The sequence below is a fragment of the Cavia porcellus genome, unplaced genomic scaffold (assembly GCF_034190915.1).
Source record: "Cavia porcellus strain 051 isolate PalLab524CR breed Dunkin Hartley unplaced genomic scaffold, mCavPor4.1 scaffold_2, whole genome shotgun sequence".
Classification (NCBI taxonomy): domain Eukaryota; kingdom Metazoa; phylum Chordata; class Mammalia; order Rodentia; family Caviidae; genus Cavia; species Cavia porcellus.
The window spans coordinates 72530425-72803091 of NW_026947485.1; the positions used below are offsets into that span (position 1 = coordinate 72530425).

At 41.6% G+C, this 272667-nt stretch overlaps 1 long non-coding RNA gene and 1 pseudogene across 1 annotated transcript; one reads left to right on the plus strand and one right to left on the minus strand.

Annotated features, from left to right (window-relative positions):
- Positions 1-34447: 34447 nt before the first annotated feature.
- On the plus strand, positions 34448-36139 carry LOC100727420 (glucose-6-phosphate isomerase-like; annotated as a pseudogene).
- Positions 36140-101004: 64865 nt separating this feature from the next.
- On the minus strand, positions 101005-240404 carry LOC134474851 (uncharacterized). The gene is made up of 5 exons (XR_010045734.1): positions 238185-240404; positions 118604-118736; positions 104973-105228; positions 101372-101526; positions 101005-101215 (listed from the first exon to the last, which is right to left on the minus strand). It is a non-coding gene; the product is annotated as an uncharacterized LOC134474851 (long non-coding RNA).
- Between the last annotated feature and the right edge of the window lie 32263 nt (positions 240405-272667).

The following is a 272667-nucleotide window of genomic DNA, read 5'->3' on the forward strand; positions in this document are numbered from 1 at the left end:
AGGTAGTTGACCCCAGAGTGCCTCTCAGCCTCACCTTCCTTGCGTTTCACCTGACACAAAGCAGGAAATCACATTCCCTGGGTTGACTGCTGGACTGAGCTGCAGGTGAAAGTAGGTGTAATGAGGTGTGCTGGTGACACAATTTGTACTTACACTCTTGCTACTATAAACAGCTTTTCCCACAATATGAATTTCAAGTAGAAAGTTGACTCTAAAAATTAGCTGAGGGCTAAGTTGTCCTTGAAAACCCATTTGACAGATTTGAATACATCAGGACCCAGAAAAAACCAATAATTGGCTTTAGTTTTCTTTGCATTTTGAGTGTGATTTATTTTTCTCTGGTCGAAGACCAAGATCATGTTAGATTGGTGGACATTTTTTCAAAACAAACAATGCACATAATCCTTCCCTTTTAGTTAACTAGAAAGGTTGCCTCTACATTAGTTAAGTGTATGCAGGATGTAACTTTATTGCATTCAGCCTTTACCAATTATTTCTTTCACTACGTTTATAAACCATGTACTTCTATCAGCTGGAGCTAACCAGCAGCATACAGTCATGAGTCTGCTATCTGGGTGGGCAAATCATCAGCCCTCATGATGGAAAGCAGCCTGAGCAACCCCAAGGTATCGCACGGTGTCTTCAGGTACTGCCTCTCCCATGACATGTTCTGGACCTAAGGATATACCACAGACATCAACTAGACCTTGAAATTATTTCCCATGTCTGCCTCTGGTAATGACAATAATACTGGTTGTATAATAAACCAGTTTTACAGGCATTTTGCATATCTGACTTGCAAAATAAACATTTTCTTGGTGTATTGGTACATTCAGAAATCAATCTCTCCTCAAATCACTCCATTTATGCCAAAAATAAAGGCAGAAGAAACTTAGTTTGGGGTTTAAATATTACCAGAGCTTTTTGCCTTTAGGCAGCCTATCAGGCTGCCAACAGTTCACTTAGGCAGTGTTTTTTACTTACTTATTTATTCATTTTTCTTGCAGTGCTGGGAGTTGAACCCAGGACCTTATGATGCTAGGCAAGCACTCTACCCCTGCGCTACATCCCTAGCCCTGATCATCTTCTATAACAGCATCATTTTTTGTTTCTAATTTTGGGAAGAACTCAAAAACCCAATCTACAAAATCCAGTTACCTTTATCACTGAAGCTCATAATTCTTCAAAAACTCATTATAAATCCAAGGCAAAGGACAATATCTAGATTTTTCTTTTTCATCAAGGATTTCTTGTCTTGCCAACAAATAAGCAAAAGTAACAATTTCCTTGACAGAACCAGCAAGATAACTTTCTTCAAATAAGCAAATGCCTATCCAAGAAGTACAGAGAAGAGGTTCTCTGGGAAGCAGTGCATCCCAGGCTTGCTCTCCCTCTTCACAACGTTATAAATTAAGGAGGAAATCAATTCTGTCATTTCAATTTGTGTCAGCCTGAAGGTCAAGCAGAAGCATATAAGAAATTCATTCTCTGACTCAGACGATTGCAAATGCAGCTGACTCCTTCCCTTCTGAAAACCTAGTTTCAGTCCATACCGTCCAAGAATAACTTCCCTGGCCATCAGTAGATCATGGTCCACTCCTCATTATGATCCCAGCAGGAAACAAACACGGGTAACTGTTTTTCATCCAGAATCCTGGATCTGTTCATACTTCCAGCTCCTGGGTCCTTAAGGGATTGCTCAGATTCTCCAAGTGATGTCTTGTGTGAGCAGCAACCACCCCAGAAACAGTTTGGAGCCCCTGAAGATAAGTTGAAGACATTTTTCTTTAACTACCACACAGTACAGCAACAGAAATGTCTTGTGGCCCAGGCATGTGTAAATCTGCCCAAGGAGTGACACATCTATTCAAATGTTTTGCTGGCTTGTACGTTTGACTTAATCAAAATCATATTGGGAGAAAGGAACTCATGGAAAGAACCATAGTAATATTTAATTATTGTCAGCTGTTCCCTCATTACATCAGGTGTCTCCAGTGTGCTGAAACCACACCATCAAAAAAAATCGAAGCATCTATTAAACACTGGAACCATTTTGTCATTTCCCACCTCGTGTCCCTTTGCTTCCCAAGGCACATGTCTTCCAACCCCTGCAAGCTTCCTGAGGCCCCCTACTTGGAAATTGTTGACACACACCAGCCCATCCCATTTCCTGCACCTCAGTCACTGAGTACAATGTTGATCCCATGCCTGGAAACACTCCCTGGCACACTTCATTGTATCTTTTCTATCCCTATGTTCACATATCCTGCCTCCCTAATGTAGTAGGCTTTGCAGGAGGGATTCCAGATGTGAATGCATACACATCTGTGTCTCACTTCCTCCCTCTGATAAGAAAAATTGCCCACAATTTTACTTCATATGTGAGGATGGTGTGTGACCTGGCTGCAATGGGAGAGATGTCCCTTACAAGGAGACACTCTCCATAGCCCACTCACACGACCTCAGCCCTTCTGAAAGCCACCTGCACACATTTCCCTTCTGTCCTTGGCGTCCATTTGAGGGCAGCCTCTATATGTCACAGGCAGGGCTGGTCAGGAGGGCCAGGGAGTTAGTGCAGCCCTAACAGGTAAGGGGTGATAGAGTATACACACAGTCCCTGACTTGCTGTGTCTCTGAATGGCAGTTTGGAGGTAGATCTGTATGGTCTCTCAGAGGCTCCTCAAAAGCTGCCTTCAGGGTTACCTGCACACTCACACATCGGTCACCTCTTCGCTAAGCACTTCCCAAACCTGCTTCCTAGAACTCTTCTCACACATTTCCTAGAACCCTTCTCCCCAACATTTTTATTTCCTGATCCAGAGAAAACTCAAGCTGAGAAAGATTCACACAGAGGCAGTGGTGGAATGTCCTTGGAGAAGGGGTAGGCCAAAAAGGACTTTTCCACTATGTTACTTTTCCTTATCTCTTTGCTATGTAGAGTCAAGCAAAACCTACTAAACTGAGTTTGAATTTTCAGGTTAAGAACCAAAGCAAATAGATACAGACAAATATGCAATGATCAGCCCAGCTGAGAAAACATTAACATTTTCAATGAATCTACAGTTTGACTTTTAAACATTAAAAAATAGTACTCTTCCCATGACATATTTCCAAAACATTTGTCTGAAATTCCAAACCACAGGGGAAATGAGATATAAGCACTTCAAGGAAGAGAGAGGAAGGGGAGAAGGTACTGGGGGACACCATCTCCTGCCAAGTCGATTAAGAACACTCCACACAGTAAAATGCTTTTGCACAGTATCCACTGAGCCTGCAGCATCAGGGCCAAACAAAGGTGAAGTGTGAAGAAGCACACATCAGAGACCACAAGTCCATGTTCAGACATCTAGATGGTTCTTTCCATTTCCCAGGCTTCAGCCAGTTGCTAAAATGACTCAATTCTGTAGAACAAGACAGGAGCATTAGCTGGATGCATCACCTTCTTAAATTATGGTCCAGAGCATACAATAGATACTCAGCTTTCTTTGAATTGTACCAGGAAGCCACTTTATCATGGAGAGTGTGCCATTTTCAGCCCCAAATCTTTATCCCCCAAAGAAACATACCTCCTAACTCCAGCATTCATGCATGTGAGGTTCCACTACTGAAGAGCCCTGCAATTCTAGACATGGGATTCAGGCAGAAGGGGGATTAGTGTACAGAGCAGCACTGGGCTGAAGGGGTGTCAGGCAAGCTCTGTGTTGAACTTGGGGATGACAGCTTGGGAATGCTTATCCTATTTGTTCCCCTGAGTTACATCCTCGGTTACCAACAAGTGCTGGACTTCACCACCTTACACTGCCTTCTCTCTTCTGTATCTACTATTCTTATCAACGTTGTCACCTGGGTCCACTGGAATCTACAGCATCCTCTGGAGGATTGTGTGTGGAGTTAACACCTAGATGAAAAGAAGCCTAGACCAACAGTCTACTGCAATCACCCTGTCCACACAGCTGGAGTCACCATGTCATGTCATGCTACATCTGGAATGAAACAAGCCTGATAACAAAGTCTTCTGCCTGCATTATCAGGGGATTTGATCCTCTACAACCTTGCCCTCTCAGTCTCTGTCACCGTCCAATACTGACAGTGTTCAAAGGGCCAGTTCTGACTGCTTTTGCCTCACAACCAGAGCAGGAAATTAGATGTGCTCTAGAAAAGGAACTCCACGGTGGTGTTGGGAGTAAAGGTGCCCCAACTCTTTGGCTACAGAACTGTTTGAGCACAGATACACCCACTCTGCTGAGTTACAAAGGACTCCAAATACTGAGGCTCTGACCATCTTTCCACCAAGCCCTAGGAGTATCAGTTATCAATTACTATGTAATGAATTGCAACTCAGTGGCTTAAAGCCACCACTACTTGGCTTTGCCTTTAAGTATATGCGTTAGCGGTGTGGTCTGCCTCCTTGAGCTGGGCTCTGCCATCTTCCCAGACTCATTCATGGGCCTGGATTTCCCTGGCTGCTCAAGGGTGATGACAGTGGCAACTGAATCACACATCTCATAGCATCCAACAGGCTAGATGAGCTGGTTTGTGTGGTTGGTAGGTATCTTTCGGGTGGTTTGTTATAAAGCAAACCAAACACACACTGAAACATGTGCTGATATCTCCATTTGTAAGAAAGAAAATGTGTGAGGTTTTTTTTTCTTATTTAACATTACATTTCTTCTCTCCTGCTATCTTTCAATTTTAGCAGATTTAGTGGTGAGTCAGTGTTCTTTGGATACCTACCCTTCTCCATCTCCACAAAGCCAGAGAATGCTGCTTCCTCTTGAGGTCCTGGAGGACTGGTATTGAGGAGATTTAGCCTTTCTGCTGCATTTGAGTGGGAGATGGGCTGTACCCTAGTGCGTACCTGGGGTGGGCAGGGCTAGGATCTCCTTGTAAAGGACATACATGCAAGACAGGTGGAAAATCTGACCATTTTACAGCTACTCAGAATGCAGGATCCTTCAAGCACACAAGAACTCTTATCTCCAAGACCTGAACCCATCTCTTACCCCAGGAATAAAACTTCTTTTAGAAAATCCCCACTTTCTAACACCCAAGGGTGAAATCAGATACCAGCAACCATCAGAAAGTTAATGGTGAGCAAGAATTTGTGCCTGCTACTTCTTTTATTGCTGTGCAGGATAGTACAGGGTGGGGCACGGATCACCACATGAGCGGTGAGGAAGGAAGAGCCACTGCTCTCCAAAGGACCAAGTCTCTGAAATGTCCTCACCTAAGCTGGGTCACTGTGCTTCCCCAGGCTCTTCTGGGGGCCTGGGATCACTGCGAACTTCGGGGAATGGGTGATGGCCACTGCCTGCCACCTTTCTTCTTCTAGCTCAGGTAATTTCAGAGGAAAGAGAGGGTTGCCATGAAAATGGAATGACAATGTGCTGTGAGGAGAGGGTGAGAAGGGCTGGAGAAACTCTTCCTGTATACTCTGTCTCTAACCTCAGTCAATGTATGTCTGGCAGTGTAACTCCAGCTACCACCATCCTCTCTGTTATCCACTCCCAGGTACTGGAGCTTCTGTCTGTGCAGCCACACTCCCCACTGTGAGCTTTTGAGCCAGGCACATGAGGTGAGGTGGGCTATTGCACACCCTTCAGCCTGGTCAGCCAGACACAATCTTATTTTCTAGCCCTGGAGATGCTGTGTCCTCTGCATCCTCACTTCACACTCCATCTCCATCACAACCAAAACATTTTTTCTGGATTCCTATACACTGTTCTAAGTATGATCACTTTTAGAATTGTCTTTGTATTTTCAGTCAAAAGATCGACACCTTTTATTCATTGATTTCATAAATATCTCTTCAATTCCATGAGAGATTGGCTCCAGGGTACCCTATGAATATCAAAATCTGTGGATGCTCAGTTCTATTGTATAAAACAGTATGACACTGCAGAGAGCCTACCCACAGTCCTACATATGTTAAATCATCTCTAGTATACTTACTATATGCAACACAATGTCAATATTGTGCAGCTGATTGTTATACTGTATTCCATAGAGAACAATCGCAGGCGAAATGACCACTAATGTTTACCCAAAATACTTTTGACCTGAGTTTGGCTGAATCTGACGATGCACACCCCAAGATACAGAGGCCGATTATATTGGCTCTGTTCAAGGAGCTGGAGATAGGATGATAAGAGCCGATGTCTCTGACTCTTAGAACTTTTGTTTCAGTGAGGAAGAGGAATCGAAAGAAAATATGCACATGGTGTATCAGGTAACTTACTCTAAGGAAAATAAAGTAGATAAGAGGAGAGAATGTGGGGAAGAAGAAAGCTTTAGGTTGGGTGGCCAGCAAAGGCTTCTCTGAGGCAGTGATAGCCCAGTGAAGATGTGGAAGTGAGACAGCATGGTGATAACTGGTGTGGGAGAACTCGGGGAGAAGAAATGCATCACCACTCTGCAGGACCCTCGGACTCATCCAGGAAGGAAAGCACACACTTCTTGTAGCCCATATTTCTTCTCCCCTCCAAATATACTATGATGGTTTAAATTATGCTTAAAGATCTTGAGGTTTATGTTTTTGCTAATAAATGTTGACAAAAATATGGCAAGGCTAGGAATGTGTGAAGTATTAGAGGAGGGCTTGCCACCCAGAACACTGTTTGTAAACTTTTGCTCACCAGTGTAGGCACAGATCTGGTTACAGTCTCGTAGACATAAATGTCCACAAATAGTGCAGTCTCTCCATATCCAGGGTCCGTGGGGCTCTAGGATAATGGGAAGGTAAACCCAGAGACCGTGTTCAACAGTCAGGGCCTCCCAAACACCTGCCCCAAGAAAGGCTAAAAGCAGGTGACACAGCCTGTCCTCCTGAGACGCCCACCTCTGTGACCTGCAGATCATAGAGGTGCCATGAGGGAAATGAGAGGGCTGGTGGAATGGGTCTTAGAGAAGCAGAAGCTCAGCAGGTGGCCAATGTAGTGAAGGTGGAATATGAATTTTCTTTTCTTTTCTTTTCTTTTTTTTTTTTTTTGTACTGAGAATCCAACTCATGACCTTGTGCTTGCCAGGCAAGCACTGTGCTGATGAGCTATACCCCTAGCCCAGGATAAGAATTTCCAAACTGACGCTGCCCTCCCTGAAGCTCTCAGCCTTTGGGAGAGATGAGTTTGACAACAAGAAACCAAAGGCTGCAACAGGCACCGTAATGCTGCAGCCGCGGTTGCACAGCAATGCCATGCAGCCCGCTGCTCATCTGCCCTCCAGGCTGCCTGCTCCTTCTCGTCCCCTTCTTTTCCCCTGGCCCTGTCCACTAACAATTCATCTTCCCACTGATCCCCATCAGCTTCCCCTTTGTCCATATTTTTCAAAAGAAAATATGGTAAAAGAGACAAAATTGATAGTTGCACAGAAATGCCAATGCAGGAGGTGATATTTTACTCGCTCAGCTGCTCCAGACTGGAACTGACAGTGCCACCTTCATGTCCTGCTGGCTGGCTCCAGTCAGTATGGACCTTTGGGGAGCAACCCCAGGTCATCTAGAAAGCATCAGAGTGTGCTGCTTTTCTCTGAACCAGCAGTCACACTCCTGGACACATCTGCTCAGCAAGTAATTCAACAAAAGCCCAAAGAGCCATATTTATGCAAATGTCCCTCATGGCATCATCTATAATGACAAAAAGTAGGGAGCAATGTAAGTACTCAGTAATAACCTAAAGGGTTAGCGAACCCTAACGTCACTCAACAGGATATTATGTGTGTGTGAAAATCATAATTATAAACACTTATCTGAAAAAGTGAAAAACTCTACATTTTATATGAAAAAAGGAGAACATAAAATTCTATTATCCACTCATTGCAATTATGTGAAGCTGGATCAAAAAAATCTCTTAACATTGTTATACTGCTTTTAATAATAAACATGTAAATTGTATCAATAAAGTAGGCAATGGAAACTTTCTTAGAAAGACAAAAGTAATCAATCATAATTCCTCACTCCACCTCTGAGAGGCATGTCAATCTGTGTATTTGCCTCTGTGATATGTGTCTCCATCCTTCCCAAACCACCTCCTCCAAGATCACCTTCAGGGCATGAAGCATTCCTGTCTGTTCTGTTTTACACTGGCAGACCTGTTCCATAGCTGCCACATCTTGGTCCCATAAAGTCCTAATAAACTTATCCCCCAGCACATCCTAAGTGGCCTCTGACACAGCAGGACCACCTCCTTGTTATTCTAACAGCCACCTAGCTCACACCAACTCCCTGTTTCCATCTCCCCCAAGCACCTGAAATACTTTCACTCTTCTCCTTCATCTCTAAATCTTACCCGCTCTTTGAGGTCACAACACCTTTCCTGACTTCCTGAGTCCACTGTGACTACTTCAAACACCACGCTCCCAATACTGATCATCTCTGCTACATGATCTGTGCTAAGTCTTTGTTTCACAACTTTTCTCTATCCAACTCTACAGAATACACTGAAGATAAGATCTTGTCTATGCTTTCTTTTTCTTCAAGCAAAGTTCTTCATATGATTAGCCCAGAGCTATTGAGTGATCAGTTTATTAAGTAACCAATAATGAAACAGGGAAATCTACATAGCACATGTCACATAGATTTGCATACCTTTTCTGTATCTCAGCTGCCTGTCAGACACACATTCAAGCACCTAAAACTAGTACTAATTAACTGCTACAAATTGCATGTGAACATCCATAAGCATGAAGCCATCTGTTGCTAATTTTTCAAGCCCATTAGGCAGCACAAATGATTATGTATTTCTGATGGTCATTGTAATGGTAATGGTCATTGTAATGTTGAAAGTAGATTAAAAGCTATAGGCAGTATTATTAATAATCTAATTTATCAGTAGAGTAAATTTGTAAGTTTAATGTTGTGGTTATAAAGAACAGCATGAAAAATTTTTGGAAATAAATGTTTTGAGTAATTTTATCTGACATATTAAACTATGAAAAGATCTGTATTAGAATTGCATAATAGGAGCTTAGGCAATAGTCAATGAATCATATTTGTGACTTTTCAAAAAGCAGAGTGTTACATATTTCTAAGTTGGAAATTTATGCTATAAAACCATTATATGCTGCAGATGCATAAACCACCAAATATGTTAGACAGGGTAATTTTGTTAAGAGAGATGTAGCAATGGAGTTAGGAAGTTTGGGGTTGAAAATTTAGTCTTTTGTTTTTGGCCATTAGGAAGTTACCTACCGTATCAGTGCTTGAAATTTCTTATTTGAAAGTGGCCTCAGGGACTTCCGGGAGAACATGGCGGACAGATAACAGCAACTACCGGAGGCTCTCTGAAAACTAGGCTCAGAAGCCAGGTATGGTGCGGACTAAAGAGACATAAGCAGGTGGAGTTATGCTCTGCTGACTCAGGAACGAACTCGGCTGAGAGAAACCAACTCGGAATGCAGTCCTGGTGCTAAAACAGGAACAGAAAAGCCTCGCTGCTGAGGCTGGACCCCACGCCATTTGGGTTTCCCGCCGCGCGGTGGCTGGCTGCCTCTACAACGGCTCGGCAAGGAGAGAGACGCACGGAAACTCTGAGAACGGGAGTCTGTGAACGGAGTCGAAAACAGGACAGCAGGGAGGCATGTTCTGACTTGTGGCGAGGTGAGTGAGAGAAACTGACACTCCACCACAGTTTGACTCCAGCGGACTTTCTGGGCCCAGGCAGTCCTGCGGGAGCAGGGCGCGCTGGCGACTCCAGCCACACATTCCCCTGTCGGGCGGGATTGGTGAAAAGTGCCTGGCCTGCGTGACGCTGCCGGCGGACCCCGTAGGCTGGCCCAACCCAGATCCCAGAGCCTGACGGAGGCCGGGAGGGGCGGGCCCCCGCGTAGGCTGCCTGGTGTGCAGCGGTGAGCGGGAACACCTAACCGGCGCAATTCGATCAGGCTGTGGCTGACAGGGAGAGAAGCTGGGCCTCTCATATAAGCTTGCATACATAAGGAACAGAGAATATGGGAAGAGGCAGCAACAAGAAAGGCTCCTCGGCCCCCAATTCTGAGAAACAGGCAATAACAGACACCGCACCATTACACATAAGGCGCCATATAGAGAGCCTCATAGACCAATTCAGGAATGAAGTTATCAACGACCTGAAGCTAGAAGTATGCAAAATAGTTAGAGAAATACTAAGCACCACCCAAGAAAAAACAGATGGTGGAATGGAAGAACAGAAAAAGAGGGGAGAAGTGTTTGATGGAGAAAACAGGGAAAGCATAGAATACGTGAAGCAGGTTCAAAGGGACTACCAAGAAACTAAGAAGTCTATCGAAGACTGGCATAACAGCTTGAAAGAAACTAAGGACAGACTATCTGAACTGGAGGGCAGAATTGTAATATGGGAGAATGAAATGAAAAACTTCTTAAAAATAACAAAGAAACAAACAGCAATAATACAAAGACAAGAAGATGATAAGAGGAGCCATAACTTAAGGATTAAGAACATAAAAGAAGAAGTAGGGACACAAACAAATGAACTACAAAAGCTACTCACAGAAATAATCCAGGAGAATTTTCCTAATTTAGCAAAAGGTAAAGATACTCAGATGTATGAGGCATACAGGACCCCAGCTACCTACAACCCAAACAGAGCAACACCCAGGCATATAATAATTAAAATTCCAGAAATTCAATACAAGAACAGAATATTAAAAGCTGTCAGAGACAAGAAGCAGACCACTTACAAGGGAGCACCCATCAGAATTACAGCAGATTTCTCTGCACAAACCATCAAATCACGAAGAGCTTGGGGGGAAATAATTCAAGCTTTGAAAGATAATAATCTCCAGCCAAGATTGAGATATCCTGCACAACTGTCCCTCGAAATTGATGGAAAAACAAGGTGCTTCCAGGATAAAGAGGAACTGGGGGAATTTGCAACCACCAATTCAACTCTACAGAGAGTATTGCAGGATATTCTAAAAAAAGAAAAATACAAAGAATCCAGAAATAATGGAGGCCACAACGAATGGAGCAGAGAACAAAGTGAAGAAGACAAACTGACAGCTACTGACAGAATAAGAGCTCAACAGAAATGAGGCAGAGAAGATTGGATGATAGGAACAGCTATTTTGGAGAAAATGACATCTTAATAGGTAATACTGATTTAGTATCATCTTGTTTTGAAGTCTCATCTAGCTTTTGTCCTTCTGTCTCCAATGGTCTAAATAGGTTGTATCTTACTGGATTTTATTATGTATGATAGTATAAGCAAAAACCTTTTAAAGACAAGGAGATTATACAGAAACCATTGTTCATTTTCTGTTAGTCGATTCTAAATACTCTGTAATGCTGTCATTCTCTTGAATGGTTTTACATTGTTTTGATATACTTAATGCTACAGTATACAAAGTTGTACTCAAGGATTTCAAGGAAAGAGATAATATGGTAACTACTTTTAGGTCAGGATTATCTGGTGGTGAAACACTATTCTGCTTAAATGGTTATGTTTTGATCTGTGCTGTTTCGTTGTTATGCCCTCTTTTATCTCAATCTCCACTCCATTATTTACTTTTTTATTTTTATCCTTTTAATTAAAGGAAAAAAATAGCAGGATATATTATAGTAACCCACTTTGACTTTCCATTACCTCGATTTAAAGCCCTGTATTACTCTCACCATCTGGTTTTTAACTGATGTTCCCCCATTCTGTTTAGCTGGATAGTATCAGGTTCGAAAATTTAGGCATCAGCTGTGAAGATAATGAGATTCATTATGACGCCCATTCTCATTGACTTTTATCTATTTTTGAAGACCTACAATGTCTCCAATGTTTTGGTTTTGTCGGTTTTATTCTTTACAGTTTTGTTCAATTGTATTGTAACTAACAATATAGGCAATTCTATTAGAGATAGCGGGAGGCATTATGGTAACCATTGTTGATCACCTTGTATTATGTTTTCACATTATCTATTATGTCCACCCTTTTGACTTGACCGATTCTGTTCTGTTATGTCACATTTGGTTTTACTCTCTTCCAAAAAAGTAATAAGAACCATGGGAGCAATGAAACCCAAAATGTGTAATAGTCATTGTACAAAAGAGAGGAAAAGAAAGTGCTCTGTACTATATAACTGCATGTATATTTAAGTGTATAAGATAGAAAATGATATCACAGAGTTTTATTGGATCATTGAACAGAACTGTTTGCAGTATCATTGATGGAATGTCCACTTTACAAGCTTTAATTTTGTGACTTGAACAATTATTTCTAAGATGACAATATGTAATCCATTAACTAGTAATTTCCTACTGTTCATTTTTTTTTCTGCAAATCTGTATAACTTGTACCCTTTCTCTGCTTTTTTTCTTTTCTCCTTAAATAAAATTTAAAAAAAAAAAAAAAAAGAAAGTGGCCTCAGACTGTTGCTTTCACCACATTACCCTAAAGATTAAATATTTTCATGTACACAAAGCACTTAGCAAAGGTTCTCGCACACAGAAAGTAGTCTGCAGAAGGTGTGTATTATGATTGTTTTCACTGATGTTATCATTTTAGCATAAAAGAATGCTATCACAAGGTATTACCCTTAGCATGTCATCCCATGTACTAAAGTTAATATGAACCATATGAGAGTTTTCTCTCAAAAAGTAGCAAAGACAATCTTTTTTAATTTTTATTTTAAAGACAATAAAACGAAGCAAAACAAAACAGAACAAAGGCAATCAGAACAAATAGTCTAAGTGATACAGGATTTCAAAACAAGATAATAGGAAATTAACAATGGTTACCTTCAGACATAGTATAAAAAAAAAAGAACAGGATAGAACCAATAAAAGCAAAACAATGAACACAATAAAGCATTTTAAAACAAGATAATAGTAAGTCCAAAATGACCATATTAATACATCTTGTTATCCTTGAAGTAACTGCCCATGTCATTGGTCATAATAAAATCAAACAAAACACAACAGAATAAAACCAAACCCAACAAAACAATGAAAATGATATATGACTTCAAAACAAGATAATAGAGAATTAACAATGGCCACCACCTTCAGAAGGTGATCCCCCATAGATGCTACATTGCATATTGCTATCCTCTGAATAGATGATCAGATTACTGGCTTTAGACCTGCAAAATCAGTAAAACACTAAACACTACGATCATGAAGTTATGTTTTACCTTATTAGCTATCATTACAGCCTGTGTTTCTTTGGATCAGCTGGTCACTTACTGTGGAGGGGGCAGGGGTTGGCTCTTCTTGTCTCCCAGCACATAGGTTGGAAGGGGCTGGCATCTGGCTCTCCCCCCCCCCACCCCTGCAATCCGCCCATGGCACCGACTCATAGGCAGGGCTTGTCTCTTGTTGACTTGTTGTTCTCTTCTCCTGCAGTCTCTGAATGGCGCTAACTCACGGAAAAGGATGGCATCTAGATCTTCCCCTGGCAGCTTGTGTATGGTGCCAGCTCACAAGGAGGGCTTACTATGAAGACACCCTTCACAGCCCTTTTTATATAATGAACTCTGGCTAATGTGCCCATTGAAATCAGCACAGCTCAATTAATAGAAAAGAGCCTGTCCTCAATGGAGTAATGCTGCAGTGAGAAAATATCTTTTCAAGAAATCATAAATATTATTGATCTATTTTTCTTTCTCTTGTTTAAGAAAGCTAGTGAAGAATTTTTGATCCTAATGGATGAGTTGTAAAGGAGTCTGCCTGAGAAGGCAATACCTGAACTTAACATCCGAAATGGGAACTTTATGTCTCTACTGGGGACCTTCCTACATGGCTGTGCTCCGGGCCCTGGAAGTGGGCTGCTATGTTGGCTTTAAATATACCACCTGGAAAAATATTCCCCTCCAATTAAGCTGGATTGTGTCCAAGCACAGCACCATCAAAGCAACAGGGATGGGGTTTGTCCACAAAACAAGAGAGAAAGACATTTGACGGGAAAGGGAGCAGTTCAAGAATGCAGCCTCCCATGGGTAGATGTTTTGGGAGGCAACTAATGAAAAAGAGACACTGAAAAGAAAGCAGAGGAATGTTTGTCCAAGGTCTCCCTGACACAGAGCATTCTATAAACTATAATAATGATGACAAATGCAGAGCAACTTTTAATGTTTCAATTTTCAAAATACTTTTTTTGTCCTGCTCTCATTAAAAATAGAAAAGAAATATCTGGAAATCTCCAACACCCAAACCTAATGGCTACAGCTCCAGGTCCCATGGGCTCTCGGTGCTGCTGAGCCCTCTGGTGCATGTCTTCCCCTGCTCCAGTAACTCCCAGTCATCCGTCCCTCCCCCGCCTGCTCTGCTTGCCTCCCTCCTACCTGTGCGCATCCTCTCCAAGTGCAGGCGCCTCCCCCAGCCTCTTCCTTCATGCTCCCTGTGTCAGGGGCCAACGCTGTGGAAAACACCCTGCACTACAGCCCAGGCTCGCCGGGTGCCTGTGTGGCAGGAAAGGGAAGGGCTCTGTGCTGGGCTGGGCTTCGTGGAGCAGGTAGGTGTGAAGTGGGTTTGGAAACAGGCTGGATTCAAAAAATGAAAGAAGTAAAGGCAGGAAAGGAACCCTGAAGATGGGAGGGCTAGCTGGGCAGAGGGAAGACAGAGCAAGGAGAATGTTCTGTCTCTTAGAGATTCTCACTCCTTTTTAAAAGTGCCAAGAGGACTTTACATGTTCTAGAGCCTTCTGTTTTTCTAAACACTTGCGTATACTTTCCAATTTTTGCTATCCAAAGGTTAGAAATGAGCCAAGGACACTAACACCCTGCCCTTATTCTTCTCTCAGTACCATCAGAGTGAGAGCTGCCTTTCCCCAACCGCCACGCCCCCTGCGTGGCCTCCTTAGAAGGGCCTGCATGGCTTGTACACACGGCCCAGGGACATTTGTGCTCTCCTTCCAAAAGCAGTGGTTTCATTTGCCCTGCTCCACTGCTGGTCTCCAGGTTTCAGTCTTAACTGGAAGATCGCTTTTCTACTCTCAGGATTTTGGTGCTCGTTGATGGGAGTTTCCAGCGTGCCATCCAAGGTTTCCATTGTTATCTCCCAGTAGGTGTCCTGTTGCTTGTTTCATAACCTCTGATGCTGAGTCTGCAGAAAAGATAACTCTTTTTAATATTTGTTTTAAGAAAACAAAAATGAAAGTGGTCCTTGTTCCCTGCATGAAGCACATCTAGTAATATCCAGAAACAACAGGATGGACTCTGTCAGTGGGCCACCCTGAGTCCAAACCTAAAAATCATTTGGCCCTCTTAACCCATATGAGTATTCAAAGTAACCTATTTCCAAAGAGATACATCATTTAATGCAGATTATGCAGCACAATATGAATACATATGACCCAGGCAATGTGCAAATTAGAGAAACTGTCACTTTTGGCAACTTGTCACTGTGGAATACAGCTCAAAGTTTATGATCAGAGGTTTTGCTCTGAACTTGATCTCCCTGTGTGTCCATTTCTGAAGATACTGAGTATATTCTAAACAATTCAATTCTTTCAAATGACTTGGTCCACTCTTACTTATTTCATTCTAAATTATGTATTTTAATGTTGGTCATAGATTCCATGGTCAAGAGTAAGAACAAGAGGGTTGTTTGCCTTCCTAACACTCCATGTTCTCAATTTACTTTGGAAGTAGATATAGATAGGGCATTATAAATCCATTTCAAAAGTATCTTTGCATCTTTCTTTACTAAAGATATTTTATTGCCCACAGCTAAAGTATAATCCATATGTTAGTTACCAGGCTTTTAAATAATAAATCCACTGACAAATGCTTTAGATGATGATGGCATAGTTCCAAAACTAACTTGGAAATCAGATAAAATACTAAAACATTTACTTGATGGTTTTGGAGAGCTCCCAAGATAACCAGAATTTGAGGGTGAAGAGCATAGAGAAAAGGGAATTACAGAGAGCTGACTGGCCTGTTTTTGTTGCCTTGATGATTAGGGTATTTTCTGGACCTTGGATTTAAAGTGAGCTATAATCTCAAAGGAAGAAAATGTAGCTAAAAAATAAATAAACTTTGGGGGATCTCATAGGAATAAAAAGAAGGGAGAAAATGAACATATATATATTTCTTTTTGGTACTTTTGTTTGTCCATTTGTCCTTCCATAACAAGAGTGTCTGTGAGTGGATACTTTATAAACAACAGAAATTTATTTCTCAAAGCCCCAGATGCTAGGGAGTATAAAATCAAGAAACCAGCAGATTCAGGGCCTGGCAAGGACACACTCTTCATAGATGATGCTGTTTAGGTCACGTGACAGAGGAACAGAAATGGCAAAGGACAACAAACACTGTTCTTACTTAACATGGCAGAAGAGGGAAAGAGGGTGAGCCCAGTGCCCCAGCCTGCTACAAGGGGTCAACCCACCCAGAAGCTCATGTCTCAGCACCTCTGAGGCACCTCCTCCTGATGTGAATGCCTAGGGGTTTTGACATGAATTCAGTAGAGGCACAAGCTCAAGTCAAAGCTGCATGGCCTGGCAAGGAGCCCTGGAATGACCAGGAACCTGGACCAAAAGAAGCACAGGAACCAACGGTCAAACTACTCGAGCCAGAGGCTGACATGTCCAGCAGCAAAACCCCGCTGAGATCTTACCAGACTTTCAGAAATCTGATGTGTTAGTTTAAAATAACCAAGGTAAAAGGGTGAAGCAGGCACCCAGGCTAGTCTAGAGGGTCAGTGGTCTCCCCACGTAGCCTGCTGGGCACAGGTTGTAGGGAGCACTTTCCAGACAAAGCCAGCATTTTTATTGTGTAGCCACTGTTTTCACATGCAGTGCATCAAAAACCATCATTCATACCACATATTCAAACACTATCTGCATAGCAAAAATGATGCACAAGAGAAAAAAAGATGAGAGTCACAATTAATTCAGTGTTTTGAGTTATCCATCACAAATTTTTAATAACTATGATTAACACTTATTTAAAAAAACATATACGGGTTGGGGATTTAGCTCAGTGGCATAAGCACCTGCCTTACAAGCAGGCAGTCATGAGTTCGATCCCCGGTACCGATGAAAAGGAAAAAGATAAAAAAAAAAAAAAAAAAAAATATATATATATATATATATATATATGACAATGTGAGCATTTCACTTGAGACCTGTGATATACTTTTTAAAAGCTTCAAATAGAAATTCTAGAACTCCAAACTATAATAATTGAGATTGAGAACTCAGTGGATGTGCTTTCTAATAGATTGGATGCAGATCCAGTAATCTGGAAGACAGGTAAACAGAAAACCTCCAGACTGAACCACAGAAGGTGAAATGGCAGAGATTAGAGGAAGCATTGGTGAAACGTGTTACCGTGTGAAGAAATGAGATGCATCAAGTGGTTAAGCTGGAGGGGAGGAGAGTCACACTGGGGAGAACAAAGGATTGACTAGTAAATAACAGCTGAGGACCGTGCAAAACATCTGAAAAACAACGCAGCAAATATAGTTTCAAGCAGTGCAAGATAAACATGATAAAGTCAAAACTGGGCACATGATAGTGAAACTAATGACAAGAAAAATTATCTTAGAAGGAGCCAGAGTGAAAAGGCATGGATGAGTTCTAGGTTTCCACAGCGCAATGGGGCAGCTACAGTTTGCCACAGTTTTTGTGTTCTTTATAAAGAATTAAAACCAGAGAGTTTGAAGCGCTCCAACACAACTGAGTGCTAAACATTCAAAGTGATTGAAGTGATATTTGCACTGATTTGGTCTCTAAGCACGGTGTACATGCACCACATCATCAAACGCGGTGTACATGCACCATGTCATTAACACTGTGTATCACATCACTAAACATGTTAAACATGCACCTCATCATTAAACACAATGTACCACATCATTAAATATGATGTACATGCACCACATCATAAAACACAGTGTACCTGTGCCACATCATTAAACATGGTATATATGTACCACATCATTAAACACTGTGTACCACATCACTGAACATGGTATACATGCACCACATCATTAAACATGGTGTACATGAACCACGTCATTAACCATGGTATACCACATCATTAAATATGGTATACATGCACCACATCATTAAACACGGTGTACATGCACTACATCATTAAACACGGTGTACATGCACCACATCATTAAACACAATGTACCACATCATTAAATAGGGTATACATGCACCACATCATTAAACACTGTGTACCACATCACTAAACATGATATATATGCACCACATTATTAAACATAGTGTGCATGTACCATATTATTAAACACTGTGAACATGCACCACATCATTAACCACAGTGTACCATATCATTAAACATAATGTACATGCACAGTGCACTCACACATATGTAAAAATGTGCCAAGTAAAATTTTAATTATAAAGAAAAAAATAAAGACCTTTAATCTCCAAAGAGGCAACAATAAACCTGATAGTAGAATAAGCAGTAGAAAACTGGAAATCAGAAAATAGTGGGATATCACCTTCAAGGCATGAAAAGAAAGTGACTGTCAATATCTACTTCCATACACTAGGGGAACTGCTTTTTAAAAATGAAGATGAAAGAAGAGACTTTTCAGACAAATGAAAACTGAAAATACTAATGTAGCAGGTTTCCATTAAAAGATATACTAAATGTGGGGCTGGAGATTTAGCTCAGCGGCATAAGCGCCTGCCTTGCAAGCAGGCAGTCGTGAGTTCGATCCCCGGTACCGATAAAAACGAAAAAGACAAAAAAAAAAAAAAAAAAAAAAAAAAAAAAAGATATACTAAATGAAATTCTTCAACAGAAAGAAAAGTGTTTCCGGGTAAAAACAAGGAAATAGGACAGGAAAGCATAAATAAAATCATAAGAGAGATGATATGAGGAAATAAAAGTCAATATTTAAAGTAAAATCAATACCAATAATGTCTTATGGAGTTGGGATGTACATATAAAACTACTAGTATGGTGATAATAGAGCACAGGGTGGAAGAGGAGAGTTAAAATATTTTAAAGTTCAGCATTACTGAAGACAGACCACCATGACAAGCCAAGGCGTAGGTCCTAACGTCTAAGATAACCACTATATATATATATATATATATATATTTGAAATTAACACCTTAAGAAAGTGAAGCAATAAAAAATTGAAATAGATTAACATAAAGTTGATACAAAAAATGAATACTATAAAAGAAATTATGATAAAACTTTTCTCTACACACAAATCAAAAAACCATTAGTGAAATAATAGTATATGCAGCTATGCATAGAAAAAGGTACTGTGTCTTGCCAAAAGAGGTTTTGTCCCAAGAATATAAGGGTAGTTTGCATTCAAAATTCACTGAGTGCAATTTCTGATTCCACAAAAAGGAATAAGAAGGAAAAGAATTTGCATACATAGAAAGCATTTTTTGGTGCCATTTAGTACTAATTTGTGATTTAAAACAAACTACTGGAGGCTAAGGATAAAGTGCAAGCCCCTTAATCTAAACAGAAGTATCAACAAGAAGTTTACAACACAGCCTACAACACACGGAGTGCTTCTTAGTGAAAGAATGAAAGCTTCCTTTCTGCCACTGGGAGTGGAACAAAGGATAGCGGCTCTCAGCACTTCCATCTAAGATGGCACTGCGGTCCTAGAAAGAAAAATAAAAGGCATATGTTATCAAAAAGAAGAAAAGACCTATCATTATATTTCAGATGAGAGAATTTGTGTATGCAAAAAAACTCAAACAGATCATTATCATTAATAAGTGAATTCACTTATAAGTGGGTCCACTAGACCTCTGAATATACTGTACAATGTGCTATACTGTACAAAAACATTGTAAAAAATACAATCATTCTGCAAAAATTATTTGTAGAATTCAGATTAAAATGAAATACAACTCAATATTCATATGAATTTCTAAAATGGTAAAAGTGATTTTGGGTCAGGAATTCTTATATATTGCTGTGGGAATCTATGTTTGTACAGTTGCTTTGAAAAACCATTTACTGGTACATGGTGAAGCTGAACATATTTATACTCAATGAACCCAGTCTCCTAAATGTATTTCCAATAGGAATACACACTTATGTGTGTCATCCCAAAAGTAACTTTCATAAAAGTCTTCGTAACAGCATCACTTGCAATAGCTGAAACCTGGAAACAACTCCTTAGTATGTCAACAATATACAGGTCAAAAAATGATAGTGCAGTGAATTAATGGAAAAAAACAAGCCATAGAACATATAATATCATCAATAAATGAAGCATTCAATTTAATATAAATACATGGTAAATGATGTATTTTACATGACAGAGAAATCACATGCACAAATCACATCTCCTATGATTCCATTTGTATAAGTTTTAGGGGGAAAAAAGGCAAAAGAAATTCATGGTAATGAAAGTGGGGATGATGACTCCTTGGAAAGGAGTGGTTCTGAGGAGAGTCACAAAAGCAGCTTCTGAGCTGCTAGAAACATTGCATGTCTTGATTTGGGGATGGTTAAATGGGCTACAGTGTGTATGGTTTTATAGGGATACATTCTACTCTTCAATTAAAACATGCAGAGTCTATTATGAGTGTGGTCATTCTTTATGTAGAAAGGACTCTGCTAAACTTACTGGAAAACACTTAAGGTGGGAACAGAAGGGCTGATAAACTGGCTGAGAGTGCACAGACATATGAAAATAGGAGCTAGAAAGGCACTGATGCATTAGCTCCGTTCCACTGGGACAACACACTGACACCCCAGCTTACAGGTGGAAAGGCTGAGTTGCCTCAGTCTTAGGGACTCCTGTACACGGTCAGCGAAAGGGCTCAGACCTCACAGTGGAGCAAAGCTGCCAGTTACCAGGCCAGCAAGCAGGACGGGGAGGACCAGGTTAGGGATCAGAGGCGGTCCCCAGGGTGCACCTCCACCCTGACCCAGATGCCCAGAGGGCCTATTTTCCTTTCTTCCAATGAAGGCGACAGGTTAGGATTAAGGTCACAACAGGCATGGGAGGAATCAGCCACCTGCAATTAGCATCCATCCACCGAGCTGGAGACCCCAGGGCTGCTGTATATGCTGATTCTTTGAGCTTCCTATAAGATGGTTAGGAACTACGGAGGAAGAATCATTGCAGTTTAGTCTTAAATTCCTGTAGGAGAATTAACCTCTTTTCCTCAGTCAAGCAAAGCATATTTAAGCATCCCCTCTGGAAAACCAGGGTGACAAACAGCTGGATTAGAAGGTACATCAATAGCATTCAACTTCTCATGAGGTAGAAGGACTTTGAGTAAGTTAGTTCTCAGTCCCAGAAGATCAGGCAGCCACAGTCATTAACTTTGAGCCCACCTGTGAGCCTCAAATGATCCGTGGGTAAGCTCCCTCCCAAAGAAGCATGGCCCATAGAAGTTTTTAAGAACTAAAAACTTCTTAGCTCCTGTGCTATACTTTGGAAAGTGGCGTATGAGCCTCCCTGAGAAGTGCCCCCCAGGAACGAAGGACAAGTAAATAACTAGCTGTATTCAGCTGGGCACAAACTGGGCTCTGGGAAGAGTGGGCACCAATTCTCCCAGCCATGGCAGTCAGAGGAAGTGACATTTGTATTTCCAGGTTGCAGAAGAATTTGCCATGCCAAGAAAGAGCTACAGCACAGGACAAGCTATTAGCTGGGGAAGAGAAAAGTCAAAATGAAAGCACCTGTTCGTAGCAAGACCAACATGAGCCCAAACAAAATAAATAAATAAATAAAAGAGTCAAATTGGAGCAACTAATGTGGTTCACTGTGAAGGAGAAGCTAATCTAACACCAGAGTATATAAAAAGCAACTAGCACGCTAACATAAAATTATATGGTCAATTCAAAACCATTAATAAATATTTAAGTATCTTCAGATTGACCCATTCTAGTCTTGCCCTCATTATTCATCCATCACCTGCCAAAAAGGACAATGGGTGATTTGTCTGCCCGTGCCAAAGAGCAACCTCAGTTAACCGTCCCTGACCTCACACTGACAACGGCTGCTGCAAGACAGAAAAGTCCCCGGCAGTCACTGCAAGGCCCAGTCCTTGTCTCCAATTATTTTGCAGGGCAGGTCTAGATTTAGAATTAATTTTGATTTCCATGAAATGTGGCCACCTCTCTGCTGTGACAGCTGGGGAGATGCTCCAGGCCAAAGAAGGAAGTACCAGGTTCTGTTCGTCCTGAAAAGCCAGCCCCTCTGTGGAGCCTTCCGCAGAAGCACTGTTTTGCCTGGCATTTCCGAGTCCCCACTAACTGCCTGGCCCACACATGCTAATATCAAGAGGAATGATTTCGGATCCTGCCCCACTCTGGACATTGCCAGGAGTGATGAAGAGCACCATGACACACAGTGACATGATCCGGTTAGCAGCGACGCAGCGCTCCTAATAGGAAACCCAACCCTGTACGCTGTATGAGAGGATCACAGCACCACAGAATTCTGCTGGCGAGCACCGGGTGGAATGGAGTGACAAGTGGGAAAGACAGCAGAAACTTGAGAATCTGGGCTCCTCTGTGCATCATTCAGAGACAGTTTACTTGACCCTTAGAGCTTGTCCAGGTCCCTCTAAAACCCTGGGAATAAATTAGTGAACATAATTTGATTCAGGCTCTTTAGGGTTCAGGTTCTAGACAGAGTTAGGAAGCAGCATGAGCAACTGTGAGGCAGAGAGGCACACTGCAGCAGGGCTGGGGACAGTGCAAGGAGAGGGAAGGTGGACACTCAGCTGCGGGCTGGCAAAGAAGCAGCACTGGAGGACTTGGTGAAGGAAGCATGAATAAGAGTTTAACCATCAGAGAGCACAACACTCGGACAAAGCAACACACACAAAGATCCAGAAGTGTAAAGTACACGCCTCATAGCCTTGTCTTGGTCCTGCTGATATAAGGATGATAGAGGACCTTGAAATAACATAAGGAAAATATAATAACTCACAACCTGCTAGATGTCCAATACACCAAGTTTGTGTTCTTCAAAATCGAAGAATGAATTCTAAAGAACAATGCAGGTCAAGAGTAGGAAACATTTATTGAAGGAAAGATAGCTTCTGTCTAAAAGCAAAAGGAAGAGACCTAGAAAGTGGTTCGCCCTCAGCCCACTTCTCAAGAAAAGCTTTATACAGAAAAACTGCATGGTGGATCTGAGAACAAAATGATGATCAACCAATCAGATTACAGGGCTAGCCACTTAGGTGATATCAAGGAGAAGCAAGTCAGTAGCAAGTACACAAGAACAGAACAAGGATCTTTCCTGCATGGGAGGGTAAGGACCTCTTCTTGGCACTCCACCCAGGTGACTGTTGTCTACTTAGAACAGCAATCACTGCTGTTCACTCCTCGGGGAAGTATGTAGGTGTCCTCATTCCATCTTTTGCTTTGAGATCAGGCCTTTAACCATGAGCCTCCACCCACAGCTATAACAGATGTGCATAGACTCCTTGTAGGACCTCCCTGTCTGACTCCCTATGATATTTACCTAATTTAGCTGTTCCTTTTTGGCAGAGCTTTGATTACCTAGTTTGTCTAAGTTTCTCAATAGGGCTTCAGTGGCTTCCAGACAAGAGAGTAAGTCCACAGTGGCCAGTAGTAAATCATCAACATATTGAAACACTGTGACAGAGGGATGTTCTGCCTAAAAATCTTGGAGGTCCCTGCTCAGGGTCTCATCAAAGAGAGTTCACTCTTCTGGGTCAAGTACAGGGCACAAGATGGTGTCAGTTATGCCAAGCTAAAACATTCCCCACTGGTTTTAGTACAGGAATCAAATCCTTGATTTCTGGTCATCTTTCTTATCTAAAAGTCTTCTTTCTCATCTAAGTTTCATAAATCCTCATATTGAAAACGTATAACCATTAATTCAATGGATTGGACTTGGCTTTGGATATAACGCATTAAACACTTTATGCAGGGGCCAACAGTGATGGCCAGTAGGAGGAAACCCAGGGTCCTGCCCACCCAAAGTCAGTTATCTAGGGTATATATTAGAGGAAGGAAAATGTTCCTCAGAAGTGAAAAGAATCTGAAGAAGCTGCTGGCAGTCATCCCAGGTGGCTGATGTGTAAAGCAAACAGACTCAAGGAGGGAGATGAGTCCCTGGGGGTTTTGAGAGGGGGGGGTTGTTGTTTCCAATTGTAGAGATCACTAGTGGAGAAGGTGATGCAGACTAGGAAGGGTCTCGGGGACTCCTTCCAAGAGACAGCCTCACAGGGTATTGGGGGGGGGGGTAGAAGTGGAGTCAGGAGAGGAGGGTCCTGGGGTAGAAGCCTCAGAAAAGAGGTGTCCACTATGGGTGTGTGAGGGGCTGAGTAGGGAAGGGGAGTCAGGCTTTTCAGGGGAGAATGGTAAGGAGGGGGGCAGCGCACAGAAAGATCAAGGGTGAGGAGTCAGAAGGAGGGTATGAACAGGAAAGTTGGTAGAGGCAGGTTTTGTGACTACAATCATAGTGTAGCATTGGGGCAGCAGGAGGGGATCCTCTTAGGGGGGTCAATACAGGTTTATATATGAACAACTTGATGAGAGTGTCCCAGGGTCCCAAAGATGACCTAACAGTCCTGTTGACACAAAGAGAGGTTAAAAGTCCCTTCCAGAAGCCAAGAGACTCCGTTTAAATTCACAAAGTTTACCATAGGAAGAGGCTCTCTGACAAAATTTCTGAAAATGGTTAAGAACACATTGCAGGGGCAACAGAGAAGCAGAAGCAGACTGACCCTATCATATGAATTACAAGCACTAAAATGGTGACAAACAAGATTAATGAGACAAAGACAGAGACTAAGTTGTCCATAAACTGACTGATCCTATGGCCAACAAGTGACAGGCCAATGTCTTGATCTGGGAATGAGTCTTAGAGGATTTAATGTTGCTTCCAACACCTCCAAGGACCCTGAGGGGCCTCCCAACAAACTAAAATAATCTTACTGGTAAGGATCCTGACAGCTCATTCCAAATTTAGTGTCCAGGGGTTTTCGTTTCTCTTTGAAACAAAGAGATTCCTCAGGGGCAAAGAATGTCTCTTGGCAGTCCCCCTAAGGAATAATTGCTTCAAAGAGAGGCTTGGATCCTATAAATCCCTAAATAAGGATTCCAAGTGAGCCCCCAAATGAAGTGGGTTCATGTGCAATATAGGAATCCAAGCAGCTAAATTGATCATGGAATTTTATTAGCTGAGCTCAGCGACCACTTGTATAGACCCCTGTTTCAGAGACCCACCAAGTGGTGGGAAACTGGAAAGTTACAAGGCTTTTTAAAACAGAAAACTGCAAAACAAGACATCCTGTTAGAAACAACTTAGCTAGAATTTTACATTAATTTTGGTTGACACCTGTACCTTGCTTCTTTGTTGAGCAGGTTAATGAGCAGGGTGCAGCTCATTCTACTTTTCTCATGGGATTTGTACCCTAAGTAATTTTTCACTCTTCTGGGCCAAATACAGGGCACTAGTTAAATACAATGCACAAGATGGCATCAGTTATGCCAAGCTACAGCATGTAACACTGTTATAATCCCCGAACTCAAGAGACTGTGAATTTAAGACCAAGATGGGCCACAGTGAGGTCATGGTCAACCTGAATTACTTCATGAGACCTTGTGTTGATAGATAAATAAATGAATAGGTAAATAACTAGATGATCATCACAGAAACATTATTCGTGCCTTTAAGTACAGAAGGTCCCCATATCCTGTTAGAAAGGCCATGACCAATGATTGACTTGGAATAGCAATTTCACAGGGCACTGTGGGCAGAGAAGCTCTTTGCTCTTCTTCTGGACTCCAGTATCTTCTGGCCTCCTTCTCATGAGTCTGATCCTTCTTCTTGGATACACACCCGTGGAAAATCCCAATCATTCGGCAAGACTTGGTCTGTTTCTATAATTGTGGATTTGAGGATCATAGGTCATTTCCACTCATCGAATGTGCACTGAAGTTAGATTTCTAAATATCAACTACTTGGAAACTCAATGTAAACCTCTGGTTTATAAATTTCATTGTATCACTTAAGAATCAAATTGCTTATTTACTTTGAAGTACATAATCCTCATTTTTCTCAATGAAGACACAGAAGCAAAAATTAAGAAATGATTATCATCCATCTTATTGCTAAGATGATCCAGTGTCTTCAGGAGGATTTTCAGGGTGCTGGAGTTAGTGGGCACTTAGCTTTCCCAGAGTTAGAAGTGCTTTCTAAACATAGGAAGTCACCAGCTTGATCTTTTTTTATCCCTGCCATGGAATTTTAAGTTACATAAGTTTTACAATAATCAAATTATTTCACTTTTGTAAAAGAATGCCATGTAGATGTCCATTCATAAAATGACTTTTGTCAATATCTACTAGCATTAAAACGTAGACATCAATTCAAAATTGTTCTGAGCTAGGAGATACTAATATATCACAGAACTTGAAATAATTTGACTTTCAAGAGAATAAAGCGAGACTCTCTCAAAAATACCTTCCCAGGCATTTACCACACAGTGAGATCTATTGCATCCTGTCATCAGTACAGCCAGTGACCTTGTGAAAACAGAAAAAGGCATCAGATAAACCACAACAGGAAGATCCTCCTGCAGAATCATCTACAAATACACACTGTGGACTCCAGCAAGACTCAAGATCTTGATTACACTGCACCAAGCAAATTCTGGAGGGTGTGAGAAGGACAAATATCTAACTTTTATTCAAAAGCAAAAAGGCCTAAGAGCCATTAGCTTCTTTTACCCTATTATTTCAGGAATTTCTGCTGTGAAAATGTGACCATGGCCCTCTTGATTTTCTCTGAATTGAAGACGACAAAAATAGCCATTAATTAAATGGCTACAAAGTAGGGCTTTTCTTAACCTCCAGGCACCTGCTCCATGCCAGGCTGACATGTGACCTTCAAAGTCATCCCACAGTCCTTCAGAATACTAACTTGTTTATTTCCACTGAAATTCTTTTCAGGTTCCAGTAACAAAGATGAAGTCCTGGGTGTGAGAAGTGAGGCACCTGGCTCCTGAGAGGCAGCAGAATCATCCGAAGGTCCTGACCCTCAAGAAGCTCGGCCTGGCCTGTAAACATGTCAGAATGACATTAGCCCTGCATTTACAAAGCCTGCCCTGAGTGGATCCATTATGCCTGCTCTAATGGAACTGCATTCCTCTAAGTGCTTTTTAAGCTGTGTAGACAGCACGGCCAATATCCCTTCTGGGTATTCCAATGCTTGCAGGCCATAAATAGCAAGCTGGGCCCCTCAGGGCAACCCAGGCTTCCTGGAGATCCACCAGAGGGGAGGCTGCAGTCAGGATGTCTTCCACCCTGCTTGTCTTCTCTCACACTAGTGTCCATTTACCTGCTTCAGATCCAGCTTATTCATCCAGCTTTCCTAAACTGGAGAACAAATTAATGTCACCATCCTCCCAGGTGACTTCTGTCCGTTGTCTCTCTGCCATGCACAATGACAGTGCTAAGTACCTCACCTGTGTGATCTCACATACTGCTCCTCCAAGCACTACCCCAGGAGGTGAATGCTGTTACTATCACCATGGTACAGTCAAACAGTTGAGAATTCAAGAGATAAAGGGACATTCCCAGTTACAGAGCTTTCTAGGTGTCCCACTGTTGACCTCACTGTGCAGATGAGGGAACTCCGAGTCGGAAAGTAGTTTGCCCACAGTTACAGAGCTAGTAAGTGGTGGGTCTTGAACCGTTCTGTGTAATACTCAAGTGAGACTCTTTTTTTCTTCAAAGCTCAGTGGTATTTCAGTTTATATTTCATACATAGCTAAAACTCAGAAGGATCAATAAGACCACTTATAATAAAGGTTTTAACTTGGTAAGATTAAATGGCTTGTGGTCCACAGGCATGACACGCTGGAGGATACCTGTCATAGGACCATCTACTCCCCTGAGCCAACTCCCACTTGATGCTGCATCAGCAGAATGACCTAAAGACTTAAAAAGTTCCACCGGGGAATGGTATATGTGCAAATCACCAGGCAAACATGATCATAAAGGAGTTAGTGTACATCCAGAATATACAATAGATAGTATGAAAGTGAAAGGGGAGGAAATGTCTGAAAAGGGAAGGTGGTAGCCAGTGTTAATTCTCCGTTATTGTGCTTTAAAGTCCTGTATCATTTTATTGTTTTGTTTTGATTGGTTCTCTTCTATTTTATTTGGTTTGATTTTAATATGTCTCATGGTATGGGTAGCTAATTTGAAGATAACAAGAGGCATTATGGCAGCCATTGTCGATTTTCTATTATCTTGTTTTGAAGTCTTGTATCGCTTTCACTGTTTTGTTTTGATTGGCTTTATTCTGTTTTACTTTGTTTGCTTTTATGATCTTAAAAAATGTGACTATAGAATAATCCTAATGTTTTTTCTTAGCTGTTAAAATTTCACAAAATCATTCATTTTGAATATTTTACCTTTCTTATGACAGGTTAACTATCTAACTGGAACTCTCTACCTCATTAAAATTAGCAGGTTTCCAGAAATGAGCTTGATTTTTTTTCTAAGTATATTTATGTATATGTATCTGTATGTTCCAATTGGTCAATATTTTTAAACATAAACACCTTTACATTTAGGCAAAAAAAGCCTTAACTAATAATGAACCTATATTTATACAGACAATTTTAAACTGAAAGCACTCTCAATAAATATCTGTTCAATGAACGAATCTTCTGTTGAGCATTTCCCCATTTGAACTCAAAAAAACTTCCATTTGTATTTAGTCTCTGGATTTAGTTGTGACTAGTAATTCAGTTGTCACATACAAAATATACTAGAGCATTAGTATGTGTTTAAAAAAATATGTTTTAAAGCATTAGGAAGAGAGAAAGCTTTATAGAAAAAAGTAAAAGATGTTCACATTTTTCTCTTGAGGATTAAAACAATAGTCACAGCACATTTGGGAAAAGAAAACAGGAAATAATTCATGTTACCAATACAGAGAGAAACAAGCCAATGAATTGATTGCTCTATACAGTGAAACAAGAGAGCAGGACATAGTCATCATCTGCCACCTCGCTGAGCACCTAGCAGCAAGAGAATATGTAGAAGTATCTACTCTACAGAGTTAGATTAATCAATCCTTCTTACTCATAGGGTTACATATATCCTGTGTTTTCCAATTATCTTTCTTTTAAACTTGATGCAGAAATGCAATATCAGTGTATTGAAAAGTCCTGTGAGAACCCAAATTCCAAAGACTCCAGATTACCTAATGTGGAGCACTGGATGCTAGATCAATACTGACATAAGCGGTTGCCCAACTCCTACAGACAAGATAAAGATGGTTTATAGTCAAGCCTGACACCACAACAAACCACATACAATTTCCTAGCAGCATTTCATAACCCAAGAACAACCATGATGCAACCAGAGAAGCCCTGTTTATTAATGAATGCTTTTATTACTGTTTTCTCATGTGGTGGGTCAATAAAAAAAGCAGCATAAAAATAAATTAGCTGAGGATATGAGGGCTTCCTTTTAGAAATGATATCCCACAAAAGCTTTAGTGTCTGCCACTCCAGTCAGCGGTGAATCGCTGGGGCCTCTCCCACATCGAGGAAGCTGTTTCTAACCTGCAGAGCTGCCTTGTCATGGCAGAATATTTCTAAGGCCCAAAGGTCCATGGTGCGCTCAGAGAAGGTACAGCTTATCTCTGTCCTTTGCAGTACTTGGACTACATCAAACTCTTTTCCCAAACCCTCAAATCATTTCAGACCTAAGTCATTTGTGTGATATTCATTGTTTACAACTTCACCCTATTCATTGTCCTTGTGCATGTGGTCTTATGGTCAGCCAAGTCCATTCTCAGAACTTCAGATAACATGGACAGCTCATGCTAACCAGGTTTCACTGGAGGCCTTCATCTTGAGAGATGAAAAAGAGGTACTGACTGACTCTTCCAGGCTTGAGCCCTAGAGGATTGATCCACAAAGACCTTGAGAAGGAAACCAATGCAGGAAGGACAGCAGTGCTCCAGAGAAAAACAAAGAAATGCTTAGCTCAAGTGGCTTAGTTCAAATCAAAATCTAGTAATGCCCCAAATTAGTCAGCTACTCAAACTTCCCAGTTACATGACAGAGTAAGAGCCTATTTTTTGCCCCAGCCAATTTGAGTTGAGTTTTCTTTAACTGGAGCTAGTAGGACACCACTGTGCCATGTTTTCTCAACACAGCTAAATGTCCCCAAAGAAACAATTATGCTAAGTGCCCCGCCTTAGCATAGTACAAAATCCATGGTAGTCACTGAAAACTTTGTTGCGCCACCGGCATTTAGGACAGTTTGATTAGATTTGACACTGAAACTAGAAAGGAGGAACAATTTACGAAAGCATAGAAAACCCATTTTGTGGCTCCACCACAACTGGCGGTCTCCAAGCCAGGCACTGGTCCCCAGCTCTCAACATCCTACTAAAGTCACATTACCCCTGCCACATTACTTCACAATCAGAGTTAAGCAAAAAGTCATTTTTCAATTTCAAAGCCTCTCAATATTTTATACGGATGATGGTCAAAGTTCTTGAACCCAATAAAGACATATGTGGTTTTCTGCAAAATGCTGGCCATATGATCACTTCTTTCAAAGGACAGTAGTAATCTGTATGAGCGTCAGTAGTAATCTCTATAGTGGGACAGTAGTAATCTCTATGAATGTCCCAAGCAAGTTGTTTCATGGTACCCAGTCTAAGTTCTAGGACAATTCAACATACACATGAACACAACTTCTACAAGGACTATATAAATCAAGAAGTTAATAAATATATATGATGTATGTGTATAGATATCATATTACTATGGAGATGACCACATAGTCATCTTGGTCAAAAAAAAACCAACCCATTCAGTTTGCCCACATTCAAAGCTCACTAAAGCACATTGTATTATGAATTACTCTGACACTTTTTGCGAAATCCTGACACCTTTGGACCTCATCATTCACTCATCTGACACCCACAGTGTTTCCAGGAGCAAAAACAGTATCTGTGACCAAGGTCCCAGGCTGCCAGAGTTTGTATTCTAACAAAAAAGATGCACAGTAAATAAGCAACTAAAGAGGATTGTTTCAGATTGCAGTAAATGTTATGAAGAAGATAAAACAGGATGGCATCAAGGAAGTGAGTCTAAGCAGTAGAAGACATTTTTCTGGGTGCACAGTTTTGAGCTCAAATATGCTACTGACTCCTCCTCCAAGTCGCTGTGTGTTTTGGCCCTTAGCTCTCTTTTTTCTTGAGCTCATAGCAGAAGACTGCTCAACTCCCAGTGAGGGGCACAAAGAAATGTTCATGTCCCTGGAGACGGTCTGCTCTGTCCTTTCCTTCCTCCTTCTACACTGTCTTCCCACTAACAGGTCCCATTTCCTTCCTTTGAAAATCCTGCCAAGGCACCCCACTGCCCCTTTCCAGTACAATATCCAGTTACAGACTTGTCCTGATTTTACAAATACCCATTGCACCTGGTGGTCCACTTTCCACATTTGGACAGTGGGTTTAACATTGGCAGCCAGCATCTGGAGGCCATAGAAAGCCTGAGCTCAAGCTCCCTGTGTGTGACTTTGAGGACACACAGCCAAGGATGCCTCAGTACAAATGGCAAACCGATCCGGAAATCACAGGCTGAAGGATTCTCAGACAAGACTTTGCACAGGCAACCTGGAGCACCAGTGCCCCCTCATGGATGAGCCCTGAAGCATCTTCAAAAGAACATGCACAACCAGCTCTCCAAGACAGAACCCAGCACCACTGCCATCCTCAATGATGAGAATCACAATGTATGCTGTCAGGAGAAGCTGCATCTCCCCACCCTCTCAATTCCTCCCCCCAAAACATCTGCCCTGCCAGATGTTTCATTCTTGAAATCGCCATCTTTAAGGATCTTTGCTTATGCTTCCATCTCAATGAAACACAAATCTTAGGACAAGTCATTTCCAGAAGGAATGAGTCATTTATCAGTTAGTAAGGATGAATTCACATAGCTCTTTATTAATAGCAGACTTTGACCTAGGGCAAAAAGAAAAGCTTTAAGGGCACTGATCTACTCAGAGCATTGGGAATCGTTCAGAAAGAGTCAGCCTTAAAAAGACAAACTTGAATCACTAGATTCATGTATAATATCTCAGTCAATGCTACCCATGACTAAAAAAGTGCAAACTATTATTACTCTGTTACAATCTACAGGTGAGGAAATCAAGACAATACCACAGAACCTGGCATATGGCCAAAGTTAAAAATCTAGTCTCTTTTTTACTCTTTTACTCCTTTACTTCTTTACTTTGCTCATAGCAGAATAGTTGTTATAAAAGGAAATTTGTTTTTAAAAAAATGAAGGAAAAGGGAGGACTAACTATCTTCTAATGCTTATATAGAAATCCCAATGGAAAAAACAGTGTGGAGAGGAAAATATAACCAGAAAGTACCATTTCTGAGCTTTGAGATCAGTCTGATTTTGTCTACATCTGATTTTTAATCTCAAAATTTAAGACAAGTCTTAGGTTTCTAACTAGCAAGAAAATCATATTTTTCTATAAGTGAAAGCTTATAGAGGCTTTTCCTAATAAGTGTATTTATTTACTAGTGAATTATAGTTAGGTTAGCTTCCAACCCCGTTGTGAAATAGACAGCCAACCCTTCAACCCAGCAGCTAGCGCCTTTCATCCAGACTTCAAAGAGCAATGACAGGAACCCATCCTTTCCCTATAAAAGGAAGGATCTGAGGCTGCTGGGGACCCAGAGGCCACTTCACACAAAGCAGGGTCATTAATAGTACAGTCATCATTATCTTCATTATTATTGGAGTCTGTGGCCTCAGGAGGCTTTTAATGGATTTCTGTAGGGCCAGAAATGTTTAACTTCAGGATAAGATAAGCTTGACCCTGGTAGAGTTTCTCCACACAGAGTTTAAAAGGTATGCTTTTTCTCCTTAAATAATGAAGTATGAGAACTTAACCAACTACTTATACCCATAGACTGCTGGCTATTTGACAGGGACAGCTTGCTTGGAAGTGTCCAGTAGCAAGAGGAGAGGCCAATTAAGGACTGGGAAGTATGGTAGGAAATCTTCCTCACAGATCATTTATGGTCTAAAACAGAGGAACGTGTCTGTTCCTTGATGATCTTGCTTGGAACAGCAACGCATCCCTTTAGAAAATTACCAGAACACTCTAGATAATATTCTTGTCGAAATGAATGACCAGGAATTAGAGACATTGAATTACTCAGTTACCCAGCCCATAAACAGCAGATTTAGCACTTGAATGCTAGGGCTCTGGCCACTCCTCTTGCTGTCTACCTAAATAGACCAGCTAGGCTCTGGCTATGGCTCCCGGCGGTAGCCAATTACCCTTTGCCGAGTGCAGTTGTATCTGGGGCTTTGCATCAATCGTTCAGTGAAGCCCTGATTAATAGTATTCCAAAATTCTCCAAGTTCGGGGCCAGTGTGGAAGTGTGGCCAATACCAGCCCCCTGGTCTTGCAGCCCAGCCAAAAGTCAAGTCAGCCTTACCTGGCGCAAAGGTAACCTTCAAATCAGTCCTAGTGGACACCAGCATCTCACAAATGTGTTATGCACTAATCGGATTCTCCCACAAAAAGGAACTGTGGGGAGTAGGGTGCTGCCTTTCACCTCCAGTAGATCAGCTTCCTTAAAAGGCTACCGTTGAGTTCGCTCCAGTGCAATAGGCTCTCCACTGTGGAGGTTCGTTACAGACCCTCTGTGAGAGGACAGAGAAGCAGCACCAGGAACCTTCAGGGAAGCTCCGGAGGTAGTTTGACTCTGTCCTTCCCCGGCTGCAAGAGCACACAGCAGGACAAAGCAGAGAACATCTTTTCTGGGAGTTTCCCTGTGGACACTCACTCAGCTTCCAAGACTGAAGTCTGAAAAAGGACACAGCTGTCTAGTACTAAAGTTTTTGCTTTTGTTTTTTAAAAAAGTCCAAACCCAGATCTATGCTACAAAGGGAAATTCAATTTCTGATCTGACTTAGAAAAAGTATGTGGTTTGCAGACTTATTTTAAGGTACTGAAGTTTGAACCCTGAGTTATGTCCCCATTCCATTTATTTATTTGTTTGTTTGTTTGTTTGTTTTATTTTTGAGACAAGATCTCTCTAATTTTCCCAAGCTGGTGTCAAACTTGCAATTCTCCTGTTCCAGCTTCCTGGAGTACTAAGCCTACAGCCATGCACCACCACACCCTGCAGGTTTATAGACTTTGTTAAGAAATGAGCTAGTCAGTGATAATAAGGCAGAGCTACATAACACTGAAAGCTCTTTAATACAAATTTGACCTCTGTTGACTTGTTGTGCACATCTCCTTTTTCTTCTTGCTTTTTCTACCTGTGTTCCTCTTTCCCGTCTCTCTTCAGGGTATATATGTAAAAGAAAGAACATACCAATAGCAACAAGGATCTGAATTTTAATTCTGAAGACAGCAGTGGGAAAGGAGGACCTCAGTGATCCATGTTCTTTCCATCCAGGGAGCCATGCTTAACTGAGGCTTGAGATGGTCATTTCCTCCTCCAGCTCACTGCGCTGCCCACCCCTCTTTGCTGGCTCCTCCTCACATGCCTCCTCTCTTCTGTGCATCCTTCTGTCCAGCCAGGCCACCGCAGTTCCAGAATCCAAGGCAGGGCATTGGCACTGTGAGCACAGCTCTGACCTCAACCTGCACAGCCTATTCAAAGCTGGCAAAGAATGCTTCGGTCACATAAGATTAACTCCTCACATCAATCATGGGCACGTTCTGTTGGATTACTACAAGAACCTTATGACAGAGGAGGTCATGAAGATGCTAGTGGATCTGGCCAAATCCAAGGGTCTACAGGCTGCCTGACAGCACATGCACAGTGCTGAGAAGGTCAAGTTCACTGAGCATAGAACAGTATTCCTTGTGGCCCCATGAATCCAGTCAAATACACCTTGCTGGTGGATGGCAAGAATGTGATGCCAGAGATCAACAGGGTTCTAGACAAGATGATGTCTTCCTACAATGTGTCCAGAGTGGTGTCTGGAAGAGATACACAGGCAAAGCCATTATGGACATCATCAACATTGGCACTGGAGGCTATGACCTGGAATCCTTCATGGTGATGGAAGCCCTTGTGCCATGTTCTTCAGGGTCCCTAGGTGTGGTTTGTTTCCAATACTGATGGCACTCACATTGCTGAAACTCTGGCTAACCTGAACCCCAAGACTTCCCTGTTTATCATCGCCTCCAAAACCTTTACCAGCCAGGAGACCATCACCAATGCAGAGTGGTGAAAGAGTGGTTTCTCATGTCTGCCAAGGATGCTTTCACAGTGGCAAACCTCTTGGTTATTCTCTCTACCTACACCACAGCCAAAGTGAAGCAGTTTAGAATTGACCCTCAAAACATGTTCGAGTTTGATTGGGTAGGAGCACGTGACTCACTGTGGTCAGCCATCAGACTCTCCATACACCACATGTGGGTTTTGACAACTTTGAGCGGCTATTCTCAGGAGCTCACTGGATGAACCAGCAGCACTACCAAACAGCGCCCATGGAAAAGAAGGCCTCTGTCCTCCTGGTGCCGCTGAGAGTCTGGTACAATCAACTGCTTTGGGTGTGAGATAGAAATCTTGCTACCCTATGACCAGTACCTGCAATGTTTTCCTGCCTTTTTATAGCATGGAGTCCAGCAGGAAGTATATCACCAAGCTAGGCATCTATGCGAACTACTAGATGGGCCCTATCATGTGGGGGAGCCAGGGCCCAATGGCCAGCTCGTATTCTACCAGCTTATTCACCATGGCACCAAGATGATACCTTGTGACTTCCTTATCCCAGTTCGGATCCAGCACCCAGTTCAGAAGGGTCTGCATCACAAGATCCTCCTGGTCAACTTCTCTGCCCAGACAGAGGCCTTGATTAAGGTGACATTGACCAAGCAGGCCCAGAAGTAGCTCCAGGCTGCTGGAAAGAGTTCAGGAAATCTTGAGAAGCTGTTGCCATGCAAAGTCTTTGAAGGAAATCAACTAACCAACTCTGTTGTGTTCACCAAGTGGACGCCATTGATCATTGGAGCATTGATTGCTCTGTGCAAGTATAAGATCTTCATTCAGGGTATCATCTGAGACATCAACAGCTTCAGCTGGTGGGGAGCAGAACTGGGAAAGAGGCTGGCTAAGAAAAGCAAGCCTAAGTTTGATGGCAGTGCTGCAGTGACCACTCATGATTCTTCCACCAAGGGGTTCATCAACTTCCAGCAGCAGGAGGCCAGCACTGAAAAAGTATAGCTGCAGCCCCAGCTATGACTTGTCCTCCTTGCTGTAGTCTGAACTGCATGGCCCTGCCCAGAACACCCGCTGGTTGCAGGCTTGGATCACCAGTCCTTTGGGGGAATTTGGTCTGGAATTCATCAACGCACCTCTTCAGCCCATTCCTCTTGCTTTCCAACCAGCTGAAATGCTTCCATTTAGCTATATTTTCTGACCTGTGTTCACATGGTTCACATCCCAAGTAGAAAAGTAAAGATGCCACAAAGGAAAAACTAAAAAATAAATCAGGAAATATGCATTCAAACATGAATTTCCTATCTCAACAAAATGTTCTTTATCTCTCCCACAGCTGCCTGCCAAGCGCCAAAAGGTTTAAGGGTCAATGATTATCATCTCTCCATTCAGACATTGACATCTGAGAATATGCTGACCTTAAAGACTGGACTAAGTCATTCCTAACAGATGTTAATTTGTTGGCTCCATTTTGGCCTCTCCTGAGGTCTGTATTTTGTCTGCATCACTATATTAAGATGGTGATAACCTCCTTGAAGTTATAAAAATGTTCTGATAAGACTTATCAATCCTGGATTTGAAATTGAACAGATACCCAGAGTGTATTATGGTAAACTTTTAACCTACTCCCAAGATGTGTGTCCACAAAGACAGAAACACAGGTACATGCTTTGGGTCTCATAAAAGAATTCTCCATGTACGTGGATATAAATCATTCCTACTCTAAATGTAACATAATTTATTCCATCCACTTTGCAATTACTTCTGTCAGCTCCTGGCAAGAATCAAGACCATTATAATAAGAAAATTAGTGAAACTCCCTCCCTTAAAAATTTTGGAGGGTTTAAAGTTTGGAAGACATCACTGACACATTAAAACAGTGATAAAAATAACCCAACTTTCATAATGGAAACATGATCAGAACAGATAGCTCTCAAAAGAAGAGTCGGAAATGACCAGTGTGTACGTGGAAAACAGTCAGTTGTATATCACTAATCATCAGAGAAATGCAAATCAAAACCATGGGATTTTATCTCCCCCTGGTTAAAAAGGATATAATAAAAAAGGCAAAAAAGACAGATGTTGATGAGAACATGAGAAAGGGATCAATACTGCTGGTGAGAGGGGAATCCGTGTAGTTATTCTAGAGAACACTGTAGAGGTTCCCATAGAAAGTTTGAAAAGAAATACCTTGTGTGCTGTATGTTCTAAGGGAATGAAATCAGTGTATCAGAGATAGCTGCACTCTATTCACTGTAGCACTATTATTATAGTCAAGATATATAATCAACTGATGTGTCTACTGACAGATAAACCCATAAAGAAAATTAAATATGCATTATATATGCAATGCAGCATTATCCAGCCATTAAAAAAGACAAAGTCCTTTCACGTGCAGCAATGTGAATAGACTGGGACATCGTATTGACCAGACGCAGACAGACAGATACCACATGATTTCTCTCCTATGTAGGGAATCTCAGAAAACTGAACTCATTGGACCAACAAGCAGAATAATGGTGACCAGAGAGCAAGGAAAAGTGATAGGACTGCTTCATAGTGCAGTTACAGCCAGACAGGAAGAATTAAATATTGGTATTCTAGTGCACAGAGGGTGAGAACAATTCACAAGGCTGTACCAGAGAATCCAAAACAGCTGAAAGAGAGGAGCATTTTGAATGTTCTCATCACAAAGAAATGATAAATATGTGAATTGGAGGATAATCTATTTTGAGTTGATCAACACTCCATGTATAACTGCACCAAAGTTCACATTATACTGTACAAAGAGGTACCACAATTTTGTCAACTTGAAAACAATTTACATAATGATGCTTACTGGCTGCCTTTCCACAAGTCCCACAGTATTAGAACGATACTTCTGTTTCTGTGTAGCTACAGTCACTGAAGCCCTGGGGAAGGAAACATCTCCTTGCTGTTGTGTTGCACAGGAAAGAACAAGATGTGGTTGTTAGGCTGAACTGGGCTCAAAACTTAGGGCCACAACTTACCAACTAGTTGGTAAATTAAATGAAAGAGTCAAGGGTGCTTCTTCACTGAGTTATCAGAACTCAAAACTGTCCCTTCAACACATAGATTCAAAGGGGCACCATAACTGAAGCCCATCCCCACCGTCCCTGTTGACCTTGCCCTCAAACTCTGATTATTGGATGAGACGTTGCATTGTTACAAAAAGCTTGCTAACTTGAAGTGATGATAGAACTTGCCAAATGCTTCCATTTGGCATGTAAGAGCCAGAAGCATGAGGTAAAGATACAAATTGTTCATAATTAAATAGTCAAAATTCCTCAGAATAGGTCATCTATGTGCCTTCATCACTTGGAATAGATGAGTTACAACAAAAATATGGTTGAGATAGTGAAGGAGGTCTCACTATGATTGAGCAGGGAAGATGGGAGAAAAGTCTAGAACATTTACTGTGGTAATGCAAACAGCCCTGGGCTAGGCCATAGCATCTATCCTCACTGTGGAGTGTGGGCTCCTTGGGGGGCAGAGAACACAACCAAAAAAGAAGAAAAGACAGGATTACATTCAGAAGTGACCACGCAGACCTTCACTCTCCCTTCCCTTTTGCCAATGCCTGAAACTTTTGAGTGGATTGATTTCATTCCAAAATTAAAGCTAAAGGGCTTAAACTTCACAAGTCTATTTCAAACAAGGTGTGAGAAATGTGACTCCCAGTGAAAACATAGTCAATCAATCAACAGATGTCAAGAACTGGTTATCAGGTTTCTTTGCTCCTTCTCCTCCTCCTCCTCCTCCTCCTCCTCCTCCTCCTCCTCCACCTTCTCTCTCGCTCTCTTTCTCCTCCTCTTCTTCCTCTCTCTCTCTGTCTCTCTATCTCTCTCTGTCTCTCTCTTTTTGAGAGAGGAAAAGACAGCAAGGTCCTAGTCCCTGAGAAAGGGTCACCACCAAGGAAAACTTCTGGAGAAGAACTTTGCTTTCACAGTATCACCTTGAGTGGGTTCTACTTGCATCTGGGAGTAAGCAACAGAAGCCAACTGCTTGGCTTTGGGAAGCTTTTGAAGTTTTCAAAATGTTTTAGGTTTTTGTTCATTTGATAGGCTGTTAATTTTTGTTTGATCAGGCATATGCAAATATTAGCAATGATTTATATTAGCATGGGTTTATGAACTGCTTACTTTGGTGGTATTTACTTATTTTTCACAGGAATGGTTGGCTTCTTGCTGAAAAAAAGGCCCCTGACAAGTTGAAATACCGGGTACTACAACTCTCTAGAGATGCTTCAGTATCCTCTGCAGTGTAATCATTGTAATCAGTCCTCTCAGCCAGCCTATCAGTCAGTCAGTCAGACAGACAAACAAACAGTATGCCAGTTACATAGATCATCAGACAGTCAGATAGATAGACAGTTAGACTATCAGACAGACAGGATGCCAGACACAGCTACTCAGACAGTCAGACAGCCATCCAGCTATTCAGTCAGTCCGTCAGGCAATCTGTCGGTCAGACCCTCAGCCAGACCATCCATTGGATAGTCAGTGAGTCAATCAGTTGAACATTTAAGATTACATTTACACTGAAAATCAAGATGTCACTGTTTTCCTCTTTAGAATTTTAGTATAAATTTGGTTAAATTTTAAGCAAAATTTAGATCTAAGCCCAAATCAAAGGGTTAGTTTTTGGAAATCTAAAGCTTATCTCCCACAAGAGCCCACCTTGTCAGGCCAGTTTCCAAGGTCCTTTGAAACCTTTCCAGTTGTCTGAGAGCTGAGACAACCCTGTATGACATTAGTTAGTCTGAAGACCTGGTACTCAGCAAATGTGGGTCACATGATAGGAGTGGGTGCCAAGGTGATGCTCGCTGTTACAACGGGAGAATCTTGGGTCCCCAGTAGGTTGCCAGAATACAGCTCTAGCCCTTCCTGGCAGGGTGAAAGAAGTCTGGCCTTCTAGCAACTACAGTGTTTGCCCTGAGCATCAACAAGCACCACGAATCTGATGGGACACTTTCACAACCAGACCTAAGTGTCCCACATGTATCCACCCACGTTCCTTTCAGAAGAACCTGGTGCATGTCCATAGACAATTGCAAGAAAGCCTGGGAAACTGGTCCACAGATGGCCTCGAGGCATGGGAAACCATGATGCTTCTGCCATCATGCTTACATTGATCACATGAATAATGCTAAGCCTCCATGCAACCATTTACTGAGACTATGGCCATGGGTAAGTCTCTAATCCTAAAAGGGGATGTTAAATTTTATCTGGAAAAAGTCATGAACCCTTAGAGGGCTTACTGCAGTCTGAATGTTCATAAAGCAATCCCCACAAAATTCACACCTTTGAAATCATTCTCTGCAGCACATGTAAGGCACTAGGGTATAGGGCTTTTGGAGAAGAATGGCTGAGGAGACAAAGCCTCACAAATGAGATTAGCGCCCCCAGAAAACAGGACTACAAAGGACTCTTCTCTCTTTCTACCAAGTGAGCTTCAGGCAAAAGAGGGCCCTGTAGGCAGCAGGAAACAGAACCTCATGAGGCAATGGTTCAGCTGGTTGACATGGCCTTGGATTTCCAGCCTATAAAGCTGAGAAGTAAACTCTTGTTGTCTGTAAGCCACCCAGTTTATGGTATGGTGTCACAGCAGCCAGAGCAAATGAGGTTATGAATTAGCTTCCCAGCAAGATGTGCTTTGCTGGCTTTTCTAGTAAAAGTGCCTTCCTGGCTGCACATTTTGCCGAGTGAATTGGCCTGTTTCATGGCAGGTGCCGAATGGTCCTGTAACGTAAGGTGCATGAGGTATGTATGATCTCCCTAACCAGCCACTTATTTTGAAGTCGACTAATTTCTTCTTTCATCATAACAAATGCTGTAAGGATATTTGAAGTGCTAAATCATCAACCTAAAAGTGTCCATTGTTGGTCAGGCTACTTGAAATGCTGATTAATCAGTCCCAGAGATCAAATCAGAGTTTATCTACACATATATCACAGAATTTCCTCCACATCAAAATAAAGTTACTATGGAGACAATGCAATCCCCTATCAACAAGGAACTAATTAAATATATTATGATATGCATATAAAAGGAAATACTGTACCAATACAGGAAAGAGCATGGACATACAAATGAGCAGCTGTAGATATGTGGGAGTAGCCCATGTCACATCATCACATGAAGACAAGCAAGTCCAGGCTGGTGTCTATGGAGAGCCTTTGGGTCTATGCATAAATATTTCTAGAAAAAACACATTCACGAGGTTACACTGCTTATGTGGGGAGGTAAGCTAACATGAGATTACCAAGGTGGGAGAGAAACATTTCATCACTTTGCCTTTGTGTCATTTCCAAAATAACCTCAACATAAATGATTAAAATATTTACCATGTTTAAAATTACTGTACAGAACACTTTCAGGACAACCTCATAAGTAAATTAACATCTTTATTCCGTGAAGGAGACTTGAGGTGACAGACACCATGTGTGCCTGACCTGCGTACAGGGACATTACCATTTTTGGCAAAGCTGCCCCCAGTTGAATGATATCTTCTCCACTCATGGATGCACAGGCCTCCACTCTGCAATGAGCACCTGCTCCTGAGTCATTCTGTACCTCTCACTCATAGACACAGATGTCCCTTGTCCTTAGCATTGGGCCAGTGGCTCTGAATTCAAACCTGAAAAGAGTTTGCAACCAACACTGAATCATACGCACTTCTTTCCTCCACAGTAAATGGTTAAGTTCATCCCCAAAGCCAAATATCCTCAACAACAGCCATGAACTGTTTTAAAAGTAAAACATTTAACTGTTTTAAAAGTAAAAAGGATTTTTAGGAGGAGGAAGAGCATGTGGGTTGGGAAGATGGGAGAGGAAACAAAGGGACTGAGAATAATCAAAGCAGATGTGTATGTGTACCTATGCCACCAAGGGAATGGGATGGTTATGGCTCACAAACACATACTAATTAAAAAATAGAAAGAAAAAAGTGGGAGACTTATTCTCCCAAAACACTTAAAAATTCACTGAGAGATTTATGGTTACAGTTTTTTTATTGTTCTTAAATTGATTTCAAGGGAAAACTGGTGAACTTTTGTCCTCCACGAATTTTCCTTCTTTTATCCTTTCTCCATCCAACTTCTATCGTTTCCTCTCAATCAAAATACCAGGAACAACACCCCCTGGGTTGCTGTTTTGCAGACAACCTTAAGCAGGTCAAGTTGCGGCCACCAGTGAAACAAGAGGCAGTTTGTTTGGCTCAGATGTGGGATTACACAAACGCTCGCTCTGGTGCAGGCACTAATCCACTACACAGGACGCACTGCTGAGGGCTGGAGGCCAGGGCAGTCCCCCTGGACAGCACGGTTCCTGGGAAGGTGCTGGGTAGGGCCAAGCACGCAGCTTTCCCTCGCCTCCGCAGACAGCAGATGCAGACACTGGCAGCTCCTGGCCCTGCCAACACCTGCACGGCTATAGGGTGATGAAAGCTGTCTCTTTCAACACCTTCTCATTAGTAACCAATCTGTTTTAAAAATGATTTCACAAAATTCTGGATCTACTGTCTCTCAGTTGGACATCTGGCCAACCAAGACCGGAATACTTTGGAGGCAGCGCTTTTATGACCGAGTCACGGCTACCCTAGGTCCATGTCAGCAGAGTCTCAGTGGCTGGCTGTTCCGGTGATACATATTAATTACCATGTGACAGATGACTGCCAAAGTCAGCCAGTTCATTTTGCCTGTGCTCGTCAGGCTGTACTGCAGCCATCAAAAGTGCTGATCTAGCTAGAGAACCATGAGGGTCACTGCCAGAGCTGCAATTGGGGCACTGGGTTTGCTGGGGACGCTGCCAGGGCACCTGTCAGGGCCTTTGTGGCAGGCAGTCCAAGGAGGGTCTTCTCCTCAGAGACTCTTCTTTCACAGAGGTTGGGAGTATCCTGAAAACGCAGGCAGCTAACCTGGTGTCAGAGTTTCATCATCATCCCCCAGCATCTGTGCAGGACCAGGCAGCTCCAGGACCTGCTTAGCAGCCTCCTATACTGACAGATCCCACATCTGCAGACTGAACAAACTGTAGGTCAAAACTATTTTTAAAAATTGCATGCATACTGAACATATAGAACATGCTTCATTATTATTCCTGAAATGATACAGCATAACAATTTATAAATCATTTACATTTTATTAGATATTATAAATAATCTTCAGATGACTTATAGTATGCACGAGAACGAGACACAATACGGTGCCATTTTATATAAGGAACTTGAGCATATTGGGATTTGGTCTTTATAGGAGGCCCTAGAACCAGTGCATTGTAAGTAACAGGGACAACAGTACTCTGTTGACTGAAGGATTCATGAGCCACCAAGATTCATGTGGAAAGGACACAGACACCACTTCCCCATATGTTCAAGGGCTGTGCATCACTTCACACATTTCATTCCTACAACTTCATACAAACATTTCTATTAGTGTATGTCTGTGCTGCATAGTGAAGACACTCACCACGAGGGTGTGGGCCCCCGGGCCCATGTGAACATTTTCAAAAAAAGATTTCTCCTTCCTCTGGCTTTTCTGATCTCTGCCCACTCTACAGAAAGCGGGGCAGGAGTGTGTACAGAGAACCTCCCACAGGCCATTCCTTCACCTTCCAACTGTTGCTGGAGTACCAGCTATGAGCCAGGTGCTTTCTACATGTTTTGACTTAACACTCTCAATAGTGCTGCGATTATCCCCATTTTGCAGGTGAGGACAGTGAAGTTCAAAAGTGAACTACTTTGGGTGAAGTCATACAGCTTTGAAAGGGCGGGTCCAGGATTCGAATCCAGTTCTTGCCATATGTCACATGACAAGGGAGATTTCATTTTTGCTGGCTTCTCCTTTCTTCACATTTACTGGGAGGCTTCAGAAAAATAAGAAACCCAACCAAGGGGAGAGATGTACAAAGAAGTGATAAGTAAAGGAACACTAAAAAAAGATCATGGACTCAGAGAAATAAAATCCTAGGCAAATGTGGGAGAATGTGTTCAAATTCTAAGTGGGGCCTCAGAATATCACAGTCCACCATTCCTGTGTCTATACAGATCTATTCTGTGTCTTCACAGATCTATTCTCTGGATTGTGATTTTTCAAAGTCCTCTGGGTCTCCTCTCTTTGCATCCAACTTTCTTTTTTTCTACTCATACTGTTTCCTGGCACAAATAAAAGAGTAGTACAGGAAGTGGGCTAGTAGAGATTAGTATTCATTCAGACCCTGCCATATACTAGGCATTGCCTGGATGCACTCAACCCTTACTCTCCTCTAAGCTGGATGTCATGGTCCTAGCCTCATAGACTCAGGGAGTGAAATTGGCCAAGATCACGTGGCCAGCAGGATTCCAACCCATTCCAGAAGGATCTCCATGTGCACACTGTGGTTGATGTTATTTAAATACAACCTGGAAGATTTATAAGCTTTAAAAAAAAAGCTAGAATAAGACTCTGGAACTTTCTGGCCATTTTGTGGCCTAAGAAAGAAAAAAGAGACTAAAAGGCAGACAAATATGGAAAAGGGAATAAATGAAAGCAAAACTGTACTATTTTTACAACTAAACATGGATGTAACAGAGACCTTCAAGATAGGCAGAGTTGAAATGTATTGAGAAGGACAAAAACACATTTTCTTTACTATGGTTAGAAATGTGGGTACATGCCTCAGTGATCCAGTCCAGCATGGCCCCAAAAGTTAGGACTGGAAATAATGATTTATTTCTCATGCTGTTAGGATTGACTGGCTTCAGCAGGGAACCTGCCTTTAGCTAAGATTATTAGCTATATTCAACCCAAAACGCAGCTGAATTGAAAAGACCTGAGAACTTTTCATTCAGGTGCTGAGGTTTCAATGACCTTTTATGGTAGACTGGAGGAAAAGTCTCTCTTGTTCCAAAATTCATTCATTTCTAAATCCCCAGCATCTGTGGCTATTACTATACATGGCTACAGATGTGATTAGGATTTTCCAGAATTGCCCTGGCAAACTCTTGATACATCACTACTGTCCACATTAAGACTAGAGCCAGAAGAGTTTTCATGCAGAGATGAGCACAAAGAAGGAGGTATGCAGACGCAAGCAGAATTTGGCGAGATGTGACCAAGCCAAGTCATGGCAGCACAAGCTGCAGGAAGACAGAAGCACTTTTCCCACAGGCGTCCAGAGGGAGAGTGGCCAATATCCTGATTCAGACATCTGGACTCCAGGCTAGAAGAAAATAGATTTCTGCCACACAGACTCTGGAAATTTGTTACAGAAATCACAGAAACTAACCCATCTTCCAACTGTCCTCTTCATGTGGCCAACCTGGGTTCTCCCACAGCATGTGGTCTCACATCAGGTACGCTTCTCACGTCTGCTTCCCAAGACATAAATGCAGAACTGGCACAGAGTTGTGTTCACTGGCAGCCACAGGCTAGGGGAGGAGGCTGCTGCTCTTGATGAGTGTGGGCATGCACGCAGGAAGAGGAGAAATCAAGGCAGCCATCTTGCGCATGACCCACCACAACAGACACATGCATTGAAAGTCCTCAAGTGCATATGAAGCTCTCTGAGGACTTAGAAATATGCAGTTTACTTTTTAAAACTTTTTTTGTTTAAAAAAAGTAATGCATACACTCAGAAAACTACAAACTTTAACCGCATGGAAGTTTATAAATAAAAAGTTAAATTTCTCCCCACCTCCCATTTCTGGAATCTTCTTAAACTTCTCTTTGTATATCTTCTTTTTATGTCATATAAACACATGTACTTTATGATCTTCCAAATACGAGATATATGGATAATTTTTAAAATATTATGTCCCCCAAACTTTTCCCAGTTATCCCCATCAATCATTGTGCTATGTAAAGATGGTTCACTTTTAAAATTTTGAGTTGCCTCTTAAAAACTATTATTAAGCTTGAGTCTCTCAGAATACTTGTCATATATTTTGCTGATACTATTAAACTAATGTTGGCTAAATACAACTGAATTCATGTAAACTTCGACACATGTACAATTATCTTGCTTTTGAAATTCCTTCATTTTCTGGAAATTTAGACATAACTTAGTCCCGCATCCTAAGTCAGTTTGGCCTTCCACAATAGTTATATCTGAAGATAGATAGAAAAATAGCATCAAACATGAAAAGAGATTAAGGAATGATGACATGAAATATTGGTCAATCTAAAGCACAGCGTATCACTATGAAGAAAAGAACTTCAGGATTTTTATGCCAACTACAGAAAGTAATAAGCTTGAAAACGTCAAGATCTATGTTCCATTGCTTTCACGAAAAGATTAAGGTCATTTTTAATTAGCATGTCAGTCATTGGTATTCAGATGGGTTCATGAAATTCCAGCAAATTCAACTCAACAGCCATTTATTGAGCACTGTCTCTGTGTCCGCTATTGTCTAAGTATGGATCCCAAGGTGGCAAAGATACAGGCAAGTCCTCAGAAGAGCCCATTTCTCAAAGGAGGACACAGAAGCAGGTAGGGAAGGAAGAATGATGAGGCTGGTGGAGAAGATCAAGTTAAAGGAGTGGGCACTCCCCCCTCCACGGAGGAAGATGATTACAATTGTGTCACTTTCAAACTCCACTTAGAGTTGGAGTTAATGGTAGTTATGTACACTGAAATACGGTTACATAATTTTTTCCAGGACATTCAAGGAAGGAAAATTAACCCCAGTGTAGCTCTAAAAATTCACACACAAAAAATTTATTGAGATCTAAAAGGATACTATTTTAATTATATTAAAAATGTTATCTATTAGAGCCACTCTCTGGGGTATCCAAAACCATTGAATGTGAATCCCTCACCTACTGTTTGCTTTCTGGCTACAATTGTGTAATCATGACATAATATACAAGATGCTCTGAAAGAGATTTTGGGACACTAAGTAAAACTTTAATAATACATCTCTTGTTAAGGTTTTATATAGGACAATTCAGGTCAGAGGTATGCTATCTGAAGCCCAAGGTAGAGAGTTTTCTGGATTTATGATGTTGAGGGCTGACAGGGAATGGGCAGAATGTTAAGAAAGAAATTGATTAGAAGTGGGGTTTTGTTCTCAAGGTACTATAGCAAGCATAGACTTCCTCAGTCTTTGTCCTTTTCAATATGATATCCCATCCATTCAATGCTCACTAGGCAGACATTCTTCTTTATTTTAATCTGCTTAAGAACTACGATATTGTTCTTGCAAAATCTCACTACATGAAAAGGATATGGGAGGAGGGAAGACTGGAACTGAGACACAATGAAGTAGGAAAAACTCATGTTTTATGTTCTTATTCCTTTTTCAAACATCATCCATCCCTACCTGTGTCAAGAAAGCTGACCAGGTGCAGACTCTGGAATATGAAAGCAAATAGTTTTTAATAAATAAGTTGTCCCAGAAAGCTCTGTTAAGGGAATTGGGTGACGAAAAACAGGAGGGAATTAAACCAATGAAGCTGAAGTTTAAGTAAAATACTACTAGATCAACTGAGGCTGAACCAAAATGAGGACTCTGATAGCGGTGTGGAGCCTTTTCAGTTAGCTCTAGCAAGGACAAAGAAACCTGCGGTAGTCACCAGTGCTCTCACCCACTGTGGCTATAGGCTATTGCCAGAAACTTTAATTCCTCAACCCGCCCAATCGTCCCCAGAGAAGCCAGAGAAAGCCTCCCAGTAGAGCCGGAGGCACTCATGCGGAGGTAAGCATGGGCCCTAGCGCGGCACTGACTGCGGTCATACAGTAGACGCCAACAGCTCTTGCTACAGCATCCTGTCTTTCAACGCAGCCGTTTCAAAGTCTGTTCTAGGTGTGAGGTTCTCTCTTCTCTTGACACCCTACAGTGAAATATCTTCTACAGAGCAGAGACTCCAGGGGGAAAGTTGAGTAAAAGAGGAACCCTTGCACGTGTGCTGACATTAAAAAACTGAGTGAGAGTTATTTTGATGAGGTTTGAGCCCCACGGGAGACCTCCTACAAAACTGATGTGAGTTAAGGGGGACACTCTTGTCTTGTATTTGGACTAAATAGCTCTGCTTTGATTAGCAGTAATGACTGATGGGGATAATTCAGCTAGACTTGCTTCTCTCATCTCTCTATGTCATAGACCAGTATCTGCCTAATGTGCCAGGCAAGAGAAGTTAGTAAATACATACACTGTTCTGGGCAAGCCTTCTACTTACAAAGAAAATTTTTATAAACAATCTAAATATAATTGGAATACCATGTGTCAAGCCTTGAAATGGTGTCATATTAAAAGAAACATGGTTGGTTCAGATGAGCTACAAAACACTTTACTCATTCTCTATGTGCAGAAGATGAGTTCTGCAATTTTCTCTATTTATCTTCTCCTTCTTGGTATCACTCACAGGAATGATTGTTGTTCCCACAAACTTTCTTTCTCACCCTAACAAACCACTTTCTCTCAATTCTAATGTACAGTCTCTCTCCCTCCACCCCTCCCTCCCTCCTTCTTTAAAAAGAAAATAGATCAATTAAAATACTTTACCTGCTTTATTGCGAATCCATTCTTACGTTGCATATGATTTCCACGGTGTTCTAGTGTTCTAGACAGCACAGTGGTGAGACGTGTGCTGCGGACAGAGGAGGATGGAACATGGGAAGTGAGGAAGTTTGCACAAACTGACTGCTACGCTTGTAGTTCTTTTGTGTGTTTTGCTTTTTTTTATTTCAAAATTTTTCATTGGTTCCCATTATCAGTACAGAATGGTAAGACTTATGATGGTATATGGTACATGCCTATAACATATTTTGATTAGTTTATTAGTCAGGTCTTTGTCTCTCTCTCTCTGCTGGAAAATTACAAAAACAAACATAACACACACATCCCTTGGTTTATTTTTTTCTTCCCTTTTTTAATTTTATTGTAGAAAAAAGATTTTTAAAAATTCCAAAACAAGATAACAGAATGGTAGCAATAGTTAATATATTATATATTGTTATCTTTAAATTAGTTACTCAGAGTTCGGATACCAACATTTAATTTTCTAAACAATATTAGCACAAACAATCCTTTCCAATAAAATTAACAGTATAACTATCTTAACTATCTGGTGCATACATGTATTTCAAATTATGTATACAGTTAAAAATTTATATACATATATAATTTTAAAAATAATTTAAAAACAATAAAAATGACACAGAATTTCAAAACAAACAAGATGATAGGAAATTAACAATGGTTATTATACTGTATGTTATCTTCAAAATAGTTGCTCAGATTATCAAATAAAAGCATACAAACCTGATTAAACAACATAAGCACTAACTGCTCCTTTCAATGAAATAATACAGTGAGTAGTACAATTACCTAAGCTATCTTGTGTATATATAAATTATATTTTCCCCTTCCTTCTTTTCTCTGTTCCCACATTCTAGTTGTTCTTCCCCTTTCACAGTAACTATTATACCTTTTGGATCTTATTTACCATTTCAGTTTCTTACACTAGGGAGACAATACAATGTTTACACATTCAACTTTGATTTATTTTACTTATGAGTATGATCTCAAGTTGCATCCATTTACCCATAAAAGACTTGAGTTTATGCTTCCTTATACCTGAGTAGTACTCCACTGTATAAAAATACAACTTTTTTATCCATTCCTTGGTAGATGGGGATTTGGGTTGTTTCCAAGATTTAGATATTACAAATTGTGCTGCTATAAACATAGGTGCACATGTATCACTGTGGTATGATGTTTTCAATTCTTTTGGAAAAACACCCAGAAGGGAAACAGTTGGGTCAAATGGGACCTCTAATTCTAATTTTTTCAGGAATCTGATTTACACAGTGGTTGCACCAGTCTACACTTCCACCAGCAGTGCAGAAGTGTTCCTTTTTACCCACATTCCCACCAGGATTTGTTAATGGACAATTTTTCTGATGATAGTCATTCTTTCCAGGGTGAGATGCAATCTTGGTATTATTTTAATTTGCATTTCTCAAATGACCAATGATGCTGAACATTTTTTCATGCATTTATTTGCCATTTTTATTTCTTAATCTGAAAAGTGCAAATATTCATCTCAGATGCCCATTTTTAGATTGAGTCTTTGAAATGGGGAAGGTCAAATTTTTTATATGTTTTAGATAGAATTCCTTTGTCTGAGGGAAAGTTGGCTAAAGTTTTTTCCCAATCCATAGATTTTCTTTTTACTCTGTTGGTTATTTCTTTTGAGGTTCAAAAACTTTTCTAATAAGATGAGATCTCAGTTGTTGATTCTTTGAAGTATTTCCTATGCAATTTAGGTTTTTTCGTGAACTCTCTACCTACCTCTACATCTTTAAGATTTCTGTCTACTTTTGAGCCAGGAGTTTAACTCAGTGGCATAAGTGCCTGCCTGGCAAGAACAAGGTCTTTGAGTTCAATCCCCAGTAACAAAAAAAAGTAAAACTTAGGCTAGGGATTTAGCTCAGTGGCATAAACACGTGCTTGACAAACACAAGGTCTGAAGGTTGATTCTTGGTACAAAAAATATCTACTTTCTTTTCCCATAGATTTAGTGTCTCTGTTTTAATATTTAGATCTTTGATCCATTTTTACTTTAGTTTAGTGCATGGTGATAGGCATGGATATAGTTTCAATCTTCAGCATGTGGAAAGCCAGTTTTCCAGCACCATTTATTAAAGAGGCTATCCTTCTTCCAGTGAACATATTTGGCCCCTTCTTAAAAAAACAAGGTAGCTGAGTGTGTTTGTAGTTGTGTCTGCATCTTCTATTCTGTTTCACTGATCCTCAGTGTTGGGGACCACTACTCAGCAGCTCTGGGCAGGATTTAAATTTTACTAATTGGCTTTCTATGTTTATCTGTGAGTCTGTCCTAGGTCTCAGCCCCTTGCCTGTTGATGGGAGCTGATTCATGGTAAGTGAACCTCTATGAATCGCTCATCCTGGATGAGGCCTGTAGTGGCCTGTGAGGCCAGAGATTCCTCAAAGGGCAAGATAAGGCCACAGCTGAAGGCACCTTGGCTCCAACATTAATTAAGTACATAGATACTGCAGCTGCAAACATCTCACTCCTAAAGTCTCAACCCTACCACAAATGTTATCTTGGAGATAACATGGTTCTCCTAAATTGGCTTAACCTGCTACTTGGAGAAGTCTTTGAAGTGATCCTAGAGGTTCTGCTCATTTCCTGCACCTTCCTCAGTTTCTCTGCCTTTTGTCTTAGTCCTAATAAAAGTGGGTGAATCCAGAGAACACTTTGTCATAGCCCTCGGAGTTCCGAACTCAACTAAAGGGTTTTGACCCTCCTGGAGCCCTAAAAATCATACAATTTGTCTCTTTTTATTTAAGTTCTGCCATATACTTGTTTGGAAGATCGGGGATCTAGGTCAGGACCTGATACCTCAGATCTGTTTTTTTGTCAGTACCATGCTGATTTTCTCATAGTAGATTTATAGTACACTTTCAATTCAGGGATTATGATGCCTGCTGCCTTGCCTTTATGACCCAGGATTGCTTTTGCTATTTTAGGTCTCTTCTAGTTTCAGATGAACTGAATTTTAGGAATATTTTCTCTAGATCTGTGAGTTGTGCTATAAATTTCCCTCTGAGAACTGTTTTCATTGTGTCTTATTAGGTCTAGTAAGTTGTATTGCATTTTCATTTGATTGTAGATATTGTTTAATTTCTTCTTTGATTTTATCTGTTGCCCTTTAGCTGTTCAGGAGAGTCCTATGCAATTTCCATGTGTTTATGGAGTTTTTGTGATTTTTTATTTTTATTTATTTCTAATTTATTTATTTCTAATTTTATTTATTTCTAATTTTATTTCTATTTATTTTCTAATTTTATTTATTTCTAATTTTATTGCACTATGATCAGATAATATTCATAGGATAACTTCAATACCTTTGCATTTACTTAGGCACGTTCTATGGTCCAGTTTAGTAAATGCCCAGTATGCAGCTGAGAAGAATGCATATTCTGATGTTTTAGAGAGGAACATTCCATAAACATCTCCCAAGTTCATTTGTTCACAGCTTTGCTTGAGTTCTGCTATTTCTTTGCTAATTTTTTTGGCTAGTTAATCTATTTCTTTGTGAGAATGGGCTTTAAGGTCCTCCATTACAGCTGTGTTATTGTTTATTTGATTTTTCATGTCTATTAATATTTGTCTTATATAGGTTTGTGCTCCCATATTTATGATTGCTATCTCTTCCTCTTGAATTTTTTCCCTAACAAGTATGTAGTGAATTTCTTTATCTCTTTTGATCATTTTTGGTTTGAAGTTCACATTGTCTGCAAACAGAATAGCTACCCCTATTTTTTTCTGGGTTCCTGTTGCATGCAATATTGTTTTCCAACTTTCGACTTTTAGTTTATGAGTTTCTTTTTTTCATTAAATATGTGTTTTGTATACAACATATTGCTGGATCTTGTTTCGATCCATTCTGCCAATCTGTTTCTTTTTATTGGTGAATTGAGGCCATTTACATTGGTGGTTGTAACTGATATTATTAACTTATCTTTGTCATTTTATTTCCCTGCTGTTGATCCCCTACATTCCCCTCTGTGTAGCTGCTTGCCCTACTTGGTGGTTTCTATTATTATTCTTAGAAATGTGTTCATTTTTATCTCTGTCTACAATACCTTTCAATACCCTTTGTAGCATTTTGGAGGTAATAAAGTTCTTCAGTTGTTCTTTGTCATGTAAGTATCTTATTTTCCATTAATTTTGAAGATAGTTTTTCAGGGCACATCAATCTGAGTTTGAAGTTGTTTTGTTTTGTTTTGTTTTGAAGATGTGAAATGCTTCACTCCAAGCTCTTCTTGACTTGAAGGTTTGTATTGAGGAGTCTGCCATGATTCTGATGAGCTTTCCTTTATAGGTTATCTATTTCTTTTTTCTAACAGCTGTTAATATGCTATTCTTGTGCTGAATTTCTAGACTCTTGATTATTATATATCTAGGTGTAGGTTTATTTTGGTTATGGCTAGTTGGAATCTTATATGTCTCACTTATATGTCAGATTGTTTTCCCATGCTTGGGAAAATTTCTGCTATTACATCTGCAAATGGTTTTTATGTCATTTGTGTTGATTCCTGCTTTTTCACTGACATCAATTATTCTTATACTATTTTTCTTTGTGTCCTCTTGTAGCTGTTGAATTGTTATTTTCTGATTTTTTGTTACTTCCACTAGATCTTTCCTTTTATTATGACTAGCAGCAATCCTATCTTCAAGTTACGAAAGTCTGTCTTCAGTTTTGTTCAAGCAGCTTTTCCAGGTTTAAATAGAATTTTTAATTGCCTGGATATCTGTTTGAATCCATTTCATGCATTCTATGTCTTTCCTCTATTGAGCATTCAAGGTTTCCATCCTTGTCTTATCAAGATCTATTTTTTAAAATCTATGTGTACTCTAGATTTGGTGAGCAACTTAGAAATGCTGACATTTATTTTTTTACCTGAGATATTTCTGATCTCATTTCCTCTATAGTCTCATGGATATGTTTTTGTACTTTGGTTGCTATCTTTTCAGAAATTTCAGATGTCTGTCTTCCAATTTCTTCTATACTGATGTTTCCTGGACTTGTTCTTGGTGGACTGAAGGTCTGAGATAGCATTTTCATTTTTCATCTTGTAATTTTCTACTTCAAAAAATTTTTATTTTGTTTTCTGTGATGATCTTTTTGAGTTTTTGTAGTAGATAGCTGTATTACTAGTATCAGAGATTCTTCAGGAAAAGTGTACTCTTCAGGGATGTGTGTAGGAAATTCTCAGTTTCTATCTGTCCCAAAATCATACCTTCCAAATTAATTAAGAGTGGTATGTTGGTAACTGTTTGGCTCAGTTTTCAGTCCTTTGGTGTAGAGCTGTGGTGAGGTTATTTCCCCAAGACATCCCAGTATTGTTAAAGAAGAGAGAACAACTGATTACAACAGATATGCCATCCTAGCTAACGTAGTAAAATTGGCAATAACAATAGTATTAAGCACAATTTAGAAACTAATTGTGGTAACTATCAATTTTTTACTTTAGACCATAGGAGCTGACTCTATAGTTATAAAACAGAATTGATCGTAAACTAAGAGTTTTTATGCAAAGTGTTTCCCCTTGGTAGAGCAGTTTTACCCTGTAGTGAAGGAGTATTTGAGGGCTATCTGAACTTGATCTCTGAGTATGTAGGATGAGACTAGTTTTTTGCGGCTGGACTTCTCCCCAGTGAGTCTTCCCTTGCTGATTGCTGATCCCTGCAATCATTCTGTCTTTTTTTTTTTTTTTTTTCCTGTACCAGGGATCAAACTCACAACCTCGCGCTTGCCTGGCGGGTACAGGCACTGCACTGCTAAGCTCTATCCCCAGCCTATTCTGTCTATTCTTCTCTCCTAACTTTACTCCCTTTTGTCCCTGTGGCCAACTACTTGTGCTACCTGAGAATGCTAATTAGTTAATAAAGACTTGCATAAACAGGTCTTGAAACATACTGTTCTGGTGATTATCAAATGAGGAACACACAATGGGAATGATCCCCAATATAGAGTTTCATTTGAGAGGGAAAACTGCTGCCTCCTGCACCTGTGAGGATAGGTGCAGATCCTTTCTCAGCCTGGAAAACCCTAAGCCCAGCTCAGCAGGGAAGGGCCAGGGCTTCACAGTTCCCTGAGTAAGGATCCATCTGGACAAAGCTTGCATTGACCTCTATTTGAGTCCCTGAAATAACCTTCTTTTCATTCTGTCTGTATACACACACAGTATTACAAAGAAAACAAAATCAACTCTAATGTAATCAGTCAGTCATCATTACTGATAATAATGTATATCTTTAATAAACACACACATATGAGTTTTAGACTTTTTGTATCAAAACAAGAAAGGAATAGTAAGCAAACAGGTGCTCATAAGTCAGTCTTACTTAAGATGCAAAATTCTGAACAAAAATATTAGTGAAGTAAATCCTGCAATTTATAAAATAATGTATTATGACAGTCAAATTATTTTATTGATTTAGGCTTGACATCACACAAGTCAGTATGTAACACATTGTACCAAAATAACAGTTTAAGTATGATCTCAATAGAGTCAGAAAGGCATTCAAAAATCAGTGTACACTTACAAGAAAAACACTGAAGAAGACAGAGAAGCATCTTTAATCTAATAAATCTGATCTTTATCTACCATAAATATACACAATGATGAAATAATAAAATCATAATTTTCTATCAGAAACAAGGCAAGAATACCTTTTCTTTCCTTCAGTACTGTCTTTGAGGCCCTCACCAGCTCAGCAGAATGAGAGAGAACTATTAACATACACTAAGCAAAAAGTAACAACAAAACTGTCAGTATTTACATGTAACTGTCTACACAGAGAATGCAGAAAAGCCTACAGAGAAACATGTGAGAACCATGAAACTGAGCAAAATTCCTGCATATACATTGACTATCCAAGAGAGAACTGCATTTCCATACATTAACCACAAATAGTTAAAATATCTTCAAATTTAAAAAGCGAAAAGAGCATTGTGGGAAGCCACCTATGATGGCGCCCATTTCCTGCTTCCGGGTTCTTCCCGGCCTGAACAAGCCCGCCAAATTGTCATATCTGCCCAGTTACCCGTGACGCTAGCCTATCAGCTTGTTAGGCGCGCTTCTCTGTGATTGGATACTGCTTCCCCTTATAAGAGGTTGTTCCTGCCCCCAACGGGCGGAAGAGGAACCAACGTTGAGGGTGGCGGACCTTGTTAGGTCCGGTTCGCTGTACGCAATAAAGTTTGAGAGCTGATCCTGCTCGAGTTTGGCCTCCTGTCTTCCACGGCTCCGGTCATCTGGTGGCCCGTACGGGGAAAAAGGTAAAAGACTCAGCAACGTGCCTCTTCGGCCGGGAGGTGCGATTGCTGTCGCCTGCGGTACGACGGAGGACCTGGCCCAATAACAACGGAAGGCCGCGAGCACCTCTTCTCTTCACCCTGATCAGCTACGTGAGATACAGCGGTTCCCGGGACAGGTGAGTACTGGGTCACCTGGGTTGGGTGGACGCACCTAACAGATTTTGAGTGCCACACGAGTGGACGCCGGTTTTTTTTTCTTTTCTTTTCCCTTTGCATCTGTTTTGCTTTCGCTTCGCCATTGTGGGCAACGCTGCTCGCAAACCCCTCGCTGACTCCCTAAGAGTCCTGCTGCGGACCCGAGGCATCTACATAAACCGGGTCACCCTTTCGAGATTTCTGGATAGTGTTAATGAAATTGCCCCCTGGTTTTGGCCCACGGGCTCTCTAACCCTCCCGTCATGGGAGAAGTTAGGAGGGGATCTTAGATGCGCCCGAGAAGAGGGACGCTTGGATCCCATGGTTTTACCCCTGTGGGAACTGATTAGGGCTTGTCTGACGGACGAACAAACCCCCGGGCTTTGTTCAGCCCGACAGGCTCTTGACAAAGCTCGATCCGAGTGCTCGGAGGAGCCCGAAGTCACACCTGACTTTGGGCCTCCAGAGAAACACAAGGGCTCTAATTCTGATTCGGATTCAGAAGGCTCAGAAGAGGAGGTCGTCTTTGCTAAGCATGACCCTCCTACACCGTTAAAAGAGGAACTTAGGGCTCGGGAAGATAAAAAGGGGAACCAAACACCACCCTGCCCGAGCTACTCCGCCTTACAGGAGGAGCTTAAGCCCTTCCGCCCTTTGGCAAGTTCGCGACCCATGGTCGCCCCCTTCAGGGCGCCAGGCCCCACTGCACCGCCGTGGCCGGAAGAGGAGTTGCTCCCTGGGCTGCCACCACAACCTATGGCACCGCCCTGGTTAGAGGGAGAGCTACTTCCTGGGTTGCCTTCTGCGCCCCCATCTGGGGAGGGAGGAGGACGTTCCTTCCACCAGAGGGTATGGTCGCGGCTTCCCTTTGAGTGTTCCGGTCTCCATGCATTCCCGGTACAAGTAGGAGGCAGGGGAGGAGGAGGATATTATGAGCCCTTAGAAATTAAACAACTTAAAGCTATCAAGGACGCAGTTTCAGCTTATGGGCCCAATGCGCCATTTACCATGGCGCTTTTAGAGGCATTGGCAGGTCTGTGTGATCTCTTCACCTCAGCAACCTATTGGTGTTAACCCGAGAGGACTGCGCCCCAATCATATTTGGCAAACACACATCCCAGAATTCGGAAAAATATGTACATGTTTCGGTTGACACCGCTTCTCAGGTTATGTTTGCTTCGGCAGAACCTGGAGAAAGGGCCACCTATGCTATTAATCATTGTCTTGCAGCCTGGGCTGCTTGGGGAAAGCCCAATATATTAAAAACAGACAATGGTCCTGCTTACACCAGCAAAACTTTTGTAACATTCTGTCAACAAATGGATGTTGTCCTTAAGCATGGCATTCCATATAACCCTCAAGGACAAGGCATCATTGAACGGGCACATCGGACACTCAAGGGTGTCTTACAAAAGCAAAAAGAGGGGATAGGCCACGGCCTAACGCCCAAAGGAAGAATATCATTGGCACTCTTTACCATAAATTTTTTAAACCTTAATCACAATAATCATTCCCCTGCCATGGAGCACAATAACCCGTCCCCGGCCGACAAAGGGCTGGTGAGATGGAAAGATGTCCTTACAGGACAATGGATGGGCCCGGATCCAGTGGTTAGCTGGACCCGAGGTGCGGTTTGTGTCTTCCCACAGGAACCAGGCTGCGAACCGCTGTGGGTCCCGGAAAGATTGACGCGAGCAGTAAACTCCCCACCAGTTCCTGATAAAGCACAGGAGGATAAGCCCGCGGACACAAGTCAACTCGACCCTTCTGGGACCGACACTCAGCGCCCGAGACCATCTACAAACTAAAATGTCTGGTTTGGAGCCTTTTCTATTCTATAGGTTCCTATTAATCACCCCTGTCCGCACAAATTTGACCAACACTGTTAAAAATATGACAGCTTGGCTGCAAGACACCTACCTACCTAAGTTTCACAATTTGTCCCTCATAAGATCACAGCCATGGCAGCCATGCAAATGGCAGCAGGTGGCCCATCAGGCCAGCAGGCCGCCGCATATCTCCTTCACATTGTGGAACATCAGCTATAAGAGCTGAGTGGGCAAGCCAATGACGGGTAAGACGGGAAAAGCCCTCCCGGTCAACCTAAGACAGGCTCCACTCAGATATACATGGCCTATAAGGCCAGGGGTCCCTCCCGGAGTCAAATTATTGGCATTGAGATGCGAGACCAAGGGTACTGCAGTGCCATCCGCCCCAAAGGTTGGGGGGAAGGCAGGAATGAATGTCTATATGCATCCAGGTTCGGTTCACAAAAGCCTGGCCCTGCGAAAAAATGAACCACTCACCTTGAGCATGGTCCTGGCGCAAGGATATGCACAAAACAGGGTGATGCACAGCAGGGTGTAGACCTCTACATTCTCTCATGCCTCGGCCTACAAGGTAGGCCCACTCCTAGGTGTCTAACAGCAACAAGGTCATAGACACCTTGGAGGGACCCACAGACCATCCTATTTTAATAAATAAAAAAGGGGGAGATGTGGGAAGCCGCCTATGATGGCGCCCATTTCCTGCTTCCGGGTTCTTCCCGGCCTGAACAAGCCCGCCAAATTGTCATATCTGCCCAGTTACCCGTGACGCTAGCCTATCAGCTTGTTAGGCGCGCTTCTCTGTGATTGGATACTGCTTCCCCTTATAAGAGGTTGTTCCTGCCCCCAACGGGCGGAAGAGGAACCAACGTTGAGGGTGGCGGACCTTGTTAGGTCCGGTTCGCTGTATGCAATAAAGTTTGAGAGCTGATCCTGCTCGAGTTTGGCCTCCTGTCTTCCGCGGCTCCGGTCAGAGCATGGCTCCCTTGAAGGCTTGCTGTGGAGGATTTCCTTTAGAATGGTAAGATTTTGGAACAAAGAATAGGTAGTGCAATAGGAAATGAAAGTGTTCCTCTTCTGCTTGGCATAACATAACCTTCGTGTACCACGATATGTACTAATTTAAAAAGTGCTTCCCTTTTTCCTGCTGACACCACAGAACTGAGCTTCTATTTTGTAAATTATTTTTAGAAGAGAAGCTGTTTGTGTTTTTTATTTTACTTTATTTTATTTTATTTTATTTTATTTCAAACCTTAGGGATAAACTATTATTTGAAAGCTATAGTCTCTTTGGACTTTTGTTTGTTTGTTTGTTTTTGTTTTTGTTCTTGTTTTGTATGAGGGATTGAACCCAGGGCTTCACACTGTGCTGCAATATATAGCTCTTTAGCTATTTTTTTATTTTAAGATTAGGTCTTATTAAGTTGCTAAACTGCCCAGGCTGGGCTGAAAGTTTCCATCTTCCTGCCTCAGCCTCCCCTTGCTGAGACTACAGACATGCACCACTATGTCCAGCTGCTGCAGTCTTTTTAATTGCAAGACGAAGAGAATTGAATGTACTTCCACTGCAGGCCACTCTTTCTGCTAGAAATCAACACACATGGGCCATGCATATACCCATGAAAGTGTTAAGCAGAGGCCCCTGAAATCACTCCCAGGGCTGGATGTCCCATGTGAATGTGAGTTTCCTAAGAAGAATTAGGTCTCTCTGTGCTCTTTTTTAAAAGCTTTATTTAAGAGAAAATAAAACCAAGCAAAACAAAACAATAAATCCAATCAAAAAAAGAAAGTGTGACACAGGATTTCAAGACAAGATAATAGGAAATAAACAATGGTTACCATAATGCCTCTTGTTGTCTTCAAAATAGCTGCTGATACCTTTAGACATATAGTATCAAACAAAACAGAAACAGAAAGGAACCAATAAAAACAAAACAATGAATGCAATATGGGACTTCAACACAAGATAGTAGTAAATCCAAAATGGCTACCATAATATATCTTGTTACCTTTGAAACAGCTGCCATGAAATACAATAAAATTAAACAAGATAAAACCCAACCAAAAACGACAATGAGAATGATGCAGGATTTCAAAGCAAAATAATAGGGAATTAACAATGGTCACCATTTTCAGAAAGAGATCCTCCATAAATGCTACATTGCGTATTGTTATCCTCCAACTAAATGATCAGACTACTGGCTTTAGACCTGCACAGTCAGTGAAACACTAAACACTAGAAGCATTAAGTTGTATTTTACCTCAATAGCTATCATCACAGCCTGTGTTTCTCCAGATCAACTAGTTGCTTACTGGGGCAGAGGGGGTGGATTGTCTCTTGTCTATCAGCCCATGCGCCAAAAGGGGCTGGCATCTGGCTCTCCCCCAGTCAGTCCGCACATGGCACTGACTCACAGGAGGACTTAGCTTCTTGTTCTTTCCATGCTTTTGATGTCTCTTAGAAGGCATCATGCTGATATAGGGGAATGAAACTTCTGACCTTCTATGTCTGGTACAAGTTCATGTTTTCTAAACTTGAAGAATGAATTTTAGGAACAATGGAGGTTAAGAATAAATATATTTATTGAGAGAAAGAAAGCTTCTGTCTGAGAGAGACAGAAGGGGTCCCGAGCGTGTTGCCAAGGACTGCCTTTTCCAGGAACTTTTATAGAGCAAAATCATGGGGCGAGAGGGGTTTACGGTAAGGGAAAGCTAGGAACTCACAAGGCAGATGGGCAAAAGGTGGGACATAACTATGGTTAGTCAGTAAGATTAATAGTTTAGGTAAAATTTATTAAATTGGGGGCAAATGGGGAAGTGAGTCACGCAGAAAGCAAGCATTCTTAGAGAGCAGTGACTATTCCCTAAGGAGTTGGAATGATGACTCCAGACTTCCTTAGGGTCTTAGGGAGCTATTTAGAATATCAGTCCTTAGGATATGGATGCATTTGTTTGATCTTTTATCTTGAGGCTTGGCCCACAGCAGGTGTCTGTCTTCCCCTCAGTTGCAAAGCATCTGGGCTTCTGCACTGGCTCTTTGGAGGACCCTGCCCTGTCTCACTGCCTATAATATGTCTAACTAACTCTGCTGCCTGCAACAATGCCTGTGCCCAGCCTGCACCCTGGAAGTTAGCTGTGCTTGAATTTGACCTAAAGCTCACAGGATACCAGAGGCAGAAGCCCACAGGAAGGTGGGGGACATGTCCAAAAACTGGGTGGGCTTGTTGGAGCTTGATCTTGAACTCAAGAGCAAATGACTCACAGTGATCAAAGTTTCAGCAATCCGGGCCCAGGGAAGTATTTCCAGGGAAGGCACCCACACAGGATCCTTCAAGTCCCAAAGGAGGAACTGAGAACTTAGAAATCTGACCTCATAAAGGAAAAGAGAAAATTCTCCTTGTATCTTACATTCTTTGTCATAGAATCTATGGACTTGTCTTAGGACTCTTTTAGTCAGTAAGAGAAAGGCAGAATGTTCCCGATGGGGGCATCCTGCAGGTACAGCAGAAAGGCCACCCCTCAAACTGCTCAGGTGGCTCAGTCTGACCTGTGGATCATACAACAGGCATCCCTCTGGCTGGAGGATGCAGATCTTTCGCTCAGTGCCGGAATGCACATCAGGCTCTAACACTCACTATGATTACAGTGAAGGCTTTAGGAGATAGAGAGGAAACTTTTGTTGGCTTGCCCAGGATCAGTGGTCCCAAAGCACACCTCCCAAATAGGTCACACAGGCTTTCTCTGTGGACTTCTTAGGAATACAGATTTTGTGTGTGTGTGTGTTCCACACCACAGTTACTGAACCCAGGACACCATGGATGGGAGCATAGGACCTATGGATTAACAAGCCAAGCCCTGTAGATGTTTCAAGTGTGTAGTCAAATGTGAGGACCAATGGGCTCTCAGTAAAATCTCACATGGGCCAATGGTGTCCAGCTGAATTTAAATTTTACCCTGACCACATTTGGATATGCTGCCTGGCGAGGTCTGAGTCATTGTCTGGAGTGTCATTCCTCTGCTCCACTCTCTGCCCTTTGGGGTAGGTGGGGCTCCATTATTTGTGATTGAATTGTGACCACAAGCCTAGTTCTTGTCAGGGAATAGAGCAATGAGGCCCTTGTCATGTTGGTCCCACACTGCTCTCTTTATCCCTGTGACGTAATGTTCAAGATGGTGGCTGTTGCACTGCAGTGGGTCTTGGAAGTTCTCGTGGTTGTAAACCATTAGGGTTTGGGGTTATTTGTTGCTGCAGCACAGATCAGCCTAACCAATATAACCTGGAATTATGTCCCACTTTTATCCCAGCCTTGTTTCAATGACACATTATCTGTAAGTGCTCTTCTGTGACTCTGCATGGTCTAACGCAAAGCTGGAAACATTATAAGAGGTTAATAAATATTGTTATTGATCTACCACAACCTATATTTGCTTTAAAGACCACTCTCCATTTATAGCCTGTCTATAAAAATCTATCTACCACAGAGCACTCCTCATATTTCCCCCTCAAATGGTTTTTTTCTCTCTTGATAGTACTTAAATTCAGCATTTGAGTCTCCTTGCTTTGTTTTAATTATTAACTGTGATTAGACACTCCAAGGGTTCTGGAGCAATCGGGCAATTGAACACATGTAATTTTCCTGATTATTTCCCTGACTCAACCCAGAACAAATAAAAACAAACCACAGAAATCAAAGGAGTGTGTTTTCTCAGCTAGATCAGTGTGAATTTACATCTCTTTTGCATTTTCACTAATGAGAATTACATGAGTAATTCTCCCACGGTGAGTACCACCCTGAAGTCCTTTCCAAGCCTTTTTAAAGTGGTAACTATTTTAAGACAAGTAACTAAAAAACAGCAGCTACCATCCAATGATTCCAAACCTAAGTATCTTTCCAGAATCAGGCCGTGAGCCCCTGGATATGGGACATGTGTTTGTGTCCTCAAGACCTGGCATGGAAGCTGGCCATTTCAAGAAGCAATTGGTATGTGTGTGTGTGTTTAGTTGAATGAGTGCATGAATAAATAAGTGAATGAATTCTAATTTTTCCTTCCATAATTTCATATAAGAAGCTAAAGATCACATTTGCTTAATGGCCCCTATGACTGAAGCATAATTTCTAAACTTCCCCTGTTCAAGATTCTTTGTGTAAGGCTTCCACATTGACTACAGTCATTAATCTCTGAAAATGTATTTTCCTCACCCCAAGAATCCCTTCTTGCCTTTTGTCCATCTTAACAGCCTTCTAACGCAAAGCAAAAGCCTACTTAAACAGACAATGGAGCTGCAACCTGAAATGAACCAGGATCATGACAATGATCCTCACACCATCAGTAAATGCTGACAATACTAACTAAGCAGATAAAACCAATGGAGAGTGAATACCTTAACAAGGGAAAGAACAGTGATTCTTCCATTTCCTTAAACCCACAATCTGCTCTTGGCAATTCAGGAGTCAAGAGAATGTCCACACAAAGGAAAAGTTTCCAGGCTCCCTTTGTGGCCAGGGAGGCTGCAGGAACCTGCTCTAGGCTACTTAAATATTTAACAATCTGACTGTATCTCCAAGTCCAAAGTAGACCAGAAGACTGCATTCCCTGGAGGAAGCTCTGGTGAAGGGAGCTCTAGTAAGAATATGACGTTCCCTCCTTAGGGCACTGTGCTTTTTCTAAGACGGTTGCCCCTCAGTGTCTACACACAAGGTTCTAGGACCACCTACAGACACCAAAATCGAAGGATATTCAAGTTTCTTATACGTACTGGTGTAGCATTCACTATAGTACACCTCTACCCTAATCATCTAGGTTACTTACAGTACCTAGTGTGATGGAGATGCTGTATAAATCAGTATACTGTATTTAGGGAATAATGACAAGATGAAAAATGTGTGTGTGCTAAGAACAGATACAATTTTTTTTTGTCTAAATATTTTCAATTCACAATGGTCGACTTCATCTGTAGATTTGGGACCCAAGAATATAGAGGTTTTCTGGGTAGCAAGGATATTTAAAGTGAAATGAAATAACTTGCCCAATTAACTTACTCTAAATTTTTTTTTCATTTTGCCTTCACTAAAGAGTTGGTTGAAATATAAGTTTTTATTTTCAGATGTAAATTAAGTCCCAGAGTCATTTACATGTGCATATGAATTAGCTTCCATATTATGTGTGTTTTTCCTGAATCCTTTCCCCACTTAGAATAACACACAGTAAGAAATTCAGTTACGTTCATTCCCTTCAGCCTATCTCCCATACATTGCATGAGCCCACATTACCAGGGAGAGTAACAGACAACCAAAGAACGATCTACCAAGGTAAGTTTTACCTGTTTGTGTTCTAGGATTATATCATTATTTGCAAAGTTCCTTGGCATCATTTTTTCACCAGGATAGTAGTTACAGGAAATGGAAACCAACTCTGGTTAACTTGAAGCCAAAAACCAAATTTATTACAAAAATTCTGGATATTTTTCATAGTCACCAAAAATGGTGTCAAGACTCAAAAACTATGCAGAGCATTTAAATGTCATTTCAAGTCAAAGCAACTGTGAGGTCTCCACCGCCACTGCTCTAAGTGCCAGACACAGTGGCTTACACTGCCAGCCTGCTGTGAGGGTTCCACAGCCCAGCACGGCACTCACTGCCGCCACCTCCCTGGAAGGGTCCTTTTGCTGCCTACCTTTATTCCTTCTCCACTTCTCTCCATGCTTCCTGAAATCTTCCAATTTGGAAGAAGAAGTGCAGAAGCAATAGACAAGAGTTCTAGACAAATATCAGAGCATCATTGCTGGCCTGAGGACAGCTTGTGGAGACGCCCTGTGGAATCCTGTCAACCGTGACAGAAGCTCAGAATTTAAGTAGATATTCAGAGTCATCCAGACCAGGTGCATACAAAATATCCTCTATGGCATCCCAGAACGGAACTCATCCCAGCTTCTATTTGAAATGTCTCCATGATTACCAGCCTCCCAAGCCATCCAGCAGTTGTTGAAAAATGGTCATTGTTTGGAAGTTCTGCCTGCTTACAAGACACAAATCTCTACCTGCTATAGTTTGGATCTGAAATGTACCACGTGTCAAAGGACTGGTCGCTAGCCAGTGATGCTGTCAGGAGGTTGGTGGCACCTGGAGGAGGCAGGGCCTGGGTGGAGGAAGCTGGGTCATCAGAATGCTCTGGAAGAGGAGACTGAACCCTTCCTTTCTCTTTGATTCTTGGCTGCCATGAGGTGAGCAGATTCACACACTATGTTTTCACACCATAACTAGCACTACACTGACACAGGCCCTGAAATCTCGAAGCCAGCTGACAATGGACCAAAGCCTTTGAAGCCATAAACCAAAGTAAACTTTTCCTTTTAAAAAAAATTAATTTATCTCAAGCATCTGTTACGGTAATGGAAATCTACCTATTACATCATCCAATAGCCTCACTTCTTCCATCAGCCTGTAAGATGTTTCATCTGTCCTTCAAGTATCTGAAGACATCCACCTATCAGCAAACCTTAAACTATCTTTAATTCACCCGGTGACTACTAGCTCCTCTCTGTTTTCACTTCCATTACGTCACATTCTTGAATTATTGTTACTGTCCTGCGAGACCTTCTGGTCTCCAATCTTGCCGCCTGCAATCCGTTTGTAATACATTAGCCTGAATAATATTTCCAGCATAAGCATCTTCTTTTTAAAAAAAAAAAAGCCCTCAGATAGCATCTTACTGCCTTTAAAAAAGACCTTGACTACTAAATGCTGTTGGCCCTTCTCTGATTTTCTCTATGATCATCACTTACTGTTCCCTACTTTCACACAAAATCTATCACAATCTGAATTACTTCAAGTTCCCAAGCTCATTCCATGCTCCCTTCCCCCATCAAATGGATCACTTGTCCTCACATTTGACTCCCTCCACCACCCCTCACAAGGCTGAATCAAGCACCCCTCCCATGATACTTGTTCTTAATCTATATAATAAATATTAATGTGCTACATTAAAGCCATCTACTTGCTACTTGTCCATCTCTACTATCAAAATAGAACTCTGAAAGGAGGCGATTCCATAGCCTTCTTTATGGCTGCAATGCCTCCCTGGCCTGTTGGAGGAGCACCCTCACTCTCTGTTGAAAGATCAATACAGCATCCTCGACCTTTCCTCATTTGACTTGCCTCTGTCTTATCCATTACCTTGGTTGCTTCCCACCATCCTCTCATATCTTCACAAGTTTACCAGTGTTTCAGCTAACAGTGATGCTCAAATCCAAACTTCATCCTGAAGCCAATATAAGGAGGAAAAAGCCATGGAAAAGAATCTAAAATGTTGTAAGACTTGTGCTTCAGGTCCATGTATCTTTCTTTCTACTCTTCTTACTCTGAAGCTGCTACTACCTGGGTTAGAATCCCAGAATGTGATCTCCCAGGAGGTGAGCGGCTCTGCCAAATACCTATCAGAACTTTCAATTCTTTATGGGAGAATTAACAATAACTTAGCCTTATGCTGTATAAGATACACATTAAGAAGAACTTAATGGCTATTAATAAAATATTGATGCATTTGTTTATCAGGCCAAATATCTGAAAGTAGTCTGGGTCCTTTCCAGCTGACGACTTAATCTTGGCATCCTGAGAGCCATTGCCAATGTGTGCTCTTCAGTATATACTTTGTAGGTCATGTGCTCACATGTATGAACAATATCTTCATTACTCAGTGGCTGTCCCAGACAATGCCCCAGAGAAACCTGTTCCATCTTGACATCACTGAGGAGTTTGTTCAACATTTTCATTTGTTATCTTTGTTAAATGTTTGTGCCTACTAGGCTAGGACACAATACACCTGCCCAATCTGCTAGGTCACAGCGCACTCCCAACAGATAATTGGTCTTTGCTATAGGCACACATTCAGCCACTCTCATTGCCCCAATTTCATGCCGCGCTTTGCTTCATCTTGACTAACCCTCCTACCCTGGCCATGAAAGATCAGCTCAATAAACTGGACTCAGACTCTTCTCCTTAGGAGTTGCTCCAGGAGGTCCTGTGTGGAGCCCTAAATTCAGGTTGATTATGTTCTTTACTTGGTCATCATTGTTTATATCTGGCACATAAGATTGTTTTAGGGTTTTTTTCACCCAATTCAATTTAATTTTTTAATTTTATAAAATTTATACTTTTGTGTGAACACTTGACTTTGATCCCCAGCACTGCAAAACTTAACTACAACAGTAAAGTTTTCAGATACTGAATGAAGCTAAAAAGGTTACAGAGAACCATGTGGGTCCCGGGAGGAAAAGCAAGAAGCAATTTTCCCCAGTGGCAGTCATGCAGAGCCAGGAAGAGAAACAAGAAGCCAATTAACCCTTCTCATGTACCACTTGGTTTGCGGCTGAGACATTAAGAGCCTTCCCCTCCCCATGCAAGCAACAGCTGATAGCAACTGAGGTTAAAAAAAAAAAAACCTTAATGCTTATATTGTTTGATGGACTTTGCAGGAATAAAGCCAGCAGTCTGAGCATCTATTTAGAGGGTAATCATATGCAATATAGCAACTACAGAGGACTTTCTTTTGTCTTGTTTCTGAAACCCAATATTTTTCTCAGTTTTTTTTATTCCATGTTATTGTTTTGTTTTGTTTTCTGCAATGTTCTCTATTGATTGGTTTTATTCTGTTCTTTTTTGTTTGATTTTATGATGTCTGATGGTATGGGCAGCAATTTTTAAGATGATAGCATTATGGTAAACATTGTTGACTTCCTATTACCCTATTTTAAAGTTTTGCGTCACTTACAGTTTTGTTTTGATTGGCTTTATTCTATTTTACTTTTTAAATTTTATTTTCTTTAAAATAAAATTTAAAAAGTAGGAAAAACTTACAGAGAACACATATTTTGTATATTTAGGTTATTCCCTCATCTTCCATTCTCAACCTCTCATTTTTACCCATTCCCATATAAATTCTCATTTGTGTACTGTTCAATTATCCATTGCATTTTACTCTTCTCAATGTTTCCTACTGTGCTTATTATTCAATTTTCTCTACTTATCTTCATCATCAAAAATAAATATTTTTTCAGTGTAGTAGCTAGTTACTCTTTCCTTATTAACATGTATGGCTTTTTAACGTTTTATATATGGTTCAATCATTTTGACATACACAAAAACTTTTAATCCTTCAAAAAGATAAATAAAAGCCAAAAATGCAAAGCATTACATGATTAAATAGCAACATGCACAAAATATATACCATTCTTGCATACAGCCACTTGATTCTTTATCATCCATGACACATAAATAAATATCATCAGTGAAATTTCCAAGTAGGTTAGTAATATGACTAGTATGATCACACAAATTTGGACCCAAATACCCTTCAAAAAAACTGATCTAAGAAATTCAGATTCAGAAATTAGATATAGAGAAATACAGATATAGACAGAAAGAGACAAACAGAAAGGCAGAGAGTGACTTTTCCTTTACATACTTTATGATTTAAAATGAACTTTAAGATGAAGTCCTATTTCCCTTCTAACTGAGCATAGAGGGATAAAGATAGATTTGGAAGAGTCTCTCTACCATGTAGAATCAACAAGGAAAGTAAACCAACTATATAATCTTAGGCAAATTGCCTCACCTCTTTGGGCCCAGTGTCCATATCTGCAAAAACATTATGGGGTTCTTTGTACTTCCAACAACATATGAGCCTATGACATTAAAAATTATTCTACAGACATTAAATTACATGTGTGGTATGTAGTTTTATTACAAATGAAAGAAAAAGATGTGTAGAAGGGAAAGAGTCATGTGAAAATGATGAGTGAGCTGCAGACAGAATATAGGCTACTACAATTAACTGCCAAATTGCTTTACCTGGCAGGGTGAGGGCTGTGAAACAGGAGTCCAGAAATGGGATGAGTTCAGCAGAATAAAAGAGTTGCAAAGATAGGAAGAGGTACCTGGATAGGCAGATTGAATGAAAATAATTGGGGCCTGAGCAATACTTTCCAAGACTTACAACCATACTTACTCACTGTACGTGCTCAATAAATATCAGCTACAGTCATGCATTTTTGTAATTGATAGATGTCTAGAAATACAATGAAGTAAATATTACCCACAAATTATTTGATCTACAGCTAAGATATAGAAAATTTGAGATGTCCACTGATCGCTGGGAACTTATAAATTCAGCTTTACCAGAATAGATGTGACCCCAATAGGTGTGACCACTGTAAGGATGGTTCTGAGAACATTTTCAGACTCATCTCTAAAGCTCAGGGTTGCATTTGTGCAGCACGCATGTAAGAGTAAGCAGGCATGAATGCTAAGAGGATGTGGGAAGTGAGAACATTCTGTGATGTTCTGGGAAACTGGGCTTCCAGTAACAATCCAGAGAGGGAACCTAGAACCCAAAGCCCATTTGTTAATCAGTTGTCATTGGTAAAAAAAAAAACACCTTGAATCAACTTACTTAGGCAATCAACTTCAAAAGATGGAAGGGTTATTTTAGCTTACGGCTTTAGAGGTTTCACAACATGGTTGACTGACTTAGTTGTTTTGGGATCTGTGATGAGTGAATGATAGAGAATACTGTGCCTCATGGTCAACAGGAAGTAAAAGAAAGAACAGAAAGTGGCTGATGTCCCACAATTCCTGTCGAAGCCACATCCCCAGTGCCTAACTTCCTTCCACTTGACCCTACCTTTTAAAGGTTCCACCACCTTCCCAAAGTGTCAACCCTTTAACACTTGAATGTCTTTGAAAGACATTCAAGACCCAAACTACGGCAGCCCCATACGACATACAGGGAGTTCTGTATTCTAAGGGGCTGGAAATTCTCACTGTTCCTGCCAGCTTGCATTTACTTGTGCCAAATGTATCTGACAGTACCTGCTCACTGGACAAGTGCTTGGAAAGAAAGTCAAGTGTGTTAGAAGATCTGCCATAGGCCTGGAGAGACTATGCCCAGAAGCATCATGGCTCAAGCGAAGTGGACAACTCATGGGCATCATGAGTGTACCCCAGCATGAAATAAATGCACATCTCAATAAATTAAACTCTCTATTTCCAAGTGTCCTAGGAAAGTCTGACTTTTTTAAATAAAGATGATCCGGTGAAGTTAATAACTTCTATGTATCAGAATCACAGTCTGTCTTATCTGTTGATATGTCACTATGAGGCACCAACAGATGCCTGAAACTACAGGTAGCAGCAAACACTAGGCATATGTTGTTTTCTCCTGTACACATACACATCTGTGTTACAATGCAATTTGTAAATTAGATGCAATGAAAGGTTAGCCATAATAACTAGTAAGATAGAAAATCTACAAGAGCACATTATAATAAAATCCATACAAAGACAAGTGTGTTCAAAGTAAGGACAAATACCTTTAGGGGGATTAATTCCAATGTGTCTTCTACTGTAATAAATTTAAACACTCGCCATAAAAAAAAAATCCATATGTGGTCTCTCTCTTGAACAAGTCAAGACAAACGTTAACAGTTTTAGACAGCATTTGGCCCCCAGTTACTACAGCCAGAAAGCAAACCTGCAGATGTGGTGCAACAGATAGGAGTGGATGACTGTGTTTGTACTTTGTATAAGTTTGCAATGTCTACTGGAAAAAAGACACACAAAAAGATAGCTTTGCTTGTTTATAATTGCTGCTTTACTTTCTCTGCAGCAGCAGCACTGTTGCTTCATAAGCTCGTGCGCACACGCTGGTGTGTATGTGTGTGTGGATGCGTGTGTGTGTGTGTGTGTGTGTGTGTGTGTGTGTGTGTGTGTGTTTATTTTCTGTTTCCTCTTGTGAAATGTAGGTACCCTGGACCATGGACAAACCTAATCTAATACATTAACGTCTGTATCTCCCACACCTAGAGTGCAGTACATAACAGATGCTCGATGAAATGTTATTGGATGTTATTTGAAAAGAATAATCCTTTTCTCTGACTCTGATGTAGCCCTTCAGGGAATGATGGAATTGTGACTATGAAACTTCACAAGATATTCTGGCTTCAAGGCAAGAGGCAAAGGGAATCAAACAAGAAATCAGAAGAAAGAAAGAAAGAAAGAAAGAAAGAAAGAAAGAAAGAAAGAAAGAAAGAAAGAAAGAAATTAAAAAACTGCTAATGGAATAACCAGGAATGTAACATGCCAGGTTTCACTTACTGATAATTGTTACAGCATATTCTGTCTTTGACTGAATGTTCCACCAACAAGTAATTAAGGTGATCTTCATCACAGGAGGTAGCTGGAAGAAGCCAAAGTTACAACATGTTTCAAACAGCTGGGGAATAGCACAAATACAAAAACCACATGCAACATCCTGTGAGCTGGCGTTTTCATAGAATTTAAAAATAAATGTCAAGAGACGGAACACAATCATTTACAAGGTACCAAATTAGATTCTTGGGTTGCTGCATTTGTTCAGGGGACAGAACAGAGATCTCTAAATGCTACCTTGGCAATGAAAGGAAGCAACTGCCTGTGGGCGTTTGCTAGCATACGATACTCAGATTTGCAGGTCATCCACCATAGTGTCCTATTCTTACATTTTTTAAATTAAAAAAAGATACAGAATTTTAAAAATAGGAAATTTACTCTGGTTACGATATTACATATTGTTATCTTTAGGCATGAAAAAAATGATCAAACAACCAAATAATGAAAATGCAAACTGTTCTTTTTGATAAACTAACAGTTTGGTAGTATGGTATCTATGTATTTATACATATATATATATATATATATATATACACATACATACACATATACATATACACATACGTATATATATATATACATGCATACATACATATAATCTTTTCCCTTCTTTCTTTTCTCCTTTACTCTATCCCAGTTGTTCTTGTGCAACCACTGTGGAAATTAATGTGGAGATTCCTCAAAAACTAGGATTGGAGGCTCCTTTCAAACCAGCTATTTATTCCCTTTCTGGGTATTTTCCCAGAAGAATTGAAAACATCATACCACAGCAACGTACGTATGTACACCCATGTATATAGAAGCACAATTTGTAATAGCTAAATCTTGGAAACAACACAAATGCCCATTAATTTCAGAACAGATAAAAAATATGTGGTATTTTTATACAATGGAGTATCACTCAGTATAAAGAAGGATAAACTTGAGACTTTTATAGGTAAGTGGATGCAACTAGAGACCATGCACAAGTGAAATAAATCAGACCAATATGTGTAAATATCATGCTGTCTTCCTATTCTTAAGTTTAAAAGTAGTCTCACTAAGTCCTTCCCAATGAGACATAAAAGTGAAACAGTTCTCTGAACTCCTGAGCCCAGGGTTCATGCACACACAGCCACGCCTGCATGGGCATTTATAGCTAGACTTTCCTCTCGGTCTGAAGCTCACGCCTCACCCTAGTCTCGCCTTAGCCTCTCACCACTTTCTTAGGTTTATGTGATGTATCAGAGGGCAGGCTTGATAGCTTCACAGAGTCCTTCTAATGCTGCTCAGTGGTCACCACAATTCCGGACACACTGATGTCTGAAATAGCATCTGCTTACTCTCTTCCCCTCCAGGAAGACAGATCCTCTTCAAACTAACAGGATCCCCTGCATTCCAGTAGCCTCTGTGCCCATCTCAACAAGCGTCATCAGCCCAAGCATCAGGGCTGCTGCCAGAGCCAGGTCCATGGTCCTTGGCCATTCCCTCTGGCCATGACCAGCCAGTGCTCTTCTCAGTTCCACCTGGCATTTACGGATAGAAGTGCCAGAGAGCAAAGCAGTCCCCAAAGGAGAAAGCCCACGTACTGGACCATCCACTGAGATAACTCTTACCGGTGCCTTCCTGAAGCCACAAATTCCTAGGGGACTCAACTCAGCTGTTCACCAGGGACCTTCCCTCAGTGTCTGTCTTTCAGAGAACCTCTACTAAGGTGACACATGAGAACATAAATGAAGTATCAAAAAAAGAATTTTCCAATAAATAAAAATATACCTCCATTAAAATGTCAGTTTTCAGTGACATTTGGATTTTCTTTTCATTGTGTTGGTGTAGGAATGGTCTTTGAAAAAGAGTAGCACTCTTCTGAAATTTATTATAAACATTTTATTGAGGAAGTCTCCCTTTATCATGGATTTCATATGGCGCTGAATGTTGCATTTTGTCTGCAAAGAAAATATTGACATTATTCAAAGAAAATAGGAGCAGGAGCTCAAGCAGAATGAGACTGAGAGGAAGGATCAGAATTTAAATGCGGGCCTCCTATCACCATCTTCAGGGCATTCCCAGAATTTTGCAGCACGGATAAGTAATATTTGTAATCCTTGATATCACAGATTTTCGTAATCTAAGAAGTAGAAATGCAATACTCATTCCACAATACTTAAAATAGCCCCTACTCCTCAAAGCAAGACTGTCTTTTCAGACACTTTCATATTATTTCACAGTACTGGTAGGAAGAGCTTATAAAACTATGCTCTGGCTTATAATCATTATATTCTTAGTTTAAAAGTATGTTCCAATGGTGACAATGACAAGAAAAGTCACTTGTTGCAGTATTTCAAAATTTAGGCAACCAGAAGACTGGTGTTTCAATATGTTACCAAATACAAGATCTGTCAGTGCCATTTACTTATCTCCACCCACAGCCTGTCCTTACAACTCAAGCAGAAAACAGTGGCACAGCCACACCAGCAGCTGGCCTCCAGCAGTGACCTCTCGCCATTTTTATAGCAAAGGTTTACGACATCTGAGGAAGAAAGGAAACTGGGTGGGAGAGAAGCATATGGAAAAAGGAAAGCACTCTCTTGGCTTTCATGATCATCCTATTTTGTTCACTGTCAACTGGCACTAATAATACACCAAAAAATAATTTAAAATCTTCCCATGGTCTCTTCTAAACTCACACCATTGACTGCAGCTGAGTTAAAGCTTGGACCTGCTCTATAGCATTTTAGATCACTCTTAGAAAGTAATCAGATAGTTCCTTCACTAGAGCATTCAAATGTCCACAGCAGTTTAACCTCACAACTCCCAGTTGCAATAGCAAAACTCTGAACTCTTCCAAATGAGGCTTCTGCTCACCCCATCCAGCTCAGAGATAGCCAGGATGAGAAGTCCAGAGTCAGGGCACAGAGACCCCAGCTTGCTCCTCACTTCCCAGATCCCTCCAGTTCCCAATCCCTTCAGGGATGAAGCGATGGGCTGAGAAGAGGGAAGCCGGCCCCTCTTAGAGGGTTGGCTTAGTTGGTACAGGTCACCGTCCGGTACTGAGCATACCACAAACCCATGGCTATCTCTCCTTAGTGGGCTGCTTCTGTGGGCTCTTGCATTTCTGCCTGCATGTCCCTCCGCTGGTAGATGGCTTTTCGACAGCTAAGGACTTCAGAGTCATTCCCCATCTACCTCCAGACTTTGCTTGGATAAAATGGTTTTAAGGACAGCCTGGATAAAATGGTTTTAAGGACAGCCCATTTCCTTTCACAGGGTCCACACCCTAGAAGATATGGACCTCTACTCTTGCTGCTTGGCCAAGCAACTGGCTACAGATCCAGATCTGATGGTCTCTCATTCACTGGTACATGATCTTCTGCCAGTAGATGTTTCCGGACAAGACTCCAACAATAATAGTCCTTAGGTTCCCAAACTCTATGGGGCACAGGACAACTCTCTAAGTTACCACTTTGAAGTTCCTCTCATTTGGTTTAGCAGGAGAGAGATAAATCTAGCAATCTCCCCAGGGGTTGGAGGAGGGTGCTGGAGCAGCACATCACCCCTGCAGCATAGTCCTCCATACTCAGCTGAGGGCATCAGGCTGGCGTTACCAGGCATCTGTAATCTCAGAGTGATCAGCATCCTGCCCTATTCTCTCTCCTTAGGATGTTTGGTCATTTGGTGCCTACATTGTTGATTTTGTAGACTTAGCCAAAACCAAGGCCAAAAAGGTTCTTTTTAAATGTTGTACAATAGCATGAAATTTAATAATGGTCTAATGAGAGGGAGGTGGCTGCATGCAACAGAAATTATTGAAACAGGAATGCTGCATTTGTTTGGAATAACTTCCATGACAGAGAACCCCAAGGACCTGGTTGTGGTTAAAATAGCTGTGCATGACAGAAGAGTAATTTTTTACATTGTGTTAGAGATGGAGGAAGATGAAGTAAAGCCAACAAGATAGAGCGATACCCTCCTCCTGTTAACCCAAGGACCCACTAACATCGCCATGTAAAAGTATGCACGGGGATTTTTACTGTGACTAGACTGCTGTGCAAACCAGAAGGAGTCAGATTCTTTCTGTACCAGGCCCAGGTAGAGGGCAGCAGGAAAATGCTAGGGGAAAGTGGGTAAGTCAGTCATTGAAAGGCAGATCCCTCAGCAAGTTACCAGTACTGGAATGAGTCGAGGAATAACACTACCAACTCGACCAGAAGGCTGTGAAGTGATTGGCACAACCTGCCTGTCTTGAGGAGTCAGGAAACTAAGATGCCGTATTTTTTCCTGAAAACCAGCCAGTTATAAATGCACAATGAAAGCTCCTTGAGTATGGTGGAAGGACCAATCACAGTCAAATGCTTCTCAAACTCTGGTTCTTGTTGTACTCTAGGAAAAAATAGCTTCGTTATATTTGTATTATAGCAAAACACCTGTAACGTGGCCTTACTGTATATGTGTTTTCCTTGTCCCTCTGGGTGACCTAATTGATATGTTAATCAATGCTCTCTTCTGTAAAGAATTGTAAAATCTTACCTAATTGATATGTTAACCATTGTTGCCCTCTACAAATAACAGATGTGGTGCTCAAATAAGCTAACAGGGGTTGTTAATTACTGCTAGACTTCTTTTGTGTGTGCCAGGGATCAAACTCACAACCTTGTGCTTGCCAGGCAGGCACTTCAGCCGCTGAGCTGTATCCCCAGCCCCCTCCTTGCACTGTGAGACCAGCAGCTGTTTATGGTTTTACAAGATAAAAGCCCTAAAGCCCTGCCCTTTAGCTGTCAGGCACGCAGTCTCCATATTGGCTCCTGGAGGCTGTGTCACCAGGCCTGGCCTAAAATAAAGCCTTTGCTCCCTAAATTTTAATTTCTTGCTTCCTTGGATTTTATTCTGGGGTCCAAGTTATCACAGTTCCGCCATTTTCGGTTGATCGTGGCAAATACCTTCGCATCTCAGAAATTCGTTTACCAACCATATAACAAGGCTAAAAAGTACCTTGCAAAATGATGCTGAGAAATCAGTGAACCCTTGGGACAGTGCCCCGAGTATGGCAGGCACTTAATAAATGCCAGTTACTTTTCTTCCTTCTCTGCTGTCCTGCCTTACTCCTTTCCTTTTTTCCCTCCCAGTAAAAGGCATTAAGTGATCAAATTGAAAATAAGTTCTGTCTGACTCTATGACACAGTTGCCCAAGCCAGGCATAGTGGTGCACCCCTAGAATATCAGCACTCACTGGTAGTGTGAGACCAGCCTGGGATACACAGAGAGTTTAAGGCTAGGGTAAACTACATATCAAGACCCTGTCTTAAAAAATAAGCAAAAATACATGATATGTGATAATGCGAACTTACATTGCCTTATGGAGGAGAACGTCTGGGACCATGGGCTTGATGACCCTATTGGCTCATTTAAAACTCTTCAGCTCTGAGTTTAACACTTCACAGAGGAACAGATAATTTGAAGCAAATATAGAAGAGGACAGATGAGGATGTCTAAGGGCTTCGGGAGCATTTTGTCCCAGGCATTATTTTTCAAAGTAGGAGGTTTTTTTCATGAAGAAGAGAAAATTCAAGGAGTGACAAGACTAACAAGTCTCTGAGGAACAAATACAAGACAGAGGAATTAGACTTTTCCAGCAATGCCTTAGCTAATGTAAGGGTGATGTTGTCCACAAAGAGGGGGAGATGCCGGTCTGGAGAATTCCAGGAAACTCTGCCCTACCCAGTTGTGGGCTCCTCCACAAATCATTTTACTTTTCTAAACCAAATTTATCACATCTGCAAAATGACAAAAACAGCATCAGCACTTTCTACATTTCAGAATTATCTGTAGCAAGAAATAAAATGTGCAGTACAATTTAGACTCAAACAGAATCTTAAACACATATTTGACAAAACATTACAAAACAAAATGTTTCCTTGGAAAGGTTATGCATCTGAAACTCTATTTCATCTTCATAAATTGCTGGTTGTGCTCTAAATTGATTTTATAACCTACTGAAGGTTTGTGCAGTTTGGAAAACACTGGAAAATGACATCTAGAAAAACTCTGTGCAATTCTAATAGTCGATAATTCTTTGAACAACAACTGACGATCAGAAATTTCTAGGAAACCTATTACAGCTCATTGTAGTGGAAATAACCAGGGACATCTGAAGAGCAATGGATTTTATAGCGGGCATTGTGCCCCCACTTCTGCAGGTTTACAAGTAGAAATTCAGTGGTCAGTTAACTGAATATGGTCGGAGGTATTTTAAAAAGAAGTAGGTGGTCTATACAATCTTTGATAACTTTTCCAGTCCTAGGTATAAGCAACACAACAATTATCATCAAACTGAGTGCAGTGGTGCCCTCCAATAATCCCAGCACTCAGGAAGCCTGAGGCAGAAGAACCACTGCAAGTTCCAGGCCAGCTTGAACCACATAATGAGACCCTGCCTCAAACAAACAAGTGAACAAGATCATGAGAACTCACTGCAAATAAAACTAAAAGCTAATGTAGGCAAGTATTTGAAAATATGATAGCATTTCTACCTTTAGCCTTTTTTTTTTTTTAGTTTTTTTTTGGGGGGAGGCAACAACTACAAAGGATTAGTAAAGGGTAATTGGGGAATCTGAGAAATAGAAGTTGCTCATTGTTCATCTGAAAAAGAGATAGTCCAGCTTCAGTCCATAAATTCTTTTCGAAAAACATTTGGTTAATTCTGATTTTGTTTTCTATGGCTTTAAGAAAACCTCATTTGCAATTACAAAAGGTACTTAATTGTTCAGAAATTAGAATACCTCCAGATGAAATCTCTCTAATAAAAAAATCATGAGTCTTATGAAAGTATTAACTTCTTACATAAACACATATGTTTCCATTTCCTTTGAGAAGCCTACCAACTGAGAGGAAATAGCTAGAAAAGACACTTTTCTGTTGTAGAATTAGGGGGTGGGATGTAACATGAAATGCACAGACAGGTATATAGTTTCTCCTCACCTCATGGTGACAATGAAATTGAATGCCAGATAATCAAGTCAGGTGCAGATTTAATTTCTTCCTACAAGTACTGGGTCAGTCTATTTCCTTAAAGGGGCTAGACACAGGAGGGAAGATGAAACATTTCTAGTTGGGTATATGCTATTTTCACAAACGTGATCATTTTTGCCTTCGATGAATGTCTAATTTGGAGTTCATTTACACCTTGCCATCCCATCCCATGGTCATGGAGGAAGCTAGCGGCTACCACTAGTGTAGTAAGTACACTCAGATATAATCAGACCTTCAACAAGATAAAGGTGACCTGTAACTTACTGGTTACAGTTCTGCAACTAATCCTAAACACAGCTATTAATTAATCTGTTTCTAACAGAGCCAGAAGATTAAATTTTCATCAACTCCATTAAAACTATTTGGCTCCACATTGCTCTTAATTTCCAAATTTTCCTACTTAAAGCATTGGAGAGTGATGAAAAGCAAATTTATAGCAAGCTGGTATTTTTTAACATTTCCAATACTATTAGATGCTAGAGTAGTTTATATAACTGTTACAGCTGATGCATTGTATCAATTTGAGAAGTTTAGAAGTTTAACTAAGAAGCTCAGCAGGGAGCCAGGACGCTTACTTTGTAAACATCCTCATCCTGTGCAAGAGGAGAGCACAGAGATTTTGTGAGTGTTACACTTGCCCTGCAACCAGGTGTTGGGGGAGGGGTGGCCTGTGAATAATAGAAGGGAGGAAAAGAGGCTTGCTCTGCCCTGGCCTTGAAGTGTTGCCCCTGTGCCATGCCACCCTGCCTTAGAGCCAGCTGATTATGGACTGAACCCTCTACAAACTGTGAGCTAACTCAACTTTTCCTCCCTTAACTTTCAGTGTCAGGTATTTTGTCTCAGCAACAAGAAACGAAATTAAGAAAAGCTATTCTTTCACAATTACAGAGGCAGGAAGTCTGAGGTCAGTACTACATGGTGAAATACAAGTACTAGCATGGTTCTGTGCTCCTCCAGGAAGAATGTGCCATTACGTATCCCATCTCTAGGATCTGCCCGCAGTCCCTGGCTTGTGAACACATATCTAGCCTCCACCTCCACAGACACACAGGCTTCCCTGATTTCTTCTTAGAAAAGGAAGTGAGACTGCAGGAAGGGCCACTTCACTATCCAGGCTATCTCTCACCTCCTGTTTGCAACATCCTTGAGTTACTTACACTGGGACGTGACACTGACAAGTTTGGAGTTAGAGTCAGAGCATCTCCAGAAAAGCCCTCTGTGAGTGCTGAGGTCAGCACATAGGCTACAGAGCTTCTGGCTGTGTGTGACCGGTTCTTTTACTAAAAAAGAAAAACAAAAGGCAAAAAAAAAAAAAAAACATAAAGAAGAGATTAAGCATTCTTTTTGAAAAATAATAGCAGCCATTGAGCCCCTGACTCTTCATGACCTGATAGCCAGAGGTCACTTTCTTTGCAGAATAATGACCCTGAGGATTGAAAGATTTTTTTGGCACAATAAGAGAGAACATAAAGTTAAAAAGAGCCTTTATTCCAAGGGCATGAAGAGGGGTCCCTGACGATAGATGGCCTGGGTCCCTCTCACTGGAATGTGGATTATGGCATATACATATAACCTCTGACCAGGGTGGCGCTTAGGGCGGGCATCGGTGACACACAAGGAGCTGATTGGAGTTTTCTTCATGCACAAACAGGAAGGGGAGTTGTAATTAAGGCTGAGGAAGAAGCAGGAAGTGGTAGGCATTCCCGCTTTGGCCTTCTGCCGCGTTAGACCACTGCCATAACCATAAAGTAATTTATTCTAGGGCAAGAACCTTTCATTCCCATCTTTTTATTGTTAGGAAAAGGGTGAAGTCTCTCTCTTACTACTTCCTGCTCAAAGCGGGCACTGCATTGGGGTTTAGGAAGCTTGACAGGATGATGGTTGATGCCCATGCAGAAGCTGGTTGGTACCAGGTGTTTTAGCCAGGACAACTTCATCATTGGTGAATGCCCACATCTTAGACTGGAAAAACAAAGAGAAAAGGGGCTATGAGGAGGCAGGGCACCATCTTATTTAATGACCCAGGTGAGGTAGAAGGAAAGGTGCCTTTGATTTAAATATGCCATTCCATCAGGACCACAGTGAGGTAGAGTTCTGAAAAATAAGTGTAGGGTTAAAAGGAGTGAAGTTATGACAGGTAATTATTTTCCCCATCTTAAAGGGTAAAAATTAAAAGTGTAGATAGGGCTTGTCTCTGGTCCAGGAGTTGAGCTTGACCACCCTTGAAGTTCTGAGGAAAACCGAGTAGGGATCACTCCATTTTAGTTGTAGCCCCTTGGGATGATTTTCTGTAATAGGACTTTAGTAACTATATCAGTAGTCACCCTGGTTGTAGGAAAGGCTTTTATCTATCCTGAAAAGGTACAAACAAAGGTGAGAAGATATTTGAGAGTTTCGTGGCAAGGCATGTGTGTAAAATCTACCTGCCAGTCCTGACCAGGGTTGTGTCCACGAAATTGATGAATAGAAAAGGAAGGGGGATGGTATGTTTCCCTGAGGAGAGGTTTTACTATAGAGATGACAGGTATAAGTTGTTGAGACCTCAGAGTGTCTCAGTCAGTCTGCATAAACAAAATGGAATGAAAAAGAGCATTTTTAAGATTTATGACCATAAAGTGAGTGGTGGAGGGATAGGTATGACAGAGCATGGTATAAGGGTTTGGCACCACTGGGCAGTTTGGGGTAATGGCATTATTGATTACCTTAAGGTCCTACACTAGATGAAAAGACCCATCAGGCTTGAATACTAGTAGAATGGGAGTATTATAGGGTGAATGGCTAGGTTTAAGAAAACCATTGTCTAAAAGGCACTTACTTATAGGTTTAAGTCCCCATAAATGTTTGAGAGCTGTAGGTTATTGGGGAATGCAAGGAAAAATTGAAGGACCCCTGAGATGAATTAAAATAAGCATGGCATGGGTAAAGCAGGTGGGATTGGAGGTATCTCAAACTATGAGAATGACCAGAGAAGAAGGGAGGTGAGGGGATGGTTTTGTGGCACACTGAGAGGGTGGCTGGAGAACAGAAAGCTGTGGGGAGGGAGAAGGTAAAGGAGACGTTAAGCTTTTGAAGAAGACCTCTACCTAAAAAGGGTGTGGGACATGTTGGAATTGCTAGGAAGCTACAGGTAAAGAAGAGAGTCTGGAACCTGCATGGAGTAGGCTCTGTCTGTAAAGGCTGCATAGGTTGAGCATCAACACCCACTATAGATATTGAGAATTTAATATAATGGTCTGAAAACTCAGGAAGAACACTATAGATGGCCTGTATGTCCACAAGTACAGAGAACGTCTTACCTGAGACCTCCAGTGGGACTTGGGGCTCTGAGAAGGATATCTTAATGGGAGCTGTGGACCTCGAGCCTTATCAGTCTTCAGCAGCAAGTCCAAGCAGATCATTCAGCAGTCAATCTGGTGGTGATGAGATATCTTGTGAGGGCAAGGAGTTAGAGGATGGCTTACCCACTCTCTGGTGGCTAGGACAGTAGCTCTTCCAATGGCCTTTGAGATTGCAATAGGGACAAGGCCCCAGAAGAATGCCAGGGTTGGGACACTGTCTCGCCCAATGTCCTTCTTCGTTGTCCTTTAAGCATGGTTGGGAGATGCTTGGGCAGCTCCACCTCATTTTGGTTTACCTATCTCAGAGCTCCAAGTGTCACTGCTAAAAGATCAGATTGTTATTTTTCCTTTTGATTTTTATCTCTGTTGTTGAAAACATGAAAAATCATATTAAGAAGGTCTCCCAGTGGGGTTTGAGGGCCAAGTTTAGCCTTTTGTCTTGGGATCTGGCCCACAGTGGAAAGTATCTGTCTCCTCCACAGTCACAAGACATCTTGAGTAGGTGTACAGCTTTAAGTCTAAAGGAGACAAAGGTAAAGATTCAATTAAGTATGCAGGAGTCAAATAATGTAATCAATAGAATATTTATGATTTTAACTTTAACAATGGCTTCCCATAAGGAGGATAAGGATAAGGTTCAGGGACATATCATTTATTTGTCATACACACATTTAGGTTTTACAATTATATAAGTACCTCCTGTGCTGTTAGAACATCTAATGCCATCTGACATTTGGAGGATGGCCCACTTTATTAATTTTACATTTTTATTCAGGAGAGAGATCAGCATCAGTGTCATTTAATGCCAATTAAGTATATTTAGTTATGGCTCCAATATGCATCATATAACCTTTTTTGGAAAAGATCTGGTAGGATCTTTTTTGGAAAAGATCCAGCAAAAGGAATCCAAAAGGAATTTATAATTATCTCTTAAGTTTAGTTGTTGAACATCCAGAAGATTGATAACAGTACAGTGCAATAGAGGCAGTAATCTTAACATAGAACATTAAATGAAATTATTATTTTCTTTTAACCATGGGTGTTTTAACATTTGAGCACTGAAAATATTTGTGACATTGTTTGGACTGTTCACTATTTAAACATCTCTAAGTATAACATATACACTATGTAAATTTTTGTTTAAAAATTATCATTTGACTGGTGACCTCATGTTGGTCTGACTTCAATCTCCTGGCTGGAGCACAAGAAAAAGGCAGATGTCTGAATCTGAAAGAAAATATTTATCATCAAAAACAATCCCAATTTTAGATTTGAAGGCATGCATACACCATCAGATCAGCAACAATGAATTATCTTAGCCACATGAATATTAGTTGAGATGTCTCCCATAAGGCTATGGAGATCATTGGGACCTCCAATTAATGAACAAGAGTTGGTTAAAATTACCAGATGGCCACTTTCTTATTCATTAATTGAAGTCCTATCCAATGTCTCCTTACCCCAAGGGATTTTGTTTACCCAACCTAGATGCTAGCATCATTTTGGCCAGCTGGCAACCTAGGTGGAAGCGTGTTTTTAAATCTATAACCCTTGATGAAATGATCTGAAGATGTAAAAGAAGAGGAAAAAATTGTTGAGTTCAAATATAAGGAAGAGCTGTTTACAGAGCAAGAAAATGGACAGACAACAGATATATAGACTGACAATCATCTTATAAAGTTATAATGCACTCAAATATATTTGGCCAATTGGAACTATAACGAATAGATTAGTGTGAACCTTTAGTAGGTCAATTAATAGAGATCTCTTGAAATAAGAATACCAAAAAGGTACCTAATGTCAGGGGAATTTAGTAGTGTCACCTACCTCCATTCAAAAGATCTTTTCTTTTTTTAATTTTATTTTAAAAGTGGTAAAATATAACAGAACAAGACAGAATAAAGCCAACTAGATTGTACAGTGAAATTGGTACAGAACTTCACAGCAGGTTACTGGGATAACAGTAATAGGCATCACAGTATATTTCGTTATCTTTATAATAGTTATTCTTTCAATCACATATATCAAAATGAGATGAAACAGAACATTATAGAACTTATCAAAACAATATTCAATAGAGCAGTACCATTAATCACAATAGAGCAAAAAATAATAAAAATATTTGCCTTCAAAGAGATGGTAGAAGGAAGCCCCCCTTATTTGCTATGGTCAACCTCCCAGGAGATGCTCAGATTTCTGGTTCCCATTTGCTAACGGGGGGACAGGAGAAAGGGGACAGGGGAAGAGGGATGTTTGACTCTAGGACATGCACCAGTAGGTTCACTATTGCTTAGCAGGCAGGCAGGCTGGTTGTTTGGTTTCACAGCGTCCTAAGTTCCAACATGGCATGGATCTCAGGAGCTGCTGGTGGTTCTCCCCCTGGAAGGGCCACAGTCTGCCACACCACCACTACTTACCAGGGAAGGGAGGTACTTGCTTGGCTTCCCAGTGTCCTAAGTTCCAACATGGGGTGGATCTCAGAACCTGATGCTGGTTCTCCCCCTGGAAGGGCCGCAGTCTGCCACACTGCCACTGCTTACTAGGGAGGGGAGGTGTTTGCTTGGCTTCCCACTGTCCTAAGTTCCAACATGGTGCGGATCTCAGGAGCTGCTGCTGGTTCTCCCCCTGGAAGGGCCTTTCAAAAGATCTTAAGCAAAATTTTTTGCCATAATCAGACTTGAGTGTGTGGAGGTAAATTCCTCAGCAAGTCTCTAGCATTTGTTATGGCACCAAACATCCCATTCTTCTGTGACAGAGGAATTCATATTGATGTTTATCCATTTGTATTTCATTTTCTCATCTATTCTTCCCAGGATAAACATGGTTAGGCTTTATAGGTGAGGGCAGGGAAGCACTAGTCATATCACTTGTCCAGGGTCTCAGAATTGGTAAATCATATCACAGGTGAATCCTAAATTCTGACTGTGCCCTTAGCTGGGACAGGAATGTCAACCCCTTTGTTAATTTGACAAATTTCTGCCCATCTCTGTGACGTAGCCAAAAAGTTGTTATTAAAAAAAAAAACTAAACATACAAATAAAGCTTATAACTGTATTTAAACCATTACAGAAGACAAGGATATAAGAAGTCATTGGTGGGGAGACAGGAAGTCTCTCACTAAAGTTGTGTAACAGGTGGGCAGGACTTGCCAAAAAACACACATGTAGAAGAGTATTGAGGGAGTCTACCTTAAAATCCAGAACAAGAAGCTTGAGCAGATTTTAGTGGGGCATTTTCAGAAGAAGGGCACATGCTTGCTGGGTCCCATGACAGGAAGAGCCAAGGATAAGCTCGTGCCTGAAGCAACCTGCAGGGTTGAGGCTGGTGAGAGGGCACGGGAAGGCGAGGATGGGCTGACTAGAGCTGGTGTTTTAGATCTCTCATTTTCAAGGCTATTTATCTCCAGCTAGATCCTATTTTTGGAAAAACACAAGTATATAGATAGAATTATTCCTAAATTTTGCAAGAACTCATTGGTAAAGCTTTGAAGAGGAACCAACCTGATCTACCATTCATTTTGCCAACAGGAAGTGCAGAAATTAGAGACTGGAAAAGTTAATACCATACAGAATAAAGCATAAGAGATGTTGCTGTGAGACTATCAAGTACCTTGGTAACTATCAAAAATGATTTATAATGCCCTACAAGATCTCATGCTTAATGTCAGAGTTAACCACTTGCACATTCATCCTAAAAGAAGCACATCTAGGCATCCCTCAGCATCCACAGGCAATTGAATCCCGGTCCTCCCCTCCAGATACCCAAATCACAGATGCTCAGTGGTTCAAGTAGAATTTACACATGCTCAGTGGTTTGTATAGAACTCATAAACATGCCCCCATGTATTTCAAGCCACCTCTAGACAACGTGTACTATCTAATACGATGTAAATAGTTGATTATTTATTATACTGTGCTGTTTAGGAAACAATGACTGAAAATAAAAACCCAGTCTGTACATGTTTGATATAAACAAAACCATCGCTTTAAGTATGTAACACATGAATAAGATGTGAGCAAACAACATTCAAACTAGTGCAAGAAAGACACAGAAAATAAATCTGTGAGATAATGGCAGGCTACTGAAAGACATGGCTACCAATCACCACTTTTCCCGTGAACTAAGTATCACGCTTGGCATGAGGCAAACTCAAATTTTATTCTCTGGATATCTCAGGAATTTTTAACTTTTGGTTGGCCTCAGTTGGGTCTGTGGACATGGAGCTCACAGATGTAGAAGGACTACTGACAATAAGGACAGATGCTGCATCTCACATGGCTGGGTTAGAAAGAGGCCCTGGATAGCACAGAAGGTGGGAGAAATTTTGTTTGTTTGATTGCTTGTTTTGTTTTATTATGTACAAGATAAGCAAGCAAGGTGTCATGAGGTTTGAGAATAATGTTCCTAATTGTGACTGTTGTCTCAGCAAAGATAAATCAGAAACTCAAAGTTGGAAATGGATATCACAGGCTTCTGGGTAGATCAAAATCCCAGGAGTTATAAGTGCCAATGACAGAGGTGTCACTGACAGACGGCCCTAATGAAAGACACCATCTGCCTAAGTTACGCAGTGACATTTGAACAGTAACGACAGAGACCTGCGTGCTGAACCTGATTCTTAAATTGTATGGCGATAGACAGGCCCGGGCCACAGACACACAGGATTTCCAAGGCATCCATAGTAATAACCCATCCTCCCACTACCTTTAGAAGTGCATCATTCCTAGAGGTGGCAACTTCAGGAGACTATGTGGTGTAACACTCAGACATTCCACGTCCTTTCATAAGGACACGTTCTGAGAGGAGGAAAGACAGACCCCAAGAAAGGAAGCTAGCAGGAGGGGGAAAAGAACCTCACACACAGGCACAAGAGGAAATAATGTGGCCTCTGGCCAGCATGGGTCCGGTGCACAGCAATGCCCCTCAGATTTCTGTCCAACAAAATTGTTTGTTTGGATGAGAAAAGGTCATGCTTCAGGCTTCATCGGGGAGAGCGAGGCCTGATTTCCAGACTGGCTTCCTTGGTAGGGAGAATGTGTGGGCTGTACACCTCACATTTGTGTGACACTCAGAGGATCCATTTGGTACACAGAATGAAAGTGAGTGTGTGTCACAATATTTGGGTAGAAATCCAACGAGTAGCATGGTATGTGCTCTTTCATGTTTAGACAACTGGACATCTGGAAGGAGTTCACCTCACAACTGCCTGAGAGGCATTTTCATCAGTGTCTATTGCCTGAGCTGAGAGTTTCCCATATGCTTTTTTCTAAAACCATTTTCCTTCCTTAAGAGGATATACAACAGGAAAACAAATGTTATAGAGTGAACTGAGAATGTTTGTATTCAGTATCACTTGGAGAATTTTTTTCATTGTCAATCACTAAACACGGAATGCCTCTGGAAATAATAAGCATGTTTCGTTTCCATTCTTGTCACGTTTTCACCTCCTGGAAGGTTCTGTGTCATCTGGTCACCAGCCACCCAAAAAAGTCTTTTATCTGCAGAGAGGCAAGCCAGTGTCTGAAAGCTGGACGGCTCCCTGGAGCATCTGTAGTGTGGAACTGGAGGCCGCAGTCCTGTGGTCACAGCCACTCTTGATAACCTGTCCTCCTGCGGCAGCTCCATCCTCATGCTCATGTTCTGGAAAAGCCCTTCACTGAGCAATGGCCCAAAGAGCATTAATTGCAGTGAGGGTCAGATGCAGAGTAGGTTGGAGGTGCACAGCTCTCTGAGTGCATTGGGATCTATCTGCATGTCACTCTAAGCCACCTGCACTACCACAGCACCAAAGCCTGGCTGAGTTGGTGTGCAGAACACCCTGGTGGCCTAATTTTGTACAGGTTTTAGGGTGTTGCAGTGTTGACTGCAGACTTAGCAGGCTGACCAGAGTTTAGGGCTGTTCCTGCCTGAGTTTTTCTCAGGAAGGAAGCAATGTCATGTTGTTTTTCAGGGTATTTCATGTTAATCTTCATCACTAGGCATTAGAAAGGCCACCACTGTGTTTCTGTTTTTCTCTGTCTTATTTTAAAAGCAACATGTTTGTTTTAAATGTAATGAGTAAACAATGTAGGATGAGGCAGGAGCACCACAGAAGGTGTGCCACATCCAAAAGGGAAACGGAAGACAGCCAGACAGTGGGACTAGAGGGGAGACTGGGCTCAGGGACCCTCAGAAGGGGGAAGCGGAGAGGAGGCAGCTCCACCCCTGTACCTGCTGCCACCCAGGTTCTCAAAGTGTGACGCCCAGGCCAGCAGCCGCAGCAGCACCCTGGGGACACAGGCAGCACAGATTCACCCACAAATGAGGTCTTTGCCCTGCACGTGATTTAACATTTATAATGTTAAAAACTTCTTTAAAATTTTTAGTTATCAAGACTAGTTAAATTGCATTTATTAGAGTATTGGTGACCCATTTAAGAGTGTAGTGTTTCAAATAAAAATTTGAGTAAAACTCGTTTTCCATTTGACAAGAATCATTCTCACTCCCCCTCCACCCCACCTGCACTCCCAGTGAGGAAAAACATACGTGTTCTCAGTGTAGAAAGGTTATAAAATTACTTACACTTCAGATTTATGTTTGTTTTGCAGATTGCTTAAGGGATTGTCAAGCGACAGGACCACGGTCAGCACAGCAAAAGTAACATGTGGATGAATAGAAAACAAATGTTGAGCCAGAGCATGCACCAAGGTCTGTATTTGGTTTGTCCCAAAAGGGCTCATGCACTGGCAGCTTGGCTCCCGGTGTGGCTGAGGGGCAGGGGATTTCAGAGGAGGGCTTTAGGTCATAGGCGCTGCACCTCTCTCCTGGGACCACCATCACTGCAGCTTTGTGTCTCCCTGTGCAGTCGCGCTGGCTCACACCCCGTCCGCTGCTGCTGTGGATGCCATCTACACGAGGCCCTTATGTGAGCCAGTGCCATGCACTTGAATCTCTAAAGCAATGCATTAAGGAAATATTCTACTTTATAAGTCATCCAGCCTCGAGCATCATCATAGTAACAGACATAAAATTATACGGACTGATTGCCAACCAACATACACAAAAGTGAAAAAAAATAAAAAATGAAATAGGGTTTTGCTCCTTTTTTATTGGAAAAAGAATAATTTTACCAGATCAAGTGAACTTATTAGTTGCAGATGCCAAATACTGGGTTTTTAAAATTTTGCTTTCAGGGTCACTGATGTAATCTGATTAAATATATTTAGCCTTTTCTCTAACTATTTGCTGCTTTCAGGGACAAATTTTCCGAATTTTAATATAATTTGAATTTATCTTTTTTTGTGTGTTGATCAGAAACAAGTCAGGAAAACAGGCTGACCCCCCCCCCCAAATAAAACAACTCAAAAAAATCACCTCCACATGGCTCAATAGAGAGAATTTAATTTGAAAGCCTAGTCACAAAAGGGCTGAAATTGCTAAAATAGGGATACAGGGTTGATCAGAGACTGAGGCGAGCAGCAAGTAGCTGCCACTCCCAGTGGAGGAAGCCATGTGTCCAGAGTTTAGGAACTGGCACAGCCAGCGGGAGCTGGACCATCGGATGGGATTCTGCTGGGCTCAAGACCTTTGGAATGAAAGGCCATCTAGGAAGGGAGGAATCCCTGGAGAGGAGCCATCACAGTCACAGCAGGAGGAAGAGCTTCTACCCTTACCCTGCAGGGAGTCCCTCCACCAGCCGCCATGCAGAGGACTTGGGCACTGCCTCTCCCAGAATCCAGCAGGGAAGCCGGCGAGGAAACAACCTGAGAAGGAGCTATCCGGCAGCACACGCTTGACGACTCGCGCTTACCCGGCCCGCTTTAAAACCCTCCTCTTCTCAGTGCGTGACTGGACGTCTATTCCACCGCCCGCAGCTGCAGAGTCTTCGTGTTAGCAGTCCACCTGCAGTTGGTATTTGTATGCAACAGGGTGAGGGTAACACTGCAATTTTGTTTTTATGGTACTTTCATAACCTCGGGGCCATTTGTTGAAAATAACCACTGTTCTCTTCTGTTCTGTTCTATAATGCTCAACTTTTTATACTTTTAGGTTAAAGAGACAAAAATAGAAGTAATAATAAAGAGTTTCAAAACAGGCTGGTGGAACAGTAACAATAATGAATTCTTCGCATATTGTTATCTCCATAGTAGTTACTCAGAGTATAAGATATGGGCGTGGAATATTGTCCAAACAATATTAGCACCAACTTTCCTTTTCAGTGAACTAAGAGAAACTAGCTGTATCACTATCTTAGCTATCTTGTGTGTGTGTGTGTGTGTGTGTGTGTGTGTGTGTGTGTGTATGTATGCATACAAGATAGTATTCCTTTTCCCTTCCTTCCTGGCCCTTTCCCTGTCAGTTTCTCTTTTCTTTTGAAAAGAGAATATTCACAATATCTATTATACATTTTGGATTTTATTTACAAGTTCATTTTCTCACACTGAGGAGACAATATGATGTTTACACATGTGAGTCTGAATTATTTCACTTACGAGTATGGTCTGGAGTTGTTGGGGGTTGCTCGAGCCGCTCCCCTAAGATGGCGCCCGTTTCCTGCTTCCGGGTCCCTGTTGCCGCGCAAACAACCCTGCCAAAATGAGTGTCTACCTAGCTACTGGTGACTGTGGCCTATCAGCATGCAACTTCTGCTTCGTATTGATTGGTTACTCAGATCCTATAAAAGTGTGTGTTTCTGCCCCCAACGGCAGAAGAGGAAGAAACTTGAGGGTGGCGGATCTTGTCAGATCCAGCTTCGCTGTACACAATAAATATTGAGAGCTGATCCAAACACAGTTACGTCTTTCGTTGCCCGCGGCGCCGTATATGGAGTTGCATTCATTTACTTATAAAAGAAGATGTGGATTTATTTTCTATAATGGAGTACTACTCAGCCATAAAGAAGTAAACATGAGACTTTTATAGGTAAATGTAATGTTCCTTTCTCACAGTCAATGGACTACATCGGGGTGATCTTTTCTAGAATTCTCTATTCTTTATCAATAATTTTTTTCTATTTCTATGATATTACTAATTTTTTATCTTATCACTTTTAATAAATAGGCTGTGTGGTTTTTTTTCTGGTGCAGAAAGTTTTCATGCTTTTTTGAAAAAGTGTTTTTTTGATTACAGCCTTTTTGTGAATCTATATAAATTTTAGAATTGGTATGTCAGTTATCTCAAAAATATCTTCAACTGGGATTTGTTTGGGATGACCTTCAACCTACAGATAAATCTAGAAGAAATTATTTTAAAAATGTGTTTTCAAATTGATGAATGCAGTGTATCTTTAATATTTCTTAATTACATTTCCTGATTTCCTGGTATCATTCATGTTGTGTTACTAGGTACTTCTGCATTCCTGGTACACAGAAATACAGTTTACGTTTTTGGTGCAATGAGTTTCTGAATTTTATTGAAAATTCTACTAGTTTTTCTTGGTGTTCCAAGCACAGCATCTTCAGATAATACTGATTTATTTCTTCAGTCTCATTACTAAAAATTGACGATTTTGTGTGGATAGGAGTTTCAGTACAATATAGAATACAAGTGGTGATCTCTTGCTTTTGTCCCCAGGTTTAAAGGAAACTTTGAAGGTGATCCAATGTAGTATCATGTTTGCTCTATGCATTGGTAGATTATCTTTGGTAAGTTTTTAAAAGTTCTCTTCCTTTCCTCTTTCTAAGAGTTTATAATAATACATTTAAAATGGATGTTATAGTAATATAAACAACAGTTACAAATGGATGTCATTTGTCAGATGCTGACTTGCACATCCTAAGGGCACTGTAGGTTCCATCCCTTGAATCTGTCAATATGGTGAATTTTATTGATGGTTTTCTTGACAGCTTAACCATCTTGTCAAGTGCGACATGGAAAAAATATATTTTGCTTTTCATGTACAGTTTGATTTAGCCTGCTCCTACTTTATGTAGGTTACCATTTATGTCTCTAAATGAAATTGGCTGACAGTTTTCTTCTCTTTGTTGTCCTAGCCATACCCATGTACAAGTTTTCTACTGCTGCCACATACACCACCCCAACCTTAGTGGCTCTGGCAATAGAAGTTTATGATCTTACAATGTCAGAGGTCACAAATTCAAGGCAGGTCTTCCGGGGTCAGATCACACTTGCGTGCAGGTTGGGCATATCTGGGAGTGTGTGTGTGTGTGTGTGTGTGTGTGTGTGTCCAAAGTCAAAACAATCATAGTGTAAAATAGCTAGAAAACAAACTGACAACAGTGCAGTCACAATTTATAGTTAATGTAGCCAAGTTTGTGGGTCAGTGGCTATGATTCTATGTGGATTTAGATGATGGTTCTTCATTTCTCCTAACCGCCAGTTTCCAGACTTTTTCCTTGAAATCTTCCTAATCTCAAGTATATTTAGAATTTCAATGTTCAAAAAACAAAGATGACTTTCCTTCAAAATAGGTCAAAAAGCAAGTTAAACAATGTTAAACACTTGCCTCATCACTTTATGTCTTCATTATGCTCAAATGCTGATGGCAGCCACTATGAAGTGACTCTGAGAAGGATTAAAATTAACTAATTGGCTTTCTGTGTTTATCTGTGAGTCTGTCCCAGGCATAGGCCCCTTGCCTGGTCACAGGAGCTGATTCACGTTCATTCAAGTGAACGTCTATGAATCACTGATCCTAGCTGAAACCTGTAGTGGCCTGTGATGCCAGCAGCACCTCAAAGACAAGATAAGGCCACAGCTGAGGATGCCTGGCTCCTACCCCAATTAATAGAGACTGAAATGGAAGGTATCTCGCTTTTGCCATCTCAGTCTCATCAAAAATATCATCATGGAGACATTTTCCTAAATTGGCATAGTTTATTACTTGGAGAAGTCTTTTAACTGACTCCCAAGGTCCTGCTCAGTTCCTGCACTTCCCTTAGTATCCCCTCTTTTTGTTTAAAAATCTAATAAATTTGGGCCTCCCAGAGAAGCTTTTTGTCTCAGTTCCCAGAGTGTCAAACTCCGCTAGAGAGTTTTGATCTTCTTGGAGCCCCAAATCATACTACTTGTCGCACTTGTTTAAGCCTTTGCTGTACACTCATTTGGGATATTGAGCATCTTGCCCAGGTCCCTGTAAAATTACTGTGCATTTCCAAATAAAAATGTAAAATTCAGCCTTCTTAAACTTATATGTTCTTTTGACTGCAAAATGCTACTGTAGACCAATGATTCTTGAACAGTTTTGACTGTAACACATATCAGTAGAGCCAAAACAATATGGAAGAAATACTTCAATGGCTCACTTTGTCTTCCACTCCCAAGTTCCATTGCAAAGGAAATGCAGCAACAGAATTACATGCTTTCCCTTATAAGACCTACACGGTGACAAACTTTAATCATTTTATGGTCTATCAGCAGATCTTTATGAGGAACGCTGTCCTAGATTGTAGACAGTTCTTGTAATTGTTTAAATGGATAAACTTCATGGAATCCATAATGAAGATATAAACTTTGTCTGGATGTTTGAGTATGCCAACCAAAAAACAACAAATAGGACCTTTTCTCCTTTCAATAACTATAATTTACTATCAACTATATTAACTCTTGGTTTTTAGACTAGTATTTCTGTAATCATCTATTGGTAGGTCAAAACTTATAATTAATTTGCATGCATATGTGCTGCAAAAAATCCACACCATTAAAGAATTAAACATTTCAACAAGCTACTTATTGAAGTATGATGAATTTTCTACCCCAGTAGTTGGAATTATTTGTCTTCACAATAGCTGAACTCAACAGCCTTACAGAATGTGAAGGGGAAAATGTTTCACACTTTAAATAGCTTGTTTCTAAGAAGCATGAGACAAATGATGGGACGGGATCTCACACATGTTATTCACCGCTGACAATGCCCAGAAAGTCCCGCCAGTGCTGCCGGACAGGTGAGGAGGGCACTGCGATGAGCATGCATGAGTTGTAGCCCCCCCGGAATTTTCTTGTGACCACATGCAAACTGCACTCTTTGTCTCTTAGATGCTTATAGGCTGCTCTCAAGGGGACTGAGGCAGCTTTCACTGGGACTAAATGGAGCCACAGCTTGCTTCATAATAACTGAGGCCAGATGTGACTCTAATGTGTGGGCAATATTTTATCCACAATTAGTTTGTGCATTTCCTCTTGTTTCCTTACTGCCTCACTCTGGACACACAAGTGGGATATTCATCCCACAAGTCACCTGTTGGCAGCCTTTTGTCTCTAGTCAGAAACAAGCTGCTGTTACTGGTGTGTTTAAACCAGAAATAAATTGCTAAGCAATTACTTAGGCTAAGAGCCAAAGGACCTGCAATAATTAACTAGATATAGTTATTTTGATTGTTTTAAAGTTGACTCTTAGAAGGGTAGGGACTCCCTTTAACTATTAATTTCTGGAGATAATGCTATCAGAATATGCATCACTGCCACTTATTATAAAAACCTTGTGAGATATATCATCTTCACTGCATACATGCATACAAGCAAAAAGCAGAGATGTGGTATTTCAGGCAATAGTATAAAATTGAAGTAAGCATATTTCTTGATATGCAAATTTGTTTATCCTTATAAGAAAGACATAAGAAGTGAAAAAGCAACCATATTTTTCATAATGAACATTTTTTGCTTTTGGACATTCAATCCTCAAATACATATCAAAAAAATATATATATATATATATGCATGCCTGCATACAAATGTATATATGTTGGTACAGTGTTGGGTAAGGAGATCAGGAAATTCCCAGGCAAAACTCCCAGCTCTTCTTTCCAGGTAATATTGCCTTCAATTAGCTCAGAGTTCCCGAGAAAGCCATGCATCTGAAAGTCACTGGGGCAGAGCCCAACACTGCTAACACTAACGAGCACTAACTTCTCTGTGTTTTTCACAACTCCTTCACAGAACTGCCCATCACTGCCGTCCACATTGTGTAGGTGAAGTGCAGAGACACCGCAGTAATTCTCCAGGATATTCTGAGCCAACGGTGTGGTCAGAGACTACCCTGGATCCTGTCTGGCAGGTGAGTTAATGAAAGAAGCAACATTAGGAAGGAGGAGCTAGATCACACTCTTGGAGAAAGGTCACATAAAGGTGACACGAGTATGGGAGGAGTCAATAGTACCAATGAAGGTGGAGATTCATGATGCCATGTACAATGGTCAGCAGCCTTGTGTGCACATCAAGTATGAGAAATGTGACCTCAATGGAAATTTGTTGTATCTTAATTCATATGAGAATAATGTAAAGTATGTATCTGACTAAGTTTTATTCATTACATGTTAATGTAGTATTTTGGAAGTATTGGCTTAAATACAGTATTAAAATCACTTTATTTCTTCTTGCTGTTTTAAAGTGGTTAATAAAAAATTTAAAATTCTCTCTGTGATATGTCATGCTATTTCATGGACTTGTGCTGCCATAGGTACACCAAGCAGGACTGCTCACCTAGATTCCTGGGTGAGAAGCACTGGATAAGCTGTGTCTAACTGATGAGCACTTTTGGTTCTGACCAACTGAATTTCTGGATCATGAGAAAGACACAGTGAGATGCGACTAGAATAGTGCAGTGGACATGGAGAATGGACCAAAAAGTGGACACCACTAGGGATTGTGCTTGCTAGAATGGGAGACCACTTGGCAGGACATTGCCACTCTTTGACCTTCATTTTAAAATACCCCATAACAATGTAGCACACTGAAGAAGGACACCCATCAGTCGAGGGACTAACTCAAAGGTCTGCCACGGTGGCCAGGGCCCCCTTTTACAGACACTGCTGGGAAAAAGAGATGGATAATGGTCATGGGATGAGGGAGAATTCCCGAGACTTATGACCGCTTGGCAGTGGGAGGTGATAAAAGAAACAAGCTAGTAATAACACAGGTAGGATATGCAAGCTCTTGACTGAGACATAAAAATAAGTATGGGTCAAATAATAAGCATACCTGTACCTGTGCTGAGACTGTGGTTCTGTGTTAATCACTTAGAGATGGTCCTTGCTATGTTTTAAATCTCAGATGTCCCCCAAAAGTCTCACATGCTCAGATGTGGGGCTTTGGGGAGGTGACCGACTCATGGGTGCATCTGCTCATCAGTGAGTTAGCGATGAGTTCAAGACTGTTAGGAGGGGGGTCCTGGTTGGAAGACTAAAGAGAAGGAGAGAGCAGAGGGAAGGGTGTCACCATTTTCCCGCCTCTGGTTCCTCCCTCTCCCTCTACTTCCTGGGTACCATGGGGTGCACAGTTGTCTTCTGCCATGTGTTCTCACCCTGTTGTTTCTGCTTTGGTGCCAGCCTATCATGGACTGGACCAAGAGAAACTGTGGCCAAATAAGCCACTCGTCCTTTAAACTGCAGTATCTGTAGCTAGAAAGTGATGAACATAATCATTAAGCAACAACAACAGCAAACACTTCTGGACCTCAGAAGCAAGACTCCGATCACAGAAGTTTGGGAGTCACATTGTATGGTGAGCCCTTTCCGGATCTCATCTCAGTCTGGAAGGTTTATATTTGTAATCACATGGAGAAGATATTGGAATTCTAGTGAGTTAATTCCAGTCTACCACATCTAATACAACTTAAGGAGAGAATAAAGATACTAAAACATATAAAGTTTTAGGGAACCAAGGGGTGCTAAGTCCAGCCAAGATGGTGGTTCACCAGAACAAAGGCCATGACCCAGGGCCTAACGTGGGTTTTATTTATTCTCCATGTGTGGAGTGGCTTGCGGATGAGTGATAGAGAGGTGGGAAATACATGAGAGCTACGAGTTGGGCTAGATAGAAGGCCTGAGATCACCTCTGGGATATGCAGAGGGCAAGAAATGCAAAGAGTAATCTGCATAATACAACTGAGATCATATCCAATATTTTGGGGTCAGTGCTTCAGCTCTAATGTGCAGTCTTCTTTGCACTGGGAAGTCGCTTCCTCCTCAAATCTCAGCCCCAGGCGATGGCGTGGAGCATAGTTCTTCATCCTGCCTGGCTCAACCATCTTTTTCTGGGAGTTGCTGGGTAGGGAAACAGTGACTGTTGTCTTGCTTCAAAGATTGCACATGGGCTCCTCAGCCAGCCCAGTTTACATTGCCTAAGGCCAGTTAAAGAGACAAAGAAATGGCCTAGCCAGCTCTGTACACATCTCAACAAGGAGATAGGGCCAAATGGAGACAACTGCTCTTCTTCCAAGAAGAATCATCCAGGTGGTTCCATCACATCATTGTTAGATTCTTTTCCTGAAAGTAACAGTTTACAGAAAGATGAATTAGAGACAGTATAAAATACGAAGAAAAAAATTAGAACCCAGGACAGAATCTTGCCAGAGGAAGGGGCGGGGCATGAAGAACAGCAGCTTTTGAGAGACATCTGGAATAAAGAGGACAGGGTGTAGTGCTGCCCACGTAAGACTTCGGTGCAGCCTTTGGAGATGTTGCTCTCAGAGGATCTGGAAAGCAATAGGTCTAAAAAGAGAGAACAGTGAAGAGTACCAAATGTGCAATACGTGAATTAGTTAAACTGAGAACTGGCAGTGCTCAGTAAGCAGTAAGAGGCTGCATTAATAGAGAAGAGAAACCAGACATTTGAGATGAAGAGCTGTCCACAGCCATTGCCCACTTGTGTACAGCTTCCCTGTGGCCAGGACTATTGAAGTCTGGCTATCAACCACTCCGGACCCATCCACATCCTCCCCACACCTGACTACTAAAGGAAGCAAGCCACAGAGAGGTCCCACAGCTAAGACAGTGGCAGAGCCTGGCAGAGCCAATCATCTTAACTGCCAAGTCCATATTATCAGTTAAGCCCATCTTCACTATTTTACCTCTCAGATCAGGGATGTTAAGAAATGGATCCAACAAGGCCAAACAGTTGTTAATGCAGTTATGCAGGGAAAAGTGTGTGGAACCCTGAAATGCTGAACTCTACAGTGTAACCTACTATCTCCTGAGGACATGGCTGAAAGAGGGAAGCTATCTCACTTCATAACTGGCTCCATTTACTTGAAGCAGCTTCCTCAAGCCCACATGTTCTAGTGACATTCCCCTTCCTAATGAATGGCGGTCATATTTGTTGATGGTGCAGGCTCTCTCCCTCTGCTTCTTTATGATCTAGGAGCTCTAATAACTGGAACACAATACCACCTACTTACAGTAAACACATGGCCCCTCTTCGTTATTGACAGTCCCTGTTACAGGCTTTCTCTTTGAGTGGCTACCTTAATAAACAAGCAATTACTGGGAAATGAATGGATAAACAATGTACTTCTTGGGAGGGGCTAATAAATCACTGGCTCTACATTCTCAAATTTTTCTTCTACTTTATTACTCCCATTGGCATGTGTCCAGATCTATCTATGCAGGGAAATAATGAATCCATGGATCAATTAGAGAATCAGTAGGCCTGTTTTGACATTCTGCATTAAGCAGGAACTAATTGCCTGATTCCTGATGCCTTTTAAAACACATCTCAGTGATCAATAAGCCTGTGATGATGTTTGAAATAGAAGAACAACTTTGGCTGGGCCATAGGAAGCCATCTGTGTCCCTATCATGTCATGGAGGTTCTGAATTCTTCTAGCCTTATCCTGGGGAGATTTTTCTCTCTTTCCTGAAGCTCTGTGAGGCTTCTTTGGTGACCACAGCCCAATCAATGCCTCTTAGCACACCCTAATACCTAGGGTGGGGCCATTGTCCAGGGAGCCACCAGGGTGGCAGAGTTTGTAAGAAGGAGATAGAAGAGTAGAGACATTCTAGGCCCTCTGCACTGTGCAAAGGCTGTGACAGTGCTGTTCCTAGAGAACTGGGGGCTTTCTCGCACCCAAAAGAAAGCTGCAACTAATAACTGGTGACACTTTTATGGAACATGAGAAAGCATTTTCCAGAACACTCTGAAAAGGCTTTTGGAGCACCACAGAAGGGTGCACAGACTCTGATACCTGTTGGGTCTCCCATCTACTCACCCTGGCCTCACTCTGCTTTAAACTTTCCTCAATCTCAAGCATCCTCAGGGCTTTTGTCCCACCTGAAACATCACAGGGGACAGGCAGTCTGTTCTCCCATCCCATGTCCTGTTTAAGTCCATAAAAGCTACTTGGCCCTAGGGCATTTGTCCCAGACAGATTGCATCTGCCTCCATCACACACTGTGCTCAAAGGTGCCCACATTACTGATATCGGTAATAATGTCATTGTCACTGAAATGCAAGGGAAAGGACAGCACCATCTTGCCCTGCTAAACTATCTTGGAAGGAAGAAGAGATGGAATTTCCCTCCAAGGAGCCATAGACATGGTTCCGCAGAGTCTGAGTGGCACTTGCCAGATGCTCCCAGGACTAAATGCCCCATATTTTAAAACTCAGATGCTTTTTTCATTCACATGCCTGGATAATAAAGTCTAGATGAGAAATTGAAATAAAAGCATAATCCATAAGCAGATTTGCCACTGTAAATAGAGCCATTTTCAACTCTGTCCACCAGTGAGCCATCCCCTGTGGAAAAGCAGAGAGACAATAGTAGCTAAATGTTCCTTTGTCTGACGCCTCTTTGTATAATGACATTTTGGAAAGGAACACAAATTTTTCCTACAAAAGGAGACGATCTCTTTGCTTCTAGGAGAAACAATTTGTGTTTTGTTTTGTTTTGGTTTGGGTTGGGTTGGGTTGGTTTGGTTTGGTTTGGTTTGGTTTGGTTTGGTTTTTGTTCTCAGCACACTGCACGCAATTGCCAGCCCTGCTGTGAGTCCAGCCTAGTGGCATTTACAGTTTCTCTCAGAGTCTTTGCTGTCTGACAACACAAGAGAACTTGGCCATGCCATGGGAGTCACTTTGTAAGCACACCTAAGAGTTCCGAAAGCTACCATGTGTCACCAAGAACCACCAGGGTAGTCCTATGAACACTACATAATTAATCATCCCGGCAACCCTCTGAGATAGGCATTATGGGCTACAACTGAAGAGTGAGGAAACTGGGCTATGAAAGATTAAACAAGCACCCTAAGTCACACAAGCAGAACATAAGAAAGCAAAACTCCTGACCCAAGTTGGTATGACCGCAAATGCCATGACCAAGTCCACCTTGCTGTATGCCGCCGCCATCTCTCGGGGTCTCAGGAGGAGGGCCCCCACATGGAGATGCCAAATGAAGATCCAGATTTCAGTATGTACCTTGGCCACCTTGCACCCAACACCTTCCTAGGACAGAGCCTGCAGCAGACAGGAAGGGGAGGTTCTATTGCTGGGAACTGGTTGTCTCAGAATGTGCTACATCCACCTCACATGCCTTCCTTGGCACTGCCACAGCCCAGGACAGGGCTGGCTGCAAGGTTCACACATTCTTCCTAACACTTCCCCCAGAGCAGACACCCAGTGCTCATTGCCATGCAATTTCTCTGGGTCCTGCCTTCAGGGACCCTAAGACCTGCTACTAATGAAGAAAATAGCTCACGTCTCCCCAGCTGTCTTCAAAACAAGGGTACATGCTCATTTAATAAACACACTCCTAATAAAAATTCTGTTTGTTTAATGAAGCATATCAATGATTTCAGTGGAAAATGTTCTCTTAATATGTGTTTAAGAACTATGAGACACAGCACACATTCATCCAGCCTCATGGAAATAAAGGATGGTCAGAACTACTCAGGCCTCATTTCATTCAAGAATGTCTTGTGGTTTCAAGACCATAGCTTTTTAAACCAGAGGGCAGAACAAGCCAGCAAGTGTTTATTGAAGTCTAGCTGTTCTAGCCATCCTGGGATTTAAAACAAGGCCAAAAATGTCAAAGTAAAAACACAGAATTGTATTTAACTAAGTGCAGAATTATGTGATGCCAGCTGTCAATACACAGAATAAGGCCATAGGGAAGTGTGATTTATCTCATTTGTTGGCAAAAGAACATCAAGAAGTGAGCCTTTTTCACAAGCATCACAGACCTGTACCTATCCCATCCTCCCACCCCACACCGTCTCAGTACTAAGGATGGAACACAGGATTTTCACATTGAGTAACATCCTCATGATTTTTTTTATTGTGTATTCTAAGTCATGGTCTTGCTAAGTTGCTAAGTTACCCGGGCTGGGTTTGAACTGCCTCAACCTCCAAGTGCTGGGCTTACAGAAATGTCTAACTCCCTTTCTTAATGTAATATACCAAGATACCAATAGTACAAATGCTGTGAAACAAGTGTTATTCATACAGAGGCAGTCTCTCTTAAAACTGTCCTGACTTAATTTCCTTTCCAACGAAAAATAGAGAGTAGTAGGAATTTAAACTGATCTATTGCAAGATGAACAGTGATGAAACTCATGACTGTGATATGTTTATACAGAACTACCGGGAGGCTTTGGACAATTAGACTGAAAATTCCCTATCATAAATGCTTACTTTTGTTTCCAACCCTAGAATCAACACTCTTTACAAGGAACCTGAGCTAAGCGTTATGGCCAACCTTGACTTATTAGCTAAACAGAAAAAATCGGAGAGACAAAATTGAATATTTCATTTTAAAATTCATACAAAAAGAAAGCAGAACACTTCAAAAGTCTGGGTTTACATTTTAATTAAGCTTCATAATAAAATATGGAGACCTAGAGCAACTTCTAAAGGGGAATGTGATCTCTCAGTTGAAAAGACCTATTATAGCAATCGGCCCAACAGAGGGAAAAGTAGAAACAAATCCAAAGTTACTTCTGCATCACCCGCTGACTGATCAGTTCTAGAGGCTGAATTCATTTTCCCATTCAAATGAAGACTGGAATTTCTATAGGTTGAAAACACAGAAACAAAAAACTTTTTGTGCTATCTTAATTTCAACTTAAACATACAGCATTTGTTAACACTTCTGGCCCCACGCCTAAGCCTTAAATTTAACCTTAAACCCTTATTCATATTTTCTATCCTCTTTCCCAGCTTTCACCTAATGATTTGAGAGGCGGCAGGTGCCTGGCAGCCAGGCTCGCAGCAGCGGGAGCCAGCTGAGCAGCAGCCGGAGTCTCCTGCACTTGCGGGCTGAATGTGCTTTCAGCAGCGCCTGCTGCCTTCCGTGGGGCTCTGGCCTGGGCCTCTCAGGACCTGGAACAGAGAAGCAGAAAAAGCGTAAACTGCAAGCTTATGTTTGCAGGAAAAGTCATGTCCTTACAGCAAAAGGGAGGTCCTATCTATCTGTCTCAGAACCCGTATTCTAAAGGGCAGGGGGCAACCCACTAAGTGATAGTAGGATTCCACTCACTGGTGTGTCCCTCCTGGGAGGGAAGGGGGCAACTCAGAGGGTCACGTGGGTTACTATTTCTGTGAGGCAAACCCACCTCCCCCAGTTTTTATCAGTGTGCTTTGTGATGCACAGTAAAGGCATCACCGCTGGGCCTTGGCCCGTGCACTTACTGCACCTTGGTCTTCCTTACCCCCCGCCCCCTTCCCTCCTGCCTCCCCTGGTCTCCAGGTCCTTCCCATCTCCACAAAGTCCACTGTTTACCTCCATCTTTCCTTCAGTTTTCTCATTAAATTATTTATTCTTTGGGTTTCTCATCTCTGCTTTACTTCACTTAGCATTATGGTCTCAGAGTGCATCCATTTTCTTACGAAGGACTGGAATTTATTTTTCTGTGTGGGACTGACTAGTACTACACTGTCATTATCCACTCATTTGCCGGTGTTCACACCCAGGCCACACCCAGGACTTAGCTGTTATGAGTTGTGCTGCTGTAAACATAGATGTGCTTGTGTCACTATAATATAAAGTCTTTAGCCTTTGGAGAAGATATCTAGAAGGAAAATAGCTGGGTCAAATGAAATTTCTATTTTATTTTTAGTTTTCTAAGGAATCCCCAAATTGATTTCCACCATAGTTATGCTACCTCACATTCCTACCAAAGATGTAGAAAAGTCCCATTTTCCCTACAAACTATCCAGCAACTGTTTTTCTGGGACTTTTGTTTGTTTGTTTGCTTGTGTGAGTTCTTGATGATAATTATTTATTCTAGTAAGACTGTTAGTGTCATTTTGATTTATATTTCTCTAATAACCCAAAGTTGCTGGAACATTTTTTACATGTACCTATTGGATATTTGTACTTTTTCTTTTGTGAAATATCTATTCATTTTAATTTCCCAGTTTGTATTTTGAGGATGTCTAATTTTTTTTTTTACCTTTTTATATATTCTGGATATTATTCCTCTGCCTGAGGAGTAGCTGGCAAAAATTTTCCCATTCTGAGGTTCTGTTCAGCAAGTCTTTACCTATGTCTATGTTTTCAAGGGTTTCTCCTACTTAGTCTCCCAGCAAATTCAGTGTTTCCATTTTTATACCTTAGTCTTTTGTTCATTTTGATCTGACTTCAGTACAGAGTGAGAGACATGGATCTATATTCATCCTTTTGTATGTGGACAGCCAGCTTTCCCAGCAACATTTGTTTAAAGAGATTATTTTTTTCCACTGTATGTTTTCACTGTATGTCTGTCAAAGCTCAGATGGCTGAAGGTGCCTGGGGCTGCTTGGGCACCCTCACATCTGTTTCTGTGCGTCATGCTGTTTGTATCGCCGTATCAGCTTTGTAATATAATTTGAAGTCTGATATTGCGATGCCTCCTCTGTGTGTTCTTGCTCAGGATTGCTTGGGATATTCTGGGCCTTTTCTGGTTCCATATAAATTTTAGGGTTTTTTCCTAGTTCTGTGAAGAATACTGTTGGTATTTCGACTGATATCACATTAAATCTATTTATCACGTTTGGTAAAATAACCATTTTAACAGCATTGGTTCTGCCTACCCAGGAACAGCGGATGTCTTTTTAATCTTGTTGTCCTCATTAACCTATTATAGAATGCTGTAGTCTTTCTTATAGAAGCCTTTCATTTCCCTGGCTAGATTAATTCCTAGGCATTTGATGTTTTTTATGAAGCTGTTGTGAAGGGGATTGGTTTCCTGATTTCCTTCTAGCTGTGTTCATTGTTGGAGTACAGGAATGTTGTTGTGTATTGCTTTTACATGCTGCTAATTGTTTATTTATTCTGTATGCCTTTTAGTAGAGATTTTTGGGGGTCTTCTATGTAAATGATTATGTTATCTGTAAATAGGGATAGTTTGACTCCTTCCTTCTTTATATATCACCATTATTTCTTTCTCTTACTTGATTTTTCTGGCTAAAGATTTGAGCACTATATTGAACAGGACCCCACCCCAAGTTTACTGAATTAAAACGGTCATTCTGTTTTGCTTCTGACTATTGGGAGTTGCTGAGGTAGCCATTCTTCCTTTGGCTTCTCATGTGGCTGCAATAAGGTGAAGGCTGGGGCTCTGAGCATCCAAACATTCCACTGTGTGAACATCCCAGATGCCTCAGCACATGGCTAGCATGTGAGCCTAGCTGCTGGCCTGGCGCCCAGCTGGGCTGGCAATCTGGAACAATTACATGTATCTCTCTCCTGCCGTGGTCTCGGGGCACATAGATCTCCTCCAGCTAGTTTTCTATGCCTGAGTGTCCCAGGAGAACCAAGCAGAAGCTGCATCACCTTTTGCGACTTCACTCTGGGTCTTAGGTTGCATCATGGCTACCAAAGACTGTTGGTTTCCAGAGAGCCACAGGGTCAGCCTGGGTTCAAGGGAGGGGAAACAGATGCCATCTTTCAGTGGCATAGGCAAGGTCACACTGTAAAACAGTATGCAAGATGGGGAGCCTTCCATCTTTGGAAGACACAATCATGCTGCTTGCTTCCTAGGGTTCAAGCCCTCTCTGAGGATGCAAGTGGACATGTACTTCTAAAAGAATCAGAGGTGGGAGATTAGTGCCCAGCAAGAGTCCCAGTGTGGAGAATTTGGAAACTTTAGGGACACCTCCTTTCTGAGTTTCTCTCTTCTCTATGAAGGCACTGTCAAGGGAAAGAATTGCCCAAGAACTCGAGGATCTTTTTGCTCTTTTTACCTGAAGAATATTTCTCCCTTCTCTCAAAAAAACACATCATATTTTGTTTCATAATCAAACTTTTGAGAACAAAAACCAAGAAAGGAATCATTCTAATGAAATGTATCTTCCCATCCAACATCTTCCTGAGAGCTAGGAATACCACAGGCTTGTTGCTTGAGATCCATAAAGAGCATTACTTAGTACAGATCTAAGAGGGAAACTGGAGAGAAAAACAAGATTGCCTCTGTCCCTGCACAGTCCTGCCTTAACAGATCAAAGAGGGAAAATGGAATCACAGATTCTGGGAAATGCTCCTTGAATACTTCAGAAAAATAAAAAAGAAACTTTATTCCTGAGGCAAAGTATAAAAGACAAAGAGAGACAAATAGCCTCTTAATTTCTATCTGTGTTGTGTTGCAATAGCAAAATACCTGAAACTGGGTACTATATTAAGAAAGGAGGTTTATTTAACTCATGGTTCTGGAAAGTAACAAAGACCAATGAGGGATTAGACTTATTCTTTTTATATCAACCCCTCCTCTTGTAGTAAGAAGCACACTTCTAATAGATCCCATTCAAGCTTTTCACTCAGAATCTAATCACCACACTCCAGACTCCACCTTTTAAAATCTCTTCATCTTTCAGCATCATTTCTTAGGGCACCAAATTCATGATGTGTGAATAGGTAGGGAAGAGATCATCTCCAGACCACAACAGGAGGGCTTCCCCACTTGGCATCTCAGAGGCCTCAGGGTTAAGTGAACAGCTCAGCAGCTCCCGGGATGAGTGCTCAGCTCAGTGGAAGGTGCCACTGGCAGCAGCATGTGGAGGCTGGGAGCGCTGCTTGGCTTAGCATCCGAGGGGCTCTGGTCAGCTCTGCAGCAACAAAGACATTTTGGAACAAAATGTAAATGGTGACAAATCTTGGAATTTGCCATGCAAAACCTCAGAAATTTCTGGGAACTTCTCCAAAGTGTCAGGGGTAAATATCTCTTCTAAATCAGCCTTTCCGTGGTCTCCAAGAACAGACATGGGAGACCCCCTATGACCTGTGCCTTCAGTTTCTCTGGGACTCTACCATATACAACGAATCTTCAGTGTTCAAGAATCCTTTCCTAATTCAAGCCAAGCCAAACCACCACCTCTCCATTCTGCCCCTTCACTATCTACCATGGCTGCAGTTTCCTAATTTCCCTCCTTCCTAAAACCCCAATGCCAGGTGATAACTATTGCTTGTCTGAGTTGCTTGCAAGATTGTGTATTCATGAAGCAAAACCTCTCAGATGTCCCTAGCGAGGCACTGAAATGCCTCAGTTATAGCTAATCATCTAATCTCCCTTCTCTCCATCGTTCTTCCTGTCTAGACACAGCTCCTCTTCCTGACTGCCACCTCCCTTCACGTGTCTTGGGCTGTCTCTCCCTCCAGCTCGGCCTGTTTCTATGTGACACCCTGGACTCCGGCAGATTGGTCCAAGTGTAGAAATAAGATAATGCCCCAAAGCCTATGTGAGAATGGGTGAGAAGAGCTCGATGCCAACGAGGGCTCCCTTGGCCTGGGAGGGAGTGAGAAATAAACAACTGACTTGAAAAGTTTCATTAGCTATTTCATACTATTTCAATTTGTTTTAGTGAATTATCTTTCTTAGAACACCAAATGGTCCTCTAATGGCCTGAAAGATTTGAAACACTTCCAAAGCATTAACAATCTTCTGTACTAAGTCTCTGGGAGGTCTGGATTTCAGACCTTATGTTGGCCAATAGCCAGAGGATACCAACTTAGACTGCACAAACTCTGCAGTGATTTTAACAGGTTTTTAGTCTCAGAGGCCAAGATGTGGTTTCTGTCCACACTGTAAATTCCCGTCCTTCTTGCACACATAGCAAATCTACTGTGCATATACAGGAAATTCTCCCAGATGTGCCTTTTCATTGTGTGCTTTTTCACTTCCTTTGGTTCACTATGTGCTCTTTCAGCTCTATTAAATGATGTCATCACCTTCTCTTAGATTGCCTTCAAGACTTGTGTATGGCACCCACTTGGAAAGAAGTGATGGAAAAAGAAACAGTCTTTGCATTCTGCATGACAGGATGATGAGGTAACATTTTTAAATATTAGTTCGTATTTCTTCCTCATTCCGCCCCATCAAATCCTTCCAGCTGTACCCTGAGGAATTCTTGCCTTCTTGTAACTAAACAGTGAGGAAGCACTGCTGGGAAAGCACAAATGATGATCAAGCAAGGGCAGGTAGAGTCCAGAACTAGTTGTTCCCTCACATAGGATATAAAAGCATCAAAGATGAATGAAAAGAGAGGAAAGGTAGTCAAAACTAGACATGAGAATCAGAGAGACGTGGGTCGTGAAAGAAAATAATTTTCTGGAGCTTTCCATTCTGGTCATCCTGCTGTCCACATTGGGTGACTCTTGGAGGTGAAGCATGGCATGGATCTAAGAATCCCCGCCTAGGTATTTCCCTCCTCCACTCGGTGAGTACGACTCTGGGGATGAAGATAGGGACCTGCTGGACAGAGCTACTGCCTCACTCAGTCTTGCAAGGAACCAATCTGAAGACCCCCAGCAGAGCTGAGACCAAGAGAAAGCACTTCCTTTCAACATTAACAAATCCACAAGTGGAGACGCCTGCCTACTTCCAGATCTTTGTGGGAATTTACAGCTGATTATTAATTTTTCCCTTCTGTCATCTCCTTCTTTCTTCTTCTTTGCTATCTCCTTCTTTCTTCCTCTACTTGCTCCCCCAACACACACACACACACAAATTCAAACTCACACAAAATTCTGAGAACAAATAATCCTCAGTTTTCTTGATCTAGTTTCCTTCAGTCATATTAAGTTCTCAGTCATATCTGTGGATGAAATACAATATGCATTCCTACTACAAATGACACTCCACTTGTCATAAAGATACAGCCTGCCAAGCCCATCATAAGTTGAAAATGTGGTCAGTTGGAAATGCAATTCCCCCAGCCTACCATCCATCCCTGCTCAGTAAAATAGAATGCCGTAGAGCTCTTTCTTTCTCCTTGTGAAGGTGTGGCTGGCTGGAACTACAAAGCAATGTTGCTGCACAGCCTCATAAGAAGGTGGCATAGGGCCTATCAGCAGCCCCAGAAAAGGTCTAAATTCAAAGTACAGTTTCCATTAAATATGCATTGATTTTGTACCTTTGTGAAGTTAAAAAAAAAATCTAAGTATAACATTGTAAGCCAGGAACTATCTGGATATACTGTGTTGGTCACATTTCTGTTTTTATAGCATAATAGAAGAACCTTATAAAGTGAGAAGATTCATTTTGGCTCATGGCTTCAGGGGTTTCCACCTATGGGCTGTTGGTCCTGCTGCTCTTGGGACTGTGGAGGGGAGCCCACCACAGCAGGGAGCACACGGGAGAGCAAGAGCCTGCAGCACGTGGCAAGGAAGTGAGCGAGGAAGAAGAGACAGCGCTCACAGTCCTCTGTGTGTTCACACCCCAAAGACCCAAAACTTCCTGCGAGGCTCCACCCTGCCAGTAGTGCCACGGGTTGGAGAACAAGTTTCCAAGGGCATTCAAGATGCAAAAATGATAAATATCTGTTAACTTTCATTAAAAGATTATGATTTCCTTCATAAAATATTCCTCACTCTAAAATGGTTGTTCATTGAAGGGAAGTCCTTTATGTTTGGTGTGATATGGTACTAGGGATTTGATTCACAACCTTCACATTGAGCTACATCCTCAGCCTCTTTGTTTGTTTGTTTGTTTGTTTTGAGATGGGGTCTCACTAATTCACTAAGTTGCCCAGTCTGGGCTTGAACTTGCAGTCCTCCTGTCTCCCAGAGTGTTGAGATTATGGGTACGTGTACCACATGCACCGATAAGGATTCTAAAGGTATTTTTTAATTTTTTTTGAATGGATAAAGTGGTCAGGGAAATAATGAGCTGCATTTGAATTTTCTGTTGCCATCAGCTGGTGCCATATAACACAACCACAGAGAATCTACCCTCCGGTCTGAGTCTCACACTTAACACCTCACAGACATAACAAAAGACTCAAACACAGTTAAGGTACACAAGTGGAACAGACTTGACACTGATGTGATTATCGAGAGTCGTGGCCTGGAAGTCCTAGCCCAGCCACCATTAATGTTGTGATAGTCTAGTTATTTACCAAACTTCCCTACTTCTCACTTTCCCCCTCTTTAAAATGAAGACAAAGCAGTGGGTCTTTCTGGCGTGCTTTCATTACCTGTGAGGCTGAAATTCTCTTTTGTTTCATCCTTTAGTAATCCTAGGTAGAGTTTTGGGCAGCCGTTTGTTTTGATGTGAATTTCATTTACCCAAACTCTGAGAAAACCTTTGGTTCTGGTGCTGGTCTGAGGTGGCAGGGCTCCTCGTCTGCCCTTCACCTGTCCAGCTCTGTCTGAGATGCCCCATTGTCCCTTCCCCAGTCCTGTTGGCTCCTCTTTTCCTTCTCTCTCCCTTCTCCCATCAGCTGAGCTCCCTCCAGGAGCTCCTCCTGCCTGTGGCCCAGCCCCCAGTGAAAGCTTCCAAGCTTCCGCAGCTGCTCTGAGTCCTTTGCCCTGCCTCCCAGGGAACACCTGCTAGCCAAGCGGGTAGTCTCCTGCTCTTACACCTGTCACGCCATATACACACCCGCTCACACACACATGCAACAATCCCACTCACTTCTGTGACTTTCTACCCCTTGGAAGCCAGTAGTTCATAATTCTTGTGGTTCTGTGTTTGACGCCATCTGGTTGTATTTTGAGATTCCCGGAAACAGTTTGTTTCCAGTTGTGTTAATGTGATCAGAAATGGGAGGCAGTGATTTTGCTGTTGAGTTCTTCTATCTCAGATTGTTGGAAAATTTGAGAAGTTCCAAAAACTATGCTGCTGCTGGCCTCTCAGTTTTACAGTGACATCAAGAGTGTTTTGGAGCACAGGTGATATTGTCATATGTTTTCATGTTTTTATATCTGCATGTTTCTGTGTTACTGTTCCTTCCATATTCTAAAAGCAGAGGTCAATAAAGTGGGGAAAAGATATAGTTAGTGCCTTTTCCAAAATAAATGAACTCTGATTTTCATAGACCAGACAGACGAGGTTGCACAATGAAGTTGCTTATCAAATAGGGTAGTATATCAAATAGGGTAGTATAACCATCTTCCTTTGTAACAGCACAGGAAATGAGGGAGACTTCTGCACTTCTCCAAGCAGCTCACTTAGCAGATGGGCTTCACAGCCAGCAGTATTTAGCACGGACAAATCCTACCTACCTCTCTGTAGCGGGCTCTGCATTCCTCACCACATTGCATACAAAGCTGCCTCAAGAATGGAGCAGAGGGAAGAAAGGTCTTTATCTTTGCAGATCCTAAGGAATAGTTCAAAAGAAACATCAACTAAGAATTTAAACCTTTAAAGAGAGTCTCCAGGGGGTCCGGATTTCATCACTGCTGTTCTGAGCCTTCTCCCCTGCCCCTGTGGATATCTAACCTTCCAGAAAGCCTCACACCCTCCTCATAAAGACTAGCCTCTTGCCCATAAAGAGCCGCCTCGCTCTCCTCGATGGGGTCATAGTCACACTACACTGACTCCTGAGGGAGCCACAGGACAAGGGCTACCTTCTGTCTCTGCAGGTGCGTGCTCCCTGTTATACTTTTTACAAGGTCTCCCCACCAACATGAGCCCCACGGTGAGTGCTCTGTTCTATTGTCTCAGAGGTAACTGCTGAGTCTGTCAGACCAGGACTCACATGTAGAAACATACTGCCTCTACCAGCAGTTATGAATTCTTATTCAAATGACTCACACCAGAAAAAAGAACACAAGCACTGTCCTGCCACACCCGACTCACCAGACTGCCTGGCTGCACCAGTGACACCACCTTGCATCACCACACTGAGGACGCACGGCTGCTCTGGCTGCCTTACCACTGTCACCCTCTACACACTTCCAGACCCACTGGCCCTCAAAACTGCCATCATGAAGAGTGATGTCTCATGAGGTCATTTGCTTAGCTAACCAAGATTCGTTGTTGAAACTGCTCTTTTAAGATTATAATTACAGGCCTGGGAATTTAGCTCAGCAGTGCAGCGCCTGCCACAAACACAAGTTCCTGGGACAAACATAATCCCTGGGACAAAAAAAAAAGAATATAATCACATTCTCAGGCATCCAGTTATATTCAGTGATACATTATTAGATCATACCACCTTCTCAATGAGCTGGGACAACTTGCCTTCCAAAAATACTCAAGGTACAGGGCAAAGTGAGAAAATATTTTCGTTCTTATACTGGAGAAACACCCCAAAGTCACCAGGTTTCCCCACCAACTGGATGCCTGAGTTCAGTGGATCTTTTTAAGGACACCATCTGAGCAAGGACAAATGGATAGCCACTAAAGTTCTAGCTACTAATATGCTAAATGTTAGTCTAACTTGGGATCTTAAGTCCTCAGTCCCACCACCTAATGCCAGGTGTCCCCTTTGTTCCCCCATGCCTCTTCATGCAGTGAGTCATTAAGATAACACCTATAGTTCTATTCTAGACCCACAAACTCCCTCGGCAGAGGTTTTCTTGCCAGAAGATAGCTACAGAAAAAATATGTAGACAACCCAAAGGTGACTGTCTTAGTCCATAGTGTGCTGCTATAACAAAATATGCGAGACTGGATTAGTAATAAAGAAAAGATGCTTGTTTTGGCTCATACTTCTAGAGGCTAGGAAAGCAGCAGTATCTGCTCAGTTTTAGTGAAAGCCATGCATGCACTGTTTCATGGATGTCAGAAAACTCAAAGGGGAAGCAAGAGAATGTGGAAGAAAGGGGACAAGAGGGCTGACCTACTTTATAAACATGAGCTGTCATGGTAACACACCCACTCTCAGGGGAGCCACATTAACTCTTTCGTAGGGGTGGATATCTCTTGATCTAATTACCTCTTAAATGTCTCACCCCTCTTACACTATTATACTTATGCCCAGGTCTCCCACACATGAATTTTGGAGGATAAGTCACATTCGAGCTATAACAAGAACAAAGATAATTTTGTTTGCATGAAACTTTCATACAGATAGCATGAAAAACTGAGAAAAGGTTTGTGTTTGGAATCAAAGAGATCAGAGTTTAAATTCTGGCTTTGCCAGTTAAGGGTTGTATAATCTCAGACTTAAGTTCACTGATCCTTTAGAGAACACCATAAAATAAAGGTGACACTGATGATAACACATATATCAAAAAATGTGAGCTTTAAATGATGTTGCATCTGTAACAAACTTGTATTTGTGCACAGGTAGTGGAACAGATATGAATTTGCCTCCTAACACTGCACTGTATGACGTATTAGTAAGGGTTCTCCAGAGGAAGAGTCAACAAAATAAAAAAAATAAGAGGGCATTTGTTAATTGTCCCACATGATCTGATGCTGAATAGTTCCACAACTGCCATCATCAGACTGAAGAGTTAGGGAAACCAGAAGCCAAAGCCTTAGAACAAGACAGAAAGAGACCGGTGATATATATGCAGACCAAGGGGAGAACCTGGAAGCCCCCGGGAGCTGCTAATCTAAGTCCACACCAAAAGCTAACGAATCTGGGTGTGATGGCCATGGACAATAACAACAACAAAAACCCAGCCACTCAAAGTGCTCAGGAGTCCGCTGTCAGAGCTGCCCTCCTTGTGTTCCAGCCAATCCCCAGCCTGTTGAACAAAGCTGCCCTCATCTGGTGCAGATCTTCCCCACTCAGCTTGCTGACCCACGTGCCAGTCTTAGCTTACAGTGTGCTCACCTGACCAATTACCTGGACCTCTTTCAATCTAGTCAAGTCTACAACCAAGTTAACGTCACGTAAGAAATTTCCTGTGAGCTTCAATTTCAGAATCTATTTGTCTGGCTCCCTAAGTCCTTACCTGCCACAGGTAGAGTAATTTACTCAAGTTCTATTTGAAGCAACTGTAGACTGAACCAACCTAATGGAAAGATAATAACTATGGTCCCAGATTAATGAGAATTAGCCTGGATTACTATTCTATGAACTAGAGTGTTTATGGAAATGTGGGTAAAAAAATGGCAGAAGAAAGAGGAAAAAAGTGGTTCCCATAGGAAGAACAATGGCATAGTGGTAATCAAGTAAGACAGAAAAAGTTTTTAAATTGTTATGGCTTTTAAACTATGTGTATATATTCACAAAATTAACTAGGAAGAAAAAGTCTTGTGTTAGTTTCCATATGCACAAAGATTTCTTTATATCTGTATAATTTAGATTCAGAGAAGAAAATTTGAAACTTGTTTGAAACCTCTCTACGTTTCTTTACACAAAACATTTTGGATTTAAGCAGACATACGAAACCATTTAAGGCCATGATATATAAAGATGACTCATGACTTTCTGACACTACTACATTTTCTTAAGTGATACCCAACATTTCTCACATCCCTGTCCAGATTCTGGGTCTCCTGGGCCACTCCTGAGCCATTAGGGTATTTGGCTTGGTCTCCTTATCTATGATGTCAGACAAGGTTTCTTCCATTATCTGGCATTTTCATCCCTGCAGTTGGCTGTCAAAAAGGAGATCAGATGGATTTTCTGAAACCACTTTCAGGTTAAAGGGGCTGTGAGCTAAGCAGAAGACGAAATTTGGAATCAAGTTCATGCTTGTGTTACTTTGTCACAGTTATTCTGTGCACAGTTAGTGTGCTTATGCAAGCCCACATCCTTCCCCTCCCATCTCCTAGACCAACAGTACCTATTTCAGGACCTAGTGTAAGCCACTCCTGAGCTCCAGAAAACACTCAAAAAGTGGAGACAACACAACTTTGGGATCTGCAGATGGCTCATAAACCATAAACTGAGTCCTCAACACAGAACAAAGAATGCACAGAAGTAAACAGCTCGAGGTTAGATGTTTCCGGACTTTATAAGAACAAACAACTGCCACAATGAGGGCTACATTTGATACTAACATTTCTTTATTGATATCATATTGAGGATTTTGAAAACTTTCAGTATTTACAACATCAGAATTACTGAAATTCGTCCTTCTAAATAATTCAAAAGAAAAAGTTTAGTTTTCTTTTTTACATTGAGTTACACAATTTCAAATGTTAGCTCTTTATTCAAAAATTACTCTGAAAATGAGATTTATGAAGCATATGGTTTATTTTAGAGTAGGCTCAAATGTTTTAAAACAGTCACGCGAATATTGCATTTTTTAATAAAGTATGTTTCTCTTTAAAAACTTGTAAACCATGTTTTTCAATCAGGTTTCCTTAGAAGAAAAATATTTTGTTGCTACAGTAAATCTCATCCTGAAGCAATTCTTTCCTTTCAGGTTTGCACTGAGCACCCAGATCTACGTAATAAAACCTTCCACACCAGACGGAAAAGAGCCCCTGGCCCTCTGAGGTCTCCCTTTTCTCATGGAGTCTCGCTCCAGACTTCCCCAGGGCATCTCTCTTGTGATTTGTCCAACCTCACACTAATTCAAGAAGTGACAGATCCCTGGCTTCCTTTAGAGAAGACCCTATAACTTTTCATCATCGCAATTAAGCTTAACTTTCCCCTAAAATTCCCCCTTTCCTCATCAGGCTTACCTCCATTGAGGGGAGGTGTCATACACAGTATATCTTTGCCTGGCAGAGACATCTTCAGCTCTTTTAAATGGCTTCTCTTAGTTCATTTGTGAGGCCTTTAGCTCCAGTGTACCCATACGAGACAGGGTCCCCTCTAAATTTGCCTGCATCAAATTATTGTATTGGTTTTGGGAAGAAATTAAAATTACTTTTCACTGCCTCAGTGCACTCGAATGCAGACACAAGCCTCTTTCCCTTGGGGCATCACCACGCGTTCTTCTCAGGATCCCCAGGATTCTTAATATTTCTAATCTTTTTTAACAGTGGAAAAGGAAGTCATGCACTAAACAAATATTCTTTGAGTGGTGAATATATTCCAAACAATGATCTCACGGCCAGAGATACAGCTTAATGGGAAAGAAATGCCTGCCCTCAGAAGCTGACTGTCTAGCATGAGAAGCAGCGATACAGGATGCAGGGAGAGGGCTATGAGCAAAGGCAGCCTGGGGAAGGGCCCACGGCAGGGGGCCACTTTAGAAAGGGCTGGTGGGGAGTGCTCTGCAGGGCTATCTCAACAAAGACCTGGTGAAACAGAAAAGGAAAGCCAAGAAACGTGAGGAGGTAAGATGTGGAGACTGGCAGATCTGGGTCACTTAAAACCCAAGCTAAAATTTTCCTTTTGAGCAAAGGAAAACATCTAATTTTCTACAAAATTTGTTTTCTTCTTCCACAGTAGTGTCTGCTTGTAAGTCTTAGGCACCGTACAACCCTATCCATCAGACTGTCATAGAAATGTCAATCTGGGAAAGAATCTTAGAAGTTATTTCTGGGAGCAGCACCTGCATGATATATCACCACTGAAGACTTTGTGGAATATAAAATTTAATAATACAGCAACTTCACACCCTTTCAAATCTGCTGAGCCCTTCTGTCACACTGACTTGGGCTTTGGTGTGGCTGTCATCCTATGACAGACAGCCTTGGTGTCGTCCGACGCTGAAGCATTCAAGATGCCATCTTCACTCCAGTGTCCAGAACCCCAGTCCCCTTCCTCAGGGCTTCCCTTTCCCTGTTGCCCCTCATCGTTCAGGACCCTTTCGTATGGTTTGCTCTCCACTCTCCGGCAGCATAGTCCATGCCTCCCCTGCTTACTGGCTTCCCAAGACGTTTGGTTCAGGCCTTCTTAGGCAGCATCATTTATCTCACATTCCTTTGTTCAAATGGAGGTGCAGCTCACATAACAATGAGGGTTAGGCTGTCTTGGGAGACAAGCTACCACCTACAGAGGTCTTGTGTGACTTGTGCAAGTCATCCATTTAGTTAATGGCTAAAATAGAACTCAGTGAATCAGCTTTCTTTGCTCTGTTTTCTTTTTACACCTGCACTCAGCCTAAAGCCTGATTTAAATCCAAAGTATCACATGAAGATCAATGACGTATAAAGCTGTTACTCTCTGCACTTCCCAGCTGGGCTCTCCCTATCTCCAGCCAAAGGTCCTCAACAGTGTGCTGTATGTTTCCCTTAATTATGATACATATGTATCTAATCATGCCCCCCAAAGCGCTGATGTCACAGAGTTTATAGCTCTTAGACAAGCTCTGGACACTGTCACCAGTTTTTCAAAAAGCAAATGTACATTTTGCTAAAATTAAGATAAAGGAAGAAGTCAGGTCCTCTGTGTCATTTTTCCATTAATGTGACAAAATATCTAAAATAAATAACAAGGCAGAAAAGTTTATTTTGGATCACAATTTCAAAAGTGTCAGTTCATCATCCCTTGGCCCTGTGGTATGAGGTGGCAGTGGCAGAGTAAATCATGGTGGGAGCAAAAAACGTAACAGGCTACTCACCTCACAGCAGGCAGGAAGCAAAGGAGAAAGACAGGAAGGGCCAGAGTCCAATGTCCCATCGAGAGCATTTCTCTAGTCATCCATTGGTTCCCCCTCCTAAAGGTGCCACCATGCCCCAGTAGCACCTTAGGCCAAAGGCCAAGGTGTGAACACTGCCCCTTGGGAGGACATCGACATCTAAACTGTAACAGCCTGCCCAGAGACCGGCAAGGTATCTAGGAGGAGGCACTTGTGTTGCCTATCTGGTATATAATTAGACCTTGTATGATTTTCTAGAATATAGATTTCTGACCAGGAAAAACACAAACAATTTCTGGTACATGAAAGAACTCCAAAGGCTTTGGTTATATTTGCTCTACTATAAGCATTAATGAGTTCTGCGCATAACCTAGTAATTTATTCTAATACATATTTTTGAATGCTTATAAATAAAGAGTTCCTCAAAACCTCCTTGAGTAAGCTCTTCCATCACACAGGCTTGCCCATTACTGAGTTGAATAAATCTCTGACACAGTGCATCTTCTAAGTTTTCACCTCTCAGCGTTATACTTTGGTAGAGGACAAGGGTGTTCATGGAACTTCCTCTGGGCTCAAGGCTAGGGGATGGTTGCCGCCAATACTTCGCCCTGGGCCATCATGCTGATTTATTCAGAGCAAATGAACTCAGCCCTCAGGACTGAATGCCTTGTTTTCCAGGGAACTGTCACCAGAATTATTCTTGGGAGCTTTCTGTCATGGTGCTCATGGCTTTTTCTCTGAGCTATGAGCCTTAGATTCAGAAAGCATTTTACCACTTTGCAGCAAGATGGACAAAAGGGAAGTCAGATGTACAACATTCTGGAAACAGACCTCCGTGGCTGCCAATTCAAGTTGGTTTTGGCTTCTGATGCAAGACAGGACCCACCCTGTGCACTGTGTCCTAACCCACATAAGGAAGGCTCACCAGGCCCTAGAGTGCTTTTCCACAGCACCCGCTCCCCATTCTCAGGAAGCCCATGGAGTCCAACACTCTGTCCCTCCACATTATTGAGTTTTCTTCTCCTGTACCTCATACAGAAATAAGTAGGTAAAATTTCATGCCACAAGTGTGGGAGTATATGCTGTATTTTTGTTCTCTGGGCTTAATTTCTAACATAAATTTCTACTATGATTTAGATCAGGTTTGTTATCCCTCCTTCCCCCACCAAAAGTGCATTGCTGGAAGCTTGTCTCCAAAGTAACAGTGCTGAGATGGTGGAACTTTAAAAGCTGGGCAGGAGCAAGGTAAGTAGACCATAGAACTCCACTCTCAGGAATGGACGCAGGTGTTCCCAGAGAGCATGGGTCAGGGCTCAGGGTAATGAGTTAGGTCTTTGGAGCCTGGATGAGTACCCATGAGAATGAACTGAGAGGGTGGGTTAACCTCTCTGTCTCCCCCAGGCACACATGTACCAACTTACCTTCTGCTTTGTGCCATGAGTGAATGTTGAAAGCAGACACCAAACAGATGCTAGTGATATACTCTTGGCCCTCCAGAACTGCAGACTAAATTAACCCCCTCTCTTTATAAACCACCTGCTTTAGGAATTTGGTTGTAGCAACAGAATATGCTTTAAGACAGTCCCCATCATGCTGGCTGGTGGAAGCATAATGGGATTCAGTCTGGAGCCACTCCATGCTTATCTCCATGGAGGCAGGTGCATCCAAGAGATTCACAGATGCCAGGGCAACATGTGTGACTGGTATGTAATGTCCTTGTCTTCTCTGACATCTGTTGTAATGAGTGTGATTGCTGACACTGAATCTCCAACTTTTGATTCCTCCTGGATCCTTGTCACCCAACTAAACCCTGAGTTCCATAATCTCTCAGCAAATATTTTTCTTTTGCCTTTTCCAGGGCTCTCTGAAGTTAAATACCTTTGGCTGTCTCCACCTAGATGTCCAATGCAACTAGTCATACTCTGTATTTTTCTCTTAGTTTAAGAAAAATTATGTACATATTACAAAGAAGACAAGGTATGACTACACATTTTGTTTTTGGTTTTTTTTAATTCGTTGTGGAGCAATACTTAAGAAGACCTCTCAGGTGTACCTGATACTATATGGCAATGTTTCTCAAGTGTATTTTCACTGGTGCCCTCCAATTTACATTCCAATTTAATTTTAATGCATTAATTTAAGCTGATTTAACTAATAATCAGTTGACATTGCACCCTTATTCCCAAGAGCCTCATGCACATTAACCTCAACAGGAAAGTGACCCAAGTGTTCACTGACAGATGATAGACAAACAAAATGCTGTGTGTCTCCACCATGAAATATTGTGCTGCCTTCCAAAGGAAAGAAATTCCGACACAAGCTGCAACATAGATGAACCTTGAGGATATTGCACTAAGATCAATGATGCCATGACAAAAAGACAAGTTCTGCATGACTTTACTTAATCAGCTACTGATAGTGGCCAGGAATCAAGGAGTAGGCTGAATAATGGTTGTCTGGGGGAGGGGAGAACTGAAAGCTATTCAAGGGATCCAGTGTTACCGTGTTTCAAGATGAACGGTTATGGAGATAGGCAATGGTGATGGCTGCACCACTTAAATTTTATGTTACATACATTTGCCACAATGCAAAATTGGTGGAAAACTTTTTAAGGTATGTTTTGGTTACTTTTCTCTCATTGTTGAGATAAAATACTTGATGCCCAAAGTGAAGCAAGGGAAGGCTTATTTCTTACAGTTCTTGGGGGTTTCAGTCCGTACTCAGTTGACTCAATGTAGGCAGCATGGCAGGTTGGCTGTTCACAGCCACTGCAAACAGTAAGCATGAACAGAGCAAAAGAGAGAAAGCACCCTTTCTCACCCTTAACCTGTATGCTGGCTCCACTCCTGGGCGGGTACAGCACTCACACCAACAGTCCCAGTGCTAGACAACATACCAGTCATGAACACTAGATTCAGCCATGTCCTTGACTGCATGAGGCTTGAGGGGCCACCTAGACACAAACCATAACAAGATGAAAGAATTAATTGGTTGATTAATTCATTTAATGTACCTCTAATAAAATACAGTGAACAGGAATGTTTTTCAGATAGCATTGTACTTTGAAGAGTCACAAAACATTGTAATGCTTTTTCTCACTCACCAAAAGCCAATTTTCATCCTCCAGGAAAAATAGTATTCTTTAATTAAAATTCATACTCTAGAGGGGAAGGCAACTTTGCTTGACTCACTACTTACTATTAAGGCCCAGACTCTTCTTGGAGAAAGGGCAATAAGCTGCTAATTATTTTTGATCAGTAAAATTGCAGTGTTTTTTTTTCCAGCAGAACAGATAATCCCATATGTGGATTAATTGCCTGTAACATATCACTTTCTTATGTTTCCACTTCAGTTAGGTCACCATCCATCTAACTCCCTCATTAATGATTTAAATCACTTTCTGTCATACGCTCACTATATTTTTATGCAAGGTATGTTTTTAACTGGCTAAAAATTATAATTTGACACTGACCATTTCAAGGAGCTAGAAACTATGGGTAGATTTATAATTAAAAATTTAAAAACCTTAAGAAGATAAGTCTTAATCTCAACACGATAAAATCCAGTTAGGACCAAGCCACTGCTAACATCACATTAAATGGAGCCAAACAAGGATAAGAAATACTATAACTACTTGTACACAAAGAACCAAATAGAAGAGAGATAAATAGGAAGTAGAGACAAGTTCACACATACTTTCCCAAATTACATATTCTATTGTTTTAAAAATATTTCAGTATATGCTAATTTGTTTCATTAAGACTAATAGTATCTTGGTTTGCTGAAAAGAAAACTTCTGTAATGAATCCTTTTGGTTTATGCCGTGCTGAGTAAACTACTTTGAAGATAACAATATAGAGTATAATAACTACTGTTATTCTCTTATTATTTGGTTATGAAATTTTGTTTTATTTTTTCATAAAATACAAAGAAAAAAGTTTTTAAAAGGAAAGTATAGACAGAGAAGACAGCTCATATCCTCTTCAAGCTCCGATTTCCCCTCCCCCATAAAAATTCAGCTCCTCTGGTGGCCCCTGGAGCACTGACCTTGCGACTGTCTGCTGCACTCCTCCATCATGACTCCCTGGGAATTTTTGTCTCATGGAGTGAGAGATAACAAGAATAATTGGCTTTTATTGAAAAATATTCTCCCAGCTGACCTCCAGTGCTCAAAATTTATTGCTCAAAAGTCTCTGTACTCAGAAATTAAAACAAGTTGTTGAACCTCAAAAGCCAAGGAACTGAATTTTGCCCTTTCCTGCTTATAATAACTTGTGTTCAACTAAGACTGTCTGAGATCTGATTGGAAGACAAAACATCTAGAAGACAAAGAAGAAATTATCAATAGGTGGGGAAAACCTCAATAAATATATAAAAATAAGATTATATGACATACAAACCAACTCTGCAGGTCGTGACTGCATGTTGTGGCCATTCATTCTGATGTTTCAGGGGGAACTAGCAGGAGACTTGACACAGGTAGGAGTCTTGGGAGACCCAGACTGTCACATCCCACTCAGTAAATCAGAGTCATTTCCTCTCCCGAACTTCCTTCTTCCAATCTATGTTAGCCAAATGTGAGCCCTGGGAGGTAAACCAGATGCCTTCTTTCAAATTCGGCTCAGTTGTTTCTTTGGGTTTATTCACAGGCCATGACTGAGTAACATGGAGGACTTTTGCCAGTACCCCTCCTTCAGGCTTCTGGATGCATATTCTGGGAAGCCAGCCCATAATATCCTCAGAAATGTATCTTTGCTCACCACAGCATTCCTGCATTGAGCCTTGCCTTTTCTGTTCCTCAACTTGCCAGTTTCTTTATATACCCAAGCTCATCTCCACCCTTTACGTGACATCCACCATCATAAAATTATCTGGGTGTTTTGTCACTGCTGCTGTTGTCGTTGTCATTGTTGTTGTTGTTGTTGTTGTTGTTTTGAGATAAGGTCTTGCTATGTCCTCCAGGCTGGCCTTGAACCCATTCGTAGCCCAGACTGACTTGGAACTCACAGTGATCCTTCTGCCTCAGTCTCCTGAGTGCTTGCAACCACAGGCAGGCACCACCATTCCTTTCTTTACCTGAGGTTTTCATACTTCCATAAGAATCCAATTCACAGTGAGATTCAGTGTTACCTTTCTCCAGCTGTCCTGTTGTATTTTGTTGTGTTTCTGTCTCTTTATTCTGCTCTTGATTGTGAAGCTTTAGAAGCCAGTGCAGAGTACCTCAAACTTTCTTAAACAGGTGAGAATGTTAGTGTGGCATGTGGCACTGTTGCCTACCCAATGATAAGGTCAAGAAGAAGCAGGGGTGTAAAGAAGGATGACACATGATTTCAAATTCCCCAAAGGACATGCCAGTGTGTGCCAGTGTTAGTCTGGGCAGGTATTTTCAACTCTCATCTGGAGTTTCAGCAGAAATCTAAGGTCGGCCAATTCTTGTAGCTCTCTGAAGGAAAATCATTCCCAACATAGAAGACATACTGAGCTATTTTGCGGCTGTGTGGGTTATGAGCCCTGCTCTTACATAACCATCTTTCTTCTGAGAAAGAACACCACAAAGACCCTCATAAGAGTGATATGCTTAGAATATTTTCTCAGAAAAAGACAAGAAGCACTTGCTATCCAAAAAGAGAAGATATTCATATTATTAAAATAATATAAATAACAACTTTTGTCTCTCTCACACAGGACATACAACTGTCTCACAATCTATTATGGGTTGTGTCTACATATACCCCTAAAGTCTCATGCAGTCATAGGATTTTTTCGGAGCTGTCTGAATCTAGAGTGCATGATTGATTCATAGTGCAAAGATGGAATTAAGGGTACTCAGATTAAGAGTGAGTGATTGCTAGATCAGTCCACAGATTGGATTGGCATCACCCTCAACCCAGTAGACTGAGTTCATTATAAGGGACAGAAAGAAGTTTATCTCCTCCTTTTTGCTTGCTTGTTGCTTGAACTAACTATTGTCACCATGAACTAACTATTGTCCTCTGACATGTGCCACCCTGTTTTGGAGCCAGCCACTTATGAAGTGAACCCTCTACAATTGTGAGCTAAATAAATCTTTCATCCCTTAACTTGTGGGTTTGGGTATTTGTTTCTCAGCAATGAGGAAAGTAATCAAGATACCATCTCAGTAGAGAGTTGAACAGATAATGAAAACTAATACAATCTGTTGACTCCATGTCCTTGTCTAGGTTCTGTGTGAATCCAATCACTGGACTGACAGCAGAGTCAAAGAGGACCAGGAGAGTGAGACAGAGCATCATCTTTTTCAGGCTCAGCAGATATGCTTAAGTAAATAAGACAATATAATATGATTCAGTGTATTAGTCAACTTTCCATTGCTACAACAAAATAAGAGAATGAACTTATAAAGAGGAAACATATGTTGTGGTTCATGGTTTCAGAAGTTCCAGTTCATGATCATTTGGCCCTGTTTTTGGTGTTTGGGATACCATAGTACATCATGGCAGAAATGTGTGGCAGCTGGGAAGGAGGAAGAGACTGGACTGCCAATATACTCCTTGAGTCCATGCCCCATGACCACACTTCCTTCCACTGGGCCCCATCTTCCAAAGGTTCTATCTTTTCCTAATAGCACCACAGGTTGGCCACCAAGCTCTTAGCATATGGGCCTTTGTTACATACAAACCACAACAAACCCTGACACAACTATTACCACTTACTAGGCTGGTGGTGAAAACCATCAGAATCCTAGCTTCCAAAACCACTAGAGAGAATGAGTACTCAACCCTGTTATTCAAACTGTAGTCCTGCATGAACAATATCAGCATTGCCACGGAGTTTGTTACAAACACTGAATTTCTGAACTCAAACCAGATTTTCTAAATCACAACTTACGTTCAGGGAAAAAAAAGCCCAAATGATTCATAAACACATTAATGTTCCAGAAGTTCCAGAACATACGGATTCAATTTGTCAAGCGAAAAAAATTTTTAGAAATGCCTTACCTTCCTACAGCTTTTTTTTAAAAGATTAAACAAAACAGAAAATAGGTAGAAATAGTACGTACATTCAGAGAAAAAAAAGAGTAAGAAATCACTAGTTGATGTTGTCGTTTTACAAATAGTTGTTCAAGGTACAAAAATGGAACATGTAAAGTGGGAATTCAAACAGAGAGATTGCAAAAAGTTCTAATCAACTGTCCAACAAAAACTTAGTAACATGGTTGTCAATCCTACACATTTAAACATACATGCAGTTATCCATATCTTCATTTTTGACTAAAGCAGGTTAAAATCATTTTGAACAAAGAATAATAGTATTGCTGGATTTCACTTCATGACACTCCATGATCAGCACTGGGTACTGTAGTGTCTTTTTTAAAAATTTTATTTAAAGAAAGACTAAACAAAGCAGATAACGGGTAGAAATAATACATACTTTCAAAGAAAAAAATAAACAGTAATAAATCACTAGTTGATGATTACAGATTGTCTTCTTACAAATAGTTATTCAAGATACTAAATTGGAGCATATAAAGTGGGGATTCAAACAGTGAGACTGCAACCAGTTCTGTTCAACTATCCAACAAAAACTTAGAAATATGGTTATCAATCCTCTATGCTTAAACATACATGCAGTTGCCCATATCTTCAATTATGTTGACTTTCAATAAGCAGGCTAATATCACTCTGAATAAAGAATAACACTGTTGCTGGGTTTCGCATTATGACACTCCAGGATTAGCACTGCGTATTTTAGTGTCTCCTTTTCTTCAAAGTATTTGTTCATTTCATCAATTGTCATAAGATCAGTTCTCATAAACTGTTTATAGATTCTACAGATGCTTGGGTCTTAACATGTATTTTTTTTTTAATTTTGAAAGTAGCAATTGTGCAACAGCGTAAGAGAGAACAAAGCCAATCGAGACAATGCTGTGAAATTGGTACAGGATTTCATAGTAGGATACTGGGATAGTAGTACTAAGTACTATGGTATATCACTTTAATTTAACAATAGCTATCCAGTCAATTATGTATTGTTAAATCAAACCAAAAATAGAACACTGTAAAATGAATTGAGAATACTGAATAGAACAAAAGAAATATAACAAAAAGTGAAAACAACCTATGCCTTCAAACAGAAGATAGAAGGAAATCCCCCATATTTGCTATACTGCATATGGTCATCCTCCCAAGAGATGTTGAAATATCTATCCCCAGTAGGTAAGGGGGGAAGAGGCAAGTGGAAAGAAGGGTGCTTGATTTTCAGCTCCTGTGGAAGTTGGCGCACAGGTAATGGTTCTCCTCCAGGCCCAAACTGCAGGTGCTTATCAAGAGGGCAGATGAATAAGCTGCCCGAATCCCTCCATGGCCGGAACTCTGGAGCTCTGTTCTCTTCCTGGCCCACGTTGCAGACGCTTACCAAGAAGGCGGGTGAATAGGCTGCCGAATCCCTCCATGGCCAGAACTCTGGAGCTCTCCTTCCTACAGCTTTTGAGAAACAAATATTTAAAATTCTTCCTAGAATTTCCCTTATGATGGGCTGCATAGATCACATATATACTACTTCTTTTTTGTGTGTATGTGTTTTTTAGACAGTCTCTCTCTATGCAGATCAGGCTGGCCTTGAGCTCACTTTGTAGCCTAGGCTGGTCTGGAATTCGCAACGATCCTCCTGCCTCAACCTCCCGAGTTCTGGGATTACAGGTGTGAGCCACCATGCCTGGCAATGCTACTTCTGATCACTGTTTTCTTTTCTTAAATTTGTTTTTTCTCATTTTAATTACCTTAAGAAATAGCAGAGGAAATCCTATAGCTAAGCAAACTGACAGTATAGCACTTGAAGATCAATCTCTAGTTTGTTGGGCTATTTTTATAATTTTCGGAATAGGAATGCAAACATTCTACAGTTTTGCATATTTTTCTGCCGGTGCTTCTCTCTCCCTCTCCCTCTCCCTCTCCCTTTCTCCTTCTTTCCTCCTAGTCTTCTTTTCTCTCCTAGTTCTCTCCATGTCCATAAAATCTCTTATCATAGTGAAGCTCACTGTCTCAGAATGTGTTCATTTGATTTCTCCTATTGTGATGTCTTATCCTTTTCCTCCTCCTATAACACAGACTCTTCTTGGACTGATATTTCCTTCTCACAGGCCCCACAGTGCTCTACACTGTTCTGTTTAGAGGCCCAGTGCCATTAAAAGTCATGCCCATTGACTCAAAAGAGAGAACTTGAGAGAGAACTGAAGATTCCCGGTTCCCAAGAACTTCGTTTCCAACATCTTCACACAAAGAAGTTTTGATTGTACAGTTGGTAAATGTCTTTTTATTCTTCTGCCTACATCTTTGCATATGTGCTGCTAAGGAAAATATCTAGCTCTCAGTAGAGACATAGAGGGCTGTACATCATTGCCACACATCCATGGTGATTTATTAGAGGCAGCGAATTTAGAAAGTAAGATGAAGTTAGAGAGAGATGGAACCTCGAGGAAGTCAGCACAGAAGCTGAGGCACATTAAGATTGTGGCTGGCAATGGATCTGAAGAGAGCCAGGTCCAAAGATGAAGCTGAACAGCCAGGCCTGTGCACCTTCTTGGAGACAACAGCAACTTGGGCCTCTACTGTAACTGGCACCACCTGGTCCACTGAACCCAGAAAGGAACCAGTTGCCTTTTCCATCCCTTCCCTGTAACGCCTCTGTTGTTGCTCTGCACCCTAGCTACATAACTCATTTCCCTGTTGAGCAATATTGCTGATGACTGTACTTGTAATCCTATAGGTCAGTTGTAGTTTCACCCACGGCGTACCTGTGTTGCGACCTGACAAAAGAGCCTTGGTGGAAACCCACTCAGGACCACTTTGGGAATCTAAGCACCAATCTCCTCCTACTTACAGTCTCCTTATTCCCCTCTTTGGTTCTCAATTTCATTCCTCCTTGTTAGACCATAAACTCAGCACATCTGACCTCTCTAACAAGTCTGGAGTTATCTTCCCCATCCCAAATTCACTCAGAAGTGAATTGCTGATTCTTTGCTCCTGTTTGAACCCACTTGGGTTAAGTCATTGTCAACCTAGTATATGACTGTATAACAACACATCACAGCACTTCAGTTCCTCAGATTCCAAAATAGCACAAGTCTTGTACCTTAAGGAAGATTTACCATGCTCACCAAACAAGTAGGATCAAAAGCCCAAGACTATCTGCCCCACAAGTTAGGCATGAAGAGAGCCATAATTATTCCTGCTCAGGTGTTCAACTATCAGCAAATGCCCAAACTAATTCACAAGAGAAATTCATTTTATCACAAAAACACAAGTACAGTTACAGTAGTAACATTAAATAAACACTATCAAAGATGAACTCACAAATTGAAATATACTCTTCAAACTAAAAGGGAACTGACTTCAGTTCCAGCCATGAAAGTGTTACAGGTATTAGATTTACCCTACGGAGCAGCTGCTCTTAGATGTGGAAAACAGTTTAGAAGAGGTGGCACACATGTGTTGAATCCACATCCTCCTTAGCTGTCAACTTGCAGGCACTTTGCAAGCCATAACACAGAGGAGAGTTAAGGACCAAGGAAAAAAGGGAAATCCCCTGCACCTGTGGGGAGTCTGGCACTTTGTTCCCAAGGATGAGGAACTGCTGAACCCTGAACTGAAAAATGAAGTAAAGGGCAGGGCTCAGCTGAGGTGACAGGTAAGGGGTGAAGGCTGGCTTGATCCATGAGCCAATGGGTTGCAAGTGGAGACATCTGAATGAATTTGTGCTTGTTTAATAGAGATACAGGTGTTATAGGTGTGCATGTGTGTGTGTGTGTGTGTGTGTGTGTGTGTGTGTGTGTGTGTGTGTCCACCAACTGGGCTGTCCTAGAGACAACTGCCCACTTGGTAACACAGAGTACCCTCACCTGACCTTGCCTCTGCAACTGTCTATGGGATCTTCCAAGCTTGCCACAGGCTATCTGCCTACCTATTTGGTCGCTAAGTACCCAGCACACCTCAGACTATCCCCTGCACACCCCAAGATAATGTGAAAAGATTTTTTTTCCCTCTATTTGGCCTAACATCGCCACTGGGTGAGAGCTGTCTCACTCACTTCACACCTCTCTGCACACAAATTCTGGCATTCACCTTCATGGCCCATGGCAGGCAGAGCTATAGTCAAAGACTCCCTCCAAACTCCCCTCATCTTCAAGTCATTTGACGTCCTCCTCCTCCCTCTTTCTCTTCCTCTTCTTCATTGTGCAATTGTTGGAAACCCAGAGTCAGCCCCTTGGAGTGCTGAGGTGCAGAGAGGCATTCAAAGCCTGCTCTGTCCTGGAAAATGCTCCTCTGAAATCATTTTCATGGTTTCAGAAGAATCTGAAGGCTGCCACTCCAAAGACACCGGACTACTCATCCTCACGGACCCACAACAAACACGACAGAAAGCTAACTTCCATTATCCTGACATGCAGCAAGGAGGGGCCCAAAGAAGAATACAGTGGTACCTTGATGGGCAAACTTAAATTTGTTTTACAGTTGTTGTTGGGGACAACAACCACAGTTGTGTTTGTCACCCACTGTGGCATTTGTGAGCAGTAGCAAAATTTCATCAAATATTTTTGATAGCTGATCTGTTTGCAGACAGAGGCATTTGTAAACCGAGGTGTCACTGTCCTCTGCTCTTCTATTTTCAGAACTCCTCTACCTCTCTGGGCCGAGTATAACAGCAAAGTTCCTGTGTACAGAACTAACACGCTAGCTGCTGAAATGACAGGTACAAATGTGGGTATAAGTGTGCCAGACACCTGAAGACACCCTCAGAGATAAGCATGGAACACGGGTGAGACCCATGATAACTGCCTGCTCAGCGTATGAGTAGATGTCTGTGAATCTCAGTCACTAAGAGGTTAACAAGGAGTGACCAGGCAGGCAGGAGTGAAGGACGCAGGTTCAGGGCAGAGTACGTTAATGCCGGAAGGGAAAAACTGTACAGATTGATGTAAGAGTGGCTGAAAGTTAACTAGACAAACAGATGCGGGACTTCTAGCAGGAAAACTGTACACAGCCATTATGAAGCTAGAGGCTTTCATGAGGCTGCTCCAGCTTTTCTGAGGTTTGTAAGGCCTGCAGAGTGTGGAGATGGCCCAGATCCACAGAATCCTTCAGCCAGGGGGACGTGCATGAACAGTCCCCCAGAGCTGCAGACAGGTACTTCCGTGGACTCCAGCGTGCCGAGGCACGGCAGATCCTAGAAGAGGAAGTCTCTCTGCAGGCCTTGCTCCCATCCACACCGCTGCTGAGATGAGCAAGCAGATGGAATTCAGAAGCTGAGCCACAGCAGCTGTGCACCCTGGTAAGTGGCCTCTACAATTCTTTTTCATGTAAACTTGCTTTCCAGCCAACTCCCATTCTGGTGGTTTCCAGAGGCATCTGGGAGGGTGAGCGATAAGCACCACACGGGTTCAAAGCAGCCAGAACTGCTCCACCCTGTAAAAGACAGGAGATGCACTTGCTGACCAGTGCTGACTCCACCTAGGCTGAGTGGGAACCTCAGCACCATAGCCTGTGGGGATACACAGCTCCTTTCCCTGGCCTCCAGTTGCATCCACACCATCAGTGATGCTGAGTGTGCATTCTGTTCAGATCCGCTTACCTGAGTTGCCAGGCTTTGAGGAGTCACAGCCTTGGACTGAGTTCTCCCTGCTCAGCTGTTGCTGCCCATGAACTTCACCTCGTGCGACACCTATGACACCGATCTTTCTTTCAGTGTTTGTCCCAATTCAGTTCCTGCAGAGAAGCAGAACTGCGGGCTCTAGGAACAGTCCTGGTCCTTCAGATCCCAGCACAGGAGGAAGCCAGGACCCTGCCTGGGGGAGTGAGAGATGATAAATGTCTTTTCCCTAAGGAGAGAAAAAATATTTCCCTCTCCACTATTTCAAGAGTGTGCTGAGAGCTTAAAGAAAAGGCAGGATAACAGACTATGAGAGAATTACATCCCTTCTGGAACATAAAGCCACTCCCTCTATAAACAAGATTTGTGTCTTGTTTATTCTCAATTTTAAAGTCAAACATTTAGGGCAATGAAAAAAATAAAGCAATGATCTGGAAAAGAAGGAAGAGGAGGAGGAGGAAGAGAAAGAGGAAGAAGAGAAGAAGGATCTAAAAGTAACTAGCAGGGCCTACTGACCATACCACATCTAAGGAAACTGAGGCTGCACATGTGTGAAGAAGGCCACTTATGTAGATAAGTGGCCTTATAGTATATAAGTAAGTGGCCTTGTAGTATATAAGTATATATATTTATATACTAAAATGACTCTAGAAGAAAAAACAGCAAATTGTCACATTTTCCCTCTCAATGGAATTGACAGACACTCCTGATATTCTTGGTTCAGTCAATACCTGGCCCCACGTGGAATGTAGCTCATTCAAATGCAAACACAAGGCACGTGCATGGAGGTGAGTTCTCCATGCACTGCTCCCTCATAGGCTGGCAGCCCTTGGGGACAGCAGAACAGGCTTAGAGGACAGTGGCCTCCAGAACTCACCACCCCACTGTCCAGGAGAGGCCAGAGAGTTCAGCAGCGATGGAGTGGGGTAGCTATTAGGAGACACATATGAAAAAATAAAACTTTGGAGTATTTTTAGAATCTGATACATTGAGAGTCAAGAGCTTTCTAAGAGGGTAAGGACTTTTGTCAGTGGGTCAAATCTTATCACGCCTGGCTGTGCACTAAAAGCAACTAAGTCTTTTTACAAAGTACCTACACAAGCCCCACTATAATATTCACATTTAATTGTCCAGGATTGCGCCCACAACAGAACTTAGCACTGGATCCCCTGGTGCTTAGCAAGCAGGATACACATGCTCTCAAACACAGTGCCCAGCACCACGGCCAGGTCATCTCCTAGCCACATTTCATTTTAAATCTGGGAACAGAGTATCTTTTGCTTAACAGTTTATGGCTGGATGTAAACATTGTAACTTGTACTTTTACCCAAAATCCTACAAATATCATGGAAAGCCCAAAACTAACACATCTTCTACAGAAAATTACATACCTCTATGCACCTCTGGGGAGCACTAGAAACAAAGCCATCTTTGGAGGCAGGGAGGGGAAGGGTCTGGGGTTGGAGCCAGAGATCGAATGACCTCCAGTCTGAGCCAAAGTCAGACCTTCCCCATCCTTCCCCAAGGCCTAAGACTATTTCCTCCAGGCTCTTGGAATGACAAGCCCTGGAAAGTCCCTAAAATATTGAGCAGTGGAGAAGAAAACTGAGGCCCGTGGAAGGCCAGGTCTTGACCAATATGGGAGCAACAGAAAGCCCAGGTGTACTCCTGCACTCAGGTCATCTGTCCCTAACTCCCTATGGTCTCTTCCACACCTCCCTTGGTCAAGTTAGTTATATGCATTCCTCTGAGCCTTCATTTTCTCTCTACAGATAAGGGCAATCCTGCCACCTTCGATGGTGTTTAAGTTGGAGAAGTGTTTCTGGGCCCATGTTTGGAGCTGTAATCAAGAACCTTTCCATGCAGTGAAGTGATATCCCAAGAGTCCCTGCTCTTTGTCCAGAGAAATCACAGCCACAACTTCCCATGGTCCCTGGGAGCCTTGCTCTCTGGAATGTGCAGTAGGGTCCCTCTGGTCTTAACTAGAGCACCAAAGCTGCACATCTGACATGCAAGTCTTCCCAAGAGAGGCTGCAGCAAGGAGCAGAAACTGCCCTGCCTGCCACCAGCTCATCCGACTGCTCTCTCCTCTCACACAGCATCATCCAGCCACTCATTCAGAAGTGCAGGCTGACATTTGGTGCTGCTCACCCGCCTCTGCACCACAGAGGGTTGCTCTCCTGAGCCCACGAGTGCTCAGGTGGAGTGAGGAGGAAAATGCAGGTGAGCCTGACAGTGTGAGGTGTACCCTCACTCTATAATTTCCCAAGGCCCTTCTCCACAGAGTTCATCTGCCTAATTCTATATTAGATTGTCACCCAAAAAGTATGTGTTTTAAGAACCAGCCTATGTAAACATGCTTATTTCATTTGAAGGTTTTTAAAACAAGTTTCCTTTTTCTGACAACATTCATGGATTGAATTTGAAAAATATTCAACCGTCAAATCATCAAATTTTTTTTCAAGTTAAAGTTTCACAGAGTGAAAAAAAGAACCATCAATAACAGCTCAATCCATTAGGACAGAGGGAGGACAAGATGTAGCTCATTCAAATGCACACACAAGGCAATTTGAAACATACTTCACAGCTAACGGACACCAGAAGTCCTTGTCTGATCCATTAACAAATATCTTTTCAGATAGCAAACAGCTGGTTTTCATACATAAATCCTCCAAAGACTGTTTTATTCTTACTGTTCACACATTGACCAAGGTTGACTGCCTGATAATGTCCTAGAATTTCCCCTGACTCTTCCACACTTAAATTTCTAGCCCTGACATTGAGAGGACCCAGAGGAAAGCTCTTTCTGAGATGCATTTTCCTGCTTTGCATGTGCTCTTTGCCCTGTTCTTTCAGTGGAGGGAAGTTTTCCACAGCACATCTTACTTTGGGGTCTGTAGCCTCGGTGCAGTTCACATCATTGACTAGTGTGCCCTCACAAGCAATTCCTATCTGAGATCCAACTCACATTCACAACCTGCAGAACCCCAGCACAGCCATTTTAGTGAGCAAAATGGATCTCAGCAGTCTGTTCATCCGTGCTGACTTTAGTCACCATGATGATGACTGAAATGCTCAGATTCCCTAGGACAGTTTGTGTGTAACCCTAGTTATCACCTTCTTTAGCTGTCACTCCTCTTTTTCTCTCTGCCTTGAACTCTTCTCTAGCTGTTAAAATTTATTTGGGGCCTCTTGCCACAAATTGGCTTAACAGAAAAATTTACTTAGTTGACACAATAGTTTGTATGAAGACTCCAACATTCAACAAATTTAATTAGGATGCTGCAACCAAGTCTGAAACTAAGACAGTTAAGCTACAGCCATTGAGTAATAGCCTCAGGAATCTGTCTTGGGTATTTAAGCACTTTGGTTTCACGAGGAGGGATTATACACAAAGTGGGCTGTATATTTCCATTTAGTCACTCTGCGGTGAGCTTGATCATTTTAATGGGGCAAGTGATAGGGTCACTCAGAGTGAGTAATGAGATGTATTCAAGCAACAGCAGCTAAATGTATATCCAACCACAAGTTTCCCTAGACCTCCAGGGTCAGGTTCCTCTCACTGTGGGCACACACATGAGTTACAGTTATAAATTGTCTATTTTAAACAGTCACAAAGGGATAATGCTAAACAGCTTCAGGGCACCACCTAGGAAAATGACTGAAAGGGCACTATCTCTCTGTCTTCCCACCCATGCTGATCTGGAATCCAGTATTTCTGTTTAAGCGGGGACATTAACAGCTCTGCAATAATGAACAGAGTTAACTGTGCAGTCGCTCAGAACTCCTGCTGTGACTCTATGAGGAGAAATCAGATTTCAATAGAAAACAATTGTTAGGAAGTCAGAGAAAGCTTAGGTATCCCCTTGTGGAGCAAAGATCTCATATCTGAAATTTAGATATGCATAACTTTCTTAATCCATTTTCCTTCACGATAACTAAAAACCCCAAATTAGCTAATTCAGAAAGGAAAGAAGTTTATTTGGCTCATGATCCTGGAGGCTGCAGAGCCCTAGGCCTGGTAAGGACCGTCATCCTGGGCCGTACTAGTAAGGGAGAGCACAAGGAGTAGGTGTGCATTTTATCCCTTTGGGATAAGGAACCCATGCCTGGGACAATGGTCTCAGTACATGAAAGGAAGCAGTGCTCTCAGGACCCCTTGCTTTCTTCTGGGCCACCTCCCAGTACCACTGCACTAGGCATTAAGTTTCCAACTGTGAATTTGTAATGCATTCAAACCACAGAAATAGCAACAACAAAACCCAACTCCATCCCCAGTAAAACCTAATGTCAAGGTATATTAACAAGATCGCCTATCTGATCTGTTGGGCCCTCAACAGATTCTCTTAAGAAATACCAGAGATGAGATTTATTAACCAAAATAACTATCACATGTTTCGACATAACTGAAAAGCACAAGAAAAGAAGTGTGGAGATAGGAGAGAGCTAAGTGGGGCCAAACTTTATTATTTTACTTTTAGAGCAACAGATTGATGGAACTTTGTTTCTAGCAAGTCACCTTACGGTAGATTAATTTTTCATTTGGGAAAGTCACCGAAATGGCACCTTTTTACTAGATGCACGTAGGAAAGTTCCAGCCTGCCCATGAGCCATGGGGAATGGGAAAAGAATGAAGAAGCCAGACCATGCCTTCATGTGAGCAGCCGATGCACAGGCTGAGAGACAAGAGCAACACACCCCTGCGCTTTAAGCAACTGGCTGATTCACAGAAACTCAGGCTGAAATGATAGCAACTGAAGTAAAAAAAAAATAATAATAATAATAATAACTTAATGCTTGTATTGTTTGACTGACTTTGCAGGCCTACAGCTGGTAGTCTGAGCATCTATTTGGAGGATAATAATATGCATTATAGGAACTGTGGGAGGTTTCCTTCTGTCTTGTTTTTGACATTCACTGTTACGTTCTGTTTTGCTATTTTGTTTTATTCCTGTGTCTGGTAACCTAAGAAACTATTTTGAAGATAAAAATATGCAACATAATAACCATTATTAAATTTGTATTATCTTGTTTTTAAAATCTATATAGCTATTGTTGCTCTTTGCTGTTGTTGTTGTCATTTTGGTTTTGTTATTGTTTATTTGATTTGTTTGCTTCTTGATTTTTCTGTTTCCCTTTTTCTCTTTAAAATAAAAAAAAGAAAATTCCACTAAAAATTCTGAAAGGAGAGTTTTTAGCTTGAGACCAAAGTTAATAGGGAGTTGAGATGTTGCAATGTCTCTTCCTGTACTCTTGGAAAATCATGACAAAGAGTTGGAAATATTTGTAAACACCCATGGAATCATGGGCCAAATCATCTTGGAATAAAAGTGCCTAGCCTCAGCTGTATCTATTGGCAGAACAGTTTTTGCTGCACCCTCACGACAAAGGTGCGCCTCTGTCCTAGTCAGGCTAGAGCAGACTGCTTTTGGTGTTTACTTGTTATGGAGATGGAGCAGAGGTTTCCAAGCTGTGCCCAGGGCCACTTGTGGTTTTAAATAAACTTCATAGAAACAGCTATCACTCACTTATATATTATCCATGGCTACTTTTGTACTACAGTATCAGAGCTGAGCAACACAATACTGATCATAAAGACTCCATAAGCCTAAAATATTTACAATCTAGTCCTTTAAGAATCAGCTTGCTGATTCCTGAGAGAAAGAAGATTTCACTGACTCACTGATTGTATACCCATAACCAGAGGACATATTGATATCTTTACGCAAAGAGCATGCATCAGGAACAGTGGCTGTGTGTAGATGTGCTGTGGATCAAGCAAACTACCTTCAGCAGAAGCTGAAAGGATAAATCAGTGGGTGAACCATAGTGTGAGAAGCTCTGCACATTTCAGGTTTTTGAGGGTGATTTTTAGCACTGGGATTCCCCCCTGTACTAAGGTACTAACTTGTCATTTTGCCAGGGAGAAGGAGTCCTAAGGATTTCCAATGGCTCTTCCTGCCATACATAGCCTATACTCTAGGACAGAGGCATCTGCCTGCTGATAGGCACATCTATCATAGGCACACTGTTACATTCTAGGGGAATGTGTATCAACTTCATTTAGCATGGTCAACATTTAACCCAGACTTCTAACTCTGAAACAAGCAACCAATTGGGATTACCTCCTATCATCTAGACTAGCTCACTAAATCTAGAACATTTACTAAGAATAGCCATATTCATAAAGTTAACTTTATTTAATATACTCTGTTCTTTGAGCTAGCCACCTCAGGATCTATTCTTACTTACATCAATTTCAGACTTTAGAGTCTATAATTTGGCAGTGGTTAAGTGCTTTTGTGGGTATTACTTGATATACAATGGTTTTGCAACTCTATATTAGTTTCAAGAGTCCAGACCTTTATATTCAATTGGATTTTCACAATCTTTAAGTCTCTATGAGAGCATATCAAACAATTCCAGATCCCCCTGTGTCTTTGGAAGTCAGTTGCTTACTGCAATTCCTGACGCTAGTTTAAGTATCATGAAAGGCTGACATGAAAGCAACAGTTTTAATTCTGACTGATATAGATAAAGAAGAAAATTGTTCTGATATTCCATTGCTCCCAGAATTTCAGGAGGGCTAGAGAACAAGGTTATGGATATACACACCTGCTGGTGAGGAAACCCTGTCCACTATCATCAGGTTAGAAGCTACAGTGCCCTCCTGGGCCCACCAGCTAGTTCCTGGACACCTACTGGAGCACTCAGCTGCTACTGTTCCACAAACTCTCCCCAAGTCGTCACCCCTCAAGGAGAAGCCTCACAAACCCACCAAGTCTGAAATGCACATTTCTCATTTCTAGACTGCCAGTTATATTCCCACAGGCATTCTATAGGTAAATCTCAAAGTTCACATGGAGGTTCTATAAAGGTCAGTAGGATCTGCCTGTCCCCAAGGCTTGTAATGTGGAGAAATTCTCAAAAACATAGGAAGTAAGTTCAAGTGCAAGGTACTCAAAAAGCACAACCCCTGTACATAGTAGGGTGTTTTCTACATGGCCTAGCATAGCATGTGATGGGAAGTCCATAAATATTCATGGAGAGTCAGCGCATTTGCACTGAAAACTACAGGACAGTTTATTTTATTCATTCTGTTCTACTTTTAGACAAGTACAAATACTTTTACCTCTGGGAAATATAGGCTGAAATTTGTTTGTTCTTCATGTAGTTTCTTGATTTTTTTTCATGTATTTTTTTACTATCCTTTTTTTTTTTACATGAGTACATGTTTGCAGTACAAAATGACTACATTCTTCCTGGGGAGTTCATGTATGAAGCATATCTCAATTTTTCTTATATCTCTTTCCCCCATGTTTTTTAAGGTCATGGGATCTTAAACTGAAAGGACCTGGAGAGATGAGCAAGTCCCTCTGACTACTCACAGTGACCATTTGAAAAATCCTAATGTCTACCTGTGAAATTTGTCTATCTGTCTGTCTATGAAATGACATCAGAAGATCTCATTTGCATATTTGGGAATCATGCTCCAGAGCAAACCAGTCTACTTCCTGGACATTTCTAGTTGTTACTTGATGTTGCTCATACATACTGAGTTTAAATTCAATGTGCTACCAATGAGCCAGAAGCAGCCATGGGCCAGGAGGGAGAAGAAACAGGAAACCAACTCCCCCTTCCCATGAACCAGCAGTAACTGTGGGTCAGGAAGAGAAACAAAAGCCAGCAGGAGCTATCAGCCAGAAGGGAGAAAAAACAGGAAGCAAATTTTCCCTTTCTGTGAACTATCAAGCACATAGCTGGGAGAAAAGAAGAGCTTAGGCCCCACCTTCGACCCCCATAAGCAATCAGCTGATTGAAAGGAACACAGACTGAGTTGACAGCAACTGAGGTACAAAAACAACTTAATGCTTGTATTGTGTGATTGAATTTGTAGGCCTAAAGCCAGTATTTTAAGCATCTATTTAAGGACAAGAACATAAAATACAGCAATAATGGGGGATTGTCTTCTATCTTGTTCTTGAAATCCAATATTATTCTCACTGTTTTGTTTTGCTCTGTTTTATTGTATTCAATGTTTAATTTTGATTGGTTTCATTCTGCTCTTTTTGTTTGATTTTATTATGTCTAATAGTATGGGCAGCAATTTTGAAAATAACAAGAGGCATTATGGTAGCAATTGTTGATTTTGTATTATCCTGTTGTGAAGTCCTGTTTCATTGTTTTGTTTTGATTGACTTTATTCTGTTTTATTTTGTTTGGTTTTATTCTCTTTAAAATAAAAAAAAATAAAATTCAGTTTGCTATAACTTCTACCTATATGTTAACAGTGCTCTTTAAAGTTATGCAGAACAAAATTCCTCTTTCATGACTGGTGACTTCCAATACAAGTAAGAAGCTTTGATTTCCTCATCCTCTTCCCCAGGCTGCACAGCCTTGTCCCTCTACCTTCTTCAAGTGATGGGTTTGAGAACCTCAGTATTTGTCCGGCACATTCTAAGAAGCCACTAGACCCTCAAGACTGTACTTCATGAACTGGTTTGAACCAGTATTTGACAGAAATATTTAAAACATTTAAAAATATATTCATCTCCCATTTTTATAGGACTGTGGTCATTTTGAATTCCTATAGCATGAAAAGTACTGCCCTTTGTGTTTTGCTTCAGGAAGAAGTGCAGAACTCTTGACAGGGCTGGATGTTTCTTCCCAAGTACATTTCACTTGGCTGTTCTGACCTGCCATCACTCCAGGTACAATGGCTTCTCAAAGAGATCAAATCTAATATTTCTCTTCCTAAGTTAACTTCATAGCTTGAGAACTACATTGGAAACCTCCTGGGGAACATTTGGAGAGACTGCTTGGTTAACATCTGCAACAAGCAAGGCCTTTAACATACTAAAGCAAGTGAAAAGAGGACAGAAAAATGGAGTTTTGTGAATGGAAAGTACCAAGAGAAAATACACAATATAAAACAACTCTGTCCATCTTTTTTTCTCCTGAAGTGTTGGTTTCCAATGATTCTTGGTTTGCAAAGCTAGAGAAACAATGAAATTTTAACATCTTATCAAATGAAGAAAGAGACAATGAGAAGCAGTTGGAAGAGAAGATAAATTTGTTTATTATTATGCAGTTTTATAATTTTATAGTTGACTTCAGTGAATACATGCTCAAAAAGACCCAACTCCTCTTGAAGATAAATACATCTAAAATAAATTAATCTCTTCAAAAACTTAAAATGAATTGGTGACCTAAACAGGACATTGGAAGTCTTTTGCCAAAGATTATCTGGCTTCTGGCCAATGAGTTATTTGTACTTAATTTATAATAATTGGTGCTGTGCAAAAAAAAAATTCATGGAGATTCAAACCAGCCTTTAAAATTTCTGGAGTAAATATGCAAACATTGCTGCCACTTCTAAAATGTATTCCCAGTGTCAGATAGTATTTCAAAAGATATAGACAGATACAGATGATGACATAGGTATTGGTATAGATCCATATTCACTCATTTAAACTCAAACACAGAAAAAAAAAAGTAACTTGCCAAAGTCATTGAGGAAATAAGTGGAAAAGCTAAGACTTGAACTCTAATTGGCCTATTCCAGAATTTATGCTGTTAACTATCACTGGTCTTAGTGTTCATTCTCTGTTAGCTGATTCTAAATACCCTGTAATGCTGTCATTCTCTTAAATGGTTTTACATTGTTTTGATATATTTGATGCTACAGTATACGAAGTTGTACTCAAGGATTTCAAGGAAAGAGACAATATGGTAACTACTTTTATGTCAGGATTATCTTGTGGTGAAACACTATTCTGCTTAAATGGTTATGTTTTGATCTGCGCTGTTTTGCTGTTATGCCCTCTTTTATCTCAATCTCCACTCCATTATTTACTTTTTTATTTTCATCCTTTTAATTAAGGGAAAAATAAATAAAAATAGCAGGATATATTATAGTAACCCACTTTGACTTTCCATTATCTTGATTTAAAGCCCTGTATTACTCTCACCATCTTGTTTTTGACTGATGTCCCCTATTCTGTTTTGCTTGATAGTACCAGGTTCGAAAGTTTAGGCAACAGCTGTGAAGATAGTGAGATTCATTATGACGCCCATTCTCGATGACTTTTATCTACTTTTGAAGACCTATAATGTCTCCAATGCTTTGGTTTTGTCGGTTTTGTTCTTTACTGTTTTGTTCAATTTTATTATAACTGATGATATAGGCAATTATTAGAGATAGCGGGAGGCATTATGGTAACCATTATTGATCACCTTGTATTATGCTTTTACATTATCTATTATGTCCACCCTTTTGATTTGATTGACACTGTTCTGTTATGTCACATTTGGTTCTATCCCTTCCAAAAAAGTAATAAGAACTGTGGGAGCAACAAAACCCAAAATGTGTAATTGTCATTGTACAAAAGAGAGGAAAAGAAAGTGCTCTAAACGATATAACTGCATGTATATTTAAGTGTATAAGATAGAAAATGATATCACTGAGTTTTATTGGATCATTGAACAGAACTGTTTGCAGTCTCACTGTTGGAATGTCCACTTTACATGCTATAATTTTGTGACTTGAACAATTATTTTTAAGATGACAATATGTAATCCATTAACTAGTGATTTCCTACTGTTTATTTTTTTCTGTAAATCTGCATAACTTGTACCCTTTCTCTGTTTTTTTTTTCTCCTTAAATAAAAATTTTTTTTTTAAAAACTATCACTGGTCTTCTTTATCTGTGAGTTGTACATCTGTGAATTCAACCAACTGAAGACAGAAAATAAATTGCATCTGTGTGCAATACAAATGGCTTTTTCTATTGTAATTATTCCCTAAACAATTCTGTATAACAATTATTTACATAGCATTTACATTGTACTATGTAGTATGAGTATTCTAGAGATGACTCACCTCAAGCATAGAGGAGTGTGTGCATAGATTACATGCAAACCCTCCACAGTTTTCTATCTAAGACTCGAACACCCAAGGATTTGGGGCTCTGCAGTATCTTGCAGGTACCCAGGCATATTGATCATGCCCTCTGTCATCACATGATCCAGCAAACTTAGGTAGATTTTAGTCCATGGCAAAGGAGAAGCGGCAGGTTGACCAACTGTTTCAGGTCCTAAGAAAAATGACTGAAGTTAAAAAATAAAAATCATCAATAGTGAGGTGGGAGTTTTGATAGTGCTGTAGGAACTCTGTGTATCATTTTACCTGGCCACACTGCATAGCCAGAAGAGGTAACCAGGCTCTCCCAGGCCCAGGCCCGAGTACTCATCTGTACTGCTTTCCAGTTAATGACTTCCAATTTTTCAAATTCAAGACATATGTCACTACAAAACTTCTCATAGAGCCACAAAAATTGACAGTGGTTGGTTTATGATATATGTTAAGCAACAAATCATCAATCTGTCAGTAATTTAGGGTGCATTTTAGAGATGAAGCCACAGAATCTGGGGAGCGTCGCTACCAGAGGACAGATTATGCTGCCAGAAGAGGTTTCAGGCCTGCCTGGGCCATGCCCAGTGACCTTCTTTCAATCCAGGGAGCTTTGCTGCCTGAGGAGTTGGGTTCCTGCACACCAGCCGAGCCCCAGGAGAGTTTGAGATCCTTGCTCCCAGTGGTCAGGGATCCTCTGCCTGGCTTGCAGCCATGCTGGACTGGGCTCTGCACATTTCAGGCCTGCCAGTTAGAATCCCTGGATGAACAATATAAGAAACAAACAGAATACATGAAGCAGATTCAAAAAGATATACAGGAAATCAAAAATTCCATTGAAAGTTGTCAAAACTGTCTCAACAAAAGTGAAGAAAGAATTTCAGACCTCAAAAACAAGATTGTAGCTAGTGAACAGAAAGGAAAGGTCTCTTAAAAATAACAAAGAATCAGGAAATAACAACAGCTGCAAGATGATGCAAAGAAAAACAACATAAGATTGATAGGGATAAATGAAAAAGAAGGGGACAACACAAATAATATCAAAAGACTATTTACAGAAGTAATAGCTGAAAATGTCCCAAACATGAGAATGGAAACTGACATTAGGATTAGTGAAGCATATAGAACTTCAAGTAGCCTTAACCAAAATAAAACTACACGCCTACATATAATAATCACCATCCCAGAAATCTAACATAAAAATAGAATATTAAAAGTTGTTAGAAGAGACAGATCACCTATATAAAGGAAAACCTATCAGAGTCACAGCAGACTTCTCACACAAACAGTGAAGTCAAGAAGAGCAGGGAGTGAAGTATTTCAGGTCCTAAAGGAAAATGATTTCCAACCCAGGCTAATGTAACCTGAAAAACTGTCCTTCAGAATTGATGGAGAAATAAGATACTTCCACGACGAAGAACAACTGAAGAACTTCATGATCACCAAGCCAACCCTCCCAAGAATACTGAAAGACAGTTTAGATACACTTAGGAAAAAACCACTAAGCACAACAGACAATTAAACAGAACAGAAAGATAAAGATTCAACAGCAGAAAGATAACATGTCAATGATAAACCAACATATAATAGTTATAACCATTAATGCAAATGGTCTCAATGCACCAATGAAAAGAAACAGACTGGCAGAATGGATCAAGAAACAACATCCAACCATATGCTGTCTACAAGACAGCCATCTAACCCAAAAGGATACTCACAGACTGAAAGTCAAAATATGGAAAACAATACTTGATGCCACGGGAAACCAAAAAAGCAGGGGTAGTTATTCTGTTTGCAGACAATGTGAACTTCAAGCCAATAATGATCAAAAGAGATAATGAAAGTCATTGCATACTGGTAAGGGGAAAACTTCAAGAGGAAGAGAAAACTATCTTAAATATATATGCACCAATTTCCAGACCACCCAGTTATATAAAACAAGTATTAACAGAAATGAAAAACCAAATTAGCAATAACACAATTCTAACAGGAGAACTTAAAACACCATTGACATCAACCAGACAGAAAATCAGCAAACAAACAACAGAACTGAATCACACATGTGAACAAATGGACTTGATAGATATACACAGAGTGTTCCACCCCACAACCTCAGAATACACATTCTTCTCAGCAGTACATGGGACATTCTCTAAAATTGATCATATATTAGCCCATAGAACACATTTAAATAAATGCAAAAGAGGTGAAATTATCCCTTGCATGATTTCACATCATAGCGCCATGAAACTAGAAATTAATGATAAGATACAGCAAAAATCCCACAAACACATGGAAACTGAATAACACATTCTTGAGTAATCAGTGGGTCACAGGGGAAATTAAACAAGAAAGTATGCAATACATACAAGCAAGCGAAAATACAAATACAACTTGCTGGAATCTTTGGGATGAAATGAAAGCTGTCCTCAGAGGGAAATTTATTGCACTGAGTTCCCACATCAGGAAAACAGAATGAATACAAATAAACAACCTGATGCTACACCTCCAACATCTAGAAAAACAAGAGGAAATCAAGCCCAAAGCCAAAAACAGTGAGGAAATTATAAAAATCAGAGCAGAAATTAATGCAATGGGGACTAAGAAAACAATCCAAAGATTCAATGAATCAAAGAAGTGGTTCTTTGAAAGAATAAATAAAATTGATAAACCCTCAGCCAACCTTATTTAAAATGGGAAGAAAAAGCTCAAATTCATGCAATAAGAAATAAAACAGGTGAAATCACTACAAACTCTGTAGAAATACAGAAGATCATCAGCACCTATTTTCAAAACCTCTACGCTCATAAGTCTGATAACACAGAAGCAATAGATGGATTCCTAGAAACATATGAATACCAATGCTAGGTCAAGAAGATGCAAAACTGCTGAATAACCCAAATCTATTAATGAAATCGATAATGTGATTAAGTCCTTACCACAAAGAGGAGCTCAGGCCCAGCCAGATTCACTGAGGAATTCTACAAGAAAGAGAAAGAAGACTTACTGCCGACACACCTCAAACTCTTCAATGAAATTGAAAGGAAAGCAATCCTTCCTAAGTCATTCCTGGAAGCAAATATTATTCTAGTGCCAAAACCTGAGAAAGACCTAACTAAAAAAGAGAACTACAGGCCAATCTCCCTAATGAACACAGATGCAAAAATCCTCAATAAAATATTGGCAAACAGGGTGTAGCAAATCATCAAGAAGATTATACACCACAACCAAATGGGATTCATCCCAGGCATGCAGGGATGATTCAACATGCGTAAGTCAACAAATGTAATCCACCATATTAATAAAGCCAAAAGTAAGAATCACATGATCATTTCTATAGATGCAGAAAAAGCTTTTGATAAGGTTCAACACTCATTCATGATAAGAACCTTACAGAAAATTGGAATAGATGGTCTTTGCCTCAATATGATAAAGGCCATCTATGACAAACCAACAGCCAGCATCATACTAAATGGCCAAAAACTGAAGGCCTTTACCTTAAAATCAGGCACAAGACAAGGATGTCCCTTATCACCACTTCAATATATTACTGGAAATACTAGCCAGAGCAATTAGATAAGAGAGAAATAAAAGGTGAAAATATAGGAAAAGAGGAAGTTAAATTATCATTATTTGCAGATGACATGATACTCTACACAGAAGACCCCCACAGTTCCATTGAAAAACTCCTAGATAGCAAGCAAGCAGTCGTGAGTTCGATCCCTGGTACCGATAAAAACGAAAAAGACAAAAAAAAAAAAAAAAAGAAAAAAGAAAAACTCCTAGATATAATAAATAAACTCAGCAATGTAGCTGGATACAAAATCAATACTCAAAAATCAATAGCAATTCTATACACTAACAACAAAATCATAGAGAGAGAAATAAGAGAAGTCACACCCTGCACACTAGCATCTCAGAAAATGAAATACTTAGAAATTAATCTCATGAAAGAATTAAAAGTTCTATACAGGGAAAATTATAATATCCTGAAAAAAGAAATTGAAGATGACCTCAGCAAATGGAAAGACATCCCTTGCTCATGGATAGGAAGAATAAATATTGTGAAAATGGCCATTCTCCCAAAACTATTATACAGATTCAATGCAATCCCAATGAAAATACCGTCAACATACCTCATAGATCTAGAGAAATCACTCCTAAAATTCATCTGGAACCAGAAGAGACCTAGAATAGCAAAGGCAATTCTAAGCAGCAAAGGCAAGGCAGGAGGCATCACAATCCCTGACTTGAAGTTATACTACAAAACTACTGTAATAAAATCAACATGGTACTGGAATAAAAACAGATCTGAAGATCAATGGAATAGATTAGAAGATACAACCACAACTACAAACTCACTCAAACCACCTTATCCTTGACAAAGGTGCCAAACATGTTCACTGGAAGAACGACAGTCTCTTTAATAAATGGTGTTGGAAAAACTGGCTCTCCATATGCCAAAAACTAAAACTAGACCTATGCCTATCACTATGTACGAAACTAAAATCTAAATGGATCAAAGATCTGAATATTAAAACAGAGACACTAAATCTGCTGGAAGACAAAGTAGGTAAAAATCTTGAAGACTTAGGGGTAGGCAGAGAATTCATGAACAGGAATCAAACTGCACAGGAACTGTTTCCCAGAATCAATAGCTGGGATCATATCTTGTTAAAAATTTTCTGCATGTCAAAAGAAATCTCCAGCATAGTGAAAAGAAAACCCACAAACTAAGAAAAAAATCTTAGTGAACTGTCCCTCAGACAAAGGATTTCTGTCTAAAATATATAAAGAATTTAAAAAAATCAGACACCCAAAATTCAAAGACCCAATCTAAAAATGGGCATCTGAGATGAATACACAGCTCTCAGATTAAGAAATACAAATGGCAAATAAATACATGAAAAAATGTTCATCATCATTACTCATTAGAGAAATGCAAATTAAAACCACACTGAGATTCCATCTCACTCCTGAAATAATGGCCAGGATCAAGAAAACTACCAACAACAAATGCTGGAGAAGCTGTGGGGAAAAGGAACTCTCCTGCACTGTTGGTGGGAGTGTAGACTGCTGCAACCACTGTGGGGGTCAATCTGGAGATTCCTCAAAAAGCTGGGATTGGAAGTCTCATTCGACCCAGCTATTCCTCTAGGCATATTCCCAGAAGAACTGAAAACATAATACCACAGTGATATATGTGCACCTATGTTTATAGCAGCACAATTTGTAATAGCCAGATGTTGTAAACAACCTAAGTGTCCATCAACTGAGGAATGGATAAAAAAGTTGTGATATTTTTATACAGTGGAGTACTAATCAGCTATAAATAATGGTCACATTGAGATATTTATAAATAAATGGGCACAACTTGAGACCATACTCATAATCGAAATAAATCAAACTGACGTGTATAAATACCGTATAGTCTCCCTCGTGTAAGAAATGGTAAGAGTACATAAGACTTTATGATAATCATGATTCACCATTACATTGCTTTGAAGCCTTATAATGATTGCGTTCATTAGTTGAAATGGGTTTATCCTGGTTTGTTGGATTTTATTATCTGTGATGGTATGAACAGCTATTTTGAAGAAAACAAGTCATTATAATAGCCAGTGCAGATTAAATATTATCTTACTCTGAAGTTCTACAATGTTTCTTCTATTTCCATTCGTTCTATCATGTTGTATCTTACTGGATTGATTTATGTTTGAAAGTATAAACAAATTTTCTATGGAAAATGAGATAACAGAGTAGCCATTGTTCATTTTCTGTTATTTGGTTCTGAATGCCCTGTAATACTTTCATTCTCTTGAATGGTTTTATATCATTTTGTTATGTTTGATACTATTGTATATGAAGTTACGCTCAACTATTTCAAAGAAAGAGACGTTATGGTAGTTACTGTTAATTATGGGTTGTCTTCTGGTGAAATACTGGTTGCTTACATTGTTCTGTTCTGATCTGCTCTGTTATGTCCTGTTTTGTCTTAATCTTTAAAATAAAACATTAAAAAAAGAGATAAAGCCACAAATGTGTGCCCAGATTAGGCTCAATAGCCAAATCAAAAGCCACCATATTGCTACAATAAGACTTTATAATTTGCCTAGACTGCAGTATGCACCCCAGTTCCAGAAGGCAGGATGCATCACTGGCCAGCATAAACACCACACAAACTCAAGGACCACGAAGGGTGAGAGATCGCTCAATCTACAAAGGGAAGAGCTGAAATCAGTGAGAGTTTTAAAGCATTGGTTATAGGCTTTTCTTTGTCTATGGGAATTATTTTCACCCACAAAGAGGACAGTAAGATTAGAGTTTCAAGCTTAAACCAACAAAATGGGTTGGAGAGACCTCCCCAAGGCCTTGCAGCATGCACTGCGAGCATTCTGTGTGTCTGACTGCTTGTTCCAGGGTCAGCTGACCAAGTCAGGGCCATCCCTGCATCTCATCTCCACTTCTGGCCTCTCCCCTCAGTGCTCTGCTAAGCTCATACTGCACATCTCTGCTGCATCCCCATTTAGAATGCAAGAAACTAAAACATCTCCTTAGGACTGGCTCAGAATTTTGCAAGATCTTAGAATTACCTAAACTCACTTGAATCTTGAACTCAGTGGGGTTTTTTTCTCCACTCTCTGATTATTGATTCAGATTATTGGCAAAGACTATTTTTAAGTGATTTTGAGAGCACTTTTCTAAAGTCCCTGCTGCAATCCCAGATGTGTATCTCCCATGTATTAGTCTTGTAGGGCTCTATAACAAAATGCCTTAAACTGGGTAGCTTATAAACAACAGAGATTTAGTTTTTAAGCTTTATTTTGTTTTTAATAGACAAGTAATAATTATGCAGATTTAAGGGGCTGGTATGTGATGTTTTGATCCAGACTAGAACTTTTTACTCCCTAAACTGTAATTCTGTGCATGGGGATCAATATTTCCTCCTCTCCCTTCCTTTCTTTCCTTCTTGGCTTCTGTCACCACTATTTTGTTATAAACTTCTATGAAAGCAGCCTTTTGAGATTCCGTAAATGAGGAAAGTTATGCCATATGTGTCTTTCTGTGCCTGGCTTATTTCATTTAACCGAATGTCTTCTGCTTTGTCCATGGTACTGCAAATGATGGGACCTTATCCCTTCCTACAGCTGGGTAATAGTCTCTTAGTATTTAACTGTTTTCCTTAACTACTCATCTGTTGATGCTGCCTTTGGTGGATCTGATATCTTGGCTATTGTCAATGGTGCTGCAATAAACATGAGACTATAGCTGCCTCCTCAACATACTGATTTCATCTGGATAAATAGCTAGTAGTGGGATTGCCAGATCATAAGGTGGTTCTATTTTTAATTTTTTTAGAAATTTCCATACTGATCTCCATATTGGCTGTACTGATTTACACTCTCACCAACAGCGTATTAGAATTTCTATCTTCCCTCATCTGTGCCAGCAACTGTGAGTTCAGTGCCCAGGGTCGTGGAAGCCCAATCTCAAGGCCCCGACAGCCTGTAGCCTGCTGAGCCTCGGCAATGGCTTGTCCCTGTGTCCTGGAAGGAGGAGAGGAAAAAGGAGGGAAACCGCTTCCGCGGGCCGCCTTTGTAAGGACATTAACCCACATGAGCTGTGAGCTAGGCAGCAACCGAGTTATCTTTGAAAGACCCAGCCTGCTCAGACTGTCACCTTGGAGACAAGGGTTCAACCTTGGAATTTTGGAGAGACACAGACAGATAGAAGCAGTCTACTAAGTGATTCTGGCAAATTGCTGTTTCACATTGCCAGTTGGTGCTATGGACTTCACATTTACTCCAACAGCAAGCGCACACTTTAGAAAACACCAGACTCGTCGACAATCAGGTATTAATCTATAATGTTTTCCCATTAAAGCATTACGTATAATCTAATGACCTGCAATGATAATCTAATTAAAAACATGAAGTGTTCATATAAATGCAAGTAGACCAAAAATAAAACTGTAAGTCACTGTCTAATATCTTCAGATATGGCCTTTGGTACTGGAGGCGAATCTTAATTAACTTCTGCCTCAGAGAAGTTTAAGTTTTGTGAGTTCTTGGTGAGTTGAGAATTCTCAGGGGAGTTGGGATAAGAGAGCCATGGATCCCTTCTGGGTAAAGGAAGGCAGAGCTCTTCCTGGAGAACGCTGTGCAGAACCAGCTGACCCACAGGCCAAGGGCTGAGTTTTCAGGAGGAAAGGCCGATGTCACCTGGGGCCCTGGGCTAGGACGCTGAACTCCCAGCTGTGTCTGGAAGAAGGCTGAAGACAGCGCTTTGGCCAGCTCCCCAGAGTCACCCGGCGAGGTGCGGGTTCCCAGCTAACAAAGGAGGTCCAAGAGTGACAGAGCCTAGGTGACCTTGGGCGGGCCAGGCTCCTGTGCCCCCTGCCGGTGACGACACCTCCTCCCCATGAGCTGCAGGCCCTAAGAGGGGTGGCTGCGGAGGGGCAGGCTGTCCTATCTTGAACTGCCTGCGCCTCAGCCTGATCCTTCTGTGCACTGGCACATTTGACACAGCTCCGCAAAGTACTTCTTTCTCAGACATGCCCGAAGTGTTCTGGGAGCAGAAGGGCCTGCACTGCTTCCAGCGGGGAGGTGTGCATAGAGCATTGCTTTGCAAGTGAAGGCGGGGTAAAGGTGGTTCCTAGGCAAACCAGTTGTCTATCAATGCCCTGCCAAGTCCCTACTAAGGTTGAAGCTCAGTGCTCCTGCTGGAGAAGGTGGAGAAGGCAGTCACCTTCTCCCTTGAGAACCCGTGGAGACCCAGAGCCTTGCAGGTCTGCGCTGGGAGCTGCCTCACCAAGGACAGGAGCACATGCCGCTCTACGCAGCACGAGGACAACCAGGTGTCCCCGATCTGCGTGCTAGGGACAGCGCAAAAAGAACTGTGCTTCTGCGTAAACAAAGTGAGTACCTGTACAGTACTCACAGGTATGAGGAGTATAGTACAGGCTCTGTGCTAGGTGCTGGGGGTACAACAACATAAGACATTGTACATTGGTCCTAGCGCTCAGCCATAGTAGGAAGGCGAGTCAGAAATGTGTAGTTACAAGAATTATTTATTTGCGCTTTTGATAAAGGACATGCATACACACACAATCCCTCAAAGTCAGGGAGAATTTCATTAGCCGGAGGAAGACAGAGGTCGTTCTTAGCTTAGAGGCTTGGTTAAGTAGTTTTTTCATGTTTGGACTGTCATAACCACATGGACTTTCTGAAACTATCCTCAGGATGACATTCCCGGGAGACACAGCTGCCCAGGCTCTGCAGCTGCATGCCTCTTGCTGAGTGCCAGGCACAAACTCAGCGGGAAGCTTCTTCCCCAGGAGGAGAGCTGAAACCATAGCTGTCCATCTTCCCATTACACTGCGTGTGATAATCACTAACCTCACACTTCATCAGCAGCCTCATGCTCCTAATTCTCATTTCTCCTAAAAGTTTCCTGGAGGGCAAAGGGGATAAAAGGATTAGTTAGTGGAAATTCGCAGTTTTCTTGCAATGTCTGTTCATTTATCCCCATTTCTACCTCCACTTCCATGCTGGTAGCTTGGCTTCGTGTTCCCTGTCTCTGAGGAATCTGGCCTTGCTGGGTAGAAAAATGTGAACCTTCTGAAACAAAATCTCTCTCTCTCTCTCTCTCTCTCTCTCTCTGTCTCTCTGTCTCTCTCTCTGTCTCTCTGTCTCTCTCTCTGTCTCTCTGTCTCTCTCTTTGTCTCTCTGTCTCTCTCTCTGTCTCTCTCTGTCTCTCTCTGTCTCTCTCTGTCTCTGTCTCTCTGTCTCTCTCTCTGTCTCTCTCTGTCTCTCTCTCTCTCTCTCTGTCTCTCTCTGTCTCTCTCTCTCTCGCTGTCTCTCTCTCTCTCTCTCTCTCTCTCTCTCTCTCCTAAGTTTTGTGGAGGTAGAAGGAGGCAGTTGAGAGAGGGCTGAGGCAGGAATGGGAGAGAAGGTGATGCTTTTACAAGAAAAGACCAGTGAAAGGAAGTGAGATGCCTTGGGCTTGTGGAAGCGGGGGGGGGGGGGGGATACTGGGGTTCCACCTACTGCTGGATGCCCCTGTGCCTTGAAAGGCAGAAAAGGAACAAATGGCAACAAAGAAATCGAGCCTCAGGCAAAATATTTTCCTGTCCCCAAACCTACCTCAGAATTAGATCCCTGGAATGCAGGCCTGCTGTGTAGCCTGAAGCCCAGTGTCCTAAAAGATCTACCTTGTCTCAGTCCCCAGCTTCGTGTGGCTCTGGAAGAGGGTAAGAAATAAATGCTAACTGTGCTTGGAATTCCATTTTGCTCCAGCAGTGTCAAATGGGGATTGGAATCAGCTGTGATTTGATCCTAGAAAATCAAAGTTTCATGACTGGCATTTCATGTTTACCTGCCTTAGCAGCCTAGTAGTTTTACCCACTGCATTAATCTTTCTTTTCCACTTTGTACTTTATAGGCCTAGGTAATTAATTGCCTCATGGCCTGTCACTATCTTTCTTTAAATGTTAATCATGTGTTAATAATTCAGAAATTGACTGGTGACCCTCACCATGCGTCTGTGATTTTTGCAAGCCTCAGAGCTCTTTGAAGAGGGCCTGTCACTCTGAGTCTCACATCTGTTCAGCGTTTTGTCCCATCCTGTCTGCAGAAGGCACAATACTTACAGTGAGGTCTGGGGTTAAATAGGAGACAGAGTTCAAGGACTCTGAGGCTCTGATTAAATTATAGTAAATGGGTAGAGGAGAATCAGATATTCATCGTTGAGTGCATCCTCCCAGACCTTGGGGACATCTTTCTTCTGTTTTTTTAACTTGAGATCTTTGTCACTGGAAAAATCCCACCCCTGGGGCTTGGTATTACACTAAACTCTTTTACCCAATTTGACTCCCAGTTCAAGCAGAAGAGGTGATGATTAACGGGTAACACAGTCAGATACAGGTTTCCAGTGGGTTCTTTTCTTCAGCCATCTGTGCCATGCTGTGTGAGAGTTCTTGGCAGTTGCAAGTCCAGCTGACTTCTTTCTGCTCTGGGATCCTGAGAGAGTCCCCATGCTGGGGGTCTGGGATCCCCCTCCACCCACCTCAGCACTGATACCTCTTATTCTGGAAGGAGTGGGGTGCTGGGGAGCAAACTCAGAGCCTCATGAATGCTGGGCAGCACAGCACCCTGAGCTACCGCCCCAGCCCGTGATTCTGCATAGAGAAGCCATTCTGCCTACCAGGCCTTTGTCAGATACATGGATGAAATGGTCTTAAAGATGCAAAGCACCTTCAAAGGCAACAAGGAAAAATTAGTAAAACTCCTCTTTACAAATAAAGTATGAAGAAGAATGTTGTCCCAACCTATTAGGGTGGCTGAAGAGAAACGTGGGGCTGGAACACACTGCATCGTCAGTTCTTCACAAATGATTGCACTCTATTTCCACCCCAGGCCTTGAATCTCAGAGCTTGGTTTTTTTTTTCTTGCATCTAATTTTCTCTGTGGCATTTTGGGAACCCTCCAGTAACTGTGCATCAGCAGGAAGATTATTTTAAGCTGAAAAATCTCAGTATTCTGCAAACTCTGCATATCATTAATTTCCATATGTTCTGAAGGTTTTTAAACGCTCCTCCTGTGTCTTTCTCCCTGCTACCCCTCCCTCTTGAGTTTTCTATTAACTGGAACGGCATTCCTACCCAGGTAAGCTGTTCTTTCACTTCAGGGCTCTGCTGGTCTTAAATGATATTTGACGTTTGGCATCTGGGCTCTGTGTCCACTGCATGAATGGCCCCAAGCCAGGCTCAATTTGCTGCTTTCATCAACTTACTTGTCAGCCTTTGAAAATGAGATACACAGTATTACTCATCTGTGATGTCATTGAACTCGGCAGAACTTGAGAAATAAAGTACTGCAAATGTTAATGCTGGGGAGCATTTTTGTCAAACACTGAAGATTGATCACCAAAATTAGTTGTGGCACTGGCCACTGAAATGAAAGGCAGGTAAGGGACAAGTGCAGATAAGGGGCTGATTCCCAGGGTGTCTCCAAAAGCTTGGTTCTCATCTCCCAAGAGCAGCGGAGTACAGCATCACCACACAGCATAGAAGAGGCCCACATTCTTAGCAGCCAGGGAAGGGGTTGAGCAAGCTCCTGGGACTTTCCAAAATACAGGCCAAAATTTTCCAAGACAGACCTAAGCTCTCAAGGGTCCACATATCCACATACCAAATCCCTCCACAAGTGAAAAAGGAGAGGAATTTCAAGAATTCCTAATGAAGACAGCACCAAGGAACCACAAGAACCACAGCAATATATGCTATAGGAAGGCACAGTGCCAGGCCTCTTAGAGCCTGGGACACAAACCAGCTCAGCCAAAGACGAGGTGGGCCTGTGCTCAGACTTCCCGCCAGAAAACTCATGTCCATGCTTCTGGCATGGGTAAAATGCAGCTCAGATGGAGAAAAACTCAAAAGCTAAAGATTATTTTAAGTCCCCTGCATGAACCAGCCAGCTCCTTTTCACACTATAAGAAATAGATACATGAAGAACATTGCTACAATTTAAAAAATATCACTACTAAAAGCGCTCATTACTTAGTCCCTGCCTTCATGCAGGATCTTTGAAATAACTTTCCATTAAGAGGAGAAAGCTCACCTCTAGATGAACTCACGTGTATTCTTGTAGGTATCCAAGTTAAATCCCTCCCCACATTTTTAAATTGTGATTGCCTGGGAACTCACTACTAAAATTAGTGTTAAACTGTAATAGCTATTATTAGCCTAGGTTTATCATTTTATGCTTGGCATAAGCTTTAACTTTTCATCCTTCTTAAATGAGTCCAAGTACTTACTTTTATTTTATTTTAAGTCATTTTAAAGATGCCTTAGAAAGAGGTACGGTCTAAATAATAAATGCAGTTTTAATAAAATGTGTACTTTCTGACTACGTTGTTTACACATCTGACAATCAGTGCCCACACACCTGGTCTGTGAAATGAGTCAGCCTCACAGGGACTACCTATTTGGATGCTCTGAAAGCCGTCCTACCAGCAAGTGACAAGAGAGGGAGAGGGGAGGGACAGAGAGAGACAGAGGGAGCACAGAAAGAGCGGGGTGCATAGAGAGACAGAGACAGAAATGGAAGAGGAGAAGACAGAGCAGACCATAGGTCTCCACTTGAGCCACCATGGATGCTTGCTCAAGCAGAAAGCAGACAGCCGGGATGAGATAGAAGCCCCCTCATCTGCACAGAAGGACTTCAGATTCATTCAGGTTAGCAACACTGAAAGGCCTAAGGCTGGGCTCATCACACTCCCAAAAATATGGAATGTATCCAGCGGAGTAATGTTCATAAACATAAAGGGGAAAGTCACTTTCTTCCACCTCAGTTATGTTCCTGTCCCATTTCCTGCTTGAAATGATCTACTTATAGATCTTTCCCTCCCCCACTGCACCTTCTTTCCCTTTCCTTCTCCCTCTGTCCCTTTAGACAAAGCCAGTTTTCAGTGCCATGAAGCTGCGGGCTTCTGTGAGAGCCTCACAGTCCTTCAGCACTGCAGACAGTCTGGCTAGCTGGTCCTGCCAGCATCACCACAGCCCTGGTGCCTGGAAGCTGTGTAGAAATGAACTGAGTGGAACTTCTCCATGAGCACAGAGGGATGATGGAACCCAAGTAGCAAAGAATCAATGAGAGGCTCCCACCCATCGTTTGAAAGCACCCGCCAATAATAAATGCATCACATCCAAGCCATTTGGATGTGAGTGTTCCATACGTGCCCACTCATAGAGACAGCCTTTGACTGGCAGGTGAAATCACACACACCAGCAAAGCAAGTCAGCATAGAAGATCTCCTTTGCTAGCGCAGATTAAGGGCATTTTCTTGTTTTGATGATGATCATTTCTGTTTGCTTTGGATTTTGGTGTTGGGAGTAGAACCCAGGGTCTTGTGCTTGGGAAACAGTACTGAGCTGCAGCACCTGAGTCTTGTCACATTTGTATTCAGATTTATGTAGATTTGGGGTTATCAGTATAAGGTGTCACAGGAAAACAAAAAGAATAATGGTGTCCCTTAGGCTGAAGGTGTGTGGCACAGCCCAGCAGGCACTCACTTTGATAAGACAGCCTCTGAGTGGTTGCCTGTTCCTGGAGCAACTCAGCTCTGGTTGCTGCACTCGCGCTGCACTGAACCAGCGACACAGATGGCATTCAGGAGAGGACTGCATCCACTGTGTGATTTGAAACCTCTCGCCCGGCACTCTCCATGGCAAAATGCACTGCTGCCCGGAGAAGTCACGGTGCAGGCTCTCTAAGGGCACTTAAAGTGGGCTGTAATCGAATAATCTGCAATTGGCTGTGGCCATTTCCCTCCTCCGGCACAGCACAGAGCTGGCGTGCAGAGAACACACACAATGAAAGGCAGTGGGAGGAGTTGGGGTTTGGAGAACGCAGCCCATCATCCCCTCCGCTCCCCATAAACACCCACCTTCAAGCCACAAACGAACGAAAAGTATTCACAGATAATCTGAATGATTTCTGTGAATGTGACTCATGTAGAGGAAACATATGGAAATTCACTTTGTCAAAAATGTACTGGGGCGTGGTGGTGCCAGAGGGGAAAAAATAACCCATTTGACTGGATTACATCAAAAACAAGGTTTTTTCAGGATACCTCCTCACCATTACTTATGTCTTCAATGAATTATTCCACATTTATAAAAACAGCTTATGCCCTATATAAAGACTTTAAAATTGTCATGCTTCTTTTCATTTAGATTCAAAAGATACAGAAGGAGATCTGTACATCTGAAGTGTGGTTTTTGGTTCTAGAATTTGAAGTACTGGATTTTTCCCATTGAGTTGGTGACTCTAATCAAATTAATTGAGGCCTGCCACGACCCCACTTCTCTCAGTGTGCTGTAAATCAACACTGTTACTAACGCTGGTCCACTTGATTCACTAAACTGGAAGAGTCAGGTTGAAGTTACAGGATCAGCATGGTGATGTCTTTGGGCCTAAATGTTGTGGGATGAAGGGAGCTATTCTAATCCTCCATGTGACACCGTCACAATGCATGTGAGAAAGTTATTTATGTACAGTGTGATTATTCGTATGCAGTGCTGGGCAGGGTGCTGTGCCACTGAGTCGTATGAGTCAGATACGCTCTTACCTGGAGAATCACACAGTTTTTGGTGGATATCTGAGTCGGGATCATCCCACCAAAGCACCTTGGTCCACATCAGAGAAGGGCCCCCACACACTGGAGGTGAGCCGTGTGGTAAATGCTGTCAGAGGCCCCATCTCCATGGACTTCTTTTGACCTCTGCTGGTGATCGCCTGTGTCTCCCAGCCTGATGGCTCTTTCCAGAACTTATGTCCACAGGCGACCAGTGCTGGAGAATTAACAGACTAATGGCCATTGGGAGCTAGGGTAGGAAGACCTGGGCTCCTTTGTCTCTTCAGAGAAGGAATTGTAAGACACACACTTTGCACACATTTCTGGTTTCCACATAAGTGTGAGCCTCCATTACTGGCTTGGCAGCTGATCTGAGTGCTATCCTGGTATCACTCCCCACTTCCTGTCGAAAAATCCCTTAGCATCCCTGAGAAATTTTTGCACTTGGCTTTGCATCAGGTCAGCTTCAGCAAGATTCTGTCAGGAAAGAGCAAGTCATGCTCCAGATGTGATGCAGGGGCATGTCAGCAGGGCAGATGGAAGAAAGAGAGGGCCTAGAGAGGTCCCACAGACATGTCACTGGACAGATGCTGCTGGCCATCAATCCTGTGGCCATCATTCCTTCTTGCACAGACAGTAGAAGCCAGGTCGGTTACGCTGCAAATGCTCATGGCAGCTAAGCCCTTCCTGGGGCCCTGGGTATTAAGCAAGCATGTGACAGCCTGGTAAGACTGTCAGGTTCCTACTGGCTAATCCTCTTTAGGGGATAGCACTTGACTGACACCAGCAATGAGACAATGGAAACATCCTCCTGGATACACAAAGAAAGGCAGGCAAGGACAGGATGCCTCTCTCTGCCTTTCCCCTCCCTCCTTGCATGATGACTAGGCTGTCATTGCAGAGAAGTCACCTCACCAGGAACCAAGGAGTCAGTAAGCCCCTCCTGCCTGCTTCCAGATCTCCTCACACATGAGCGTGAGTCAGGCTCCTGTTTACCCACACCAATCCACCCTGACTGACACAGAGAGCTTCTAGAAGTCACCTTAGCAAGGAGAGACAGTACACAGGGGGCAGGGCTCAAAGGTGGCAGCAGGAGCAGAGCCACCCATGACACATTTTCATCGACCAGTACTTTCCTTCACAATGCCCTCACAGTTGTGACTACAGATGTACTCAAGCATTACTCCACTTAGCTTTCTTTCCCCAGCACCCTGCAAGTTCCAGGAAAACACAGATGGAGGCTCTGGCTGGCCATCTTTCCCGCACTGCCTCACACAGCAGCAAGCATGGGCTCAAAGAGAAAAAGAAAGGGGCACTGGGGAAGGACCGAGGCGGGCGCCTGCTGGGGAGCCCAGTGTTTAACCTGCTGGGGAAAGGCTGAGGAAAGCTGGGGTGCTCTGGGCTTGAGACCCAGACTGCAGGAGAGGGGTACTCACTGCCAGTTCTGAGGTGATGAGGATCAGCAGAAGGGTCACTGCCTGGGGGGCAGGAGAATGGGGCGGCCCAGCCGGCTGCAGCCCAGAGACAAGGGTCACACTGACCTTGCTGACTCACATAACGGGAATGATACTGATGGCCTGGAGACAGAAGAATGGGCCCAAAATAAGGGTGGAGAAGAAAAGCCAGTGAGGTAGATGAAGACGAAGGGCTTCGGGTTGGGGGCATCGCTTGGTGCTCAGTGAGGCTTTGGGTTTGGTCCAGGGACGGCACAAGGGAGGGAGGAAATGCTATAGCCCGGTGAAATAAAAAAAAAAGTTCTTGGCTATATTTTATCAGATATATCATGAACATTTAGTGTTACTCATTTTTTTTAAAAGTTCCAGCTATGTGAAGTCTCCCAGCCCCTCATGACCTGTCCTTCCCCACCCTAGAATCTTCCTGTGCTGGCTTCCAGAGTCTGATCTATTTTACCATTCAGCTTCCTTCCAATGACAGTAATAGTTCACAAGGCAAATTTTACACACCCTTTTCTTACACATGTTACTCCATGTTACTCATAACTCATTTAGAGACACTTCAGTGCACCTAAGAAGTAGGTACTATACAACTCCGCACTGGAACCCAGAGAGGTTGGGTAAGTTCCCAAGCTCACAGAGCTGCTGACATGAGAGAGCCCATTGCAAAGGCTGCAAAGTGCATGTCTTCACTCACCATACTGTTACCTGTTACTCATCCACAGGACATTCCCTACCACTGTGTTCAGCTTTTCTTATAGTTTTCTTCTAAGATCACTAATTGTTTCCTAGAATATGAAAGCTTTTTGAATATTGCATAGCATATGTTTTAAGTGTGTATCACTTCCATAATGTTCTTAAAACTTTTTAAATGCAACACTGAGATGTTAATATTCAGTTTCCCCCTGAATGTATAGGTTATCTCTTCTGCTAGCCCCATGCCAAACTACTTAATGCTTGGTACTCTACTTCTGTTCTCAACACTGCCTCAGTTGCTCCCACTGGGATCCTCTGGTACCCTCCCTCAAGTCTCCACGCATTTGTCACATTGTCGTGACAGTCCCCTTTGTAATGGCACGCCCCTGGTTCTCTTTTCTAAGGAGAAGTATGAAGAGAAAAATGTGATTCACCCTGCCCCAGAGCAAGAACATTATTACCATCATATAACCAGTGCATTAAAGTTTAAAGTGCATTCCTAGTGGTGTGTGGCCAGGAGCCAATGGTACAGGGTCTCCCATTGTCACAAAGTTTGGCCACAAAGGTTGGTCATGAGGTTGGAAACCCATGCCCTGCTCTCTTCATTCAAGACACCCCTCACAGAACTGTTAAAAGTCCCTTCGTCACCTTCTCCAACAGCTTGGTAGTTAGGACTAAGACATCATCCTTTCAGGTGACCAAATTTCCTGGCCCAAGCTCTTCTGCTCTCCTCTTGCTTTGAGGGGTGGAGGACACACATCAAGTAGGTCAACCAGAAAGTTGAAAGTGCCTGTGTCCTGCCTAAGCTTTCCAGCTGGCTTGGGAGACAGGCACCACACAGCCCTAACGTTCATGTCGTGAGCTGCATGCACCCAACACTGTGTCAGCCAGTACAGTAGAGCTTTCTGTCCACTAATACACAGACAGATACTGCCCCCACTTTCTGTGTCCCTGTCTTAGTAAAGGACATTTCCATCCTTCTGAGCAAGACAAAATTTGGGAATTGCCCTTGACACTTTCCCCTCCTTTGTTCCTACAGCCAGTAATCACTGTTGCAGTGCACCTTTGCTAGTGGCCACCTGCCTCCTGCTCCACACATCACAGGACCACAGCGGCCTACTGGCTCATTTCCTTACTGTGTGAGGTCCTTGCAGTGATCAGTCTCCCTTTCAAAGTACCAGTTTCATACAAACTCAACCACCCCTGCTTTACAGTCCTCAGCAGCCCTTTGTTCATCCCATGATCACAGTACAAATATTTTAACACAGCCTAGCAGCCTCTCTGGGGCTCTCCATCAATTCTCTCCCTCTTAGCTCACCCCAGTCTTCACCAGGCTTCCGCTGTCCTGCCCTGTGTCTGAGAAAGTGCCCTATGTCTGCCCTCCATGAGCTCTTAGTGTGGGCTCTTTCCCCTGGTGCAAACTCTTCTGCACCCCACCCTTGCCAGCTGACTTGGGTCAGCTCGTCTTCTGCTATCAGAATACAAAAAAATGCAGTTTTACGTGCTCAGGCTCAGGCAATGCTTCAGACTCCGCTCCTTTATTTAACAGTGTCCAGGAAATACCTCCCTATTTCTAGGCTCTCTGTGTGTACTCACAGGCTCTGTTCCCACCTCAAATCCAACCGATGGCAGCAGGGAGAAGCGAGAGAGGCTGTGTGTGGTAGCTGAAAGAAAAGACACAAATTTGCATAAGGTAGGACCATGCTGCAGCCTTGAATCTGGTCAAGGGTCTTGGTCCAGTGACTCTGTGAGAAGTGTCGATATTGAGCACAGGAAATAGGGTGAATAACATGTGACATGTGTTGCTGCCCAAGGTCACAGCCACTGAGCTCCAGCCATCCTACCATTTGTAAGGCAGTGGCATTTTTGAAATTAAAGCCTTTGTGTGAGCTTTGTGACACAGGTAAGTCATTTAACCTCTTTGATTTATATTCTCTTTATTGTCCACTTTAAATCAGTTGGTAAATAGAGATGGAACCCAATGCAGAATCACAGTGAGATTGTGTATGTGAAAACTTCTTAGGAATTGCAAAGCTTACATCCTCATTAACTAATTTAACTGAACTGCTCATTCTCCCAGTCCTCCTACTGAGACACTCTACAAGTTTGTGTTTATTCAGCACAAAGAATGAAGCTGTTTCTCCTAAGAGCCGCACTTTGAGCTTCAGCCAGTTTCCTGAAACTCAAACTCTACTCTGGCTCCTCAAATTCACACGAGAGTAAACCTTTACTTCAAGAGCTACTCTTCCCCAGTCCCAGTCAATTGCGTCTCCAGAGACAAAAGAACCTCAAGCTCCATTCAAAATAGTTATAAATTCTATGCACAGGCACTAGCCACTTGTGACACAGCTTCCAAGAGCTTCTGTAGAAGCCAACTGTGGCCAAGAAAGATGCGATACCAAACTTCTGTGGGTAGGAGGTCAGGGAATCTTGGTCAAATCTTGTGTCTTCATCTCCAATTAACATGGGAGAATCTCAATTCTAGTGAAGGTTGGGGCTCTTTACAGTTGAGATGCAGCCACCCTAAGAGTGCTATGACCTCGCTGCATTATGGGCAGACTTCTCCCTGTGCACCCACATCCAACCTCAACTCTATCACCACCAAGCAGAGAACTCGTGGATAGCATTAAAGTGTGTCCACATTTGTGCAGGAAGTAACTTGAGTAAACTTTATGGGGCCCTGACCCTACAGCAATGAGTGTGTGCACGTGTGTGGGAGATGTATTAGAATTCTTTGGACTTGTCGAAACTTTATTTACATTACCTATTTTTTTGCAAAGTGTTCACTTTGCCATTTTGGAGAAAGCACATTGAGAACTTTCAGCACTGGAAATCCCCACTAAATAAAGTGTGACAGGACAGTGGAAATTTGAAGCGGTTATGTTTTGTCATAAGTTACACAGGCTGATGTCCAGAAAGTTTATTATTTCATGACTATATTGATTAAAAGACTTCTGATTGAGAGAGTTGTCAGTAGAGGATGTTTCTCAACCTTACTCATTCCTAAAGAGCTGTAAGCTTCAGGTTAAAAGATGAGACAGTATCTTCTTGTTGGCTGGTATCAAGACTGTGGAAGAGGACCCATGGGAAAGCTTTGAAGTACCTATGGTCCACTGAGAGCTCAAGATCTAGTATTCAACACTCTTTTCAAAATGCCAGAATAAGCCTGAAATAAAGAGCTAAGCCAATCTCTTGTTCATGCGGATGAGGGATCTGAGATGCATACAGCAAGCTAGAAGGGACGCTGAGGGGAAACCCAGCCTTGGGTTCTCACAAAGATCTCTTTCCCTGAACCATGCAGTCTCAACCAGCTGTGGCTCCTTTGCAAATAAATACCACTTTGCCTCCAGCTTCTGCTGGTCCTCTCAGAGCCTTTTTTGACATTCTGTCTCTATTCTTTCCCAACCCACTCATCGTCCTGATTCTTGCTTTAAAACCCTTGAACTCAGTGAGGCATTTGAAGAACACTGTATCAAGAATGCCCCTCGTCACATGCACACGCAGCCAGAGCATCTGCTACAACACCGCTTGTGGAACAGCCGAAGTGCTCACTCTTCACAGCTGACCCTGATAGACTGTGTCTGAGTATCTGTCTCATGCAAACAAAGGAAACAAACAAGTCAGAACACCACTTCTTGAGTTCAGTAACTCCTGGATGCAATGCGCCAAAGTTGATGTATCATCACACTTGCAAAGATGGGTTTCCACCCACCACCAGGCTTCCCATGAGCCTGTGAGGGGCCAGGAAACCTCACTGCTGGTAAGGTTACTGTAATCAGTTACTTTGGTTAAGTGCCTGGGAGTCACTTCCCAAATTTAAAACACATACAAAACATAGATAGCAGCACATCCTCATGTGTGGAACTTCTCTCGAATCTCTCTGCCCCTGCCGCCAGTTTCCCTCTCCCGAGTCACCGGCAGCTGCACACACTCTAGGGTCCAAAGCAGGAGTAACAGTCTGTGTCCTCTTTGATATTTGTGCAAACCTGGGTGTCACCCATGTATCTGGGCTGCAGGAAAGGGCTCAGACCTTGTACCTGGAACCCATTCTCACCTTGAAGATCTGCAGAAAGCAAAGCCACAGCTTAGCTGTCAAGCAGGAGACAATTGGTTCTGTGGCTGGGAGCTCTGTACTCAGGGACTTCAAGGATGCCACAGAGCCCTGCTTCAAGCTTCTCAGCATTGGCTGGAGGGGACCTGGAGGATGAATGAGTCTCTCCCTCCACCTCACCATCATCCACCACAAGTTGGAAATGCCGTAAGTCAAAACTGCATTTAATACTCAGGAGAACTGTGCTGAACCATGCAAACCAACCAGTAATAGAAAAAGATGGATTTACTGTCACAGACCTCAAGGAAAACAAAGCATGACCATAATTTTAAGTGTTTGAGAATCCAGCACCCTTGAGAAGAAATTTGAGTGTGATGGACAGCACTGGAGAATGGTCTTCTTATTTAGTACATATGGACCCCAAAGTTTTCACTGACTTTAAGGCAATTAAGCCATCTACTCACAGGGGCCTGGGCCAGGCGTGGGTAATGGTAGTTAGCAGCAGGATGCAGTGCACGCAAACATATTCACCGCAGAGACGTGACAGTATTGGTCATTAACTACCCAAATCACTGTGTTCCAAGTGTAAATTATAATGTAATATTTTGAAATTTTCCTGATATGAGGCCTTCCTTTTACAAAAGTTAATTGGAAACTTAAAGCAATGGATAAATTTAAAGCAGTAGGCAAGTAGTTATATAATCTAAAGATGAGGATTATCAAAGAGTGCTACAAAAGTCTGAGGTGATGGATTTTACGGCTTAAAATTTAAAGAAAGAAAATAGTAACAAAAACAAAAATCATGAAAATGCAGAAGGACATACACAAAATTGAAACCCTATAACCAATAGAAAGAAATGTCAGCAACAGAAAACAAGAGTGAGTGTAAAAATAGCTAGAAATTGATGAAAAGAAGGTGAACACCACAGAAAATTAGTCAAGGACCTGGGTCAGGCAATTTACAAGCACAGAGGCTCAAATAGCTAATAGTTATTTTTAAGGATGATATACTCAATAAAGAAATGAAAATTTTAAATACAGATTTTCTTTTCATTTATCAAACTGGCAATTTGAAAAATCATGGAAACTGCTGCTGGACAGGACCTGCAGACTCTCTCAACACTGGGAAGGAATGAGAAAGAATCAAATGATGCACATCTTTCCAAGTTGGTCATTTGACACTAGATAACAAAAATCTAACACTGGTATTTCATGTGATGTTAGAATTCCAAATTGTACCTAATGAAATAACTGTTGATAATTACAAAAATGAAACTATAACATCTACCACAGAGTATCTATGAGAGAGAAATAGTATTAGGTAAACCAACCACCAAATATTTATGCATAGAATGCTAGGCAATTTAAATTACTCTGAAAAAGTATTCATGGACACCTAAATTTAAGGTTGGTTATAAAACAATATGAGCATGTACGTACACATATGCATATATATTTGAATTCCTGTGTATATATGTATGTATCTAGCAATACTCCTTGAATTGTGATGGAGCACAACAAAGTAAACTCATTGTCCATCATAAGTTGGGAATACTGTAAGCCAAAACCACATTAATACTCGAGCCTATCAGTCATCACGGCTCAGCAGCACAGCACTCTGTGTACTGGCTGCCCCTCCACCACTGCATGCCTGACTGGAAGCCACAACCCAAAGCCACTGCCCACATCACCAAGCAGGTCAGGCTGTGTCACTACCCCAGGGAAAGATCAAAATTCAAAGGATCGCTTCTAGTAAATGCACTACCTTGCCACCATTATAAAATTGAAAACTAGCGTGTCTGAGTTGGGAATTATGTATAGAATTACATATATGCATATGAGCATAAATATATATGTAAGGATGACTTACATGCTCAAGAAGGCACCAAAATATCCATGATAGCTATAAAGTCATCATGGATGACATTTCTTTCCTTCTTTTCATTGTCCAGAGTTTCTGGATTCCTTTCAGGGAACATAATTTTTATAACAATTTTTTAGATGCTAAGATTTTTAAAATAACATTTTATAGGCTTAAAAAAAAAACACAAACCGACAGGCTTACATTTCTCCCACCAAACTTCCCTTCACAGCTTCCAAGCATGATGCTGCCTCCCTCTCCCTTGATCTGTGTCCAGCTCTGTAAAAAATTTTCTTCACATTGTGAAAAAATTACCCAAAACCCCAAGCTCACTCATTCAGTTAACTCCCTGTCTCTTCCTTAGTCAATATTCAATTAACATCGAATCATTTTAATCCTTGCTATTTTGAAACCTACTCTGGTTGGTTATTCTCTGCTTTTAAATTGCTAGCATATCTTCATATCTCTGAGCCTTGTACCTTTCTGAATGTGACAGGACTTCGTAAACAAGTGACACTGTCTTTGCACCAGAGATGCTCCACCACCCGCCTCCAGCATCCATCTGTGAAGACTACTGGGTGTGCAATACGACAAAACGATGCAGAAGATTCCAGCTCAAAACAAGATGATATGACCCGGAAAGTGAGGCATGACAGGGTGATGTGAGGGGCTCTGATGCAGGGCAAGCTGAAAATCTTATGCACGTCTGAGCAGTGCAGGCCATGGACTCTGGCTCCTGTCTGCAGTCAGCTCCCTGTGCAGCTTCACATGGCAGCTTAATTGCTTAGGACATCAGTTATACCATCTCTAAAACCATGGCACCACTTCTGAGGTTATATCTAAACCAATGATAGATTACATTTCTTTTAACCTAAATTACGTTATTTTTCACAAATCCCTTGAAGTAGCCCACAGCTCAGTGTCAGAACAAACACATTTTCTTAACTGCACATAATGAAGACACTTAACCTACTCTGATAACATGTTCCTCTGGTCATTTTCCTCTGGTTCTTGCATACTTTATTTTCCCTATCCCATCTCCCCATACTGCTTTAGTCTCCTGGGAGTAATTTACTTATCTCTGCAGTGAGGACTGGCCCTTTATATTTTAACCCAAGGGAAATTAGTTGTTTGCAGTGCTTTACATCTTAATGCATACGTTGTTATTTCAAGGTAAAATAGAGTCAGAAATCAGAAGATCAGGAATTGTAAGCTTTCTCATTCCATCAGTGCAAGAGTAGAGATAACTGCTTGTAAAGTTTGCAAACATAACGTTGCTCTCAAATCAAAGCCAAAATAACCTCCTTGCCCAAATCCAAGACACAATAAAATCACCAAGCCACGGTGTTGGAGAAGGAACAGAGAAACTGGACTGCTCAAATACTGCTGGCAGAAATGTGTGAGTCGAAGCCACTCTGAGCAGCGATTTTTCATAAATCCAACACATGCTTAGCACATGATCTAACAATTGCAAGTTTGGGCATCCATGCTAGACAAATGGGAACTTAGGTCCACCTGGGAGCATTGGCAAAACTGGCAGACTCCAAACACAGTAGCAGGGCTGTATGGATATCAACTTCCTGGTCTTGATATTGTGCTGCAATGCTGAGATGAGACAGAGAGCCATTAACAATGTGCACATGGCTAATAGAAACCTTAGAATCAACTCTAATGTTGAATCTTTTCAGTAAAGTTTTCTTATCAAATGGAAATGCAAATCTTCTCTCCTAGAGTCCATATTTCCTGAAATTTTAAATTATTCCTAACTTTAGGTGTTCCATTCTGTGCTGGTTGTCATGGTGATGTTTAAAGAGGGAGAACTGTGAACTGCTATATGAAGGATCCTATTTTCTCCAAGGAGCCAAAATCGCGGTTCTCTAGGGGAGCATATACCATGCAACTGCACCCGCTGGGTGTGGCTGGCTGCACAGGTCACTTGGACAAAAATGCCAGAGAGCTGACACCCAAGCAAGGACCAGAGCCCAGTGATAACAGTGCATCTTCTGCCCCCTTAGTGGAAAACCTTGACTGTGCCCCACACCATCTCTAAGAGAATCCAACAAGTCCAAGGGAGGGGAGAGGACAGGGAAAAAAGAAACATTGAGATAGATCATATACAGGTAATGTATATAATTGCCTAGGACTCACATGATCACTATATGTATCTAAATTGTACCAATAAACAATCAATTTTTTTAAAAGATATGTTTCCTTAAAAAAAAAAAAAAAAAAGAATCCAATAGGCTCAAACACCAGGTGCACTCAGCATGACACAGCCTTTTATCAGCTCTTCTTTCTTGGCTGCAACCCTCACCCTCCCATCCTACTTCCCCAGTGAACAGTTGGATCCAACTCAGCCTGTCAGCGCTGTTTTGAAAGGGAACAACCTAACCCTGAAGTTTCCCAGAGGGGAAGCACAGGCCTGTTCTCTGACACCTGAGGCCTCGCCTCCCCTAATCAATGACAGATCAAAGAAGCTGCTGCACAGCTCCTGAAGATTTCACAAAACACAGTTTGTTCCTTGCAGACTGATGACAATGCCCTGAGGTAAATACACACTCAGGCATTTCAGAGGCTTCTCAGTTTGCCTGGTAATAAACACAGACAGTGACCTCATGACCATAATGATCACCTGGAAAGCCTGGTGCAGAGGAAGCAAATCTCTTTCTAGTCAGTGCACACTTGTAGGAAACTGCTCTGTGTTCATGTATGACTAGCATTCCAGTCAATGCCTGAGACACTGGACCCTTGAGACGACGATGGAGCTGAAAGTTATTTGTTCCCTGACCCCAATTCACAGACACTAAATATTAGGAGGGGGATCTGGGCAGATGCACCTTGAGCTGGAATCCCCCAGGATGGCCTCACCTGCTGGAGGTCCCTACTTTCTCCCCAACCACCACTGGCGCATCCCTGGCAGCTGCCTCTGCAGAAATCTGCACTGAAATTGCCCCCATCAAATTGTCAGCCTGCGTCATGACAACAGATGATGGAAATGCTGCAATCCAGGCTTCACAGCAGTATCTGTTTCCTTTTTTAAATTGCTTTAAAAAGAAGCCCAAGTAAAGATGCCTGCTCCACAGGGCCCACCAGAGCAGCTTAGACTAGTTTTTCTGGCCTGCTCAGTAGCACTTCCTTGGGGACTTTTAGGACCAGAAGCATCAGGAAGCCAGCAAGGGTGAGGGAGAAGGCTTTGGAGAGAGCAGCCTTGGGAGGACTGTGGAAGAGGGTGAGGGACTAGCTGGTGTGGCCTCCTGTTTCTGAGCCCCTCTCCTTACATACAGTAAGTCCGAAGTCCAGACCTTGTTAGGAGACCAGCCATGCACTGTTGGGGAGCTGGGGGTATAGAGAGACTAGCTTGAAGGTCTTTGTCCCACAGCTTCTAAAATATTAGATTCTCCCTTTCAGCCCTTCAAAGGGCTTTGGCATTTACAGCAAGACAATGGGTGGAGTGGCAGCTGAAGGCTTCTCAACCAAACAGCTCCTCTCAGATGAACATGATTCAGGAGTGTTCAGCGACATAATACCTGGGGAGAAGGAAGAGCAGCATCAGCCGCTTCCCATCCCTGACCTGAGGAGCAGGGGCAGGGACCAATGGCAGCAAGCACACACAAATAGACAGTGTGTGTCTGAGAGTGACAGGCACAAGGCAGGAAAGTGGTCAGATCGTGCGGCATCTAAGCAAAGAAATGGAAGGAGTCTCGGGGGCTGCCACCCTTTTCCCCTTGAGATATAGATGAGGAAACTGAAGTCCAAGAAGTCATACGACTTTTCTAAAACTGCACTGCTTGACAGTGACAAACAAGGGAAGCTGGTCTGAGACTCGCTTGATTGTCTTTCGGGCTGATGCTGGCTGAACCAGCAATAAATCTAGTTGGGCATGTTTTCCACTAGAGAAGCACAGAGGGTGTTGGAGCACCACAGAGAGCCACATCAGGGGAGTGGTTTACCCCAGGTGACTGGGGTATGGAAGTAAAAGGTCAGAGCACTCCCTTTAAAAACAGGTGAAGCAGGGCATGGCAGCACACACCTTGTGGTGGCTTATTTAAGTGTCCCCCCAAAGCCTCAAGCAATCATGGAGGTGGCTGCATCTAGCATTTGTGATGGGTTTGTGGTCTAGTGCTGGGACTGGTGGTGAGTGCTGCACCTACCCAGGTGCAAGGAGCTGGCATACACTATACGGGGTGGCGGGGGGGAGTGCTTTCCCCTTTTTTGCCCTTGTCACTTGTAGCCATCATGAACGGCTGCCCCTCAGCCACACCACCCTGCCTTGGAGCCACCTGAGTATGGACTGAAACCTCCAAAACCTGTAAGCTGAATAAACCTTTCCTTCCTTCATTTTGGGTGTCAGGTATTTTGTATCAACAATGAGAAAAAAGTAACCAAGACAAACTTGCAACCCCAGCATTCTGGAAGGCTGAGGCAGGAGGATCACAGATTTCAGCCTAGTCTGGGCAATATAGTGACTCATCAAAAGCTTGTCTCAAAATAAGACATAAAGGCATTTAGCTCAGGGCATAAGCACCTGCCTGGCAGGTGTGAGGTTGTGAGTTTGATCCCCAGTACCAAAAAAAAAAAAAAAAAAAAAGACAAAAAAAGGGCTAGGGATGTAGCTCAGTGAGAGGTCACTGAGTTCAATCTCCAGTGCCAGAAAGAAAGAAAGAAAGAAAGAAAGAAAGAAAGAAAGAAAGAGACAGAGACAGAGACAGAAAGAAAGAACGAAAGAACGAAAAAAAGAAAGAAAGAAAGGAAGGAAGGAAGGAAGGAAGGAAGGAAGGAAGGAAGAAAGAAAGAAAGAAAGAAAGAAAGAAAGCAAGCAAGCGAGCCAGCAGAGGGAAACAATTGATGCTGCGCAGCTTTCCCTTACTGAGACTCAGTGAGAACGGTTGTTAAGGAAACTGCAACACAGGCAATGCCAGGTACAGAGGGGCCTCTGGTTTTCAACAAAGCCCTGGATTTCTTGGGCACTCCTGTAGTGCAGATGACTCCATGAGCAGTGCCTGCCTTGCCCAAATGTGGCCTTCTGTGGACAGGGGAAGTTCCGAGGAATGGCAACAAGACACGGTGATGATGTTACAATGACCGCCCCTTAGGAGTTCATCTGACACAATCAGCACTGCTCCTAACCCTCTTGGCAGCTCCGTTAAGGTGATGTTGCCTCTTCATAGCTACAGAGGAGCCATTGGGGGCTCTGAGACATCCAGCTAAGTGTCACAGCCCATGGCTTCCCCAGCATGGACCCATGTGGGGCTCAACTCTACTCCTGGCCTAGGGAGGAAGCCACAGACTAGTGCACCAGGCTCCCCTCTGCTGTGGGTATCCCACATCACATCCTGGGATGTGAGCAGGCCAGACTGGCCCTGCCCTGGATGGGTGGCATCAGGCAGGTGTGCAGCAGCGGGTTAGCACGATGGCCAATGATGCCCAAATGCCACACACTCTCTGTCTTCAAAACTGGCCTCTTCCCAGATCCTGGGTGCCACAGCTGAGTCCTCGAGCACCTTGTTAATGAGACGTTGTCTGCACCTGGCAGGACACCAGACTATGTTAACAGCATAACTGATGACGGGGCCACACGATGTCAATTTGAGTTTTGGGGTGACCGACCCAAAGGACAACCCCAGGCACCAGACAGAGGACGACTACAACCACACTGTAGAGATCCCTTTCCAATCCTCATTGTGGTCCAGGAAGTTTATATTTGTAACCTCATGGAAACATTATTTGAATTCCAGTGAGTTAATTCCATTCTACCACTTCCAGTGCAACCCACAACAACAATAAACACACTAAGGCATATTTATAGTTAGGGGGAGCCAAGGGGCTTAAGACTGACTAGGATAAAGGTTCATCAGAGCAAAAGGCCTCAGCCCAGAGCCTAACCCAGATTTTATTAGTTCTTGAAGAAAACTGTGGCTTGAGGATGAGTGACCATGAGAATGGGGGAAATTACCTGAGTACATGAGCTGGGCTTAGCTGTGAGGCCAGAAAGCACCTCTGCAATATGCAGAGAGGATAGCAGAAACACCAATCTGTATAACACAACTGAGGTAGTGGTGCACTGAGGTAGTGGTAGCTCTGTTTGTGCAAACTTTCTCTGCCCTAGGAAGTCATAGCCTCTTATCTCAAGGCTCCAACACAGTTGACAGCCCTGGAGTGGAGGTTTTTCATCCTGCTAGCTTAACCACATTTTAAGAGCCACAGGTGGGGAAACAGTGACTGTTGCCTGGCTTTAAAGATTATGCATCAGCACCTCAGTCAGCCCTATTTACATTGCTTAGAGCCAATTGAAGGGAAAAGGAAATGGCTTAGCCAGCTCTGTACACATCAATACATGGAGATAGGACCAGGTTCAGCCAAAATCGAGATGACTGCATTTTGCTCAATGAGAGTGGTCATGGAGGACCACCATACCCCCCCATCTGATTTCTTCTGGACTCTGTCCTACAAGTCCTTTCTTTCCTTGATTGTAATCTGCATCCCTTCCCTCTGATAAATTACACCTGGGAGATAACACCTTTTCTGAGCTCTGTGACTCTTTCCAGTAGTAAATCATGCAAACTGGGTATGCCCTTCATGCCCTCAATGCAGCCAGTCAACAGTGCCATGGTGGTTTCTCATGTACATTCGTGAGCTGACCTATAGCCTTAGAGGCATGTGCAGATTCTCCAATTGTCTTTCACCCTGCTCGGAGCCCCATAGACCTAATTTATAAAGCAGGAACTTCCTTGCCACTGACCCCTGAAAAGACCCAGAAAAAGGCCCTTCAGCGAAGGAGTTGACTGTGTCTTCAGAAACTGTAATGTAAAGTTTACAGGGTCAGTTCTAGCACCCATTTTCCTCTACTTCCCATGTACAGAACCCTATCTTGGCTGGGAACCCAGGTACTTGGGATAAAGAATAAATTCCCCAGCCTTCCTTGTAGCTAGAGACAGTCATGTGACCAAGGACTGGCAGACGATCTGGAAGTAAAAGTGTGGCGTGAGACTCCTGGCAAAGCCTCAAAAGATGAAAATCCTCCCCCTGCCCCTGCCCCTGCCCCTGCCCCTGCCCCTGCCCCTGCCCCTGCCCCTGCCCCTGCCAGGGTTAGAATACAAGCACCAAAGGCTGAGTCTGGGCAGGCTCTTTGTCCACTTCGTGCAAGCCATGTTCCCAGGATACAGAAAGGGGAGGTGGAAAAAGTCTGCTCCCAGGGAATTTCATGACGCCATCTGCCAGCCAGGAGCCCTTCCCTCCACTTTTCTTTTGCATGAGAAAGGAGGCATCCATCTTTGTTGAAGCCACTGTCACCACAGCTCCTGCACCACATGCGGCCAGGCCTGCCCTGACCAACACATCACCCACTTAGTGAGAGATTTAGCAGGGCTTGGGTCGGAGCCATAGATTGCTTGAACAAGAAAGCACTCATGATTCACTTGAAAGTACTCTATTCAGAAGACTGTCTTCTCCTATTTCCTACAATCAAATTATCAACAGAAAAATTGGATTTTTCAAGTCCCTCAAAATGTTCTTTTTAGATGTTCTTGGTATTAAATAGTGACAGAATTTAAATGACATCAACAAAACACACAGATGTGGCTGTGGCGTTAAGTTACATAAAACTGCAAGGAACAGAACGTCACGAGAGCACCCTGACTCCACAGAGATAGACAGCACACAGCACATGAGACATGTCTGTCCTGGCTTGAGCTGCTGGTTCACCTGCAACTGAGACTTCTGATTCAGATAGTGTGTGTGCTCCCTGCGCTCCCAAGGGTGCTATTCCAACAGCCGGTGCTTGCAGGCCATGCTCCTCTGTGCCCTAGATGCCCAGTGTGGAGCAGCTACAAACTGGACAAGCTCAGGTGCTCCCAACCCAGGACAGAACCCAGGACTCCTCCTGCTCTTCTTCTTTACCCCTCTGTGAGTCCTTGATGTATGCCAGCCACTGTACCAAACACTACTCTCATGTTCTACAGCTTCTGCAGAACCCTGTGAAGTGTTATAGTTACCACTGTCACTTACAAAGGCAGCCAACAAGCCATGAAGAAGTTGAATCTCTTGAACAAAATTCCTCAGCTCCCATGAAGTCAAACTCAGAACAAGGAGCTGAACTCAGAATCCGTGTGCTTAGTGCCACTGCACTACTGAGTGGGTGCCGTCGTTAACGTCTACTATAATGTTATTACTGCTATTGCTGTCCTTTGTGGTTATCATTATTATTAGTGTAGACTCAAAAGAAAGGGGAAGCTCACGACACTGTGGGGAGACTGTGGCCATGCCAGGCCCAAGCCTGACATTGTCTGGCTGCCCCTGGTGCCCAGGTAAGATGGACGAGACCCCAGCACTAGCACCTGGTGTCACCCTGGTTGTCCCAGCATCATAGCCCACGATGTTCCCATCCCCTGGGGCCCCTCGTGGCCCTTTGCTCCCCAGGCTCACATAGCCTTCCTGGAGGTTTGACTCTCAACGTCCAGAAAAGGCAGTGGCCATGGGTGAAGAAAGCTTTGAAACTGGACAGTGGTACCTTCACAAACACTTCTCTTCACTGACAATTCTGTTCTCGAAAGTGTTCAGGAAAATGTTGCTTCTGTTCACAAACTCCTCATCCAGAGACAAACACAATCATGGCCACTCTTCACACAAACACAAACACAGGCATCTTCCCCAAAATTGTAAAACAGATTAAATTCATAAACTGAGCCACCACTGCTTCAATATATATTTGAAGCCACATAAAAAGACCATATACCTACATACATGGTTAAGACTGGGACTGTCAGTGAGGAATGAGATGCTGCTAACTATTGAGATTAATAAGAAAGTAATAAGATGATGCTCTAGCTCGGTAGTTGTCAGGGATTTGACTGACAGACACAATGAACTTCTGCCTGGCTCTCCCTATGAGCACCCTATGAGCACTGTGGGGCTGAGGCTCTGGCTCATGGACCCAGCACCTTCCACCTGCTCACCCACCCAGGCAGTGTGAGGGTCATGGATGGAGGGCTGCAGGGCACCTGGTCTCTTACTCTCTTCCTCAGTGCACTGGCCCTGAAGCATCCTGGCCTGGCGGGCCTCCTCTGGGACTGCCCCTCAGGTCCCCAAGCTCTGTGCAGTGCTCGACTCTCAGGTGACAAGACCGTGCTAGGAGACAAGAGTGTGCTGGTCTGCATAGGTTCCACATCACTGTGAGCAACAGAAAACACAGCCAGCGTGTGCTTAGACACACAGGAGCCTTTTCGTCCACTCTGCAGGGCCCAGGCTCAGGTCCCTGAGTCCACTCGTCCACTCAAGGTAGGTCAAGGGTGTGGCCTCACCCAAGATTTCCAGGAGGCAGCCCCTGGCCTCACATCTGGACAGCAGGTAGAGAAAAGGAAGGGAGAAGGGAAAGGAGCAGAACCTGCAAAAGGAATGCAAACGCTCTCTCCAGCACACACCATTTCAGGTCATGCAGCCCTCTCTGCCACTAGGGAACCCAGAAGAGACTCTGATCACAAGGGGCTCTGTTGAGATGGAAAGGGAGATGCAGGTGGGGTACCAAATGACTGGGTAATATCCACAGTTTCTGTTACCTGTGACAACCAAGATGACTTCCCAGGCCCTGTGGGCAGCACAATGCTGGGTGGACCACTTCACTTGTCAAGCTCCTTGCATCCAGAGCTCCCCCGTCCCAGCCTCCCCTCCAGCCCAGTGAACAAGCTAAATAAACACGAATGTCTGTCCTCACATGCCCTGCTTCCCGCCACCACCAGCAGCCCCCCAGAGAAGACACCAAGTAATGTGTGTTCCAGGCCTCCTTTCTCAGAGGTCATAAAGGCTTGGTTTTCACAACAGGAATCTTGAGGAGCTCTCAGGAGCGCAGCCTTTCTCCAGGAGTGTGGAGCTGCCAGTCCCCCAAGCTGGTGCCCAGCTCTGCCTGCTTTTTTTACTTTGCCAACTGGTTGCTGGCCTGTGAGTCACGCTCCAAAATTCCTGTGGTCACCATGTTCTAGATATTCCTTAGAGCATCTCAGAGCCCACCCGAGACTACGTGGAGATTCTCTAATGTCAAGTTTCTCCTGATCAAGAATGGCCACAGCTCTCTGAATAGGTACTGAACGCCTTGACACTGGACACAGCTGAGTGGGTGCTGCCCGTGCCAGCTGCCTCTTACTTACCACCCCGTGGTGCATCAGAGGAAGGCTTGTTGTGCCTTCCGACTCCAAGAACCAATCCTCTGCATCTCTGTGGTTTGCTTTGTTTCCTCAAAACAGCATCAAACAGAGTTGTGGGCTCACAACAAAGGGAGAGCTGAGTCACCGGGTTTGAAGACCAAGTGAGGGGAAATCTGGTGCTGAGCTCTCCACATTCTATGTGGTTTTACTCAGAGCCCATTCAGAAGCTTAAACAAACAAACAAACAACTCTTCAAAGAGGTGCTTCCCAGCAGCCTCCAGGGTGCTATGCATGGGGGGGGGGCTGTCAGCTCAGACATCAGATATCAAAGATGGAAGGGACAAGAAAACACAGTTGCTGCTGTTAATCATTACATAAAATAAAAATAAATAGGAAGAAACTGTTAGGTAAGGAAAGAGAGGGTACTTCCTTAAATTTAAAATTTTTTAATTAAAAAATCTTAATACAAGGGTTTAGAATCTAGAAGTTGTATTAAGAAGGCATGAAAGCTCCTAGTATGCTCTAAATCAAATTAAAAGTGCTTGTGCTCAAGTAGGTTTTAAGATCACAAGGGCTAATCGGGACAGTTAGATAACTAGAATTCTCTTCTTCACCTCCAGGGCAATGCTACGGAAACAGCAAGCCATACACAGTAGACTGGGTACAGAAATGGTCTCCATTTTCCACCACGCCCTGTGTCCACATCTCTACCACTGACTGCAGCCCTGTCAGGAGATGGCCTGTCCCTACCCTCACCTCCAGGCCGGCGCTCTGACAGCAGAGTGTGGCAGGAGTGTAGGTGTTGGATCCAAGTCTTGGCCTCTAGAGGCCCTGCTGTGACTATCAGATCAGCCTGTGCCATGATCAAGGCAGGACTCACCCACAGGAGGCCAGGAGGCTGGGGATGACAGTGCACTCTTCCAACCAAGCCTGCCACGGATCAATGCCCAGCCAATCTTTGGGATCGGGAGAGGAACAGCCAAGACACTGAGCCACCTGCCTGCCCCACAGCTGGCCCCAGGTGCATGAGGAAGTCAAGGACTGCAAGACTGTGGGTGATAATAAAAGCTTATTGCCTGGAGACAGGTTCAACACACTTTCCAACAAGGGCCACAAAGTAAGTATTTGAGGCTTCATGGACTATGTAGGTCTCTGTTACATGTTTTTAGTTTTTAAACACTTTAAAGCCATTCTTTCCTTGTGGGTCCTCCAAAATCATTCTTTCCTCGTGGATCCTCCAAAATCATTCTCTGGGCCATCTTTAGTCATGTCTTGTTTTAAGGCCCTGAACTTTGGGCTGGTTTAGTTCACAGCAAAATTACCTAACATTCCATGTGGTTTTTTCTCGTCCTTAGAAAAAGATGAACCCAGGAGTGACATTTCCATTATGAGGGAAGCTGACTGCTGCCCAAAACAAAAAGGCTATCAATAACTTTGGGTCTCAAAGCTGATTTCCTCAGCTCTTTTAATAAAACAATAGCCTTAGGCCCAGTGTTTTAATGAGAGGGATGTCTAAATTTGACTAATAAACAAGATTATAGGACTCTAGGAGAGGGTACCAGGATGGAACTCCAGAAGGTCAGTCAGGACCATCTTCCTGGAATAGATTAGAGACCGCTAGGCCAGACTGGAGCTGTCCTCTTATGGCAAAGACCTGCAAGGCCCCTATATCAGGGTGAGTTGGCCCCTCCTCTGTGCCCAGGCAGTCATGCAAGCTCAGTTCCCGAGCCCCCAGCACCATTCTGTGGAGACACTGAGAAAAGCAGGATGAGGTAGGAACACAAGAGCACTACTGAGTCAACCTGCAGATGCAAACTGACAATTAAAGTGCTGAATTGGATTTTATTTTCTGGACTGGACTAAATTTATACTTTCCTTGCTATTCAGTGAGTTGGAAACTTAGCTGGAAGAAAGATGGCTGTAGGAAATAGTGTGCATCTCTTAAGGGTTGAGATTTTGTCCCCTAGAAGCAACTTTATTTGTAAATAAGGTCTTTGCTTTCTTTGGAAATAAGGTCTTTTCTAGATTAAGCAGAGGTCATTGGGGTGGCCCCTAATCCATGACAGGTGTGCTTACAAGAAGAGGATAAGACAGACACACACAAGGAGAAGAAAGCCACATGTTAAGAGAGGTGGAGACAGATTTGATGTAGGTAGGAACCAAGAAACACCAAGATCACCAGCAATACCAAGAGCAAGAGAAGAGCAAGGATTAATGCCTCCTGGAACCATCAAGGCAACGTGGCACTGCCAAGACTTTATGCTGTCAGAGGAGAGAACATTACTCACTCCCTCCCCAGAAGGTAAGAGGAGCCCAGACCCAGGGAAAACATAGTCCCCAAAGACTTCTGCCTTGGCTTTGAGTTTGGGTTTGAAGGAAAAGACTGATAAAAGAGTGTTTTGCAAGAACAGCCTCAACTTCCAGGATGTTGACTCCAGGAGCACATCACCATCACTTGTAGAATGTGAGGGGAATACAGGTTCCTGAGCTCCTTTGTAAAAGATTTGGACTCACCTAGCTGGAGAATGAAATTCAAGAATATGCATCTTAGAGCTAAGAGATAGCTCAGTGGTACAAGTCCTTGGATTCAAATCCCTAGCACTGAAAAAAAAAAATTTTTTTTTAAAGACTGTGACTTTAGGGGCTGGGGATTTAGCTCAGTGGCATAAGCGCCTACCTTGCAAGTGCGCGGTCATGAGTTCGATCCCTGGTACCAGTAAAAACGAAAAAGACCAAAAAAAAAAAAAAAAGTGACTTTAGCAAGCAGCTTGAAGCACATTTGGAAAATACACACACACACACACACACACACACACTCACAAACTTTCTACAGAAGAAACCATGGAAAGAGCTACAAATTTCAAAGTGGCAGAGCGCTCCTTTCCTGTGGAGCCCTTGAGGGAAAAGGGTAGAGGAAGAAGAACAGGAGAAAGAGGCAAAAGGAGGAGAAGGAGGAGGAGATAGAGGAAGTAGCATGAGGAGCAGAAGGAGGAGGGCCTCCTAGGTTAGTAGTCCCCAGCCATTCTGCCCAAAAGAGGAGTTTGGACGAGACTCCGGGGTGGGGCGCGCCCTCTCGTGGCCACATTTGGTTTTCTAGGCCCCTGACGAGCTGGCAAGTGGCATCTAGCCAGGGGCTCAGCACACTTTGCCCCCGCCGCACCCCCCCACCCCCACATCAGTGAGGTGGAGCAGTGGAGTAGCTCACTGTGATCTTGACTCACAAGGCAATAAATACGAAATCCAAACGCAGCAGCGGAACATCCACAGGAAATGGCAACTGCATTTCATGGGTCTTAAATTTCATACCAGAAGACAAAATCTCTACACAGCTCTGAAAAGCAGAAGCCAGGCTCTTTCTTTTTTTTCAAATCCATTTCAGAAGAAAGCAAGACAAAATTGCTGAGCACAGGGTTGAATTGGGGGAGGGTGTCCAGGGAAGTCAGGCCACTTGGAAAAGCGCTTCAGGAAGAAAAATCTCCGAGTTAAGTAAATTTTTAAAATAAAAATTTTAAATGCATTTGATTTTCAAAGCAGCCAATATCTGCTGCAAATGCATTGTTGTCTCCTTCACACCTCATTCCATATTACAAAATAATAAAACAACGAACTTTAAAAATTCAGCCTCTGTACCAAAGCAGTCCCTACTGTTTGCAAGCACCTGTGTATCTATGATAAAATAATGCCATGAATATCTATGTGGCAAGCCCTTCATATATGTTATCTTCAACCATCTGGATGATCCAATTGGTAAATATTATTAATCACACTTTTCAGCTATTTCCTTTTCTTCAAGAAAGTTAAAGGTCATCATATTACAATGTAACATGCATACTCATGTTTATAGCAGCACAATTTATAACAGCTAAATCTTGGGTGTCTCCTATACTACCATCAACAGACAGTGGATAAACAAAGTGTGGTATTCCTACACAATGCAATAGTTCTCAGTCATAACAAAGGATACACTTGAGGCATTTATAGGAAAACGGATGCAATGTGAGAACCACAATGTTACATGAAGTAAATTAGACACAGAAGTTTAAGTATCACATGGTTTCTCTTATATGAGAAACGGTATAGATAAAAAGCAAATTGAAAGGCAGGTCACGGGAAGTAGGAATAATTTTCAAAGGGAAAAGGGAACAAGACATGGTAGGGAGGAAAAGGGAATGGAAAACGGGAATTGCAGGGAAAATGGAAATGGAAATGGGGCTTTCGCGCCTGGAAGGGGAACAGCAGCTGCAGGGAACAGGGAAGGGAACGAGGAAAGAACACACACAGCTGTCCCCACGCCAGCTCCCTGTGCCGCAGGCAGTTGTGACCTACTGCAGACATGTGCCAACAGAAACAAAAATGACAAACAAGCCAACAAACTCCTAACACCAGATGACCTAGGATTAGAGTTAGCACGTTCCCAGTTCCAGAATGCAAGGAAACTCTGGTCTAGCACCCATTTCTTTGAAGACTTTAGACGATGTTTTAAACATGTATTTTCTGCAATAAAGACAAGGCTGGGAATGAGAACACTACCTCAGCTGAGGAATCTCCCTGGAGTAATAAAAATATTCAAAACTCGGTTTACGGTGACATAACTCAGTCCAGTTGTCAAATACCAATGGGTCAGATTTATGTGTGCAAATTGTATCTCACCAAAAAATATAAATAAAATGTGGAAAAGAAAGAATATATTGCAATTAAAATAAGAATTATAGCAAGATATATATCCAAGGGAGATGGATTTGGATTGACTTACTTTCCCCTAAGTTGGGAATGAAATCAAAGATCTAGAAGTAACACAGCAGCATGGACCCAGAGCTTTGGCACTAAGATGGACACTGGGTCCTTCCGGCTCCCTCTGTGCTGAACTCTCTACAGAGTATCAGTGGTTTTTCCTTCTCGTTCACAGTGGCTCCTTAGATTTTTCATCCTACCATAACTTGTTTGCAAACCTTTTGCACAAATGTGCAGACCACTGGTACAGATGTAGGCAGCTTTGCTCTTAGAGATACTATGTCATTTTAAAACTCTAAATATGAAATTTTGTTTGGATGCTCAAGTCATTTCAAAATCAACCAGCGAAGTCTCAATGCGTTATTACCAGAAACTCAGCGTATTACTATGCTAAGCACCACTGGCCGGGTTGTCACCCCACTGTAACCGTTACCTCTGCCTCTGCCCTGTTGATAAGGTAAGTCTCAGCCCAACCGTTAAAGTCTTCCAGCTCCAAGTACCTGGGAAACCCGGGAGACGACTCCCTGCCAGTGTCTGGACAGCTTGTGGTATGGGCTTCATTGGCATGGGCTGGCTTTGTCCTCTCCAAGGCCTCTGCTGTGTCTACCACACCTGGAGATGCGAAAGACATCCCCCTACTGTGGACTGCATGCCCTTTCTTGGAGGCCAATGCCTCACTTCTATGGACACTTTAAGACGTCCACAGCGGCCCACCCAAGGACCTCAGTGACCTGGGGGGACTTTAGAGATGAGAGCCATGGGCAGACCCAGCTGCGCTGTGGCATGTATCAAAGTGAGCAAGAAACTATGTTCCTCTCGAATTGGGGCAGCCTTCCAGCCCCCACCCATGAAGGAAATTCAGAATTCAGCCTAGGAAGTTCATCTGAACAAGATCTTCACAGAAGACCACCTAACAGACTGTCATAAACCAAGGCTCATTTTTAATCTTGATGGACAAACCATTAAGCACTTTTCAGTATGTTAGAGGAAAATTACACCACAGCTACCTCATAGCTCAACCTGTGGTGTCCTGTCCACTCCAGTGAAGCCTTAAATTACTCCGGCTGCCACATGCAGAAAAGCCACCCCACAGTGCACACAGCCCGTGTCCAGATAGGTTGAATGAGGTGTTCTAAATCTCCATTTTTGTTTTTGTTTTTAAGAAGTCTTACAATAAGCCACAAAAGTACAATTAACAGGCAACGCTGTCCAGCAATCTTTAAAATTCAGTGTCCTGGCATGTTGGGACGGCTATCCTGCTTGGAGATCTGGCTGGATTTTGTGCTTGCCTTTTTCCTCCTTTGACTTTAAGCTTGTGGGCAACTCTGGTAGTCTTTTTTTCAACAGATTATTCTCTAACAGAATTGACACGGGACAGAGGGGCAGGGCAGTCTCACGTGAGTGTGCAGGCTCTCTGTGTGGGGAAGTTTAGGGTCTGGTGTCTCCACCGTCCTGCAGGCAGAGCACTAGTGATAGGTGGCCTGTTAAGGCATCTCATTTGCTCCCCTTTGCTGGAACCTCACGGCAAGCACCCAGGTTTGTTACAGAACTTTGTGCCTCCCTCTGATCACTCCCACCTGTGCTCACTCAGTCTGCTCTGGGCTCCTCCAGGTCTCCCCTCTGTCCTGCAGGGATGGCATCTCCACCCAGTCTTTTAACAGCACAGCGATTTCTCTCCTTGGTCTTAGGAGTGCTCTAGGCACTCCTGTCACCCCCAGCTCCCGAAGGGGTGGCTGCCTCCCTTAGCAAAGGCCTTGGCCGTACCAGGTGGACTTCTCCAGAGAGTCCCCTCTGGACTGGGTATTAACACTCTCCCTGGCCCTAGATGGTGGCGGGGCAAGCTCAGCACAGGGCCTGCTCAGCCTGCTCCCAAGTTTGAAGCGCTTCCTTTCTCCTCCTCAGCCCCTAGCCCACTCACTCTATGCTGTTCTTACTTGGATCATGGCCACCTCAAGTGCTCGCCCTTCTCCTGTGTATTTTACCCTTTCTTGTGGGTTCTGGTCTCCCTTAGCCCAGACTCCAACTTTTCTAAGAATCAGCCTCACATCCCCAGAGCGTCAGCCTCTGCACAGGAGACCGGTCTTCCCAGAACACATCCTGCCTGAGAGCCTTCCTACAGCAGCCTAGGCTAGGACAGCAGAGCTGGAGCAGGGCAAGAAACAGGAGGATGCGAGAGCCGCTGTTGGGATCACACATCCTACCTAACCCTGGCAGCGAAGGAGACCACAGATGGGACAGGAGAGCTCTTTGTCCCTTTGGGGAGACCTCTCAGGCCCTCCTTGGTGGACAGCCATAAATCTAACAGCTTTGTCACCACCTGCACAGTCCCAGGGGGAGCTTTCCGGTGGAAAGCACCAGGCCATATATGCTCAATGCCTGGAGCCTGCTCTGTTCCTGGAGCAGGAAGGTCTGATCTGACATCAAACAGTCTGTCAGCAACTGCTGTTCCAGAAACTGCCAGCCAGTGAGCTGAGTGGGGTAGCAGGGTACTGATTAGCTCATCTCTAATTCTATGGGATTTACGGTTAGGCAGCAAGTTTATTTTGGAGCACTGCAATAACAAGACGCCAGCAGTGGTGAAGATGAGGAGGCGGAGTTCTAGTTTGGCCTTTAGAATAGAATAGCTTGCCGTTGCCATGGAAACCAGCTCCCTGGGAGCTTGCCGGTACCTTTTTCTATAATTATGAGGGGATGGCGGGTGTATTTTTCTCCCTTTATAATCTGTACATCGTGGCTGAAAATAAAAGAACCTGGAGAACAAAGCCTATTATTAACCACCATCTGCTAAGAGGCCGCTACACTTGGGCTGCCTGAGGAGCACCCTCTGGCAAGTCCCTGCAGATGCAGGGGGTCTGCCGGCTGCAACCCGGAGCAGGGAGCAGGTGCATTCAAACCCAGCACGATGGCTTCGGGAGAAAGGAGCACCGGCTGCAGGCCCCAAGCCCAGCGAGATCTCCAGCTACAAGGTCTCCTTTCTCCCTCCCCTTCCCAGATCTGATGTCAGGTTGGAATCTCAGCCATGCGACTAAAGGCAAATGTCTTAAAATTTCCGAATCTTAATTCTTTCTTCATTGAAGATTTGCTATGAGGATTAAACAAAATAATGAAAATGCAAGGAATGCATCTGACACACTGGAGAGCATGTATTGCTCGTGGCTGGACTATCTTAGGAACTAAGACAAAATGACTTTGGGAGAAAAATCACCCTTCATTTAGAAGCCAAACTATGCATTTTCAGGTTAAACGACTTTAATCAGCAATTCCACACTAGACAGTGAAGGGAGGAGCAATACCCTGTTGTTATAACAATAATGATAACAACAATGACCATCATCATATCTTTCATTTGTAGAATTTTATAACTTAAAAGTGCTATCTGCATGTTTTGTTGAAGCTGTAGGATATTTTAATGGAGTGAGGGCTTTCCATATTGATTCATTTGTAAGGGAGTCTTGGCAGTTTGGGAAGCCCTCTAAATAGGCTTCCATCTTTAAATGGGTCACAATCATTAAAAACGAAAACAGAAAGGCTGGAGATTTAGCTCAGCCGCATAAGCACCTGCCTGGCAAGTGTGAGGTTGTAAGTTCAATCCCTAGTACCTTAAAAAAAAAAAAACTAAAATGGAGTGTTATCAATGTGTATGTTAGAGGCAGAGAGTCAATAAAATCACTAGAAGATTTGTTTTTTTTTTTTCTTTTGGTCTTTTTTGAGACAGGTTCTCACTATACAGTTCAGGCTGAACTTGAGCTTATTTTGTAGCCTAGGCTGGCCTCAAATTTGCAGGGATCCTCCTGCCTCGGCCTGCTGAGTGCTGGGATTGCAGGCATGTACCACCACACTCAGCTCTAGAAGCTATTTTCTACAGTTATTCAAATACCACTTCCAAAATGTTTACCTGATTGCCTTTTACAAGCAAGAAATGAAAAAGGAGACTAGGGAGAAGAACTGTGACTGGGGAGTTGCAGTGTGAGCTCCTTGCTTTTTAAAGGAGGTCCTTAGGAACTTTCATACAGCAATTCTGCTCCATCGCCTAGGCTAGAGTTCAGTCCAGTGACCCCCTTCACCACCCAGGAGGCCAGCTGCAGGACGGAGTCTGTGTGCTGGCAACCACACTCTGTGTACAGTCAAAGGCACCAGATGCGGGGAAGCATGTCAGGACTCAGCCAGCAGTGAGCCCTGCCTCTACTTCCCTGACACTTTCCTACAGGTGACTTGCCCAAGGTAGTCCTCAGATCCAGGCTCAGTTACCAGCAACCAGGAAGTTTCCACCTGGCCTGAGCCAAACTGAGGCCTTTGCACCTGACAATGGTACCTGACAAGCAGCATTTCACTCTGAGGGGCCACACAGCCCTGAGAGAGGAAGACAGGATAGCAAGAAGCCAGCCTGCTTGCAAGGAGTTGGCCTTCCTCTGTGGTGCTCCTCTTTCTCTCTTCTAGGAGACACCCTAGCTTCCAAACCCAGGGTTGCCAGGAGCCCAACCAACTGGAAAAATAGAATACGCCAGGAATAGGGATGAGATGGCTTAGATTAGAGGTGTAGGACGGAGAATGTGCTGGAACCCTTCAAAGAGTCTCAGTCAGGTACCATAGAACTGGTGGCTCTCTGTCTCTCTCTGTCTCTCTCTCTGTCTCTCTCTCTCTCTGTCTCTCTCTCTGTCTCTCTGTCTCTCTCTCTCTCTCTCTCTCTCTCTCTGTCTCTCTCTCTCTCTCTCTCTCTCTCTCTCTCTCTCTCTCTCTCTCTCTCTCTCTGTCACTTTTTCCACAGAAGGGACAATGTGGCTGCCAACAGCTTAAGAGTTTCCAACAGCTTCAGGCCCTGGAGAGAGACACCTACCACACGAAGCACATGTCCTCCCTGGTGCAAAGTTGCAGGGCTAGCCCAGCTCCATCCAGTGCTTTCCAGGACCAGGCCAGCTAAACCATCAGGATAGAGTCAGAGTATATGCTGTCTTGTCCTGGGGAGGGATGCCAAGCCCCAGAACATCTATTGGATTGTGTAAAGAGGGTACCAGAGAGCCAGAATGAGATTTCACCCAGTGGCAAGCAGCCTTGGTATCGGCTCCTGTATGAGGGAAATGGGTCTGAAGGTGGATTTCAGGGTTGGAGTGGCTCCACACAGTGACCCAGAGCAGAAGTGGCCACAGAACAAAATTCAGGGCTCCTGGGACTTGGCAGCAGCATCCTCACAAATGCTGTGGAAAGACTGGGGCTTCATTCCTGGAAGTTTCTTTAGCCTTGCACATGAACAACTCCTCCCCCTAAGATTCTGCAGCCTCCCCACTAGCTTCGACATAAACTGCTCTCTGCTTAAGTCACCCAGACATGGCTTCTAGGACTCCACTAGGATTTTTGGGCCACTGGTTACCTCACCAAGACCAGGGTGACCTTCACTGTGAATATGCCATATGTCTTCCACCAAACAGAAGGTAATTAACAAGAGTCAACAGTAATTCACTACCGACACAATGCCCTATGCCTTGGAACAGTGTATATCTGAATTAATAATATAGGTTAATCAGGAAGAGAAAGCACCATTGTCTGAAGTATCCAGGAAGAATTCAGATGAGAAACCGTGAAGGTGTGGGTAATGGGAGGAGATGTGAAAATAAACACACACAAATTTGCTATTACATCTCCATTCAGGGAGAGAGCCTTGGATATCAGCATATATATATATGACTATTTTCTACCAGCTGTGCATTTTTTAAATTGCATCCCATTTGAAATGAATGTGCCCGGTACCCACGAGCAGAAGCTATGGCTCCTCTGTTTCATGGAGCTTCCTCTATAGCCTATAAACCATGGAAGAACTGATAGTTAGGTCACCATATGTAAGACATGCTATGACCCGCACAGGGGCCACTGTGCTGGCCATCCACAGAAGTACCAGAGCCACCAGCTCCTTTATTCTCTGAGCCTCTGGACCAAGGAAATGTCATTTAGAGGAAGGCCATCCCCTCCTCAGCATAGGGGAGACTCCTTCAGAAAAGAGCATCCCACTGCTGTTCCCACAGTCATCACAGCACAGAAATGAGAGTGAGGGATCAAAACGAACAAAGGGTTCAAAAAATCGTAACAAGGCACCAGCTGCCATCTCCTTATCCCCAACCCCCTAAAACATATCTAGAGCCTCTTCCTTACTCACATTTTTGGGTGGAGCTGGCTGAGACTCCAAAATCTTGTTTCCAGTGGTGGGATGAATAGCTTGAACCCCTACAAAAATCACTTTTAGATCACGAACCATGAAAACTTCCATAAGTCACATTCAATAAAACACAATAAAGTCTTACAAGACACACACATTGTTTAAAATAAGCATTTCAGTTCCCACAGCCTCCTCCCATGAACTTTCATTATCTCACAATCGAAAATCAACAAGGTGGCCTCAACAAGTTCGACATCCAGTCTGGGCCCCTCTGCCCTGGATGGGTCCATCGTGCTGGTGAAACTGTTCTTTCTCTGGAACCAGGCAGAGTAGGGGAAAGGAGCAAGCACTACCTTCTTTAAAGCAAAACCTCCAAGAATTGAAAGAGCACTCACTTGTGGTCTTTTTCTAATAATTCAGAGGCTTTATTTCCATCCCTGAACAAATAGTTTATGATTAAATTTTTAAAAATAAGTAAATAGTTTTAATTGTAAAACCACTTTGAAAATTAGCTACCTGGTTATAGATACTGTTGGTTTTCTTTTTAATATATTTTAAATGTTTTAATCTGACACAATGTTCAGCTCTTAAAAAAAAAAACAGCAGAACTTGCAAGTTAAGCAGGAGATTAGCTCTGGACGTAAAGATTGCAAGCAGCATATTAAATAGTTACGAAAGCCAAAAAAAAGGTACAGTTGCAGTAAAACTGGAAATAGAAAACATTAGTAATCCACCATTCTCCAGGAGGAATTTATACCAGTCAAGGCATACACAAAACCCCAGAAGAGAATAGCAGGGAACAAAAGTAGGCACGGGGCATAGAGCAGGTGGCCGCTCTCAGAGAGCCACCTTCTGAAATGGAGAAACAGAGGTCGCGCATGCCACACTTAGACTTCTATCTGCTGAGTAGTTCTGTGTGTCTCTCCCAGGTATCTAACAGAATCACACTTTTTACCCCCTCGAATCCGTGGAAGGCACTTTGGCCAGAGAGAGGTGATAGGTGTCACCTCTGGGTGGATTCCTGATACCAGAGCCACACTGCTTTCGCCTCTGCTGAGGTAGCAGATGTTCTGCAGCAGGGCTGCTCTGGGCCTGGATCCTGGAGCGACCCTGGTGGTCCCTGACAGGCACTGGGCAGCAGTGAGGAGCTCACCTGCCTGTGAAGGTGCTGCCGGCTGGGAGGGTTTGTTACCGCAGCCTAACTCTGTCTATGCTGGTGCACACTCACACGCTCCATGCTGGGGTTGTCGGATACTCACAAAATGAAGGTAAAAAATACCAACTTCATGAAGAAATGTTCAACGTCACTGGTCATTCGAGAAATGCAAATTAAAACAGCACTGAGATTTCATCTCACTTCAGAAAGAATGGCTGCCATCAAGAAATCAACTGATAACAAATGTTGGCGAGGCTGCAGGAACACTGCTCCACTGTTGGTGGGAGTGTAGACTGGTGCAACCACTATGGAAATCAGTATGGAGACTTCTCAGAAAACTAGTAATGGAAGTTTCATTCAATCCAGATATTCCCCTCCTGGGTATTTTCCCAGAAAAACTGAAAAGGCCATATCACAGTGATATATGTGCACCCATGTTCATAGCAGCATAATTTGTAATATCTAAATCTTGGAAACAGCCAAGATGCCCATCAACTGCAGAATGAATGAAAAAGATGTGGTATTTTTATACAATGGAATATCACTCAGCTATTAAAAAGGATGATTTTGAGGCCTTCTTAAGCAAATGGAGACAATTTGAGGTTATCCTTAGTGATAGGCCGTCATTAGTGAAATAAATATCATATTTATAAATATCACATTATGTCCCCTAGTGTAAAAAATAATGAGAACTGTAGGAGTAATAAAACCCAAAATGTGTAATTGCTATTGTAAAAAAGAGAGGAAAAGGAAGTGCTCTAAAAGATATAACTGCATGTATTTTAAGTGTGTAGGATTAATAATCCTATTACTAGGTTTTTGTTGGATCAGTGAACAGAACTGTTTGCAGTCTCGCTGTTTCAATGTTCACTTGTATACTTTACTTTTGTAACTTGAACAACTATTTCTAAGAGGACAATATGTAATTTATCAACTAGTGATTTCTTACTGTTTATTTTTTGGAAATTATATGTATTATTTCTACCCTTGTTCTGTTTTTTCTCTTTAAATAAAATTTTTTAAAAGTACCAACTTCATTTTTTTAAAAAATTGAAAATATTTACATTTTATAACCTTTGTGTTTGAAAGCTATTCAGTGTTCTATAATAACTGTATACACAGGGCTGACAGAATTTTCCATATAGGACCCGGTAATGAATATTTTAGACCTTCTAGAGCACACGGTCTTGGTCGCCAGTGCACAAAGAAGCAGCCGAAGACAGCACGTGATGAATGTGCAGCTGTGCACCAGAAGGTCTATTTACCAGACCAAGAGGGGACACATTTCACCCATGGGCCAGGGTTTTCAGCTCCGGACAGAGCACTAGCAAGCAAATGAACTTCACACTGTACTAATTTTCATTTGGCTTTTTAAATTTTTTTTTTATTTTAAAGAGAATAAACCCAGAAAAATAAAACAGAATAAAGCCAATCAAAACAAAACAGTGTAAGCAACACTGGGTTTCAAAACAAGATGATAGGAAATCCACCATGACTACCATAATGACTCTTGTTATATAACTGCTTATACTTTCAGACATAGGAAAATCAAACAAAACAGAACAGAATAGAACCAATCAAAACAAAACAATGAATGCAATATAGGACTTCAAAACAGGATAACAGTAAATCCAAAATGTCTGCCATAAAATATCTTGTTACCTTTGAAACAGCTGCCTATGCCATTAGGTATAACAAAATCAAACAAGACAAAGCAGGATAAAACCAAAGCAAGCAAAACAATGAAAATGATGCAGGACTTTAAAACAACATAATAGAGAATTAATGGCTACCACCTTCAGAAGGAGATCTCCAATATATGCTATACAGGACATTGTTACATTAAAAGCATTAAGTTGTATCTTACTTCAATAGCTATTATCTCAGCCTGTGTTTCTCCAGAGCAGCCAGTCACTCAAGATGTGATTGTGGGGAGACCTTGGCTCTTCTCTCCCAGCCCACATGCTGGGAGGGGCTGGCATCTGGTTGTCCTCCCCATGCCCCATGCACGTTGCCAACTCCCAAGAAGTGGCTGGCTCCCATTCAGCGTTTTTTAACCCACTTACCCTTGTTTATTACACTGAAAAGTCTTTCTACAAACTGCAGTCAGTACAGGAATCAAAGCATGAGAATGAAATGGTTCTGCAGTTTCAGAGCTTCTATTAATTAAACTACTGTGATGGCCCCCAGGGAAAGAAGTGTTATAGTCAAAGTAAGAACTTCATTATAAAGGGTTTCTGAGATGAACCTTTTTCCCTTAAGTGAAAACTGTTAAATTTTTAAGTTTTTATGATTTTCGTCCATGGATGGATGTTTACCACAGGAAATATATGGTAGATACTACTATCACAATAATGCAGTGTGCAAAATTATCCAAAGGTGCTTGCATAAGTATTTAATGTTTCTTTGTAAAAAAATTTTTCAACTATATATACTGGAAAACAACTGCAAATGTGATCATTTGCTTAATGTAATCATTTCTAAAACATCAGTTCTTCTTATCAGAGAGTTATGTTTTCTTATAAAAAGAAATATTTGATTTGTTCCTTATTTTAAGTAGTGGCCATTGTGACCACAGAAATAAGTGAATAAGAAAGAGCCAGCATTCTGAACAGTCAGCTATTCTAGTTGAATATATGATTGGCTCAGAATTCTCTCTTCCTCCGTCATCCCTGACATCCATCATTCTCAGCAAGAGTTTACTGCCGCACCCAAGTGGCACTGGGCACAGCCCTGTGACTCACTTGCATGAGTCCCCAGTCAACTAAGTTGATTTCAACCAATACAATTTAAATTAAAAATAGAAATAATTAGGGTATATCACATATAAAAAGGTAAACATCATTTTGCAAATATGTATTAAAAGGTACTCCAAATTATGGGATGAAATCTTAAAAATTAAAAAGCAATTAAGCGCACTGTCTTTAAGGAAGTTTATTTTAGTGGAATCAGAAACACTAAATGTTTGACAATATGTCAAACACTGAAGCCTTCCCCAAACTGTAGTTAGCAGTTTAGCTTCTTCATTCTGAAATTTATACAACATAAATGCAAAATAAAGACTATAGCACATATTATCTAACCAATACATTTCTAAATCCAATTCTATTAAAATTAGGACCAAGATAGAAATATTTCCAATCATCACTGCTTTTCAATTATTTTGTTAAAAAAGTTTTATTTGATGTACTGAGGCAAAATAAACAATAAATATGAAAAAGAAGGTAAGTATTTTTCCTTCATTACAGGTTATCTCACTGAATTCATAACAGGATTTAATGAAAGAATTAATTTGGTAATGGAGCTAAACCAAATTGTTTTTCTAGATTAATAATCAATTAGAAATATATGTGAAATATGTGAAAATCTAAGTAATAATCAAACTATGAAATAGAAAAAATGTGATTTGTTTTAGGATCCAAGTGAAAACATAAGTGATAGAATCTAAGTGAAAAGGTAAATCACAAAGTGGGAAAAGATATTTATATAACATATATCCAACAAGGAAACTTGTATCCAGAATATATAACAATTTTTTACATCAATAGGAAAAGGAGAATCCACTAAAAAAAGATAAAAGAGTGAAACAAGGCATTTCATAAAACAAAAGGTACCCAATGATTAACAAGCATATGAAAGATAATCAGGGTAGTTACTCATGAGCTATCCCCCATACTTATGAGAATGCCTCAAGGTTTAACCAGCAACCATACTTGGTCAACAAGAATACAGAATAACTGGAACTCCAACCATACTGGCAACGATGTCAATTGGTACTGGTATGTCTTGGCATTTTCCATTAGAACTGAACATGTGAATACCCTTTGGTTCCACATATATTCAATGAAAATGTATATATAAGATCAGATGTGTAGGGCCAGGGATTTAGCTCAGTGGCACAAGTGCCTGCCTGCCTTGCAAGGTCATGAGTTCAATCCTCGATATTTAAAAAAAAAAAAAAAAAAAGACATGTATAAGACTGGTTCTGGTTTCCCTCATAATATCCAAGTCCATAAAAATTTAAACACTCGGGGCTGGGGATTTAGCTCAGCCGCATAAGCGCCTGCCTTGCAAGCAGGCAGTCGTGAGTTCGATCCCTGATACTGATTTTTAAAAAAAAATTTAAACACTCATTAAAAAAGTAGAAATGAACCAAATAGGAATGTAAAATAGCACAGCAGTTATGGAAAACTGTATGTTCAATTCCTTTAAAATTTAAACATAGACTTGTTACATGGTCTAGCAACTCTGGGTAATACCCAAAAGAATAGAAAATACAAGTTCAAATGCATATTTATATACCTGAGCTCACAGCAGCATTGTTCACCACAACCAACATGTAAAAGCAACACAAGTGTCTGTAGACAAATAGACAAATAACATACAGTGTGCACACACAAAGGGATATTATTCATCCTTCGTGAGGAATGAAATTCTAGCACATGCTAGCAACCCTGATAGAGGAGGACCATTTCCTTGGTCAAGGATATGTGAGTAGCTGTACTTCCCTACTAGAACCTCCAGACAAGCTGTCAAAAAATATTATAATAGAATTAAGAGAAATATTTTAGGACTGTGGATTTCTCAGCAAGCAGGCAAGCATCAACAGTTCCAGAGGCCCACAGCCTGCAGTAAGTGCCCAGAACACTCTGCCCAAAGCCCAGACTGTTCGGGACCCTCCAGACTTCCGGGTGCAGTGAAATGGCTAAGTGAGTCTGAGGCGCCGACATCCGCCTCCCCATTCCAGCTGCGCTTGGAGAACTGTGGAGTATCCAGCAAGCAGGTGGGCGCACACTATCCCTGGAGCCCAACCTATTTGGGACTCTTGCACCATCTGCATGCAGAGTAAGGGCTGGGCGGGTCTAGGGTGCCTGCATCCACCTCCCCGTGTGTCTACAGGACTGTGGATTTCTCAGCAAGCAGGCGAGCATCACCAGTTCAAGAGGCCCTGCGGCCTGCAGTAAGTGCCCAGTGCACTCTGCCCCAAGCCCAGACTGTAAAGTGTGCTGTAAAGTGGCTAAGTGGGCCCCAGGTGCTACATCCACCTCCGCATTCCAGCTGCGCTCAGAGAAATGTGGAGTTTCGAGCAAGCAGGAGGGCACACAGTTTCCTTGGAGCCCAGCTTATCTGAAACTATGGAGTTCTAAACAGGAAGAAGAGGGCCACAGGTTCCAGAGGCCCAGCAGCCTGTGGGAACTGGGTGCCAGAGTCCCAGGAACTGTGAACATAGAAGTGGATTTCCAACAGACTCTGAGGAAGCATTCAAATAACACTTGAAAGACAGAAATATAGGAAAATGACAAAATGAAAGAGCAAATTACAACCTCAAACCTCCAGCCCATCTCAAGAAACCCTAGGAGTGATGTATATAGAAGAAAATGTATGCCATACACCTGAAACATCAGACATAAGAGCTACTGAAATAAACAAGCAACTCCAGGAAGCTTTAAAGGAATTCAAACTCGAAATAATCTCCCAGGTAAAAGAAGAAATGATAAAAGAAATGAAAGAGATTCTGAATATATCTAAAGAAAACACAGTTAAAAAATTGGAGGAAATAAAAAGATAGAATGCCTGGATGAGCAATATAAGGAACAAACAGAATACATAAAGCAGATGCACAGGGATATACAGGAAATAAAAACTCCACTGAAAGCTGTAAAAACCGCCTCAATGAAAGTGAAGATAGAGTTTCAGACCTTGAAGGATTGCAGCTAGTGAACAGGAAAGGAAAGATCTTTTAAAAATAACAAGGAATCAGGAAATAACAATTCAACAACTGCAAGATGATGCAAAGAAAAACAACATAAGGTTGATAGGGATTAATGAAAAAGAAGGAGACAACATAAAGGATGTCAAGAGGATATTTAGAGAAGTAATAGCTGAAAATTTCCCAAGCATGAGATCAGAAACCGACATCAGGTTCAGTGAAGCCTATAGAACTCCAAATAGTCATAACCAAAATAAAACTACACCCAGACATATAATAATCACCAGCCCAGAAATCCAACACAAGAATAGATTATTAAAAGCTGTCAGAGAGAAAAAGACAGATCACTTATAAAGGAAAACCTATCAGAATCACAGCAGACTTCTGAGCACAAACAATGAAGTCAAGAAGAGCATGGAGTGAAGCATTCCAGATCCTAAAGCAAAATGATTTCCAACCTAGACTGATGTACTCTGCAAAACTATCATTCAATATCAATGGTGAAATACAATACTTCCATGACAAAGAACAGCTGAAGAACTTCATGAACACCAAGCCAACCCTGAAAAAAATATTGAGAGACAGTTTAGATACACAAAGGAAAAAACCACTAAGCAAAGCAGATAATTAAACAGAACAGAAAGATAAAGATGCAACAGCAGAGAGATAATATGTCAACAATAAACCAGCATATAACAGTTATAACCATTAATGTAAATGGTCTCCATGCACCAGTCAAAAGAAACAGACTAGCAGAATGGATCAAGAAACAAAATCCAACCATATGCTGTATACAGGAAACCCATCTAACCCAGAAGGATACTCACAGACTGAAAGTCAAAGGATGGAAAACAATACTTCACGCAACAAGAATCCAAAAAAAAAAAAAAAAAAAACAGGAGTAGCCATTCTGTTTGCAGACAACGTGAACTTTAAACCAACAATGATCATAAAGGACAAAGAAGGTCACTACATACTCGTTAGGGGAAAACTCCAAGAGGAAGAGATAACTATCTTAAATATATATGCACCAAACACCAGAGCACCCAGTTATATAAAACAACTATTAACAGAAATGAAAACTCAAATTATCAGTAACACAATTGTAACAGGAGACCTTAACACGCATTTGACACCAAGGGACAGATCAACCAGACAGAAAATGAGCAAAGTAATAACAGAACTGAATCACACCTGTAAACAAATGGACTTGATAGACATATACAGAATGTTCCACCCAACAACATCAAAATACACATTCTTCTCAGCAGTACCTGGGTCGTTCTCTAAAATAGACCATATATTAGCTCACAGAATATATATAAATAAATGCAAAGGAGTTGAAATCATCCCTTGCATGTTATCAGATCATAGCGCTTTGAAATTAGAAATTAATGATAAAAGATACTGCAAAAATCCCACAAACACATGGAAACTGAATAACACACTCTTGAGTAATCAGTGGGTCACAGAGGAAATTAAAGAAGAAATTAAACAATACCTGCAAGAAAATGAAAATACAGGCACAACTTACTGGAATCTCTGGGATGCAATGAAAGCCGTCCTCAGAGGAAAATTTATTGCACTGAGTTCCCACATCAGGAAAACAGAACGAATACAAATAAATAACCTGATGCTACACCTCAAACAGCTAGAAAAAAGAGCAAGTCAAGCCCAAAGCCAAAAGAAGGGAGGAAATTATAAAAATTAGAGCAGAAATCAATGCAATAGAGACTAAGAAAACAATCCAAAAAATCAATGAATCAAAGAGTTGGTTCTTTGAAAGAATAAATAAAATCGATAAGCCCCTAGCCAAACTTATTTTTAAAAAAGGGAAGAAAAAGCTCAAATTCATGCAATAAGAAATGAAAAAGGTGAAATCACTACAGACGCTACAGAAATACAGAAGATCATCCACACCTATTTTGAAAACCTCTACTCTCAAAGGTTTGATAGCACAGAAGAAATAGACAAGATTCCTAGAAACATATGAAGTACCAAAGCTAGATCAAGAGGATGTAAAACTGCTGAATAACCCAATCTCTATTAATGAAATTGAAAATGTAATTAAGTCCTTACCTACAAAGAAGAGCCCAGGCCCAGATGGATTCACTGCAGAATTCTACAAGAAATACAAAGAAGACCTAATGCCGACACTCCTCAAACTATTCAATGAAATTGAAAGGGAAGCAATCCTTCCTAAGTCATTCCTGGAAGCAAATAATACTCTAGTGCCAAAACCTGATAAAGACCCAACTAAAAAAGAACTATATACCAATCTCCCTAATGAACACTGATGCAAAAATCCTCAATAAAATATTGGCAAACAGGATACAGGAAATCGTCAAGAAGATTATATACCATGACCAAGTGGGATTCATCCCAGGAATGCAGGGATGGCTCAACATACGTAAATCAATAAATGTAATCCACCATATCAATAAAGCCAAAAGTAAGAATCACATGATCATTTCTATAGATGCAGAAAAAGCCTTCGATAAGGTCCAACATTCATTCATGATAAGAACTTTACAGAAAATTGGAATAGATGTTCTTTACCTCAATATAATAAAGGTCATTTATGACAAACCAACAGCCAGCATCATACTAAATGGCCAAAAATTGAAAGCCTTTACTTTAAAATCAGGCACAAGACAAGGATGTCCTTTATCACCACTCCTATTTAATATAGTAGTAGAGGGGCTGGGGATTTAGCTCAGTGGCATAAGCACCTGCCTTGCAAGCAGGCGGTCGTGAGTTCGATCCCTGGTACAGATAAAAATGAAAAAGACAAAAAAAAAAAAAACAAAAAAAAAATATAGTAGTAGAAGTACTAGCCAGAGCAATTAGACAAGAGAGAGAAATAAAAGGGATAAAGATAGGAAAAGAAGAAGTTAAATTATCATCGTTTGCAGATGACATGATACTCTACATAGAAGACCCCCTAAACTCCATTGAAAGACTCTTAGATATAATAAATAAATTCAGTAATGTAGCTGGATACAAAATCAATACTCAGAAATCAATAGCATTCCTATACACTAACAACAAAATCACAGAGAGGGAAATAAGAGAAACCACACTCTCCACACTAGTAAGCAAAAAAATGAAATATTTAGGAATTACTCTTATGAAAGAAGTGAAAGACCTATAGAGGGAAAATTATAATACACTGAAAAAGAAATTGAAGATGATCTCAGATAATGGAAAGACAACCCTTTGCTCGTGGATAGGAAGAACAAACTTGTGAAAATGGCCATTCTCCCAAAGCTGTTATACAGATTCAATGCAATCCCAATAAAAATACCATCAACATACCTTATAAATCTAGAGAAATCACTCCTAAAATTCATCTGGAATCAGAAGAGACCTAGAATAGCAAAGGCAATTCTTAGCAGCAAAGGCAAGGAAGGAGGCATCACAATCCCTGACTTGAAGTTATACTACAAAGCAACAGTAGTAAAATCAACTTGGTACTGGAATCAAAACAGAGGCAAAGATCAATGGAATAGATTAGAAGATACAACCACAACTAGAAAAACACTCAACCACCTTATCTTTGATAAAGGAGTCAAACAGGTTCACTGGAAGAACAATAGTCTCTTTAATAAATGGTGCTGGAAAAACTGGCTCTTCATTTGCCAAAAACTGAAGCTAGACCCATGCCTATCACCATGTACTAAATTAAAATCTAAATGGATCAAAGATCTGAATATTAAAATAGAAATACTAAATCTATTGGAAGACAAATTGGGTAGAAACCTTGAAGACATAGGGGTAGGTATAGAATTCATGAACAGGACTCAAACTGCACGGGAAATACTTCCCAGAATCAATAACTGGGACCACTTCTTATTAAAAAGTTTCTGCATGTCAAAAGAAATCTCCAGCATAGTGAAAAGAAAACCCACAAACTGGGAAAAGATCTTAGTTAACTCCCCCTCAGACAAGGGACTTTTGTCTAAAACATATACATAATTTAAAAAACTCAGACCCCCAAAATTCTAAGATCCAATCCAAAAATGGTCATCTGAGATGAATACGCAATTCTCAGATAAAGAAATACAAATGGCAAATAAATACATGAAAAAAATGTTCATCATCATTGGTCATTAGAGAAATGCAAATTAAAACCACACTGAGATTCCATCTCACTCCTGAAAGAATGGTCAGGATCAAGAAAACCAACAACAACAAATGCTGGAGAGGCTGTGGGGAAAAAGGAACTCTCCTACACTGTTGGTGGGAGTGTAGACTGGTACAACCATTGTGGAGGTCAGTCTGGAGATTTCTCAAAAAGCTGGGATTGGAAGTCCCATTTGCTCCAGTTATTCCACTTCTAGGCATATTCCCAGAAGAACTGAAAGCATCATACCACAGTGATATATGTGCACCTATGTTTATAGCAGCACAATTTGTAACCTCCCGATCTTGGAAACAACCCAAGTGTCCATCAACTGAGGAATGGATAAAAAAGTTGTGGTATTTCTATACAATGGAGTATTACTCAGCTATAAAGAAGGATCACATTGAGATATTTATCAATAAATGGGCGCAGCTTGAGACCATACTCATATGTGAAATAAATCTATCTTGCATGTGTGAATACCAAATAGTTTCCCTAATGTAAGTAATGATTCAAATATATAAAAGTAGATGGTGATCATGATTCCCCATTATGTGGTCTTGAAGCCTTATAAAGTTTTCACTTATTAATTGGAAAGGCTTTATTCTGGGCTGCTTGATATTATTGCCTGTGATGTAATGAACAGTTATTTTAAAGAAAATAAGTCATTATAATAGCTAGTGCTGATTTACTAGCATCTTGTTTTCAAGCCCCACCAATCTATGGCTCTTCTGTCTCCATTGGTTTTATCATGATGTATCTTGCTGGATTTTATTTTATGTGATAGTATAAACAAAAATTGTTATAGGCCAAGAGATAATATAGAAACCATTGTTTATTTTCTGTTATTTCGTTCTAAAAACCCTACAATGCTTTCATCCACTTGAATGGTTTTACACTGACTTGATATGTTTGAAGCTATAGTATATGAAGTTATATTCAAATATTTCAAGGAAAAAGACACTATGGTAACTACTATTAAACCGGGTTATTTGGTGGTAAAGCACTAGGTTGCTGAAACTGTCATGCTTTGACCTGTACTGTTATGATGTTATGTCCTCTTTTATCTCAATCTCTTCCTTATTCATTAAAAAAATTATTTAGTTATTTTTTATGATTTTTTAATTAAGGGGAAAAATCAAAAAATAGCAGGATATATTATAGTAACTTATTTGATTTCCTATTAACTTGATTTGAAGTCCTGTAATACTCCCACTATTCTGTTTTGACTGATTAGACTCTGTTCCATTCTGTATGATAGTATCGATTTTGAAGGTATAGCCAACTACTTTGAAGGCAATAAGATTCACCAATCACCCATTCTGGTTTGACTATTATCTTCTTTGGAAGTCCTGTAGTGTTTACAAGGTTTAGGTTTTATTGATCTTGTTCTCTACTGTTCTGTTCAACTTTATAATACCTAATGAGATAGACAATTCTTTTTAAGAAAGCAAGAGGCATTATGGTAACCATTGTTGATAACCTTGTACTCTGTTTTTACATAATGTGCTATGTCTATCCTTGGTTTTGACTGACAGCTTTGTTTTGCCATATTTGACTTTATTCTCTTCCCCAAAAAAAGTAATAAGAACTAAGGAGTAATAAAACCCAAAATGTATAAATTTTGTTGTAAAAAGGAGAGGAAAAAAAAATACTCTAAAGTATACAACTGCGAGTGTGTTTACTGTTTGCAGTCTCACTGTTTGAACGTCCACTTTGTATGCTTTGATACTGTGACTTGAGCAACTGTCTCTAGGATGATAATTGTAATCTATTAACTGGTGATTTCTTACTGTTTTTTTTTTGTAGTTCTGTATTAATTGTACCCTTACACTGCCTTGTTTTGTTTTGTTTTTTCTCTTTTTCTTTTAAATAAAATTTTTAAAAAAATAAATATTTTAGACAACACAATATGGACAAAAAAGATAAGATAAAAGACATCATAATCCAAAATTTAACAATAGGAAAAAATAGTCCATCTGAGTCTAAAAAACTAGGCAAATCAAATCAAAAAGTATACAATAATCAAAAGTATACAATAATCAAATAATCAAAGGCAATTATCAAGTTGCCTTTACTCTAGGAATGCAAACATGAATATGAAAACAAGTGTATGTAATTTATAAAGTGGGTCAAAACATAAAGATACATGGTTTTCCAATGTGAAAAATATTTAATAACATTCACAATCTAGCCTCTTTTAAAAATATCCTCCATGAATCAAGACTAGAATAAAAGATTCCTAGCATGATGAAAATTGTCTACATTCACTAAATTAGAACTAAGAAAAGTTCAGCTGCCTGCACATCCATTACTCAGACTGGTTCTGGAACTTTTGATCCACGTGCTGAGAAAAAGAAAGCGAGGTATAAATATAGAAATGACACAACAATTAGAAAGGAGAAAATTTACTGTTTGCAAACTGGCAAATGATTTTTCACCTAGAAAACACAAGATTAAAAACCTAGTATTATAAAATTACCTTCAAATCTTTCCACAACGGAGACAAACACAGCACTCATCAACATGCCCAATAAAGATACTTCACCTTCTGTTACTGGTACAGCGCCTTTCTTTGGTAAAGGGAGACGACGTGGGAGGCTGAAATTAATGGTCCATGTTGTATGAAAGTATTAACTTTTAACCTAGGCGCCAAGGAAAGCAGTCACATCATTAGAGGAAAGAGCCATTCCTTCCCCTTTCTTATCCTCAGTCTCACACATTACTATTGGGCCGAATGGCTGATATTTACAAAATCATCTCTTCCTGTTTTTCTTCTTCTTCCTCCTCCTCTTCTATTAGAGCAGACCTCTGAATTCACATACATCAGACACATCCACAATCTAACCTTATTAGCCTAAAATCTTCGTAGCAAACAGTGCCCACACACGGATCCTGCTTTCGCTTCGTGCCAGAATTGACACAAAGTCAGCGCTGTAACAAGTCCCTCTTCTTGCACCGAAAATACTACTGATGAAACACAATTTGTCAGTTGTGCAGTGAAACGAGAGGATTTATACCACCCTGCACACACCATTTCCCTGAGCAGCCCGTGTATAAACGTTTCTGCACAGCAGCCGGACCCACCCACGCGGTAGGGTCCACGGCCAGGGTGGAGCGAGACTGTCCTGCACGCCCTGCGCCCATTCTCGCTCCTTCTCAGCCGCCAGCCTTCCTCGCCTTCCTTCAGCCTTATCATCGTGGACATCATCATCATCAGAGAAGCTTGGTTTACATATTTTCATGACCACCTCTCACCCGCAGCAGGCTTCTTACAGCTTTTCAAGTAATAAAACCAAGCTTTTCAAAACATGAAAGTTACCCTTACTGCCCAAACGTGTGAACAGTTTTCCCACATTCAGAGATACAAAAATCAATTGTTTCCACATGCCAGCACTGGTCTATTAGAAAATAAGAAATTTTTTTCCACACAGAACAAATAACTAGAAAAAATTAACAGAAAATATATAGCATATACACAAGGAGAATTACAAACCTTTACTGAAGTCCAAAAAGGTACAAATAGTAATGTATAGTTCAGGTTAAAAGTTTTTATATGGCAAAAGTGACAGTTACACCCAAATTAACAACTAATAATATGAACTCCAATCAAATTCTCAACAGAATAATAAAATAAATTATCTTGTAGTAGGAGAACCTCAGTAGACAACTCAAAATGTTAAACTTTCTGCAAGGCAAGAAAAGAAAACTATGAGAAAGTAGGAAAGTAAATGTCAAATTAAAATATATTTACAACATATAAAACAAATAATGTCACTATATGTGGAATGGGTGTTTTTTAATCAATAAAATTAAAGAAATGAATAACAAACATGAACATATCCCAAATAGCCAATAAAAATGTGAAGTATTACTCAACTTAATAGCAATCAAAAATACAGATTTTCTTAAAGCTTAATTATCCTTAACATTAGGCAAATTCTCACATACCATCAATAGTTATAAACCTGTATAACTGTTTTAAGTAATTTTGAAATTTTTTAGTAATTTTTTAAAATTTTAATAATTTTAAAAATTATTTGGCAGTACACACAAAAATCACAAAATGTGCGCAGAATTTGACCTGGCACTTCTTCCAGGAATTTATTCTAAGCAAATAGTTAAACAAAGAGTATTATTACGAAACCAAATTGTTTTTTAATCAATAAAATTAAAGAAATGAATAACAAACATGAACATATCCCAAATAGCCAATAAAAATGTGAAGTATTACTCAACTTAATAGCAATCAAAAATACAGATTTTCTTAAAGCTTAATTATCCTTAACATTAGGCAAATTCTCACATACCATCAATAGTTATAAACCTGTATAACTGTTTTAAGTAATTTTGAAATTTTTTAGTAATTTTTTAAAATTTTAATAATTTTAAAAATTATTTGGCAGTACACACAAAAATCACAAAATGTGCGCAGAATTTGACTTGGCACTTCTTCCAGGAATTTATTCTAAGCAAATAGTTATACAAAGAGTATTATTACGAAACCAAAAGAACTTGACTTAGGTGACTAGTGAAAGTGTAGAAAGCACATCGCCACCTGCGCAGGTGGGCCTAGAAAGCCATGACTGGGCCCCACCTGGACTGTGGCCCAGGGTCCTGCAGCAGCCCCAAGCCACTCAGCCAGAGCCTGGCTTCCGCCAGGTCCCAGCAGCCAGGTGAATTCACCTGGTCAGTAAAGAAACCCCAGCGGGTCAATGAATATGCTGCTGGGAAGGTTGAAAGTGACCCAAAACTGGGGCAGGAAAACAGGAGCTCTCACAAAGAGAAGAAACAAGAGGAAGCAGGAAGGAGGGCTATGACGGGGTTCAGGGTGCCATGCTTGGTTCGCATGCACGAGGCCCAACAAGGGGAGCAAAAGGAAGAAGCTGAAGAGGACCCTGCAGAAAGCACCGAACAAAGGATCAGCAGCTGTGGGGGAAGCAAGAAATAAAGCAGTTCCAGGTGCAAGTGAACACAGCCGCTCCAGCCTCAGTGGTCCACGCAGCTCCCCAGCCTGTCCAGCGCTCGGGCAAGGCTTTTAAAAACAGCAGCAACACTTGTCAAGAAGGGAACCAATTCACCATAGTTTGCTTTGATTTGCTTCATTTAACATAACCCTGTAAGTTAAATAGATCTGCTTAAGAGATATGATCAAGTAGTGGTGTTTCTTTCTATACAACCAGAACCTGGAGGAGAACTGAGCTGCCCACAATCCAGCAATCCGGAGTCTAGAATGCTTTCAGTTTGCTGGGCTGAGGGAAGAGCCTCTAAGAAAAAGTGTGCCACTACCCAGGGCACACGCCTCAGGCACTCTAACACATGTGCTGCCCAAGCCAGCACCACCTTGGACATTGTGCTCTGTACGTCTCTTATGTTCATCTTGTTCTTTTTCTTAGCACAGTGTGCTGAAGAAGATTGATTGCTTCCTTGTCTTGATCTCCTGCCAGAAGCAAGCAGCTTCCTGTGACTTTGTTGGTGGGGCTGCCTACCACGTTTGTTAATATGCTGTGAAATGCTGAACATTTAAAATACATTTTAAGGTCCAGGGAAGTTTAGCTCAGCAGCATAAGTGCCTGCCTGGCACGAGGTCATGAGCTCCATCCCTGGTACCAAAAAAGAAAAGAATCTTTGATAAAATATCTTTTAAGGGGGCTAGGGATTTAGCTCAGCAGCATAAGCACCTGCCTGGCAAGCAGGAGATCATGAGCTTGATCCTTGGCACCAAAAAAAAAAAAAAAAAAAAAAAGAATCCTTGACAAAATACCTTTTAAGGGGGCTAAGCGCCTGCCTGGCGAGTGTGAGGTCATGAGTTCAATCCCCAGTACAAAAAAAAAAAAAAAAAAAAAAAAAAAAAAAATATATATATATATATATATATATATATATATGTTTTAAGTATAATATTGTCATGAGTTAGTAGAACTTTATGCCAAATGATTTACCAATATTTTATCATCTTAATACTAAACACTTTCTTCTTAAAGACAATCTTTCTTCAAATTTTAATTGAAGAAACAGATAATTTTTCAGAAGTATAAGTACTTTTTAGATAATTAGCATGAGAATTGTGCATAAAATGCTCTTATTATCTGTAAGCAGATCATTAAAAAACAAGAAAATCATATCTATCCCACTGCCTGTGAGATCCACTCTCCTCCCGTGGGCCCCACTCTCCTAAGCACTTGGTTGGAAACAAACTCCCTCATTTCACCACTAATCATAGGCTTTGTTGATTTCTACATTCATCAAGTTTGTTATTTCCAATGTCCTTCAAAAGCTGTCACTGTGAGGAGCACTGAAGCAGAATCATATAATGCATGCAGAAAGAGAACACAGGACACATTTAACATTACGGAAGCAAGTCAGCCTTGTTGGAAGAATGACCACAATTCCAACTTTTCTTGAGAAGAAACAGTCAGGTGTTTAACAGGATCCCAGAAAAAGGAATGCCTGGAGGGCAAACCTGTGGTCTGGGTGTCATCTAAGATGAGGTAGTGGTGTTTCTTGTGTGCAGGAAATGGCCCCAGGAAGGCAGAGGTATAGCCCCTTTAAGAGGTAAGATCTGGGAGCTGCACCCTGGGAAGGAGGAAATGATTCAGTGGACCCTGGTCAGCTCCCATGGAGGTGTGAAGTTCCTCTGGTTGCTGCAAAGGACCCACCAGCCCTCCCTGGCTTCCTGCCTGCCTCCCATTGTGGTCCCAGAGCACAGCCAGCATCAGTGCTGGCGCCCTGAGCCTCCACGCTGGGCTGCAGACGTTTTCTTCTTTGTGTGGCACCCCACCCTACGAAGACCTTTGGAGTGACGTAAAAACAAACCAAGAGAATGGAGAATGTGACGAACAGCAAAGCAATAGTGGACACAGATGTCACGTGGGACTCTCAGCAAGCATTGTGCTGCAGTTCAACCGTAGCTGCTTTCGCTGTCCTCCTTTCTTCCTTTCTCAGTAGTACAGAAAATAATAGACATACACAGTAAATGATGTCATGCAATACCTCAGCAAAGCAGAGTGCTCCAGTCAGTTTAGACCCAGTATATCCCCCTAGAAGTCCTCTGTGCTCCTGAGCAGAGTCCTGGGAAGGTGACTGGATCATGGGCAGATCCTTGCAAGGATTCACAGCTGAATGTGCTGTGCAGAGGTGGGCCTGGTCAGAAGAGGGGATCACTGGGGTGTGACCTGAAGGGTGGACTCCCTCCCCAACCCTGGTGCTCTGCTTCCCACCTGCCATGAGTTAAGCACCCAACGAGCACCGCCATCCTGGTTCTGCCTGAAGCCAGCACTACATTGTGAGCTAAAATAAACCCATACCCAGTATTAGGTGTCAGATATTTTATCCTACGCCAGGCAGGTAACTACTAAGACATCCAACCTCCTTGTTCGTATGGAAAGATATCCTCAAAGTGCTGAGTCTGTAGGCCAGTGGTATAGTTGTGCATGAGGCTCTGGGCTCAATTCCCAGATGCCAAAAACTATGTCTCCTTCATAGACTTCAGTACTTATTTCAAAAGCCTACATGCTAAACTGGATTGATAATGGAGAGCAGGAGCATGGCCCATGGGTGAGGGTAACATGCAACCTGCAAAGTGTTCCCTACTCTTTCTATTGCTTAATTTTTGTACTTCTTTTGTGGAAATCTGTACAGCTGCACACTTGTACTCTGTGCACATTTCTTGAAGTGTATTGTGCTTCATTCTTTTAAATATCAGTGTGTAGCTTATACAGTGTGACTCTCCTGCTTCTGTGACATGTGTAGTAGTGCATTCCCTCACATCTGTGTACATAATTGTGTATTCAGGCAGACTCCAAAACACCCACAGTAATTATAGGAAAACAGGTGCTTTTGCTATGTCCTTTATGCCTTCCTGTATCTGAATACTTTTTGCAGTGAGTATGTTACTTCTTTTGCAGTCAGAAAAGAAAGGCAGAAGGACCTATTCCATTTCCAAACCACAGAGTGGGATTCAAATGATGAAGTCTTACACTTACTGTAATGGTGTGATCAAAATATAGTCAATATTAATTTTTAAAACTTTTACCATTAAAGACACTGTCATTAATCCTCTTCAGAAATACCCTTCCTCCCGTCACCCTCCTGTCATTTCCATCACTTTCCGAAACAGTTCTGGAAGTTCTTTCTTGAGTGTCTTTTGTTGCACTGTCATGGCTGCCTTGACATCCTGAATTGATTGAAAACATTTCTCTTTCATGGTCACTTTAACTTTGAGGAAAAGCCAGGAGTCACATGGTGCCAGTTCTGGTGAATAAAGGCACCAGGAGTCACATGCTGCCAGGTCTGGTGAGGATGTACTATAAGTTTTTACTAGCCTGCCCTTCTGTTGGGTGGCATGAGACAGCACCATTCATCATATTTTTGATCATTCCTCAGGAAGACAGGAAAGAGGGCTTCCAAAACTACTTCAGAAAGGGGCAAGAAAAATGAGGTAAAGGTGTTCAAAATGAGGTAGGGGATTCTGAAGGGGAATAATGATCATATATCTTTTACTGTAGTAATTTTCTACTGTAAACACTCACTGTATACTTCAATGCCACCTCACAGTGTTGTCATCTGTAATCAGTATGCTGCTCTGGGATTTTAGGGGCTATGCACAGAGGGGTCGAGGAGTATGTGAAAAATCTTGTTACCTTCCTTTCAATTATGCTATGACCCTAAACTTCTCTAAAACATAAATCATTTCTTAAAACGAAAAATTAGAAGAACGTATATAAAACAAAGCATGCATATTCTTTGATCAGCAAGTCCACTTTACAGAACCTGTGTGCAGAAATAATTAGGAATGTGCACAATGATATAGCTATAAGAATGCTTATGGATTTCATATCTACTCACCAATACTTTGCTTCTGAGAACTTTTCCTAAAAATAATGACATGGTGACCCATGCCTATTAACCCCAGCACTCTGGGAGGCTGAAGTGGGAGGATCATGAATTCAACCCTAGCCTGTGCAATTTAGTGACTTAGCAAGACCTTCTCTCAAAATAGAAAATGAAAAATGGATGGGGAGGTAGCTCAGTATGAAGATCCACCACTGCCACCAACAACAACAAAAGAGAGATGCAGACAAATATTTATTTGGCTTTAATTATATAGTAAGATAACAAACACTTCCACTGTCCTGGGGAGAGTTAGATAAATTATGGCATGTTCATGTATTGAAATGTAGCCACTAAAATAAAAAGCATGTAATGACTGAGGAAGATGTTTATTAACACTATTAAGTGAAAAAAGCATAAAACTGAATGAAAACCAAGCATAGAGGCTCACGCCCATAATTCCAGCACTCTGGAGGCTCAGGCAGGAGGATTGCTGCAAGTTTGAGACCAGCCTGGGCTACAAAGTGACTCAAGGCCAGCCTGAACTGGATAGTGAAACCCTGTCTCAAAAAAAAAAAAAAAAAACCCTAAATGTAGTATAAACCAAATTTTGTAAAATATGCATAAAACAAAAATATGAAATATATATGCAAGGGAAAAGGGAGAGATATGCATGAATGTTTACAGTGGTTGTCCTTAGCTCTGTGATTGCAATTTTTTTTAATGCTTTGTGCTTCTTTGTATTTTCCACACTCTCTGAGACAAGCATGCTCTACTTCAGTAATTTTTAGGGAGAGTTTTTGTTTGTTTATTCATTTGTTTTTTAATGACTAGAGTTACTTGTTCAGAGGGCAAACAGCACACCAAAACAAAACTCTAGTTTTCAAAGCAGCACAAGAGGCCAGAGAGGGCCTGGTGTCCACAGCAGGAGGAGGAGGGTGGTACAGACTCACAGGGGCCCATCTCACACTGTGCCATTCACTGTAACCCCTGCACCCATAAATTTTTAGGAAAGCAATTGAAAACAACGATCAGTGATGTAAAAGTGGGGAATAAGCAAAAAAAAAAAAACAAGCATTATAATAATCTCAGACCACTTAGTGGTAGAACCCAAAAACCTAGAGGCCACTCTTCTGCTGATTGGTTCCTCCCTTCACTTAGCAGGCTCCTCCCCTCACCTGATAGGATCCTCCCTCACCTGGTAGGTTCCTCCCTTCACTTGATAGGCTCCCGCCTCTAAAGAAAACACAGGCGCAGAGCAGATGAGCTTCAGAACACCTACTCTGACATACGCCTTAGCCTTTACTTGTGTCTGTGCATATTTTCCATAGACAAAAGTTTTCCTCACGCTAAGTATCTAGGGTTTCAACGAAGGAAAGCACCTTGAAATACAAATAGGTAAGTTAAATTACACTAACATATGAGTCCTGTAGTCCGCACACAAAGACAAACACTCCATAAGAACAGCACCACGATTCACAGTCGTGACCTTCCCGGCAGTAGCTGGTATGAAAAACTCTAGTTAAAAGATAGTCTTTAAATCTTACATTAGTGGCTGATTAATGATTATCATTTACTAACATTTGTATGAAGTTCTACACTTTGGGTATATATATATATATCATCCTAGTATTTTTAAAAGATACCTTACATTAAAGTAGTTCATTGACGAAGACATTTAAGAAGTACTGCATCCATCACCTGCTTGAAGACTGAGAATATATTTAACAGACCAAAGGCTCTGAGAAGTCTAGAAAAAAAGGTATTTTGTCTGCCCTAGAGTTTTGCAAATGTGATTGATCATGAAACCCTTTTTTTCTTACCCAGATAACGAGTTTCACTGATGCTTCTTTCCTTAGCAAAACACTGGGGTGTAGAATTTTATTCAACAAATAAAATATACAAGAAAAACTGAAGTTTTGCCTTATGTGCCAAACAATTCTTGTAACTGTGCACTGGAAAAAACTGTAAGAGCAATCACTATGCACATAAACTGGGATTTTCATGTACTTTTTACCAAATTGCTCAAATAATATTAACTGATCTGTATATCTTGTTTAAGATGGAAAAACCTCTCATGGAGTCCTTGACATACCAGATAATGCACTTACCCATGTCTCATGGACACAGCAAGGCCCTGCAGGGTCTAGGGCAGGCTCCCATAGACAGTTGGGAAACAGCCACATGGCATGGCAAATACAGCCCGAAGTAAAGCCAGCAGCAAGGACAACACTTAGTCCATGCCAGTCAGAGGAGGGCACATTGCTCAGCACTGATGCCTGACATACTCACTTTAGACCTGCCAGGGCTCACCATGGATACCCTGAGACTCCAGCAGGGACACGCACCATGAAGGAGACTCCAGTGGGGAGACCAGCGGACATCGTGTGACTCCAAACCCTGCTGCTTTCTGGCCCCTTACCATCCCTCTGGGTTCCAGGAAGATATGGTCATCAGGGCACATACTTGCACATGTGGCTGAGCCACAAGCAAACATTCTAGCAAAAAGGGCCTGATGCGCTCATCCCTAACATGCTAAACTTGAGCTTCTCAGCCTGGGGAAGAGGACCAAGCAGAGTTAGGAGCAGCCTGAGAGCGCTGAGCACAGCATGCCATTCATTGGTCCTCTCAGCCGAGCAAAGATTTGCTGAGGGTAGAGGGCAGGATTTGCACAGTTGGTAATGGGTCTTCTTCCCCTTAAATGTGACAAGCTGTGGGACTAAAAGCCTGTTGAACACCTTTCTCCTCTCCCTGGGTCCCTCTAAGGTGACTGTAAAAGAATTTTTAAGAGAGAAGTGAAGCAGCAAGCTGAAGTCCGCTTTCTCAGCTCACCCTCATGGCGACTCTCCGCAAGCACCCTCATTTCACAGCCCAGAGCAGCCTGCAGCTCACACTCACCCCATACCACAGGTCCCAGGCCAAGGACCGTAGCCTCCCTACTTCCCGCACTTCCTGTGGCTGAAAAGGAGCCTGGCCCTGGTACTGAGCAGCGGTCTAGCCCCCCCAGGCCGGGGGCTACTCCAGAAGGCTCCTCTAGCACCCTCCCTCTGTCTGCCACCTGTCCATCTCCACACGTCGCTGTGCCCCTTGAGCATGGTGTCATCTGTCAGCAGCAGCACACAAAGGAGTCCTTACTCCTCCACCCTGCCATCATGTTTTTGTTTTTTTTTTTTTTTTTTGCAGTACTTATTATGCCCCCAGTCCTTTAAAAACAATTTTTTGGGATCCAGGGATTTAGCTCAGCAGTGTAAGTGCCTGCCCTGCAAGCACAGAGTCGTGAGTTCAATCCCTGGTACCAAAAAAAGAAGTCAAAACAATTTTTTAAAATTTTGAGACAGAACCTTGCTGAGTTTAGCTAAGTTAGCCCAAACTTGGGCTCCTCCTCTCTCTGCCTCCTGGAGTGCCGGGATATAGCCAGGTACCACCACACCCAACACAAAGCCTGTGGCAGTGCCTTTCACTGCCCGCCTCCCCGCCCATGCTCTCCAGTGAAGATTTTCGCCCAATGGCACGGTTCCCAAGAGCTTCTGAAGGATGCCCATGACTGTGCTGCATTCTTCCTGGACTTATCCAGGTCAGTCAGTATCGCCCACTCCTCTGCTCACTCTCTGGTGCCCTGCCTCATCTTCACATCAGCCTCTCTGCCCCCCGCCCCAGGCCTGTGCCTCTTTCTGCCTCTGCCCACACCCTTCCACACAGTCCAAGCAGGCTGGTGCCATCTTTGTGTTCAGAGCACCCACACCTGTGTCTCCCCAGGCCTCTCACTGGAACCCCAAGTTCACATCCCCCTGCTCCCTTTGCTGCTTTCTTCAGTGTGAGTATCACTTGCCTGCCCAGAGCATGCTGCTCAAGCCTTCAGTTCCTGAGCTCTGTTACCTTGCTGTCGTCCCAAGCTCTCGCTTCTGCTAAGTCACAGTTGCTGCTCAGAGCCCTGCCACATCTCTGTACTCCACTGACCCCAAGTTGTACACCTCCTGTCTGCATGCTGTGCTGCCTCCGTACTGTACTCTGTGCATCTGCCCTGGCTCCCTGAGCAGCATGGACCCTACTGAAGTCCTAAATCCCATCCTGTCACCCACCAGAGGCTCCCATTTCTTACAGCTCAAGTCAGAGCCCCCACAGCGGTCCTCAGAGCCCCATCCCACCCAGCCGCCCTGCAGACACCTACTGCCTCTCTCCCCTTACCTGCTACTCTCTGACCCCTCCATTGCTTGCAGTGCCTTGATAGCACACCTCCACCTCACACCCCAGCTGGCTGGACTGCTTCCACATCACTGGCTTATCTAGTTTTCTCATAGTATCTTCTTCTAATTCTCTCTCTCTCTCTCCCTCCCTGCCCCCAAATAATTGTGATAAAAGAGGAGGAAACAATGAAGAGAGGGAGGGGAAAGGAGAGGGGAGAGAATCACAGACTGGAGAGGTCAACACATTCCAGAGTAGGAGGTACCAAAATGTGGAGAATGAATAAACACACTGATTATTTTTGGCACTCAATCTGAGGTCATGCTAAAGAAATAATAAGAGACAAAGAGTAGAAAGGTCTTGAATGCCAACATGGGGGAGTTGCAAAGGGATGCAGGAGTTCTCAGTGAGAACAAAGAAGTGAAGCTCCCTTGATCAGGTCTGGCTGGGGGAGGAGACTGGGAAGTGGGCAAAATGACATATTAACAGTTGATTTAAAGGATCATCTGTCTGCACAAAACAGGAAACAGAAAGATTTACTGGGGGCTGGGGTGGAGCACTTAGGTGGTTGTGGAGTCTTGGGCTTAGGAACACGTGCTAAAAGAGAGCAGGAGGTTTATTTCTGGAAGGAGAAGGAGAACACAGAAGTTACTCTTGGAGAGATAAGTTGCTTCTCTGGATCTGGTACCAAGTTGGGTGAATGGTATGTTACAGATAGCTAAAGACCCAAGCTAGCGGAATCTATCACATATGATTGAAGAACCTGCAAAAGACTTGAGTAAAAAGGATGAAACCAGCTCACCCCACTGACTACCAGAAAGCTCAGAACCTGGCCCTTTGAGTATCCTAGAAGGCATTTGCTGTAGCCCCTTAGCAGTCCAGTGATAGCACTCCCACTGAGAGAGGAGGGAAGGGGAAAGCAGAGGAGAGGAGGGAAGAAGAAAGGAGGGGAGGGGAGAGGGGGAGGAAGGACGACTGGGAGGGGACAACACATGAACCATGGTAGAACTCTTTGTAAACAGTCTTATGTTTATTTCATTTCATGTGTTTATAGGAGTATGTTTTGTTTTGCCTTGCTTGTTTTGTTTCTCCCTCTAATATAGAAAGGATGGAAATACATGTTAAGACTCATGCATGTGTAGAACCTACAAACAGTTTATGAGAACAGATCTTATGACACATGATGAAACGAGCAGATACTTTGAAGAAAAAAAGACATTAAAGTACCCAGTGTTGATCCCAGAGGGTCATAATGTGAAACCCAGCAATAGTATTATTCTTTGTTCACAGTGATATTAGCCTGCTTAGATTTGTTCAATCTCAACATAATTGAAGATATGGATAACTGCATGTATGTTTAAGTGTATAGGATTGATAATCATATTTCTAAGTTTTTGTTGGATAGTTGAACAGAACTGTTTGCAGTCTCACTGTTTGAATCCCCACTTTATATGCTCTTTAGTATCTTGAATAACTATTTGTAAGAAGACAATCTGTAGTCATCAACTAGTGATTTCTTACTGTTTATTTTTTTCTTTGAAAGTATGTATTATTTCTACCTGTTATCTGCTTTGTTTAGTCTTTCTTTAAATAAAAATTTTTAACAAAGACACTACAGTACCCAGTGCTGATCCCGGAGTATCATGATGTGAAATCCAGCAATGCTATTATTCTTTGTTCAGAATGATTTTAGCCTGCTTTAGTTTGTTTAATCTAAACATAAATGAAGATATGGATAACTGCATGTATGTTTAAGTGTATAGGATTGACAACTGTATTACTAAGTTTTTGTTGGATAGTTGAACAGAACTGTTTGCAGTCTTGCTGTTTGAATTCCCACTTTATGTTCCTTGAACAACTGTTTGTAAGAGGACAGTATGTAAACATCAACTAGTGATTTCTTACTGTTTATTTTTCCTTTGAATGTATGTATTATTTCTACCTATTTTCTGTTTTGTTTAGTCTTTTTTTAAATAAAATTTTAAAAAAACAAGTGAAGTAAGGTATTATGGGTGAGCCATTAACAAACGGATGGGCACATCTGAATACAATAAAAGTTGTGGTTCAATTTAGCTTGCTTATTCTGCTGTAGGTTTGAGTTCTCACAGAGTAGGAAACTCTCGTTCTGTCTTCTCCAGGTGTGTAATGGGAAGACGCTGGATACAATATGTGGGGGAAGATAAAAAATCAGAGCTCTGCCAGCTCACACTCCTGAAGGCAGCCCTTCCTGGAGATTCTTGCATCTATTAAAAAATAGTCTTTATCTTGTTAAAATAAGACACTCTGCTGACATCTGGTGGGTAGGCATCATAATAAATATCCAAGTGCAAATACTCAAACCTGCAGTGATCTGCCCTCCTTAGAGGCACCATTTGTTCCACATTCTCCCTGTGCAATGCATATTGGCCATAATTCCTATGTGTCTGTGGACTGTTCCAGCCCCATCTCCCAGCCTCTCAGCTGATTCTGTCCAGGTAGCCCTGCTCTTTGCCCTCCTTCTTGTCCCTCGCTAGCCTTTTTATTTAAGAAAGCCATTCCCCTCAAAATCCTCTCCGTTCTTTTCAAAGCAAAAGTCTCAGCTTCATCAGACACTTAGGTCTTTAAGGATTTACCTTCTACACACAGTTCTATGGAAAACCAGCACGAACCTAGAGATTCCTGTTAATATAATACTTACTCTCCACAATGCAGCACATTTCCTTACTCTAGGGCTATGCAGCAGGTGCCTATAGCCCATACACTTCTGGCTCCTCTGCTAGGACTGCAGCCATAACAGTCAGACACTTGACTCACTGCCTGTGCTTCTGTGCCCTTCTCGCAAGAGCCTGAATTTGTTTATCTGGTAGAAGCTCAGACTCCTTATTCAGCCAGTTGATTAAAAGGAAAATTAAACCTGTTTTTCTCCACTCATTCTTATCCCTTTGTTAAAGGACTGACTGATATAAATCTACACAAAAAATACACTTCATCTTCCCAGCCCCAACCTCTTCCTCTCTCCTGTTGTGAGAAATGGAACAAATCAGACTGAAATTTGAGATATAATCCCCTTTACCTATATGCCTGGCTCGATGCCACCAATTCTATGGATTACTTTCTAAAACTCATAATCTGGGGTTGGATTAAGGGATTTATCTTCAATGAATTCCTTTCTGGCCATCTATCTCTCATAACGCTGCTAAAAAGGGCCTTCAAAGAAGTATCCCACTGCCAATGACTAGCTTCTGAATCATTCTGAAGCTTAAATATGCTACATTCTAAGGATAGCTCCAGGAAACATTGTCTTTCATACAGGTGTAATATAAATTCAAATGCCTTTAGTCTATTTCATCATATTCTATTGGGTTTGAGTCTTGAGAGAACTTTTAAAATTGGTATCATTTAGTTCACAAAGATAAGAAAGAAACTAGGGAAGGTTAGAATGCCTCGAATGTAAAAAAAAAAAGATTTATTACAAGGGTCTTACCATTCATTTTTATTTTTATTTATGTCCAATAGTAACTTAACCTACAATTCTATAACATTCAGCTATAGAAAGACTTGAAATGCATAAACAAACCTTTAAGAGGGCAACTTTACTCTCATTGGATAGATTTTGCTTTCTTGGAAGCCCATGAAAGGCCAAGGAATAAAGAAATGGTTTTCTAAGCCCTCAGAGCCATCAGTTTCCACACTGCTCAGCAATGAGCACTCCTCAGGCATCCCTATCTGCACAACACCAGTGAGACGTTACGAGTCCTAATGTCAACTAACCTCTTCGCCCCTCAGGAGTTCTCCATCTGTCAATAAAATCTGGTTTGTGCAATCCTAACATAGCTCCACTTACCAGAAGGTAAGGGGAAGCTGATTTCTCAAATTAAATTCTGTCAATCAGATCCTGGGGTCATTGCAAACCTGTGATTTTCCTGGTATATAATGGAACAGAACTCTCTGCCTTTAAAAACTCTCTTTGTTAGAAAGTTACCATCTCACATTTCTCCTGCCAGGCACAAACTTGCAACCTGGGAGAACATCTCTTTTATTTCAGGCCAGTGAGCCTTGCTCTCATTTAACTCTGAACTTTCAACTTTGACTGTTCTTAGGGAGAAAGATGCCTCCATCAGCCTGAGACAGACAACTGCAATCCTGGAGTTCTGAAAACTCTTCTCCCAGAGATACAAGCTAAAGACTAGTCTTGGGTCCTGGCCATCAACTATGCTGTCCCACAGCAACTCCCACTGCTGTCAGATGGCACACGAAACAGACATCCAGTCACATATCAACCTGATAGACTATTAATCACCTTGGGCAAGATCTCTGTGCCATCAACAGCAGAGCCATCACCTTAAATTCTGTGATTCCGAAACCATGCAACCTTTCTGCAACCCATACACATATAACCCAGGTTATTCAATTGCCAAAGGCATTTGGGAGCTTTCCCACTATTTTCAGGGAGCCTCTGACAGCAGATTTGGCTGCTCTGAGACAGCCTGATCTCTGTCCCTTTCAGCTCACAGGGCCCTGAGATTGTGCCATTGACCACCTGCCTCTGATTGTGAAACTCCATCCTGTGGCACCCCATCGTTATCAAATAGAATCCTATGCCATGAGAGTCTTGACTAAAACATCAACCACACATCCAGAGATTTCAAAACTGAACATGTTTATAGACTATAAAACTGCTGAAATATACCCCTCCTGCCTGTAAATCCAGTTGAAGATCTCTGAGCTGCCAATGTTGCTGCAATTGCCCTCCATGTACATTGCCTCAGTCTTCTGCCGCCCACAGTCTACTGGTACACCTGCCTGGACCTAAAATATGCCTTTTTCTGCCTTCAGTTGGCTCCCGTCAGCCAGTCCCTCTTCACAAAGATCCCTGTTTTGGGCTTAGAGGTTAACTGACCTGGACTCCATCTCAGAGATTCAAAGACTTGTTTCCTCTTTGAAAAAACACTTCATATTAATGATCCTGCTGGAAAGACACAAAAACTCTGCTACAGTATCTGGCAGAAACTGATTACAAGGAAGAAATCTGCAAATTTCTTGGAGCTGCTGGCTTCTATAAAACCTGAATCCCTGAGTTCACAAAAACAATGATGCTTTCTCAGACTATCAGCTGAGTCGTATAGGAATGCCCTATAGGACTGCTTAGATTTTGTTGCTAAGGGCTGCCTCTCCCCTTTGCCTCTGCACCCTAACAGCCACTGTCCTTCTGATCAAGAAATCTGACGAGCTCATCTTAGATAAAGACCTAACTTTTCAGGTGTCGCGTGCTATACTGGGATGAACTGTTTTAACAAAATAGACCCCCTGACAGATGCTGAGTGCTCCCTGTTTATGGGTGGAAGTAGCTCTGTTAGGAATGAATTTAAACAGGCTAGATAGTCTATGGTCACCACGGATGAAGTTATTTTGCCCAAAGCTCTTCTGCTACTGCTTTCTGCAGCTGTTTGGAAACCTCCTGCCAATGTAAAATAATCTAGTGCAGAGGCCTAAACCGCCTCTGGGAATCCAGTTGACTGAAACATCAATCTCAGACACCAGACCTGCCCCCACCATATGTTCTTCAAGTTCCCATATCCCTGCATCTGTCTCAGGCTTTAGCATCTGTGTTGCTGGCCCCAACTTCCCATTCCTCACCTGTACCGAGAAGACAATAGAAGTTTATAGGGTCCTGCTGTAAAGTATCATCCCTATACATGGCCTACCCTTGATCATTGGCAGTGACAATGGGGCTGCATTTATAGCAGAGATACTCAAGAACTAGATTAAATAAAAACTACCTACAGCATGCAGGCCACAAAGCTCTAGAAAAGTTTAAAAAAAAAAAAACTTGTAACCCATACACATATAACCCAGGTACATATTAACTCTACAAGTTTCAGAAATTCAGCCTTTGATCCACTAAAACTTTACCTGGACCAGATAGCTCACTCTGAAAAGATTGCACACTCAAAGCCCTGCTCTGGTTACTCTGGATGCTGACAGGTCAACACACAGCTGCAGCCTGAGGATACCACTCACAGGATTCAGGTTGCTTACCCCAGTCCTTGCTTCCCACCCAGCTGAGCTTTTTACCTTAAACTCTGTGGACAGTTGTCCCAAGAAGATAAAATAGGCAATCAAACACTTTATCAAGATTTGATGAGCATCCAGGGCACACTGGACACTTCTAGATCAGACTGTCTTCCTTACTACCTTGCCAGAGTAATGTTACAGAACAGATGTTTTTCAAAAACTCTGTACTGTGAATCTTGGGGAACTTGGCTCAGACTCATCTTAAGGTCACCAACAAACCTAATGCTACTGCTTCTAGTTGGGCCTTGTCTTAGAAGATCACATGTAATATGCCCAGCAAAGCTTTGTCAGGGAAACTAAAAGAGGGAGAAATGTAACAGAAAATGCCCCACCCCAGCCACCTATACTTCACTTTGTTAGTTGTCCAGGTGACAGTTCCTATTGCAGTTCCAGCTGCTTTTGTCTCTTAGAAATGGCTGGTCACTGTGATGCATAGCTGGTCACTAGGATGCACATTGTATAAACCAATGCCCAACTGACAGTCCATACTGTCTCTGTACTTCCTGCTAGCTTATCTCATATAAGCCCGACACCAGGAGATCAGGGCCTGATATTCTGGAATGATCCTAATCAGTGCCCCTCAATGTAAATAAATCTGTCTCCAACTCCTGGGTGTTGTTTTGATGTTTCTGCTTGCTGTTGCTATATAAATAGTAAATACAGCAACAAATTAAATAAATAAATAAATAGTAAATATAAATAGTAAAACAGTTATTACAGCAAAGGATATGAACATATCTATCATATATCTTTTTTGTGAAAATCTAATTAAGAAAATTTACAATACAGTTTTATTAGTTTTTATCCTCTTTTCATAAATTAGAACATTAAACTAGTTTATCACATATATGTTACATCCTATAGCTTCCCAGTTTTTCCTCCTGCCCATAATGACCACAGTTTTATTCTCTAGTTTTATCTATCTGAGCTCTTTCAAAAAAAATATCACATATGAGTGAAGTCATACAGTATTTTTCTTTCTTTCTGGTTTACTACACTTTGAACAATGGCCACCAGATCCATCCATGCTGTGGAAAATGACATGATATGCTTCAAGTTTGAGTAATCCTCAGGTTCATCATGAAAGAAAACCCATTCATCCATCCATGCACACTAAGATTATGTCTGTATCTTTGCTATTGTAAAGGAATGCAGATATTTTTACAAGGTGGTGAGTTCATCTCCTTTGGGTACAAACCCACATGAAAGATGACTGGGAATGTGGTAGATCTCTTCTTAATTATTTTGGAGACCACCATTCTATTTTCCAAAATGGCTGCACCAAAGCAATGCTTGCTTTTCTTCTCATTCATCCATATAGGCTGCTGAGGATACCAAAGTAAGCTTTATAAAGGACAGGTTGTACCCTTGTCACCCAGAATACATGCAACCACACACCAGCCTGTCACGTGCCTGACTCCATACAGGCTAAAGGCTCAGGGTCCTGCTGTGGGCACTCTGGTGGGGAAATGGGAACCAGGTCTGAAGTCCTGGCTGTGGAAATGAGCTCCCACTGGGGAGTCTGGGAGCAGGAGTTGAGCATGAATTTAAATACCTGCAGCATCCAGCTTTACAGCTGGGCAGTGGTGGGAACAGCGCTTTTATCATATTACCATCTTGTTTCATACTGGGTAAAATGCTTTTATCTGGAGTTCAGTATTTCCTTCTATTTCACATCAGCTTCCTTTTCTACTGATTTCAAATAGTACTTAACACATTGTTCTTAAAAACAGTGTATGTAACATAATCCCCTTCCAAAATTATTTGTGTGTATGTACGCACAATGTATATAAATGTGTTTATTTTAATGTTCTGAAAATATTAACACAGGTGTTTTTCATAAGTCATTTTGTGTGATTTGTTGCTTCTTTTTGTACTTCAAAGAAGTCATGATTTTTTAAATAATGTACATATACCATTTGTAGAAAACAATACTATTAAAATAATCTGAAATTCTTGGAACTGGACCACTTTCCCTGGAGCATAACATAGGGGAAGTGTGTTGCAGAGCTCTATGGAATGTCCACATCTGGGCACAACATCTGGATACTGAGAGAGGATACTGAACCCTGAGCCCAGGCTTCCATTCCACCAACCACAGAACCCCAGATGGACCCCAAGCCAATCACCAGCCCTGGAGAACCCAAGGCATCCAGGGAGCACGTGGCTATGGTGCCAAAGGCAGGGACTTCAGCCTCATAGGGTCCTGGGCCACCCTGCCTTGGGGCACATTATTATGGTACTTTTTAAGGAATGACTGGACTTCAGAAAGTGCCATATCCTCCTTACTAGACCAGAGTAGGATTGGATTCAGGCACACCTTTTTCATCCCACACTTCTGTGCCCATTAACTCTGTCTATGCCCATATGCATATATATGTGCATATTACCATTTCTTTCTGTATAGTACCGTGTATTCTTAAGTATTTATCTTTGATTTGCTAACAGTCCCCTTATAATATACCCCATCAGCAACTATTTCATTTATCTGAGAATTGCTTTTTTCCCTCTTCCCAGCACTGGATTGTAATCTTGATGAATGCAGGGTGTTGGATGACACAGGAATGGGAGGAGGATTCACTTTGGGACACAGAACTTGGGAAATCAGCAACTATGCAACAGAAAACAAGGTACCAGGTCTGGAATCACTGAAAATTAAAGAGGGAACCAGGGCACCGAAAGTGTCTACACATATAGTAAAGAGGGCGCCTGATGGAGACAAAACCAGAACAAACCACAGACAGCTTACCTGTCTCTCCCTCACACTTTGTAACCACAGTCACACAAGAGTGTGAGAAACAAATTCACACTAGTGGTGGCGGCTTTGGACTATGTTCACCAAACCAGGTCAAACAACATATCCTAGAATTCCCTTCTTGTATGTTTCCTGCTGGGGTGGGCAGCAAGAGTCTTGTGGGACGTTTGGAGGGGGTGATCAGGCAGCAACAAAGCCCATTCATTGTCACTTACCTGCTGGCTCCCACCCATGCATGAGGCCACTGCTCCGCCTTCCTCAGGACCCTTTCTGCTTCCCTGATTCCTGGGGCAGCTTCATGATAAAGAGACCATGCCACCAAGACCAGGGCAAGGAGAACTGAAGGAATCCAGGCTGCCCTTGTGGGCTTCTGCTGGTACATCCCAGTGGTCTCAATTGAACCTATTCAACTGCATTTGTTACAGTTAAACAAACAACCAAAAGGTTATAAGAACTTCGGAGTGCTCCATGTCTTGCTAATGCTTAGGAAGAAAGGAATTTGTGTAACCTTACAAAATAAAGGTTTCCAATAAATAAACCCATATATTAAGACAGAATATTCTTCAGCACTAAAAAGAAATGAGCTTTCAAGACATTAACAGACAGGGGGGAAACTTTAATATACATCACCAGGTGAAAGAAGCAATCTAATAAAGCTACTTTTGTATGACTCCCACTACATGACATCCTGAAATGAAATTATGCAGACAAGAAAGCTCAATGGCTTCCAGGGAGTAGAGAGAGAAAAAGATAAACAGACAGAATATAGAGGAATTTCAGGACACTGAAAGTTCTCTGTATGATACTGTACTGATGAACACATGTCACTGAACCCTTGTCCAAACCCACAGACCCACACCACTGAGTGAACTAGAGGTGAATTAGAGACCCTGAGGAGTAACAATGTGGTGATGCAACTTCACCACTGCAACAGGGCACCTCACTGGCAGGAGACACTGACCAGTGGTAAGGATGTGCCTAAGCCACTAGGGACACTCTATCTTAAGGAAACCTCAGTCTTTACAAAATAACAATGATGGAAGAAATGTCAGATACATCAAACATCACCAGTTGCAACTGTATAGCTTCTTCGGAAAGAGAAAAAAGAAAACATCAGCAACAGAGACATGGTCATATGGAAAGACTTGGTAGCTTTCAAAGAATCTAGTCTCTCACATGAGTTGACATTTCACCCTTAATTTCATCTCTAACTTCATATATACCATGTGGGACCTTGTTAGCTAATTCACTGCCTTCTCCACTCTGAAAGGAATGTCTCTTGTTCACAGAAGGGCCCTTGAGAATCTCAAATACAGACAGAAAAATATCTGAGCAATAATGGTCAGGGAGAACTTTATAGAAGCAAATGCTGGTCACATAAAGATGGGCAAGGGAGCTATCTTGCAGAAATCTGTTCCTAGCTAGACACAGCATCAGAGCCCTTAATCTCAGCTATACAAGATGCTGAAGCAGGATGGCTACAAGTTCAAAGCCAGCCTGGTTAATTCAGTAAGGCCTTGTCTCAGAATTAAGTTTTAAAAGGGATGGGGATGTAGCTCAGTGGTTACAGTACTTGTGTGGCATGAGGGAGACCCCAGGTTTGGCTCGTATTTTCCTATCCCTCCCCCCTAAAAAAAGGAACAGATGGAGGAAGGGAGGGAGAGAATAAGGAATGGAAAGAAGGGAGGGGGGAGAAAGCCTGAGAGGGAAAGGAAGAAGGAAGGGAGGAGGGGACAGAAGAGAAGAGGAAGAAAGGGAAGGAGGGGCTGAGAGAGGAAGGGAAGGAAGAAAGAAGGAGAGAAAGGAGAAAGGGCTGACCTTCCGAAGACTGGAACAGAGAACACTGGAATGGTCCCTGAGGCAGGCAAGGAAACACAACATGGGCAAAGGAAGATGAGGCTGGGGCTTTGCTGGGCAGTCTCTTGGACAGGAAGTGAGCTTCCTAACAAACACAAACTATACACACACTGCACACCCGACACCAGTGTATGAGACACTCCAGTGAGCATGCCATGTGTTGCACTTTGTGAGCACAGAGAGGGAAAGAAATTCTAAAAAGACTGCATCCAGAGAATGAGCCAACATCAGCCATTGAAAGCCTCAATCTGCTGTGTGCTTCTCACAATACATTCTATTGAGCTTAGAAACCAGAAAGTACAATGGTTCAAAGTAGCCTTATTGATGCTAACGATAAACTGAACTTCAACATAAAGGTAAATGTGGCTTAGCAGAGAGCAAACCATACTGCACACCACATGGGGACTCCTGTCTATGTGACCCCTGGTAGGACTGATGCCCATGGTGACCATGGGGCACAGGGTCACGAGGACACTTTATTAGTTGGAACCACCTTTATGGGGTGCTTAGAAGAGACATTTTTTGAATTAATAAAAAAGACAGAACCACATTTTGAAGATTCACTTTGGAATTGTATAAGTGGTTGCACTAAAAGCATTTTGAAACAACTTTTTGAAGCAGATTCTGCTCCTCAAAACCCAGCTCAGGCAATGCATTTAAGCTGGTGGCTATCAGGCAGGACATACTTTGGTGAGATCAAGCAATGTACTAAAAATGATGGGAGATGACCCAGGAATTGATGAGGGATATAGTGTTCAAAGAAGAGCAATTCCAGGACAGCTGATAAAGTATCAGCTGCTCTAGTTGAATACAAAACTCCAGGTGAAATTCACCCTTGTGGGAGTGCTGGAAGATTCTCCTTTAAGAGGTAGAGAGCTGGCCACGTATAACTGTTGTCCCAGCTACTTTGGAGGCTAACACAGAGGGATTGCTTGAGCCCAAGAATTTGGAGCCATACTGGCAACAAAGCAAGATCCCTTCTCATTAAAAAGGAAAAAGGCAAGAAAGCAAACAAGTGATGATTATTTGGTTACACAAGATTAATGCCTTAGAAAGTAGGTTCTCTGAAAGTTTGAGTTGTAGTAGAGGAAGACTGACTTTTATTTTCTGTCTCTTCAGCACATGTAGTCTTCCTCTCCCACTTTCCACTACGTTTTGTTGCCATCACAAGATGTTGCTGCTAAGTCTCTGGACTTCCCAACCTCAGAACAATGAGCCAAAGTAAGCTAGCAACAACAACAGCAAAAACAAGGACACAAACTAGAGGAAATGTTGCTGGTGTTATAATACTCTGACTGAACGCTGGCTGTCTTGTGAAGAGACCAGCATTTAGATTTCTGACTTCTGACCTTAAGACACCTATGATCTTTCTTCCAGCACATCTTCCTAGGATTCCTGATTCTATCTCTGACCCAGCCACCCTCTGATCACAACCAATGTGGGACTATATGCTACTGTGTGACTCCACAGCAAGGACAAGGGCCTGTCTCCATCTATCTGCCAACAGATATTATTTGAGCATCTTCTTGTGCAGGTACTGTGCTAGCTTCTGGAAACTCAGAGATAAACAAGCAGAAGCCCCTCCTCATGACCCTGGCTAGCCTTTAGTTGAGGAGCCTGATTGTGATGAATAAGGGAATGTGGTAAGTGAAACCTTGGGACTGAACGGCCGAAAGATGCATGGCTTTCATTTTAAAACAAGATCTGGAAGAGCTAACCTTGCAGTGAAGACAGGGTAGAAAGCTCTAAGCAGAACAGAAAGAGAAAAGACTACTGAATGAAATTACCAAGATTGTAGGATAGGAAACCTTGGATCATCCTTCCCTCAATTCAGCAATAATTCAGAAGCTCCCTGTCTTGATTACTTTTCTTCATTGCTAAGACAAAATACTTGACACTCTAATAAAATAAAGAAAGGGGTTTTTAGCTTACAATTTTTGGAGATTTTAGTCCATACTCAGCTGACTCCATGGCAGGGTGGCATGACTAAGGGGCAACTGTTCAAGAGACAAGAGCCAATTCAACAAAAAGGGGGAAATTCACCTCTTTCCCTCCCTTATATTTTATGCCAGCTATCCACCCCCTGGGTAGTTGCAGCATTCACTCTGCCAATTCCAGTGCTAGATTCACACAAACACTAGATTAAGCTGCTTCCATGACTGCATGAGGTTTTGGGGACACCCAGACACAAACCATAACACTACCCTTGTAAGAAGTCCAGGAACTAGTTAAAGACCAATAACAACAAAATAAAACAGATACCAAATGGCAATACTAAATCTATCTATATCAATAATTACTTTAAATTTAAATAAATTGAAATCCATTGATCAAAAAACATGGGGATTGAATGGATTAAAAACAAAAACTCAAGATGTAACTATTTGCTACCCACAGAAATTCACTTGAGATTTAAGGACATACATAGCTGAAGGTGAAGCAATCAGAAGATATTATATGCAAATTATAAGCAAAAGAGAGCAAAGAGGACTATATTTATATCAAACACAGTAGTTTTTAAATCAAAAATTACCACAATAAATATAAGACATTACATAATGATAAAAGAATCAATTCACTCAGAAAATAGAAGAATTATAAATACATCTGCATCCATATGAGAACACATACAAATATAAAGCAAACACTGATGGAACTAAAGGAGAAACAGATTCAATAATATGTTGTAAGAGACTTCTATACCTCACTTTCAATAATACATAGACCACTGAGACTAGAAATCAATAAAAAACACTAGACAAGAACAACACTGCACCAAATAAGCCTAATAGACATAGAGACTATTTCACCCAACAGCAGTAGGACACAGAATATAGATTCTTCTCCAGCTCACATGCACAGATCACATGTTAGGTCACAAAACAGTTCTTAACAAACTTATGAAGACTGAAATTATATATACTAAGCACCTCTTTTGAGGAAACAAAAACAATATCAGAAGGAAAACTGTAAAATTCACAAATATGTGAAAATTAAATAAAATGCTATTAATTAGTCATTGGATCAGAAGGAAACTAGAAAATGCCTCAAGAGAAGTGAAATAAAAAACATACCAAAACTTATGAAATATAGCAAAAGAAGTACTAGAAAAAAGTTTATTACAATAAATATCTATGTCAAAAAAGAAGAAAGATTTCAAATAAACTAATTTTATATCTCAAAGAGCTAGGAGAAAAAGAAAAAACCAATCTCAATGTTAGCAGAAAGCAGCAAATAACAAAGATCAAATTGGAAATAAGAAAGAAAACAGAAAGGTTTTAAAAGATAAATAAAACTAAGAGTTGATTTTTTGAAAATAACAAACCAAATTGACAAAGTTTAATGTAACTAATTAGGAAAAGTGAGACAAAATCAGAAGTGAAAAGGTAGATAGTACAGTTAATATTACAGACTTGAAAAGGACTATAGCAGACTACTAACAACAAGTATTAGAACAGGAAACAGTATAACCTAAAAGAGATAAATTCCTAGAAACATAAAAGCTACACAGATTAAATCATGAAGAAAGAGAAAGTTGAAGCAGAACTGTAACTATGATGAAAATTGAATCCACAATCAAAAACCTCCCAACAACAAAAACCCAAACCATATGGCTATGTTACTAAATTCTACCAGACATTTAAAGAACACCAATCTTTCTCAAATTCTTCCAGTATTGAAGGAATGCTTCCAAATTCATCTTCTGAGGCCAGTATTTCCCTGATGCTAAAGCCAAAAATGTTACAGAAAAACAAACTACAGGCTAATAACCCCTAAATATAGACATAAAAGCCCCCAATGAAGTACTAGCAAATGAAACTCAACAGAACATTAAAAGTATCACACACCATGACCAAATGAATTTTCCTCCAAGGTACATGGATGAGTCAACATATGAAAATCAATTAACATGATACACCACATTAACAAGATAATGAATTTAAAATACACGATTGTCTTAATAGATGCACAAAAAGCATTTGACATTATCCATTGCTCTTTCATAATTTAAAAAAACTATCATGAACTAGGACTAGAAAAAGCACACCTCAACATAATTAAGGCCACGTATGAAAGTTTACAACTAATACCATATTCAATGTGAAAACTAAAAGCTCTTACACCAATCGGAATAAGCTGAGGATACTGATTCTCACTACTTCTATTAAATATCGTACTTGAAACCCTAGTTAGAGCAATTAGGCAAGAAAAACAATAATAAAAGTCTTCAATAATATCATAAAGATATTATCCCTCATCTTTTAGGATTCCACTTAAAATAAATTATGGAGCTAATAAATTAGTGGAGTTTCAGACTAAAAATAAACCAACATACAAAAAACAGTTGCACTTCTATACATGATATATTAACTATTTAAAAAATAATTCAGAAAAAAAGCCAATTACAATAACATCGAAAAAAGACATACTTAGGAATAGATTTTACTGAAGATACGAGATATCCTGAAAACTATAAAATATTGATGATAGAAATTAAAGCCATGAATTAATGGAAATAAATTCTATGTTGATGGACTAGAAGATTTTCAATTGTGGTAAATCCTCAATTTACAAATAGTCCTATTCTGGGAAAATGTTTGTCAGTCAGATTTGTTCATGAATCTGACAAAGTTTGAGTTTGATTCACCTTTGACACAAATATGTATTGCTTTGGGCTTCCTAGCAGTCTCTCTACATCACTGCTGCTCTCCCCTTGCTTCTGGACATCCTGGACTCTGACTAAGCACTACACTCCTGTGCACTGTCACATCATACAGTAAACACACAGCAGCACAGTGACAATGGCTGTGACATGTGAACTGCTTCCATGATTTGCTCACATCTAAGAATGTTCACAATATGAGGTCCATTCATATGTGAAAGTTCACAGCTCAAATATTCTTAAATTATGGAGTTAATGTATTAAAATAACCACATTAACTAGAGCAATCTACAGATTCAATGCATTCCTTATCAAAAGCCCCATGTTATTTTTTAGAAACAGAAAAAAAATCTACAGTTCATATGGAACCAAAAAGACCACAAATATTCAAATCAGTCCTGGAAAGATGAACAAAGGTGAGGGCATCACTCCCTCATTTCAAACTTATTGCCAAAGCAATAAGAATTAGAACAGTATAGTACTATACTGACAAAAGCACAAATATAAACCAATGAAATACAATGGCCTAGAAATAAGCCTATACACACACAGTCAATTAACCTTTGACAAGAGTGCCAAGATTACCCAACCAGGAAAGGAGAATCTCTTCAACAAATGTTACTGGGAAAATTAGATGTCAATGCCAAAGAATAGAATTAGACCACACATATGTTATGCCAACTCAACATGGATTAATATGTAAACACACACCCTGGAACTATAAAACTTCTAGCAGAAAACATGAGTGAAGCTTCACAACATTGGCCTTAGCAAGAAATTCATGAGCATGATACCAAGAGCACAAGTAAATGCATCAGTGAGGTTATCTCAAATTAAAAGCTTCTACACATCAAAGAAAGATTCTAGTGAAAAGGAAAGTATTCAAAGAGAGAAAATACTTACTAACCCAGTAAAGGATTAATTTCCATAATACATAAGGGAACCCTACAACTCAATTACAAACTTCCACATGTAGAAATGCTCTAAACCCTTAAATACGCATTTCTCTGAAGAATACATACATCCAGGAATGGTGGCACATGCCTGTAATCCCAGTACTTGAGATCCTGAAACAGAAGGATTTCCATGAGATCAAGCCCAGCTTAAACTGGATAGTGAGACTCTGTCTCAAATAAAAAAACAAAAGCAAAAATAAAATACATGACCATTAGGTATAATAGTACCTTGGTTCATGAACAACTTTTTCCACAATTCTGGTCATAAGTCAAGTTGAATGAGAAGCAAATCAAATTCAATAGACTCAGTGTTGATCTTATGAGGAAATTTGACTTGGTATAGGTAAAATATAATTCAATTTGCAAGAGTTACCTAAAATACTCAAATTAATGGAATCAAGGACAGAATGGTGGTTGCTATAAATAAAGGTAGTAGAAAAGTGGTATGGTTTGTGTCCAGATGTCTCCCCAAAGCCTCATGCATTCATAGGATTTTTTTCAAAGTGACTAAATCTAGGGTATGTGATTGATTCACAGTGCAATGGTGGAATTTAAAGTGAGTGATTGATGATCAGTTCACTACTTGAATTGGCATTGCCCTAATCCTAGTAGGCTAGACACAAAATAAGAGATGAAAAGAGGTTTGTCTCCTCTTGTTTCATTTGCTGTCTTCTGCCACCATGGACTGTTCCCCGCTGCCATGTGCCACTCTGCCTTGGAGCCAGCCAATTGTGAACTGAAACCTCTCCCAACTGTGAGATAAACAAACCATTCCTCCTTTTAACTTTGGGTGTTGGTTATTTTGTCTAAGCAATGAAAGAAACATAACTAAGACACAATGATTTTTAAAAACCTCTACAGATCTGCTATACAACACAGTACCTGAACACTTAAGATTTCTTAAGGGAGAAGATCTCCTGTTAAGTAATATTAACACAATGAAGCAAAATAATATGAAGAATAAAGGGCATGGGGATGGGCAGAGAGGGAACAAAGCATCATGGAAAAAAAGAGTCAGTTGTAGCCACAGTAGAGAAAACTAGTAGAGTGACGTACCAGGAGAGCAAGAGGCAAGCCTGAACATGGACCTCTGGGTCACAGCTGAATTGGTGAATAAGGTATGGTGGAAAGCCCTGGGGAGTAGCAGAGAAAGAACACCACCAAGTTCATATTTTTAAGACTGCTCTAGATTATGTGGAGAATTGAGCAGCAGCAGCAAGCCTAGTTAGAGGACTTTGCTGGCATATCCAAAGTGACAGGACCGGACCTGGTTAAACCTAACAGGCATCATGGGGTGTGGGGGTGGGGTTAAATACACCCCTGTTAAAATGCTCACTTTTCAATGAAATTGGCATAATGGTAGCCAGCTATGTCTCAGTAGCTGCTCTGGGGGAATACATGAAACAATGTTTGTGTTCACTCACTTGGTACGATGAATGGCAAAGTGTATATAGGTGTGTCAAAGTGTTAATGGGTGAGTTTTATCCCTTATATGCATGATGTTACACTTCTGTACATTTGCAATTTTATTATTAAATGTTTTCTTTTGGTTTTTCTTGTAGAATTAGCCCAATTCAGTACACTATTACATGAAAATCTGCTTTTATAACTTTTAGAAGAAGCTGAAAGTAAGTCATCACTTTTATGTGACTTGGATCATGTGAGCCAAAAAAGTCAGCAAGATATGACAGATAGAAAAGTTAGCAAGATAAGTACAGAATGAAAATCTTGATTCAGATGAAGAAGAAAACAGAAATGCAATAAATATTTGACTAGTCAAAATGCCACAAAATTGATGCTAGAAGTAGGTCAGAAAATGTTGTTAAGTTGTTGGCAGGGCCGAATCCTACTGGACAGAATACAAGCACTGCACTTCACTGTTGGAAACTGTAATTGATGATATGCTGCAAGATGTGAAACACAAATAATGAAATGCAAGTAAAAAATTTTGTATGCACCAACAATCATTCTTGAAAACATGCTTATTATAACACCTTACTATCTGCACTGAGCCAGATATAGTGGCACACACCTGTAGTCCCAACACTTGAGAGGTGGAGGCAGAAAGATTACCAGGAGTCCAAGGCCACCCTGAGCTCCAAGTGAGTTTAAGGCCAGCCTAAACTACATTGTGGTGGAGGGAACTCTTTCTTAGGATTCTAGGATTACTATATTTAGCAGGGATTTCTCATGGTAATCACAGGAATGTAAAATACTTATGGGAGGATAAATGTGGGTTTGAAGTTTGTAGAATAATAATGACATTGAGATTTAGTTTCCTTCAAAATAGCCTGTAGTTTGAGAAAACTACCTGCCAAGAAAGAAAATGAATGATAATCTGGCTACTATATGCTCATTGCTTGAGAGCTTTGAGTCATACTGCCAAGGAATTTATACACCATCAGAATACATGATTCTTGATAAACAGCTTGCAGCATTTCATGGTCACTGCAGCTTTAGGAAGCATTTGCTGAATCAGACTTGAAAATACAATATAAAAATATATGCTCTGGCATGTGTAAATATATTAAATTTTCAGTTTAGGAATTTACCCTGAAATTCAGCCACCAAATCTTTATTCATGCAGTAACAAACAATAATGTTGTAACAGACTCGTTACTATTCCCCAAAATAACTAAAATGTGACATTCTACAATTGCTTTGCCAGTTATCCATTAATGTCACATTTCTAATAAACTACCAGTCAACTAGCATAAGAGTCATAGGTAAGAACAAAACAAAAATTCCCAGTAAACATTGCAAGTTCACAATAGAGCACTGTATAGTATATTCATTCTTCAGGTTTGAGAGAGACATAACATTGGCCTCCTACATAGCAAAGAAAAAAAAACTGATACTGTTGATGTCAACATTGTGCCATACCAAAACTGAGAAAGACACCTTGACACAAAGCCAGAGATATTAACTTTTATCAACAGAGCCAAAGGCAGAGTAGATGCTGATGAGTTATGCAGCAAGCAACTACATCAAAGCACAAAAATGTAGGCCAATGATTATGTTTTACTCAATCCTAAACATGTCTGACATAAAAGTTTAAAAGAAAATAAGGACAAAATATCACAGACAATTTTTCTTGGAGCATTGGGACTGGAAGTGATAAAAGATCACTTACAACAGAAAAAGAACAAAAATGTTTCTGTGCAAGGAACTTAGTGAAAAAAAAATGGAGCAGATTGGAGAAATGATAGGTAAACCAGCAGGTGTAATATTGGAAAGACTAGGACAATAGGAAAACTAAAAAGATGTCAACTGTGCCCTTAAAAAAAGGACTGGAAAACAAAACATACATGCTATGTGTATGTAACTGTGTTTCACATGCGCTTGTGCATTCTGTGTGGAGCATACAATGTATTGTGCATGGAACATGTATGAAATATGCAGTTTTCATGTGTGAAGACTGCCTTGGGTGTGAAAATTGAAGTAAAGGTTATTTCTGTGGTAAACTTCTATTTGTATTTTCATTGTAGCTCACATTGAAACTTATATCTGTTGTTCCTTTTTAAGCAAAGATATAATTGATGTTGAAAATCATGACACGCATTCTCAATTCTCATTACATAATTGATATTTTACTCATAGTTTATTTTCCTCCTAAGAGCAAACTGTATAATATAACAGAAATCTCCTGACATATGAGGAAGAGGTAACAAGTATGGCCTCCCACACAGAAAAGAAAAAGCACATGTGCTGTCACTGTAAGCAATACTGCTGTAAGGAACGCGCTGTTACCATGTATGAAGACTGCCTTGAAGCCAAATTATTTCTATAGTAGAGTTTTGTTTGTATTTTCCTGGTAGTTTACACAGGATATTATTTCTGCTGTTCTTTTTTAGGTTTTGTAAGCAAGTACACAGTTGACATTGAAAATATTAACATGTATTCATTATATATTAAAAACCTATATTTTCCTGTTAAGCATATATTATTTAATATAACAAAATTCATAAAATCAAAACATTGCATCCATCAAAATACTTCTTTCATGGGCATTAGATGCTCCCATAATGTGCATATTGCAGACATTTGCCATGATGCCCACGTAAAGATGGAGGTAGTATATATACAAAAAAGTGGACCACTTTTAAATCAATTTGTCAATGAACTAAGTATGTCACTATTGAAGATGAGAGTGTTTTAGTGACCTTTCCCACAGTGCCAGTTATTGGAGATCCCTGCAGTGGGTTCCAATCTCCTGCCTGAATTGTACCACACAGCAGAAAAGGAAACAAAGAGCAAGAGACAAAGTAGAGTGGTGCATAGCAGGGATCTAGGACCACCAGTTGCTTCTAGGAGCAAAAGGCTCCAAATCTCCAGCTAACTAGCATTTAATCAGCAAATGTAGGGGAAAAGATAAGCTGCTCCTCTTGGAACAGCATAGAGGCTGTGGTAGATTGGACACGTTTAACGCCATAAAGGGAACAAGCTAAGATCCATTCCCACAGCTGGGGGCAAATCTCATTGACCAACAAGAATGATTTCTGCATTTCAAAACTAGCCTCTGAGGAAAGCAGGGCAGGGAAACCCTAGAACATACTAAGTCAATTTATAATTCATGTCCCCAACAAGGGAAGAGAGAAGGAAAGAAAGAAGTCAAGAATGAGTCCTGGGTTTTTTAGTTGAACAACAAGGGTGATGGTAGAACCATTAACTAAGTGAAGAAGTCAAGGAAGAAACAGAATTCTGTTTTGGCATTCTAGATATAATTTGAAACACTTGTTAAATATTGAAATAAATATAAGTAAGCAGTTGAACTTAGCTTTTTTTTGTTCCTTAGGAAGTTGTATTAGTTAAAGTTGGATTAGATCAGCTAAGGAATAAATAAAATAGTAGCCCCTTTATCCTAGACACACACATCTCAACTCTGCAATGGATGTCTGAGGCTACAGTCATGCTCAAACTATATATATTCTATCTGCTCCCATACTTAGGATAAAGCCTAATACCTTTTTCATCTTAGTTAAGTACTTAGCATGCAATATGGCCATAAGATGTAGTTTGAGGCACAACAGAAAACTAGCTCAAGCTTCTTCTTCACAATTTCACAAATAGTATCCATTCTGACCGTAGAGCATACATTCCCTCTTATTAAGTAAAGAATATTTACCTTCTTACTTAGAGGAAGCATTTTTGGCTTAACATTGGCATACCCAACCAGCCAGCATCTCTATTCTTATACTCTGGGCCACTATTAAGTAAAATAAGGATTACCTGAACACAAGCTCCACAATATTTGAAAGTCAGATACCCAGAGAGCTGATAAGTGAGTAGCGTATACACCATGGATGCACTATGAAAAATGATGAGTCACATCCCAGGTGGGACAAATCAGGATGGTAAGAGATTTCATCACATTACTCCAAAATAGTGTGCTATTTAAAAACCTATAAACTGTTTGTTTAGAGTTTTCCACATAATATTTTTAGATCACAGTTAATCATGGGTAACTAAAACCACATGAAAATCCACAGGACTACAGTGGACCAGCCAGTGACTCCTCCCTCCTATCAACAGGGCCTTGGAGAGCTAGTAGGAAAATCAGCAACACAATAGGACCCCAGATGGGGTGCACACAATGGGCCGGTGGAACTAGTTGCCTGGAAATATCCAAAAAGGCAGTAAAATATAAGCTAACATTTGCTAAGTTAGATGAACCAGGGACGTGCTTGGGCACAGAGATACACAGAATAGAAGCAAACAGGTAGGGACACTCTTTTAATTTTTATTGTTATTTTTATTTTCCTAAAGAGTTTGGAGGGAACTCTAGTCACAGAAGACTAATCCCATCCGCAAATCCAGAGGCCAAGATCAGACTGATACCCAGCACAAATCAACTTGCAATCATGGCTAGAGTACATATTTCTGGGATCCAACTTGGACCTACCACTGAACTGTAGACACTAGAGGAATGTTACTACTTTCAATTTTCTCTATCTAATTAGTTTTTCTCTTTGTATTTAGCTGGGTTGGTGGGCTTTGTTGTTGTTATTGTTGTTGTTTGTTTGTTTAACTCTGTTCTATTTTGTCTTGTTTTGTTTCTCTTTTGGCTTGTTTTTTGAGGTTTCTTTGCTCTCTCTCTTTCTCTCTCTCTCTCTCTCTCTCTCTCTCTCTGTCTTCCCTCTCTCTCTCTCTCTCTCCCTCTCTCTCCCCTCTTTCTTTCATAACTTAGATCCCTAAATTTTCTTTTGGTTTACTTTTACTCATTCTTTTCCTCTCTTTTGTCAAACACAACAGAAACACCAAAATGACACCTAGGATTTAGAGGCAGATTTATTTAACATCAGATGGGCGCTTAATAGCAATTAATTGTTCCTCAAAATATTAGACCCCGAAGGCCCAGGGAGGGAGTTTTTATGGGGTTGCAAAAGGGGAGGGGAGCAAAAAGGACATCTTTGGTTGGTTCTCACAGTATACATCATAGTGACCAACTATGTATCACAATGACCAGCCATTTCTAAGAGACAGAAGCAACTGTAGTATACTGGCTAGGAAGGCATTTTCTGCTATATTTCTCTTTCAGCTTCCCTGACAAATCTTTGCTGGGCATATTCATGTGATCTTTTAAGACAAGGCTCAAATAGAAGCAGTAACATTAAGGTTCTCAGTGATCCTAGGGTAGACTCTAACCAACTGTGATAGTCAGGGATTGCAAGGAGAATGATTTAGTACAGTGAAGGACCAGAACTCATGCAAAACCAAGCCAGACATTCTGCCACAAGAGAGAAGTAGTATTGGGTGGGGGCCAGGGCAGACTGCCTTGTGGACCAAGACAGCCCCCATTTGGCTTAGGGAAAGAGTTTTTAAGGTTGTTGAAGGGGGCTCTACAGGTGAGCCAAGTGTGAGCAGCAGATTGTGGCAGCCATCATAGGATACATTCCTAGATGGAGTTAACTTTAGTGGCAGAACAGTTCTGGGAAGTTTCCCTTGTTGCAGCCTAAGCATGAACAGGTTCCAGGAACAGGCTGGCCCTTCATCCCAGCCCTTTGTTTTAAGGAATTGGGGTGACGAGATCTTTTTGGCTGCTTCAGCCTGGCTTGGGATAAAGTGGGAAGGATAGGCTGGGGATGTAGTGCGCCATCAGGATCAGCTGTGGGCACTATCTGTTAAGAGAAGTGTGAGAGTAGCATCTGATTAAAATTTTAGGTGGTAATTTTGTGATTGGGTTGTGGATTAGGGAGATGAGACATGGTGCAAGCATAAGCATGACACAGAAGCCTGAAAGGGGGTCCAGGAGTGGTGACAGGCAAGAAAGGAGCCCAAAGGAAGAGGCAGCTAGTGAGAGATAGGACTGTACCCACTCATGGAGCTCAGATATCTTTTACTCCCATGGCTCTGGCAATGAGTCCTGAGCCATGAATTATTCCTAGGTGGGCTCCCCTTTGAGCTCTGTGATGTGAGTGGTAGGTGAATATGAACTCCCCGTCTGGGTATATGGTGAAGTTGGGGATCAGGTTGACGACGGTGCATATTTGATTAGAAGGGAGACACATGTAATAGTGATCCACAGGGGAGAAGTATATTATTTGAGTGGTCCCAAAACATGGTTGGTGGAGGGTGGTTGTTTTTTTTTTTTTCCTGTACATATGACATTAGGAGAATTGGTGCCAAAGAACAACTGAACCTTGTGGGAGGAGGGACTGCATGTGGAGGCTGAGGAAGATAGTGTGGGCGAAGGACTGGAGAGTTTAAGGCTGCAATAGCTGTGATTGAGGGGGAGGATAAGGAGAGGCAGAGTCAGCAGCTGGATGCATTGTAGGTGGGGTCTGAGAGGAGATATAAGATCACTAGGGTGGTTGGGTTACAGGGTTATCGGGCCTGAGAGAACCTGAGGGTAGTCTACAATAGAGATGAACAGCAAAGAAATGTTGGCAGTGGGTATAAGGGAATAGTTTAAAATGTATCTTTAAAGTCTAATATAGAAAAGTGAGAGGTACATGTAAGAATATGAGACAGTATAGTGTAGGGGTTTGGCACCAGCGAGTGAATTGGCATTATCGCATTGTTAATAGCTCTGGGATCCTGGACTAGGTGATATGAGCCATTGGATTTGAGGACAGGGAGAATAAGGGTCTGATAAGGTGAGTGAGTGACCATTAGTTAACAGGCGGTGGATTATAGGTTTGAGCCCCTTTTGAAATTTAGGGGCTACTGGGTATTGGAGAACAGAAAGGAAGACTGAGGGGTGTTTGAGGCAAACTAGCAGCAAAGTAACATGAGTGGCATGAGTTGGATCTGAGGTGTCTCAGACTGTAGGTTGATGAGGAAGGTGGGAAGGGGAGGGGCTGAATCAGCAGCACAGTGGTTGGGATTGGAGTATGAGAGCCATGGAAAGAGAGACAATATAAGAGAAATTGAATTTTTGGAGTAGTTTTTTTTTTAATCAAAAAGAAGTACAGTCAGGTTGAGATAATAAGACATTTGTGTGTAAAAAAGGGTTTGGAATCTGCAGGGAGTAGGTTTTGTCTGGGGAAGTCCTATATGTTGGCCATCAACTCCCACAACAGAGACTGCAGACAGGGAACATCAGCCTTAAAACTTAGGAAGAACATTATGGGAGGCCTCCACGTCAACAGTGAAAGAGAAGGTTTTTCCTAAGATGTACAGCAAGACTCGGGGCTCTGCGAGAGATACCTAGGTAAGGGCCATAGGCCCTGAGCCCCATCAATCCTCTTCACTGGCGATGCCAAGCAGATCAGCTAGTGATGAGTCCAAGGCAGTAGTGTCCTATCCTGTGAGGGCAGGGAAGGTGATGACTTACTCACTCTCTAGTGGACAGGGCATACTTCCAGTGGCCCTCTTGGTTGCAGATGGGACAAGTTCCCAGTCATGGTCACAGGTCAGAACAGGCTCATGTTCAGTGTTGTAGGGTTTTTGCCACACTTGAAGCACAGTGGGGCAGGGGATGGCTCGTGTTTTTAGATTTTTTTCTTCCCCTCTGGCCTGTGTTTTATCTTGAGCTCCAAGTGCCACTGCAGCTACAGCCTCTGAGGCCAGAAGTTGGCCTTGGAATTTAGCTTGGAATGCAGACTTTTTTTTTAAAGGTCATCTTGGAATGTAACTTTTTCAAGGTTGCCCTGTTTCCGTTTTTTTTGTCTATTGTTGAAGACATGAAAAATCATATCGAAGAGATCTCCCTGGGGGGATTGAGGACCAAGGTCTGATTTTTTTAATTTAGTCTGAATGTCTGGTGCTGCTTGGGAAATAAAATGGGAGTTTAATCTTTTGTCTAGGGGACAGAGTGGAAGTGAGAATCTTTGTAGACAGGATTGAACAATGAATTTAAGGTGTTTGATATAATTGTATGGATCAACAGCAAAGGATGTTATATACTGGAAGATATGTGAGAGATCAGAGAGGAAAAGAGGCACATGAAGAGTAGATTAGCCTTTGGTACCTTCATCTCACAAAGAGAGGGAGAAGTTGGGCCGAGCATCATGTCAAAGGTGATTGGAGTAGGGATAATGAAGGCAACATGTGGGAAGGGTCACTAGATGGCAGTGAGCGTGATGCCCTCAAAATGGCAGCAAGAGAGGAGTGAGATGTGGTGGGAGAGAATGGTGACTGTGGAGTGGAGGAGAAGCAGGAAAGGCAGAGTTGGAGGTCCATTGCAAAAAGCAAAGCAAGCTTGGACGTAAGGCACCTCAGACCATTTTTCACTGTGTTGACAAGAATTATCTAAATCCCAGAGGATATTAAAGTCGAATGTACTTGACGAGGAGCACAAGTTGACCTATTGTCTAACTGGTACTGGGGCCAAGCAATTTGGCAGAGAAAGGTGAGGCATTTGGTTTTGAGTTCAGTGAAACTGAGAGGGTAGCAGAGGACTGACTTGAGACAGGAAAGGACTGAGGTATGTTGCAGAGGGGAGATGATTGATTGTTCCTCATAGTGAGGACCAAGCAGAAGAGAGATGCCGAGATGGAGAGGAGGCTGAAGGCAAGAATCATCCATCCATACAGGGTCCCAAATGGGACACAGGACCCCGGCTCTCTGAGCAGGTGTCCTCAGTCAGAGAAGGGGTCGAGTATAGGAGAGAAGCAGCTCGGCGTGTGTTGACACAACTTTTAAGTGAGGGGCAGGAAGCCCAGAGGCACAGAAGCAGGAGGCAAGCCATTCCATAGAAAGATTACTGCCTTCATGGGAAGAAAAAGACAAAGAAGAAAACGAAAGTACAAAAGGTAAGTTTTTCAGGTGTAAAGTTTTGGAAAGTGCCCTGAAAGAGCTCTGTAATGACCCACTCCAGAAAAGAGTTGAAACAAGGGAAAGTGGTTGGGAAGTCCTGGAGATTCTGGGAGAAAATATGGGCAAAGGACAGAAAAAGGGATTGGAGCTGACGAGGAGGGGCAAGAGGAGAAGGGAAAGGCATAAATGGAACTCACTCACAATTTTGAAGTGTCTGAATGCTGGCATCAGCAAAGGATCAGCCCAAGGCTCATGGTCCACACAGGCTGCAGACCAAGGAGAAGCCCCTTGCTCAGGAGGGACAGGTCAAGGTTTTTGGCATCAGTAATGGACCAGAACCCATGCAAAACCGTTCTGCCATGAGAAGCATTGGGCAAGAAGCAGAGTGGATTGCCTCATGGACCAAGACACCCCGTTTGGGTGGGGAAAGGGTTTTTAAGGGTTGTTTAAAGGGGAAGCTCTGTGGATGGGGCCAGGTGCAAGCAGCAGATTGAGACAGAGTTGACTTTTGTGGTTGGAACAGTTCTGGGAAGTTTCTTTTCTTGCAGCCCTAGTATGAACAGGTTCCAGGGACAGGCTGACCCTTCATGCAGGACACATAATTTATGACATTATTTTCTAATAGTCACCCAAAGAGTTAAATATAAGAAGCACAGGAAATCTGTCCATGCACTAAAACCCCCCAAAAATCGGCTGAGGGCCCAGATCCCATGGCAACATCCAGCTGAAGACCTAGAGAACATGACAGTGCCCCTTCTCCCATGAGTCCAACTGGAGATATAGAGCCTGACTGTCTCATGAATCTGCACTGGAAGGCCCAAGGGTCAGTGGGGGAAGCTAGAAAGTCTGTGCCAGTGGGATGAAGGATCTGTGCCAGCAAGTTGAGTGTTCTGCACTGGGGCCAAGAAGCAATGCTCAAAATAAGGACCAGGTCTCCCCAAAAAGTACCACAGCCATCCTCATCCACAATGAGGTCCCAAGCTCCTCTAATCATAAGATCAGCAGAGTTCATATACAGGCAGCCAGCAAGACTAGCTTCTCCACGAGATTGAACAGCACACAATCTTCCCTCTGGAGCCAATAAGCAATGCTCAAAGTAAAGACGAGAACTTTCCCAAAGTCTTTCTCAGTAACAACAAGGTCCCAAGCTTCTCTGATAAGAACAGCCAAGTTTATATCAGGAAAGAAGCTTGACAAGCTCCTCCAAGAGAACTCATGGCAACAGGAAAACCACACACAGGAGAACCAGCAACATTCAACTCTTCCTCTCTAGTTCTCCTTTTTTACCTTGGCAGCAATCCTCAGGTGGGCCATCCACACTCATCACCATACTGATTCAGCTCAGCTGGTTTTACAAGTTGATCATGTTATCAATCCACCACACTAAGATTGACTTATTATAGAGTTTTTCCCTAAGCTGCTTTTAGGAAGAAACATAATTTAGGCCTGCCCATTCTGTACCATTACTCTGCCATGTAAGTGAGGGAGTTAATCTGATCTAGGAGAGTGTTCAATGTGCCTTGGATGCTCATCAAATTTTGATCATTCTATTTTCTTGAGGCAATCATTCACAGAGTTTAAGGCAAAAACCACAGCTAACAGGTAGTGAGGAAGTAAAGACTGTGATAAGCAACCTGAAAAGGCCAAGGGGAATGATGTATTAAGGTGTGGAGCAATCCTGTGAATGGTGTCTTCAGGTTTCAGCTGTACATGGACTGGTCAGCATTCAGAGTGACAAGTGCAGGGCTTTGAGTGTGTCATCTCTTCAGAATGAGCTGTCTGGTCCAGGTAAATTTTCTATCAGATCTGGATTTCTGAAGCTTGTAAAGGTAGTTAACATGCATATGGGTTATATATGCGTGCAGGAGTAGATACAGGTATAGCTGATAATAGGACCCTATAAACTCCTGCTGTCTTTTCAGTTCAGGTAGAGAATGTCTGAGTCCATCCTGAGTAGGTACAGGCAAACACTAACAGATATTTATAATCCTTGTAAGGGTTTATTTCTGTGTAATCTATCTATATATCTTTAAATGGGAAGAGTCCACTATATTGCATGAGAGTAAGGCCAGTGACACCGATGCTGAATCCTGAGCTGGCTGCAGATCTACAGGTGCCAGAACTGTGTGGCTTGAGCTCCCAGAACAAATGGTTGGGGCAGGTCTGGCTCTGATCTACAGGGTTACTTGGTAAAGATTTTCTGGTTAGAGTTGATGTCTCAGTCAATCAGGTCCACAGAAAGGGCTTAGGCCTCTGGATCAAATTATTTTGCTTTGGTGGCAGGTTCCAAGCAGCATCAGGAAGCAGAAGCAGGAGAGTTTTGACTGAAATAGCTTTGTTCAAGGTAATCAAGCATATCTAGCATATCATACTCCATTCCTAACAGAGCTACTTCCATCTATAAACAGTATATTCAGTATCTGTCAGGAGGTTCATTTTAAAGTCTGATCAGCTTGAAAGACTTTCTTAGTGCTAATTAATCATGGTCAAGTGGGCCCAGCTTGGCGGGCAGGTACATGGCAGGATTGAGTGTTTCTCAGTTATTCAGGTGGTCCAGTACAGCATATAGTACTTGAACACTTAGATCTCATCCTGAGCTGAGCTTTTCAGCTTTCTTGATCAGAAGGACAGTGGCTATTACAGAAGGAAGGCAGATGGGAGAAGGATTGGTTTTGTGAATTCAAGGATCCAGACTTTATAAAAGCCAGCAGCTCTAAGAAATCGGTGTAGTTTTTTTCTTATAATCAGTTTCTGCCAGATATTGTAGCAGAGTTTTGGTGCCTTTCCAGCAGGCAGTTTTTGTATCATTAATCAGGAGTGGCAGCAATTTTTTGTGCTGGAAAACTAGCAAGGTCAGCTGTGAGGGCTTCTCCAAAAACAGAAAACAAGTTTTGAACCTCTGGGAAGTTGAATCCAGGTCAGTTAAACTTTGAGTTAAGAACTGGGGTCTTAACATTTAAAGGCAAAGAGAAGCTGATTGACAGGAGTCAACTGAAGTCCAAAGAAGGTATTCTTTAGGTCCAGGCAGGTGTACCAGCAGGCTATGGGTGGCAGAAGACTGAGGCAATCTGTATGGAGGGTAATCATGGTGCCATGGGAAGTTCAAAGATATTACACTGGCTTCAAGGCAAGAGAGTTGTATTTCAGCAGTTTGACAGTCTATAAACATTTTACAGTTTTGAAGCCTCTGGACATGTGGTTGAATTTCTAGCCAAGTCTCAGGTGGCATGGGAATCTTTTATGCAGGTGGTGGTTATGCCAGGATAGAGTGTCACAATCAGAAGCAGGTGGCTGATGGATGAATCTCAGGGTCCAGGGGACTGTGACAGAATTGTGAAGCTGGAAGGGACAGAGAAACAAGCTGTCTTGCAGTGGCAAAATCTGTTGCTCCCCCAAATAGGGAACTCTCCCAAATAGTGGCAATTGAGTCCAAGTGAGCTGGTGTATTCATCCTGTCTCAGGATCCTCTTATGGGAGCAACCCACAAGCATAAGGCATCTTTTATTTCTATTTTCTTTTTAATTTTTTAATTTTTATTTTGAAAAGAATAAAACAAAATGAGAAAAAATAGGGTCATTCAAAACAAAAGGATGGACATAGTACATAATTTAAAACTACAATACAAGGTGTTCTACAATGGTTTCCATGATGTCTCTGGTTATCTTCAATAGAATTGCCCATATCGTCAGGTACAATAAAATTGAACATAGCAGTACAGAACAAAATCAATAAAAACAAAACATTAGAGACATTATAGGACTTCAAAAGAGGGTAATAGTCAAACCAGATTGAGTATCATAGTGAATTTTGTCTTCAGTGTAGTTGCCCATACTCTCAGGCTTGATACTATCAAACATAACAGATTCGAATAAAATCAGTCAAGACAAGACAGTGATCAAACAAGTCAGATTCAAATAAAATCAGTCAAATCAAGGCAGTGAAAGCAATACAGGGTTTCAGATTAAGTTAATAGGAAATTAAAAATGGTTACTATAATATATCCTGTTATCTTTGGAATAGCCCTCAAATTTGAGGGTCTGTGCCCTCAAATCTAGTACAAGTAGACAAACTGGAACAGAATATAACCAAACTGTCTTACTTTTTACTCGTCGCTGAGACAAAATACCTGAAGCCCAAGTTGGGAAAGGAAAGGTTTATTTCTTACAGTTTTTGGAGGTTTCAGTCCACTCAGTTGGCTCCAAGGCAGGGTGGCATGGCTGGGCCGCAGTTCATGGCAGCTGCCAAAAACAAGCAGGAACCAGCAAAGGAACCACCTTCTTCCTGCCATTACATCACATCCTGGTTACATCCCTATGTGGCAGTAGCACTAACACCATCAATCCAAGCACTAGACAATGAAGCACCACAAATGCACAGTGCAAACTTATGAGGCCTGGGGGACACAGACATAAACCATGACACAAACTAAACAGAGCAATGAAAGCAATATGGGTTTCAAATCATGATACAAGATTACCAGTGTCCTCTGCCTTCCATATTTAAACAATTCTTCCCCTTTCACTTTCCCAGGGTGCATTGTACATTTTGTATCTCACTAACTCCTTTAATTTTTAGATAAGAGAGACAACCCGCTATTCACCTAAGTGGTTCTGAACCTTTGTACCCCTGAGCTTGGTCTCAAGTTGTATCCATTTACCTGCAAGAGCCTCAATGTTTTCCTTCCATATAGCCGAGTAGTTCTCCATTGTAAAAAAAGTGTTACATCTTTCCAACCAATCTATAGCTGATGGACGAGCCACCCTCACTTTTTTCTGGTTCCTTGTCACATACAGCATTATTTTCTCATCTTTGATTTTCAGTCCATAAACCTTCTTTCAGGTTAAATATATTTCTTATATAAAGCATCTTGACGGACCCTACCTCCTGATCCACTCTGCCTGTGTTTATTAGTGTATCAAGGCTATCCATGTTAGCAATTATGGCCAACCTTCTCTGCCTCATCTCTGCCATGCTATTTTTCTGCCACTGGTTGTGTACTTTCCCCCTTCATTCCACTGTCTGCTCTACTCAGTGAGCCTCCTCTGCTGCTGTTCTTAAAACCATGGTTTTTTTCCTCTCTCTCTAAAATGTCCTTCAGTATTTTTTGTAGGGTTGGATAGGTGGTCATGAACTCTCTCAGTTCATATTTGTCATGGAGCATCTTGTTTCTCCATTAATTTTGAAAGATAGTTTTGTAGGGTACATCAATCTGGGTTGGAGGTTTTCTTTCAGGGCTTGGAATACTTCACTCCAAGCTCTTCTTGATTTCATGGTTTGTGTTGAGAAGTCTGTCATGATTCTGATGGGTTTTCCTTTATAGGTGATCTGTTTCTTTTCTCTGACAGCTTTTAATATTCTGTTCTTAGGGGCTGGGGATTTAGCTCAGTGGCATAAGCGCCTGCCTTGCAAGCAGGCAGTCGTGAGTTCAATCCCCGGTACCGATAAAAAAAAAAAAAAGGAAAAAAAATGGGGCTGGGGATTTAGCTCAGGCCATAAGTGCCTTCCTTGCAAGTGTGCAGTTGTGAGTTCAATCCCTGGTATGGATAAAAACACACAAAAAAATTCTGTTTTGTGTTGAATTTCTGGGATCTTTATTATATGTCTGGGTGTAGATCTATTTTGGTTATAGCTCACTGGAGTTCTGTATGCCTCATATATCTGGATAACATTTCCTTTCCCGATGCTTGGAAAGTTTTCTTTAATTATTTCCATAAATAGCTTTTGTATTGGGGCTGGGGATTTAGCTCAGTTGCATAAGCACCTGCCTTGCAAGTGCGCAGCCATGAGTTTGATCCCTGGTACCGGTAAAAAAAAGAAAAGAAAAAATTGCCTTTGTATTTCATTTTTCTTTACTCCTGCTTCTTCACTCACATTTTTTATTCTTGAGTTATAGATCCTTTTGTCATCTTCTAGCCTTTGCATTGTTACTTCCTGGTTTCTTGTTATTTTTAAGAGATCTTTCCTTTTGCAGTCACACATTGCAGACCTGTCTTCAAGGTTTTAGTCTATCTTTAGTTTCTTTCAGGCAGTTTACCAGCTTTCAATGGAGTTTTTAATTTCCTGGTAGTCTCTTTGAATCTGTTTCATGTATTCTAGATTTTTTTATATTCGTCATCAAAGGTTTCTCTCCTTTTTCTGTGCCCATCCATTCTTCCATCTGTGTCTTGAGAAGTACTTAGCATTTCTTTTATCATTTTCCTTATATATTCCTTTACTTGTATTAGGATTTCTGTTTTCAGTTCTTTTATAATGTCATGAAGATAATTCTTTATGTCAGATGCTTTTTCAGACACTGCAGGATGCAAACCCTGATCTCTTCTGTGTTTACATCTCCTGGGCCAGTAGTGTTTGTGTTGTAGGCTGGAGACTTCCTTTTGTTTTTTATCTTTTCACGTTTCTGGTTTCTTCCAGATGACTGGTTAATGGGGGGCCTCAGCACTTCCTGTATTGGCTACAATTACTCAAAACATACTGGCTAGGGATTGCTACTCTTCCTGGTCTGCTGCTGACCACTGAAGTACAAGCTGAGGCAAGACAGGCTGGCTTCTCCCTTCTGAGCTGGTCAAGCTCTGCGAGTCTTCACTACGTTATTGTGTGCCGCACAGATGGAGCTGGTTAGGTTTAGCTTCAGGGAGACCTCATGCTTTGCTACTGGATTGTGCACAGAGGCGGGACTCAGTCCAAGCAATTCTTACCAATCTGCTCTGTGCTAGAACTGCAGCTGCTGCAGTTCTGGTTCTGGGCTTATCCTGCCTGACTCCAAAATGTCACCTGGCCAATCACCCACTCCCACAGGAGGACTGATTTCTGCACATTCACTGTGCGCTGGTACAGATCTCTGAGCCAAGTGCTGCTCTCTGCTCCACCACTCCCCACCATGACCACTTCCTCTTATTGAGGCCCTCAGGCTCACCAACCCCCAACTTCACTGTGACCATGCATCTTTGGATTCCAGCAGCATTTTGTACACAATGGGACCAGCTTCAGTGACAGCCGGTCTGGCTACAGCCTTCCATCCACGATTTTCTTTTCTTTTTCCTTTTTTTCTCTTTATTTTCTTCCTGGGTCTAGAGGATCTGTCTCCTTCTGTCTGGTCTTCTCCAGGATGTTTCATTCCAGCATCTGAGCTGTTTCTCTCAGAGAGGCTCTTTATTTTGCTGCTTACTGATCTGCCATCTTCCTGAGTTTCCCCCCATAAGGTATCTTTTAAATCTAGACATATAAACCAGGTGGCATCTGGGAGTAACAGTCCAAAAGGTAGGTACAGATTAACAACCACAGAGTAACAGTATATTGCTTTAAGTGGCTGATGTATGGCTGCATGCCTTCTTAGGGCATCTGACAGAAATGTGGGTCACAGTGAGGGGGCATGGTTGATGGCTATGCCAGAGGCGAGTCTTTGCCTCACATCTCTGGAAGGAGAGTATCAGAACTTCAGGATTGTGGTTATGTGTCTCAGGCTGATGTAGGCATCATCTTCCTCTCAAGAAAAGTATAGGGCTAAATAAGAGGAAGGCTGACTGTCTTGGTGACAGGAATTTATGTTTGGTGAGATGTTCTCTCAAGCTTCAAGTTCATGTCCAGTAGCAGGAGACAGAGGCAAGAGTCTCAGTTGCCTTGGTGATGGCACCTTCTTGACAGCATTTTTGAAGGCAGAGAATACTATCTCATTGTCTGCTAGGAAAGTCACAGGGTCTACTTGTGACTTTTGCAATGATTGAGGGCTCTTGGGAACCCAGTTTGATACAGCTCAGTCTGCCCTATCCATCCAGACCTGATAGGGTGAGGAGAGATTCAAGTTGAGATGGGACTGGACAGTCAGGTATCTAGGCATCTTGCAGTCCGAGGAGGCATTTATTTTTTGTGTTCATAACTATTATAACTTGCATCCAGAGGGTATCATTGTGTATCAGACTGGATTTTCTTATGGATATCAGGTACTTTCCTTTTACCAGGTTTTTGGGTAACAGTGGTTAATAGGTTTTTTGTCCTCCCTCTTTGATACTTTTGAGAAATGCTTGACTTATTTTATCCTTCTGGGCAGGGTGGAATTTTGAGAAAAATACAGGCAACTCATTCATCAAGGATGACATTTCAATTTTTCCTTAGTCAAAATATGGCACTCAGAAAGAATTGGTGACAGTCAGCTCAGGTGGGTGTTAGATGACACCATCTGACCAGGATAGGCATGTCTCCAAGGCAGTCCTATAGAGACAGTGCAGACAATGACTGATTACACTGGAACTGGTTCAATTGGTTGAAATTAGATGAGTTGGGATTGGAGATGAAACAATTGGCAGCAACTGTGGTGGCCAAGAAGGGTCCTAAGGCAGAATTCATAGGAAAAATGAGCTGCTTCTTTCTTTTTCTTCCTTTGAGAGCAGTTTGGTTCAATCCCTTTTTCCTGCAGTCAAGGACTGTGGGTTTTCATTAGTTAGTTCCCATCTCTGACTTCCTATGTATATACTGTATACAGTTAACAATGGTGCAACAGACAAAGTATGGGTGCCCCTCAGAGACAAAGATCACTCAGATGTCTACCTAGCCATGTCCCTCATGAGAATTTAGGTGCAACTTAGTTAACGGGGGTATGCGGCCTCCATTATGCCATGTCAATTGCCATGGAACTGCTGGTGAGACCCCACTCAGCCACCAAAGCAGTGCTTCCCAATCTTAGTACACAGGTGGAGCAGCCTATGGCTTATGCTGTTCATTTCATACTCATACATTGATTCAACAGGCATTAAGAGGTTAAATATTCCAACCCTCTTCCACTGATGGTGGTTCTGACTCTCCTTTTGCTTGAGCTGAGTAGGACTGACAGACTAACTGGGTTGCCCCTGAGTGCCTTACTGGCAGGGAGGCAGGTAGACAGTCAGACTGTATCCTCTTCCCTTTGGAGTCCATTGTGAGCTGCTCAAGTAAGGAGCTATGAATCCTCCTCCAGATCTTTGAGAGGACTGGAGAAATGTTGAGAGTAAATCTCCCTTTCAGATCTGGAGAGGTTTCTGCTCCATCTGTGAGGGTCACAACCAGTGAACAAAGAGATTAGCATAGTTGTTCTTCTTTGCAAATGCATCAGATGCAATGGCAACAGAAACACTGAAATGACACCCAGAATTTAGAGGCAGATTTATTTAACACCAGAAGGGTACTGAGGAGGAATCAATTGTTCCTTAAAATGTCAGGCCTCGAAGGCCTAGAGAGGGAGGTTTTTATGGGTTGCAAAAGGAGAGGGGGTACAGAGGTAAAGAATTTGCTGTCTTTGATTCAACCACAGTGATCAGCTGTTTCTAAATACAGAAGCAACAAGAACTGAAACAGGAACTATCACCTGGTCAACTGAAGTATACTGGTTGGGCAGGCATTTTCTGCTACAAACTACTTCACTTGGTTTTATATTTTCATTTGAGTAAGCAATGTGTCTTCTCTTTATGGTTCACTTCAATACAACTAGGCTTTTTCTTCCAATCCTTTTTTCTTGTGTCCTACAATCACCCAAAACTTGGATGATCATTCTTTGTCCTCAAGCCTTGTTCCTACTATATTTAACCTCATTCATTCTCCATCCCACCCCTATCTCTCTTAACCTCCCCAAAAGAGTAAAATCACTCTAATAAGTGGGAAATCATAAAAGTACATGGTACAAATTGGATTACATTATATAACTTAGAACTTGCCTCTATCATTAAAGGTGTCAGGCTAATAGTTACCACAATTTGTCAGTAGCCAAGTTGTGCTTAAGTCTATTGTCAATGCTGACTGTACTACTTTCACTGGGATGCCATACCTGTTATAATCATTTTTTCTTCCCTGTATGACAACACTGTGATTGTAAGGGATCATAAACCATCACCATAGCCCAGTAACAAAGCAGTAAGTCTTGAATCAAATAGACAGCAACTTCACATTCTTAATATATTAGGAAGGTAGGTTCTTGGGATAAACATAAAGACTCAGAGCCACCTACATCTAGAAGATATCCTGAGGAAGAGACATTTCCAAAGGAAGCCTCAATACCAGAGATAAAGCTGTCTAATGTAAGAAAACTTCAAGCATCAACACAGAAAACAGAAAATGACAAGACAAAGAAGCAAAATGCAGTCCCAAATGCCAGCCCACACAGCACAAAGAGAGAGAGGAAATTAGAAACCAGTCACTGGAACTCTCTGAAATTCTAGCAGCAGAAGTGAAAAATCATATGTAAAAGGCTACAGAAAAAATCATTTATAAGGTGGAAAAAGAAATGACCATTAAAATTAAAGACATTAAGTGGACACAGATTTTTAAAAATAGAGTAGCTCAGGAAAACGATGGAAATCATAAATGCCCAACATAAAAAAAGAAATGTAATCAATGAAACAAGCCCAAATAGAAATCCAGGAGGTTAAAATCTCCACTGAAAGTATACGCAACACACTGACTGAAGGCAAGGATAGAATATCAGATCAAGAAGACAGGATTATCCTTGATGATCAGGAAAAGAAAGATACCTTAAAATAACAAAAGACCATGAAAAATCAATAAAACAGCTATATGATGAAGCAAAGAATAACAAATTGAGATTGGAGTCAGTGAAAAACCTAAAGATACCACAAAAGCCATTAAACATTTCTTCACAGAAATGCCAGAAACTTCCAATATGGATAAAAAATTAACAAAGTATATAGAACCCCAAATAGCCATGGCCAAAATAAATCTATGCCGAAAGAATAATCAAGATTCCAGAAATTCAGCTCAAAAACAAAATATTAAATGCAATTACAGAAAATAAACAAGTTACCCACAAAGGAAAGCCCATCAGAATCACAGCAGACTTCTCAACACAAACCCTCAAATCAAGGAGACTCTGCAATGAGGAATTTCAAGCCCTAAAAGAAAACAGACTTCAATTCAGATTGATGTAATCTGCAAAACTATTCCTTCAAAGTTAGTGGAGAAATAATATACTTCCAAGAAAAAGAACAACTGAAGAAATTCATGATCAACAACAACAAATGCTGGAGATGGAGAGGCTGTGGGGAAAAAGGAACTCTCCTACACTGTTGGTGGGAGTGTAGACTGGTATAACCTTTGTGGAGGTCAGTCTGGAGATTTCTCAAAAAGCTGGGATTGGAAGTCCCATTTATTCCAGCTATTCCACTTCTAGGCATAGTCCCAGAAGAACTGAAAGCATCATACCACAGTGAAAACATACCACCTATGTTTATAGCAGCACAATTTGTAATCGCCCAATCTTGGAAACAACCCAAGTGTCCATCAACTGAGGAATGGATAAAAAAGTTGTGGTATTTCTATACAATGGAGTATTACTCAGCTATAAAGAAGGATCACATTGAGATATTTATCAATAAATGGGCGCAGCTTGAGACCATACTCATAAGTGAAATAAATCAATCTCACATGTGTGAATACCAAATAGTTTCCCTAATGTAAATAATGATTCAAATATATAAAAGTATGTGGTAATCATGATTCCCCATTATGTGGCCTTGAAGCCTTATAAAGTTTTCACTTATTAATTGGAATAGTTTTATTCTGGGATGCTTGATATTATTGCCTGTGATGAAATGAACAGCTATTTTGAAGAATATAAGTCATCATAATAGCTAGTGCTGATTTACTATCATCTTGTTTTGAAGCCCCACCAAACTATGGCTCTTCTGTCTCCATTGGTTGTATCATGATGTATATTGCTGGATTTTATTATATGTGATAGTATAAACAAAAATTTTTATAGGCAAAGAGATAATATAGAAACCATTGTTCATTTTCTGTTAGCTAGTTCTAAATACCCTACAATGCTTTTATCCACTTGAATGGTTTTACACTGACTTGATATGTTTGAAGCTATAGTATATGAAGTTATATTCAAACATTTCAAAGAAAAAGACACTATGGTAATTAAGTCGGGTTATTTGGTGGTAAAGCACTAGGTTGCTGAAACTGTCATGCTTTGACCTGTATTGTTATGTTGTTATGTCTTCTTTTATCTCAATCTCTCCCTTATTCATTAAAAAATTATTTAGTTATTTTTTATGATTTTTTTAATTAAGGGGAAAAATCAAAAAAATTATCAGGATATATTATAGTAACTTATTTGACTTCCTATTAACTTGAAGTCCTGTAATACTCCCACTATCTTTTTTGACTGTTTAGACTCTATTCCGTTCTGTATGATAGTATCAAGTTTGAGGGTATAGGCAACTACTTCAAAGGCAGTAAGATTCACTATGATGCCCATTCTGGTTTGACTATTATCTTCTTTGGAAGTCCTGTAATGTTTATAAGGTTTAGGTTTTATTTGTCTTGTTCTCTACTGTTTTGTTCAACTTTATAATACCTAATGAGATAGACAATTCTTTTTAAGGAAGCAAGAGGCATTATGGTAACCATTGTTGATAACCTTGTACTCTGTTTTTACATCATGTGCTATGTCTATCCTTGGTTTTGACTGACAGCTTTGTTTTGCCATATTTGACTTTATTCTCTTCCAAAAAAAGTAATAAGAACTAAGGAGTAATAAAACCCAAAATGTGTAAATTTTGTTGTAAAAAGGAGAGGAAAAAAAAGTGCTCTAAAGGATACAACTGCAAGTGTGTTTAGGGGTGTTAAACAGATGACCATATTAATGTTTTTGGTTGGATCATTGAACACAACTGTTTGCAGTCTCACTGTTTGAATGTCCACTTTGTATGCTTTGATACTGTGACTTGAGCAACTATCTCTAAGATGATAATGTGTAATCTATTAACTGGTGATTTCATACCGTTTTTAAATGTAGTTCTGTATTACTTGTACTCTTACACCGCTTTGTTTTGTTTTGTTTTTTCTCTTTTTCCTTTTAAATAAAATTTTAAAAAAAGAAATTCATGATCACCAAACCAGCTCTTCAGAATGCTTTGAGGCAGATATTAAAAGAGATAATGAAGACCACAGATACATGAACACCAATAAAAAGAAGCTGCAAGGCCAGGGAAGCATTTACACAGAGGACAAAGACAGAAATAACAACAGTAAAATAATATAACAAGCATAAATCATTACACATCAGTTATAACCATAAGTGTAAATGGTCTCAATTCACCAATCAAAAGAAAAAAGATTGGCAGAATGAATCAAGAAACAAAATCAAACAATATGCTGCATTCAAGAAACACATTTAACCCCAGAAGAAATTCATACACTAAAAGTCAAAGGATGGAAAAAATAAACCATGCCACAATAACCCAGAAAAAGCAGGGGTAACTATTCTATTTGCAGACAATGTAAACCTTAAGCCAAAGCTCATTCAAAATAGATGAAGAAATTCACTACATACTTGTTAAGGGAAAACTTGAAGAGGAAAAGATAACAATCAGAAATATATATGCACTAAATACTAGTGTAACCAATTACATAAAACAAATATTATCAGACATCAAAAATCAAATAAGCACTAACACAGTTGTAGTGGGGGGCCTTAATACCCTACTGTCACAAACAGATACATCAACTAGGCCAAAAAATCAACAAAAAATATCAGTATCAAACCGAGCCTGTGAACAAAAGGAGTTGGTAGATGACTACTGACTACTTTGGATGTTCCACACCAAAATATCAGAATATACATTTTTCTCATCTTCACGTTCTCCAAAATAGACCATATATTATCCCATGTACCCTATTTAATAAAGAGAAATTAGAATCATCCCATGCATACCATCTAACCATAGCACAATGAAACTGAAAAGCAACAGCAAAAGAAACCACAAAAACTACATAAGCACATGAAAATTAAACAGCATCCTTCTGGACAACCAATAGGTCACAGAAGAAACTAAAGATGAAATTAACAGTATCTATGATTAAACAATAACACTAATACAACATACCAGAACTTATGGGATACAATGAAAGCAACCCTATGAGGAAATGTATAGAAATGAACTCTCACATCAAGAAAACAGAATGAGTTCAAATAAATAACCTAATGTTGAACCTCAAACTTATAGAAAAAGAACAAATTAAACCCAAAGCTTGTATGAGGGAAGAAATTACAAAAAAATAAGAGCAGAAATTCATACAATTGAGACTAATAAAACAATACAAAGAATCAATGAATTGAAAAGTTGGTTCTTTGAAAGAATAAATAATTCAAACCATTAGCCAACTAAGCACTCTGAGTCCAAATCTGAAGAACAAATTCTCCATGCTGCTGCCATTCTGGGACCTTGTGCTATGTGGCTGTCTTCTCAAAGCAGTCTTTTGCCTTTGCAGTTTTAAGATTTGCTACTTCCTCAGGCCAACTTTTGTATTCTCCTATTCCATCTCAAAAATTGAGATCTCCTCAACTTTGTCTTTGCAGTCTACAGCTTTACTGGAGTTTCTCTTCTGGCCAAACTCACATTTTAAATCATTCTGCTGGGCTCTTTACTCTTGTTTCACAGCATAAATCTGGCTAAAAGCCCCAATAGTATCCATGCCACCACCTCAACATTCAACTGCCTTGAAAATTTTTCTGCCATTATAAATTAGTCTGCCACCCTTAATCTTAGTCTCAGGCAAAATCTCTGAATATGAGCAAACTGCAGATAAGCTTTTTACCAAGCCATAATATACATCATCTGGAGTCTAATAGACAATGCAGTCCTCCCCAGTAGAAACTCTCTGAGCCTGAACTTTACGGGTTTTCAGGTCTTCTGAGCTCTAATCAAAGTCTCCCATCCAGAACAGCCTAAGGTTTTCCAGTGATACTCTTTCAGGAAACATCTCAGAATCTTTCCAAACTCCTCCCACAAGCCATTTCCAAAGGCTACTGAACCACATAGTCAGGTAGTCACTGCAATGACCCTGCTATCTGTACCAAATTTTGTCTTCTTTACTTTTCTCTCATTGCTGAGACAAAATACCTGACACCTCAAATTAGAGGAGGAAAGGTTTATTTAACTCACAATTTGTGAAGGTTTCAACCCATAATCAGCTGGCTCCAAGACAGAGTAGCAACAGTTAATAGTGGCAGAAGACAGGAAAAGGAACAAGAGCAAAAAAGAAAGAGAAAGTGGGCAAGCCTCTTTCTCTCCCTTATTCTATATGTAGGCTACCCACTCTGGCATGAGTGTAGCACTCTCACCATTAATCCCAGCACTGGATCATGAATCAACTGCAAACTCTAGAAGCCTGCCCCCTTGACTCCATGAGGCTTAGGGGAAATCTAGACACAAACTGTAACATACTGGAAGAGAAATTAGGTAGAAATCTTGAAGGCATAGGCATAGGCAGAGACTTCATGATCAAAACCCAGACCTTGTATAAAATACTACAAAGAATCAGCAAATGGGATCTCAACTCATTGAAAATCTTTTGCACAACAAAAGAAATAACCAACAGAATACAAAGACAACTTACAGAGTGGGAAAAAAGTAGCTAGTTGTCCCTTAGACAAATAACTTACATCTAGAATATATGAAGAACTGAAAGAACCAGATACCCCCCAAATTCAAATATTCAATCCGAAAATGGACATCTGAGATGAATACACACTTCTCAGATGAATAAATGCTAAATAAATATAGGAAAAATATTCAACATCATTGGTTATTCAACAGATGCAAATTAAAACACTGAGATTCAACCAATCCTTTCTTCTCAGAAATAAGATGGCTGATGAGGAATCCTCAACATGGGAAACTCTCCAAAGAAGGGCTGCTGCAGCTACCTCAACTGTCACCTCCAGGACTGGTTTGTTTCTCCAAACCTTAGCTTCATTTCAGTAACTACAACTGTAAGTAACCACCACAACTTAAACCTGTACTGTCATTCTTCCCTATCCTAGGCACTGTTTTTTTGAAGTTCACAATCATCATACCAAATGCATAGCATGAAACAGTCTGCCATGCTGCCAGCTGCTCCTGAAGTCACCAGGAGCTGGCCTGAGGAGTCTGCATGATGATGCCACTACTTTCACTTCTCAAGTGAATAGATAAGAGTTTTCTTCTAGGGTAATTTGGCATATGGAAGGTTTCATTTGACTCCCAAATGTTCTTCTGTTACCTATGAGGAAGAAAAAGTCATTTTTCTTGTCTTTTTTGCTTGTTAAATTCATGTAGGCCTGTATACACACCCGTACCCACACCTGCCCATCTATCTGCAAGGAAGCATTTTCTCATTGAACTTCCTTTCCCTGCTTACTGAATGCAGACCAAACATGGAAAACTTCCAAAGTAGTAACTGCTCCCAAGGTGTGTTCTGAATTTGGGGAGGGGGTGGAGGGTGAATGACAATTCCCACCTGGATGCAATGCTAACCATGCTTCACTGTCATCCAGCGAGGCAAACACCAGTCTGGGAGGACAGTGCCAGAATGTTATCCGCATCTCCATAACTTCACCAGCCTTTCAGCTGTCTAGGCTTTCATTTCCCATCCTTCCAATGAAGACATGAAAGCACTGAGCCCCTCCCTAGGGATATTGTGGAAATGGCATAGAGCATCCACTCCGTGTGGGTGTTGATCTTGGTCACCTTAAGACATCTAAGAAGGGGAGTAGATAGCTATAGAACACATGCGTTAGGAAAGTCTTAGAAATTATTTAATGGTTGAATAAATTGGTATCACTTATGCAACAACAAGCATTTCTTCTCTTTCAAAAACACACTATACAAAATACACTGTATATTCCTATGCATATCTACTTACAGACACACATACAGATACTTCTGCACAATTATACATATGGATGCTGTAGGCTGCAGATAGACCAGACACAGATCTTTTTGAAGCTCCTACTCTACACTAAGGTCTCTGCTATGTCTATGGATTCATAAATGAATAATGTACAAAATAACCTCTCCTTGTGGAGCTCACCATCTAGTAGCAAGTACAGGTTTCTAGGTAATCTTGAGAATTACATATTTGGAAAATGTTCAGAAGTGGGAAAGAGCAACACTATCTTAAAAAACTATAGTTCCCCAAAGATGTCCACATCCTAAGTCCTGATGGCTGTTGAAAAAGGATTTTCCTGGTATGATTAAAGTAAGGGCCTTATACTAGATTATCCTATAAGAAGGGAAGATGGGTTCAAGTAGGGTAGGAAAATGGGACCAAAATTTAAAATGAATCAAGAATTTCAGGTATAAATTCTCTACAATGAATGTGATCATTATGCATCCCTAAAATGTACCCATAAAAATAATTCTATTTGGAAAAAAAGAAAGATTATCCTGGAATAGCCAAGTGGATCCAATATGATCACAAGGGTTCTTATAAAAAGGAGGAAGGTAGGCCAGGTCAGAAAAAAAAGACACGACAATAGAAGCAGAGGTTTCAGTGGTGAAGATGTCTTCAGCTGTGAAGACAGAGAAAGGTCTACAACCTACGAGTATATGTGGCCTCTGCAGGAGCAACAAGCATTAAATAAGAAAAACTCAGTTTTTGAATGTTGAATATGTCCTCAGAAAAACAAAGTAAATGCAATAAAATTGTCAAACAGTACAGAAATGTGGACAATCAGAGATAGAAAACATTCTGGTCTCTCTGCCATTCAGCTTACTCAACAGAGGTTTCCCTCACTGAGCTGACTCTGTGTGAGCCCTGGTCATGCTCATCCCACTCAGGGACACAGACAAGAGGTCCTCACTGCCCAAGGACTACCCAGCAAAAAAAAGTCACTGAAGTGAATTCGCTTAAAACAGATCAAAATTTCACAGTAGATCATGATTCAGACATTATGTTGAAAACTGAAACTAAAATTATAAAAATAAATGTCTTTTTATTCAATAAAACTTACAGTGGTAGTAGTGCATTAGTTCCTAAAGGACAAGGGTTTTGGAGAGTTATTTTGCAGACAAATCACAAAAAAAAACAGGAGACAAGGAGGAGGAAGGAGGAGGTAACATTTCACAACCACCACTCACACGCACCTGTTATGCAGGCCCCATGTAAGGCATCCCCAGACCTCACACCTGAACAGCCTGCATTCTATTCTACAAATAGTTAATACTAAAGCTCATAGAAACCTGGAAAATTCACCATCTTATAATGTGGCTTACAAATAGTAAAACCAAGATTTGAACTTATATAACTTGATTAAGAACATTTCTAAGAACAGAAGTGGAGGGTTTTACAGGCTAAATTGTGCCCCTATTTGAACAAAAATTCACACCCTACAGCCCTTATACCTACTACTTCATAACGTGAGTCTATTTGGAGACAGAGCCCTTAAGGACATAATTTAATTAAAATCAAGTCATGTGGGGGATACTAATGCAATCTAATGCTGTCCTTCCAAGAAATTTGGACAAATTGCTACCTAGGGCCAGAAAAAGCCAGAAAGAGAGCCTTTCCCAGAAATCTGAACTTCCTAGCACTTAGTGTGTAAACTTCCAGTCTCCAGAACTGTGAGAAAACTAATGTCTGTTGCTCAAGCCACTGAGTCTGCAGTACATTTTTATGGCATCCCAGGAAAAACAAAACAGGAAAGAGGAAACAGACAGAAATAAAGAAGGGGAAGAGAAGCTACTCATTCTTGATTTCCTCAGAATCTGCGATGGGCATGCATGTTTTGAATCAGTACAAAGAGCAGAATGATGAGCAGCTGGGAGTGGTAGTACACATCTTTAATTCAGCACTCTAGGAGGCTAAGACAGGAAGATCACAAGTTTGAGCTCAGCCTGGGCAAAAAAAAAATTTTTTTTAATTTAGAAAAATAACTGACGATGTGTGGCTATGTTTCAGAATGAAAGCCCTGACTTCAATCCCCATCACTGAAAAAAGAATGCAGTAAAACACGGAATGAACATTGAAGAAACTTTGCCACTGCTAGAACCCTTTGGAGTGGCTGTGTGGGTGCATAAGTTGTATAATGGTTGACACACTGTGTCCACTTGAGAAGTCTAGAAGGTTACCTAAGTAAGTCAGCAGTTCTACAATCTAGAGTGTAGAGGACATGCCCTACTGCTTTAGGATACTGTTCACTGTGTCCGCTTGAAAAGTTTACAAGTGACTCAGCAAGGGGCCAGAGTGCTCACTTTGTAAATATCCTGAGCCTGTGTAAGAGGAGGGCATCAAGACACTGTGAGTGCCACATCCACCTGACGGTGGGTAGCCTGCACACAGCATAAGGGAGAATAAGAGGCTTGTCCCTCTCTTTTTTGCTCTTGCTGCTTTTGCTGCCTTCCACTGCCCTAAACCCTTGCCCTTTACCATGCCACCCTGCCTTAGAACCAGCTGATTACAGACTAAAACCTCCACAAACTATGAGCTAAATAAACCTTTCCTTCCTTAACTTTGGGTGTCAAGTCTTGTCCTAACAATGAGGGAAAAATAACCAAGACAAGCTCCCTACACACACTGCCATCCTTCCAGGGCATCTACAGACCCCAACAAGGAATGGCCTTTGCATTACCAAGCCCTGCATTCTTGACAAGACATGTTGCCTCCATGATAGGCAGCCACAGGAAATCATGCTAGACTCCTACTAAATACAGGCATTCTGTTTTCTGAGTTTCCAAATTAGTTATAGAGGCATGGTTCAAATCTCTGTTTTTCCTAAATTTGGAGTTCTATTTTTTTCCACCCTCATTACTACTAGTTCTGACTTCAAAGGGCCAGGAGGTAAACTGACTGGAAGACAAGCTCCTTTGTCTCCATCAAAAGTGGATTTCACAAAGCAGAGAGCAGCACTCCCCACAGAGCCTACAAATCACACAGCATGACTGTCATACACACAGTCACAAGCATGAGAACAAGGGAGGGGTCCACGCTGGCAGGCAGAGGCCACACCTCTGCCATGCTGTGCTTACCACAGATGCTCAGATCATTAGAGAAGCAGAGCTTGGAAGTTTCTGTTAGCAGATACAGGGAATTGAGAACCGCATACCAGTAGCTGAAGAAGCAGTGTTTTCAAAATGAGATAAATATGCAATCACAAAGGGTATCATTAATGCTGCAGAGGCATGTAGTTTCGTTTTTAAATCTCGCATTGGAGATTCTGAGATAACAGGAGGAATGAGATCACTTACTGGATTATTTGTCTGTTTCGTTATTTTTCCTAAGAACCAAGAAGGCAGCCAAGCCCTTTCTCGGTCCCTGACTTCAGAGAAAGATTGCATTACAGGGTAAACAGCAGAGCTGTCTGGAAACCACTTACCTGCCTTTAGTTTCCCTGTAGCATGCTGTGCTTGAGAGAGCATCTGAGCCCAGAAGCCTCCAAAGCAGCCCTGACACAAGGATTTCAGAGTGCACAGTTTATCTGAGAGGTGAAGTCAGGAGGCACCCTGGGGTAGGAAAATGGAAGGAGGAGAAAGAAGCCACCTGATGGAGTTGGCAATTTTTCAGTAAGGCAACAGGGGGTAGAGTCTGCTGAAAATCCAGGAAGTGGTGCAGACAATCTCAGTGGAGACAGACAGGATCACAAAATCCTATCCAGCACTGGATAATGGCTGCTTCTACAGGACATTAACTGCTCTAAGTTTCAACCCACTCTGTGAACAGGAAAGAGGACAGAGTTCCCCTCAAAGTCGACCAAGAATAGCAGAGTTCCTGTCCCCTCGCAGGTAGATGTGGCCTTGCAGTGAGCTCAGGAGGGCACTGGAGGGGTCAGACTGGACATGGGTAAGGCACCAGTCTCCACCATAGGGTTATGCTGAGGGAAAGGAGAGGGATGAATACCCTTGAGAGCTGTGAAACAGAGGAAGAAAGTTTCTAAAAAATCAATGGGCACAGAGAGCTCTCAGGTTGCACAGGCAGAGTGGCCAAGACCTTAGCTATCCTTGGACCCCACGAGGTGACAGACTGCACTATGCTTGCCCAGGAAACTATTCCTGGTTCCAATGTCTAGCCTCTTTAAATACACATGCCAAAATTGCTATCAGAATGGATGCCCAGCCAATCATAATGGTCCCCTAACCTATCAGTACAGATGCCCAACATATCAGAACCAACACAGCCAATCAGAACAAACACTGCCTTTTAACTGAGTTCTACCAGTGGTATGAGCTGAGAAGCACTAGCTAGGGGCAAACCAAGACCTTAACACAGGCTGAATGTCAGTGAACTTGGACTTCAGGTCCCAGCCTCACTTCTACATCCTTTCCTCTCCCTCCTATCCTATTTTTTTATAGCAACCCAGTGCCTTCATGTGGTCCAGTGCTTGTGGCTTCATAGTTCTCTCAGGAAATTTCATTTATCAGTCATTTACAACACATGAAAATTTAAGATCTTAAAGCAGGTGAACAGTGAGATACTTCTGACTAAACTACCCTAAATGATATACCCACAACCTTCGATCTCTGCCCCTAAAATAACTGCACACTGGTAGAGCATATGAATAGGCTGAAAATCCAGCTTAATCTTACTGCAGTGACTTTAGGGCAGCTGCTACGTGCCTTCATCAATCTGTTTAAAATCTGTCACAGCTGTTGGTCCTGTATCCCTCATATACTAAAGTCACATACCTACCCAACTTTGTTACCAGTGCAGCTCCACCTGGGTATACCATTGCCCAACCACCACCACACACAAATCAGTGGTCAGCACGGATCCTGAAAGTCGTGCTTCTACAAGGCCATGCCACCAGGGCTCTAAAAACACTGCACATGTGGGTGCAGTGTGTACATGTGGGCGCAGTCAGTATCTGTGGCTGGGGCTGGAGTTGTGGAGATGGGTGAGCCTGAGTGTTCTCTTGCTCCAGCCTCTCCTTTCAGTTCCCACAGCCACAGCTCTCCTGAGACTGCTTCCCATCTAAAGCCACCTATACCACTCATCCTGAACTCTGCAACAGAGTTCTCCTCTGTAAACATGGCTTGAAGAAAGCTATGCCCTAGGAGAACCTCCAGTAGTTTCCTGCTATTTATAAATACTATGCTGTGGAACTAGGCCTTAAGGTCACTGAGGGCCTGTCCCAAGCAGCAATTCTACCCTTTACCTGAGCTCAGAGTCCACAAAATAAAAGTAACGCAGCAACCCTCTAGCACACCCACATAATCTGTGTATCACAAGTCAGTCCAGGACACAGTGAGACATCTTATCTCTGCTCCACCATGGCAGTGGCGTGGGATGGCTTGGCATCAGGTGACTGGGGTCCCTGGAGTGCTGGACCTGAACTGGGAGGAAGACCAGGGCTGCCTCTTGAGGGTCCCTGTGTGGCCAATCCTCAGTGTAGCTTCCCCATAACCTGGCCAGGTCAGGGCAGGCTCACAGTGGCCAGACTTTGCCCATGGGGGGGCCAGATAGACTTTGATAAGGCATAAATTGCACCCCTTTTCTAACCAAGCCTGGGAAGTCCTTGTGTTGCTTCATACTAGCCACCACTACAATTCAAGGGAGGGGCATCCATCATCACCTCCTGATGCAGAAAAGAATGTATGACACGGGACACACTGTCGAGATCATCTTAGAAAATATCTACTTGCTATCTCAAAGTCAAATGAAATGACTGCTGCTAGAACCACTGGTAAACATGTCTATACTCTCCTGTCTAAATCTGACCTATCCTTCAAGGTCCACCATAAATGCCACCTCTTCCAAGAAGCCAAGAAGCCAAGAAGTCAAGAAAACTCTTCTGGCTCCAGCCACACTGAAGCAGTTCTTCTCAGATAGCCTGCTTCTATCTTGTGCCCCTGGGTCTGACCTCTCTTGACTTCTGATCATTGGGGAAACTAGCCCACACTTCCCTGTGCCCATCTGTGCCTGGGTTCACACAGTACACTGAAAGCCCCAACTTTTCTAGGCAGGTACCACACAGGCCCATGTAGTCAGAACATGTATGAGAGGATATGTATTAGCGAAACATGACGCTAGTGTTTATCCGCCTTTGGTCACTGCCCCAAGCCTGGTCCAGCCCAAGCCAAGCTCTGAAGAAACAGCTGCACAAACGAATACTGTCCCTGACACTGTCTAGGCTCGAATTTCCACTCATGCTTCTTCAATGCCTTAGCCTAGTTTCCTCAACCTCCCAGTAGGGCCAGTGGGGGCAGACATACACAGGGCTCTTGGCTGTGCAGACTCTGTCATGAGAATGTAGAGCTCTGGATTACTGTGACATCTTTTCAGCTGACGACTTTGTGACAAACTTGGTAGCTCCACCTTTTTGACTGAGGCCAGGAACAACAGCCCAGGGGAACATCTGGTCCAATTCCTGACTTGGTAAAAGTGTAACCAGACACAACCACACACGTTGGTAGTTTTCACGCAACTGTATGGCCCAAAATATCTTCTATCTGGCCTCTCAGAGTTCCCCCACCTCTACTCTACACACAGGTACACAACCTCACTGATCCTCAAATTCAGAAATGGGCAGAGGGAAGGAAAGTGCCAGTGGGCATGTGCCACCCCACTCCACTCAACCAGCTGGCCAAACAAGGGAGGGACAGACTCTAGAAAGCCCCCAAAGGAAGAGCTTCTTCATCATAGGTCAAAGAATTAGCAGGAGACACTGTGCTCTCCAAAGACCACCAGGCACCTAAGCCTTCATTTCTCCAGTCTCCTCCTTTTAGATATAGACAAGATTCTTGCTCTTGCATTAGCCAAGTGCAGAGATTGAAATCATAGTCAAAGGAAACCCAGGGAAGCAAAACAGGGTGAGAAGACCCCAGAGAGCTCAGGGCTGGCTTATTTTCACATGGTGAGGGCCACGACATCATTCTCAGGTGCAGGCTATCAGCACAGCAGGCAGCAGACCTCACCCAGTTCACAGCCCACAGCTTCTTTCCCGCTGGACCATGAGGGACAAAAGGACCAGGGTTCCAGCACAACATTCAGGTCTATCACACCACAGTCTCATTCTCTGAGGTCCCCTCTTGCTGCAGAGCTCAGCTACACCTCTGTTCCAGAACTCCTAGAGAGGCACCAGTAAGTGAACCCTCCACCAGGTGACTTTTCAGGGACACCTTTAGGCTCACCCACGTACAGGGGAGAGATACAGACCCAACTCAGAGTCCCAGAAATGCTCAGATTGTTCCCTTTTCAGGTGATCAATCGGCAGTCTTTTCCTTAAAGTAGAAAGCATATGGAATTCTCGTCCACAAGGCTTTCAAAATGATGAGCTCCAAGCTATCATTTGGCAGCCCTGTAACCTTAGAAAGATTATTTAAATATTCTAAGCCTGTCTCTTTTTCTAAAAACAGGACAATAATACTAACACTATATGGTTAAATGATACAGATGAGGCCTTAATAGGGGGAGTGTGCACACACAAATGAGGACTTTAAACAAATGAGAATGGTCACACACATGGCAAGGGGCAGCATCCCTTGGGAATGGATCTGTTTCCACCCTTTTCATCCACTTCACTCAGTTTACCCTAACTTACCTCCATTATAAACTTCTTTTCCTTTTGATTCCATTCTCAAGGCAATCAAAAATAAGAGATGTTGTTGCACACTGAATTTAGTTACACCGAAATATAAAATTTGGCAGGAAAGTCTTATATTCCTGTTTCCTGTCTTTCTTAGACCAAAATTAGCACTTATATATGCAGCCAAATGTATAAATGTCCAATAAACATTATGTATATGTACCTAGTTTGCATAAAGTAATAAATTAAAAACTTCACAATACTAAGAATGAGTATCCAAGGACCAACATGCAAGTATTTGCAACCTTCAGAGAGTCATTTTGTCTCATGGCCTCAGTTTTTCCATCTGCAACAATAAAGAATTTGGACTAGACTCTATTATATCTGGCCACATTATGGAACTATGGCTTGATAAAACAAAAGAATCTAATCAAGATCTCCTAATTTGAATCCAGTTAGCCATAAATGGGTAAAAGTTATTGGCAGGGTCCCAGAAATCAGAAGCCAATCTTTGACCTGATTTCTTTATACCGCAGCTCTCCTCATTGCTGCCGCATTTCTAAACCAAGAAAAACATAGACTCTGTGGACATCTGAGGAGTGGCTATGTATCAAATGAAAATGCACTGCAACCCAGGGAGGGGGCTTCCAACCAACTCACCACTATGTTAGGCTTGTGAACTAACACCCATCTGGGAAGAAACCAAGTGACTATGTCATTTGAGCCTCTGGATCAAGTCACATCTGATGCTAGCACCATCATATGCGTATTTCACCACGTGGACAAATCAATACCCTTATTTTTTGTTATTCTTTTAACCCTGGTTGCACTGGATTATCACCACTTGTAAACTAAAGAGCCAATTTACCAAACACCCAGAAATCAAGCATCTGATATTCAGAAATTCACTGCCAACTCACTATTACCTGACCAGCCCTGTATCCAGGACTCAGGCTTTAAGTTAAGGCTCAGACTTCTTTGTTTTGAACTCACCAGTGGCACTACTGGGCTCTGCACATAACACTTCTTTCTTGAGCAACAGCAGAATGCTTGATAACTGAGTATCAGGGCAGACCTTTCTGGATCAAATTTTATACCTCTGATTTATTAAAAGTCTTGCACAAGGCTGGGGAGACAGCTCAATGGTACAGTACTTGCCTGTCAAGTGCAAGGCATTGAGTTGGATTTCCAGCACTCCCTTCCCGAAAAAAATGGTCAGAGAAGTGTTATTAATGATAGTCCCAACCAGAAACAAATCTCTATAACCTAGTGAATACAATTTAAAATGTGGTATATTCATACAATAGAGCACTATTGAGCTCTGAAAGGAAACATATTACAGATACACAAGACCTGGACTGACCCCCAACACATCTTGTTAAGTTAAAGAGGACTCTTGTTAAGTTAAAGACACAAGATGCTGAATATTATATGATGCCATTCATGAAAAGGTAAATCTGCACAGACAAAGCAGATTGCTGGTTGCCTGGGATTTGGGGAGGGAAGAATAACAATTACATTAAAGACACGTAAGAGTTCTTAGGGTGATAGGAAGTTCCAAGAGAGATTTATAGCGATGGTTGCACAACTTGGTAAGTTTACTTAAAAACATCATTGAACTACACACCTGTAACGCATGAATTATACATACATCTTTTCATGGCTGAATAATGTTCCATTTCATAGTATCATATTTTAAAACATATTCACCAGGTGATGGAGATTTGTTTCTGGTTGAAATGATCTGCTATGACCATTTCTAGGCACATCTTTTAGTGGAACAAAATTTTAAATTTTGGACTGAAAAAGTCTGCCTTGATACTCAATTATCAAACATTCTGCACCAGCTCAAGAATCCAAAACCGGGGCTGGGGATTTAGCTCAGTGGCATAAGCGCCTGCTTGCAAGCAGGCAGTCATGAGTTCGATCCCTGGTACCGATAAAAATGAAAAAGACAAAAAAAAAAAAAAAAAAAGAATCCAAAACCTGCCTCAATAAAGTACTTTTTAATTCTAAAATTCACAAGCCTAGGAGCTCGGGCTTAGCACACAACAAGACTCAGGGTCTGGTTCTCTACATCAAAAATTAATTAAAATTCACAAGCCTATACTAAACCTATACTGAAACATCTTTGGGGGTACAATTCTGCCTCCCAGCCTCAGAAAGTCTATGTGGTAAATCGCTCGGTGCCTTAGTCTGACTACTACCTGGAGGGTTTATATTTAGGATGCAGAAGCTTCAAAGGCTTTTCTCTAATGAGCGTCTCCTAGGGTGACTCCCCTGCCAGGCGTGCACACTCCTCCATTCTAGGCCCTGCTTAATGAGACTCTACCAAATTCTCTCCCGTCTTTCTTCAGGATCTGCTGTGAAGGGAGGTGCACAATCAGAGCAGCCTCGTCCCCCGCTCCATCGGCTGATCTCCTGGCCCAAGGCAGAGGCCGGGGACCAGGGGCCCAGCGGGCCCAGCTAGCTCTGTGGGAAACTCTCGTGGACCGGGCTGAGCGCCTCAGAAGCAGACCATTAGCGCGGAGCTGAGGCACGAGGCGATCATCACAGGCATCGACGCGGCGGGCCTAAGCGACGCGCACCACCGCTCCCGCAGCCTCCACCTCGCCCGTGCGGGGTCTCGCTCTCTGCTGCCATCGCCCTCGTCCGCCTGCCTGGACACCCGGCCTCTGCGCCCCAACTCCGCCCGCGCCAACCAGGGGTGACAAAGTACGCCCTCAGGCGCGCCTGCGCATTAGCGACCGTGGCTGCGCAGGCGCAGCCGACTCCTGCGCGCCTGGGTCCGCAGCGGGCGTGGGCGCCATCCGCCCGCTGCGGGATCCCCGCCGGTGGGCTTCGAGGAGTGCGAGACGTGGGGCCCAGGAGTGCCTCCGCCGACAGACTCGTGCTTCGCGCCGGTCCGCACGCGCTCTGGCGTGTGTAAGCCAGGCCCAGCCCGCTCCGCGCGTTCCCGCTGCTGCCCCGCACGGGTCCCGCAGACGGCGCTGCGCACGCGGCCTCCCAGGCGGCTCTCATCCTGCGCGTTGGAGTCGCCGCCAGGAGCCTCTGGAGCAGGCGACCTAGTGTGTGTTAAGGCCTTACAGGGCTCCTGGTGCGCGCACAGAAGCGCCCGGAATCTCCTGAGGCTGTCTGATGGGCTCCAGGGGCGCCTCTCACGTTTGCCGCTGCTCTCCTGCCCGCCTGCCCGCCCGCGGCCGCACAGACCCACATCCTTCCCACTCACGCTCTGTGGCGCCCCAAGCGGAGCCCCCTGTGCTGGGCTGCAGACCTGGTCGCTCGAAAGTGGGGGTTCTGCATCCAAGCCTTTGTCCCTGCCGTCTCAATGCCGCACGTGGTGGGTGCCTAAACATGTAGTTTTAAACGAAGGAGTAGCAAATTTATCCCGTATTTAGTTTCATTTTTAAATTAGAGCTGTTGGGTAATCCTTGATTTGAAATTCATCAGAGAGAGATGTAGGGGACATTAATAAGCACAGAGAGAGATGTAGGGGACATTAATAAGCTATTAAATACTTAAGTGAATAAAATTACTGGGTCACAGATTTAGTAAAATCATGTTTAATTGTCAAAAGTTCTGGTTTTGCTACTTAACTGAAAGATCCTTTAGTTCTGTAACCAGTTATTATTTTCCTTTTGACATAATTTATCATATTTATGCAGTTACTATGCTCAACAAAATCTTACCAAAACTTACAACTTTTTTACCACTATGAAGTATGACAAATATTAATGCTTAAGAGTTCTTTAATAGAAATTTGAAATTTTTTCACCTCAACATGTTTGTTAAAAAAATACTGCATCACTGCCACATAAGTTAAAGAATGGAATAAAAACAAAAGTGGCATCTGTATAATCAGGAAATTATCTAAAAAGGCATGTTTCTATTTCACAACTTTAGCACAAAAAAAATGAGTTCCAATGTACCACAGGGTTTGACGCTTTTACTGTAATCTTTAAATCTTAGTGCTAACAGCTCATCTCTAAGAAAGTAGCAGTATCAAAAAAGGGGGGAGGGTAGAGCAGTGAATGCCAGCAACTCAGCTTCTCCAAAACTGTGTCTGGAGTCTGGAAATCAGTAGTAATCGAAACCAGGGGTTGTGGCCAATATGCCTGCAATCCTAGCACTGAGAAGTTGAAGCAGGAGGATCACCATGAGTTCCAGGCCAGCCTGAACTACATAGCAAGATCCTGTCTCAGAAGGGAGGGGGGAAGAAGTTTAGTTATCAGAGAGAAAAGAGGAACTAGGAGGAAACTGGGTTAACTGACACACAAAAATAAAGGAGAGAGGGGATACTTTGTGAACCACACTGCAGAGAGCCTGGCCAGCATCAGCTGAGAGACATGGAGCCAGACAGCCACTTCGGGCTTGGGAGGACCAGTGGCAGTGGGAATTGGCAAGGAACCACAACCGTGAAGGACAACATTACAGGGAAGTCTCAGTGCTGGAGCCTGGATCCCAGGGCAGCCCTTCGGGTCCAGATTATGCTCTATACCAAGTTCCCAGAGTAGGTGGGTGAAAGGCAGCCAGGGGAGACATGCAGCAAGTGGAAACCAGGCTTGGGGAGTCCCACTGAGGGGAACTGGTGAGCAAGGACTCAGCTCCGGCACTCAGAGGCCTGGTTCAGCCTGGTTACACAAACCTGGCAGCTCAGAGTGTCACCTGTTCTCTGGATGTGGTGGCCTCCATCCACCACTATTGTGGGGGCAGACTGCCACCATAGACTTCAAAGTAAACAGTATGTCCTGGCATGAACTCTGCTTTTTAGTGCCAGGCTGAGGAAAAAAGTTACGCATCCAAAACAACAGAAAACTTTATTTTTTTATATATTTTATTGGGAGTTTTTTCTTCTTTCACTGTTTTCCTGGTAGCCCCTCAGTTTTATTCCGTCATCACTACCCATTCTTATGAGTGTGTGAGTGTGTGTGTGTGTGTGTGTGTGTGTGTGTGTGTGTTTCCTCTTGCCTTTCTTTTTCAGTATTGTTTATAGAGGGTAAGAGAATTCTTCTTGACCATTTATATTCCTCCTACTTTTTATCCATATCTTTTTGCCTGTCTTCTTTCTCTGTCTTCTTATTCCTTCTCAAAATTTCTTTTCTTTCTTATCCCCTTTTGTCACTCTTAGCTTTTTCTGTAGTATTTATATGTATCATAGAATCTTTTCCCATTCCCATTTCTCATTACCACTTCTGTACCCAGTTATCTTACTATATCTGCATATCTTTATCATCCTTAGGATTTCCCCCCTCCATGTTTTGTTTCCCATACCACATAGTGAAGGACAAAATTAAAATAAATAAATAAACTTTTTTTCTCTTCTCTTTCCTCCCCTCAGGCATTACCTAGTTCCTGACCCCTTGGGTTTAAGTAACTGATTCTATAAAATTACCATTGAATGCTGTTTTCTATCATTAGAGAAGACACAGCCATCACATTTAGTACATATCAATATGGGTCAATATTGGGCTGTTATGATGCTTTCACTATAACTAGATTTCTTCTCTAGGCTACAGGGAGATGCAAAATAGAGTTTCAGGATATGTCATTTCTGAACTACCCTGATAGATGTCACTATAGTAGATCAGGCTGTTTCTGTTGTGGCTGATTTGGTTGCACAGGAATACTCCTGACTCACTGGCCAGTTTTATGCCAGGGAACCAGTCTGCTGATTCCACCATCACGCCCAGCGAGAGGGACAGTGAGACCCTAACCCAACCACTAGACTGTATCAGAAGCTGTAAGAATGCCTGCAACCCGGCAGAAAGCAGTCCTGAATCTGAGTTAGCTTCCATATCGTGGTAGAGATCAGACCAGTTTTTGGGGTGCTCACACCCACTCTCACTAGCAAAGAAGCTCCTTGAGAATCACATATGGAGTATTTAATCATTGGAGTATTGGAATATTTAATCTGTGTTCCCATCAGACATTTTATAGGTTTAAGTTTTTGCATGTTTATTTATTTACTAATGAGGGATCATGTTATGTTCTCTGGTTTCCTGTGGTTATTAGGTTTTTACTTTTCTATATTTGTTGTTTCATTGGCTCTAATTTAATAGGTATCTAGGTTCTTTCCTTTGTCTCAGCTCTCTAATTTCTTCACCTCAAACCCCTGAAATAGTATTACTAATATTTCTTTATTCTTTTTCTAAACACATAAACTTCCAAGTGTTAAACTCGCCATTTTAATCTTGTCATTTCTAGTATTAATCTTCAATTTTCCCATCCTAAGCCTTTGACTCTTGTATATCACCTACCTCACTGTGCTCCCTATTAGCAGGTTCTGACAACCACATAGCATTCCTCAAGCAGAAAATAAACCTCCTTCCTGAACTACGTACTGAGACCCTGCCTCAAAAACAAACAAACGGAAGACTTCCTGTCTCTCATCTCTCCTTTGACCCTAACCAATATCTTCTGAAAACTATCAGTACTAACCCGTCAGTCACCTGAGATTCTAATAAAACCATCAAACTTTTCTTCTCATCTACCTCTATTTCCCATTTCAGATCTCCCAGTTAGTGTCTAACACTCTTCATCCAACAACCTCCGATTCTCCCCACACTACCTCACCTACTTCACTGCACAAATAATAAACTGTCAGTGTGCATGGAGTGTACACAAAGGGAGAAGTGTAACTGCAAGGACTATCATATAGAAGTGTTATGAGAGTTAATCCACAGGTGACATTAAAGCCAGAAGTAATTATTTTGACAAAGCATGAGGACAGAGTACAAATTACTTGAATAAGAGAAAAAGTAAAGATAGCATTGGACATACAGAGCTGAAAATTATTCATGATTAGGCAGCATCTAACAACAAATCTCCATATAAGCCACAAAATCTCATTTTTCTAATCTGCAACCTGCAGTACTTCCCCAAAAAGAGGGTGGAAAAAAGATATATTTTTTTAAAAGAGAGAAATGTATACATAAAAAACACAGACACACATAGCAGCATAGGAGAGCAAGGAAATAGAAGAGCCCTGAATTCTAACATGCCTAATGCAGAGCAAGGAATCACAAAGGAAGAAGAAAACAAACACTTTGAAACATTCATAGAAGAGATGATTAAAATTGATGAATTCAAGAGGAAGATGAATCAAAAAGTTCAAATCAATTTCACTCAGTTTGCCCAAAGTGAATTTAGAGGAAGTAGGTAAAAATTTGGATGAGCTAACCAAGACAGTTCAATATCTGACAGATTAAACAAGGACAAAAAGAAGAACATGTAAGGCTAGTTAGAGTTAGAGGAATTTGAAAAGATAGCACAGGTGAATTTACTAACATCAACATAAGTCATAGAAGAAAATTTCTAAAATATAAGAAAAGTGGTTAAAATACAAATAAGTGACACTTATAGAACGTCAAACAATTGTGATGAAAAAAGAAGCTCATCAAGGCAAACCCTTATTAAGTTACCAGTATCCAACAAACAATCAGAATGTTTAAAGCAGCCAGAGGAAAAAAACAAAAAAATCACATAGAAAGATTAACCTATTAGATTCACAGCAGACTTCTCAACACAAACCCTAAAAGGCAGAAGATCTTAAAGTATTTCAAGCTCTAAGAGCAAATAACTTACAACCCCAATTAACTTACCCATCAAAGCTATCCTTCAAAATAGATAAAGAAATAAGGTATTTACATGAAAAAGACCAGCTCAGAAGATATATATGTGTTAAACCAACTGTAGAGAGAATACTTAAGAATATTCTGAACAGAAATCACAAAACAGATGCAGCTAAGAACACCAATGAAACTAGTAAGGTCAATGGAAAGACCCTAACAAAAAGTGCCAGGAAAAGAACAAAGGATTTACAGATAAAGAAGGCAATGGATAGTAAATAACCAACATATCTCTGTAGTATCTGTCAATGTTAAAGGCCTCAGCTTTGCAATTAAAAGATGCAGACTAGCAGACTGGACCAAAGAATAGAATCCAACAGTCTGTTACATTCACGAAACTCATCTAATCCAAAAAGATATACACAGATTAAAATTAAAGAATGAAAAACAACATTTCATGCACCAGGACCCTGAAACAATCAGGGTAGCAATTCTAATATCAAACATATTCAAGCTAAAACTGATAAGAGAAAAAGTCACTACATATTATTTAAGAGAACAATCCAACAAGAGAAGATAACATTGATAAACAGATATTCACTGAATACTGGAGTATCTATCTTCATAAAAAATCCTGCAGTTAAAAGATCAAATAAACACTAACACATAGTAGGGGATTTTAACATCCCACTTTTGCAAAGAGATCAACTAAACAAAACCAATAAAGAAATATGAGAACTGAGCCATACCCTTGAATTATGGACTTAATGAATAAATAAAGATTATTCCACCCTTCTGCCACAAAGTGTACATTATTTTCAGCAGGACCTGGTACTTTTCTCTGAAACAGATCACATAATAGTCCACGAAACCATCTTCAGTAAATGTCAAAGAATTTAAATTACCTCATGCATACTACGAAACTACTATGCGATAGAATAGAAATCAACAGCAGAAAAATTCCAGAAGAGGCAAAAGTCCTGGAAAACTAACCATATACTCCTAAGTAACCAATGAGTCACAGAAGAAAAAAATTAAAAACTTTCTGTAAGTTAATGACAATGGCTGTACAACTCAATGAAACTTCTGGGACACAATGAAAGCATTTCTAAGAGGAAAATTCAGTGCAGTCGACGCTCACATTAGGAAAACAGAGCAAGTCCAAATAAATAAACTTATGAGAAACTTAACTTGGGAAAAAAAAAAGCAGCCCCAAGCTGAAATTAAAAAGGGAAAGTATAAAGATGAAAGTGGAAATCCATGACATTGGTACAAAAAAATCAATGACTCTTAGGAGCTGGTTCTTTGAAAGAATAAATAAGACAGATAAGCCGTTAGCCAGACTCATCAAGAGAAAACAAGGAGAGACTCACATCAATGCAATTAAAAATGAAAAAGGTCAAATCACATTAGACACTGTTGAAATCCATATGATAGTAATTATTTTGAAAAATAATAAATATAATATTAGCAAATTTTGAAAAATGGGCAGGTTTCCATACATACAAACTACTAAAAATAACTCAGGAAGACATAAATATAATGAACAATCCAGTAACAAGCAATGAAGTTCACACAGTAATAAAGAATTTAACACCTTAAAAAGCCCAGAACCTGATGGATTTACTACTAAATTCTATAAAATCTTTGAGGACATTTCATCACCAACACCCCTCGAGCTCTTGAATTTGAAAGGAATGCAGCACTGCCAAATGCATTTACGGAAACCAGTATCACCCTGATCCCAAAAGACCCACTGAGAGGAAACTATAGGCCAGGCTCCTTAATGAACATAGATGCAGGAATCTTCAGCAAGATGCTAGTAAATACAGTGCAGTACGTTATCAAACAGCCATACATCATGATCAGTGTTTTTATCCCAGAGAGGCAAAAATGACTCATTATACATATGTCATAAATGTAACACATCATATTAAACAAAAGCAAGATCAAAAACCATGTAATGATATCAACAAATGCAGGAAAAACTTTTGACAAAATCTGGTGCCCCTTCATGATAAAAACCCTGAAAAAAACAGATACAGAAAAACCATACCTAAAATATAACAAAGGCTATTTATGGCAAACCAATAACAACCACCATACTAAATGGGGAGAAACTAAAACCATTCCCCCTAAAATCAGAAACAAAACAAGCCTTGAGCCGAGCACAATGCACACCTGTAATCCCAGCCAGCACTTTGGAGGCTGAAGCAGTAGGATTTCTGTTGGAGGACAGCATGGGCTATACAGCAGGTTCAAAGCCAGCCTTTACTATATACCAAGGCCCTGTCTCAAAAAGAAAAAGACAAGGATTTCACTATCATCTCTTCTATTCTACATAGTACTTGAAACATTAGCCAAAGCAATTAGGCAAGAGAAATAAAAAGGATACATATAGGAAAGGAAGAACTCAAATTATCATTATTTGCAGATGACATGATACTCTACATAGAAGATCCAAAGAACTCCTTCAAAAATTCTTAGAATTAATAACAATATAGCAAGGTACAAGATCAACATGCAAAAATCTTTAGCATTTGTGTACATCAATAATGACTTGGTGAGATTATAAAAACAGTGCCATTCACAGAAGCGTCAAGAAAATGAAATGCCTAAGAATCAAAGCAACCAGGGAAATGAAAAATCTCTACAAAAAACCTATAGTATGCTGAAGAAAAATATTAAAGAACATCAGAAAATGGGAAGATACTCTCTGCTTCTGGATAGCAGAATGTTGCCAAAATGATCATACTGCAAAAAGTGTTATACAAATTCAATGCAGTCTCAATCAAACTACCAACAGCACACTTTACAAAACTAGAGAAACCACTCCTAAGATTCACAAAGAGCCAGAAGAAACCCAGAATAGCAAAAGCAGCTTTGGGCAACAAGAGCAAAGCTGGAGATATAGCAATAGATGACTTTAAACTATACTACAAAGCAATAGTGATAATAATTGCATGGCGCTAGAACAAAAACATGATACATAGATCAACTGAGGGTACAGAAACCTCCCCAAAGACATTCAACTGTTTGATCTTTGATAAAGCCTCCTTAATGAACATAGATAAAGCATCTGCATATGCTTTCCCTCCAAAAGCATATGCTGGAGGGAAATTAGCCCTATTCAGCAATAGGCTATTTTGTGGTTAGTGCTATAAAAACTGGTTATCTGTGTGCAGAAGATTGAAATTGAATCCTTCTATCATTAAAATCAAAATAGATCAAAGGTCAAAACATTAGAAACATTAAATCTACTTGAAAATAAAATAGGTTATACCCCTTCCATGGGTATAGGAAAGGATTTTTAAACAGAAACTTAATTGCACAAGAAATAACAGCAAGAATCAACAAATGGAATTGTATCAAACTAAAATATCATTAGAGTGAAAAGATAAACTGCAGAATGGGAAAAGCTTCATGCCAGCTACTCCACAGACAGAGGACTAATATCCAGAATATACAAAAAAAATTGAAAAAAATATTGAACCACCTAAACTTAAAGATCCAGTTAGGAAATAGGGAAGAATGAACAGACACTTCACAGAGGAAGAAATACAAATAGTTCATAAATATATGATAAAATGTTCAACATCTCTGGCCATTAGAGAAATGCAAATTAAAACAATGATAAGATTTCATCTATGGAAAGAGTACCAATCACTAAGGAATCAAACAGTGACAAATGCTGATGTGACTGTGGTGAGAAAGGATGGGAATGCAATCTAATGTAACCATTATGGGAATCTGTATGGAGATTTTTCAAAGAGCTGAAGTTAGAAATTCCATATGACCCAGCTATTCCCCTGCTAGGTGTCTTTCCCAAAGAGCCTAAGACCTCATACTATAATGATACATGCACAGCAATGTTTATAGCAACATAATTCATGATATGCAAATCCTGGAAGGAAACTGTATGCCCATTAATAGATGACTAGATAAGGGAAATGTGGTCTCCGTATATAATGGGATACTACTTGGCTACAAAGAATGACAAATTTAACACATTTATAGGGAAATAGATGCACCTGGAAAATATAATGTTAAGTGAAATAAATCAGATGCACAGGCTTAAATATCATATGGTATTTCTCATCTGAGTGAGGCAAGGTACAAAGAAAATAATAAAGGATGGACAGAAGAGGACAAGAAGATGGATCTCTTGCAATAAGAGGGGGGTCCAAGGGAACAGGGTGAGGAGAGGGAGGGAAATAAGTAGAATAAAGATGTGCCATGGACAGGAACCTAAAAACCCCAATTAATGTGACTATTACATATCATAACTGAGCTAAGATTAGTAATACTATATCAACAAGTATGAAAAATGGGAGAGGGAACTGGAAGGGGAGGAAGGGAGGGAGGTGAGGGGGGCAAAGGGGAAGTAAAGAAAGAGGAAGTGGCAGTGTTCATAAACCCCAGAATGGTTCTGTCCAGTAAGTGCTACTCTATGTAGTCCAAACAAGACGATTGTTCATAAAATTAGTCTTAAAACAAAATCCCTTGATAATTACCAGCCATATCAAAGGCTAAAATCACAAAAATACAGAAAATGGATGTACTAGCTGACTAATACTATTTTGCTTTGAGAAAGCCAGAAATGAATTATTCCCTTCAAGAATTAAGCAATAATTATAAAAGGTATGATTAATATACTGTATCTCATTTGAGCCTAAGCAGACTTTTCATCTCTGAGGGGGCAACTCTGAACTTAATATTCTTACACTCTTTTTCTTTCTCCAGATTCAATTGAAGCCATTATTTGAAGAGTTTATAATCTAAAGTCTTTTTTAATATTGTGCCAGCCAACAGACTGTGAGACAACTACCATTGAAAAGACTCTCTGATATCCATAGATCCCAAGTGGAGAAGCACACAGGGCCCAGCCAGGCCATATGAGGAAGCAGCAGTGTGTGTCAGCACATGCACAGGGAGACCGGAGAGGCGTGGGCCAGACCCTGTGCTGTGGCGTCTGTGGGAGACACAGATGAAGCAGGTGAGCAGGGCCAGTATTGGCTCGTTGGGAAAATGTAGGCAGATTCCAGAGCCCTTGGCAGGGAACAGTGTCGCTAGCCTAGAGAACCCGAGTGAGGGAGGTGAGGTGTCAGGTTCATTTCTATCTGAGGAACACCACCTCTGCAGGGGTGGCCCTGGAAGGAGAAGGCCGTGTAGGATGGCTTGGGCTCACCACCTGCCCATCTGGAGTGTGCAGCCTGAGACTACAGGCAAATGGCAGGGCATTGAGTGTTCAGAAACCGGAAGCGCAGTTAATCCAGTGAGTACTTAACAGATGTAGAAAGAGTGACTGCATGGACGGATGATGGCTGGATGGATGGCAGCTCATGTGTTTTAGTGTCATGTGTTCTAAAAATGTCACTGAAGCATTTCCATTGTTCTTTCCCTTTGTTGTGTGTATGCACATTCAATATGAGAAAGACAGAGTTTTTCAAAAATAATTTTTAGAAACACTTAAGAAATAACCAGTTTTCCTCCATAGCTTGACTAAAGTCAATATATTTTACAGATTCCATTTATTCACAGATTTTCCTTCTAAATATGGTTAAGCTTAAAACTCATATTATGGATCTAAGGGGAGGGAGTGTGAATTTGTGCTCTCTATCTCAAGAAATGCACTAAAACTGCAATGTGCTAGCTTTGAAGAACTCATGTGTGCTGATGGAGTTCCAGGTCTGCAGTAGAACGTTCAAGTTCAGAGAAAACAGAGGATGTGAGGGAGTTGCAGCCCCAAGGGGCTTAACAGCTCCAAAATGAGCTAAGCAAAGACTGCTACCTCAGGTCCGACACCTGCTGCCCACTCACATCCTCTTCTCTTTGTCTCTCCCCTTGTGCTGCAGATATTCAATAAACAGACTACTAATGATTGCCAACCTCATGTACAGAAATTTCAGAAAGAAGCTGCACTGTGCAAACAGCAGAAATCCAAGTCACAGATGCATCCCAGAAATGTCTGCATTATATATGTCCCCTGCTTTTCTGTGAATTTTGTGAAACTAAGGGATTTTGACTCTTTAGTTTGGCATCATCAGCCTCATTTAAAAAAAGAAGAAAAACCACCCTGCCAGCTTACATCATTCAAATTAATATAAATTCAAAATATTGTAAAAGGAGAAAGGTTTTCATTTCCAAGCTGGAAGACAGCGAAGTGTTGCACTGCAGCAATCTCATTTGCAAAGACTTGGGTCTGCTGTTGCTGGAACAGGGTCCAAGGACATTTGAGGGGCACAGAAGGTGAATGTGAAACTGAGATTTCCACTGCTCCCGTGAGGAAGATGTGGAGGGGGTCACAGAGCATGGCCTTTGGGGAAATAAAACCCATTATTGTAGTCAATGCAAAAGAGACAGTGCTCGGTTAAGCAGGCCAGAAAGTTTATTGCCTATTTTTGCAGGCCCCAGTTCATTAAGTGTCCTGTTGAAATCCAGAGTTGTTATAAGCTTCAAATGAAAAGGACTTGCCTAGCAAGGCAAGCTGGGGCAACAGCGGACCAACTTTTTGTTGTCTCCCACCACCCCAGGCATAGACACAGACTGAATGAGGACACAATGACATGGGGCACGATGGCCATCACTTGATGGTAGACAAATCACAACGATCTTGTGTGTGGGAAGCTTGCAAGGACCCTGCAAGACTGGGCAGCCTGTGGCCCACCTGCAGGCCACATACTCAAACGAGTAGCATACCAATTTCAAAGATGTCCACTCGGGCTGGGCTGATGCAAGTTACACCTGTCACCTTTCAGACCACCCAGTGCCCCATCCTTCAGCATCAACTGGCAGGAAAACTTTCACTC